Source organism: Carica papaya, chromosome 8 (genome assembly GCF_054855325.1).
Source record: "Carica papaya isolate Zhongbai chromosome 8, ASM5485532v1, whole genome shotgun sequence".
Taxonomy (NCBI): Eukaryota; Viridiplantae; Streptophyta; class Magnoliopsida; order Brassicales; family Caricaceae; genus Carica; species Carica papaya.
In genome coordinates, this window is record NC_142316.1 from 30,683,613 (window position 1) to 30,942,918 (window position 259,306).

The 259,306-nt window shown below is 35.2% G+C and overlaps 21 protein-coding genes and 1 pseudogene across 45 annotated transcripts; 10 read left to right on the top strand and 12 right to left on the bottom strand.

Moving 5' to 3' along the window:
- Positions 1 to 477: 477 nt before the first annotated feature.
- On the bottom strand, positions 478 to 7,129 carry LOC110814294 (zinc knuckle (CCHC-type) family protein). Its single transcript, XM_088209077.1, has 8 exons — positions 6,841 to 7,129; positions 6,717 to 6,766; positions 6,229 to 6,391; positions 4,996 to 5,084; positions 4,130 to 4,262; positions 3,568 to 3,660; positions 3,145 to 3,247; positions 478 to 972 (listed from the first exon to the last, which is right to left on the bottom strand). Exons 1-8 carry the CDS (start codon positions 7,006 to 7,008, stop codon positions 614 to 616), a joined length of 1,158 nt encoding a protein of 385 aa, XP_088065203.1. The 5' UTR covers positions 7,009 to 7,129; the 3' UTR covers positions 478 to 613.
- A 151-nt stretch (positions 7,130 to 7,280) lies between these two features.
- Positions 7,281 to 12,625, top strand: LOC110814306 (single-stranded DNA-binding protein WHY1, chloroplastic-like). 2 transcript variants are annotated; one of them, XM_022041728.2, is made up of 7 exons: positions 7,282 to 7,623; positions 7,802 to 7,902; positions 8,022 to 8,114; positions 8,628 to 8,722; positions 9,738 to 9,811; positions 10,029 to 10,117; positions 12,277 to 12,625. In XM_022041728.2, the coding sequence occupies exons 1-7, from the start codon at positions 7,341 to 7,343 to the stop codon at positions 12,394 to 12,396; spliced, it is 855 nt and encodes a 284-aa protein (XP_021897420.1). In that variant the 5' UTR covers positions 7,282 to 7,340; the 3' UTR covers positions 12,397 to 12,625. The 2 variants fall into 2 exon arrangements, with proteins under 2 accessions (XP_088065204.1, XP_021897420.1); XM_088209078.1 differs by lacking the exon at positions 9,738 to 9,811 and having other exon boundaries at positions 7,281 to 7,623.
- Positions 12,626 to 15,532: 2,907 nt separating this feature from the next.
- Positions 15,533 to 18,533, top strand: TBL36 (TRICHOME BIREFRINGENCE-LIKE 36). The gene is made up of 5 exons (XM_022041683.2): positions 15,533 to 15,937; positions 16,749 to 16,920; positions 17,371 to 17,552; positions 17,801 to 17,959; positions 18,046 to 18,533. Exons 1-5 carry the CDS (start codon positions 15,597 to 15,599, stop codon positions 18,341 to 18,343), a joined length of 1,152 nt encoding a protein of 383 aa, XP_021897375.1. The 5' UTR covers positions 15,533 to 15,596; the 3' UTR covers positions 18,344 to 18,533.
- A 1,293-nt stretch (positions 18,534 to 19,826) lies between these two features.
- On the bottom strand, positions 19,827 to 20,767 carry LOC110814276 (germin-like protein subfamily 3 member 2 pseudogene; annotated as a pseudogene).
- Positions 20,768 to 22,034: 1,267 nt separating this feature from the next.
- On the bottom strand, positions 22,035 to 46,615 carry ACR12 (ACT domain-containing protein). The gene is made up of 10 exons (XM_088209779.1): positions 46,346 to 46,615; positions 45,535 to 45,589; positions 43,958 to 44,080; positions 42,505 to 42,599; positions 34,180 to 34,264; positions 33,823 to 33,882; positions 23,760 to 23,815; positions 23,512 to 23,617; positions 23,311 to 23,379; positions 22,035 to 22,325 (listed from the first exon to the last, which is right to left on the bottom strand). Exons 1-10 carry the CDS (start codon positions 46,528 to 46,530, stop codon positions 22,263 to 22,265), a joined length of 897 nt encoding a protein of 298 aa, XP_088065905.1. The 5' UTR covers positions 46,531 to 46,615; the 3' UTR covers positions 22,035 to 22,262.
- Positions 46,616 to 51,035: 4,420 nt separating this feature from the next.
- Positions 51,036 to 89,616, top strand: LOC110822846 (uncharacterized). Of its 8 annotated transcripts, none has more exons than XR_015813809.1 (19): positions 51,037 to 51,315; positions 52,150 to 52,735; positions 53,118 to 53,334; positions 54,562 to 54,836; positions 55,687 to 55,866; positions 56,029 to 56,811; positions 57,128 to 57,219; positions 62,708 to 62,770; positions 62,897 to 62,982; positions 63,092 to 63,157; positions 74,304 to 74,978; positions 75,313 to 75,387; positions 75,988 to 76,058; positions 76,234 to 76,288; positions 79,385 to 79,652; positions 81,337 to 82,079; positions 82,407 to 82,500; positions 82,664 to 82,728; positions 89,208 to 89,616. XR_015813809.1 is itself a non-coding variant. In XM_088208921.1 (17 exons), exons 3-17 carry the CDS (start codon positions 52,317 to 52,319, stop codon positions 82,032 to 82,034), a joined length of 4,023 nt encoding a protein of 1,340 aa, XP_088065047.1. In that variant the 5' UTR covers positions 51,037 to 51,315; positions 51,927 to 52,002; positions 52,150 to 52,316; the 3' UTR covers positions 82,035 to 82,282. The 8 variants fall into 8 exon arrangements, 4 of the variants coding, with proteins under 4 accessions (XP_088065049.1, XP_088065047.1, XP_088065046.1 ...); XR_015813811.1 differs by having other exon boundaries at positions 89,301 to 89,616; XR_015813810.1 differs by lacking the exon at positions 82,407 to 82,500.
- Positions 89,617 to 90,872: 1,256 nt separating this feature from the next.
- LOC110822649 (uncharacterized) lies at positions 90,873 to 108,962 on the bottom strand. 4 transcript variants are annotated; one of them, XM_088208926.1, is made up of 7 exons: positions 108,705 to 108,962; positions 101,337 to 101,480; positions 100,195 to 100,488; positions 96,330 to 96,425; positions 93,177 to 93,226; positions 92,112 to 92,283; positions 90,873 to 91,619 (listed from the first exon to the last, which is right to left on the bottom strand). In XM_088208926.1, the coding sequence occupies exons 2-7, from the start codon at positions 101,343 to 101,345 to the stop codon at positions 91,425 to 91,427; spliced, it is 816 nt and encodes a 271-aa protein (XP_088065052.1). In that variant the 5' UTR covers positions 101,346 to 101,480; positions 108,705 to 108,962; the 3' UTR covers positions 90,873 to 91,424. The 4 variants fall into 4 exon arrangements, with proteins under 4 accessions (XP_088065052.1, XP_088065050.1, XP_088065051.1 ...); XM_088208924.1 differs by having other exon boundaries at positions 101,348 to 101,480; positions 108,705 to 108,959; XM_088208925.1 differs by lacking the exon at positions 96,330 to 96,425 and having other exon boundaries at positions 101,348 to 101,480; positions 108,705 to 108,957.
- A 5,009-nt stretch (positions 108,963 to 113,971) lies between these two features.
- LOC110822798 (transcription factor TCP11-like) lies at positions 113,972 to 114,977 on the top strand. The gene has a single exon (XM_022053013.2). The coding sequence runs from the start codon at positions 114,116 to 114,118 to the stop codon at positions 114,743 to 114,745; it is 630 nt and encodes a 209-aa protein (XP_021908705.1). The 5' UTR covers positions 113,972 to 114,115; the 3' UTR covers positions 114,746 to 114,977.
- A 796-nt stretch (positions 114,978 to 115,773) lies between these two features.
- LOC110822884 (Cysteine proteinases superfamily protein) lies at positions 115,774 to 120,387 on the bottom strand. Of its 2 annotated transcripts, none has more exons than XM_088209394.1 (10): positions 119,927 to 120,387; positions 119,670 to 119,830; positions 118,398 to 118,471; positions 118,076 to 118,130; positions 117,877 to 117,951; positions 117,675 to 117,748; positions 117,536 to 117,584; positions 116,877 to 116,961; positions 116,209 to 116,265; positions 115,774 to 116,028 (listed from the first exon to the last, which is right to left on the bottom strand). In XM_088209394.1, exons 1-10 carry the CDS (start codon positions 120,249 to 120,251, stop codon positions 115,973 to 115,975), a joined length of 1,011 nt encoding a protein of 336 aa, XP_088065520.1. In that variant the 5' UTR covers positions 120,252 to 120,387; the 3' UTR covers positions 115,774 to 115,972. The 2 variants fall into 2 exon arrangements, with proteins under 2 accessions (XP_088065520.1, XP_088065518.1); XM_088209392.1 differs by having other exon boundaries at positions 119,670 to 119,839.
- A 3,467-nt stretch (positions 120,388 to 123,854) lies between these two features.
- LOC110822738 (serine/threonine-protein kinase PCRK1-like) lies at positions 123,855 to 128,621 on the bottom strand. 6 transcript variants are annotated; one of them, XM_088209296.1, is made up of 6 exons: positions 128,351 to 128,369; positions 127,179 to 127,268; positions 126,854 to 127,089; positions 125,922 to 126,182; positions 125,696 to 125,818; positions 123,855 to 124,767 (listed from the first exon to the last, which is right to left on the bottom strand). In XM_088209296.1, exons 2-6 carry the CDS (start codon positions 127,195 to 127,197, stop codon positions 124,255 to 124,257), a joined length of 1,152 nt encoding a protein of 383 aa, XP_088065422.1. In that variant the 5' UTR covers positions 127,198 to 127,268; positions 128,351 to 128,369; the 3' UTR covers positions 123,855 to 124,254. The 6 variants fall into 6 exon arrangements, with proteins under 6 accessions (XP_088065422.1, XP_021908614.1, XP_088065421.1 ...); XM_022052922.2 differs by lacking the exon at positions 128,351 to 128,369 and adding an exon at positions 127,991 to 128,307; XM_088209295.1 differs by having other exon boundaries at positions 126,854 to 127,268; positions 128,351 to 128,621.
- A 1,796-nt stretch (positions 128,622 to 130,417) lies between these two features.
- NAP12 (non-intrinsic ABC protein 12) lies at positions 130,418 to 141,883 on the top strand. The gene is made up of 14 exons (XM_088209609.1): positions 130,418 to 131,117; positions 131,203 to 131,279; positions 131,889 to 132,164; positions 132,923 to 132,986; positions 133,090 to 133,236; positions 133,422 to 133,456; positions 133,953 to 134,026; positions 134,421 to 135,349; positions 136,598 to 136,894; positions 138,287 to 138,772; positions 139,929 to 140,077; positions 140,341 to 140,630; positions 140,725 to 140,858; positions 141,430 to 141,883. The coding sequence occupies exons 1-14, from the start codon at positions 130,879 to 130,881 to the stop codon at positions 141,584 to 141,586; spliced, it is 3,354 nt and encodes a 1,117-aa protein (XP_088065735.1). The 5' UTR covers positions 130,418 to 130,878; the 3' UTR covers positions 141,587 to 141,883.
- A 1,166-nt stretch (positions 141,884 to 143,049) lies between these two features.
- On the bottom strand, positions 143,050 to 147,207 carry LOC110822891 (RNI-like superfamily protein). The gene is made up of 8 exons (XM_088209851.1): positions 146,469 to 147,207; positions 145,921 to 146,046; positions 145,439 to 145,543; positions 144,964 to 145,357; positions 144,753 to 144,882; positions 144,354 to 144,648; positions 144,009 to 144,260; positions 143,050 to 143,492 (listed from the first exon to the last, which is right to left on the bottom strand). The coding sequence occupies exons 1-8, from the start codon at positions 147,105 to 147,107 to the stop codon at positions 143,439 to 143,441; spliced, it is 1,995 nt and encodes a 664-aa protein (XP_088065977.1). The 5' UTR covers positions 147,108 to 147,207; the 3' UTR covers positions 143,050 to 143,438.
- Positions 147,208 to 155,512: 8,305 nt separating this feature from the next.
- On the bottom strand, positions 155,513 to 159,071 carry LOC110822701 (solute carrier family 40 member 2-like). Of its 2 annotated transcripts, XM_088209101.1 has the most exons (9): positions 158,406 to 159,071; positions 158,301 to 158,315; positions 158,042 to 158,192; positions 157,666 to 157,862; positions 156,999 to 157,445; positions 156,605 to 156,776; positions 156,296 to 156,433; positions 155,990 to 156,100; positions 155,513 to 155,777 (listed from the first exon to the last, which is right to left on the bottom strand). In XM_088209101.1, the coding sequence occupies exons 1-9, from the start codon at positions 158,504 to 158,506 to the stop codon at positions 155,619 to 155,621; spliced, it is 1,491 nt and encodes a 496-aa protein (XP_088065227.1). In that variant the 5' UTR covers positions 158,507 to 159,071; the 3' UTR covers positions 155,513 to 155,618. The 2 variants fall into 2 exon arrangements, with proteins under 2 accessions (XP_088065227.1, XP_088065228.1); XM_088209102.1 differs by lacking the exon at positions 158,301 to 158,315 and having other exon boundaries at positions 158,406 to 159,067.
- Positions 159,072 to 160,374: 1,303 nt separating this feature from the next.
- Positions 160,375 to 165,815, bottom strand: LOC110822786 (Sel1 repeat protein). 2 transcript variants are annotated; one of them, XM_022053002.2, is made up of 4 exons: positions 165,167 to 165,815; positions 164,651 to 164,720; positions 164,463 to 164,547; positions 160,375 to 160,576 (listed from the first exon to the last, which is right to left on the bottom strand). In XM_022053002.2, the coding sequence occupies exons 1-3, from the start codon at positions 165,521 to 165,523 to the stop codon at positions 164,498 to 164,500; spliced, it is 477 nt and encodes a 158-aa protein (XP_021908694.1). In that variant the 5' UTR covers positions 165,524 to 165,815; the 3' UTR covers positions 160,375 to 160,576; positions 164,463 to 164,497. The 2 variants fall into 2 exon arrangements, with proteins under 2 accessions (XP_021908694.1, XP_088065229.1); XM_088209103.1 differs by lacking the exon at positions 160,375 to 160,576 and adding an exon at positions 161,973 to 162,209.
- Positions 165,816 to 167,244: 1,429 nt separating this feature from the next.
- Positions 167,245 to 175,617, bottom strand: LOC110822587 (protein SCAR2). Of its 4 annotated transcripts, none has more exons than XM_022052720.2 (10): positions 175,165 to 175,617; positions 173,941 to 174,104; positions 173,040 to 173,163; positions 172,817 to 172,946; positions 172,400 to 172,461; positions 168,865 to 172,303; positions 168,628 to 168,786; positions 168,158 to 168,244; positions 167,923 to 168,027; positions 167,245 to 167,777 (listed from the first exon to the last, which is right to left on the bottom strand). In XM_022052720.2, the coding sequence occupies exons 1-10, from the start codon at positions 175,317 to 175,319 to the stop codon at positions 167,724 to 167,726; spliced, it is 4,479 nt and encodes a 1,492-aa protein (XP_021908412.2). In that variant the 5' UTR covers positions 175,320 to 175,617; the 3' UTR covers positions 167,245 to 167,723. The 4 variants fall into 4 exon arrangements, with proteins under 4 accessions (XP_021908412.2, XP_021908410.2, XP_021908411.2 ...); XM_022052718.2 differs by having other exon boundaries at positions 167,245 to 167,547; positions 167,716 to 167,777; positions 168,628 to 172,303; XM_022052719.2 differs by having other exon boundaries at positions 168,628 to 172,303; positions 172,400 to 172,458.
- A 23,260-nt stretch (positions 175,618 to 198,877) lies between these two features.
- On the top strand, positions 198,878 to 200,488 carry LOC110822803 (short-chain dehydrogenase reductase 2a-like). Its single transcript, XM_022053017.2, has 2 exons — positions 198,878 to 199,062; positions 199,272 to 200,488. The coding sequence occupies exons 1-2, from the start codon at positions 198,977 to 198,979 to the stop codon at positions 200,092 to 200,094; spliced, it is 909 nt and encodes a 302-aa protein (XP_021908709.2). The 5' UTR covers positions 198,878 to 198,976; the 3' UTR covers positions 200,095 to 200,488.
- Positions 200,489 to 202,671: 2,183 nt separating this feature from the next.
- Positions 202,672 to 205,364, top strand: WRKY33 (WRKY DNA-binding protein 33). 2 transcript variants are annotated; one of them, XM_088210199.1, is made up of 5 exons: positions 202,672 to 203,089; positions 203,173 to 203,370; positions 203,721 to 204,334; positions 204,410 to 204,589; positions 204,701 to 205,364. In XM_088210199.1, the coding sequence occupies exons 1-5, from the start codon at positions 202,760 to 202,762 to the stop codon at positions 205,146 to 205,148; spliced, it is 1,770 nt and encodes a 589-aa protein (XP_088066325.1). In that variant the 5' UTR covers positions 202,672 to 202,759; the 3' UTR covers positions 205,149 to 205,364. The 2 variants fall into 2 exon arrangements, with proteins under 2 accessions (XP_088066325.1, XP_021908634.2); XM_022052942.2 differs by having other exon boundaries at positions 202,675 to 203,089; positions 204,428 to 204,589.
- Positions 205,365 to 205,586: 222 nt separating this feature from the next.
- Positions 205,587 to 207,543, bottom strand: LOC110822752 (CASP-like protein 4B1). The gene is made up of 3 exons (XM_022052943.2): positions 207,037 to 207,543; positions 206,810 to 206,945; positions 205,587 to 206,032 (listed from the first exon to the last, which is right to left on the bottom strand). The coding sequence occupies exons 1-3, from the start codon at positions 207,288 to 207,290 to the stop codon at positions 205,841 to 205,843; spliced, it is 582 nt and encodes a 193-aa protein (XP_021908635.1). The 5' UTR covers positions 207,291 to 207,543; the 3' UTR covers positions 205,587 to 205,840.
- Positions 207,544 to 226,538: 18,995 nt separating this feature from the next.
- On the top strand, positions 226,539 to 228,763 carry LOC110822776 (methyltransferase). Its single transcript, XM_022052990.2, has one exon. The coding sequence runs from the start codon at positions 226,924 to 226,926 to the stop codon at positions 228,469 to 228,471; it is 1,548 nt and encodes a 515-aa protein (XP_021908682.2). The 5' UTR covers positions 226,539 to 226,923; the 3' UTR covers positions 228,472 to 228,763.
- Positions 228,764 to 234,567: 5,804 nt separating this feature from the next.
- On the top strand, positions 234,568 to 237,684 carry LOC110822825 (Protein phosphatase 2C family protein). Its single transcript, XM_022053045.2, has 5 exons — positions 234,568 to 235,407; positions 236,072 to 236,401; positions 236,532 to 236,649; positions 236,760 to 236,983; positions 237,107 to 237,684. The coding sequence occupies exons 1-5, from the start codon at positions 235,198 to 235,200 to the stop codon at positions 237,464 to 237,466; spliced, it is 1,242 nt and encodes a 413-aa protein (XP_021908737.1). The 5' UTR covers positions 234,568 to 235,197; the 3' UTR covers positions 237,467 to 237,684.
- Positions 237,685 to 238,498: 814 nt separating this feature from the next.
- On the top strand, positions 238,499 to 241,543 carry LOC110822700 (cation/H(+) antiporter 27-like). The gene is made up of 3 exons (XM_088210376.1): positions 238,499 to 239,147; positions 239,254 to 240,258; positions 240,359 to 241,543. Exons 1-3 carry the CDS (start codon positions 238,959 to 238,961, stop codon positions 241,541 to 241,543), a joined length of 2,379 nt encoding a protein of 792 aa, XP_088066502.1. The 5' UTR covers positions 238,499 to 238,958.
- Positions 240,164 to 243,408, bottom strand: LOC110822869 (NAD(P)-linked oxidoreductase superfamily protein). 2 transcript variants are annotated; one of them, XR_015814103.1, is made up of 9 exons: positions 243,201 to 243,408; positions 243,072 to 243,122; positions 242,927 to 243,000; positions 242,748 to 242,835; positions 242,433 to 242,639; positions 242,251 to 242,322; positions 241,911 to 242,153; positions 241,660 to 241,825; positions 240,164 to 241,530 (listed from the first exon to the last, which is right to left on the bottom strand). XR_015814103.1 is itself a non-coding variant. In XM_022053098.2 (8 exons), exons 1-8 carry the CDS (start codon positions 243,342 to 243,344, stop codon positions 241,736 to 241,738), a joined length of 969 nt encoding a protein of 322 aa, XP_021908790.2. In that variant the 5' UTR covers positions 243,345 to 243,408; the 3' UTR covers positions 241,618 to 241,735. The 2 variants fall into 2 exon arrangements, 1 of the variants encoding a protein (XP_021908790.2); XM_022053098.2 differs by lacking the exon at positions 240,164 to 241,530 and having other exon boundaries at positions 241,618 to 241,825.
- Positions 243,409 to 259,306: the final 15,898 nt, after the last annotated feature.

A 259,306-nucleotide genomic window follows, 5' to 3' on the forward strand; every position in this document is an offset into this window, starting at 1 on the left:
TTACTATGCTAATTATATTAATTGCATAAATTCTTATCTACTTAGGTATTTAGTAAATTTAAAAAGTAAAATTTTTGGAAGAGAATTTAATTTTTGTATTATTAACGGGACTTCTCGTCAATTAAATAAGAAAGCATATAATATTGTAAAATGAACTTCAAGTTAAAATAATCAGAGGCTACTATAAATCTTATTTTAATTTATAATTAACCAGTACGCTTATCATAAAAAATAATTATTTAACAAATTAAAACAAAAATATTATTGTTTCAAAGAGTTATTATTACTAATAAATATAATTCAGAGAGAAAAAATATGATGATAATTACTATTTTTTTTTTCTTTTTCTTCCACTTAAATATCAATTATTCAATAACTATCAATTTTTAGTTTTCTAAAACCCTATCTTGATTTTTTTCTTTTATAATTTTCGTCCAACTCTTTTGCTAATTTTACCAAAGAAAATGAAAACTAATATATCTAAAAAGTAAATATAAATAAAAGGGTGTAGTCACCATAGCTGAGAACAAATTTGCACACAAAACGCATTTGGTTCACAATACAGCGCAGTGGCCAGAAGGAAAATCATTTGGCTACCTTTCTCAACTAAAGACTACATATTCTTACCAGGACATGTTCTTACATTATGCCCTTTCTCTCCACACAATTTACAGGTACACAATTTTCTGGCAGTCTGCCTGTGTTCCTTGTCACCGGAATTATCCGATTTTAATCCACTTACTTGGGGGCATGTCCTACGATTATGGCCGGCAACCCGACATATTCTACACCGATGGTACCTTGTGACCCTTCTTTTAAGATTGTTCTGCCTTGACTTAGGGCAGGTCCTTCTGTTATGGCCCTTTTCACCACATGCTCTGCATCTGAACCGCCTGTCTGTATCCTTGAATTCTGGGCAGTAGTGTCTCCTGTGGCCCTCCCTTCCGCAATTTTGACAGTAAAATTTAACCCCTGAATCACAAAGAAAATTAACTGATATAAAGCTACCTACAAGCATAATAATATAGTCATCATGCTAAATTACATATTTGCTACTTCATCTTAACTTCCAATTGTAAATTTGTCTCAATCTATATTTTTAGATTTTAAGCAAATTTCAATAACTTAAGATTTCAATTTATTTTCAATCAAGTCCGACATATAGTGCAATTTTTACTCAACATATAAGTATACCCGTATATATGCATAAAATCGTTTGTGGCATTGTTACTCAACATGTAAGTATACACGTAAGTATACCCTTATATATGCATAAAACAGATTGTGGCATTCAAAATGTGGAATCTCCTTTTTTTTTTTATCTCTATAATAACCGACTTCATTTAAAGTGGTAAGAAACACTTTTGACAGATTTTAGTGAAATATATGGTATCTAATACTTATCTGGTAATTACTTGAATTTACATGGGAGTTAGACAACAAGAGGACCTGATTGAAAAGAAGTTAAAACATTTTTAAAATTTTGAAACTTTGATAAATAACCAAAACAAATCAGAGTTAAAAAATTGAGGTCCAAATATGCTTTTTAGCACAAATAAGACCAGTTCGTAAATGATCTTCACCAACATGATTACCATAAATGAAATGAATCGCAAGAGCACTTAAAAACAGGCAGTGGCATGCTGGGCTGATAATGAATTTTTAGAAGCAATCATTATCAATAACGTCAAACATGATAAGACATAAACAATCTTAATTGAAATAGAAAAAAAGAAAAGCACAAAGGCTTTGTTTCGTACACAAAAAATTTATAGTTTTAATTTCCTAAATTCATGTGTTCACACACGTGTTGACTCATGACATATATATTAATGTGTTTGTGAATTAATAAATATAAATAAAATAACTTATGAAAACATTAGTTTTTTTTTCAAATTCTACTCTCATATTCACAATCCATTTTTTGAAATAAAAAGTAACGTGTAAATTAATAAGGTACCAAAAAGAGGGGACAGTGACCCGTAAATAATTTATAAAGTAGTTAGTATGTCAATGATATCCCCAAAACCTTCATTCCTTACAATATCATGACCAAGTAAACTAAATTTAAAATAATTAATCCACCTATCTCTTAATTTATACAACCCTAACTCTTTCCCATCAAAGACCCTAGCATTTCTTTCTTTCCAAATAACCGAAAAACAGACAAAAGGAATCAAATTGGTAACATTACATTTGTTGATCAGCCCATCCCAAGCCCAGAGTCCCCCCCCCCCCCCCCTCCCCACATTCCCACAAATCACCCAACTAATCCCCAAGAGCTGATAAATAATGCTCCATAAGCTGTGAGCAACAGGACACTATAGCAGTAGGTGATTACAAGATTCCTCATCACACATGCAAAGAGAGCATCTATTTACGATAACCTGTCCCCTCGCCCTTAAGTTGTCGAAAATGAGTATTTTTTCCCTACACGCCTCCCATGCAAAAAAAGCCATTCTAGAGGGCAATTTAGTTTTCCAGATTTGCTTGATAGGGAGTTCCAGACTTCCTTCCTCCTCCCCCCAACCAAAAAGCTATAGTATAATTGAAGAGAAAACTTACTCCCTTTCTCAAGACTCCACAGAATCTTATCAGGTACCTCTTGTATGCATTGTTTCTCCAATATTATCAAAAGTTCTTCGTACTCCTTGATTTCCCAGTCATTTAAATGTCTATTGACTCTAATGGTCCAATCAACGCAGCCATTACAAAGCCTATATGCATCAGCCACCGCCAACCCTTTCGGATATGCAATTTAAAAAATTCTGGGAAACAAATTCTGTAATCTATCCTCACCAGCCCACCTATCTTGCCAAAATCTGATTTTGTCCCCTTTACCCAATTGCCATTTGATGCAGGAAAGAAAACTTGGCCACTGTTTCATAATATTCTTCCACAACCCACGCCCATGGGGCCTGTAGCCAGCCCCAGCCCCACCCGAATCCGGCCCACCCCTTCACAATCCATGTACTACCATACATGTTTTTATATACAAAACATCTAAACTTAGGAAATAAAAGCTAAAAAAAATCCATGTACTAAACAGAGCCCAACCTTATTGTCAGCATTAAACTTCTAATTGATAAGAGCTTCTTCTCCATTACGCAGAAAAAAAAAAAAGAGAGAGAGAATTAAACGGACCTTTCATGGCTATGCTCCGCTTGCGGCGGTTTTCTGGATCACTGAAGAAAGCTATTAAAGCTTCAGAGGCACGCTTCCTAGCCGCAGCAGTTCCTTTTGCTTTCTGGGTTATAAAGATGATAAATTAAGGCAGATTTCTTCAAAAGTTCAAGGTAATATATTCGAGTCAGAAAATAAAAATGGATGATAAATTTCAACAAATATTTTTCCAAAAGCTTTCAATCTTCAAGAGGCACATTAGTGTGTTTGGTATTCAGAAAATAAATTACTGAAAAATAGGTATATAGCCATCATTCCATTTGAAATAAGTTATATTGCAGAGATGGGAATAACATCTGCACAAGAAGATAACTGGTCTCTATTTCCGAATTGAAGCTACATTTCTTCAAGAAACAATAAATACTACCCACATTACATACAGACCTTAATTGCAGCCACTCGTTGTGCATGAAGAGTGGGGTTGCGATGGATAATCTTCATTCTTTTACTAAAAAGCCCTGTTTTGGCATTCAGACTCTGCAATCATCCAACTAAACATAAAAGATTAAATTTATGATCCAGCCAGTGACTTGCCAGTTCATGCAGATAATGAACAAGAAACAAATGCAAACATCGTGACATCACAAAATAATGAGTGCCAATTCATGATGGTGGCAGTTTACCCAGAAAGAAATATTTTACTTGCAAATATGATAATATTGCATCTACCAGCAACAGAGAAATAGTATAGTTAGTTTGATGGGATATAGCCATTCAATTCCCCTGATGGGTTAAGGATATTATATATGCCATTAGATAGTGGCTGGCTGACAAGTATTCTGGACTTCTGGTCGAGGTACTTCCAAAACTATCCCTAAAAGTAACAAATGGATAATGACTGCTCATCGCACATATTCATTTACTTTTCCAGTAATCATTAGGTATGCAACTGAAATATCATTTTGCATATAAATATATTCTAGGTATCTTCAAAGTTTTAACTAACTTTTAGTGATCGGCTAATCTTTTGTCCAACTTCAGGAGATGGTGATTGGTATACACGCTTTGTTTTTTTCTTCACATCCAGCTTTATTTCTAAATTGTCCACTTCATCATCCTCCTTCACCCTGAATGGAGAACTGAAGAAAACCAACAAAAAGTTAAATCACATAAAACAAATAACATAGCATCACATATAAAACTGAGACATTCAGCATAAACATGAAAATTAAGAATCATCAACACCAGTCCATAATTTAGATGAACGTCATTAGAAATTCCAGTATGTTAAAATTTTGTTTAAATTTAATGGAAGTGCTATTAAAAGGGATAACAGCAGATGCTAAATTAAAGGGAAAGGTCAACAGAAGATATGAGTGATCAATGAAAATAAGGATTGGCCAACAGTCTTATCTGAGACCTCTTGCTGCATGAATAGCAGCTTGAAGAATAACTATGGTAAGAAATTTTTTTTTTTTGGGAGATTGTGTAAGAAAATCTTGTTAAGAAAGTTGCATATATTGTCGTGCAGCTATCTTACACTTAATGCATCTAAGCAATCAAAAGAGACCCCACTATGTGAAATTATTCTTGGTGCACCTAAACAATCAGACTGAAGAGAATGGCCCTTAGACCATAATAACTTTTTTGTAAATAACCCTAAGACCACAATAACATTTCAGTTATGTTTGCACTTGCAAATGTAATGAATAAACTTTTGAATAAACATGATGTACATGATGCTATTTGAAGCATAACCATCTGAAGGAATCTAGATGATGATGAATATACTAAAATATATGGGTCAAAGAGAAGCATGAACTTAGTCAAGTAACAAGAGTGTAAGCCAAACCCAGAATATCGAATAATTACACTGAATGGGCCTTCTCCCATGGTTGTTCATCAATTGACTCTTCCCATATAACACAATCTCCCAAGCACTGGCGGCAAGACATTATACCCTGTCATGATTTGGAGGTATCAAAAGTTATGAAGCATTAAGTAAAAGATGCAATTTATCTGAATGATGTTTTTATATTATACACCTCACACCCTACCCCAAAGAGAATTCAGAAAACAAAAAGCACTCTAATATGCTTATCCATATGAAATCTGTTTGTGAATTGAAAAGATAAATATATTAATTGGACTGAAAGAGGAAGACTTTCTCAAGTTTTATTGTTCTGAAACACAAGAATCACCTAGGAAAGTACCCAAGCTTCTATAGAATATTTCGAATGCGGAGAATGAGGAAAATGAAAGCAAAGAAATTTTGAAACTTCTAATGTTCCCACTTGCAAAGTCCTTAGCTAAGTGGAGAGGAAGTGAAGAGATACCTTTTACCTCGCTCCTTTCTGCTCTAGATATTTGTTTCCCCATTTCCTCAAATTTGGAGGAAAAATGGAGGGAAATTACTTGAGTGGCTTTTTTTCCCTACTTATAAGCTCTTAGCTTATTATTATTTAAAAAATAACTAAGTGGATCTATTTTATGATTGTAAACTACTACTTTTTTTAGCCAAAATATTCCTATAAATCATTAAAATTGTGTTCACAACTTTCCTTTACTCTTTTTTCCCTTGCAATTCTTACCATCATACAGTGGGAAAAGTTCAACAAAAAAATATGCGAAGGGGATAATAATAACTTTTTGAACCCTTATTTCCACCCTTTTCCTTGTCCTCCAATTTCTTCCTTTCTTTTGTCAACATTCAAAGTGCAAAACAATTAATCTAACTTTAAAAAAAATGTAATCCATTCGGTAAATGAATAAATTTTTTTTCTTTTCAGTTTCTACATTGTCTTTATGAATAAACATAATGCTGAGAAAAAGGAAAATAAAAATATGGCAGAAGCTTAGAAAATAATAAAAAGTTGCCTTTAGTATTTTCTAGAAAACTACTCATATTTAATATCAAGTTCCATATACTCACACAATAAGATAATGTGTTTGTTGTAAAGATATATTTATAGAAAATAACACTAAAAATATTTTGAAGTATTAAATGTACCTACATTGACCTTGTATAGTTCAACAATATATGAGTCATCAGTACAAGAGAAAAATCTATTTGAGCAATATTATTGTAATTGCAGAAGGATGTACCTTTCCATTACATAGAGAACAGTCTAATCTCGATCTCTCTATTCCACACTCCGTACATGGAGTATAGCCTCTACCCCTGCAACTTGGGCAAGGAAGCTCTCTGATATATTGACCATTTGGACCAAACCAAGACCTTGGTTTGGGTGTCCCATGAGTAGTATTTCTGCACTTAACCAGATCAATTTGATTAGGGAGCTTACCTAGCCAGAAATACGTATCACCTTTGCAGAAGCAAGGCGAAAGCTAAATTGGCAAACATCAAAAAATGAATATTAAGGTAGGAAGTACAAAAAGTCTTCACATGCTGGCTTTGAGGGTTAGAAACAAACAAAAATTTCCTTTTAGTGGTCCAAACAGGTTCTGCTTTTCTTAATCAATCGCTTAATTCGGAAGGTTTAAGTATAACCTTCAGCAATCCATGAACACCTTTTAAACTAGGTAAAGTATATTGGAAAGCATGAACTTCAAAAAGAAAAAAACTCTAATACCTCAGCTTTAAATCTATCCCAAACAACTCCTCTGAAGGATCATAACCCAGCTGCAATCACCAGACAACGTTTAAGAGAACAAGAAATACATAAACAAGAAGACGATGAAAATAATTTGCATTACCTGGCTTTGTTTAGGCAATGAAACCGAGTCTTCATTCTTCGAAGAGGAAATTTTCCGAGGAACAAAGCTCATCTTTCTCTTCGAATGCAGAAAAAGCAAGAAAACCCTAGTATTTCTGTGCCTCCATTCAGGCACCAATACTCGACAACCACAACAAATTGAATACATTTCCTTTCACATTCAAGAAATTCATTCAGCAATCAATATTCTGAGAAACAGAAAGGTTTCTAATTACGAATCTGAACCTCTCTTCCTCCGTTTTTTTCGCGTGTGGCTGCTAATTGGACAAGCGGACATTACCTGCTCTTGTTGGCGGTTTTTTTTTATGACAGCCATACACGTGTCAAACATGTATCCATGTGGCATTAATCTGTTCTTTGTTACTGTGAACCCTGATCCAGGCAAGTATTTTTAGCGACAGTGCAAATGCAAAAGCAATTCCCTTAGTTATAGTTTCTCGCTGGCGAAAATTGAAAAAGCACGGAAGAGGGAACGGAGAAATGCATACAATGTTGCAGCAACAACTACAGTTCTTATCTTCTCCACCGGTAGCGGTCAAATTCAAAGCCCTAAACCCTAAATTCTGCCACACCAGCTCTTTTTCCTACACTAACTCCATTGACACAAGCCATGGTTTTAGTTCAAATATCTCTACCATCTCTTTCAAAGAGAACGTCACGAAGAAGCTGTTAGTGAAATGCCGCCACTCAGATTACTTTGAGCAAAAAAAATTCAGCGATTCTTCTTCTTTTTCTTCGCAGTCTCCAGCTGGGGCAACAACCGGTAAGTGTTGCCTTTTTCTCTCACTTGTTTGGTTGCCGAGAAAATTAGTTGCTCGAAAGGAGAAATTTGGGAATTAATGGAACATGTAGCTCACTTTATTTTGTCATCTTTTTGTTGGGAAGGAGTTACCGGATTGCGTGTGTGATTAATGAAGTTATCTATTTGCCTTCTTTTGTAGCTGGAGGATTACCACCTAGGTTTTTCGTTGGCCACTCGATATACAAGGGAAAGGCTGCTCTTACGGTGGAGCCTAGAGCTCCGGAGTTTGTGGCTTTAGATGTATGTTTTATTTCAGCTTGCTTTGTTGATTGTAAGAACACAGTACCCAGTGGATATCAAATTGCTTCGTCTCTTTCTTTGATGGTCTTATGTGTAAATGATGATTACTATGGCTGCAGTCAGGGGCATTCAAATTATCCAAGGAAGGTTTTGTTCTGCTACAGTTTGCCCCTGCAGCAGGAGTTCGACAGTATGACTGGAGCCGGAAGCAGGTGATCCATACCTCTTTGATCTTTAGAGGATATTGCATGCCTCAAATTCTAAATGTTAATGGAATTAAATAAATTTTTTGAAGATTTAGGCCACAATGGATTTTTCAATGTGAGAAAAAGTTTCCTTTTTTTCTCATGGAGATTGTACTGGCTGCTTATGCACAAAAATTTACTTGCAAAATATACTCTCTGCCTTTCTTTTTTCACATTCCATTATCCTAATCTTTCAAGAGTCATGAATACTTAACAAACTTTCAAGCCTGTAAATTTTGACAAATTTCATCCTAAACCTTAAAAAAGTAACTCAACTCGCTCTAGTTGACGAGTGGTAAAATGGTGAATGTGAATACATATTGGCACAGTTGTAAATTTTTTCATAATGTGATTCTCCATGGTTATTGATATGAATAAGATTTCACGCCTTTAGAGATATTGAATAAATCAGTGTTTGGTTGACAAGATATGCACTTTATTTTTACTTATGTATTTGTCTTTGATGATGAATTTATCCAGGTGTTCTCATTGTCAGTGACAGAAATCGGAACTCTTGTCAGCCTGGGCACAAGAGAATCGTGTGAATTTTTTCATGACCCTTTCAAAGGAAAAAGGTAGTTCTTTCTGCGTTACTTGAACTTGGATGTGTTGTGATGACAATATTTCGAAATGGTAATGAACTCTTTATATTAATTTCCTTCTTTCTGATCACATCTTTTTATGATGATGTAAAAAAGAGGATTCTGATCTGTAAAGCATGTCGTAGGTAGTTGTCCAGTTTTGTATCTTTCTATTCCATCTTCTAAAGTCGAATGTCTAAGTTATCGGATATCTTCATTCAAGATTTAGGACATGATTTAAATGTCTGTCAAGTAAAATTTCTTGGAGTGCCATCTATATATTTTCGTTTTCATCAAGGATTCAGGAATTAAATAAAGGCAGTTCTTTGGGAAAAAACAAAAAAAAAAACAAAAAAACTAATGCTAACTTAATGAACATAATTCATTGATGTGGTCTGCTCTAAAAGGAAATCTCTCAAAAAATTCATTGATGTGATCTAATTTGCATTTACTGCTTAAGGTTCATAAACACTTTCACACTTTTTTTTTTTTTTTAAAAAAAAAAAAAAAGACCTTGAAGAAGGAAGGTTCAATATTTGGAAGATAAACAAGAGAGTTTTTCACTAGCTAGTAGTTAATATTAACAATAACTTGCATTTATTATGTAAGTTTACCTATTGATTACATGATAACTTCAGGTTTGAGGGTATATTTTCAACATCAAATTTTGGTTCTGGTAGTTTGTATTTGTTTTGGATGATAAATTTTATTAACACTTTAATCTGTTCACACTTTGTCATGTAATAAAAACTTGATTTTTTCTTTTTAATAAGATTTCAAAATCCATTTAACACTTTGTCATGTAATAAAAGCTTGATCTTTTTCTTTTTAATAAGATTTCAAAATCCATTTATTAAATTTAAAATTGCAGGCCCTATTGATTGGGTTAAAGTAATCTCTATCAAGTTATAGCTATGTTACACAATCAAAACAAAAAATGTCAAATCTTGTGCACTGTAAATATTCTTTATACATTTATGAGGGCTAATAAAATGATTGCATTTTGTAGTGAGGAAGGTAAGGTCAGGAAGGTGTTGAAAGTAGAGCCACTCCCAGATGGCTCTGGCCACTTCTTTAATCTCAGTACTCCTCCTTACCCTTGAACTTGTGAATGAGAAAAACAGTGCTTTTTTTATTTTTTTCCCTTAATTCATAGTTGTCTATGTTAATTTTTGAGTGTGGAAATACGTTGTTCTTAGACCTTTGCTAAGTCTGAAATTTTTTAATGTCAAGATACTTACATGCCAAATTACTTCCTAACTTTTTTGTCAATGTCTTTTTTTGGTGTTGTTCATTCAAGGTGTTCAAAACAAGCTTTTAAACATGGACGAGAATATTTATATTCCAATTACCAGAGCAGAGTACACTGTCCTCGTCTCAGCTTTCAATGTAAGATCTCTCTCTCTCTCTCTCTCTCTCTCTCTCATACATAAACACACTCTCTCTCAATATGTTGCTACTTAAGATCTGTGGTGTTAGATGCCTCTGAAAGAATATGAAAGAGATATCAGTTACTGTTTGCACTCTTAATAGCCTATGAAATTGCCATGGCTTAGCTAGGAGAGAAAAAAAAAGCGGTTACTTACCTTACAAGCATAGAGAGTATTTTGGGTCTTGTAAGACATAGTTCTTTTAGAGCTGCAATCTGAAAGATTTCAGTATGCCATTTTTATCTTCATGCTGGTGTGGAGATTGCTTGTGTCACAGTCCCATGTTCGGGAACGAGTCAAGGGGCCTTCCTCAGTAATCCCTAAGCAAGCTAGAAGTATTGCCTATAATGAGAATCATTTAAGAGAATCGTGAATCTTGGAGTAAAGCTCTTAATTTTTGGGTTGAATCATTTATCAATGGTATATTTAGAAAGCTATGAGAATTAGACCCCTGTTAGACAACCAAGATTTTCATACCCGGTTTATTATCCTAAATAAATAATAATTAAAAATGTTCCTAAATAAGACTGTTAGAAAAAATACAGTTGAATTTTATTTCAATAAATAAATAAATATAGTTGAACCTGCTGCAATCCTCTTTCTTTCCTTAACCATCACTTTTTCCTTTCTCATGGGTCCCATGTTAATAAACTATCTGAAGAAAATTAAGAGAAAAATATTCTTCTTCTTCTTCTATTTTTTTATGAATGATTTACACATATATATACAAGTCTACTACTCCTAACAATCTAACAAATTCTGGATAAAACCTAACAAAATTCTGTTTTCAATGAGAAATTTGTTGGAACAAATTTGTTGGTGATTCTCTCCATTTACAGCACATAACAGTTGTAAATAACCATTTTTAATCCTAATTTATTTTTCTAATTATTTTATTTTCTACACTATCTCTATAATCCTCCTTGGCTTGTTAGCGGCAGTGTCCATGACATTTTTCCCCTCCCCGACATGGTGCTTGTCCTCAAGTGCCAACTGTGGATGCTGCTGCAGTATGTCATCTTTTTCCCTTGAAGCATCTGTTGCGGAGAGGCTCTCCCTATGAATCAGTAACTTACGATCTCTTACAACTGTCTGCTGCTCCAATATGGCCTTTGATGCGGGCTGTATTTATCCATTAGTTGCTGGGAGGAGGATGGCTGAACCAACTCATTTTCAATTTTTTTAAAGTAAGATGCACGGAACCCTGAGTGGATGCATCCTCCTTTTGGTAGAGCCAACCAGTAAGCCATAGTTCCAATTCATTAAGTGATCTCATAGGAGCCACAGAGGCGGCGCGCTGTTTTCAGGTAGTGTTGGCAGCCCAAGGATACTTGCTGGCAAAGGTGATGTAGAGAACCTTGTCTCCTACCTGAAACTAGACCTCATGGTGGTGGGCATCATGAAAGTTTTTCATTGTGGCTTGTGATTGGCAAAGTCGATCACAAAGATTTCTTAAATCTTTGTCTCAAGGCTTCAATTCCGAAGATTTCTTGACCAAAGAATCATCGATGAAGCAGTGCGTGCTTCCCAGATCTACCAAGATTAATAAAAAGACAGCCTTGCAACTATAGGGTGCAGCTTATTATCAAGATCTTCAATTCTTGTTGAGGACCCCTTAATGACATGATTGAGATCTTCAATTCTTCAATTCTATCATCTAGTTTAGATGAATCATCTTGCTCCCTATCATCCTCAAACTCAAGCTAGAACTGAATGCTAGACTTGAGACTAACATGGCAACATTAATATTCTTAATTTTTATTTTATAAATTTTTGTGCATTATTGAAAGAAATGTTATTAAAACAATAGAATCCTTTAAGGTAAATTCCTTTAGAGATTACCTTTAGAGATAAACAAACAGTTACGCATTTGCCATGTGAGAAGAATGTTTGTCATGTTAATTTTGCCATGTGAGCCTCAAGTCTGCAATTCTGTCCATACATGTACAAATTTCTGTGTGAATAAGGTTATAGAAAGAGTTAAAGATAAATTGTGTAACACGGCATATTTGTAGCAATAACTAGTAATAAAGCCTCAGTAAGTCACTTGTCTTCATAGGGTATATGTATTATAATCCTTATATTATATTCTAATTAACCCTGATTTAATATATGCAGTTCCTCTTGCCATACCTTATAGGTTGGCATGCATTTGCTAATTCCATAAAACCAGAGGAATTAAGTCGAGCAAATAACGGCAATTCTCGATATGGAGGAGACTATGAATGGAACAGGTAGGAGCAGTGCCAAGTCTTCTGAATCTGTGTTAGGGATGTACCTTATCTAGTTGACTGTTTGTATTGTAATTGCCCTTTATTTAAAAAAATGAAAGAAAGAAACTCCAAATAGTTTCAGCATTTACATTTTGTTGCAAGGATTAGAAAATTGAATAGTCTGCATTGCTCCATGCCTCATCTTTATTTCCAATGGTGCTATTTTAATGGATAGACAACCAGGCTTTTCTTTACTTTTCTTTTTTTCCTAAAAACATTGCCCTTGCTATAGGTCACCAAGGTTTTTTTTTTTGTTTTTTTCTTGTTTTCCTTTCTTGTCCACTGCCCTGTTTTACATAGTAAACTAAAGATTTTTTCTCTGATATTTGAAGCACACCACTTTCTGTAATATTCATGAGATGAACAAATTAGGGAGGGAATTCATTTGGCAAGTTAAAATGTATGAAGTCTCTATCTCAATTTAGTTAAATATGTGATTGACAATTGTTGTATATGAATTAAAGTTACTGATTTCAGTTTTGAATTTGTAATTTGAGTTTGAAAAGTTGGATTAATAGCGACTTCTCTTGTATTCTTTTTATTTCAGCTAAGTGCCTTGTCTACATTCATTAGGTACATTATTAGGGATTACCTTATAAGAGTTAATGGCTTATTGCTAACGAACTCAGACTTCGGTTTTTTTTTTTTTTTTTAATTAGCAATCCTGATTTTGTTTATTTATTTTTCTATATTTTCGAATTTGATACAAATCGAAGAGTGTTTTTGTAGAACTTCATAGTTTTTTCGTGGTTTTGTCGACTGAATTTGATATATTATAATCCAATGAATTATTCTGTTGATAAATGTTTATAAATTAGGTATTCAATTTTTGTGGTTGAGGTTGGAAATGTTTTTGCTTGAATCAGAGAGATTTTACATAAACAATTTTCATTTTATTTCAAGGAAATGAAATTTAATTTCAAAGTAAACTTATTTGGCATCCTAATTCACATTTAATAGCAATCTTTTAATTTTTATTTCATATTTCTTGTGAGGCTCGTGTGTTTATTTTATTGATTTTTCAAAAAATTTGAAATCAGTTTTTAAGTCTTAGTCCAAAGAAGTATTAAAAAGTTTCCTTGAAGAAGAAAAGGGTACTACCCAATTGGAAACACGAATTAGTGTTATAAACATAAAGTCATAATTATAAAGTTTCCTTGATTACATAACCCTAATTCCATAGAATTAGGTAACTAATGGGAAGACCTCCTGGTCAATAAAACAGAGAAATTGTAATAATAATGTTTGTTGGCTCTCCAATAAATGCATGCTTGCTTTCAACTCACTGTCTCATAATCATCATCATCATCATCTTCTTCTTCTTCTTCTTCTTCTTCACGTTCAACAACAAGAAGAAAGAATTACTTTCTTTTTTTTTTTAAAGAACTTAGGAGATGAAAAGAAAGCAAAACAATGATAGATATGGTGTGCCCTACATACATACGGCCGATAATCACGGCCACCAATATCCCCTCTTTCTTTCTTTCTTTCTATCTATCTAGTTTCTTGGACAGAAAAAGTAATTAAAAAAAAAAATAGAAAAATGATGATTAACAATTACTTTTGAATGTAGAAATAGAAAAGAGCCTTTTTAAAAGAAGAAAAAGAAATGTGCTATTAGTGAAGTTAGATTTATGAAATAATTGTACAACTTTTTATGGATGGTAGAATTTTTCATTCAATTTTAAGTATTATTCATTGATTAACAAGTGTTGATTTATAAAAAAAAGTTTTACATTTTTTTAGTAAATATGTTAATTTTGAATTCAACCATTTATGTGAATTTGTCGTCATAATTTTAACACAAACATAAATATAACATGTCTGTAGTGATAGAATATTTTTTAAAAAAATCGAACATTGATTCAACAAGTAAGATCAGGGTAACCAATAAGAATCACGAACTAAAAAAATATGAGATTGTAAGACGACATACTCTCTAATTAGGTGTGTTATAACTTTTTTATAAGAGTATAAAGTCACCACATTATGATCTCGAGAAATCTAAGAAATAGAAATCAAATATAAAAATTGTGTAAGAAAGTAAAAATAATCATAAAGCACACCAATATCAAAGGAGTATGAAGAAGTGGGTAAGGTCAATGCTTTAATAACTATCTCTTAATTTTCTTCAATGGTCACGGTGTGAAAAACTCATATTTGTAACCAATTATAATCTAAATCAATAGACAATGGGATTAGTGACCTGCATATCCCTGCAAAAATTGTAATGTCCATATGATCACAACCAATAACTCTTAACCCTAACAAACTATCTTTTATAATAGATGCATCATAATTTATTTTAACTATTTTTTATTGAGGTGAAAACTATAATTAAACATGTCAATTAATACAAGTCAATTAGAAATCATTGGCAATGAGACAGTTTTGGATATATTAATAAGTAATAATATTACCAAAAAAATTAGAACTGTTATCGACGTTCAATTTCGACGAACATGATTTTTACTATCAATGTTAGTGTGTATTAATGATTACTGACTAAATTAAAATATTTTTTAAAATTAGAAGAACCAAAATTATAAAAAATAATAAAAATAAATCTGAACACGTATTCAACCAAAATACAACACATGTTCAACTTGAATCCACGTGTTACTTCTATTAACAATATTAATGTGTATTAATTATTAGAGATTGAATTAAAACATTTTTAAAGGTACAAAAATAATAAAAATATATTAATATGAATAGTTTATAATAATACATAAACTTATTTAATAGTTTGGCCTTTTTTAAAATATTTAAATATGTTCTAATTATTTTATTTTATTTTTTTGTTAAAAATAAAAAATAAATTTATATTTTGAAATAATTAAAAAATGTTAAAGATTACATTATAATAAAAATATTAAATATTAAATTATTGTAAGCGTAATATTTTAAGAAATAATTTAATAATATATTTAAAAATTTATATTTTATTAGTTAACTACCATCTTCAGGAGCACCAATTACAAACAACTACTGTCTGAAACATTGTAAGCATGTGTGGGCTCCATCACCTGCCGTAATTCATGCCTTAATGAAACCAACTTTAACTATCACCCTTCTTAATTATTTCCCATTACTATATTTATTATACTAACTGGTTTCTCTACTGATACTCTCGTGCCACAGAATCTTCCATTCTGCTCTCTAATGGCTGAATGGATTAAGCCTCATTCTGTCTTCCTCTTGTCCCTTTTGGTTATTTCTCTGTGTGTCTTACATGGCAAGTCATCGCAGTTTGGCTCAGAGGAGTTTGAGTCCTGGCTGGATGATAACGACGAAGACGACGATGTAAACATGGCTCAGACGAGGCGTGAGCCGCGTAAGGATTGTGATTTTGCTGCTGGAAAATGGGTGTATGATGAGTCTTATCCGCTCTATGATTCCGACTGCCCTTATCTCAGCTCTGCAGTATCTTGCCGCCGAAATGGCCGGCCGGATTCTGAGTATGAAAAGTGGAAGTGGAAGCCAAATGCCTGTTCTATTCCCAGGTATATTGCCCAATAATTTTTTCATGTTATTGTTACTGACATCATAAAAGCTTTATCCGTGATTTATACCCTTTAATTTTGTGTGTGTGTGTGTGTGTCTGTGGAAATGGATCTTGTATTGACAAAAAGGACAGAGAAATAGAAAAATGTGGAAAACATTTTGGAAGTTCATTCGAATTTTCATCATTTTGAAAAAAGTTTTCATATGTTGAGTTGATTTTTTTCAAAGTTTTAGTTACCACTAACATACCATTTAAGCACAAGTCTACTCTAATGGAAGCGTGGATCAAAGTTGAACCCGCTCATTGGGCTGAAATTTTAAGTAAAGACAGAGAGTACCAGGAGTCAGCTTTTGTGCTTTTCGTTCTGATACTGTTTTAAAAAATAGCCAGTCTATTTTATGCTGAGAAGGGTAATTTATTATTCATGCAAAAACTAAATTTGAAATTTCCAAATGAATTCTGCAAAAATAAAATAACATAGCCCCAAATGAGATTGGGTGTAAAATGGGTATAGGATAGCATAAGGTTATGATAACCTTTTTTGTTTTTGAATTTATTTGCTCTAGTAGATTGCAAGTTATTGTCCTAACTGTGTAAATATCTTGTGCTCGTGTAGATTGATTTCTTTGTTCTTTCTCTGTTCTTGTGCGTGAACAAATTTAAATTCGCATTCTTTGACCATTTAACTATTAGAATTATACATGCAAATACCATATGTTTTCCTATAATTGAATGATGAAATTAAGAATAACCAAACATGTTATAAATGCAGTAGCTGTGAACATGTTTTTTCCATTTGGGTGAACCAGGTTTGATGCACTGAAGTTTCTTGGCAAAATGAGAAGGAAAAGAATAATGCTAGTAGGTGATTCCATAATGAGGAACCAGTGGGAGTCTCTTGTCTGCTTAGTGCAAGGAGTTGTACCAACTGGCAGAAAGAAGGTCACCTACAATGGTCTTTCAATGTCTTTCCATGCCTTGGTAAGATGCTTGAATCTGATTTTAAGCTAGCGATACAAACATGCACATATTGTTCGCTTTGGAAATAATGGATATAATAGCTTCCAACATGATTAAATTGTGTAAAGGGTTCTACAACCTTTCCTAATTAATTAGACATAGTTTCAACTATCATTGAGATCCTGTCAAGTGCTCCACCTTTATTATTTGGAGCACTTACGCTTCAGTGGGGTTGTGACGATGAGCTTGCTCAAATAAGCAACAAGTATGGCTTGAATCATTAGAGGGATACTCTAATGATAATTTACCCCGAGAATGAACACACTCATACTCCTAACTCTCCTTTTCTTTCAGTAAGAAAAGAAGTTGAGGTTTCAATTTGGTTATGTTTTGTTCAAGGTGATTGATTGTGGTGTTCTTGATGGCAAACATTTTCACTTGTAGTGACATAATCAAGCTTGGTATGCACAGGATTTTGAAACATCAATTGAGTTTTGTTGGGCTCCATTGCTGGTGGAGCTCAAGAAAGGACCTGGAAACAAGAGAATCTTGCACTTGGATTTGATAGAAGAGAATGCAAGATACTGGAGAGGAGTTGATGTTCTTGTGTTTGATTCAGCTCACTGGTGGACTCACTCCGAAAAATGGAGTTCGTAAGAAACTTTTCTCGCATTTATAAATAATTTCTCTTACATCAGTCTGAAATGCTATTCAAAAATAAAGAAATAAATTTGATTGATATAAGAGCCAAATGTAGCACTTGTAAGACTCTGGATTTGTTATATATTGCTCTCTGATTGCTTATTGCTCAATGTTTATATCAGATTCCTGCTTAACCAATTCTGTATATAACTTGGCATTTTATGACCATAGTTGAACCTTCAATTCTGCATAATTTTAGGTGGGACTATTACATGGAGGGGAGTTCTCTCTTCAAAAATATGAATCCAATGGTTGCTTATCAGAAAGGACTCGCTACATGGGCCAAATGGATAGATCTAAACCTCAATCCTCGCCAAACACGAGTCATTTTCAGGAGCATGTCCCCCGGGCACAATAGGTATATCACAAAATTCCTCTGGGAATCATATAGTTCATCAAATGGTTATGGTTCAGTTTTTTATATTCTGATTAATCCCTTTGCAGAGAAAATGGTTGGAAATGTTATAATCAGAGGAAGCCTTTGCCATATTTCAGTCACCAACATGTTCCTGGACAACTACTAGTGCTAAAAGAGGCGTTGAGAAAAATGAGTTTTCCAGTACATTTGCAGGATATTACAACTATTTCGGCTTTCCGCAGAGATGGTCATCCTTCTGTGTATAGAAGGGCAATGGACCAGGAAGAGAGACAGCACCCAAGAGATTTTTCCTCTGATTGTAGCCACTGGTGCCTTCCTGGGGTCCCTGATATCTGGAATGAGATGTTGAGTGCTCTGCTCTAAGATGAAGCATAAATAATAAATTAGCTAGGGTTTGCTTTTGGCACTCTGTATTAGCCAGTAATATGCTTTGTGCTTTTGTTGTTTATTGAAATGCTAAATTGTTTACGAGGAGATAGTGTCATGGAATATGGTGTGTTTGGCACGTGACTCTTAACTCCTAAATATTAACTTCACTTTCAAGATTTCTTTATTGGTTTCTACCTCTTTGTTACTGTATTAGCCCAAGAAAAGGAAATTGAAGAAGGAATTTGGCGAATTAGAACTTTTTTAAGGCGAGTCATGCTAAAGAAAGAATCCAATGCAGCTAATCTTTGAACAAAAAGGAAAAAGACAAGGAGAAGATGAAAAGGAAAATGGAAAGAAAAAAGATGAGGTAAGGTGAGTCTTTTTTAACTTTACCATTTACTTTCTTTTTCTGGATACAAAGAGGACATTCAGTCCATCAAGCTAATCCAAGCATCACCGGACTTAATCAGATATAAGTATTTCTCAATCTATGCAGGGGGATGGGAGAGGATAGAAGACCCAATCCCAACATCATAGGCTCTAGAGGCTAAAGCATCATCAAAAGAATAAACCGTAGGAGGCAATGGACCTCATGTTCCATGGGAATCAGCTCGGACCCACTGGCTAAGTTAGCTAAGAGATGATGGGTATGCAACAAATCAACCTCCATAATGACTTTAAGAAAGGTGTGCACTGCTGCGAGTTGGAGGCCCTTGACAATGCTCAAAATCTTCGCATTGTTAGATTGAATGTCAATAAAATTGGTCATAAAGCTCAAAATCCAGTCTCCTAGGTGGTCTCATATTAAACCACCATTAGTGGTTCTCAAGGGGGCTCCTCTCCCGAAACGATTAGTATTAAGCTTGAGCCAGCTTCCTGGAGGAGCTCTCTAACCAACTAAAGGGTATGATACCCAGATCCCACGGACGACGAAGGGATGGTGGATATGGGCGTCCTAGAACTCTAGAATTCATCGGATAATGTTAGAGGCATATGGTTGCGTATCACCCCCAGCATTACCATGGATAACAGTCTATTAGGTTTAAATCACTTGCTAATAATAGTTTGAATTTGGAATTTTGAGTTAAGAAGTTGTCAACTCTGCATCATGCACAATTGATGCTTTTATTTTGCACCATCAAACTTCATTGTCAAGCAGCCCCTTTATGGGTAAGAGAGCAGTTGGAGTAGTTATGAATAATCACCACTGTGATATATTGTTTTGGCATCACATTTTATTAATAGGATGTTAAAAATCTCACTCCACAAATTTAGTTTGTCAATTAAAATTTCCATCAAACTACATTAACGTGTACCTTTTATAGAAAATAATTTCTTGATACATGAGCAAAATTCTCATTGATCTTTTTCTTTCATTTGAAAATTGAATTTCAATTCAAAATAATTGCATCATGGAAGAATCTGCTCACGAAAGTAGCTGCAGTGCTGGTGACCATAAATAAACAGGAATAAAAAGTTGAAAATTCATCACTTTAAATTTAATCACAATAACTACATGCTAAATATATTGAAATCTGAAATTGGATTTAGCCCCAAGTAAATTCTGGTCACAAAGGAAAAAATAACAAAATTTCCGGAGATGATCTGCATACCTTTATTCTACTATCTGAATTGAAGAATACCCTGCATATTTAGCTCTTTTCATGAGGAGTTAGCCTGTTCCTCAACTTGGAAATCTCCTTTCCACTCAATCCAAAAGCCTTCTTCAACAGCTTTTCTTCAATGCCAGAACCAAAAATTGCCGTGGGAAGTCTTATCAAACCTGGATTTTGACTGTTAAAACTCCCCAAAATTGTAGCAGGCTTGTCTCCAACATTCATCTGAAAGTGCACCAGACCCTTTGGAAAAACCATGACTTCACCCTTCTCAATCACCTTGGCGAAAATCCGGTTTTCTGTATCGACAAATCCTGAATAAACTCTCCCTTCAAGCACAAAAGCAATCTCCGTTGCTCGAGGATGGAAATGAGGGACATTGATGCCATCAATGTCAAAATCAGCACGGACAAAGGACATGCCTAGCGTGTTTAATCCAGGAAAGATATTGACATTTACAGAGATTGCTGATAAGCCAGTTTCTTTACTGAATTCTCCAGGGTGCGCAATACCAGAATATACAAAATCTTCCACTGAAACATCTGATGAGTTCTTGCACTGTAAACCAGAAGCCAACTCTGTGCTGTGAATGCAGAGGTCCTGAACTGGATCCGGGTCAGCGGCCAAACTCACATAACAATTGAAGAGAACAGAAACTGAAAGTACTGTTAGTTTCAGTAACATGGTTTTCGCTGTCCTAATTATTGCACCAAAGAATAGTAAAGATGGAAATGTAGAGATATGAATCAAATAGAGATACGGTTGTAGCAACTGGGCGTTTATATATGTATACAGAGAGCTGGTGAGATTGCTATATAGATATATATTAAATATGTCGGTAAGTTTTTGCTTAGGAGGAAAGGTAGAAGAGGATTAGTTGATTTCTTCAACAAGGGATCTCCTACCAAAACATATAATATTAATGGGTTTAGAAGTGCGTAGTGGGAAATTAGTTAAAAGCAAAGAGTTATGAGGTGTATTTATGGGTTTGATTATTGGAGGATGCGTAGGGCTAAAGAAGCAAAAATTACACGGAAGAATACTTAAAACAAACTCCACGTGTTCTAACTGCTACAGTCCACAGAAAATGTCAAACCTAACGAGACACATATAGATTTACATGTATTATACATCATTATAGATATATGTGCTTTTCTTCTCCTTTCTTTTCTCTTAATAACTTGCTTACAGATAGCGGAAGATTATTCAAATTGCTACACATCCTCAGCCACCCAGTATTAAAACCAAGAATTTTGGTTTGCAGACAGAGTCTCTGTAGAATGTAATGTGGCCTAATAATCTTTGTCTATATACTTCCATATTTTAGTGAATCAAATTGGCATCGTAAGAAAAATCTACCGGATAATATTAAACTAAAGTTATTCCTATTTTTTATTTTAAAAAATTCAATAGTAACAGCAAAAGTACATATCTATTTAGGATTTTCTTTCCTTTACTCTTAGAACTGATATTGTGTTATTATGTGAGTTTTTTGTGCCTTCTGATTCAAGTTAGAGAAAAAAGAAATATCATAATTTTTTTCTATTACCAATTCATGTATTCAACTAGGCCAGGTTAACCAAATAATTTGAGTCGTTTGTGCAATTAATTTTTCTACTTTAATATGCTTCACACAACAGTATGTAGGTGAGCATTGTTAATTTGTTTACGTAGGTGTTATTTATCAAAACCCTTCCAATAACGTTACCAAAAGAAAATACTGTCACCATCTGGAACCAGCAAATATCAGCAATTCTTCTGCTGGCTGGTCTTCTCGGCCCCCATTATCAAGAACAGAATTTTGAAGTTATTGGGAACCACATGACAACATGTATCATTATGAACTCACTCATTTAGATTTTATCGATGTGGGAAAAGGTAACATTACTGCTCTTAGAAAATAAAACCTATGATCTTGCATACAAAATATAGTCTCTACACACATTAATTTCAAAACAGAGGAAATGTACAGGAAATCACCAACCATTTTGCCTTTTCATTCTTCATCAACAACCCAATGATCACTTAGCAGAAATCAGAATATACCTCAGCAGAAAAGGCAGGAAACATAAGTTATGAACTTCAAATTTTTACTTAATTGTAGCAAGATTCTGTTTTAGCTAACAGATTGTTTCCACTAATCCAGAATAGAAATTAGATAAATGATGAACCGGGAGTGTCGCTAAATACTTCTTTTGATTTGGTACAGCTTCAGCAGAGAACCTTTTATCACATATAATTTGGTACAAGAATCATTACACTGGCTTTACAACCAAGGAAGTGGGCTCCTCCTGCCACTAGTAGCTATCAATATCTGTTTCAGGCCTCCTAAGGTAGTAACGCAGACAGTTTACTAAAACCTGCAGATTCCAAAATGAGTATCAGAAAGAGAGACATAGCAGCCAACCCAGACGAGAATAAAAAATTGGAACTGGGTATAGATGATTAGAAAACAGTTTTTACATTTAAGCTATTCAATCTTTACCTTAGAATATTCTTTGGAGAATAATGATACTGGTTTTTGTTTTGGCTACTTTGCAACAGGGAAAGTAGAACTATAACAGCATGTTTTATTCAATTCTTATTCCCTTCTTCGTTAATTCTCACTCTTAATTTTATGCATGTTTTGATCATGCATGAATATACCAAATTTTTACATCTGAGCTTATTCCACTTCCTTAAGATCCTTGAGAGTGAAAGTAGTTCAAACATATAAAAAAATTAGGATAATTATCAAATTAGGCTCATAAATTCAACACTTGCTACAATTAGGTTATTAATGTTTTTTTGTTACAATTTGATCTCAGACATTTTTCATTTGTTTCAAATGCTCAGTTTCCTTTCATTTCCTAAAAGAAAAAATTAAAAGTAGTTATGTCATGTTTGAACACTTTGAAAAACAATTCTACAAAATGACATTACCTAATTAATTAAATAAATCAATTAGTATTCTTATTAATTCACTAATTTATTGTTATTAACGTATTAATTTAATTAATTAATCAAAATCATTCTTTTGAGTTTATTTTAAAGTACCTAAATATTATGAAATAGAAGGAAACTGAGCATCAAAAACAAATGAAAAATGTTGGGAACCAAATTATACAAGAAAAACATTAGAAACCATATTGTAACAAGTGCCAAACTTTGGGAGCTAATTGGCACTTTGTCCAAAAATTTAATCATAATCCTTAACATGAAAATTAATAATGATATTTAACTAAGAATGAGATAGGACCTGAACCAAACGGGACCTAAGATTAATGTTGTCACCACGAACTAGGTTAAAATTAGAGAAAATTTCTGGTCAGCCAACAAGAACATTGAACTCCTAAGCAATTTTACCTGTGACAATGAACTGTTTAATGCTGCATCTCTATAGCTGACATGAAATTTGTCTTTGGCTACCAACCCCTGAAAATAGAGTAAAGATAAATGACAAAATAAAGTGCATGAATGTGGGCATCTATGTGGGCGATAGACTGTCTACCCATGTGGGGAAGGTGAGGACAGAGAGAGCGAGAGAGAGAGAGAGAGAGAGAGTACTTCTGTATCAATTTCTGCAGATTCCACATCAATATTGACATCAGAAATGATTTTGATGATCTCTACTAGCAGTCCAGGCCTATCTGCTGTCTCAATATAAAGCAAGCTGGTAAAATGCAGAACAAGAAAATTGTTAGAGAATGTATACTACTGCATATCTTAGCCAGTCAGAAGAACTCATTGATATCCAACTGTAAATCAATGGGTTGGACATATAAGTTGAATCCTAATTCTGTTAAGATACAAACCTCCTTTTAGGCCCATCTTCCTTAACATATATGTGGGTTGCAATATCAACATCAAGCTGCCACCAATAGAAGGTCATATACTTACCAGCAAGAAATGTCTATTAGTTCTTTCTTTTTATTAGAAAAAAATATATATTATTAGAAAGAGGAGAAAAAAGTATATAGATAAAGGGTAGAGATCCTCCTAATATTGGTCTCTGAGCTAAGAAGACAAATTGACTACAGAAATGCAGTCTAATCATAACCAAGAGATCAAAACAAACCTACAAAGGACTCATTGGTAACAAATGGAATTTTATAAGAAAAGGAAAAATTACTGACATTATACAGTGATGCTATAAACTGGTAAGCAGCATAAACAAAGAAAAAATAACTCCATCCATTTCTTAACATTGTATAAGTATGACAATTCTCTTGCAAACCATTAACAATTACCAAGTATTGCACTCCTAAGATTCCAAATTCCAACCAATAAAAACCTTTTTCTTCCTCCTACTTTTTACTTCATATTTATCCTTAAGCTACTTTAAGTTTGCCAGAAATCTAACAGAAGGCAAATGTGTAGAGTGTGTAGAGTGGTTTAAATTGATGATTATTGACTGCTTCTTTGATAATTAGATACATCTAGAAAAAGCCTGCTGCTTGATGTTATTACTAGTCTGATTCTCATTAGATTAGGTTCCAACATAGAATCCTTGTCTGAATCCGGTTACACTAGAATTTTTTCATAACCCAGGTACATGGTTCTTGTACTTATTTTGTTCAGAATTTACAAGGTATACCTTACATTTCAAATATTCCTGCTAAAGTACTAATTGACCCTGGTGTCACACATTCATTTGTATCACCTAGGTTTGCATCTAGAATAGGGATAGAACCTCGGGTGTTATATTGGGTATTAGTAATATCTACACTAACTAATGGCGATTTATGTACTGATGTAATATTTAATTCCTGTAGAGTAGAAATAGAGGGGAGAAAGTTAAAGGTAGATTTAATTTTGCTAGACATTAAAGACTTTGATGTAATACTGGGAATGGATTGGCTTGCTGCTCAACACGCCCATGTAGACTGTTTCCGCAAGAGAGTAGTGTTTAAGATGCCTAACGAAAAACCTTTTTCTGTATGGGAAAAATCAATGAATAAGTGAGTTTTACGTTAAAATAATGTATTAGAAAGAATATATGCATGAATTACAATTTTATCTATGTCTTTGATAGGGAACGAGGGTAAGAGACTTACACTCCAGGAGATACCAGTAGTAAGAGATTTTCAAAACGTATTTCCGGACGATCTTTCGGGACTGCCACCCAATAAAAAATCGAATTCACTATAGAACTCCAGCCCGACACCCAGCCAATCTCCAAGGTTCCATACAGGATGGCGAGATCAGAACTAATGGAGTTAAGTAGACAGTTACAAGAGTTACTAGATAAGAAATTTATTCGGCCGAGCGTGTCACCGTGGGGAGCCCCGGTATTGTTTGTTAAGAAAAATGATGGAACTACGAGAATGTGCATTGATTATAGAGAACTGAACCAAGTGACAATAAAGAATAAGTATCCGTTACCCAGGATCAACGATTTATTTGATCAGTTGCAAGGGACACAAGTATTTTCAAAAATAAATTTGCGTTCGGGGTATCATCGGCTACGGGTAAGAGCCGAAAACATTGCTAAGACAGCGTTCCACACTAGGTATGGGCATTATGAATTTCTAGTGATGCCTTTTAGATTAACGAATGCTCTTGCAGTATTTATGGATTTGATGAATCGGGTGTTCAGACCCCTGCTGGATCACTATGTCATTGTCTTCATAGATAACATATTGATTTATTCAAGGGATTCGGGAGAACATGTGGAACATCTAACAACTGTGCTAAGGATGCTTCGGAAAGCTAAACTGCATGCAAAGCTCAGTAAATGTGAGTTCTGGTTGGATCAAATAGCATTCTTGGGCCATATTGTGTTGAGAGATGGGGTAAGTGGACCCAGCGAAAATAGAAGCAGTGGGAAAGACCAAAGACTGTAACAGATATCAGAAGTTTTTTGGGTTTGGGGGGATATTACCGTTGGTTTGTGCGAGAGTTTTTGAGTATTGCAGTACCTCTTACCAAGTTGACAAAAAAGAATGTGAAGTTTGAATGGGATGAGAAGTGTGAGGGTAGCTTTCAAGAATTGAAATGCAGACTGACTACTACCCCAATATTGGTCATTCCGTCGGGAGAAGGTGATTTTGCAGTGTATAGCGACGCATCTCATGTTGGATTGGGTTGTGTATTAATGCAACAGAGGAAGGTTATAGCGTATGGGTCCCGACAATTAAGGACACAAGAAAGAATTATCCAACACATGATTTATAGCTGGCTGCAGTAGTCTATGCTTTAAAACTGTGGTAACATTACTTATATAGGGAAACATTTGAAATTTATACAGATCATAAAAATTTACAGTACTTATTCACACAGCGAGAATTGAATATGCGGCAGAGGAGATGGATGGATCTGTTGAAAAATTTCGACTATAGAATCAAGTATCACCCCAGACGGAAAAATGTTGTGGCAAATGCTCTCAGTCGTAAGAGTACCGAGGTGCTAGCCCATTTGATGGTGTCTGACTGGTGTTTACGGGAAGCCATGCAACGATTATGTATTCAAGAGGGGGACAATGGCAGGTATGTGGCTAGTTTGAGGGCACAACCTATCTTGGTTCAGAAAATAAGAGATGGGCAGTTGGTGGACACCGAGATGCAGAGGATCTAGAAGGGGGTAGAACAGGGGACAGTGAGAGATTTTGGGGTGAAAGATGATGGGATACTTAGATTTCAAACCAGAATGTACGTTCCCAGTGATCGTACGATACGAGAAAAGATACTCAGTGAAGCACATGACACCAAATTTTTTATACACCTAGGAAGTACTAAGATGTATAAAAACCTACAGAAAAGTTTCTGGTGGAGGGGCATGAAGAGGGATGTGGCTGAGTATGTGTCAAGGTGCTTGATATGCCAGCAAGTAAAGGCGGAATATCAGAGGCCTGGGGGTTTGTTACAACCTTTACCCATACCCAAGTAGAAGTGGGAATATATCTCCATGGATTTTGTGACCGGGTTTCCAGGTAACCGTAAGAAACATGATAGTATTTGGGTGGTGGTTGATCGTCTAACTAAATTTTCTCATTTCTTAGCAATAAAAGTGACTGATTCAGTGGAGCAATTGGCCAGACTGTATGTCAAGGAGGTAGTAAGGTTACACAGCATTCCCTTATCAATTGTTTCCGATCGGGATTCCCGATTCACCTCCAGATTTTGTAGAGGGTTGCAACAGGCATTGGGTACTAAATTGAGTTTTAGCACAGCTTTTTACCCACAAACGGATGGACAGACGGAGAGGACGATACAAGTATTGGAGGATATGTTGAGAACCTGTGTCATCGACGTGGGAGGAGATTGGGAGGACATACTGCCCTTAATAGAATTTACATACAATAATAGTTATCACGCCAACATCGGAATAACTCCTTATGAAGCTCTGTATGGTCGACCCTGTAGGTCGCCAGTGTGTTGGAGCGAAGTGGGAGAAAGACAGTTATTGGGGCCGGAAATGGTAGAGGAAACTACGGCTAAGGTGCTGGTGAAACGGCAGAATTTACAAGCTGTTCAAAGTAGACAGAAGGGGTACGCAAACAATCGCAGAAGAGATTTGAGCTTTGAAGTAGGGGATCATGTGTTCCTGAAAGTATCTCCCATGAAGGTTTTATTGAGATTTGGGAAGAAAGGGAAGTTAAGTCCCCGTTTCATAGGGCCGTTTGAGATTTTGGAGAAGGTGGGGGTGGTTGCGTACAGGATAGCGCTCCCTCATCGGTATAGTAGGTTTCACAATGTGTTTTACATATCCCTACTACATAAATATCACCCGGATCCGAATCATATTCTAAGGTATGAATCGTTACCATTGGAGAAGAACTTGTTTTATGAAGAGGAGCCAATCCGAGTTCTCGAGCGACAAGAAAGGAAGTTGAGAAGCAGAGTGATACCTATGGTGAAGATACAATGGGGACATCATGCAACGGAGGAGGCAACATGGGAACAGGAGGACGAGATGAGACGAAATTATCTGAAATTGTTTGGAGGTAAGATAACAAAATTTGAGAGACCAAATTTTTTTTTTGGGAGGAGCATATGTAATAACTGGAAAAAAAAAAAAAAAGAGGGAAAAGTGGGGGGAAACGACGTCGTTTTGAAAGGAAAAAAATGATGTCGTTTTGAGGAAGCAGGTGAGACATAAATAGGGGATGGGAAAGAAAAAAAAGAAGGAAGAGAAGAAAAAAAAGGGAAAGAAAAGAGAAAAACAGAGAAGGAAGAGAGCGGGAAGGAGAAAAGAAGAGAGAAAAGAAGGTTCGAGAAAGAGAGAGAAGGGAGTCGGAGCGGAGAGGAGCGAGAAGGGAGAGAGAAGAAGGAAGTGGACGGTGACAGTGCGATCGGCGGGAGGAAGGAAGATAGAAATGGGAGGTACGGTAAAAATTTTGATTGTGTAGGTACTGTGTGATTTTGAAATGTTGGTTGTCGGTTGAGGAATCCAGGTAGTTAATATGGAGTGTGGCGGAACTGAGAAGTGGAGGTAGGCGGTGTAGAGTATGGGTTGAACGGCGGAGACGTTCACGGAGGAGGCCGTGGGAAGGGAGAGGATGGCGACGTTGGGGTGTACAAGAGATCCGTGGGAGAGAGTGGAGGTTGAGTGAGGTGAGTGTGATCACATAGTGAAGGTCACTAGGAGAGAGAGTGAGTGAGGAAGTTGGTGTGTGTGGGAGATCCGAGATGACGAGGAGAGTTTGTGTGTGTGAGCGGGGTGCGGAGGGAGTCGCGAGAGGAGAGAGAAGGAAGAATGTCTTTAGTGAGTGTCCCGTGAGAGGGATGAGTGTTAGTGATTGTGACGGTGTTAGTCGGGATGTTTCGAACAGGCCTTGGGAGGTAGAAGAATAAGGGAAGCGGGGCGTGAGGGCTGTGAGGGAGAGGAGAGTTCAGGACTGTGCAATGGAGTGGACTGTGAAATAGGAGATCGGCGTGTATGAAGAGATTCGGGTGAGGGAAGAGGCGTGTTATGGCTGTAGGGAGAGGTAGGTCTAGAGGGGGAGGAGAGTGTAGCTACTAGAGATTGGGATGGAACAGGAGGGGCTTGTAAGGTGTGATTTAAGGTGGGAGAGTAGGGGTGTGTTGGTAGTTGTATAGTGTGAGTGTGTGGAGAGGATATAGGTTGGTATAGCTGCTGTAAATTTAAAGGTTGGCGAGGGAACATCGCCGATGTATGCATGAAATGTTGGTTGATCGCCGATAGTGGTGATGGTCGGGAGACCCCGACGGGTAAGGGATTGGGTCGCCGATGCTGGTGACGTGAGATAATGGTATCTGTGTGTGTGTGTGGCCTATTAGGGTCGAGAGGTGGAGGAGTGAGTATGAGTCGCCGATGTTGGTGACGTGAGATAATGGTATCTGTGTGTGTGTGTGGCCTATTAGGGTCGAGAGGTAGAGAATTGAGTATGAATCGCTGATATTGGTGATGAATGTGAACAGGGGTGCTCAGGGTGTGACTTCGGCAGGGGGTCACGTTTGATACGCAATATAAATAGTCTACCGGGATAAGCGGGGTTGGTGTTGTACTAGGGTAGTGTTAAGGCAGGATGTAGGTGTATAGATAGAGTACCTATGGGGGTACTGGAATTGCTATGGCTATATGTGTTACTGATAACCATAACTGGATTTTCGGGGTAGGTTAATGATGGCTAATTCTAGGGTGGTTCTAAGGTATGATTTGGGTTGTGTAGGAGAAATGCATATAGACATACTGAATTTTTTGTCATTGCATATTATACCTGCAACTTGATTTTTATCGTATTGAGTTATGTGAACTCACTTCTTATCATTAACAGATGAAGTAGGGATGGAGCCGGGATCTGAGTTGCTGGTTGCTGAGCCTAGTCTTTAGCACCATAAGGCAAGGGTTTTCTTTGTGGCGAGTTGTAGTGTGTAAAAGTTTATGTTAGTATGGATACTGTTTGCTGTAGGTGTATGATATGGTTTTGTCATTTGATGTATATGTACAATTGTAAGTTTACATTGGGTTTGAACAATGAAATGTGAACAAGTTTTCTTTGTGTGTGATTAAACTGGCACGGGACTTGCGTGTTGAGTCATGGGATTATTTTATCTTACGCTGTTGAAAGAAAAAAAAAACGGGGTATTATAGTGAAAGCTATATGATGTAGGATAAATAGTGTAGAACCAAAATTATCCTACAAAGTAGAGAGAGAGAGAAAAATAATAGAAGAAAACAGATCCACCAGAGGAAATTAGGAACAGAGATGAAAAAAAAAAGGGAATATTAGAATGAACAGATAGACCAGGAAAATAACAATCAGAAGAACAAACACAAGATAGAGATAGTAGGGAATAAAATCCCAACCATGAAATTCTAAATTCATGGTCACCTTCTACTATTTTGTTGGTAGCTACTAACTTTTTTGTAAGCATAAGTCACAACAAATAAAAAAATTATAAAAGAGAAAATCTGAAAGATCCTAATTCCTCTAATATCTACCTAAAATGAAACAAAAATATTATAATGTTTTAACTAATAAGAAAAAGTATAAAAAAGAAAATAAAAAAGATTCTCATTTCCCATAGTATTTAAGATCAGCCTAAAAATAAGATGAGAGGGAGATTCATACAGGGGTAACCACAGACAATATTTTGCCTCTTGACCTCAAGTTATCCATAGCCGAAATTCTGGTCGCTTCCCGGACAAAAAAAGGCAATCCTAGAGGAGCCTTACTTCTCCAGATTTTCTTCCAAGGGAACCTCTAAGGCCTTCACATCGACATTGCATACATTGTTAGAAAAGGAATTTACTGAAAACTCTCCATCTTCAGTGAGAAGCCACTAAGGTCTATCATCTTTTGAAGGAGGCACTTGCGAAGAGAAGCCATCAGATTTACTAACTCCACAACCTCCAAATTGCTAAGGTCCTTGAAGAGTTGAATATTCCAAACAACCTAGCCACCTAAGTCAAATTCTGAACACTCTCCCACCTGCCTCTTTATGCCTGGCTAAGAGTAAACACGAGGAAAATACCTTCTCAATTGTCTATTGCTGCACAACCAATCATCCCCAAAACCCACCAACTGCTTTCTATTCACCACAAAGACCAACATGTTAAAAAATCAGTCCTAATCCCCAGCTATCCATCTCCACAAACTGATACCATAAGGACATCAATCAGTTTTGGTCCTCCAATCCCTCCCTTGAATACTATACTTAGCCCGAATCACATTCCACAAAAGCTGCCTCTTTCTGTAGTTCATAAATTTCCATAACCATTTGGAAGGATCTAAATGAAAACTATTATGGATCCTAACAATTTAAAAATCATGTCACTTTCCAAAGCATATTGAAGAAGGAAGAAAGAGCCTATAGACAAAATTTCTTCTGTCCAAGGGTTTTGTGGTGTTATGGTACCTATTTTTTGACAAATTTTTCTACACTTCTTATTCAGATTACATTATTTTTTATACAAGAAAACATAACTTCCCCTAGGAACTACCTCACATCCTAGAACCTACCTAAGTAACTAACCCCACACTCTAGAAACTAACTTCAAACATATCCCAATAATTAATTAGATCATAAGATACAACTAGATAACTAAATGAAACAAAAACAATTGTGTTCTGACAGCATGTGTCACCCACTCTAGCAGCCATGTAATAATCATAGCAAATCTTTTTTTAATCAGTAATCTTTTCTATGATTATGAATTCTTGTAGTGTGAAAGCAAATTGTTTCTTAATGCAAAAGTAATGTGCAGTTGTGAAAACCAAGGTGAGAAGTCACCAATGCTTTACAACTCAATAAAAACCAGAAACATATTATTGGCAAACTGCCCTCCCGGTTGTATCGTCCTAGAAGATTGGCTGCCAGATAAAAGCTGGAAGCAAACCATGTTGATTTGCAAGTAATTGGATCTCTTTACTCTGTGCTCCTCTTTTTCAGCCTATGATAGCCGCTTCTTTAAAAAACGAAAGGAGAGAGAGAAAAGGTAATTTGACTTATTGGATTGAAAAGAAATGGAATTTATCATCTGATGCAAACCATAAAGCTCTTGCCAGCATTGATCTTTTCTCTCGTAGAGATGCATAGCACTACCAAGGGATTTAAATTGTGGTTCGTTTTGCTCCCTCGATGTCCCTCCTCATGGTTATTCTCTCCTTCTTCTCTTTCTAGGGTGCAAACTTTTGGTGAAGTTTGCACCAAATTCACACTGTCATCACTTGGATCATTTTTCTTACTTCGGGGGTCCAAATAGATCTGATTGGTCATTTCTTGGTGTTGAGACTCCCTAGCAAACCTATCATGTTTCTTATTAGTGAATTCAAGTTTCTGTACCTCAGAGTGAAAATGTTCCTTTCTACTACTACCACAGCATCTTTGTGACCATGATGGTACACTACCTCAACCTTCTTGGTAAGTTTGACAAAAAATTCAAAACATCAAACATTAATCACCAATGATTTTTGGCTCTGATAACAAATTGTTATGACCCGTACAGAATCTTATTATGTGATAGATTACTTGCATGGGCTCATTAGGAAAGAACATAACAATTTCGTAAAGTTTAATGTACTCAAAAAGTAATTTTTGATAAATTCTTTTTGCGCATCTTATTCAGATTATGATTCTGGTTTTATATAAGAAACATAACTTCTCCTAAGAACTATGCACAAATCATAGAAACTACCTAAGTAACTACCCTCACATCCTATAAACTATTTTCACACTTATCCTAAAAACGAATTATATCATTAAATAAACTGGATAACTAAATAAAACAATAACAATTTGGTTCTAGCAGCCATGTGTCAATCATTTCCAGTAGCCATGTGGCTCGTAACAGGTGGTCAGCTGTTTCCAGGTACTTCATTATGGAAATTGCCAAGTGTGTATGGCTTGGTAGGAATCTGCTAGGTACAGGCTGGTTCGACTGAGGAGGAAATTTGGGCCTGGGGTGGGGCAGGCTGAAAACTGAAATTGCAAGACTCATTCCCTTGTCTGTTTTTTGGGTTATTTGAAAGGAAAGAAATTTAAGAGCGTTTAAGGGGATTGTGAATAATACTAGTAAACTAAGAGAGAGATGGTTTAACTACTTCGGTTGTCTTGTGTTGGGGCATGATATCATACAGATTGAGGATTTTTGGGGATGTCATTGACTCACCAACAAATTTGTAAATCTTTCGTAAAGGGGCGGTACACCCTCTTTTTTGGTACCTTGCTAATACAAATATTATACTTTTTCTTTAAAAAAAATTATGGAAATTGCCAAGTAGATTTTTGGTAGTTATGTTGTATTGCAGTGTGTACATTGATTAAGTCTTGGTGATTATATCGTACTACAGTGTGTTTGAATAACTCTAGAAATAATAAAAGAATAGACGGTTCCTAAGTTCTAGGAAAGCAGAAACTGCTTTTACCCTTCTGCTCTAATAAATTCCGTCTGATTCCAATAATGGAGATGAAAGAAATTTATCAAAGTATTGAGCAGTTCACTCAAGACATTGTTGGGTTATCTCTCAATTATCCCATAACTTAGACTAATAGGTAAAGGAAGGAAAACACAGAAAACTTTTTTTCCACTTACTGATTCTCATGTAAAGAAACCTACAACTAGATCCTTAAGCTGAATTCTACCAACAATCCATTGTGATTTATTATTATGCTGCTCTTATTGCCATGTTCAAGAAAGAGTACATAGTATTTATAAAGATAACTATGACAAGAATCGCAAAAATAATTAACTTATACTAAAAGCCTATGAAGAATACTTAATTTTCTTTAACTGTATATGAAATTACTACCATTCTCTAAATATACAGACCACGACTTATCCTACTACCCAGCTGTATTTAGAAATCAAAATTGACTAGCATAATGATCAGTTCTCTGAACCACCATCAGCGATCGCAGAAGAAAGGTAATGAAAATATTAGTTAAGCTAGATCATGCTTGAAAATATCACCTTTTTCTCAGGAGCCTTTATTCCAAAAGCCTCACCCATAGCAAGCAACTCACTAGATTCCTAGCAAGAAAGGAAAAAAGAAACAACTAAAGCAGGATACTTGAAGAAAAAATACAAAAAAAGAATTAAGGAGAATACAAGTATAACATATCTCTACCTCACATCAATCAACCTACCCTCTTACCAGGGGTCAAAGACCATAAGAGAGAGAGAGAGAGAGAGAGAGAGAGAGAGACAGACAGACAGACAGACAGACAGCCAGACAAACACAGACAGACAGAGACAGAGAGACAGAGAGACAGAGACAGGTGGAGAGAAGGAGGGAAGAAGAGATAAGTATTTAGTCAGCACACATACTGGGTGATATTTCAAAAGATTGTTAATTACTGTAAGCCGAATTCTCTCTAACATATCAGGATCTTCAACTTTACGACCACTATCTCTGCAATAATAAAAGTGAATTCTTGAGTGCTAAAATTTTGAAATAAGGCAAACAACATCAAATAATTGTACCAAAACATCAGGCAGAAGTAAAATGCATTAAGCATGTAGACCTAGAAAATAGAGGATTATTTAAATATCTAATGGGGTTGTATCATATATCCTACATTGATGGGAAAGCAATCAAACATATTATTTTTGGAGTCCAAGAAAAGCTTGGAAAAAGAGAATGATAGAACAATTATGCTTCTGTTGGTACCCCAAATATTTTTTAATTTACAGCTCTAAATTTATGTGTTTATCCATCTCTTTAATAATGAAAGTATGTAAGAGTGTGTTTGTATATTAATCAAGCACAAATAGAAAAAAAATTCTTAAAAACTAAAAACAATATTTTCAACAAACTTCATCATCATTTTTATTATCATTTTCTCATCAACTACATAAAAAAACAATAAAACTAGAAAACATTTTCATACGCAAAAGGTATCCATACCTTTTCAACCCATGTTGCTTCAAACGATTAATATCTGGTGTGCAAGTTATAGTTCAACATTTGATCATTAGGCTACACCTTCAATTTTGGGTATTTTGTCAGTTTCCTCTAAATTTTTCATATTCAGAATGGGTCACAAATGACTGGTTGTAGTACTAGCACTAGCACATAATCTTTGAATTATTGATTCATTTGTGCAGATACAATATTCCCTTGTTGTAGCAAAAAGTACTTAAATGATACTCCAGCCATATCTAATTACAGTTATCAACCCCGAAACGATGAACTTTGATAATGTAAATGACTTATCAAGTTTATTTTATAATGTACTATTAAGTTATGCAAATAAGATATGATGTTGGTTAGTCAATCTTTCCCTTAATATAGAAAAAGATGTATGATTAGAGAAAAGAGGAGAAGAATGCAAGTGAAGAGTGGCTATATTCACAGTCAAATCTTATTACAACTACCTGGTAGAGAATGAAGTGGAACAGACCCAATTTCCAGTTAAGCAAAAATAGAAGGTTAATGCTCTCCAAAGAGTGGCTTTTTATGGGAAGCAGGTCAAGGGTGTATTCCGACAATTGAAAAACTGACGAGAAGGGGTAAACTCTTGGTTAACAGGTGTTTTCTGTGTAAAAAGGGGGCTAAATCGTGTATATAATGCTGTCGTGTCCACTTGCATATGAATTATGGATCATGGCCTATGGTTTATTAGGAATTAACTGGGCAATAGCCGGATCAGTTAAAGAAGAATTGTGGGCCTGGAAAGGTATTAGCAATGGGAGAAAGCATGTAGACCTCATTCCTCTTACAATGTTATGGATTGTGTGGAATGAGATGAACAAAAAAACTTTTGAGATGAAGGAAGAGGATTTCTTTAGAGTCAAAGATCAATGCTTACAGGTGTTGGAACTTTCGGTGTTGGAGCACCCCATTATCTCTAATGTTGATTATTAACATATTAACTGACTTGTAAATAATTTTGTACATGAACGGCACCCCCTTAATGCTATGATTCAATAATATTTTGTCCTTTTCATTTTTTTTTAAAAATGCAAGTGAAGAGGATTAGACATCTTCTAAAAAACTTTTGGAAAGAGTAGTAGGAGAATAGAATAAAGAGAAAAAAATCGATATAATTCCTTAGTGATAAGGATAAAGAGATATCTCTAGGGCACCTGAAACAAATCCCTCATACTCATTCCTCTCTAATTATTTTTTGGGTTATTTGGAAAAGAAGAAACTGTCAAATTTTTAAGAGGATAGATGTTGATTTTGGCACTATCAAAAATAGATGATTTCATTATTTTGGCTCTACTGTTTTAGGGTATAATCTCGATGATTTTGGTTTCATTATTGATATGTTAATTAACATGTAAATTCATTACATGGGCGGTGCCCCCTGGCACTTTTATTTCAATACAAATTCACACTTTTATTTCAAAAAAAAATCTCTAAGGCATCCGAATGCCTTGACCCACAAAGAAGCCAAGAAGGTCATTTTGTCCCAAAGAATAGGTGGAAGAAAGTAATGATCTACACCCCAACCACAAAACCGATAATCCAGCGAAAAAGAATTGGATCATTCTGTCCCAAAAGCATTATATTTTCCTTTTAATATGCAACATAAATAAAATAAAGAATTTGGTCATTCCTGCAAATATTTTGGGGTGAGGTCAAGAAAGACATCATTAATATGTTCAAAGAATTTCATGAAATAGGTTCCTTTGTCAAAATATCTGAATTCTATTTTTCCAGTCCTTATCCCTGAGATTAACGAGGTCACCAATGTCAAAGACTTCGAGTCAATTAGTCTTGTAGGTTGTGTTTATAAGCTACTTGCAAAAGTCGTAACTAGAAGAATGGCTAAAGTGGTGGTGAAGGTAATGGTGTGAGTCAACATGTCTTTGATAGGGGAAGATAGATCATGGATGCAGCTTTAATTGCAAATGAGGTGGTGGACGACCTAGTCTCCAAAAAAAAGAAAGGTATCATGCACAAGCTCAACATGGAAAAAGCATATGATTATGTGAATTGGAACTTTATGAGATATATGTTGCTCAATATTGGTTTTGAGAATAGATGGTGCAAGGGGATTATGTCCTGTATTAATTCGGCTTTGTTTGCTATTTTGATGAATGGAAGTCCATCTTCTTTCTTTAAAGCTTCTAAAGGCCTAAGACAGTGAGACCTACTATCCATTTTTCTTTTTATCATATTTATGAATCGTTAAATAAGGTAATCCTAAGGGTAAGGATTTGTGAATGTTCAGGGAAAATAAATGTGGAGGACAGAGAGAGAGTTAAAGAAATAACAGATTTATTCTTTGCTAACAGCACATTACTATTGTGAACTGGATGTGAAAGCTATTCTCAACATTAGGTGTATCCGATTAAGTTTCCAGGTGGTGTTTGGTGTCAATATCAATTTTACCAAGTCTAAATTGGTGAGTTTGACGGATGTGGGTGAAAACTAATTGTTGGCTAGAATCTTGGACACAGATCTGCCAACTACCTATAAAGTACTTAGGGATGCCCCTGGGGAAAAGTACTAGAAAATTTTCTAGATAGGAACCGATTATGGTAAAATTTGAGTATTGTTTATCTGGATGGAAAAAGAATCTTTTATCGAAAGGGAATAGTATAACTCTAATTAAAAGTATTGAGATAAATATCCCTATTATTATATGTCATTACTGACAATACTAGTTAGTCTTGCCATAAGATTGGAGTCTATTCAATTCAGATTCTTATAGGTTAATTCAAATGAAAAGAGAAAATATTGTTTGGTGGCTTAGGATAAGGTCAAACAACTGATCCTACATGGGGGTAGCGGGCTAAGCTTAAGATCTTCTTAGGGTATTCATTGAGGGCCACTTTGTTCCGCTAAGACAATCGTTGGCTACGTAATGACAAATTTCGACAGCTAGTGGAAGTTAGTTGGAGCAACTATTAGGTAGAGGGCACGGCAAGTTACAAAGTGGCATGCAAGTTAAAGTTTTTGAAGGATGACATCAAAACATGAGCGAAAGAGGAGATTCGGAGGGAAGGGGAAAAGATGCACTTACTACTTGCTGAATTGGGGGATTTAGATCTTAAGGATGGTAGGTTGGGGTTGCAGTCTGATGAACTTGCCCGAAGAGACGAAATAAAATTGATGCTGGCCAGAAAGCGAAATTAGATGAACTCGTGTGGAAACAGAAATCTTGGGAGAGATGGTTGAAAGAAGGAGATAGAAACTCTAGATATTTCCACTCCTTGGCAAGCCATCACAGAAGATGTAATTATGTTGAGGAGATGTGGGTGGATGGGGTTAAACACAGAGATAATGAAAGCATGAGAGGGGCTGCTAGATCACCTTTTATGGGGCTGTATGAGGAAGAGTTCCCTATTAGACCGCAGCTGGATGGGACGTATTTTAAGAAAATTGGGGGAAGTAGTAGACAGTTTTTGGAGGACAGATTTTCAGAGGATCAAGTTTTTGTTGCACTGAAATCGTGTGACAGAGATAAAGCTCTGGAGCCAGATGGTTTCAACTTGAACTTCATTAAAACCTTCTGATATGTTTTAAATAGGGATGTTATGGATGTTTTTCACGAGTTCCACACAACTGGGAAGTTTGTTAGAGCGTTGAATTCTAACTTTTTGGTGCTGATTGCAAAGAAGAAATAGAGGAAAAATATTTGAGAATTCAGACCTATAAGTTTGTGGGGTGCATATATAAGATCATTGCAAAGGTGTCGGCTCATAGAGTTTCTAAAGTTATGAGTGAAGTTATTGATGAATGCCAACACGCCTTTGTAACCGAAAGGCAAATACAAGATGTTGTCCTCGTGGCCAGTGAAATTGTTGATAATATTTCGATGAACAAAAAAGGACTTGTAAGCTGGACATAGAGAAGGCGTATGATCACGTGAGCTGGAACTTTGTGGATTACTTGCTGCGTAGGATGGGGTTTGGAGACAAATGGAGAGGATGGATGAGCACTTGCATGAGAACTACTTCATTTGCTGTTCTAATAAACGGAGACCTTCCAAATTTTTTTCAGGGTCCAGGGGTTTGAGACAAGGGAACCCATTATCCCCATTGTCCCCATTGTTATTCATCGTTGTTATGGAGGCGTTAAATGTTTTGTTAATTAGAGTGAAACAGCTTCAGCTCCTTAGAGGTGTGGAGATTGGCAGTGGTGAAGGGATGATGGAAGTTTCTCATTTATTCTTGGCTGATGACACCTTGCTATTTTGCCATCCAGAAAAACGTTTCTCCTGCATTTCAAATGCATCTTTCTATGCTTCCAAGGCGTCTCGGGTCTCAACATTAATCTTGATAAATTTGAACTTGTCAATCTTGTCGACAAGGGTGATGTTAGCTCTCTTGCAAGGGTGCTGGGGTGTAAAACTGCAAACCTCCCTATCAAGTACCTGGGGTCCCACTGGAGGCTAAGTACAAGGAGAAGAAAACTTGGGAACCGGTGATAGAATTGTTCGAATCTAGACTGACAGGATGGAAGAGGACTTTCTTGTCTAAAGGGAGAATACTCACTTTAATAAGGAACACCTTGGCAAATTTACCCGTTTACTTTCTCACAACTTTGACTATCCCGGTTAATATTGCAAAAAGGCTGGAATCCATCCAATGTCGATTCCTGTGGGACGATGGAGAGGGAAGCAAGAAGTTTCATCTTGTTAAGTGGGAAGATGTGAAGAAACTGATTCATGCGGGTGGATTGGGAATTCGATCACTGGTTGGTTTCAACAAAGCTCTGCAAGGAAAATGACTGTGGAGATTCTTGAGACAAGAAGGAAAAATGTGGAGAAGGGTGATTATGGCTAGGTGGCAGAATTGTGCTCTCACGGATGAGGGCAGGGTGGACAGGAAAGGACATGGACTGGGTCTATGGAAGAAAATCAAGATGGGTTGGTCTGGTTTTGAGAAGAACCTGATTTGGAAAGTGGGAAGAGGGAATGGCACTAGATTTTGGCATGACTCTTGGTTAGAAGGAGGCTGTTTAAAGTAGTGTTACCCTAGAATTTACGCGATTGCACAAGCCAAAGAAATGATGGTGGAAGAGGCTTATTCGTGGGAATGTAATAGATGTGTTTGGAATATCAATGTGAACAGAAATTTGAATGACTAGGAAGTGGAGGAGTATGAAAATTTATTGGAGAAAATTTCTGAATTTCAAATGGGTAATGACCCAGATCAGGTGCAGTGGAGGGAGAGTAAAAATGGCGAATTTTCTGTTGGCTCTTACTACCGCATGTTAATAGGGTACAAGCTGAATAACTCGTCGTGTTTTCCAAGTAAAGCAATTTGGAAAAATTCTGCACCACCTAGAATGGCATTCTTCGCCTGGGAGATACTAACCTTGGATAAACTGATGGGTATTACACTTGCAAATGGATGTTTCATGTGTCTTAGGGTTGAGGAAAACTGCCGCCACCTTTTGCTTAGATGTCCTCTTGCTTCTGAGTTGTGGAGTTTGGTATATGGTCTGCTTCACATTTGTTGGGTCCCTGCTGGGTCGATTGAGGATGAAATACGGGCTTAGGAGGGTGTTGGATTAAAAGCAGAAATTGCAGAACTTATCCCTCTATCCATTTTTTGGATTGTATAAAAAGAGAGGAACTTGAGAGCTTTTGAGGGAGTTGTGAATAATATAAACATGTTAAGAGAGAGATGGTTCAATTATTTTGGCTCTCTTGTACTAGGTCATGACATCAAGACTGAGGATTTTGGGGATGTCCTTGATATACTAACTAATTTATAAATCTCTTGTAAATGAGTGGTACCCTTTTTTTGGTACTATATTAATATAGTTTCAATACTTTTTCTTTCAAAAAAAAAAAAGGTATTCCAAGGGAAATGATTATGGAGATTCATGCTGGAACGTGACAGCTTGTGGGGAAGAAACATTAGGGCTAAATTTGGCACAGATGGTTTGGATTTGTTACAAGGAGTAATTCTAAGTTGCATGGTTTTCTCTGTGGAAAAAGATTTGCATGTGGAAAAGATTCTAAGTTGTGGCATGATGGTGGCTTGATGGTGAGATGCTTTGAGATCAGTTCACATAGATCTTTGCCCTTGCTCGACTATAAGAGGCCACTGTATGAGAGACCTTTCATGTATCCAGGGGAATAGCTATTGGCATTTAGAGACCTCTAGGATTAGAAATAGATGTTTTTGGTAGAGTTAAAGATAGATGGTTCCAAACTTTGGGCGTTTTGGTTATTGGCCATCCTTTTTATTCAATGGAGGATTTTAGGGACCTCACTGATATTTTAATGGTATGTGAATACTTTTTTGAATATAGGTTGGCACCTCCTTGGTGCTTGTCAATTAATGAATTAAATCATACGTTTTATTTCAAAAAAAAAATGTGAAGACCTCTAGGAAATTTAATGATTAGGAGGTCAACAAATATGAATCTCTTCTGGTGTCCCTGGCCAAATGTATCCTTAATGAAGACAAAGATCAATCAATCTAGAAACTCAACCAAAAAAGGATGTTCACAATGAAGTCCTTGCATATTCACCTGAGCAAGAAGAGTGAAAACAATTTGGGTCTGCCTGCCAGACTCATCTGGAAGGTCAAGGCACTGCCTTGGGTGTCTTTCTTTGCTTGGGAAGCTTTCAAAAAATGTATTCTTACCCTGCAAAAGCTAATCAGGAGGTGTAGAATCTTGGTTAACTATTGGTATCTATGCTATTTTAGAGACTTTTCTTCGACTTCGTTACAGAGATACTGGGTTGCAGCTTTAGATTTACTTTTCTGCTTCGGATTTTCTCCCTTCTTATTATTGGATGCTTTGGAGGATGCCTTATCCTCTAGATTTGTATCTTTCTCTTCTTTTGTCTCTATTAATAATCTTAAAAATTATATAATGCAATGGTGCAAATGAAGTAGAAGTTTTATGGGCTCTAATAAAATAAAATAGCAGCCAGTACTCCCATTATCCTCTTAAAAATGCTGGACTTTTAGTATTTTAAACTGTAATCAGGACAGAGCACCAGATGGAAGATTCAGTTATCTGTAGAGTTTTTTATCAGTTCATCTTCAGTTTTAGCATTAAATTCAAATATTCAGTTAGGTTCATTTCTTTCTAGTGTTCTTGGAGCAATTCTTACGTTTGTGTTGGCAGCTATTCCTACCTAAGTATCCTCTAACCTACTGTTATTTAACCTAAGAATAAAATGAGAGGCAGAGAATAATTCGAGAAAGATTTTTAAGTACTTTTATCAGTCAATCCTTGGATTCTCTCTTAACAAACCCAAGTCAGTTTAGTTAACATCAGGCAGAAACAAAAGAAGTTGCAGCAATCATATTCTGCAAATTCTCTTTTTAAAATAAATAAATAAATATTCTGCAAATTCTCTTTCTACTTTCTCAATTCCAATCCCACAACAAGATCCTAAAATAGGACCATAATAAAGAACACGAGTAATTATTAGGTTTTGTGATCCCCCATCTCAATCAAGACTGTTTTTTCATATACCGGTCTTTAGTTCTAGAACTATGACCACTGATGAGAACAAGTCAACAAGAAAGTTGGGAGTGACTACAAGCAAAAAACCAAGAAAAAGAAGCAACTCATCTTTTCGAGAAGACTAATAACCTGAGGGAACCAAGGAAACAACTCATCTTAAACAACCAATGAATGGAGAATCTAGAATCCATAGATTCCAGAAAATCTAGTCAACAAAGAAGAAGAGGCGAGAGGAAAGAGTCAAAGGAAATTCTCACAATCTTGTAATGAAAAATTTTGTTTGTTTGACAGGTCCTTCTGTAGAAACAGTTCCCTTTGCAACATCCAATTCCAAATCTTTCAATGCCCTCATCTGTACAAACACAAAAGTAAGGCAAGTTGAATAATGGAACTAGTCTCAATTTTACTAAGGTTTGTTTGCTTGTGTTGCAAGAAAAAACTTCTTTTCGAAAAGCTTGCTTCTAGTTGCTGTAATTAAAAGTTTGTTGTTGCCAAAAGTAATCATAGTGTTTGGTAAATTACTCCCAAAAACTTGTATTCGGTAATATTTACTTCAGAAGATTTTTTATTTCTTTAGAAGTTTTTTCTTTTTCTTTAGAAGTTAGACACACATTCCATATTAATTTTTTTGAAAGTATCTATATATTTAGCAAGTTATTAAATCTCACCCCCAGGAAGCAAATTTTGCTGCTTTGAAAAAGCAACCATGTAATTGCTTCCTCCAAGCAACCAATTTGTTGTTCCAAATTCAAATATTTGGGAAATAGCAATTCAAAAGAAAACCACCAAGCACAAATTCACTAAAAAGCAACATTGTGCCTTGAAAGAAAAACTTCTTTTTTTGAAACACAACAAAAGAACTTTACAAAATGGAGCCTAAACAGCCAAAATCAGTTGAAATTGCTTTCATCAAGGCCACTCCAATATAATAACCTTTTCTAAGACCAGAAACTCAGAAAGATAATTTGACACACAAATTTTTTAACATAATGTAATCAATGTAATCTCTGTCATCTCAAAATAGCTACAAATAGAAGCAGGCTAAGAATCATGAAATTTTAACCTAATTCATAGAACCCGCAAATTCTACCCGAGGACAAATTTTCACCCAAAAAATTAGGACCATCAATAGGTAATGCAATTCAAGAAACCATGTTGAGGCAAGTAGCAGACAAATTTTCTTAATTTCTATATTTTGCTCAAAGACAGGTCCTTGGATTTTGTAGGTTTATTGGACTCCGAGCTTTGTAAATATCTTTTCTTGTACTCGGGCTGCAATCCTTCATGACCATATATTTGGTTTTTTCTTCTAAAAACAAAATTACTGCATAGAAAAGAAAGTTAACATAAATCTAATTAAAAAAACTAAAAGAAAACTAAATCCATTAAATATTAGAGAAAGTGAGGCATAGGGCAGCATTTAGCTAGAGCTGACATCTATTTTCCACAATGAAGATCATAATGGAAATCTTTCATGTGCAAGAATATAGAAAATTAACATCATTCTCATTGTGCCTTTAAGGATAAGTAGATCATAGTCCTTTTAAACAGACATGATCGCAAGTTCAACACCCTCCAGAAGGAGAAGGATGTGAACTTGGGATTTCGAAAAGGCTTCCAACTTATGATGTATCTACTACTTGCAAATCTGTTATTACTTATTTTAGCTCTGGGGAATAGAAATAACAATGGATTGCAAAGCTTCCTAACCGTGTCAATTAGAGCTCCAAGACGATCTCCAAAACTGATCTGCACAATTGTTGCTTCAGAATCTGAATCCTGATCAATCAAAACTATGGGCATTGGAATGTAATCTGAATCTTGTTCAGGTTCCTGCAATCAAGGGATTTATTAGTGATGAAGATATTTAGTATAGCTAAAACCATTTGACTCTACCAGTAGCTACATATGACAATATACATCAAAGAATATATATATATGCACATACGCACACACACACGTATATATCAACCAATTAAAACCTCTGAAAATCAGACAGCTTCGTGTATCGTATTATGTGTGTTTGTTGGTATTTATTTGTATATTTCATTTAGGCAGATATCATAAATATATTTATGTATGATAGATCTACCTATACCTATGTACGTGCATACTCTCTGGGCACCGAAACATGTTTACACAGTACAGAAAGAAAAAGACTTCCATATACAAGGAACCAAGGATTTGCTGTAAATATGTGCTAGAACATAAATACATATATGTATGACATAGTCTTTAACTGAGTGTTGTTAACCATGTCCCAACATAAGAAACACTCTTATTCATGATAGGTCCAAAATTACTTTCCAGAAAGTTTTGGAAACAAATAGCTACAAGAACAAATTCTATATCAATGGCAGGTAAACAACAGCATATTGTAAATCCACAATTACTTTAACAAGTTCTTGACAATCAAAGATAATTATCTCATATATGTAGAAGTTTTATTGTCATATTTAGGAGCCCAAACCACAAAAACAAGAAATAACAAAACAAACTAGGCATGATGAGTTGAAAATTTTATTGAAGCAGCAATATACTAAAACTTTTCTCTATTCCCACAAGAAATCTCTTTTTTGGCTGTAAACCATATCTTAAGTCAGCTTTCTTGCAACTGAAAAATTAACTTTCTTCTGCCTCCCAGAACCCATATGGTCCTCATTGCAATAGGATCTACCAGGAAGGCAGGACAATCAAAATGCTGTATATTCAAAGATCCCTGCCAAACCACCTTGTATCGGAGGAACCCCAACAAATCATCTTTGCTGTTGTCAATTAACCTTGTATGAGAACTGGTAAACACTGTATGCCCAAATTACAAAGCACTGTTCTTCATGACTGCAGTTCCTACCAAATTTCTAGAAATTCACTAGACTGGAAAATGGACACCACATATTATTTCAACATCTTTAAGTCATTTAATACGGAAAATCAATCTCAGGCCCATTACAGCAGAAACCAACAAAAAAAGAAGAAAAAAAAAAGAAAAGAATATTTGAGTTGCCCTCACTAAATAAGTACAGTTCTATCAAGACTAGGAAGTACCATAAGTTCCCTTACATCCTTGTAAATTTATTAAGAAAATATAATATCAAGTAAATCATGCTTTCTATAGAAGATTTAGAAGAAGTACAAACATTTCTGCAGTAGACAAAAATGGAAACTAAAATTTAAACATGTCTATCAAATTATCAGGAAATCTATTTCGAAAGAAGATTCTAAACTGGCAAAAATAGCCCATGTTGAATGAAACTGCAAAGGAAAGGAAGAAGAAACAAGTCACTGACCAGTGAAGTTGAAGGCACTGCATTTGTTCCGTTAGTGGAAGCATACACAACATTTCTGTATGACAGATCAAAGAACAATAGACAACAAAAAGATAGTCATCATAGTTATTTCATTTAAACAGAGATATGTTCTAACCAATATTCAGCTAATCAAATTTTATATACGTAAAAAGCTATTCTATAGGAAGTTCATGCGGTAACTGAAAATAACAGACTATCAAATAGAAGTTTACAGGAAGGTCATAACAAGAACTTTCAAGTGAAAGAAGATCTATATAAATATATATAATGTTCTCCTTCTTTCTGTGTGATTTTCAAGTTGTTCTGAAGAAACTAACTCAAAGTTACTAATAAATCATACAAATATCAGAAATAATGGATCTTAACGCTGACCATGAATATCACCTTTTAGTGTATAGGAGTATGCAACTACAAAAGTTTTCAATTGACCGAACTCCAATTGAAGCATCTAACATTTTAATAATGTCTCTAATTTGGATTTTTCTCTCCGCTTTCCTCTTCAGCAACCAAATAGAAAACAGTTTCCCATAAAATTCAAGATTCCGAAGAAGAATCAAACTCCAAAAACCAGATTCACAAGAAAAACATAGTCAGTACGTGTCAGCACTGATAAATGGCTCAGAGTCCGAACTTTAGACGTTAAAAAAGAAAAGTTCAACAAGTGAACATATAAAACCGCAGTGTCAAGCACAGCAATACAAAGACAAAGCCCCAAAAGCCACCGATGAAATAATTTCCTTATCAATTCTCGGGAAAAAAAACAAAGAATTAAGATATGCAGATGGCTAACCTTTTTATGGAGAAACTGATCCCATAATTGGAGAACCTGTGGCGAGTAGCAGATAAAGCATTAGGCATCGAGCAATGAGGAGAGACCTGAGAATCAAAATGCGAATAGAAAATCCTCGATCGACTGATAGTTAAGGAAGAAGAAGAAGAAGAAGAAGAAGAGAAGAGGAAATTTGACAATGCCATGAGAGGATGAAATATGGACTGTAGATTGGACTCCTCTGATTAGAACTGCAGAAATGATGAGTGTGTTATTTTGGATTTTTTTCTTGAAGGCAATAAGAAGGTATCATAGAATAGTTGGAGTTGCGGATGCGGCGTCACTCCGTTGGGCCCACTTGGTGCTGCACGCTACGTCAGATTGGGCAAATAAGATTCGGACCTCCAAATATACACTAATCATTCATTAATTAAAAATATATCAGATATTAAAAATAAAAATTATAATTTTAACAATTAAAACACGGTTATACTTACAGTATCCCTATTTTTTTTATTTTTAGACCATTTTGGTCTAAAGTTGATAATATTTTATTAGTTACTTGTAGCATTTTATTATTTTTCGTACATTAAATTTAAATTTTTTAACTCAATAATTTATAGAAAAAGATATTTACGATCTCATCTTAAGAGGATTGTACCCTTTAAATTAGAGTTGTTGGATTGAAATAATAATTCATTATTATCTATTTGAGGTTATATTAGTCACCATTGATTTATTTCGGATTAGTTTTAGCGTATTAATATTAATTGATTTATAATATAATTAAAATTAAGTTATACACGGACAGCTGCAGAATAAGGAGGAAAGAGGCAATAACCCCTTCTCCATCGGTTCCAATGTATATTTTTATGGTATTATAAATAAATTATATTTTATCTTACAAGACCCCCTATATTACACAAATTACTTTGTCTTTTAGAACAAAATAATATATTTTATTTTGTAAAACATTATACATTTTACCATATTATTATCTATTCAGTTAAATTTTCTATTAATTTTTATAATTTTATAATAAATATGATTATTATCTAAAGTACATTAATCTATCACTTAAACTTAAGAAAAAATTCATAATTTAAAATTATTAAAAGTAAAAGAAATCATTGTTTTATTATTTTTTAATGTTTACATCAATATTATGTTATATTTTATGTTATTACATCTCAAACCTTCTTTTATCTTTTTAAAATTGATTATGTCGAGCACATAAAATAATAGTTTACAAAATGTAGTTTTTAGTAAAGAAACAAAATCAATCACATAAACAAATTCTTCAAATGAAATAATTTTTGCTCAAATTCAAGAGGATGATTGCAAGAAAAAAAAATGCTAAATATTAAGAGGATGATTTTAAGAAAAAAATCTTCAATAAAAATCATGAAGAGAATTATCATAATTAAATTAGGAACTCGCGCCTAAAATTAGTGACTTAATTCTATTATAATATTTTAACTATTCATTCTTATATATATTTTTATTGTATTTGAACGTTAATCATAAAAAAAATCAAAATTTAAAGTACAATTATCATTAATATACCAATTTGATATCAATCAAATTAGGCTTCAACAACTATCTCATGTTGTAATCATAAATCTTTCATCTTTCTCATGGTCTTAGTTTGCTTCATCGTTTAGAAATAATGGTGGCAAACCATAAGCCTTGTAGAAAGATGGAATTGTAAACCCAGCTTATACCTTGTGTTTAATAAATGATGATCTTCTTATTTTATGGTTACTTGATACGAAAAAATAAGAAAATATAATAATCTATTATAAAATATGTTACTACCTATTATGTAACATAATAGAATTCATTTGAATAATAATTATTTTACACTAATATTGAAAATGAAGGAGTTTTGAAAAATATGTTGGTAATCATCAATAAATAATTAAAAGCTTAGATAATTATATAAAAAAAAATTCAACTAGATTTGTGATATTCTTACTGCCATCCAGAGATCAATGATGATCTAAATAATATTTTTAATTTTGTATGTTGTCTAAAAGCTTAATATAAATAATTTCATTTGATTATGGTAATTAAACCTCTTTACCCTACATTTAACAAATTTATATTTGTTTTTTATAAATGTAATTAAAATATCACTTCTTATAAAAAATAAAAAAAAAAGTTTTATCGGACATAAACAAATACTCCTTAGCCAACATAGGCATGACATAAGCAGAAGAGAAAATCGATGAGGCTTTAATTTGAACAATAAAGGTTCCCCACCAATTATTCGTCATAATACAGATTCAAGTAAAATTAATCATGAATGACAAAAGAAGCCAGACAACATCAACAAAAAAGCGACAAACTAATATGTTAAATTTATGAGAAAATATTTTACTCTTAATTATTAGTATATGTTTGATAATTGTTATCAATCAAAATATATATCATAAACTTTAAAAACTCTCACCTTGGACACTGATGATCCTTATCTTCATATGGACTCAGAGAATAATGACACACATGACCAATAATGTAGATATACAATCTAATATAAAATTATATGGAGAGAATGATGCTTTCATATTGTTGATGTAAACAAATTTGATATTACACATGCATAAAAAACATGAAGTAAATGTTAAGTTAAAAAAATATTATCGTTGTTCTTAAACTAAATTAAGCCACGATTTTAATTAGTAAAGTATTGACAAACAACTTGCACGGTTAAATTTTCACGATATAAGTTACTAGTAAGGATTAATAAAAAGACCAATAAAAAATAAATAAAATTAAAAACAATGCTATTTTTTCAATATGAGTTGTCAATAAACTTCATTAGTAACAAAGGAAGGATAACTCATTGTCTTTGTAGCATCAACATCTTGAATGTTGAAATAAATTTTTTTTTTAAATAACTGTTAATGTTACTAATTATTGAGATAAGTCATCTACTTGTAATAATTGACGATTTAGAAAAAGTATGAAAAAATGTTAAACTTAAATATTTATAACTATTATTTATAATATGTGCATTTTGAACTTTTAATCCAGTTCTCGTTATATCAAATCAACGTTCTTAATTTTAAACTACATTTAATATGATTTCTCAATATTCGCTTGATTGTGCTATTTGAAGAAAAAAAATTATTAACAAGTACATTTTGAACTTTTAGTTCAGTTCTCATTATATCAAATTAAGGTTCTTAATTTTATGCTACATTTATAGATGATTTTTCAACATTGACTTGATTGTGCTATTTGCAAGAAAAAAATCAGACTTCTACTTTTATTTTTTTAAAATTTTAAAGACTCACAAAAATAAATTTGACATAAAAAAATAAACTTTTTCGATGTGATGGAGTTAAAAATTTTAACTTTTTTTTTTAATTTTTTAATCATATTTATAATTTATAGAGTTCAATTGTAATTTTAATATATTTATTTGATTGTCAGCGAAATTTTATTCATTTGAAAAGTTTGTATCTTTAATTGATTTTGCTTTGTTATTTATTTATTCTATAAATACATATATGTTTAATCAATCTTCTAAGCATTTAGGCATTTTTTATGTACGAGCTCTTATTTTTTGGGTACTTTATAACATCACAAAAGGTTCAAATGGACTATACATTAGAACTTAACAAGGAGATAGATGGCTTTTAGGAAAAAAAAAAGGTAAAAAAAAATAAAAAATGTCAAAATATAGATTTTATTTTAAATATAAATATACTTTTGTTGACATTCAATTTTACTTCAATTATGTTTTTGTAGAATTTCAATATGATGTTCTTTTGTAAATATGGTAAACTTTAGTGATGTTTTTGTAACTTTTTTTTTAAAATGGTTTAAAGATTCTATTTAACAAATTACAAAATTTAGAAGTAAAATATAATAGTTAAAATGTTAAGGTTTTTATAATTGATGTTGTCATAACATTTTTTTTAATATTTAAATTTATTTTAATTGTGCATATCAAAATTAAAGTTTGTCAAAAATTAAATTAAAATAACAAAAAAAAAAAATAATATCAATGTTGTCATGAATAAGAATTTTACCTTATGTAGTTTAACCTCATTGCAAAATTTACGTGATTTTTGAATATATATATATTTTCTTTTATATAAACTATCATTATTTTAAAGTATCATCATATATTTGTAATAATTTTTGATTTGTTCAATCTTAAATTTAATGTTTACGAATCTTAAAGTCCATACACATATAAATAATGTTTTGAAGTTGATGGTTCGTATAAAATAAAAAAAATGAGTATTAAACTATCTTAGTAAAAAGAGAATTTATAAAAAATAATTTTATACTTTGTCATTCATTATAATAAAAAATTAAATTTACCCATCGAGTTTTTCGTTGTAGAGAGAATGAGAATTAAAGATTTGGACTAAATGAGAAATAATAATGTATGATAGTTTCCAACGTGAGATTAATTTGTATTCTTAAGTATAATATGTGGACATTTTATATCATTAATGTTTTTATCTAATATCTAAAATTTAGATATGATTTAGATATTTCAAATATAATTTAATCTATTTTTTGATTTTGTATAATAAAATAATTTTGATTATCGAGAAATATATTTAGGTTATACATCAAATTGACTTAATTAATTATGTATTTATCTTGTGCTTATATTCGAGAAAGTGAAAACATAAGTATACTTTTGGAAGGACAAAAAAAAAGTCCTCTACAAACCCTGGCGAAAACTAATTTCCCCTCCCCAATTTGAAGGGTCCCTGAAAACAGAAAAGTAGAGTCACTGTCCCTCCTCTAACGCTACCCCTAAATTGTTGCGGGTCCCTCATCTCTCTCTCTCTCTCTCTCTCTCTCTCTCTCAAGAATCTCCACGGCGACAGCTTCAAGCCTCGTATGGTACTTTGTACTTTCTCTCTCTGAAAGTAAAAAAAAAAAACCTAACTTAATATTTGTTTTTGTTCTTCGTTGCTGGAACTCGATCTCTTTTCAGTGCCGATCGATCAATGCCGGTATGTTTTGCTCGCTTTTAGCATATTTGCAGTTTATTTAGTTTTCTGAATATTTATCCCGAGAGAAATTCGTGTGTAAGTTCAGGTGTTTTTTGCGAAAGCCCTTAATTTCAAAATTTTCGCTCGAATTAGGTCTCATTGGTTGTTTGTTTAGTTTTGTGGTTCTAGTGGTTCTGATTTGAGAGAATTTCAATGAGTTGTTTAGTTTATCTCTCTCTCTCTCTCTCTCTCTCTCTCTCTCCCTCCCCTTTTTTTCTGCTCAGTCTAGTGAGTTCTGTTTTATCCGTTCTTTTTGGAAATTTGTTTAAATTGCTTTTGATTTGTATGTTTAAATGCTGTTTCGAGGTCTGATTTTTAACTAGTTGTTTTTATTTGTTCGTTAATTTTCTCATTAATTTGTTAGCAAATGTAGTTGTTGCTTTGTTGTCAGTGTTAGGCTTCGCTGAGATGCTGACAAGATTTAGGATGAAAGTAAGAGAAGAAATCTTAGAATTGAAAATTGGGCCTTTATTTTCAGTTTTCTGGTCACTGAGAACTGAAAAAGATGTATGCAACTGTTCATGATGTAGCTTTTTCGTTAAGTTGATTTTTTTCCTTTTTTGGAAATAAAGATGGAACATGAATCAAAATGTTGATCCTTTGTCTTCTTTTCCTCGGAGTTTCCTCAACTGCTTTAAGCAGAGTTAGGTATGTTAGTTCCATTAAGTATAGTTTGCTGGTTCTGTATTACTGTTTCATATTGCTTCTACAATTTTAGTATAGTAAAATGCACAGAAATTTTTGTTCAGGAACTAAGACTTGATTGAGACTAATTTTACCCTATGGGTATTGTAGATTTAGACAGATCAGCTTCCTGGTTGTTGCTTGTAATCATGGATTCATGGATTGGCTTCAGATGGTTTCCACTGTCACTATTTTAGAGATAATTGCTTCGGTAACTGAAGAAGCTGTGAAAGAAGTACTCCTTTGTAGATATGAGTCTGCCGTGTTGGTGCTGAGTGATGGCAAGTAATGTGAGATTTGAGTCAAGTTCAGCTAGTTCAGAGGATCTGGCTTTTCCTGGGAACTATACAAATGGACAGAAAGGAAGCTATTCCACTGCAAGTCTGGATCGATCTGGAAGCTTCCGAGAAGGCAGTGAGAGCAGGGTATTTAGTTCTGGGACTAGCATGTCTCGGGGTAGTGCTGCTCCCATGGGAGATGTCCCTTCACTGTCCCAGTGGTTGAATTTAGATCCTATTACAGTGGCGGATCAAAAATATACACGGCTTGGTGAGTTGAGGAGAGTTTTGGGGATTTCCTTGGCTAGCAGTTCGGAAGATTCTTTTGGAGCTGCTCTTTCAAAGGTTTCCCCTACTGTGTCTATAGAAGAACTAAAACGATTTAGAGCAAGCGTGTTGGATGCCTCCTTGAAGGCCAGGTAACATTGAAAATGATTGCCGTTTTTGTTTTTGTTTTTTTTCCTTTTTTTGTTTTTCTTATTATGATATAAGGTGATTTGAACAGTTGGCCCCTGACATATCCAGTATGTCTTTTATGCATAAATATACTGTTTATGGATGTATTTTTCATGTTTATGCTATGATGATGCTGAAATTTATCTTAAAAAAAAGATGATGCTGAAATTGTTTTATGTCGCTGTATGTAAAGTTTGTTGGTAGCATGTGTTGGTGGACATGTACCTAAAAGCTAACATCATATTTTCTATTGGCAGCATTTCATAATACAAGTGACCTTGAATGAAATCTCTCTTTTTCAATCACTTCCTTGGATGAAATTTCTCTTTTTTTTCCCTGTGTCAGGAATAGAGCCAAAAAATTGGATGAGTCCTTACAAAAGCTTAATAAGTATTGTGAAACTTTAAATTCAAAGAAACAAACAAATGAGAGATCAGGTGGGTCCAATTTGCTGAAGATGGGAACCTTGATGCAGCGAGATCTAGTGACTCCAAGACTGGAGGATAGGACTAAGAATGTTGTTCTAAATAAGCGTATTCGCTCTTCAATAGCAGAAATACGGGTTTGTATCCAATGTTTCTTTGAAAATTTCATTATGTTCTTTTGTAAGCAAGATTTTATTTCTAACCCTTGTAAATTATCTCTGCATGTATGTGGTTTTTCAGTCACTTTTGAGAGTCATCTCTCTGGATATTTATTTGTGTTCCTATTCTTGTTGCATATTATTTGATCAATGTGCAAGTTGTATATTTTTTTTTGCTTTGGATGTTAAAGTATTGGAAAAGAGTCCTTTTGGCAGTTAGTTTCTGGAGTAAGTGGGTGGTGAGTTCTCTCTCAGTAGAGCTCTGGGAGGGGATTGGTGCTGTCAATAGCAAGAATAATAACATCACCCTTATTGCTCATTCCAGTTTTTGGATTATTTGGAGAGAAAGGAATAGAAGAATTCTTGAGGTTCATGTATCTAACTTTTCTAGAATACATGATCTTTGATATTTGGTTCTAGACCTGTGTATTTTACTTAAAGGTCATTCTCTCCTTAATGGTGAACATCTTGGGTACTTGTTGATATGTTGACTAATTCTATTCTATAATCTCTCTTTTGTTCTTGTTCATGGGTGGAAACCCCCTTGTCCTTGTTTGTATTATTCATTTTCTTCTAAAGAAAAAGTTTCTAGTGTAAGTGGTTATAGTCTACTTTCTCCTTCCTCCTCTGATGATTTTCTTCTTTTATAGAGAAACTATATTGAACTACTTCCACGGAAACTTTTCTTCTTTTATTAAAAAAAATTAATTGGTATTCCTTCATCTTTTGCTTCTTAATTATTTACAGAAACATGACTCTGAAGTTCTTCTCTAGTTTCATGTTCTGTGTGTTGGGATTCTATTAAATCCTCTTTGTACATGTTGAAGGAGTTTATCGAAATTGAGTTATTGGCTTATGTCCTAATTGTCTCAGACTTTTGGGGCAATTATAACTTAAAGTTTTTTTTTTGTTTCTTTCTCCTTGTCTATCAATACTACTTTGAATTGAGACGAGCCTGAAAAAAGGGGTAAGAATTAGTATCAATTGTAGTCTAGGTACTAGCATGTAATCATATAATTTTCATTAGACAATGCTAATTCCTTGTTAGCACTTTGATTTTTGTATCTCCTTGTCTAGGTCATTGCTTTAACATGAATAATATTTTCTATTTTTGGCTGCATCATTCATCCATATGGACAGTTATATCAAAAGAGGAAATAAAGAGCAACCGTCCTTTTTTTTTCTCTTCTCTTTTATATTTTGAAGGCTGAAGGCAGAAACAATAATACTGCTAGACTACCTATTCTTATGGGAAAAGATAAAGAGACAAAGGATGCTGGTGATGGGTCTGAGATGGGCGAAGAAAAGATTCGTAGACTGCCTGCTGGAGGGGAAGGGTGGGACAGAAAAATGAAAAGAAGACGATCTGTTGGTGCTGTTTTTACCAGATCTGTGGATAATGATGGGGAGATCAAACGAGTTATGCACCATAAACTTAGCAATGAACCTGGTGTACAATCCTTTGACTCCCAGGGATTCAGGTGATTGAGAACTTTCTTTTTTGCATTATTTTTTCTATGTAATTATCTATGTTGTCAAAGATTCTTACCGACTGTTGAAGTTTAAGTGTATTTCCATGAATTTTAGTTTGTGATATTATTGTCCCTGTAACAGGCATATGAATGTATTAGATAGTTGTCATGAGAAGTATTGGTGATCCAAATAGTAAGAAGAAGATATCTAGGTCATTATGGTTTTGGAATCTAAAGGGTGAAAGTTGTGAAAGCAATTCGGAGATAATTGTAGCATGCATGAAAATACATAGTTGCTGCCTCTTTCCCCCACAACCCTCAAAAGGAAATATCAGATTTTGAAGTTTTGTATTGGTTCATCTTGTATCCTGTTTGGTTTTGTGCTAGAAAAGAAAGCACTTCCTCTCTTAGTTCCCATTCACTGTTACCCTTAAGACTAGCTAAGTTGATCTTTTGTTTTTTCACGAGGAAGAGATGGCTACATGGTGAAGTAGTTACTTGGTTTTATAACTGGCAGAATCTGTTACTTTTAATTTATGGTTGCTGCCTCACTAATTGGGGAAATATGAATTTGGATTTTCCTTTTTTCTTTCTTGGTTCAAGTTCCTCTGTTCATTTGTTGCAAGTGTTGGCTTGATTGTGTATCCTTTCTATGACCAGGATTGTACTATATTGATATTGTTTTATAAATGTTATAATGTTTATTAAGATGATATCTGCTCAAGAAAATATTTCTGCTTTTGAGGTTGTTTTTGGTTCTTATGCAATCATCATTAAGTTGTTCAATGTTTCAAACTTTTGTTCTTCACATTGTCTTAGAAGGAACATACAGGTATCTTCATTAATTTTTTATTAATAGCTCTTGCAGATCGGGATCTTTTAATGGTACCAATTGTGTGAATAAGTTAGAGAACACTTCTCTGCCCAGTGGTTCAAATATTCGTGGGATACCCAAGAATGAAATGGAGAAGGTTTCTCTTTCAAGGGATTTCACTTCTGGGACAACCAAGGAACGAATCTTGGCCAAAGGAAACAATAAGTATGTCTTTCAATTATTTTGATCAATGTGCAAGTAGTTCGATCTCCAAATTTCCTTACGCAAGGCATCCAGATTTAATGGAAGCCTACTCAGTTGTGTTGTTCTGTATCATTTCATTTCTAGCTGTATTTCTTATGTTTGATTTATTTATAACTCCTTTAGGTTGAATATTCGCGAGGATTGTCATGTGGTCGGTCCTGGTATGGTGACAAAAGGGAAGGCTTCAAGGGCATCACGAACTAGTCCTGTAACGGCAACAAACTCATCTTCTTTTTCTCGGCCATCTGGAGCAATAGATGGGTGGGAACAACCTCCAAGCGGGAGCAAAGCTCAATTATTGGGTGCAACAAACAATCGTAAGCGTCCCATTCCCCCTGGATCATCATCTCCCCCCATGACCCAATGGGTTGGTCAGAGACTGCAAAAGATGTCTCGCACTAGGAGAACAAATTTAGTGGCTCCTGTCTGTAGCCATGATGAAATGCAATTACCTACAGAAGGGTGCCCATCTTCTGATCTAAATGGTAGAATAACATCTGGGGGTACCAACAGCTCTCTTCTTGGTAGGGTCATGTCTAATGTTTCCCAACAAGTCAGAGTGAAACATGAAAATATTTCGTCACCTGCCAGATTATCTGAAAGTGAAGAATCTGGTGTTGGTGAAAATCGTGACAGTAAATTGAGAGAGAAAGGATCATGTAGCAGTGAAGTGGAGGAAAGAGCTGTAACTGCTGTTCATAATGTTGGTCCTTCTGTGTTGCTTTCAAAGAAGAACAAAATACTGAGCAAGGAAGATATTGGAGATGGTGTGCGGAGACAAGGGAGGAGTGGTAGAGGTTCATCATACAATAGGGCAAGTGTTTCTCCATTGAGGGAGAAATTGGATAATACAGCCTCAACCAAACCCCTTAAGAATGCGAGACTCGGTCCTGACAAGATTGGAAGGTATTGAATTATCTTTCTTTAGAAAAAGCTAAAGTTTTGATTACTTTGTGTTTCTTATGCACTTTTCTTGGGATAATTACGTAGAAGTTTTTTTTGTTTGATTATGCACAATTGGGTCCATTATTTTAAGAAAATTACAGTTTAGTCCTTTCATAAACTCTGCTGAATTGATAGACATATTTTTTTATGCAGGAATGCCGTTGTTATTTTAAAAAATAATGAATCTAATAATAATTATATCTCAAGAACTTTGATCTAATTTGCCCTTTTTTTACTGGCTCTTATTGCTGAAATATTTATTTTTTTCTTGTGTCAGTAAGTCAGGGCGTCCCCCTCTAAAGAAGGTGTCGGACCGGAAGGCCTTTACTCGCGTTGGGGTTACACCGACTAGCTCGCCTGATTTAACGGGTATTTTCTCAAACCAATCCAACAAACATTACTTTGACATTTTAGCGGCTTGCTATGCCACACTTTTTAAAAATAAAAACATATTATATTTCAAAAAATCACAAGTACCAAGAGAATGCAATCCATGTACAAAATATTTAGATATCAATTAGTATGTCAGTAAGGTCCCCAAAATCCTCCACTAAATAAAGAAGATGATTTAAAACTAAAAAACTTAGGATTTGGAACTGCCTAGCTCTAGCCTTATGGATATCTTCGTTTACCCTCTTGAAAGCTCTTCTATTTCTCTATTTTCCCACCACCTTGAATCTAGTAAGGGTAATGAGATTCACATGTTTCTTCCCATCATTAATGCCCATCCAAGCCTAAATCTCATCTCTTACTGGTCCAACTATTACCTAGCTTGTCTCCAACAATGGATACCAAAGTAGGACATGATTACAGGACTTTGCCTCCCTTTGCATAGGAAACAACCATTCACCATAATCTTACCTCTTTTTAGCAATTTGTTGATAGTCAGGACACACCTACAGCGTGCCTCCCACGCAAAGAAAGCAACTTTGAACGGGGCATTGACTTTCCGTATTTGTCAAAAAGAAAACTTGGTTTCTGTTATCATACTTCACCAAATAATCATAGAAAGACTTGACCGGAAAGATCCTGAAGCAGTAGGACTCCAAATTGGTTGATCATTGGTATCATCCAGTGATGTCATATACGTAATATATATGTTTTTATTAAAAAAAAAATTTGTTACCATCAAGTGATAAGAAGGAGCAAGTCTTTAGGAGAGTCATGTTCATTAATTTCTTAGTCATTGAGATTTCTCAATACATTCACCTGCCACTCCCTTTCCCCTCCTATGTCTTTGAATGTGTTAGCGATCGTGATATCCTTGTGCCCCATACGATAGCAAAAATATGAGGAAACTAGTCATTGAGTGCTCCCCCTTTAAGCCACAGATTCTGTCAAAATTTAATTGTGTCCTCTCTATCAACCCTCCATCTAATGCATTTTTGGAACTTATTCCTACCCATGCTTATTTTTTTTCCACAACCCTTTCTTGTGTGGTCTTGTTAAAACTGTAGAAAACTATCCTCTCTCCACTGTACCAAACTTCGCCTCTATCATCCTCCACTAAAGAGTGGTGTCTTCTTTTACGGACCTCCACAACCATTTACTCTATAGAGCCCGATTCATCTCCACAAAGGAACCTCCCTGAGACATTGGCTTTTTGATCTCATCCCATGCTAGCAAATGATACTTTCTCCTCTCTTTAGAATCACCTTGTAGGAGTCTACACTGCATTGATTTCAGTCTCTTGGTAACACTTACTGAAATGGTCAAAAGTAACATTTAATAAACGATTAAGTTAGCGAGCATACTTTTGATGAGTGTGAGTCTCCTCTTTTGGAAAGGAGGTTTCTATTCTATTTCGCCAACCTCCTTTCAGACTTTGCTACCACATATTCCCCTGTCCCCACATCTTTAATTGGCTCCTAATGGTAACTCCAAATATTTGATCGACAATTTCACAATATTACAATCCATGATTCTCACCAACCTGGTAGTGTCCCTATCATTGCCAAATCTTACCAACTTGGACTTGGATAAATTTATATTGAGTCCAGAAACTGCTTGAAAACTTAATAGAATGCACCTGAGATTAAACATTTTGCGCTTGTCAGGTTGACAAAAAATAGATGTGCTATGTCCTCAGTATGGTCACCCTCACCCACTTGTAAACATCTAAACAACTCCAACTTTTTGGCTATTGACAATATTTTATTCAATGCTTCCATTAGGATAATAAAAAGTTGAGGAGACAATGGTCTCCTTGTCTAAAACCTCTAGAGGTCTTGAAAAAAGAAGACGAGCCCTAATTTACCATGGTCACAAAAGATGTTATCGTAATACAGAAATTGATCCACTTACCCACTTGTCTACAAAACCCATTTTACTTAACAAATAATAAAAAAAGTCCCAATTCACATGATTGTAGGTCCAGCTTGCAAACACTGTCCCTCTTCTGGTATAATAGATCATCTGCCACCTCATTGCAACAAGGGTTGCATTTAGGATTTGCTTTCTTTCCGCAAAAGTATGTTGGCATTCGCTTACCATTTTAGCCATAACCTTGGACATTTTTCTAACTAACAACTTTGTGACGAACTTATAAACACTTTCCATTAAGTTGATAAATCTAAAATTCTTGATGTTAGCTGCTCCTCCACCACAGTAGTAAGTTCTAACAAAGAAGAGTTTAAGGATTTAATAAAGGATCTAGATTTGTGCAATTCCTTAAAGAACTCAAGAATATCCTCTTTCATTATATACCAACATTTTTAAAGAAAACCCATGTTGAAACTGTCGGGACCAGAGGCTTTATCTCTTCCAAAATGTATGAGCCCCTTAAAGATCTCTTCTTTAGTGAACTCTCTTTCAAGTGATAACCTGCTTGTCTCATCCAAAACCGTAAAATTGATACATCCAACTTGGGCTCCAATAAAAGTCCTCTCAGTATAAACTGTAGAAGAAATTCTCATTCCCTTTTTCTCAGCTGCTCGTTTCCTTTCACTACCTGGTTACCAATCTCCATCTCTTCCACTTAATTATTCCTCTTGTGATGATTTGCCATATGACGAAAATATTTTGTGTTCTTGTCTTTTATCTTTTATCTACTAGGCTCTTGATTTTTGTTTCCAAAATGTCTTCTCCATTTGTAATCTATTTGCCAGTTCAAATTTAGAAGATTCCTTGTACTCCAAGTCTTTTATAGACAAATCACCTTCATCCTCTCTCCCATCAATCATCTCAATCTCCTGAAGTAAAGATTGGTACACATACCTTCACTCATCCCTTCCTCCTTGCTCCACTTTCTAATTTCGGCTTTCACTATCTTTAAATTTTGAGCTATTTTAGAACTATCCTTACCATCCCCAGTTCCCCCACTCCACCACTCATTGACTTTATTGTAGAAACCATCAACTTTCTACTATTTGTCCTTAAATCTGAATGGGTAGATACTCCACATGATTTCATCGGAAACAAGGCAAATATGCAAATCTGTTGAAGAAGTTTTAGCAAAGGCCCATGTTTTGTAGTTGACAAGGTACCGGTACTAAAAATCTATCAGGTCTAGGACAATGCCGGGTTGCGTTTCTAATTAAAGCCGGTCCTTTACCACTCATAAGCAGTAAGTCCATTAAATGAAGTCTATCCAGGTCTTTAAATTCTTCAGCACAGGCCTGCAAGAAATACTTGCCGGACCTCTCATGTCTGGATAAAACCATATTGAGATCCGCTCCCACCAACCATGGGCAATCCCATTTTTATTTATAGTCTTCCAAGTCCTTCTATAGCAGCTCTCTTTCTCTCTCTTCGCCTATGTTGTAGACACCAATGAACGCCCATTTCTGTCTATCTCAATGATCTTCAAATAGACAAGAAATGGGGCATTGTTTGTGATACTTAAAGGATCTATTTATTTGGGACTGCATTTTCAGAGATACAAAAGTTAGTTCTTATGCTAGCTTATTATTCTTTAGGGACAGTGCTTGAAAGTTGATGCAGTGTCTGGAAAAGTGAATTCCCTACTTAGAAGAAAAAAGAAGGATGTAGTCATATACTTGACTGTATACTCTATTCTAAATTTCCTTGGTTTTTTACTGTTATTATTATTATTTGTTATGGCTCTGATTGTGTTAAAAAAAGTAAGGGTGCATTCATATTTCTAGAAAATGAAGTTATCCAAGATAAATATTTTCATAAAACAAATATTTGATTTTATTTATGTTTCTAAACAAGAGAGCTGTGTCGCTCAAAAAGAAGAAAAAAGAACAAGAAAGCTGTGCTTTCTAGAAGCTGAAATATCTGTTTTTCTGGACAGCATTGTCGTTTGCTGCCTTTTCCCTTTTACATTTATGTGAAAGTTTGTTTTTTGATCCTCACCATGTCAGCGCAATGGGGCCCTTTTTTTGATAATGCTTGTCTCAAAATTGAAGCTACTACACTTCTTTGAGGAGGGTGGATTGACATGCTTGGTTTCTGACTAACATGTCTCCTATGTGTAAACGAAATGTTTGGATAAAGGAATGATTTGAAATATCATTTTTGTTTAAATTTTCAATTATTTCTTTCCTGTGAGCTTGAGCTTTTGAGATAGTCAACAACCCAAGTTATTCATATGGTATTCAAGATTGAAGTCTTGATTTTCGATCATCAGAATTTTGTTCCTTTTTTGTTTATTATTAATCATCCTTTTTCTATAATTAGGCATTTGAGCTCGTGCCAAGTTTGTTCATTTTTTAGAGCCTTTATGGTTCATATTGGATCTATGTGCCTTCTTGTGGTTGAAATCACGTGCTAAGCTAAAAAATTGCCCTTCTACTTGTGGGAACAAATTAAAATTAATAAAAATATGCTGGGTTCTTTCTTCTATAAAAAAAAGACTGGGTTTTTTCGTTTCACCTTAAGTTGTTGAGATGCTTTTAAGATTTAGTCACAAGTTCATTGTGAAGTATATATATATATTTACTAAAATGGTCAATAGTTTAAATCACTTGTTTGTCAACTCCAAAAATTTGGATAAATCAATTTAGGACATTATGTTCTACTAACTTCAGAAAATCTGGAAACTATCCTGTCAAATAAAAAATAAAAAAAATAATTCTTTTTCAACTGAAAAAGAATCACTTTTTTAGTAACTGTTTCTCTTTGTTAGGTAGTATGGATGTTATCATGCATCTAAAATTAAGGTCTGAATTTCACTCCTGCATCTCAACTATGGTAACCACAAAACCAAAATTTAAGGTTTGAAATCAGTTGTCCCTCGAAATCTTGTGTTCTTGATCCTGCAAATGATGCTTGTAACTTTAGTCCAGATATCTTTGATTTTGATAGGCTATTTTTTATTTATAGAATTTTCTACTTATCCTTTTTATAAATTGCTACAGATACGTTCATTTTTTAAATCAACCTTTCTTTCCTAATTCTATTTTATTCTCTTAAAAATTTTATTATTTCTCCTAAAAGGTAATTATGCCAAAAACATTTTCATTCTTCTATTTTCAGAAAACTAGTTCTAAATTTGCTGATTAGAACTCTGTTCTACAACTCATAGTGGGAATAAAAGTAGTAAATGGGGATTTAAGGTGAAGATTTTGCATGCTTGAATGCAATTTTTTCTTTCTATTCTCTGGGATTGGAATAACATTGGAGTCTTTATGGGCCAAGGCACACAGGTGCTTTGGAGATATCTCTTAATCCTTGTTACAAAGAAAGTAGGTACTATTTTGTCTTGAGTTGTTTCCTTTGTTTTGTTTAACTAATGTTCTTTCTGGAGGTTTTCCAAAGGATGTATTATCCTTTTGTATCTGGTTCTGTTCTTTCTTGGTAGTGCTTATTTTTTTATTAGAAAAAAATAGAACTGGTAATTATGCTGAAAAGTTATTGGTGCAATTGCATGCAATTGTCTTTGATGTTCTAGGTGAACTGGATGATGATCGTGAAGAACTTCTGGCTGCTGCAAATTTTGCTTGCAATGCTAGTTGTATGTCTTATCTTACTCTTATTTCCTTTTACAGAAAATATTATGCAGTCTGCAAATTTGCAGTCTTTGTATCTGCTTGTATGTATATGCTTCTGTTAAGGTATTTCGCTCCCAATTTCCATCCAGATCTTGCCTGTTCTAATTCATTTTGGAAGAAGATGGAACTAATTTTTTCTTCCAGCTTTGAGGATATCACGTATCTGAGGCAGCAGGTGATAACTACTATGGCAAAATAATTAAAATATTTTTTTTGTTATTAGCAATTTTACTACTCTTTCATGGTTGCTAAGTGATAGTTCTTCTGTGTTATTTTTGTGTCAGCTAAAACTGACGGAGGAGCTCCATGAAAGCTCATCTCAGATATATGGCGATGGCAGTCATATTGTGGTAATGCATAAGGGAATGTAGTTGTTTGTTTACTGACTTGTTGGTAGTTTCATGCCATGTTCGAACCAGCTTTTGGCCTAATTTTTTCTTGACCTTGCTTGATGTTGAAAAATTGTGGCCCTTAATTGAGTCACTTGTATAAACTGCAAGCATAAATTGTTGGTTTAAATTGAATTCTATGATCCAATTTTCAGCAGTTGGTTTCAAAGTCTTGAACACCAACATGTCCTATTTAAGTTAAAAATGGGATGATGATTTGGGACTCCGTTTCTTTTTTCTCTTTTTTTCAAAGAAAGCTTTAATGGAGGAGGGTGGGTAAACATCATGACACCGAGTCCATTTATTAAAAAAACCTTTTCGCCCTGTAAGAGCAAGTTTAGTCTTCAATTTAAACAAAATGCTGAAGTCTCTAGAAGGACCTTGCAATAAATGTTTTGTTAGCAATAAAAAAGTTAATAAATAGTAAATAGCTTGTTGCCAATAAACATTAAAACTAGTGAGTTTGGCTAAAGTGCTTGCTTTCCACTTGTTAAGTGGGCGAGGTTTGCGCTTGGGTTCAATCTTGAAAAGTTATTGAAGTGGCTAGGCCGCTTATATTATATGACTAAACCACCTCAATGACCTCGCGGTGTCTCCTGAGTTGGGGCCTGCATTGATGTAGGACAGATTACATTGATTTGTCTACTTTGAAATTGAAGAACAAAAACCTAGACATCACAACCAAGGATCCTTAGACATCACATTAAAAAGTTTTAAATATTATATTTAAGGGCTTGATTTCATCATACAAGTAGAAAATTGAGAAGACTACCAAAGCATCTGATTGAATAGCCAAACTTTGTCTTGAAAGTTTGATTCTTCTTTAGAAATAAAATATGGTGTGTACACTTAGTTATAGGTACCAAGGTGGTGCCAACCTAAGTATAAAATTTTTTATAATTCAAGTGGGAATTTATGATGCTTATATTATGGGTCCTTATATATAAATTTTACACTATTTAGAAATCAAATACTAATGGAAAACATATATATTATTTAAAAATTTAATACTAATTAAAATTCCAACTATTTAAAAATTTAATATTAATTAAGATTTCATATTTAATTGAACGTTAATTTCTTATTCTTGCTGCGCTTTCCATATTTGTATCTATAACATTATTTCTCTCTGGTTTTCAAGCTTGACATGTGGATATAGCTGTCTCGTTGGTCTTTTTTCGTTGTCCAGTATCACATTCAATCTTGAGTCAGAATAGCCATTTTTATTGGTGACCCGAAACAAACCGCTCATCGCAGTTATAACACAGCCCCTTCAATCTTTTTTCTGTCATCTCTGCCCTTATTAGTTTTTTTATAACTGGAAAGAAAGTGTTACCAGATTGTGTCGTAATGTTACTACTCTGTAGAACCGGTGTTTCCTAAACTAAGTTGTTACACTTGGTTACGAATTGAGGAAAGTCACTATAATTGTGTTTGGTCATAATCCACAACTGCTGTTTATTTTCAAAAACTCTGTCCATACTCATTGCATTCACAAGAGTAACACGTGATTGCATCTCGACCTCTAAGTGGAGACAATCAATCAGTTCTGCTGTGAACAAACTTACATGCTGATCAAGTCGAACAAATCTGTTTGCTCATGCCAATTTTTTCTTAAACTGTCTCTGATACTCTTTAACTGACTCTGTTTGTTTCAAGTTCACCAGCGCCCCCAATGGGTTGCTTCCGGTCGGCGGTCCAAACTTTATCGAGCAGTATTCCTTGAATCCAACCCAATTGATTGTCGGTTCTTCGGATTTTAATTGATGATACCAAAGTTGTGTTTTACCGAACATGTGGAAGGCAGCCAATCCTACCTTATCTCCTTCCAGTGTGTGTTGATTGATAAAGAATTTCTCACATCGATGTAATCAGATCAAAGGATCTTGAGAACCATCGAAGGTTGGAAAGTCTAATATAGTGTAGCAAGGAATAACCACCTTACCTGGGTGATGATTTGTGCCTTGTGAATGACTTCCCGCGTGAAATGCTTGGGGCGGTTGTTTTCGCAGGTTATGACTACTAGCAGTTCCTTCCGAAACGATTCACATGTTCTGACCAATTCCAGCTTACATCTCCTTCAATTGCAAGGATAACTCTTGCAGTTGACTACCTTAGCGTCTTTTGATTCTTACTGTCTGTGCTTCATTTGCGGCGAGAGCTTCCTTTACTATCAATTGTAAATCTTCTATTATTGTAGAGTCGCACATTGTGTTAGGCTCTGATATCAAATTGTTATATTCCCTTATTAAGGATCATGTCACCGGACGATTAACAACAAAATCGTCTTCTAAGAGAGGGTTAACACCCTTGTTCTTATTGCGAGAGTAATCTATTTTGCAAAAATAAATTATAGTTTATCAAAAGGAGTTTTTACCTTGGATATCATTAGAAAGACATTCAATCTTATAGTTTAAAATAATATTATGACTTATTTTATTAATAGCAAACATTCTCCTTTATCTAGAGGTTACAATTCTTATTTAGAATGTTAATCTAATTTAGAATTTAAATCTAATTAGTAATACTCTACTAAATATTAGAAATATTACATTATTTAGAAATCAAATACTAATAGAAAATATATATTATTTGGGAATTTTATACTAATTAGAATTCAAATTATTTAGAAATCTAATATTAATTAGGATTTCATATTTAATTGAAAAATCAAATACTAATAGAAAATATATATTATTTGGGAATTTTATACTAATTAGAATTCAAATTATTTAGAAATCTAATATTAATTAGGATTTCATATTTAATTGAACGTCAATTTCCTATTCTTGCTGTGTCTTCCATATTTGCATCCATAACAGTTTCCAAAATCCTTCATAGATCACAAAGAATGATCTGTTATCAATAAATGCAAGGTCTGGAACCATCTATCTATAGCTCTATCAAATTAATTTTCATTCCCCAAAAGCTTTCCTATTTCTTTTTTTCCACACAAACCAAAAAATAGTAAGGGGAGTGGGATCCATTTGTTTCTTCTCACCACTAATAACCTTCCACACCCATGTCTCATCTTTTACATTACCGGTCATAGCCCAACTGATTCTCAATAACTCATACACCATGGTTCATAACTTATACACCAACGGACACCACAACAAGATATGATCGCAAAACTCCTCTGCGTCCTTATATAGAAAACATCCATTCAATATAATTTTTTCTCTTTTCATTAGCCTATCAATTGTGAGAATACATCTTCTTCATATCTCCCAACAAAAAAAAAAAACAATTCTGGGGGGGAGCACTCACTTTCTAAATTTTCTTGTGCGTCAAATTGAGCTCAGTGGAATAGTTGTTAACCAAGCAATTGTAAAAAGACTTAACCGTATACATATTTGTAGCCTTGAGGCTCTAATTTAGTTGATAATTGCTTTTATTCAGATAGATTTGATAACAAGTGGTTAAAAAGTTGAGGGGTGTAGGAAATTGATAAAAGAAGTATGGGAGACGAAATAGGTGCAAGGAAAGGCTAGTTTTGTATTTGCAGAAAAATTGAAGGCTGTTAAAAGTGAAATAAAAATATGGGCATTGCTGAAATTGATAAACTTGAGGAGTGCGGTACTGTTAGGGTGGAGGATGGGATTAAAAGAGAGGAATTGAGGAGGAAGGTTGCTTTCAAACTGAATCTTGAGGCAATTTCATGGCGTCAAAAGTCTAGAGAAAAGTGGTTAAAAGAAGGGGACCGGAATACTAGATATTTCCATAGGTTAGCAAATTACAGAAGAAGAAGAAATTATATTGACAAATTCGTATGCAATGATAGAATTATAATAGGAAATTGGGAGATGAGACAGCGTGCAAAAGACCAGTTTGAACAACTGTATAAGGAAGATGTTAGATGGAGACTAGGACTGGATAACCTTCAATTCAGTACTCTGGATGAGGAAAATAGAAGTTACGTCGAACAAAGGTTCACATTATAGGAAATCCATGAGGCACTTTGTTTGTGTAATGGGGATAAGTCTCCGGGACCGGACAGATTTAATATGAGGTTTCTTCAGGAATTTTCGGAAGTACTTATAGGAGACATTGCTGCTGGTTTTGAAGAATTTTATGATTCAGGGGTCCTTTGTCAAAGCTTTAAACTCTATGTTTATAACCTTGATTGCAAAATTTGATGGGGCTAAAAGCATAAAAGAATATCGGCCTATTAGTCCTGTGGGTTGTTTGTATAAACTAATATCGAAGGTTTTGGCTAGAAGATTGGCAAAGGTGCTTGGGAAAGTGATTGGAAAGAGTCATTGAAGGTAGATAGATTTTTGATGCTGTTTTGGTGGCAAATGAAGTGTTTGATGAATTGGTAAGCAACAAAAGGGAAGGTATTGTGTGCAAACTCGACATGGAAAAGACTTATGACTATGTAAATTGGAATTTTGTGGACTATATGTTGGGCAGATTGGGTTTTGGAGATCGGTGGAGGAAATGGATAAAGCAGTGCATTTCTACTACCTCGTTTGCTGTGATGATTAATGAGGGAGCTTCTTCCTTTTTTAAGGCTTCCCGTGGGATAAGACAGGGTGATCCACTGTCTCCGTTGTTGTTTATTATCGTCATGGAAGCTTTTAGTAGATTATGACTAAGGAGCTTAATATGCTAAAAGGGGTAATGGTTGGCAAAAAGAATACGAAAATTGAGGTATCGCATTTGTTTTTTGCGGATGATGCTATCATTTTTTGCCAACCAAGTATTGAGACCATGCTTCATCTTCGATGTATACTCCTGTGCTTTCAAATGGTTTCGGGATTAAAAATTAATATGACAAAGTCGGAATTGGTAAAAATTGGGGATAGGAGAGAGGAGAGATAGTTGGCGGATGTGTTGGGTTGTAGAGTGGGTGATTTGCCTTTAAAATACCTTGGTCTTCCTTTGGGTGCAAAATTCAAAGACTCTAAAACTTGGGATCCGGTTGTTGAGATGTTTGAGAGGAGATTGGCGGGCTGGAAGATGAATTTTCTGTCAAAGGGTGGAAGACTGACGATAATTAAAAGTACCTTAGCTAATTTACCGATTTATTATCTTTCGGTGTTAACTATTCCATCCAAGGTTGCAAAAAAGCTGGAAACAATGCAATGCAGATTTTTATGAGGTGATGAGATAGATAAAAAGAAATATCATTTACTAAGATGGGAGGAGGTAAAAAACCCTATAGAAAGTGGAGGATTGGGGTTGAGATCTATTGTTCAAATGAATAATGCTTTGTTAGGAAAATGGTTATGGAGAAACTGTAAGGAAGGTGACAGATTATGGTGTAAAGTGGTGGGGGCTAGATGGGGTGCAAGGGGTGGGAGAGATGGTTGGTGTGTGGATGGGAGAACCCATGGCTGTAGTTTATGGAAGAATATATTAAAAGGTAGGAAAGCCTTTGAGGAAGGTACTAGATGGTGTGTTGGAAATGGTTTAAAAATAAGGTTTTGAGATGATATTTGGGTTGGAAATGTTAGACTTAAAGATAGATTTCCAAGAATTTTCGAGATTGCTCAGAACAGAAATATGACACTAAGGGAGGCGTATGTGGAAAATGGAGACCATAGCTGGTGGGATGTGCAGGTGAAGAGAAATTTGAATGATTGGGAGATTGATGAGTTTCAGCAACTATATCTGTTATTATCTGAAATAAAAGTGGGGGGCCGGGATGATTATAAACAGTGGACGAGGGAGAAATATGGGATTTTTTCTGTGAAATCCCTATATTGTCATCTTCAGGGTGGAAAGGTGAATGCAGATTCTGTGTTTCCGTTTAAGCAAGCATGGACGACTAAAGCACCTCCAAGATTGGCTTTTTTTGTATGGGAAGCATGCAGAAGAAGTGTTTTAACAATAGATATGCTCATGAGGGGGAGATGCTTGGTGAATAGATCTTATATGTGCAAATGTTATGATGAATCTTGTAACCATCTATTATTGTTGTGGTGTCCGCTGGTTTATGATCTATGGACTTCTATTTATAAAATGGGTTATAGCGGGGTCAGTTAAGGATGAATTGTGGGCTTGGGCTAGATTGTGTGAGAAGAAAAAATATTTAATACTGATTCCATTATTTCTAATGTGGGTTGTGTGGAAAAAGAGAAATTTAAGAGCTTTTAAGGGGATAGAAAATAATTTTAACAACATCAAAGATAGATGGTTTTATCTTTTTGGTTCTTTATTCTTAGAACATGATATTTAGGATCTTGAGGATTTGGGTATGGTTTTAGATTATTTGATTGAGCTGTAACTGTTGTATATTGGGCAGTACCCCTTTGGTACATTTGGAATGATATTTTTTTTTATTTCAAAAAAAAAATTGATTTTATTCAGATAGACTGAATATAGAGCTAAGAAGGGGTTCATACTCATTAATCTCATACTCATTAAGGTTTCTTATCAACTTTATGTGCCATCCCCGAGTGAATGTCTCAGTGGCTGTGATGACTTTGTTTTGTGCAATATGAAAAATATGAGTTAGTTGATCTCTAAACGCTCCATCTCTGAACCAAAGATCCGACCAGAAGCTGATTATTTTCCCATTGCCAACCCTCCACTTGATGCATTCTTGAAATTTATCTCTCCCGACACAAATTCTTTTCCACATCCCTTTCCATGTGTCTTGTTAAAGTTTTAGAACACCAACCTTTATCCACAGATGTGGAAAAGAATTTGTATCGGGAGAGATAAATTTTAGGAATGCATCAAATGGAGGGTTGGCAATGGAAATTCTAGAACACCAACTTCTATCCACAGTACCAAACTTCACCTCAATTACCCCTCTCCAAAGAGTACCATTGTTTTATAAACCGTCAAAGCCACTTGCCTAGTAGCATCTTATTTATATCCATGAAAAATCTCAATCCCAAACCACCATAATGCAATGGTTTCTTAATCTCCTCTGAAGCCACTATATGATATCTCGTTCTATTGTTTGAATTACGTCACAAGAATCCATATTGAATGGATTCCAAAACAACGTTCACAGGTATTGTTACTTATAGCAAAAAGTGAAGCAAAAGATATAAGACTTCAGATCTTATTTAAAAAAAAAAGAGACTTCTGATCAATAACCTTGGTGGGATGTATTTATAAGTTGATTTCTAAAGTCTTGTCGAAAATATGTTTAGTGTTATGGGCTCCATTATTGGTGAAAGTGAAAATGCATTTCCGGAAGGGACATAGATCTTGGATGCTGTGATGATTGCTAACGAAGTTGTGGATGATCTTGTGGGGAATAAAAATGAGGGTATCATTTTGAAAATTAGATATGGAGAAGGCTTACGATCATGTTAGTTTGGTATTTTGTGGATTATATGTTGGGGAGACTAGGGTTTGGTTGGAAATGGAAAAAGTGGATGTGTTCTTGTATATCCACCCCCACTTTAGCGGTGATGATCAATGGAGGCCATCGTCCTTTTTCAAAGCTACCCGCGGTTTAAGACAAGTTGACCCTCTTTCTGTATTACTTTTCATCATTGTTATGGAAACTTTGGAGATGATGATCAAGAGAGCTAAGGAGTAGGAGCTGTTACGTGGGGTTAAAGTGAGGAGAAGAAATCAACAACCTGAAGTACCTTGATATTTTCTCAAAAGGATGAGAGGATGTTTCTAAACCTAAAATGTGTTCTCCTGCGTTTTCAAGGAGTCTCGGGTTGGAACATCAATTTAAATAAGCTAGAAATGGTGAAAATTGGAGACTGGGGGAATGACGATACTTATAGCCGGTTTGTCAGGTTGTAGAATGGCCAAACTCCCCATCAAATATTTAGGTGTGCCCCTCGGTTCTAAATACAAAGATGTTTTTTGGAATCCAGTGATTGAGTTATTTGAGAGGTGGTTGGCCAGTTGGAAGAGGAATTCTTTGTTTAAGGGAGGAAGGCTAACACTCATTAAAAGGATTCATTCCAACATTTCTATATATATTTTATCAGTTATCACAATACCGATAAAGATTGCTAAAAAAATTGTAAAAAATACAATGTCGTTTACTTCAAGGGAATGATGAGAGTAAGAGATATTATTTGGTGAATTGGTTTGAGGTGAAAAAGCCAACGAGTGTTTGTTAAGATGAATAGGGCTCTCCATGGGAAACGGATTTATAGATATTTGAGTGAGTAGGAGAGACTTTGGAAGAGTGTGGTGGAAGCTCATTGGGGGAAATAGGATGTTAGTAGTAGTTGGAATGGTATGGGCAGATCTAATGGTGTTGGTCTATGAAGGAAATCAGTTTGGGATGGAATAAATTGCTTGAATGTATTAAATGGAAGCTTGGTAGGGGGAATAAGATTAGGTTTTGGTTAGATGATTGGGTTGGGGGGGTGGGGTGTGTAGTTTGCTATTTCAATGGAGAAAGGTATCTCTATGGAGAAGGCTTATGGGGGTGGGAATTTGGCTTGGGGGTGGTGCGTGGAGATGGTGAGGAATCTCAATGATTGGGAGTTGGCGGAGTATGAAGATCTTCTTTACTTGTTTTCTAAGGTGAATGTGAATATGGAGAGGGATCAAATTGTCTAGAAACTAAAGAAAAATGAGGTGTTTTCGCTTAAGAGTGGGAGATTTGAGAACATGCCTAAAATTGCCTTTTTCGCGGTTTGCGAAAAATGCATCTTGACGATTGACAATTTGATGAGAATTGGAAGTGTGATGGTGAATGGTTGTTTCATGTGCAAGCAAGAGGCTAAATCTTGCAACTATCTCCTGTTATGGTGCCTTGCAATTTATAATATTTGGATTTTGATTTATAACCTTTTGGGGATTAGTTAGGTGATGTCGGGGTCGGTCGGGGATGAGATTTGAGCGTCGGAAGGTATTTGTAAAAAGAAAAAATCTATTAATTTGATTCATTTGACTATCTTATGAGTTATTTGGAAAGAAAGAAAATAAGAGGGTTTTTGATGGGGTTGTTACTGATTTAATGAAGATTAGAGATAGATGGTTTTACTTTTTTGGCTCAATATTATAGGATGGAGGATTTTGGGTATGTCATAAATAGATTAACTGAAATGTAAATATTTTTGTATAAGGACTGCACTCCCTTGGTACTATTTTAATATATTTTATACTTTTTATTTAAAAAACAAAAGCCTTCACAGGCATTGTCAAAAGAGACATAGTAAATGAGAAGGTTAGCCAATGTGCTTTCCATTAGTGTAAGCCGACCACCTTTACAAAGGAGATGTTTTTTCCATCTCACTAACCTCTTTCAAACTTTGTTGTGATCAGGTCCCACATTCTCATATCTTTATAAATTGCGCCCAAGAGCAAGTCCAAATACTTGATCGGCAACTCTATCCTTCTGCACATCAGTACATTTGCTAGTCTAGTAGTATTATCCTCACCATCCAATCTAATTAATTTAGTCTTAGTCAAATTAATATTGAGATCAGAGACCACTTGGAAGCACAACAAACCACCTTTAAGATTGAGTAACTCCTCTTCATCCTATTTGTGGAAAACTAGGATACCATTTGCAAAAAATAAGAGTAATTTCCTCCATTGTTCTCTCATTTCGACTTTTAGTCCTCTAGACAAATCTAGCTCTCTAGTCCTCTAAACAAAAGGGAGATTATAGAGATATACCAAACTTTGTGATTATAAAGATATTCAGAATGTTTCTTAAGTAACATTTTCTAAATAAAATTTAAATTAAGTAATACTAACACTAATAGGATTAGGAATAATACTATTAATAAAAATAGGAACATTAAACACTGAAAACAATAAAACTCTATAGTGACTAGAACTTCAATAATACTCCTAAATAGTGCAATAATTTTATATTTTAAAAGTTGTAGTTTTAATCTACTTAGGCAATTCAAACTTAACTCATCCTGCTTCATTTTCCATTCGTTGGAGAAAGATCGCTACAAGTTTTGAAGTGGTGAATGAGATAAACGTGATCTTTATGCTCCCCAATGAAAACTAAACAGACTTGATGCTCTGTTAGTCTGTTTAATGCAGAAAATTGGAAACAACAATTGTTTAAAGTCGTAATCCTGGGTATAGGATGAAATCAACATACTCTCTCCTTGCGTTGAACTTTCATGCAGGGAGAGAGATCTTGGACAATAGGAACACATGGTGGTTCTTGCTTATCTATTTCAGAGTCTGCTGATATACAATTTGCTACTTACAAAACAGAGGTATTTACTTGTTCACTAGGAGCTAAACCATCATTCTCATAGTATAGATGGCCGTCGTCTTTTTCTTGCACCTCTTCCTTTTATTTCATTCCAAATGCAAGTTATCTTTTTTAGGCATTGGTAACATGTGTTCCATCTATCCACACCTGATACAAAGATATTCCTTACCTTTAGATGGAGTCTTGAAAATGGATGTTGATCTGGTCCTCAACTCATCTATTTAGGAATTTTGTGATACAAATGTGCTTTGTAATTTTGGATTTTTTTAATTGGTTAGATGAGTTTGGGTTGTCTGAATGTAGTATTTTGGGTATTTGGTACAAGAGCTTTTAACTTTGGTACCAATTAATGTAGGAAAAAATAGGGTTAGTTTGCTTATTTAGGAATTGTGGGATAAAAATTTAGATATTACAACTAGTGTTTGTTAGAATTACATCTAAAAAGTACCAAGTATCACGCTTAAAGGCATGACTGTATCATACAAGTAGAAAATTAAGAAACTTTCAAGATATTTTATTGAAAAATTTATGAAAGTATTTCTAATGTTTCCTAAGTAAATTTCTAATCTATTTAGCGAATCCAAAATAGAATGTTTTATATTTAAAAAAATTATAATTTCTAAACTATTTAGCTAATCTATACTTGAATCATTCTGCATCATGCCTTTCCATATCAAAAATACTAATAGGTTTAGGAAATAGATCTACTAATATAATAGATAAACTAAATGGTGAAAAGGAATAAAATCTTAAAAGAATTATAATTTCTTATTTATTTAGCGAATCCAGACTATAATGAATTTTACATTCAAAAAAAATTATAATTTCTAATCTATTTAGCTGATCTAGACTTGAACCATTCTGCATCATGCCTTTCCATATCTATCACTTAATTCTATTCTACTGCACAATGCGAGTATTAACTAAATTTCCTTATAGTTTATGCTTGTGTTATTTTCTAAGTCATAGTCTTATCAGAGTGACAGGGTACATGAAGAAGGGTTTCCATCTCAAAATGCTTTTTCTGGAGAAAGAAGAAGGAGCTTGCATGATGGAATTGATTCAGATGAGCCCACAAGAAATGCTGATTTGGATGATCAAGTTCAGGGCAGTTGTACTTTTAGCGGAAGGTTATACTCAGAGGGAAAGAGTGAAGTTACTCCACTATACCAAAGAGTATTATCTTCTCTAATTATGGAAGATGAAAGTTTAGAATATGAAGAAAACAGTGATGGAAGAAATATGTCTCTTCAGTACAATAAAAATAATTCTTCTAGTACTACAGGTGCCCCTGTTGACATTGAGACTGGAAAGAGTGATAGGATTGGATTAGAAAATGATTCCATGTTGGGACTTCAAGACCAGAAGCAATATCCTGTTAGTAGATCATTTTGTAATGGTAGTGTTTCCTTTGGTAGGATGACAAGCATTAAAAATGAATTATGTAGTGAAGATTATTTCAGAGGTGGTCATGGATGCATTAACTCAGAAATTGGGATGCTTCCAGAGCTCCACAGAAACTGCAATGGGCCATTATCTGTAGAAACAGAGTCTTCTGATGTATCTTCCTTTGATTGCCAGTATGAGAAAATATGTTTGGAAGATAAATTCATATTGGAACTGCAGAGTATCGGCATTTTTGTAGAACCAGTGGTAAGCTTTAATTTGAAGGTTAACCATATGCATACAGCATTGTTTTGGACTTAGTGAATTTCTTTTTTTCTCTTCTTTAGAAAAAAGTTTTTTGTTCATTTGTTTCTTCACTTCTTTCTATTTCCTCCATTTACTTTGAGGTTTGTTCATTATTTTTGAAATTTCTCTTTATGGTGTCCATGTTGGAGTTGCATGGTTTAAGATTTCTTCAGACATTTTCATGTGATTGCATTGGATGATGTAATTTTAGTACTCTCTTTCTCTCAATGTTTGAAATTGTTTTCTACTGACATTTTTTACCCCTTTTTCACCTTGTATGGTTGCTGCGTCACAGCCTGATCTGGCAGATGGGGAGGATGAAATGGTTGATCAAGAAATTATTAAACTTCAAAGGGGACTTCAGCAACAGGTTATCTATTATTTGTTAATGATAATAATAATTATTTTTATACTTCTTGATTTTAGATGATGTATTTTCCCTTATTTGAACATTTTATCAATAGGAATTAAGTTTAGTTTCTTGTGCAAGCAGTTCTTCTTTTATCTATTTTGGACTTTTCAGCAATCTTGTACTACCATGAGTTATTCTGATCAACCAGAAAAAACATGTGTCATGGTTTCTGCACATATATTTCCATGTGGTGTGCGTTTCCTCTGAGCTATGGGCTTTGACAGGGACCTTCATGCTCTCATTCCGTTGTCTGTCTTTTCGGTAGTGTACAGAGAGGGGAATATGAGGGCTTTTGAGGAATGTGTTTCTTTTAGCTAAATTAGAGATTGTTGATTCCAGATCCTTTATTTAATTGAAGGATCATTCTCTTTCTTTGGAAGAGAATTTTGGGTACTTGCTAGACTATTTGACTAACTTGTTGCCCATCTTTTTTTGTAGATAGGTTACACTCCTTTGGTGCCTAGTTTATGTTAGCTTTACTCTATGAAAAATTAGATTTTATTTTTCTTCTATGAAATGTTTCTTTTTTTTTTAACTTATATTTTGCTGATTTTATAGGTTGCTAAAAAGAATGAGAACTTGAATAAAATACTTAAAGCAATGGAAGAAGTAACAAATGTTAACGAACGGTACGGAAAACTTCAAGAATTCTCCTGATAGCATGATTCTAACTCTTCAGTTTAAGTATTGCATATATTATTTTCATTATTATTGTTGTTGTTATTATTGTTATTATTACTATTATTGTTATTATTATTATTATTTGAAATCCATTCAGGGTTAAGTAGTGTGTGATTTGCACAGGGTTGAGGAGGTTGCCATGAACAGACTTGTAGAGCTGGCTTACAGAAAGCGACTGGTAATTTAATACTGAATCCTTTTGCTTCTTTCTCCTTGTGTTGCTTATTAAAGAGAAAAATGATTAAACCAATGGAAAAAAAAAAATTCAATCAAAGAAGCCTGAATTATTGTTTTTCATTTACCCGCAAACCTTTTCAGACTAGAAGGAGTTTTTCCTGTATTGATAAACCTGTAATTGATTGTTGGCAAGAAGTGGAAGAGGTGAATAGACAAAATTTGGATTGAATGATTAATTCAATCTTAGTTTGAATTGATCCTATGGGTATTGAGTGATATGGTTGATTTGATCTTTTCTTGAAGGTTTAAGCTAATAGTTATACTTTTTCTTCTAAAAAAAGGTTTAAGCTAATAGTAAAATTCCTAGTATATTACTTATACATTAATACAGCTCCTTAAGTGCAAGCCTGCTAAGTTAAATGCATAGATCAAGCATAGATCCAGTCTACTTTGTGCTGATTAATTGATGGAAATAGGGTGTATTAGGCTGTTGACTTGATACCATGTTAAATAATAGAATTTTAACCAGTTGTGCTCAAAACTTAAGCTAAGAGAAAATACACAACTTATTTTTAATATATTAACAAGAGGAATATAGTATAATGATGATTAGGGAGGTGGAGGTTAGCCTTTTTGTTGGAGAGAGAGGTGATTAGATTACAGAAACCCATTTGCACTTCTTCGCTTGTGATGCTTCTGGGTGGATATGTAGGAGTTTTGACGAAATGCGTGAATCTTTGATCTCACTAGCTCACTTTCTCTCTCAATGCTTTACTTGCTTTTGTAAAATATGGAAAAGAGGTTTGCTTTACGGTTTTTAAGTTAGACACTCCTCGCTTCTTAGAGGATTTTCTTTGGGTCTCAGAATTGACCAAGGAGGTGCTATTGTTGAGATTATTTACTTGCGGTAGATCTGAGAAAGAGGAGACACTTTTAGATTCCAAGAAGTTGGTTGCTTATTCATGTTGTTTGAGTTGGTTACTTCTTTACCTGGGGGTTTTTCTTTTAGCTCTTAAAAATGGCTGTTGTTGAGGGGCGGGGAAGAAAAAAAGAAGAATGACTGTTGGTGATACCAAAGACTAGAGTATAGATCCGATGTAACAATATGCTTCTGTTTTCTAGCGTGATATTGCTTTTCACATTATATACAAACTCGATTTTTGTTTTAATCCTAAAGTATTTAAGAGGAGTTTGTTGGCAGACAGGGCAATTGCTTCTCCTTCTTGCTGGATTAAGGACCTCATCTTGTCTAGGTTATTTATTTTTTAATTACTTCAGTGCCAATTTAATCTCAGATCCTATCTTGATCTCTCTTGAGACCATTAGTGGATAATGCACTCTTGGGTGCTGGTGACTTCTGTGAGCTTTACCATTTATGATGCCTCATTTTTGACACATAAATTGATTTCTTAGTCATTATTTTCATATCAATGAATTAATTCTTTGAATATTTTTTATTTTTCATTCTGGTATACTTTTTACCATATAAAATAGTTGGCTTGTAATTGTTCTTAAAATTCCTTAGCTTATATTAATGATAAGTTTTGTGTATTACATTTTGTCAGAGCAGCTCTAATTGTATGAATAACATTCCTTTTAATCACTAATTTGTTTTGAATAATTCATCTTCTAACTAATACTGCTCCTGAGAACATCTTGACCACTAATTGTCAAATCTATCTTTTTTGAAAGTTGACCCTCTCTGGGACAATGATAGTTTTATCCTATATATGTCAAGTAAGTTCATCAGTTATAATAAAGCTACTAGACAGATGTCATGAATTTCTTGATATAAATGGTATCTGATTGGGAATTCAGCTTTGTTGCTTCCACTTGTTTGACACTAGCATCATAGTTGTCATGAATTTCTTGATAACATTAATACCTTATATAAAATGGAGAAACCTTATACAAAATGGGTTCTCCAGTACCTAATGAAGAACCCCGTAAACTCTTTTTAATAATTTCCTAAGACGGATAGAAAATATACGGTCTTTCTTCTTCTTTATGAATCTATTATATACCTCCTAATAGCTTTCATAATTATCTCCATATTATAAAAACATGAAACCAAATTCATCCATGAGGAACTTTTCTTAAAAAAAAATTTCATCTTAATTTATATATTGTCACCCTCTGAGGGGTTGGGATGATACATAAGTTTATTACTCAACAACAAGTGAAATTCTAAATCTTGTCATTAACTTTTTTTTTCTCTTCTGGGTAAAATTTTCACTTATTAGACACTTCTTTCATCTTTCTTGTTGAGCAAATTAGTTAGTAAAACGATTCCAACATCTTGTAAACATTCGAGATGCACATTTCACCACACTGTTTTACTTCCATTGTTCCTAAATTTTCTTCTTATGCCCTATCGTTTCTTTTGGTCCAGCTATCATTCCATTCTTGTTTATCCTATATATTAATTTGTATGTCTTGAAATATAAATATTTATGTTTGATTTATTTCTATCCCTACCTTGAATTTCTTGGGTGGTTTCATTTTTGCACTGAATTAGAAATTCAACCAACAAAGAATTCAGGCACTGGTGGGATTTGCCTTGAATAAGTCAACATGAAAATCATATTGTTTTTCCTTCAAAGTGCAGGACTTGCCTAGAAATGAAATGTGATTGAACTAAATGGATTGTTTTGTGCATTTGTATTTTACTTTTTAGTTATTGTATGGTTGGTAATTTTACCTAGGTTTAGGTTTTGCTTAGTTGAAATGATGGTTCATGTGTGGTTGCATATTATGTATTGATTATTGCCTCTCCATTTTTTGTGAATGATATCCCCTCTCTGTTTCTTGCTAAACTTTGCTGTTCTTCTGGTTCTTTTAAATCTTTATCTTTTGAAGGGGCTAAGTGTGTGGGGTGATTATAATATAGCAGCTTGTTTCATGCTTTATGATTATAGAGACAATATTTCTGTTTTAAAATTCTTGATGCATGCTCCCAAAAAGAGTGGGTTTTGAGAACCTTATTGATATTTTTTATTTGAAAACTTATAAAGGCTTTCTTGCCAAATCATCCTATTGTATTTCGATTTTCATTGTACTATGATGCATTAAATATTTCTTTGGCTTATAATGACAGGCCACACGAGGAAGTACTGCCTCAAAAAGTGGAGTCACAAAGGTTTCTAAACAAGTCGCCATGGCTTTCATAAAGAGGACTCTTGCCCGATGTCATAAATTTGAAGAAACAGGCAAAAGTTGCTTTTCTGATCCTGCAATTCGAGATGTTCTCTTTGCTGTACCTGCTTGGGGAAATGATGCTGAATATGCTAGCTGCTTTGGTTCTGCAGCTGGCATAAATATGCAACCAGAACGTCGTAACTCTTTATCAGAGTCTGGACTATCAGGTTTGCTATTTTTCTGTAATTGTTTCTTGATCTTGAAGAATGTATGTATTGGCATAATATTGCTCATTCTACACTGTTTTGCCTATTTGTGCAACCAGAATGTCATAATTCTCAATTAGTCTGGGCGCTCAGGTTTCTATTTTTCTGTAATTGTTTCATTATCTTGAAGAATTTATCTTTTTTTTTTTCAATATAAACTGTGAAGTATATTACTATATGCACGAAAAGGGTGCCCCCCATGTGCAAAAATTTACATGTCAATCAAATTACTCATAAGGTTGTTAATTTCTCCATAGAACAAATAGGATGACTCCGTAAAAAAAAAAATTATAGTCTGGAACTATCTATTTTTAAGTATATCAAAACCATCAGTATCCTCAACCCCATCAAATGGTCTCCTATTTCTCTCATTTCATACCACCCAAATTATGGTTCGAGGAATAATCTCCACCTGCTTCATTTGGCCACTGATGCCCTTCTAAGCCCAAATTTCTTCCCTCTCCGAACCTGCTATGACCCAACTGATTCCAAGCAGTCCAAAAACCATGAGACATGCTGCCAAAAGGCAAAAACTATGTAGAATGAGCACATATTATGTCAATAGATAAATATTTCATGACCTTACTTGAACAGGATCTTGAAGAATTTATCTATTGACATGATATGTGCCAAGCAGCAAAACAGAAGTATTTGAGACATGCTGCCAAAAGGCAAAAACGATGTAGAATGAACACATATTATGTCAATAGGTAAATTCTTCTTGACCTTACTTGAGCAGGATCTTGAAGAATTTATCTATTGACATAGTATGTGCTCATTCTATATCATTTTTGCCTTTTGGCATCATATCTCGTATACTTCTGTTTTGCTAGATAACAAGAGAGAAAGGTATTAATTGGGGTTGTTCTTCTGCTCTTTTTGGTTTGATAAGTATTCAGTTCATCTAAAACAGACACAATTCTGCAGAGGAAAAAAAAAACAGAAACACAAGATTGTTTTGCACTCGTTTCTGATGTCCAAAAGATTACTTTATTATTCTTCAATCTGAAAAATCTGCAAGATTTTTGCTAATTTTCCTAGAAATATTTAAAATGAGAATATAAACTAAGAACACGAAATAATTCCCTGCAACTGAACAGTCTCTAAATGGTTACTCGTGCATCTCTACAGAAGAGGGCTCAGTACAGGTCTTTTATTGGTTAGATGCTGTATATCTTGCCCTGGTTTTTGGGGGATTATCTTGTCCTCCATTATGTAACCTTCTATTTCTTGTGAAGAAAAGCAAACTCTCTTTATTTTTATTTTTTTGACATTACAGCTATCTTTTGAACAAATCAAGAATTTTTCTAGAACTCATTTGGAAATCCACTTCTAGTTTAATCAGGAGATGGTGAAAGTTCCATTTAAAATGAAAAGCTTGTGCTCATAGCAGTCCATTCCAAATAAATAATCAAATTCTAGATTCTATCAATGGATTCCAAATAATTCCCTATGACTTTAATTTTGATAGTCTTATAATAAATTTTTCATCCCTCTTAGTTCACTTAAGTATAAATTCATTACAAAAATCCTAAAAAGAATCTTAATTTGGTCCAAACATAGCCTACATAAAATATCTGCATCAAACATTATGTTTTGCTTCTCAGCTTATCCATGTCTACTAAATGATATTTTACCTTTGCAGTTCCTGTTGCTGGTAGGGCTGCGCAACACGATATCTTTAATGATAAAGTTGGCAGGAGTTCCTTCTACACTTTTGGAACTCTTGGTCATGCTTCTGACCAGGAGTTTGCCAAAACTGGTCCAATATTGAACAAAGGGAAGAAGAAGGAAGTCCTGCTTGATGACGTTGGTGGCACTACTAATATGAGAATGACGTCGTCTCTTGGTAATACTCTTTCAGGTGGGACTAAAGGAAAGAGAAGTGAGAGAGAAAGAGAGAAAGATTCTTCAGTTAAAAATTCTGTTGCCAAAAGTGGCCGTGTAACACTTGTTAATTTTAAAGGAGAGCGTAAAACCAAATCAAAGCCCAAGCAGAAGACAGCTCAACTAACAAGTTCAGGAAATGGATTTGTTAACAAGCTTACAAAAACAACTGATTCTGTATATTCTTCAGCTAGTGGTTCTGGAGGTGTCGGAACCAATAGTAGTGACAAGAAAAGAGAAGTAGGATTTCATGATGACGTACGTCTTGATTCTTCTCAAGAATGCAAGGAACCCATAGAATTGCAGCTCCAGGATTTTGATTCCATAGGACTAGGGGGTGATTGGTTCAATTTTGATGATGATGGTCTGCAAGACCATGAGGATGGATTACAAGATATTGACTTGATGGGTCTTGAGATACCTATGGATGACCTGTCAGAGTTAAATATGTTCTAATGAAGACAGCATACTGTACATTCTCATGGTAATCCAACTATTTAGGTAAGAGTGATAGTGCTGTCGTCCAGGGGAAAATTGCTAATATAAGTTAACCCCTTGGTGTTTTGGCACTTGTAATTATGGCCATTCTTTCTGTATACTTCTCTGAGGAAGTTAATGAATTTAAAAAGAGAGTCATTGTTTATGTAATCCAGACAATTTCTTTAGTTGGAAGAAATTCAATTTTCACAAAGAGCTTTTTTTTCCTTTCTTCCTTTCATCACCATTTTGCTCCTTGCTCTATATGCCTTTGCAATTAACTCAAATAATTGGCATCTGAATCTGATTGTTCATGCAAACTGCTTTCTTATTCTTTCCTACAATCTCAAGGTCTCTGTGCCACTATCAGAAGCTCCTCATTTATCTGTGCGCTACATGCTTTACTCATGAGTATAGTGCGGTGTATGCTCCTTACAGTTGCAGGGTATGTTTAATATCTCATTTGACTTGCTATGTTCTCTTGCAAATAATGGATTTTTGTCAATGACTAGTAATAATGGTATGTTCATATTTTTTCAGTGTCACTATCTTTATCTCATTGGATGTAAAAATTTCTTACGTTCAATTTTATCTTATTATGAATTCAGGAGATGTGTGCAGCATTTACAATGTAAAGAAGATGGCAGGTTTGGACTTCCTTTGTTCTCAACAGGTAAACTCTTGCTTGTTGTTAGTATGCTCGCCACTAGTTTTAGCTTCTACATGTTAGATAATGTTTATGCATAGGCTATTTCCTTAATGGATTTATATGGTACAACCAGCCAACTCAGCTGGCACAGGGTCATTTGGATTTTTTATTTTCCCATGAACAAGCTCGGTCATGTGTGACCTATCTTCTGATTGTTTTATTTTGAAGCCTGCATCAGCTTTTCTTTTTCATTTTTATGAAACATTTCAAAATTGACTGAAGCTTTAAAAGTATGTACTTAAAGTATGCGATACCTCTAAATTATGATAAGATCCCCACGCCATGACTGAGTAGTGAGGTCTTCTTGAATCTGTCCAAGTAAGAGTTTTTCTGGAGCTGCTGAAGAGAATTATTGGAGCTGGGTAATGCTGATAATCGTGAATTATTCATTTATTTTTAGGTTGATGGATCCAATTTGTTTATGTAAATCATGGTTTTTTTCTCTCTTTAATATACTAGTTTTTATTATAATCAGTTATCATGACTAGTTTGCTCCAAAATAGTTGGCTGAATTTGTCCTATGGTTATTATTTTCATTTTGACCTATGTTTATGTTACAATGGATGTGTGTGTCTTGACTTTTTATGTTTTCTGCCGTTTTAGATTTGCAACTCTTGATGTTACACGGTGGTGCAATATATATATATATTTTTTTCTGATTATTTTGTTCTTGTAGTTGAGAGATACCTAGAGCTATATTTGGAACAAAACAGAACTTTTGTGGAATTCATTTAGAAACTTACATCTAGTTTAGCTAGGAGACCAAAAATCAGTCGAAGTGATAAAAAATTAAATTCATTTAGAATTCTAAGTGAAATTACTAGCATGTATTCAGATTCCATCAGTTAATTATGGAATATAGAATGCACGACGCAGTAGTGCACGATGCAGAAAAAATAGACTATTTTTAGGGCACCATAATAAAAGATGGTTGCACGACGCAGTAGTCTCTCTCTCTAAAATTCTCTCTAAACAACAAATCTTTCTCCAACCTGGAATCTAGTCTTAAAACCTCCTTCATCAAACTAACATAAATCTTGCTCCTGTCACTCTACAGCGGTCTGTATGGCCGACCCAAAATAGTTTCGCCACAACCAAAATGTTATCAACACATTCCAGTAGATTTGTTCTTATTGAAAATAAGTCTTTTGACATCGTCTGTGATGGAAAAAAACTTGATGGAATCAGAATCTGTGAAAATGGGCGTGATATTAGAGTAACCATCACTCTCAGCAAAGAGGAAGTAGCATGGATTTTGAATGCTCTGAGTGATTTCTACTGGAACAAGGGTGGGCGAACTTGGGGGAAAAATTTCAAAGGCTGCTCCCACTATCTTTTCCTGGCGCTGGGAAGGAACAGAAGGGGTAGATTTCTGGTCCTTTCAGAACAGAAGGATAACTCGGTGAAAAGGATCTTCACACCGGATGGCAGTGAGGCCAGTGGATGGCCGTGCATTATGAAATCAATCTTTGAACTCGCTGAAATACCCCTGGTTAATCCTTTTTCTCCAAATGGCGGTACTGTGAAACCTCCAACAGCCCCACAAATATCATCCGCCAACCCTCCACTTATGTCAATTGGGAAACCTGCCTCTATCATCTCTTGCTGTCCAAAATGCAACCACAATACTCATTTCCCACTTTTAACAACAGAGAAATCCTATGCGGCAACTTTAGCAGCACCCAACAAGAACCCTTCTTGGGCGAAAAAGACGCGACCCGACCCATTCCCAAACGACTCGCTGTTCGAAATTCAAAAATCCCCAAAGTTCGATGGAATGGCGGGCAACACTATCAGTGAACAGAACCGGCTATTGGCCCAACAACCTAGCAGGAGGGGGGTCACGAAGCAGACAAAAAAGCCCAAATACACTTGGGTTGAGAAAGGGAAATGGACTAATCACGCTGGGCCAAGTAGTGCAAAGAGTAAGCAAGCCAGCTCGAAGGCTCTCTCAAAGAAAGTTAAGTGGGAGAGAAATGCATACGTGCCCTAACTTGAATCACATTCCTGCTGGTGATGAGCCCTCAGACATGACTGCCTGAGCTTTCAGTTCTAACGCTTGGAATTCCTCTCCATCTTTTCGGAATAGTGCTCAGATTCTGGAAGAGGAACAAAGATCTACCACGGGTGCTGAGATAGTAGTTCATCAAACATCTGAGGTGCCACAAACGAACACGCAGCTCAGGAATGAAAACACCTTAACCGATATTTGCCGAGCCCTAGACAAGCTTATCAGCGACAATCCAAGGTCAGATTCCCAACTTTTCTTTGACTGGCTTTGTAACAACATTTTGTACATCAGTTGGCATCTCGGAGTTTCGTTTCCGAAGCAAGCTATTGACGGAAAACCGCTCATTGTCAATTGGTTCATCGGAAAGGAAAACATCAACTCTGAGCCCATGTTGCTGGAGCACAGTAAAAGGAAGCAGAAAAATGGTGGCTCTAGAGAACTCAAAAGACTACAGTCCTCAATTTACTATGAAGGGCGCAGCAAGAGGAACAAGGAGGGTGGGAATGATATCCAAATTTCCAAATGATTGATAAAATATTATCATGGAATGTACGGGGGCTAAATGATCATAAGAAGAGGACAATTATCAAAGGATGCATTAACCGATGGAAGCCTTCAGTCATTTGTATACAAGAAACCAAAATGGAATCCATAAATGAAAAAATTATAGGTAGCATTTGGAAGGCAGATAATATTGACTGGAAATACCTTCCGGCCAAGGGCTCTGCTGGCGGCATTCTGATTATGTGGAGAAATGATCGAGTCAATTGTCATGGCATTATTCCAGGTGAGATCACTCTCTCCTGCCTTTTCTCTAATTTATCTAACGAAGATTTTTGGTTTTTCTCCGGAGTTTATTGCAGAGGAAACTGTGAAGAACGCATCAAGCTGGGGAATGAACTAAAACACATTAAAGATTCCTAGGGTGATATGGGCATTGTTGGGGCTGACTTCAACATGGTTTTGAAAAGCTCTGAAAGGTCTAGTGGTTCTACGAACTCTAAGGATATTGATGATTTTAGCACACTTATTGATAGTATGGACCTTAATGATCTTCCGTTAATGGGGGGAAGATGGACCTGGAACAACCTGAGAGAACATTCCTCTTCTTCAAGAATTGACAGGTTTCTTATTACTACAAATCTTCTTGCGATTCTCCCCAATTTAAATCAGAAACTTTTGGCCAGACCAACTTCAGATCACTTTCCCATTTTGTTGGTTTCGGATGGGATTCAATGGGGCCCCGTCCCCTTCAGGATCGATAACAAATGGCTGGAGCTGGACAGTTTCAGAAAAATGGTTGCTGATACTTGGAATAAAATGAGTATTAAGGGCACCAGCAGCTACAGAATTGCCACTAAGCTAAAAAATCTCAAAGCTCAAAAATCTCAAAGCTGTTATAAAAACATGGGTTAAGGAGACTGGAAGGAAGAAAGAAGAAGGCATCAACGACATCCTGGTGGAAATTGATGATCTTGATAAAAAAGATCACTCGATGCTTTCCACTGATGAAAGAGAAAAAAGGAAGAATCTGAAGCTTATGCTGGCCAACAAACTGCACTTAGAAGCCATATCTTGGAAACAAAAAGGTAGAGAAAAATGGATTAAAGATGGAGACAGAAACTTGAAATATTTCTACATGTTGGCTAATCATAGAAGAAGAATCAACTTCGTGGAGGAACTTACCTTCGTTAACAACAGAATTAAAGGTAATGAGGCCCTAAGGAAAAGTACTAAAATCCATTTTCAGAAATCATACACTGAACAGCATGAACAAAGACCGAATTTGGACAACTTATCGTTTAGCAACATCTCTGAGCAAGAAAAGGAGCAGTTAGAAGGAAAATTTACTGAGAATGAAATTTTAGACTGTCTTCGGGAATGTGATGGGGATAAAGCCCCCAGTCCGGATGGGTTCAACTTCAAATTCATCCAAACTTTTTGGGGTACAATAAAAGGTGACATTCTTGAATTTTTGAATGACTTCCACAATCATAATACCTTTGTGAGATCCCTTAACTCCACATTTTTGGTCATGATTCCAAAACATGCCAACCTGGGGAAAATAAATGATTTTCGGCCTATTAGCCTAATTGGGTGTATCTACAAATTATTATCTAAAGTTCTTGCCAAAAGGCTATCCAAAGTGCTTGACAAAATCATTAGTGAATACCAACATGCTTTTGTTTATGGGAGACAAATTTATGATGCCATCTTGACTGCTAATGAGATCGTTGATGAAACCACTAGACACAACAAGAGGGGTGCTCTGTGCAAGCTTGACATGGAAAAAGTTTTTGATCATGTAAACTGGAACTTTATAGATTACATTGCTTCAAAGAATGGGTTTTGGCCAGAAATGGAGAAGCTGGATAAGATTCTGCATCACAACCTCCAGTTTCGCGGTTATGGTTAATGGTGGACCTTCCTCATTTTTTACTGCTTCTAGAGGTATGAGGCAGGGGGACGCTCTTTCTCCTCTCCTCTTCATCATAGTTATGGAGGCCTTACACAAACTTATCGAGAAAGCTAAAGAATTGCAGTTGCTCAAAGGCGTTACCATTGGCATTAGGAACAAAACAATTGAAATATCTCACCTATTCTTTGCCAATGACACTCTTATTTTTTGTCAACCGGAGATCCACTCACTCATTTTTTTGTGAAACATTTTATCAAGTTTTCAAGCCGTCTCTGGTTTAAAAATCAATCTCCACAAGTCTGCAATGGTTATTTTGGGTGCTGGTGATGATAATGTTGATTCCCTTAAGGATATTCTCAGGTGTAGACTGTCACTTCTACCTGTCACCTATCTCGGTGTTCCATTGGGTGCAAAACACAAAGACAGCAAAATATGGGACCCAGTAATTGACATGATTCAGAACAGATTGGCCACTTGGAAAAAGAAATTTTTATCATAAGGGGGCAGACTAACTCTCATCAAAAGCACTCTTTCCAACTTGCCTATCTATCAACTCTCAGTACTCAATATGCCTTCCAAGGTGGTACAAAAGATTGAATCAATTCAATGCAACTTCCTTTGGGGAGATGTAGACAATGACAAGAAAAAATATCACCTGGTCAACTGGAAAGAAATAAAAAATCCAGTTAGTGATGGCGGTTTGGGGTTGCGATCTCTCATTGATTTAAATAAAGCATTTCTTAGAAAATGGATTTGGAGATATTGGAATGACAAAAAAAGTCTCTAGAAAAAAGTTATTGAGTGTAAATGGTTTGCTGGTAATCAAAAGAATTTTCCACATTAAAAAACACATCTATGGCAGAAGTCTTTGGAGAAATATCATGAACATCAGCTCGACTTTCTTTGAGTGTACTGAATGGATTATTGGCAAAGGTGGCAAAATCCATTTCTGGTTTGACACATGGTGCATATCGGAGGCTTTCAATGATAGATTTCCACAGATTTATGCCATCTCCAAATTCAAGATTGCACTAGTGGAGGAGGTTGTCCCTTCGGATAGTCCTAATACATGGAACATTACTGTTTCGAGAAACCTTCAGGATTGGGAAATCGAAGAGTATGAAACTTTACTTCTCTGTTTGTCGCACGTACAAATTAAAAATCATGGTGATAAGCTGCGATGGAAACACAAGAAGAACGACAACTTCACTGTTAGCTCCTTCTATGACTTCTTGGATAGCCGGATTTACAGAACTCATAGGAAGTTTCCAGCTAAAATCATCTGGAAATCTGGTGCTCCACCTAGAATCCCTTTCTTCGCTTAGGAGGCTGCTAAAGAAAAAATTCCTACTCTGGATAATCTTATGAGAAGAGGAATTCCTATTGCAAATAGATGCTCTCTCTGTAAAATGGGTCCTGAATCGTGTAATCATCTTCTAAGTTGGTGTCCTTTTTTCCTACAATCTTTGGGCGATGATTCTTGGCCTGCTGGGGCTTTACTGGGTTATGGCAAAAAGAGTATTTGGGGAACTTCTTGCTTGGGAAGGTCTTAGCAAAAGAAACAAGCTCTTCAAACTCATTCCACTTACCGTTTTCTAGGTCATTTGGAAGGAAAGAAACAAGCATGCTTGACAGAAAAGAATTAGATTTCAATACATTAAAAGACAATTGGTTTCACTATTTTGGCTCTACCACACTTGAGCATGATATTGATAGTAATATGGATTTTGCTTCCATTGTAAATATACTCGTCGATATGTAAATATATACATAGGCGGTGCTCCCTTGGCACTTTTCATCAATACATTTCTATACTTTTCTTTCAAACAAAAAAAAAAAAAAAGAATATAGAATGCATGATTCTTATTTTATGGGAATTTATTAATGAGTTAATTTTTATCACTTTTTAACAGAAATTTCATTTTTTTCTTGTCAAATTAAGTTTAAATTCTTAAATAGATTCTATAAAGCTTTTTGCTTTATTCCAAACATAGCTTGTCATTCTTTTCTTAGGTGGAGAGAAATATGGATTTATCTTGTTGAAGACCTGGTAGTTCTTGTTACCTTTGTTGCGTCGGATAATTCTTGGCGCTTTTAATGCTTCAGACTAAGTGGGCTCAAGCATCATTTGGGGAGGCTGTAGCTTTCGTCCTGTGGATGTTTTCTGAGCCATGGATTTCATGTTGAAGGGAACGCCACGCTTAAGGCTGTGCCAACATGGTGAAAAGACATGGAAAAAAAAAGGCCACTGATAAAAGGAAATGTCAGTTTTTTTTTTTTTTTAATTTATTTCCAAATGCTTTCTTACTGATTCCATTATTCCAAATGTGAGTAAAATGAGAGGAGAAACTTGTACTTATAACTTTCGGCTAGAGAAAAGTTATGTATATTTATTTTCTAAAGCAAACAAAAAAATTCATAATCACCTGTCCTTTTACATTTATTACCTTTAGGCTATTTTGAATTAATTAACTCCATTTATGGAATTAATTGGAAACGTATAATTATTTGAACTATGGGGTATGGAATCTTAGTAATTTAAAATAAGACTTAAACAATTTACCTTAAGTTCTCTCAAACTCTGATGCACATGCATATAGATGTTGCAGCCAACTTAGAAACTATAACTATCCATGTAGGATAGATTCTAGGGTTGTGTATCCGCATTGGATTAGGAAGCACTTTAGATACTAGATTGTCTTTGACAAGATAAGAGTCCATTCTGGCTTTTTAGTAATGAGAATATGGGGTTAGTTGGGTTATTATTATTATTTCAATTTAGTGAAACTGAGATTCAAAATTGAATAATTAAGTCTGATAAAAATCTCACGTTATTTGAATTATATATTATTCATTAATTGAACCATCGACGATGATTGTTAATCACATTTGCAAGTAGAAATTTAATCCAATGTGATTTTGTACAACAGATTAAGAGCAATTTTTTTAAAAAATAAAGATAAAAATGCTAGAATCAACATGGCAGTATGGCTTAATGGAATTGCTTGTAGAGTTAGTTATTTGCAATTCAAATTTCGAGCATAATATTAAAAATATGATCTTCAAATTAATGATCACCTACTACTATGAAGATTGCAAGGATGCTGGCATAGTATATTTTTTCAGTTTTATCAATTATTCTTTATATATTTATCTTGGACGTAATTGTTTTAGAAAAATTTCTATTCTACTTTTGTGGATGGTGGATTTATATGCATTCTTTGCAAATTTGCAAATGTTTGAGAATATTTTTTTTAAAAAAATATTATTCACGATAATATTCTCGATTTTTTGGGCCAAAATATAGTATGGAATATAACATTGGGAATTGATTTAAAAAAAAAAAAAAAAAACACTTGGACCTATGTTAATTTTCTTTGGTTCAAAAAGTAAAATCCAAACTTGCCTAGCCTTGTTTATATTAGTGATCATTTACAAGGCTAAACTAAGGAAAGTGTTCTTACAATTATCATAAAGATCTGATTATGATACCAACAATGTCACGCCCAACTCTAACACCCTATGATCCAAGACTAAGACTCATTTGACTTCATGTAATAAAGTCAAAAGTTCATTAGTCACTTCTAACTATTCAAGAAAAATGTCAGAACAATTTTTTCAGAAAGACAAGGTGCTTCTTCAACTGCCATCAATAATTCAAGATAATGCCAGAACAACTTTAAACAAAATGCAAGATGCATTGCAACCAATTTTTTTTATCTACATATCTCAAAGTTCATCTCATAATTATGCCAAACTTATAGGACCCAAAACGCAAGCACTTCATTTCATGAGGCTGCTACAGAATAAGTTCTACCATTTTGGAACATTTCTAATAATAAAAATATGGTGTTTATAATTGAATCTACTATACACCATATTAGAGAAATCTGTTCAGAAGCAGCATTTCATTGTCCCGAAAGGAAGTACATGTACAGCTTTCCAAAAATATTGCCCCACCTTGTGTCAGTTACCTGAATCTTTCTTCCTTCTATGATTCAACTGTTAACTGTGTAGTTTGTCTTCGTAATATAAGCAGCCCCCATCTTGGTTCAATGATGACGTTTCCTATACGATCAGGAACCCCCAGATGCTAAACAAAGAATTGAGTGGGAAAATTCCAAACAGATATTAAATCCAATAGCTGAATCAGTCATGTCTCCACAAACCCAATGGTAATGCTTGTCCTAGATGTGATTGCACTTTTCTCTTCTTAATATGCCCATATCGTTAAATTTTTTGGTCATCAGCTGGTGTCTTTGCTTTCATTAAGACTGCAATCACTTCTTCTACAGTCCGCAACACGAAGCTTGGATTTGAAAGATGAAAAGCTTCGTTATATTCCTCCTCAGTGAAATCCACTTGAGTTAGCACTCTTTTGTAGCTCTTGCAGGCATACCTTGGGTGGCCCCTTGCAATGGATGCCTGCAATCATTGGAAAACAAACAACGAATAGAAAATCTGTTATTTCATCAATATCAATATTTAAAGTTCAACACTAGTCATAGTCCAGTGCATGGTGGACTTTCACAAAATTTTCATTTTAGCCCTAAATTTTTATTACTTAAAACATAGAATTAATCATAATTTTTATATTTAAGCGTCTAAACCATATCATTTATATATTCAACTGTAGAATTATAGATTTATATCTTCACTTGTTAAGGAATTTTTATTTTCACTTCTTAAGGAATGAATTAAAGAAACATCTTATTTAAAGTGGATACGAAGTTGACTTCGAAGTATAATATTATTTGCTTTCAAATTTTTGTTCTTATTTGTACATTATTTTTATTCTTATTTCATAGAATTAAAATTTAACTAAACTCAATCTTAATGATATCAAGACAATATATTGGTGACTACAAACTTCTAGACTCATGGGAAAAAATCTTTCTTAAACTATTTAACACATACCAAATGTCCTTTTTGGAGAAGGACAAGCCAGAATCTCCATTTTGTCATAATCACACCATTGACTTTAACAGATATATTTGTCCAGCTATCATGCTGAAACTCCACTTTGTCCAACTCAATTGACAGTCCACACCCTATGGCCTTGACATATGCTTCTTTAAGACACCAATACCTGCGGAAAACAAATTCTTCATTCAAAAATTCATTAAACCATTAATAGTCTAAATGGCAGGGTCTTAACACCACCTCACGTTTTACTTTAAGAATAGCTATAAATACTAGCCAAGATGAAAGAAGCACATGAAGCCGAAAATATTCAAAGAAAAGTGGGACTTCCTTCTAAAAGAGAAGGAAGAAAATGACTGCAAGGAGTGCAGCCATTCATTTTGTATGTGTGATATCTACTACCTAGTTATGGTCAAGTTAGTACCTAAACTCAAATTCTAGCATGACACAATTTAAAACTTGAAAAGGATCCTCACCAACCAAGCTTAATCATTGCAAGTTGAAAGTTGTATTTGATCATTAATATTTATTTTCCAATTTAGTTTGTAATAATGTATCTGTAATTAGTAGGCATTAATTGACTATGAAGAGTTATAATTATTAGAAACATTTGTTATTAATAGGGAATAATTGACTAGGAAGATTTGTAGGATCCTTAGTGTAATTAATTTCTTTTTATATAAGATCTCCTCATATTATAAGTAGGAAACTTTGTAATGTACAAAAAAAATCAGAGAAAATTAAAAACCAGATTATTTTTTCTCTGGTTTCCTCTCAATCTACATGGTATTCGAGCATGAATTTTTTTTTTTTTACTAAACCATAAATAGCTGTTCCTAAAGCCATTACAGTGTTAATCGACCTCCAAGCATGTCAGGAACTCAGAGTGCTCACTTCTTGCCTCCATCTAATGTAATCAAACCCATAATCCTCAAGTCTCCTCTAATTCTGAAACTCATCTAGTACAAATTATCACCATTCATCTCAATGACAATAGTTTCCTATGCTAGTCACAGTTAATCCATATGTATATTAGAGGAAGAGAAAAAACTTGGTTACCTTATCAGTACTACTCGAGAGTCAACCATTATGGATTCATCGCATGCAACCTGGGACGCAGAAAATTTAATGGTTATGACATAGACTGTGAATTCTATGGAGACGGATATAACTTTAGTTACATGTGCTACACTACTGCCAAGGAATTTTGGCATAATGTTATCGATATGTACTCTGATTTGGGTAACAAATTCCAAATGTATGAACTCACTTTGAAGTTTAGTGATATTCGTCAAGGTAATGAATCTGTCACAAAATATTTCAATTATTTGAAGCGTGTTTGGCAGGATCTGAATCTTTTTAATGATCACAAATAGAAATACCCTGATGATCTTATTTGGTACGAAACAATTTTTTATGAAAATCGAATCTTTAAATTCTTTCCAAGTCTCATTGTTGAACATGATTAAGTCCGAGGAAGAATCATAGAGAGGAATCCCCTGCTTTCCACTAATGAAGTTTTCTCTAGGTTTCGTCTAGGGGAGAGTTGAAGATATGTCAAGCTTGGAAATAAAAATGAATCAATTAGCATAACAGAAAGTCCAGTATTTATTATTGCAGAGGCACATACGAGTAGGCAAAATTGTCAAAACCTGCAAAGGAACAAAGAAAGACCACAAGTATGTGGTGACCATTGCAATAAACCACGTCACACCAAAGATAGTCTTGCAAGATACAAAACATGTCTTGTAGCGAAAGGGTTCACTCAGACATTCAAAATAGACTAGTAAGAAATATTTGCTTCGATGGTCAAGATCAACTCTATTCGAGTTCTTCTCTCCATTGCAGCAGGAAGAAAGTGGCCTTTATATTAGCTTGATGTAAAGAATGTTTGCTTAAATAGTAACCTTGAAGAGGAAGTATTTATGAATCTTTTGCCTGGATTTGAAAGAATCTCGTGAGAAAAAAAGTTTGTAGATTAAAAAAATCCTTATATGGACTTGAATAATACCCAAGAACCTGGTTTGAAGGATTCAATTAGATAGCGAAGGATATAGATATTCTTAGAGTCAACTGACCTCACCATGTTCTATAAACATTCAAAATCAGATAGTTGGTCATATTTATCATCTATATTGATGATTTTGAAGACACTGAAATCCTAAACAAGAAGTTAGCTGGGATTTGAGATTAAAGATTTAGAAAATTTAATGTACTTCCTTCCTATGAAACTTGCCAGATCCAAGGAAAGAATCTTTGAAAATCAACACAAGTATGTTCTTGGGCTACCTAGTGAAACCGGTATATTTAGATGCAAGGTAGTCGAGACTTCCACTAAATCGAACATAAAGTTACGAGCTGCTAAAGCAAAAGATGTGGTGAATAAAGAATAATATCAAAGATTTTTAGGTAAACTAATCTACCTATCACATACTCAGCCATATATTACATTTGCAATAGATGTAGTAAGTCAATTTATGCATTCTTTAAACCAAAAGCATTTTGAAGCAGTCTATAGAATCCTTAGGTACTTTAAGGAAACTCTTGGTAAAGAATTATTCTTTAGAAATCATAATTACCTACAAATAGAGGTTTATATGGATGCAGACTGGACTGAAAGTGTCTCAAATAGAAAATCAATATCAGGATACTGTACCTTTATCGAGGAAAACTTGGTAACATGGAGTAATAAAAAATGTGGTGGCCAAAAATAATGCCGAGGCTAAATAAATCTGTTGCTCAAGGAATTTGTAAAGTTTTATGGTTAAAGAAACTTCTTGAAGAACTAAAGATCTCTACACCACTGCCGATCAAGGCATACAGTGACAACAAATCAGCAATTGTTATTGTACACAATCTTGTTCTCCATGACATAACAAAATATGTGGAGACTAACAAGCACTTCATCAAAGAGAATATTGATAATGGAAGCATTTGTGCGCTTCATATTTCATCTACCAATCAGGTGACAGATATTCTAACTAAAACGCTCCATAAGAAATAGTTTGACAGTTTAGTTTCCAAGTTGGCAAGAGAAGATATTTCATGCCAACTTGAGAGTGAATGTTAACATATTTTGTCTAGATTCTTAATATTTATTTTCTAATTTAATCTCCAACTATATTTCTGTAATTAATAGGAAATAATTACTAGGAAGATTTATAATAAATAAGGAATAATTGACTAGGAAGATCTATAGGATCTTTAGCGCCTACATCAATACTTTTTACACTTTTCTTTCAAAAAAGCAAAATAACATCACCTTATACTATAAGTAGGAGACCTTATAATGTATGAAAAAATTAAAAAAAATTTAAAAACTAGAATATTTTTCTTCGCTTTCCTCTCAATCTATAGAATACAATACATCAAGCAACTTTATGAAAACTGATATCTCCTTGAAGTGAGGAAACCATCTAATAATACTAATATTCTCATTAGGACGTTAATTAAACTTGCACTATGATAATAAATTGTCGAAATATATGGAAAGAATCAGATAGCTGATTGCATATTTTTAAAATTTATTGTTGTATATTTTTAGAAGTTATTGCTATTGATTGTGTAGGTATTTACTTCTAAGATTACGAAGGTAAAATAGAAATGTATAAGTCTATAAAATCAACCTTTTGTACCAACTGTAAATAACAGAAAATAAAGAAGAAAAAATCTTCTTTTGCCATCTGCGTTCATTGTATCAAAGCAATCTTCTTTTGCCATCTGCGTTCATTGTATCAAAGCCATGGCTTAGCTAGCTTGGCCTAAATACATATATATATATATATATTTTCCATCCTCTTGTTTCTATCATTCTCCTTTTTGTTTAGTTTTTTTGTGGTGATGGTGTAAATCACGATGCCTGAAACAGTGAAGATAAGCGACACCAGTTCCAAAAAGGTCTTTCACTCCATCACTGAGTAGAATGGGAACACAAAAACTGTTGATGCAACACCTTCATTCAGTAAGGAACAGTTAGAACAATTGTATATATTTTTTCAATCCACATAATTCTCTAATCCTATGCCTTCTTCTTGTCCTTAACCCAGAAAGGTAATTATCTTTAATCTGTTGTCTTTAATGTATCAACTATTTTCCTTTATCTACAGATAATGGTTTCGGGTGTCATAGATCATATGATAGTTTGTTCTAAATTGTTTTCTTCTTATATTTCTTGTGCTAGCAATAAAAAAATTAAGATTGCCGATGACTCACTCTCAGCAATTGCTGGGAAATGTTTAATTTGTCATCTCTAAAATTTGGTTCTTCATGATGTCCTTCACGTTCCAAATCTTTTCTGCAATCTTTTATCTGTCAGTAAAACAACTCATGATTTAAGGTATTGTACTACATTTCTTTTAAATAGTTATGAATTTCAGGATCAAGATACAGGGATGATGATTGACAATGTCAGGGAACATGGAGGTCTCTATTACTTTAATGACCGAAACTCTTTATGTTAGCAACCAAAGTCCTCAAGTCTTGGAGCATGCTTTAATTCTACTAGTGATGAAATAATCGTATCGCACCATAAGTTGGGTCATCCTAACTTTCAATATTTAAAATATTTGTTCATAAACTTACTTCATAATAAAGATTTATCATCATTACAATGTGACATTTGTCAATTAACTAAATACCATCGTGCATCCATTCCTATTCAACCATATAAACCATCTACACTTTTTTCTCTTATTTATAGTGATGTGTGGGGTTTCTTCTAGGACATTAACAAACTCTGGAAAAAAAAAATAATTTATAACATTTATTGATGATCATAAACTTGTAAGTTGGGTCTATTTACTTAAAAGAAAAATCTGAAACATAACATGTTTTCAAAAAATTTTATAATATGGTTGAAATCCAATTCCAAACAAAAATCTGAGTGTCTTGAAGTGACAATAGAAATAAATATTTTAATAAAATTTTAGGGTTTTTTTTCTTAGAAAAAAGAATTGTTCATCACAGCTTATGCAATGACATTCTTCAATAAAATGGGATAGCAAAAAAAAAAAGTAAGCACCTTCTAAAAGTAGCTAGATCCTTAATGTTTACTACTAATGTACCTAAATACTTATGGGGGGAAACAATTTTTACTGTTACATATCTTATCAACAGGATGCCATCAAGGGTTTTGAAATTTCAGACACCTATGAAAGTTTTCAAAAAGTGCTTTTCAATGTCTCGACTAACCTCAAATTTACCATTAACGATCTTTTGGATGTGTTGCATTTGTTCATATACATAATCATAATAGAGATAACTTAGATTCACGAGTAATAAAATGTATTTTTTTTAGGATATTCCCCCACACAAAAAGGATATAAATGTTTTGATCCTACCAGAAAAAAAATATCTTGTCACAATAGATATTACATTCTTGTAATCTCAAAGCTTTTCTAGTCCTCTTCAAGGGGGAGGGGGGGAGGAGGGGGGGAGGGAGAGAATTGAAGACTTTGTATTTGAAAATGAAAAAATTGAAAAAAATTATGATGATTACACAAATAGTGAAATTGTAATATTTAATCTTGATATCTTAGATAAGGAACACGGGGGACCCACCTTAGTGGCTGAACATAAAACAGACACTAGGGCAAGGGATTATGCATTCTTCAATGATGAAAGATTGTTGCAAAAAACTTACACTAAAAGAAACTCGATTCAAAGAAAGAAAGATGCATCTATGTCTCCTCAAAGCAAGAATTTGATCCGATAGCAAGAATCGGAAAATCATGTACAATCTTTAAATTTGTAGAGTCTAAACTTTTTCCCATTCAACAATTGTACTCTAACCCTTTAGACCTCCCTATTGCTCTTAGGAAAGGAATATGAACATGTACTCAACACCTTCTGTTAAATTTTGTATCTTATAAAAATTTATCATTATCTTACCATATTTTTATCTTACAATTGTCAAGTATGGATAAACCTAAATCTATACAGAAAGTACTAAAGGTTCCTGAATGGAAGAAAGTTATTTTTGAAAAAATGGAAGCTCTAAAGAAGAATGGTATGTGGGAGATAACTCGTTTTCCTGAAGGAAAATTAATTGTTGGGTACAAATGGGTTTTTATTGTAAAATTCAACTCAGATGGATCATTGGAATGCTATAAAGCAAGATTAGTAGCAAAAGCATTTACGAAGACTTATAGAGTTGATTATCATGAGACATTTGCTCCTATTACCAAATTGAATACTATTCGAGTGTTATTCTTTATACTTGTGAATTTAAAATGACCACTGTTTTCATTGAATGTTAAAAATGCATTCTTTAATGGAGAGCTGGAAGTAGAAGCCTATATAAATCCGCCTCTTGGCTTTGAAGAGAAGTTTAGAGGAAAAGTTTGTAAACTGAAGAAATTATTATATGGACCAAAACAGTCTCCCCGACTTTAATTCGAGAAATTTGCTACATTTGTTAAAAACAAAGGGTATAGTCAAGGACAATCTGATCATCAATATTTACAAAACACACACGTGATGGAATGATGACTCTCTTGATTGTATACGTGGATAATATAATATTTACTGGGAATGATGACGACGAGATATGTAGATTGAAGAAACATCTTGCCTCAAAATTTAAAATTAAGGATTTTGGACATTTATGCTATTTTCTTGGTATGAAAATTACAAAGTCAAAGATGAGAATTTTTATATCACAAATAAAGTATGTTCTTGACTTACTAGAGGAGACGAACATGAGTGGTTGCAAACCAAGTGATACACTCATAGATCCTAATCAAAAGTTCGGAGATGCTCCTAATGAAGTTCCAGTTGATAAAGGTAGATATCGACGTTTTATAGGAAAACTCATTTATTTGTCCCTTATAAGACCTAATATCGCCTTTGCGGTTAGTGTCGCGAGTCAGTATATGCATTCACTTTATAAGAAATATCTATAAACTGTATATAAGATTCTTAAGTATTTAAAAAGAACACCGGGAGTGGGTTGTTGTTCAAGAAGAGTAATAAAATGAGCATAAAAGTCTTCGCATGTGCAAACTGGACAGGACCAATTTCAGATAGACGACCAACCTCTGGCTACTGTACGTTTTTATGGAAAAATCTAGTAATTTGGAGAAGTAAGAAGCAAAGTGTGGTTACTAGAAATAGTACAGAAGCTGAGTATAGAGTTATAGCAAATGGAGTTTGTGAAGTATTATGGATTAAAAGGGAACTTGAATAACTAAGATTAGAATCACCTACGAGACTATTTTGTGACAACAAATTAACTATAAGCATTGCACAAACCAGTTCAACATGATCATATAAAACACATTGAAATTGATAAACATTTTATTAAAAAAAAGTTGGAGAATAGAGTTATTTGTATGCTGTTTGTGACTTCTAAGCAACAAACAACTGATATTTTTACCAATGAGCATTTCGTACCAAAGTTTGAATCCTTCATTGACAAGTTGAGCATGATCAATATTTATGCACCAATTTGAGAGAGATGTAGAAATATATAAAAAGAATCAGATAGTTGACTACATATCTCTAAAATAATTACAGCATATTTTTACGAATTATTTCTGCATATTTGTAGGATTTATTGTTATATATTTTTAGAAGTTATTACTATTAATTATGTAGTCATTTACTCCTAAAATTAGGAAGATAAAATAAGAATATACAACTCTATAAAATCAGCATCTTGTACCAACTGGAAAGAACAGAAAATAAAGAAGAAAAAAAATCTTCTTTTTCCCATCTGTGTTCATAAACCAATAGTACGATGTGCCTCTATAAATTAACCGAGAGAAGTTCACATTTACTAAATCATGCCTAGGGGTACCGATAGCAAAACTTTCAAAAATTGAAAAGAGAATAAACAAGGCTGGCAATCTACATAAATGTGGCATCCTAACTTATTTTTGGTAGGAATAACTAAGGTTCCCTTCTATTATTCTCAGGTCTCTGTCCAAAAAATTTTTAAATTAATGAAACATTTGGGCTACTTTATTATACAATATAATGTAGGATGATAACTTGTTTACATTATTACCAGAATGCAGAAGAAAGAAATAGATGATGGAAAATAAGCAAGCTATTCTATAAATAGTTTGAAGGGCACCTTTTTGTAGGTTTCTTGATAAGATTTCTCTAAGATGAAATAGCCATACCTGTAAAACTCAAGTAGAACTTCAGCGTCAGCGCCAGCAGTTACTATATTATTCCATTCCAAACTTGAAAAAGAGGAAGAGAAGTTCTGAATGAATTCTGGAACTGTCTCTCCCTGGGGAATGATAGGAGAAACAATGTCCAAACCCACAAGGCACAATGGTTCAGATGATACTGCCACATAATCACCATGATGGGAGACATTGAAATTAAAATTAGGAAACATTGAGCCAATCTTATCACATTCCTGAAAACATGGGCCAAATGAATTCTCTAGTAAATGTTTGGTGTTATCATGCGAAACCAAAACTGGAAAAGGAATATAACCAGCAAGAAATATAATTCCATCTATCAAGTTTTCAGATTCAATGCAACAATGGAAGGAATTTGAAAATATGGCTTATAGTAAGATTTTCAGTTATTCAAAAACCAGGATTGGTCAGATTAGAAACCCTCCTTTTCTTAGCCTAAAAACTTGTGCTTTATGCCTCAAATATTCTATCATATAGCAGTCCTATTAACAATACATGTTAATCAAGAAGTGAAAAAGAGACGTGTAATTAAATGTTCAGAGAACTAGAAATAAGATGCATGGATGTTAATGATGCAAATGGAAGACTAAGTCACCCAGGTAACTAGCTAAAAGTCATCGAGACACTAGCAACTCCTCTATGGCTACCAGTGTGATTTCACAACAGGTAAGAAAACACTGTTAGACATTATTGGTTTTTATCTATAAGCTATAATTAGTAAGACAGCAGATCGACATCAGGATGAGCTAACTGCGAAATTAAGGTGCAAGCCTTGGAATCTGTTAGTTAGCAACATTACCAACCTGGTATATGAGGCATCACAAAATATTCATATAATTAACTAAACTGCAAATACAATTCCAATGTATTTTGAAATTCTAAACTTTCTCAAACAAATAGAATAAATAGAACCTAGTTAAATATTCTTCATAACCAACCTATTTCTCATTAAATAGAAAAGGTCATCATTAGATCTGCATTCAGACCAAATATGAAAGAACACCATTAACACCCAAATGAAATCTGATCTAGAACATCAAAAGACAAGATCTGATTTGCTTACATAGGACATACCAGGTAAGGTTTCCCTTCTAAGGTGCGACTTATGATAATTCCCTCATATGGTAGTCCCAACACTTGGTGCACAAGAGCATATTGAAGCATTCGGCTCACAAGTGCTCGTTTTTTGTCTTCCATTCTCACAAATCTAGAGTTGAGATTACAAGGAAAAGTCATGAACAACATGTGAATTGCTAACTTACATTTCTTAGAGCTAACTTCCACTAGGATCATAATATAATATAGTGCAGAAACTAAAATAATCGTCCAATTATAGAAACCGACACAACCTATTATTTATATTCTGACAAGTTTTTTAGGAAGTATATTTGTATAATAAGTACGGTAAAGAACATATAGTAATATATTCTTTTTATGTAATTAATAGTGTTTCTTTTTTATTGTTCATAAAACTTATATGCGTAGGGTTCTATTGAATAAAATTCATACTTCATTCTCCACATGGTATCAGATCTCTAAATTAAAAAATTCTAATTTTATTTTTACAAATCATATTCGGTCTTTATTGCTGAAATAAAAAAATCCCAAAAGGGGTCAGCCTTCATAGTCGACCACCTCACTCCAACCACTGGCCACTACAAGACTGGCCTTCATACCGGCCCTAGTACCCAAACTGCACGACCAGAAGAGCCGCTTAGCCACCAGCCACCAGAACCATACACCTGCACATGTGCAGCCTCTGTCCGGTCAGCCACGCCTCAGCCATATTCCCAGCTCCCTCTGCTGCGTGCCTAACAACCTGCACAGCACAACTACAGCCCTGCTCGTTTGTCCCTGGTCGCCCCTGTCTGCTGCTGCTTCTCCCAGCATAGCATGCCGCTTTGCACAGCCGCTGCCTTGCACAACCAATCACCAGACTGCAAAACCCTTTGTGCTTAGCTTTTGGAAATTCAAGCTGGTAATCTTGCTCCTATTACTTCTTACTTGGTCTTCCCTAATTTTTTTTTTTTGAAATAAAAAGTATAACATGTATATTAACAAGGTACCAAATGGAGGTACCGTCCATGTACAAAAGATTTACAAAATAGTTAGAGTATCAATAACATTCCCAAAATCCATATCACTAATAATATCATTATCTAACAAAACAATCTCAAAGTAACATATTTATCTATCTTTTAATCTATTAAACCAACATTCTTTACCCTCAAAAGTTTTTGCATTTCTCTCTTTCTAAAGAACCCAGAAAACCGTCAATGGGATTAAATTAGCAATGTTTCTCTTAATGCTTAGGCCATCTCACGCCCATAATTCCTCACAGACCGAGCCCACAACAACCCAATTAATCCCCAGCAGTCCATATACCAAACACCATAGATTGTATGCTGTAAAGCACCTTAACAGAATATGGTTACAAGTTTTCTCAGCCCTTAAACAAAGATGACAGCCATTGACCAGGGTCAAATCTCTTGATTTTAATTTGTCCAGGGTGAGGATTTTCTCCCAACAAGCCTCCCAAGCAAAAAATGCAACATGAGGAGGAACTCTGACTTTCCAAATTTGTTTCCAAGGGAAATTTTTAAACCCAACGGAGGCATCAGCAACTAGACAGTTGTAATATGAGCAGACAGCGAAGTTTTCTTTCTTTTCTAGGAGCCAACAAATCCGGTCAGGCCTATCAATAATTTGTTGGGAAGCTAAAGTCTTTAACAAGTCTTCATAATCACAAACTTCCCAATCATTCAAGTCTTCCCTAAGTATTTGTTTGAAAGATATCAGAAGTCACATCTCAATCTACCAGCACAAACTTCTCAATCAATAACGAATTTCAGCCAATTCATGTTATCTACCACTTCAAGGGCAAAGATTACTTGAGTTGGTGACAGCTGATTCGAACCACTCTCAAGAGCAAAGGAAAACTAAGTCATCTCCTTGGAACTGGATCAAAGTCGGAAATCTCACTTTTGATACTTGGGATGAGGAGGCTTCTATGATTATGGCCTAGGTCTGGAGTTTTATGTCCCCAGAGACTAGTAAATCAGTCATGTGCTTGCCTATAGCAAAAGAAATATAAGATTTGATATGAGAAATCTATTATAAGAGAAAAGATCCAGCCCATATGTATAATCTAACAATATAAAGCCTGGACAACTAAACAAAGTAACAAGATAGTCCTAGAATATCGCAACCTTCTAAAAGACTTATGGCAAGAACTTGATCAATATTATAGTAATCATTGTGAAGAACAGCAAAGATGTGGCAACTTTGAAAAGATTTGTTGAGAAAGATATGGCGTACCAATATTTGACAGAAATTATGAGAAGTATGATTAGATGAGAGTTTACATCCTGGGAAAGGAAGAGATATCATCCCTGAATGAGATGATATCCTTAATTAGTGCAGAGGAAAGTAGAAGAGAAGTTATGCTTGAATTCAGCACAATTAATGATATTTTCAATGGTAACTAAAGGTTCCAGACCACATCAACTGGGAAAAGAACCAAACCACAGTGAGACCTCAGCTACCAGTAGGAAAAACAATAAATATCTCTGGTGTACCTTATGCAAGAAACCAGGACACACCAGAGAAAAGTTATTAAAATTTTCATAGAAAGCTGACCACCTCTAGTAAGGATTGAGAATAAAAGAAGAATCAGGAACAGGTACATGTAACTTAGGAGGAAAAGAATACAAAGACCTGTAATTTCAAGGCAAAAACTGAGTAATTGCAGATCTGAGTTGAGCAACTTGAAAAACATAAATGTACAAGTCTCATAGCACATTCAGATTCATTTCCTATTTCCCATGGTGTAAATGCTTCAAATAAATCTTTTGCATTGTCATGGATTGTGGAGTCAGGAGCTACCTACCACATGACCAACTATTCTAAATTGTTTAATAATTATGTTCTGTGTTCTAGTAATAAGAAAATTGCCACTTTTGATGGTTCACTAACCACATAGTAGGAATTAAAACCATAAATTGCAACCCCTACTTCACTCTTAAAGGATGTTCTCCATGTCCCTAAACTGTGTACAAATCTTATATTAGTAACCAAATTGTCTCATTACCTTAATTGGAAAGTGATTTTTTATCTTTTTCTTTGTGAATTTTAGGACTGGAATTCAGGAAGGATAATTTGACATGTTAAGGCTCGGGACAAGTTATACTTTCTGGATAAACCTAACTATTCATAACTATTTTCTCTATCAATACATTAAATAAATTATGATTGTACCGCAAGAGACTAGGAGACCCATCTTTCTCCAACCTTCAGGTCATTTTTCTCTTTTATTTTCCAATTGCAATAATAAAAGTTTACACTGCAATGGAAAGTACCAAAATGTAACCTTTACTCCTAATAAGAAAAGAAGTGATTTTCCTTTCCAATTGATTCATAATGATGTTAAAGGTCGCTCTAATATTTCTAACATCTCTAAGGCACGGTAATTTATTTATCTCTTGATGATCGTAGTCGGGTTACTTGATTTTTTCTATTAAACTGAACTAGTTATATCATTCTCTAGTTTTATACCATAATTTTTTTTTTTTGAAATAAAAAAAGTGTAAAAAATATATTAACAAAGCACAAAGGGGGTCTAACCCATGAACAAAAAGTGTGTTACATATTGGTTAAGTAGTCTATAATATATCCAAAATCTTCTACCCTATACATCTCGTGCCCCAAAATAAGTTTTATACCATAATTAAAACACAATTTGAGTAACAATTAAATGTTTTAGAATTGATAATGCTCAAGATTACTCTAACCAGACCTTAACCTCCTTTTAGAAGCAAGGAATTGTTCAGGAATCTTCTTGTATCTATACTCAGAATGAAAAATAGCCACTTGCTTACTCCCATATACACCTTCCTGTTTCAAAACTATGTACCTAAACATTACTTGAGGGAAACCTGTTAATTGTCAGATATCGTATTAACTAGTTACCATCTAAAGTACTAAAATTTTGGAATCTGATGGAAGTTCTAACTAAATTCTTTCAAGAGGTACAAGTTACAATAACTTTATCTCTCGTGTTCACATATATCAGTCTCAAAGAGGTAAGTTCAACCCTAGGACCATCAAGTGTGCTTTTGTGGGATATTCATCCACTCAAAAGGATATAAGTATTAGCATCCATCCACAAAAAACTTCTAAATATCTGATGATGCAAGTATCAGAGGCTATACTAGAAAATAAGGCAAAATTAGGAGACTAAGACTCATTACTTGACATTCTTCCTCTATCCTTACCATTGTGCCTATTCTATCCAAGCTCATTATCTCATTAGAAGATCAATCCACAAGATAAGCCTAAACCTCAAATCTCACAAGATGAGTCTAAACCTCGACCCATATAGAATCCACATTTTAACTAGATGTACTTAAGAAGGCAAAACTCTGACTCTGATCCAAAGTTCAAGAATCCAAGCAAGGTACTGAAAGTGAGGTAAACTCTAAGAATCACTGTCCTTCTGATGTTGATATACCAATTGCACTTAGGAAAGGGATTAGGGAATGCATTAAGCATTCACTCTATCAAATTTCTAACTTTCTGTCTTTTGAAAATTGTTCTCTAACTCACAAAAAGTTTTTTATGAGTCTGAATATAACATCCATTCCCAAAACATTATTTGAGACTTTAAATAGTAAGAAATGGAAAAATACTATGAATGCTAAAACGCAGATACTGGAAAAAAAATCAGACTTGATGAATGGTGGATCTACCTAAAGAGAAAAGCTTGTAGGTTGCAAATATGTGTTCATTAACAAATATAAACTTGGTTGAGCTATCGAGAAATAAAAGACAAGATTGATGGCTAAAGAATATACCCAAATCTACAGGATTTACTGTTAAAAGACTTTTACACCAGTTGCAAAGATGAATATGATATGTTTACTACTAACCCTAACTCCTAACTTCAACTAGTAGTTACAGTATTTTGATACGAAAAATGTTTTTTTGCATGGGGAAATGGAAAAGAAAATTTATATGGAAATTTCTATCGGGTTCACTAAAAGAAGAAGAAAAGAATAAGATATGCGAACTAAAAAATTGCATTATATGGACTTAAACAATCTTCCAAGCATGGTTTGAGAGAGATACTAGAGTGATGCTATTTGTGGGCTACAAACAAAGTCAGAGAGATTACACCTTGTTCATCAAACACTTAGAGTTAGGGGGAGTCACAACCATAATGGCGTATGTAGATGATATAATTATTACAAGAAATGATGAAGGAGAGAAGATGGTCCTCAAGCAATCCTTAACTAAGGAATTTAGATTGAAGAGTTTGACATATTAAATATTTCCTCCGGATAGAGGTGGCCTACTCTAAATCCGGTTATTTCAACAAAAATATATTTTTGATCTCTTGAAGAAAGCTGACAAGCTGTCATGAAATCCTGCAAATATACCAATTGATCCCAATCACGAAATAGGATTGGGAGAGGAAGACCCTAGAGCGAAGAAAGAGATGTATCGGAGACTAATAAGGAATTTGATATGCTTGTCACATACAAAGCTAAATATTGCATATGCAGTGAGTGTACTCAGTCAGTTCATGCACAAACCTAGAGAAGTGAATTTGCAAGCTGTCTAGAATACCCTACTACTTGAAGCGCACTCCAGGAAATGGGAGTTGTGTTAAAAAGATAAAATAGTTTGCTCCTTGAAGCATATATTGATGATAACGATGCAGGTGATTAGTCGAAAAAATATCTACATCTTGATGTTGCACCTTTCTTGGAGAAAAGCTAGTGACTTACAGAAGTAAAAAGCAAAATGTAGTATCACGATGCAGTACCAAGTCAGAATTTAGAGTCATAGCTCAAGAGGTGTGTGAGCTATGGTTGAAGATGATTTTGAAAGATTTAAAGATTTAGTGAGATGGACCTATAAGACTCAATTGCAATGATAAGTCAACAATTAATGTGCATACTGAAGTTGACTGACACTTTTTCAAAAAAAAAAACTAGATAATGGACTGATATGCACACTGTACATGTCCACTACTTTGTAACTTATGGATTGATTGACTAAGGGGTTGAGCAATCCTGGGTTTTAAACTATTACATGACAAGATGAAAATGGATAATATGTATTCTTCGGCTTAAGAGGGAGTGTTGGGAAGTGTATTTGTATACTAAGTAGGGTAAATAGTATATTAGTAATACCCATCTCATGTAACTAATAATGTTTTCTTTTTATTATTCATAAAATATATATATAGGACTCTATTATTTAATAAAATTCATATTTTATTTTCTACAACATTTATTCACATGCAAAGTCCATTAGTTTGAATCCACTCTGAAGTTCTATCTCTATTACCATATAAAAGTTGCTCTTAGCTACTGTTTACTAGAGCTTAAGCTTTATACCAATTGAACAAAATGTACAATATACCATTTTAAGTTATATTCTGTAGCAAGACAAAAAGAACATTATTTTTATCATTCCTCTTTCTAATTTTTGATCCCATTGAAGAAGCGTAAAAGGAGAGCTTTTTACAACTCCTCTTCCCCGTTTTCATCATATTACAGATTATTGGTTTAGAATTGTATGTACTTTGCCTAAGGGGCACCTCACTTGATTGTGTTGATATTTTGGATCTTTTTCATCTTTTCTGTTATAGGAGGTTGTAAATTATGTATATGTTTTGAATTGCACCCTCTTGGGTGCTCATAATAGAATCTTTTTTCTCTCAAAGAAATTGTTATGTTCCATCCTCCCCTTACAGAAACACCAGGTGGACTTAACCTCAAGGCAAAAAGATTAGAGATCAATTACCTTAGAAGGTTAAGTTTATAGGAGAAAATGTTAAGCTGTGATACCGTCAATCCTACTCTATTCATATTTTACAACTACAGCTTATTTACTTAATATATAAAATTTTAATTAAGAAAATCTATAATTATAATTTACATATTTGATTTAATCATGTATTCATTCCCACAATAAAAAAATTGAAAATACTTAACTCAATTTATATTCTCATTATGCACAAAGATATAAAAGAAAAACTCAACTTAATGCATTAAATCGACTTAAAATTAGAATCCTATTTCATTCAAAATTTTGTATTATATTTTCGTTTAATATAATTGAAATTTAGACCAAATTCCCCCTTCCTGATTATTTATATTCCACCATTGACAGAAACTGGAATATCTTGCTACTATGTTTTTCTGCTTCTACATTTCCAGCATTCCGCAACAGCTTCAATACAAAATTTCTAAATATAAAACAGTTTATATGTATTAAAAAAATGAAATTGATCCTGATATTATCAGTTAGAGAAATTAAAGGAATAAATCAACATACTGCAATTATCAAAACCCTTGTGGGAAATTCCATAGCAAAATCTGCAGATAGTAGAAGGAAGAAGAAAGAAGAAAGAGAGAGAGACCCGATAATTGAGGAATGCTCGTGTTGAGGAAGAAGAGAGAGGGCTGAAGCGAAGTCGCCAGGAGATGGGTTCCATTCTGATATGTCTAATAAACATCTCCGTACTCCTTTCTCCATTTTCATTACAGTTATTACAGCATGATTCGCCAGCAAGTTTTAAGCTTTTACACAATGGGGAAGGAGAAGACCGTGTCTTCTGAGTTTTGACAATAACGACATACTGTGGAATCCGAACTTCATATAATTTGCATTTCTTTTGCCGTCAAAATTCATTGCAAGTAAATGTTTAAAATATATTTTAACAGTGTGTAAACTATTTATAATTTCATGAGAAATTAATACACATTTTAACAAAAATTAATTCGTAAACTAGATTAAAAAAAATTAAAAAACGACTGTAAGAATGTAAGTATTAATTCTTTTTGTGAAGAAGAATATAAATATTAATTTTGAAATAAATAGCAAATTTATAAACAGAATCCAACTAAAGAAAAAACTATTTAAATTTTGTTTTTATAATTTTCTATAAAGATTTAATCATTTTTTACATTACACGTTAAACTTTGTTATTTTTTGAATTAAAAATTCTACAAATCCTATGTGAATTTAAAAAAAAAAAATTAGAAAAGACAAATGGCGAATATTCTTGTGTGAAAATCTTTAGGTGCTTAATTAAGGCTGGTCAAAGTTGGCATCGTTGGCCTACAAGCACCACCGCTCAAATATATAAATATATATATATATATATATATACAGACACTACAATTCTATCAACTTCCAAGCCAACTCCACCATTTCCATTCATTGGATGAGCATTCATTTTCATGCAAATAATTAAAAGAAAAAAAACAAACTTTCGCTGTCAAACCAAATAATCCGTATATATAATTCTAATATACGTATATCCCAATGTTGCAGACCTTACAGATCAAGAATAACTAATAAAAACCCAGACAAATTTCAAGATTGTAGAGATGAAGTACGTGAAACTGCACAAGTGCCGGATTTGGGAAGACGAGGTATGTCCGACCCCCCCGGAGTCCGATGATTATTCAGCCGCAGGAAAAAAGAACAGCAATGATCATGGCAAAGACGATTATAATGATGATGATGATGATAAAGAATGGCGGCAAAAGACATCAAAGGTGAAAAAGCTCGAGGAAGCCATGCGAAAGGTTGATATGTTTAGGGGGAGGCTGCGTAGGCTATCATGTCCTTCCTCCTCCACCTCCTCTCCGTCGGAGCCGACTCGTGATTCTGGTATGAAATTACAGGCTGCCACTTATGAATCTGAAAGTAAAAAGAGCGGCCATGGGAGTACAATGGAGAGCTCACCAGGTTCTAGCAAGAAGGGGGGACGTCAGAAGATCCGATGGGCGTCGTTTGATTAGCGGAGTCCTCAAAACGCCTGATCAGAAATGAATCAATTGATTGTACGATCACGGCAGGCCAGTTCCAGTTCATGTCAATCTATGGATATATAACTCTCTTAGTAAACTTATTGTAGATGACAGGATTTTGTTCTTCCGTAATTTTTTTTTAAATTATTTTTTACTTGTTATTTTAATTAGCCAGCCAAAAAACCAGATTATGATCAGAAAGGATTGTCGAATTGGCGAGGGAAATTTTTAATTTGTAACAGAAATAATTATACCTGTTATATAGTTTAATTGCTTTATATCTATGCATATTGTATATATATTATATTATATCTATATATGTTGAATTAATCACCTTTGAACCATGTATTATGTTTTTGACATCCGTGATCTCCTATCTTCATCAAATCTCGGTTCTTCGCGGAAAATAATTCCACCGTATTCATCACCAAAACGGTGACGTTTCTGTACCTATAACTGTTTTTCCTCTAGTCGTGCTCCGCTGCGCTTAACTAATAATCCCTCCCTCGTTATCAAGTTGCTGCTTCTTCATCAGCAGACAGTAAAAAGGTGGTGAATATTTAATTGAGTTTCTAATATTAATTAATTATAAATGTTTCCTTTAGAACTTTGATATTATAATGATTAGTAATTAGTTGTTACTTATCTAAAACAAAATATTATAATCAAATTGTAATTTCATCACGATATTATTCAATTCTTGATAAATAACTATTACACTGTCAATACAATTAATTTAGTAAAAACATATAAATTTTATTTATATTATTTTATAAAAAAAAAATTATATTTAAAAATTAAATAATACCTAATATTTCTCAAAGAATATAAGCTATTACTATTACACTGTCAATACAATTAATTTAGTAAAAACATATAAATTTTATTTATATTATTTTACAAAAAAAATTATATTTAAAAATTAAATAATACCTAATATTTCTCAAAGAATATAAGCTATTAAAGATATTTTCCTACATGTCTAATTCTATACCTATATTTTATTTCACATGTAAAGATTCGAAATTTAAAAAAAAAATCATAAATTAATTGTAAAAGTGAAATAATAGAGTTTAGAGTTTACATTTCTTACACAATAATTTAAAATGTCTAATAGAGTTATAAGAATGTCTTTTCTAAAAGAATAAACAAAAATCAAATAAATAAATAAAAAGTAATATATTAAGTATTCTAAGACGACTGTCACTACCTTTTGAAGAAAATCTGGGTGATAAACTATTCACAACCCTCTTGTTGATCGAAATTTGAGTCTTAATTCTCTTGATCTAAAATAGTTAATGAAATGATGAGATACACTAACTCAGTAAGAATATCACATTACTCATTGATACAGAAACTGAAGATTGGTAAAAATCATAAAAATAACTAATAGAACTCTTGATTTAAGTAAATACATTTATCATAAGAAAAATCATTTATTGCATATATTTATTGTTATGAGATTTTTAAAATCGACCTATAAAGATAATAACTCAAATAACATTCTAATATCATATTTAAGTGAGCAAGAACAATAATTTTCTATTTTTATTTGTCTACTGATATTTCTAGAAGCTCATAGGGATATCCCATTACGCGTAAATCAATATCCAACATTATCAACTAACCAGCCATCTCCATACCACATTCGGTATGAGCGCCAAAATACAATCCCTCAATACCCTCGTCCGATATGAGAGTAAATCGGGCCGTCCCTAAACTCCATCCAGTATGAGCGCTAAAAATACTATTTTTCGATACCTTATCCGGTATGAGGTAACGTTCACGGCAGAGTTCCCTATGTACCCGGTTTGTCCACAATCTCTTAAGATATCTAGTAAGGTTGTTATTCATTAATTCACATGACCAAATAATTTCTCGTTTGCATATTAATTTTTAATTTCACAAATCAATTGTAAATTACGCAAGACAAGTAATATATATATATATATCAATGAAGCACAACTAAATCATTTAACAATTCGAGTATATCATCATGTATTTAAAGCTGTAAATTCAACAATCAGTTAAATATGACAAATAAATAACTACTGTTATTATTCTATAATTATTCTCAAAGTTTTCTAAATTACACAAAATATCATACTATCAATTATTAAGCTTCAATCCCATAACAGAGAATAAGGTGATGGATTCTTACCCGAATCGGTGTCCGAAATATCGAACTTTCTATTGCGCTTACTGACAGTCCCTAGGTTTCCTGATTGTTTATACGGAGATTAAAAATGATTCACATACCTAAAAATACTTCAAAAATTCAAAATCGGTAAAAAAACTTTTTCTGGCCAATTTCGGGATTTCGACACAGCGGCACCGCTGCCCATAATGGCGGTTTACCTGGGGTTGGTCGTTTTCGGTTAGTTTTGGCTAGTTTCGATCGATTTTATACCAATCACTATAAAAAAACACGTTAGAGGGTTTCAGTTGGCCCGAAAAAAAAAAAAAAAACGAAAACCTACAAGTGGTAGAATTTTCCAATGCGGTGACTCTGCCGGTTCACCTTCGCGGTTGGGTGTTTTTCTTCAGTCATTCTGTAAAAAACAGAAGGGTGAACACAATAGTGAAAAAATCGCACGAAACAGAAAACGAAAAGGGGCTCATCGGAGGATGTTGTGGGTTTTGCTTGCGACGGAGCCGCCGGGCTTTACCTGCAGTTTTCAGCACATCTGTCATTCTTTTTGCTCCAATTTGGCCATGAGGGTGCTTGAAATCAAATTCCAAGTAGATATGAGAATTTTTATCTTTTTTTGTTATTGGAGGTGGCTTTAGCGCGGCGACGGCTGGCGTTCGGTTCCCTTCTTCGGCAACTGGCTCTTCTTCTCCGACGGGAGGCTGGCGGCTAAGGTTTGAGTTCGGTGTGATGTAAAATATTTATACATATCTCGCGTTAATTTGAACAATTCATTGCGTTTGATCTCGACCTCCGATCGTATTTAAAGAAAAAATGAATATGAATTGTTAATTGCGATTTGATCTCTACCGTCCGATTGCATTTAAAGAGAGAACAAATCTAAACCGTTTATCACGTTTAATCACGACCGTTTGATCGCGCCTGAAGAGAGAACAGATTTGAACCGTTCACGCGTGCAGGAATGTTTTCGGGTCGTCCGATTGTGGAGCACGCGGATCACCAGCGTAGCCTCCCGCATGGCACCGAATCAGCGTGCCTTGCCACATATCGCATTTTGGTTCATCGAGACTGCTGACTGAGCAGTCATACGTGACGTAATTTTTTTTAATTGCGTTATGACCTTCAGTTTCTGATTTTTTTTTAAAATATCATCCGAACCTAAATTTTAATATATTTTTTAAAATTATTTTCAATTTCATTCTCAATCTATTTTTTCTATAATTTTATATTAAATTAAAATTTATTAATTTAAAAAATAAATCTTTATATACTTTTTTATATTAAAATTAATTTCAAATTAAATTTCGGACTCGAATATTACATCGCATGTAAATGTAAAATTATAACTTAATTAGTTCTAATTCAAATTATATATACAAAACCAAGATTTCTTCAATAATAAAAATAATTTTTAATGGATAGCGCTTAAAAAAACTGGATAGATGAATCGAAGCTGTAGCTACGGTTGAACGAAATGGTGATGGTGATGGATTTTCAAGGATCCAACGTTTCTCACCTCACGGAGAAACCTAAACAAGGGGCCCACGTAGACAGAACCGGCACAGCCAACAGACATCCAGTAGGGCCAGCAACATACTCTTAAGTCGATCATAACGGTGGGACCGACTTACCACCGTTTGGGGGATGGGCCGGGACCCACTTATATATGAAAGGTGATCATGGGACCCTTTACTTTGTGGGGTCAATAGAATCCCCCAACGCTCAGTTCGCTTCTTCTCCATTTTTACAAACCCTAGATTCTCTGAGTGTCAAAAAGAAATCCTAGATTCTCTCTCCTCCATATCTGCTCCTCTTCCGTTTCCAAAACCCTGCTACTATCCTGTTGCTACTGGTCGATAAATGGGCTCAGAAATGGTGCTCAACGATTTCTCCTCCACTGAACACAACCACCACCACAACTCCAACCTCAACTCACTGAATGAGTCGTCGCCGGTTGTACCTCGTAAATCCGCATCATCCTCATCCAGAGACCGCCACACCAAGGTAAACGGCCGGGGGCGGCGGGTCCGGATGCCTGCTCTGTGCGCTGCTCGTATCTTTCAATTGACTAGAGAGCTCGGCCACCGATCCGACGGTGAGACCATCGAGTGGCTACTTCGCCAAGCTGAGCCCTCAATCATCGCCGCCACAGGCTCCGGCACCGTCCCCGCTGCCCAAGTTTCCTCATCCGCTGGGCCTGCTCCGCTCTCATCTTCGCCGTCCTCGGTGTCTTGTCGAGTGCATCCAGTGGGTGTCGGAGGAGCTCAGGGGATATTCACGATGGGACCGCCACCGAGCTGTCGGCTGGACCTGTGTCAACCGGTGGGTTTGCAGTATTCGACTACGGCGGGGAACGGGTTCAGGCACATGCCGTTCACGGCGTTGTTGTTGCAGCCGGTGACAGCGGCTGCAGCGGAAGAGGACGAGGAGACCGATGATAAGCAGAGGCAGCAGCAGGGAGTACTTGAAGATCACCATGAGCATCAATAGGTAAACAAGGATTAGATATATCCTATAGCTCTGCGGGTATACAGACCGTGATAATGAGTGTTAGCATGTCGTTTAGGGTGTTTGTATTGTGGGCATAATGTAATTCCATCATCTTCTTCCTCATTCTCCTTCCTTATGGTGGTGTATGTATCTATGGCGGTTTGTGCTTCTGAACGAAGAGGATGATGAAATCTTGTGGTGGTGTATGTATGTATGATGGTTTGTGTTTCTGAATGAAGAGGATGACGAAATGTAAATTGCTCGCAGAAACTCAAATGTAGTTTTCACTCTCTTTTTTCATGGCTTGCTTTCTGTGGACCATGAAACAGTGACTTTTAAGTTTTAAAAAGCAAGAACAAACAGGACCCACCATTGATGCATCTCCATGAAAAGGTGATAAATCTGTTGAGGCCAAAAAACTTGTTGCCTTTTTTTTGTCTGATTAAAAAAAAAAAAAAAAAATTGAAGCTGCTTTCAACATTAAAACTCAAAAGGTTCCAACAACAGAGCGCTTTATCAAAGGGGGAAAAATTTTCAGGAAATTTGCGCGGTTAAGCATGGTTGAATTCAGAAATTTATTGAAGATGAAGCTTTCTGTATTTTGCCCAAATTCTCATTTCATCGTTCCATAATTTACAATTAATTTTATATTAGTTTAAGTGATAAATAATAATATAATTTTAACTCAAAGCTATTTCTAATTCCAAAATATCTACCTAAAAAATAAAATATCTGTTCTACCGATAGAACATTACTGTAAGAATGTGATGAAAACAAAATAAGAACTGAACGGACAGATCACGAGATTTTTACTAATTCTTGCCTATTTTCACACAGCATAAGGCATGAAACTTGTCATTGATCCAGACACTAAATCACCAGATTTTCCACTGCGTTACACTACAACAAGTGCAATAAAGTAGAGAAATGACAATGTCAATGACAATACTGTTTAATTACATTCATGTATTAACTAACTATAAGGAAGCAGATCATTAACCTTATGGTATAACAGTAAGATGACAGAATGAGAAGAAAATAATGACTATATATCAGAGGATTTTTTTAAATAAACTAGTAACTGAAATGTTGTAGGCTCGTAAAAAAAATTGAATATAAGAACGCAGGGTGTTCTTTTCACCACATTCACATCTTGTTATATACAAGTAAATCAGCTAGCAGCAGCAGCAAGAAGAGGGAGGAGTATCCAGCCAGAGATGTCAGGTTCTAATTCCCAAAAATCCACCATTTCTTTTTCTTTGTTAAATCACTTGAGGGGATATCTGAACCACACAATAAACTATTAGATCAAAGCCATCTTGAAAAAGTAGTGAAAAATATGACTACAGCTCTATTGAATGTTAGTGTTTCATTTGCATTTACTAAGACTCTACCAACATTTTGCAAAGTAAAATTTTGCAATGAAAGAAAGAAAAAGAGAAGTAGAAGATGGTTCTTGTTACCTCCTTGAAAATAGATAGAATTGTAGTGCACCTCAGCCCAAAAACTCAAGAAAATAACTGCAATGAATAGATTATAAGCTTAAAAAATGATGACATAATGTGATACCCAAACAATTAAAGTTTAACTTTCTTCTTCAACAAAAAAAAAAAATGTACAAGCCAGGGAAAAGTGTAATCCACATATATGATTTACAATTGAATCCATTGAGAGTGGAAAAGTGAAGATTCCAGAACAAGTAGCAACTATTAAAATAATCATGCCGCAAAGTTGTTTCTAACAAGTATAAATCTTTTATATTGCTTGTCATTATAAGGGAAGAGAAATCTTTTAAAACAAATTAAAAGACAACATAAAATTCTGGATACACAAACATGCAAAGATTATTAGGAGCTATAAACTATCAGCAGAAAGGATTGATATTTAACTGAATCGCCGAAATTACTTTGCTAATTAGAAAAACCAATTAAAAAACTGAATAAGTCAAATCTATATAACCAACATTCTTCATCCTTCACAGGAAAAAAAGTAGTAATGCAAGATCAAGAAGCTATCCAAAAAACAGAAAAGCTAAAAGTCCTTCATTTACCTTTATCAAGAAGGGGGAAAAGAGCTAACATAGAGAAAAGCAGAATAAAGTCTTAGTTCTTAAAATAAAGAACTGTCTTACCTCCTTTCGACTTCTTGACATTAGGAAGAATTTCAATGTAATAGGTGTCCTTAAATGAAGTCATAACTACTATTTTCACACCATACTGCAAGAGAATAGTCGCAAGTGAGCCATTGACAAAATTGCTTCCAAAAAGTTCAAGATCATATTGATCACACAAAAACATTTCATACATCTCAAAATTCTACTTCTAAATGCCAATAAGAAAGTTGTGCACCTTTTAGGCTGTGACATAAATTGCTTTTCACATAATAATAATTAATTGACAAACAAGTTCCCAACTCACCTATGAGAGAAATTATGATGTCCAAGAGATATATGCTGATGTTGCGTCTTCTTTCACTATTAATGTTAAACTCATTTTATCTGACCCATAAATTGCATTTGTCACCTCAATATTTTGTTAAATTATAAAAGAAGGGGATACTACATCAGCTTATACTTGTTACATAAAATAATTTCTTTATTGTGGTATACAAGCAAAAAATCAGGAGATACTCTTTGTTGTGGTATACAAGCAAAAAATCAGAAGATACATATCAACGAATTAACATTTACACTGCCTTTCAACTTTCAACACCATAATACAACAAACAAGAAAAATAAAGCTCAACAGTATTGGATAAAAAAAGAGGATATTGTTCATATGTGATCCATACCGAATCTGCAGCAGCTTGCAATGTTACATGATCCCCCCACTCACCGTTCCTGTTTCCATTCATAAAGAGATCAACATGGTTACTTCTCTCGCAAATATTTTAAAGGGAAATGAGAAAAATGATGTGATTCAGAAAATACTTGGACATCATCTTCAAATAGTCAGCATAATCCATGGGAACGTATTCTTTGTATATGTCAGGATGAGACTTAAGCTGATGACAAGAAACCATTGTAGCAAAGAAATCAAAATCGTAACCATATAATAAGAATATAACCAAACAAACACAATAAACTTCTAAGCTAGAACTGAAACTAGTAGACCATATCTAAGAGAATGGACCTGATTTACAACTTTTCTTCTGACAAGTTTGTGATGCTCAGGAGTGCTGTACAACTGATCTGATAATGCGCGGAACTGGGAAAATGATGGTTATTAAGTGAGTCAATAATGATCCACAATGAAAAAGCAATCCCTGGTGTCGATGTGTGCTTGAGATAAGATGCATAAACATAAAGATGACAGGGAATAAACAGAATACCTGACAGTTGCCATCTCCTTGTACTTTGTTCTCAACAAAACCATATAACTGTAACCTGGACAAAAAAATCCAGCATAAAAAATAAAGGTAATTCAGTAGTATCTTCACGTTGAAAACTGAAGTATAGTGTCTTGTAAATGAAGCATCCAATAGCTTGCCAAATAGTAACAATTACTGATTTTTATTATATATGCATCCTATCTGACCAGAGAATACAAACATATCTCCATATAAAACTATTTGAAGATTTGTCTTCTTGTTCATAATGGAAGACATTTAGCTCCTTCAAAGGAATTTAAGAAAAGACTATAAAAAATATTACCGGTTCAACAGCCTCTCGTGATCTGACATTGCTTCATCAGTTGAAGGTATTTCCCCATTAATTCTCGGAATATGCTGCACATGTATAATAACAATTAAATGAGCCATTCGTGGAAGTCAGTGATATGGGATAAGAACAAAACTTAATGAGACAACCTTTTCTCCATTTATCTCTTTTTTTCCAATATGTACAGCCAGAAATAATAACACAGAATGTATGCATGAAGTTAGAACCAAAACACCATAGCTTTAACAATCATTTACATTCACACCATTTTCAAGCTGTTGTGGGCCTAGGGGTACCATGGTTCTAAACGCCATGGCTTCAACATCCGTATGCAGTCACACTACTTTCAGGCTGTGGTGGACCTAGGGGCACCATCATAATTATTAATATATGCTCCCTCTTAATAAAAAAGCCTTACAAATAATATTAATATATATATCAATCAATGACAAAAAGGAACCATACATTTTACAACTTCTTACTAAAATCTAGCATACTCTCCTGAATAATCAGGTCTGTGTTTATAACATTTCATGATTATGCATGCATGCAAACCACTCAAATAGTAAAGTTTGCACAGAACATGTCAATTATTAATAGTTATATGTTCATAGAACAATAGATATGACAATGAGGGAATAGAATGAAAGTGAACAAAAAGAAACATGCACCAACAAGTAAAGCTTGATGCTTTCAGTTCCTATGTTCAAAAATAAATTTGCTAGTTCAAGTTTCTTAGTTTCTTAGGATCACCCAGTTATGATGATCGTATTTTTCATTTTCCCAATACAAATCTATTGGTTTATTTTTACAGATATAGAGATTGCATTAAAATTCTATTCAAGCTCAATTAAAGTGCAAGTTTCCTAATTTTTCAAAAAGACCCAGTTACAATGCTCGTGCTTTTCATTTTCCCAATATTAATCTATTGGTTTATTCATATGGAAATAGAGAATGCATTAAAGTTCTATCCAAGCTCAATTAAGTGAATTTTCTTAGATTGTCTCATTATTCAAATATTTCATCCAAAAATGGAAAAGGGTTACGAAAACTAAAGGACAAAGTAGTACATAAGAAATTCATATATTCATATATTTATATATGGTGATTACACCAAATAGTTTTTTTTTTTTTTTAAGAGAAGAAATATTATTAAGGAAGAGAAAGAATCGAATACAAAAGTGGAGCGTAAGTTATCCTGATTATGCCAAATAGTAAATTAGGGACACTGCTGGCAATTGAAAAAAAAAAGGAAAGAAAACTTACAGGAATTGGAACCATTTGATTCAATCTCTTGCCCACTTCACCATCTAGTACATCTTCATCAGTCAGCTCCAAAGGATAAGAACTCTCTTCTGAGTCACTGGGGCTAGAGCATGAGCTGGAGGGCACGGAATATTCATAGCCATCCTGGCCATGTTCATGGCCTGTCCATTCTACAAATTATCAGGATGAAAAATATATACATAAATGAGTAACATATACAAGAATTAAAACAACGAGTTGAAGTATTTTGTGATCACCTGAATAATAGTTCTCTGTTGGCTGATCATGCCAATGGTTCGTGTTAGTGGATGCTTGTAGATACTCTTCTCCAGTGTATGAATTTTGAGAGTTTTCAGTAATTTCTAACTGTGAAAACTCTTCTTGAAGAGTCCGTGCTATAATCTCATCATTTTCTACATGAGTACACTCTGCATCGTCGTAACCTCTGTAACGCTGTCCATGGTAGATGTCATTAGCATCATGCTGTATTATCTCAAGATTCGACCCAGAAGGAAAGCAAGGATCATAACCAAGAAACCACTGAAGAAAATCTGAATTATTATCTTGCCCGTACATGACCATTTGTTCAAAGAAGATATTCCCAAGAACAAACAAGAACCACCCTAATGTCAACAAAGTTGGTATCTGCAATCTGTAAACAGTATAAAATTAGGTTTGAGAATCAACTGCTGAAAAGCCTGACATATCCACCTCCACTTTCCTCCTGCACATGAATAGCAATTAAAATGGTAAGCTCCAAATTTAGAAACTCTAACTAAGCAGGTATTGTGAACCAACCCCAAAAAATATTAAGGTGAATGTGCAAAGTGAAAGTGGTTAAAACATGAAAATATGATAGATTCTAAGCATTAAAGTCAATATTATATGAGGGAAAGAATAAGATAGCTAGTAGGAATTGAACCAAATGGAAAGCATTTTCTTAGGCCCGTATAAATATACTTAAATAGCAAAAGAGAATCCCAGAGAAGAAATTTTGAACAATCCACGATTTTTCCTTTCACGTCCAAGTTTCAAAAACTGAAGGATGCTAACAATCAAGTGGGTTGAATAGCTGAGAGGCCCGAGTTTGAATTCATTAAGAGTATTTTTTAGATAAATCTGTGTTTTTCTAATAAAACAAATCGATAGTATTATATATAATAGGAATGCATTAAATATCTCATAACACATATTAACAACAAAATGAACACAAGTATAAATATTTGCAAGTATAAAAACAAGATTAATATGTTAAATATAATAAAACCCACTACCAAGCTTTTGAGTTACAAGTTTGTAGAATTTTATTTATCTCATTAAAATAAACGTGCTTAGGAACAAGCTCGAATTCTATTTGAACACAAACAAACCAAATTCCCAGTCAAACAATAATTGAATGAAGAGTGATCATGAACAGGTTTGACTCGGTGCTAACACTATCCGAAACAAATACCTTGTTTATAAACTCTGATAATTACATTTAATTATTAAAATCAGGTTTTCTATGGGAGACCGTGAAGACCTACCGCATATACTGCCCTCTGTTAGAGCACAACACCTATAGGTGTTACAACGAGAGCAAATATTCACCTAAAACTAATAGATAAAGCTATAAATTTGGCCCCATCAATACCAGATCATTGATAATAACACGACAGACGATATAAAAAGCACAAACTAAAGCTCCGATCAAACAATACGCCATCTTCAATCAAACACAAGAACATACAGTAAGTCCGTGCCTACTTCAGCATTAAGAAACCCAGAATACTTGTTTTTTTTCCTAATTACGAATTTCACAATATTTGATTCATCAGACATGGCAAAGACATACCCAAAGTATCGAAATAAACCAATATTTCACCTGCTATGTCACCTAATTTTGGCAATAAGAAAGTAAATCGAAAAGCAAGAAGTTACAAAATTCCATTTTATTACTCACCTGATCACGTACTATTTGCTGCTGAAAGATCGAATATGAAAACGAAAATTTTAGAGCAATTTTTTACAAAAGCAAATAGAAGCAAGGACAATAAATGGAATACACGAGTGAAGAAGATAACGATTGAGCAGCGACGAAAAATTTGAAGAAAATTGCGAGGCGCATTTCACGCATTTATATACGGTTGCCAGCCCGGTAAAGGTCGAGCAGTTCAATTTACAGAGAATGCATTGAGGCCGTTACATCTGGAGTCGGACGGTCACGATTGGGCTTTCGCCCAAGCGGCCATTCTTGAATCTTGAACGGTTAATTCCATTCTCTGGAGCTCTTTTTTCAAATTAATTAATTGATTAATTAAGGTGTTGTACGGGAACATTTGACTTGTTTGACTGTATGATAAATGGACGGCTACGATTGGTTCGGGGCCATGGATCAGGTTATCTCGCGGCTGTGGTTGTGTAATCGTAACAGGCTCGCACCTTCACTGGCTAACCAAGTGACCTTACAGAATTAATGCCTTCTCCTCATACCTTAGGGTTACGATTTATTTTTTAAATTAATTATTATTTTCTGTGAATAAAATAATTAATTTCATATTTCCTCATGACACATGAGGTGGGATTCAAGTAATTGCTACGCATGCCGTTTAGTTCGAAGTCGAAGTCGCAGTCGCAGTTCCATATGCGCAGCTTCATTTGTTATTTTAATTCAGTAAATAAATTAATTATTTGTTTGTTCATTTTTTAGAAATAAAATTTATTTATACCAAACAATAGTCTTTCTGATTTTTGAAATTACACTTTTAATTTTTTTTAATAAAAATTTTACTGTTATTTTAATAATTTTCCTTCTATGTTTGTAAAAGATCCAAACTGAAATTACTAAACAATATCAAATATTTTTTTAAAAAAAATATATTAAAATAAAATATTAGATTGATAAATTATTTAGCAAAATTTAAAAATAAAATAAATAATCAATTATATGAATTAAAAGAAGGTAACATAATTATGGATATGTAAATTACATGATAACATGTTGTAACATGGTTATATTATTTTGAGTTTCATTAACTATATGGTTTTAAAAATTAAAAAATAAATAAATAAATAAAATCAAAGATCATAAATATACACCCAAATAAAAAAGTGCTATTCTCATTCTCTCCCTTTTCCTACTCTTTTATCTTTCTTCTTTATTAGATTTTGGCTACGTCTAATATTTTTCTAGGTTTAATCTTTACTTTATAATCAACTCACAGGTTGCTTAGAGGGGGAAAAAAAAAAATTTAATTTCCTAATTAAATTAATTTATAAATGAATTTAAAAATATTTTATCTCTAAGTAAGACAAAAAAAGTTCATAATTATCTTTTTATAAAAGAAATAAACAGAAATAGAACTTAATTATTTGCCAAAATTAATTCACATTTATTGCAATTATAAATGTTAAGAATATATAATTTAGATACGATAACTTTATTGATAATTTTAATTCAGATAATATGTATTTAAAAATATTGTATAAATTTTATACAAAATAATTTAGAATTACAAAAAATAAATAAATAAATCGTAAATCTCAATATTTAATTAAGAGATATAGAAAACAAATAATAATAATAATGGTGGGGGTTATAAAATAATAATATGTGGCGAATAAATGGGCCCTGCGGCTCGTGTGATGTTTCTGATAGCACCGGCAGTCGTATAATAATATGATGATGGTGACGGGAGATTTAAGGTGATGAACGCTACGTAATATCAAATTGCACGCTAAGTGCCACGTCGTATGAAAATGAAATGTTGCTATTTATTTGAGTTAAATACGAACGTGTTTATTATTATATTACGAATAAAAATTTAATTTAATTTTTTTAACTTCAAAAAACAAATTACAATAAAAAAATAATATTATTGTAATGTGCTTTTTTTTTTTTTGAAAAAAAAAATAAATTTTAATAATAAAATAAGTTAACAAACATCCCATAAAAGTAAAATTAAAGCTATTATTTTTCAAATGAAAACGTTTAAGTAAAATCAAATTTAATTAATTTTAGATTAGTTCTTGCCTGCTCTGGGTTCGCCCTTATTTTAAGCAGTGTTTTAAGCTCGCAAGTCAATGTTTTCCACAATACATGCAAAAAGTTGAAAATAGTTAGGAGAGTTTGTTTTCTTCTTAGTTGGAAAAAGCTCGCAGATCACTATCAATTACGTATCTTCATCAATAAAAATGGAGAAATGATTCAGCAATCAAAATTCAATTACTTCAGTTTAGAAGTTTACAGAGGCGTTTCAACTAAATGTAAAATTAGGGAAGAAAATCCCTTAATACAAAACATGATTTAGTAATAATGATTGTCAAAGGGCACAGTTTACTGACTCGACAACAAAACTCTCAGGTCTTATATATCCTTCTCTTTGATCCAACCAAAAAGAAAAATAGACATCTCTCGATCCCAATGCGAACCGGGTCTAGTTTCTATCTTTTAACCTAGTTTAAGGCTTTGTACAGCAAATTCACAATGAAGGCTTTCATATCAACTACTAGGAAGACATGGTTAATCTCAGTTTGTATACTGTATCATACAAGAAGTTCCTGCAGTTTCCGCTCATTCTAGTGATATTTCGTTGTGAAGTTCAAATCAACATGTCCTTACAAGCTTTGATCTCCACATTTTTGCAAGCCAACCACTTTCCCCACTTCTGTCGTCTAAATTCCTTCTCTTGTTTTTAGTTTCGGTGTCCTCAGCAGCTTCCCTCGATGGCACATTCCTCACCGGAAGTTGAGGACCTACTCCTTTTGATGCCTCAACAATTCGAGCCACCATTTCCAACACCTCGCTCATCTTTGGGCGTGACTTGGGATTTCTGACTAAGCATCTGTTGGCTACGGTTGCAAGCTTTTGGGCTGACTTCAGAGGGTATCTTCCTTCAAGCTTTGGATCCAAGATTAGTCGAAATCTCTTCACATCAGATAGATATGGCTTTACCCAATCTAAGAGTTGCTGCTCACTCTTAGGACGATTTCGATCTAGAGGGCGCCTCCCAGTGATAAGTTCATAAAGGAAGACACCGTAGCTCCATACATCGGTCTTGGATGTCAGACGACCAGTCTGAACATATTCAGGAGCTGCATATCCCAAGGTTCCAACAACCTGATAAACATGAATGGTTAGACATATTAAATTTAAATGAACAGGAGTAGCTGCCTTATGCTTCACCAAACATGTGTGGAGAAAAGGTGAAGTGGTTAAGAAAAGATGTAAAGAAATAATACGTTAAATCATCTTGCATCTCATCATATTGACTTTTGTTAACCTTTTTGCTTTTGTCAAATAAAGGGTGAGGTTGGACTCTTACTGTACCAGTCATTTGTTTCACACATGATTTGATGCACAAGGGAAAAGTTCAAACCTTTTAGTAGTAGTAGGGTGAATAAGGCGCAGACAAAAATGATGATTAATAGAATCAACATTATCAAAATCATTATAGGGTGAAATATCTTTCGTTATAACCAATAAGATTATAAGTTATCATTTATTATGCATAATGAAATTAGTATTACTAAAACTATAAGCTTAAAATCATCTTTTATTGAAAAACTACATATATATGTATATATATTAGATTATTTTTCAAAATCAAGCAGAAGCAATTGCTCACACTTGGTCATATGAGAAGCCACCCCTGTTGACGACAGAAGACCACCTCTATAATAATGTAGTATATTACACAAGAATTATTTGCAAAATTCATTACTAACTACAAAAATATGCAAAAAAAAAAAAACTAATCCAAATACCATCAAATTTCCAACTTTGAACAACAAATAAAAGTCGAATCACACACAGACAGTACATATATATTTATAGAAATGAACAAATCTCTAGAACAATTTTGTACCCAGTATTCATAAAGTGAACGGTTGTAAGGGACTCTCAAAAACTCACATGGAAAAGTTTAGGATAACCAAATGATCTTGCATATATTCCAAAGATATGGTTAAGCTAAATGAAATAGGGTTAGGGGGAAAAGATATTGCAAAACAATTAGTCTTTAATAGATCATAATGCATGAATTTACCGCTGTTGAGACATGAGTTGACCCTTCTTGAGGGCCCAATCTAGCCAATCCAAAATCTGATAGCTTTGCATTCCATTCCTCATCAAGAAGAATATTCGATGATTTGAAATCTCTGAAAATTATCTACACAGAAAGAAGGGTAGAACTCAATGCAACCTTAATAGCTTGGGAGAGATGCCAACAGCAAAAAGGAAAACATTTTAGATGGGAAATCCATAGCAAATACCTGAAAATCCATTTCTTCATGCAAGTATGCTAATCCCCTAGCTGCATCTTGGGCTATTCTCAATCTCATAGCCCATGGAAGAGTTGTCTCTGAACGAGGGGATAAATGGTCCTCCACGCTTCTGTTAGGCATATATTCATATACAAGAAGTCTTTGCATTCCTCTTTCATCATCCTCAGCACAGTAACCCACTAGTTTAACAAGGTTTGGATGTTCAACCACCCCAAGAACATCTACTTCTGTCACCCATTCTTTGTGACCCTGCCAACCAAAGGGTGGAATCCAATGCCTAGAAATGAGATAAGCAGAAGAGCCATGCCGTAAACCAAAAAGAGCATCCCACATCCAAAATAAGCATATAAATAATTAACCAAACATAAAACACGGGCAATTTGGCCATATGCAGGAAAGAACATATTCAAGAAGGCTATAAGTATGACGTAACGATAGTGTATATGCACATCAACTGCTTGTCCAAAATTTGCAAGTAATGAAAATGACTTTATTTCCATCCTGAATCTTCATAGGAAGAGCCTGACAAATTTATCATATGCTGTGTTTTCTGAGTTAGAATGCAAAACATCGTCTATAGCCAATAGAATTAACTCACAAAAATAGACATGCATGTGGCTAGTCATTGAAGTGGAAAGAAAGTTCTTTGGTCTATTTCATTCAATTATCATTCAGTTCCTCGAACCAAGTGGAGTATGAATGATATGACATTAGATACAAAGTCATCTTATATAAACATCTGATCTTGATGAGACAATCTTTTGCCTAAAAGACACCATAAGACCTGTTGTACCTGGATTAAAACCTTTAGGATAGTCTATATTTCCAAAACTAGATTCCCTAAGACCACAACAACTGAACATCTACCTAGGACATAATTTTATCCATGAAATAAGAAAAGTATATCAAAGAAGTCTTACCTGCAACCCTCTTTTCCCAAGTTGTTTCACGGCAACTTCAATTTTTTGAGATGGATCTTCTAAACTCTTAATAGACCCCCTAAAGACACACCCAAACCCGCCTTCTCCAAGCATCACAGAGCGGCTAAAATTCTTGGTGGCTGACTTGAGCTCTGAAACAGTAAACACTCGGAGATTACTAGTTCTTTGGGACATATTAGGGAATGAATTCCGCTCCATTGACTCTGTGCTGGTTCCTGAGACATCCCGAGAATTTAATTCAGACCCAGATCTCCCTACTTCTCGGTCAGTGAACAATGAACTGGCAGATTGTAGGGAAACTGACTTTGGGGTCTTTGGTTCATCTTTCTTGTCTCCAATGGAGAAACGGAAACACTTCATAGCCCGCGACAAATTAACTCTCACTAATTCTCAGCTGCAGATTCAGATGCAAACAAGAAGGAAGACTAATAAAACAAAGGAGAAAGACACAGCATCCAAATATTCAACCATGGAAATAATATTAAACATCCATATAGGAGAAAGTCCATGGAATGTCATAACAAACAACCCAGATGAGGAGTATTTATACTGGGAAGAATCATAGTTTTAGAAGAAAAGCAATAGATATTGGCAAGCTGACAACTGAGAGAACCCAAGAATTAAAGCTCTTCTATACGTAAGGAGGATTTTATGATATCAAAAAATAATTAAAGATTCTCAATCAGCACGGTCAAACACAAAACTTTTAAATAGAAATTGTAAAATTTCTCCTTCGTCACATTCGCCAAATTAGCTGATAAATAATTTGGTAATAATTAACATTTCCTAGTTCTAAATTAATCAGAACAGCGACTGGGACCTATAAATAAATGCCACAAAGCTTTAGCGAATAAGCCCGCCAAAAGATTAATCTCGTCGATTTTGTTCTTTCCAGAATTCTACTTCTCGTAAAACCCAATTCACAAATACAGATTTTGCGCAACAATAATCGATAAGAAGATTCAACCCAAGTACAAAAATTAATACCATACTTGCATCTTGCAGAAATCTTCATCCAGATGATTGTAAATTAAGCCATATTAAACTAAAGAAAAATAAATAATCGAAAAGGGCTTCAGACAAAGCAATCAATTATAGCTAAGCTGGTAAACTCACCTCAAATCTTCGCAAGTTGGGTATTCAGAAATTTGGCTTGAAAGCTCAGCAAAAGATTCTAATTTTAAGGAATTTGAGAGGTGGCCGTTCAATAAATTTGCCCCAAAGGACGAAGACTGAACGAAAAAGAGAAAAAGCAATAAAGTCTACACACGGCAACTGGCACTCGAAGTCAGCAGACCAACCAAAAACGAAGACCCAATAATTTTTTTTTTTTAAAAATCCACATTTTCTTACAGTAGTCCCTCGGATTATAACCAGAATATTTTTCACCATAGCAACAACATATCCACACACATTTTTTTAAACACAACACACACACACACATATAGAAGAACGAAGAATAATGTATATGAATACCGTCAAATGAGACAAAGTTCCAGTGTCTCGCAGACTAATCATTTGATAAAGACCCGTGATTTTGGATTGAAAGAAGAGTTGAAATCCTTAGTTGTAAGTGGGGACAGCGACAGAGCAAAAGATAGAAGAAAAGTCTTTGTTTCGTGAGGCATACGATGGAATTTGAATCAACCACCCACTGAAAGTCAAATCAGGTCTTTTCTCATCGGAGGAACTTTTAGAATGATTAAAGAAACTTATCCGGGCTTTGGTGTCTTTTAGACTTTTACTGCGCTGGATTTATGATCCTGTTTCTTTCTTGGTTTCCCGAAGAATTTTGCAGGAAGATGATGCTACATATCTTATGAATGTGACCTCAACATTACTTCATCCGGTTCGAGTTACAGTTTGACCACGTCGTTTGACTTCTATTATTACTTTTTAAATTCACCATTTATGGTATAATACAACGCTTAGTAATTACTTTACATAACACTGTTAATTCTTTAGTTACATTTTGTACGTATTTATATGTATGAAAATATTGATTTAAATTTAGTTAAATAAATTAAATTTGAAATATTATTTTTTTAAAAGTATTAATAGCTTAACGTGAAATAAAAAAAAAAAATTAAACCAAATTTAAAAAAAAAAAAAAAATACCATAAAAAATCGTAGATAATTAAGGTTGAAAAAGAAAACTAAACTAAAAATTAGAGAAAATCCCATTTCAATTGGACATGATTACTTAATTTGTAAAATTATATTTTATACATATTTGTTAATAAGCCAATAACTTTTTTGTTTTGCCTAATGTTTATAAATTATTGCGGATTTAAAAAATTATTAAATTTAATTTAAATTTTAACTAAATATATTGTACATGAAAATGCAAGAGAAATATGATAGACATTTAATAAAAGTGATATTTTAACTTCAACCTAATTATTTTTGGGATATATTTTTTTTATATAAAATAATTAAAATTTTACAAATTGAATGATAATATAATAAATTTGAATTAAAATCAACTTAATTGCTTTTAACAAAATTAAATTTTCTTACATATAAATTAAGCTAAGAGAAAACATATTAAAAATTTATTTGATTCTTTTGTCAATTTTGAATTTTAGTTTAAGTTTAATAGAAGTTTTGTATTTTTTAAGGCTTTTTTTCCATATATTTTTATCAAAATAATTCATTAAAAATTTATGTTTTAAACTAATTTTATCAATTTATTAATTAAATTATAATAAAAATAACTGTATAAGAATTATCAAATTACTTATAATTTAATTAAAAGACTAAAAATAATGGTTCACACAAATGTATTTGACCAAAATGGTAAAAGTATTTTTAGTTATTTTTAAATAAAATTGTTGTTTTAAATACTTAATTATGTTGTATGAATTTGTAGCTTGTGTAAAAAATAAGTGAGCTTTTATTTTAATTTCTAAGTCAGACATCAAAATTAAGAATATATCGATTAAAATTATAATGATATTAATCGATAAAATTTTAAAAATAAATTATTATTCTACTTCGATAGTGAAAATATTCATTTTGGAACATATTATATGATTATATCTTCTATTTTTTTTTTAATTTTCTACTTCTTGAATCATCAACATAAAGATTATCATCACAAATTATATAAATATAAAAAATATACGAATATAAATAAATTTAATTATCGATGTAAAGTATATGTGATTCATATAACATGGATAATAAATTGAAGAAGAAAGTAAAATGATATCATTGAAATTTGTACTGAAGACATGCATATATATACATATATATAAAAGTTAGATAGTGAAAGATGACATTAACTAAAATATATTTGTTAAAAATTCATTATTATATTAAAACTAAAACACTAAAGTTAGAATTAATTAAATTATAATTATAATTTATCAACTTATTAAAGTGGTACTTCTCCTTTTATTTTTTCGTAATCATTACTTACATATATATTGTGTATATATATATATATATGCATATCAATATAGTGACTCGTTAGTTACATACAAATACTTCGTTATAGTTATTTAACGTGACATGCAGGCTCAAAAACATATAGTACCAGTAGGTTGTCCTTCAATGTAGCCGCTCATTGCTCCTCGCCATTTAATTTCTTTCTTCCCAAAAGCCATGATCTCTTTTCATGCCATCCCCAAATATTCATTCAACTCTCTTTCATCAAATTTTCTTCCAGTTTCTCGAGAAAATCTGATTGGTTGTTGTCTCCGCAACGCCTTGTCTGACTTTCTCAATCCGTTTTCTTTGCCAGTTTTTTTTGTTTTTGTTTTCATTTCTCTTTTGCCAGTTGATGAAGGCTCGTTACTTTGTTTTCCCAGTAGGGAAAAAAGGCTTGAGATATAAATACCAAGGTGCATTGTTAGTGATGTTGCCATGGTTGATCCCCTTTGGACTTGTCCAAAACTGGGTTCCCACAGTTCAAGTTTTCTGTTGCGGGTGTTTTTAGTTAAATTCTTGGATGGTTTTCCTCGATTTTGGTATTTGGGGAGCTTCAAGAGATATTAGAAATGAGTAGACTGAAGATTATAGTTCATGCTTGTCGTGTGCCTCTGTTTTTCTTGTTTTTTGTTGTTGCCTTAAGTGTATTGCCTTTTACACTGTGTGTGGATGGGAATGATTACAGTCAAACGGGTAACCCAGCAGCAATTCCTCTTGTCACCGGGCTTATCTATAGCCGGCTTTCAAATCTCAGTACAATATTAGCAGATGATATTGTTAAAAATCTGGGATACTGTATAAAGGATGTGTGAGTGTTTGTCAGGTTTTCATCTTTTCTTTTTGCTTTATGCTGTATGTTCTTTTGATTTTAGCATGTGTGTTTGTCTTTGCAGGAAGAAAGATTGGGATGGAGCATTCGATTTCACAGGAAAATTGGATTTCTTGAGTAATTGTATCAAAAAGACTAAAGGTTTGGAACTTTAACCAATTTGAACCGATATTAGTTTTATTTGTAAAGATGTTACACTATTGGTGTCCTTGTAGAATATCTTTTGCTTAAGCATTTTTTGATAGATGAGCTATATTATCTTTTTCATAGATGATCCTAGGGCAGTATCAAGTTTAAAAGGGGAAAATGAAAATTAAATTAGAGAATTTCCGAATAGTTGGTTAGAATTTGTCAAGAAAGGCACTCCACCATGAAATTCAAGTATTCATGGAAGGCACTTCATTTGATCATGATTCTCGTCTGGTCTAGTTAGTATTGCAGGAGTGATAATTCAGATACTAAACCTGTCTTTCTTACAAGTTCGCTGATGGCACATGATGCTTGAAGCATGGTTTTCTAATTCTTCATTTTACATCCTAACTACCAGGAGGATTAGAAGATGATGCAGTGTAGCCAGATCCAAAATGGGAAACTGGAGCATAATGGCTGTAAATTTTGTAGATAATTCTTGTTCAGTTTTGTTGGGACTCAATTATAGTTCAGTTTCCTTTCATTCAGAAGTTCATCAAGGGGACAAGTGGCTATAATTCGTATCTCTTACCTAGTTCTTGTTTATGAATTTGATTGCAGGAGATCTCACACTACGACTATGTACAGCAGCAGAAATAAAATTTTACTTCAATAGCTTTATCAAAAGGGACGGAGTAACTATCAGTCATGTAAGACCTAACAAGAACTGTAATTTGACAAATTGGGTTGCTGGATGCGAGCCAGGATGGGGTTGTAGTGCTGACCAGAAACAACATGTTGAACTTAAGAATGCAAAAGACTTGCCTTTAAGGACACGTGATTGTCAACCTTGTTGCGAGGGGTTCTTCTGTCCTCAGGGTCTTACTTGCATGATACGTAAGTATACTTACCATAAAAGTTATCACTAATGCTTGTTTTTCTCAAGATATTGTTACTCCCACTGTTCTCAAGACATTTCACTCCTATTCTCTCACTTTTGAACCATATTTTTAGAATGATAAATTTAATACATGGTTCCTTGTTAGATTTAAAATATATCAAAACATCAAACTACTTTAAGTAGATATGTATAGCTTACATGATTTAAATTTTAATTAGTACGTGATACGCAAAAAGAAAAAAGAGTAATACATGATACCAAAATAGCCAAAAAAAAAAAAGAAACAAGTAATGTCTGGAGAATTACCATGGATGAGAGGAATGAGGAAACATTGTATTGTTTAGTCCAAGGTAGGTGAAAATAGAGCTGGAATTCTATTCTTTTTTAGGTGGACAATAAATTCTAAGGGGAGCAAGCTATATGGTTTTATTTGAAAATGGGGAACAACGCATTTGTAATTTCAGCACAAGATGATTTGTTGGAAGTTTCAGCATAGAACTGACTGCGTTCACCTGAACTCTCAACCACAAGCATGATTTGTTGGAAGTTTCAGCACAAGAATTGCTCTTTCATTAATGCTGATTTGTTAGTACTGACTGAAATGCATGTAAAATTGCGACTAATTTTCAATGCGATTTCCTTTTTTCCCTTCTTGTCTGTAGTAAAAGAATCACTGGAAATAGTTGAAAGCTTATAGAATAATCTTATCGATGGAGACATTAACACCTTGTTTTCTCATATTCATGCAATGAAGCTTGCCCATTAGGTGCTTACTGTCCACTTGCAAAGCTCAATAAAACAACAGGAATATGTCACCCGTAAGTTCACATCCCAGTCTCTGTTCTTCTTGTCTTGCTCTCTATCAATTCTTTTGTATGAGGTTTTCCATATAATAATTTATCTATGAACACATTTCTACAGATACAATTACCAAATTCCTCCTGGACAGCCAGATCATACTTGTGGTACTGCCGATAGTTGGGCTGATGTTGAAAGTACTAGCGACATATTCTGTTTACCAGGGTCATACTGTCCAACAACCATACGTGAAGTTCCTTGCAGTAGTGGGTATTGATTTTTATCTCAAAGCTCGTAACCTTAACTCTTTTCTAAGATATTATGTTTTCTTGGACTCTGAATTACTGTGAGAAATTTGTTTTATTGGTCTTGGTTCATCTTTTGGTGAAATAGGCCTGCTATTCAATTCTCAGCATCTATTTTCATTAACATGATTTTTTTGGGTGCAATTTCAGACATTACTGCAGGACGGGTTCTACTTCTCAAAGCCGTAAGTTACAGTCATTTTGCAAGTTAATTTGTGTTCTGCTACTTCAGATTTAAATTAGCACAAAAATTCATATCCTAACTTATTTGATTTCAAATGACATTTTAATAATATATGCAACTTTAAAGAGCTAGTGAAAATGAGCATAAAACTTTATGAGATTCACATAACTAGGATATCTTGTCTACTTTACTCAAATGTCTCAAGGAAGCCTACTTAGGTTTCAGAATCTCAACTCTTCTTGGCTGGACTTGTACTCAAATATATAGGTTGTATGAATGGTTGTTTAGTTAGTTACATGAACCATACTCTCTATTCGGAATTCCTATTAACTAGTCCTTAGGCAGTTAGGCCTTATATATGATTTCTTTTCCATGCCCTATGATTTCTTTTCCATGACTATCTTCACTTTGTTAAATAGCATGAATTTTAGTTAATTTTAGTTATGTTAGTTATTTGGAAAATGGTTGACTGATAGATTTTAATAACCATATTGCAGGATGCCTCAAGTTGAGTACCTGCAATGCCAAGAGTGCGAACCAAAATATTCATGCTTATGGGATTATTCTTATTGTGAGTGGTTACCATCTACTACCAGCTAAAACATTTGACATGTTGATATGTTTCTGTAGCTTCTTGTTAATGAGTGACAGAAACCATTACTAGCATTGCTTTTCTACTTTTTCAACCTCTTTGCTTTAGTTGCTTTTGATCAAAGCATGCAACACTTACATTGTAATTAACTTATTCCTTTATACTAATGAGAAGTAACTCTTGTATAACCGTTCCTCAATATGTTTTCTGCTACAAATTTCTCAGAAGTTTTAGAACAAGTATTACAGAATGGAGCTCTTAGTAATTCAAATTTCTCTTTTGAATGTAAAAATAAAAAACGAAGTTTAGACTATTAACCAGGAACTTCAAACGTCAGCCAGATGAATTTGATATTTCTATATTGCCAATGTAGGCAGCATTGAGTACTCTGATGATCATTATTTATAACTGCTCTGATCAAGCTCTTTCTACTCGAGAAAGAAAACAAGCCAAATCCAGAGAAGCTGCAGCAAGGCATGCCCGAGAAACTGCACAAGCACGTGAAAGATGGAAAGCTGCAAAAGATGTTGCGAAGATTCGTAAAGTAGGGTTGCAAGAACAGATAACAAGAACGTTTTCTCGCAAAAAATCCACAATGCAATCAGAGCCGCTTAAGACTTCTAATCAAACTAAAACTGGCTCCGAGGATACTTTGCTGCCGCCTCTTGCTCCAGGTACTTCAAGTATCCCTGACAAACCACTGGGAGCTACAAAAGACAAAAAAAAGGAGGGAGGCAGCCTAACAAAGATGATGCAAGCCCTCGAGGATAATCCAAATAGTCATGAAGGCTTTCACATGGAGATTGGGGATAAGAATATAAAGAAGCAAGCGCCAAAGGGTAAGCAGTTGCATACACACAGTCAAATTTTTAAGTATGCATATGGTCAAATTGAAAAGGAGAAAGCCATGCAGCAGCAGAATAAGAACCTTACCTTCTCTGGGGTAATCTCAATGGCTACTGACAGTGAAATCAGGACCAGGCCAGTTATTGAAGTTGCTTTTAAAGATTTAACCCTCACTTTGAAAGGCAAGAACAAACATCTGCTCAGGTGTGTCACTGGGAAAATCATGCCTGGTCGAGTTTCTGCTGTCATGGGCCCATCTGGTGCTGGGAAAACGACATTTTTATCTGCTTTGGCAGGAAAAGCTACTGGATGTACAAGTACTGGTTTAATTCTTATAAATGGAAAAAATGAATCAATACACTCATACAAGAAAATTATTGGTTTTGTGCCACAAGATGATATAGTGCATGGAAACTTGACGGTAGAGGAGAATCTCCGGTTCAGCGCAAGGTGCAGGTAAACTATATCTAGATTTCATGCAAGTTAAATGTTCTGCAACAACATCACTGTTCATATTAGATGAGGATATATCTTTATTCAAGTTATTCTTAATATCAACCTGGTCTCTTGGAAATCCTTGTTATCACTTATAAGCCAAAAAACTTGACTCTTGTTGCTTTCACTAGGAACTACATATTTCTACTCAATTGATTTTATTCACTTTAAAAGTAAGCATAGCTAGACCAAGTGAAGAATTTATATTAAATGAAAAGACTTGAGTGCATAAACTTCTACCAAATCATGCCTGTGTGGCTGTGTATATTTGCTTTCACAAAGTTATGTTTGAATCATGATCCTGTCAATTTTACCATCAATCTACATTTTGTAATTAATGAAACGTAATTAGAATAATCTTGTAGGATTATGGTAAAAGATAATAGTTGCCTTAGAAAGTTGTATATCTAATAAGTTACATGCAGAATGACATAGTCAATTTCAGATATTAAACTCAAAAGGCAATTCCTGGATCCTTGATAAACTGTTTAACAGTCTGATAATCAAAGTGATATTACTTGGTGTTGATTATTTGAACAGGAATAATTTAACTAATTGTATGCTGCTCTTGAAATTTTCAATTTTTTAGTCTCCATGAATGCTGAGCATCTGGGGCCTTAAAATTTTGACATAACAAGGATATTTTTACTGTTCCAGGCTCAACTTTTTTTTCTGGAAAAGAAAGAACTCTTATTCATTTTTCTCAAGCTAGCTGAGTAGTTGGCACACCCTCGTTTAATTTAAAGACATCTCATACACAATCTTGATGTTCCCTGATGAAGAAAGAAATTGATTAAGTGCTCTATTATCTTACAACGCACACTACTGATCTTCATTATTGCTGGAGAAAATCAAATGTGTCTCATGGCATTGTGTATGTTTGATATTACTTTGATTTTGGCTATCAGCTATTACCCATTCTTCAAAAGTATAATGCATTTAATTGTCAGTTTCTTGTTCTCTGCTATGTACAATCTACTTGATCTGACAAGAGTGTTACATGTTAGCTATTACCCTTCTGACTAAAAAATCTCCCCACCCCCAGCTATGTTTTTTGCACTTTCTTCAAATATTTGTTGTTTGTCCCATTTAGTAGCCTCAACCTGCTTATAAATTCTGCATGACTGCATCTATATTTATTTTTATATATTTATTTTCTATCAGTTCCAATTCTAATAGTTATTTTGTATTGGATTTCGTAAACTGGAGACTATCTGCTGACATGCCTAAAGCTGATAAAGTTCTGGTTATTGAAAGAGTAATTGAGTGCTTGGGGCTACAGGCAGTGAGGGATTCCCTTGTTGGCACAGTTGAAAGAAGAGGAATTTCTGGAGGCCAGAAGAAACGTGTAAATGTTGGACTAGAAATGGTCATGGAACCATCACTCTTGATCTTGGATGAACCAACATCTGGTTTAGACAGTGCATCTTCCCAGTTACTTCTTAGAGCACTTCGAAGGGAAGCTCTTGAAGGAGTAAACATCTGCATGGTTCTTCACCAACCAAGGTATGCCTTCTCAGTTTCTCTCAAGAAGTACTAGCTGACAATTTTTCTTAACAGAGAAATGATACCTTAAGACAAAAAAATGATAAACCGTCCTCCCTTATAGACGTTGCAAATAGTGGCTTGGGATGTCACGTGTTGATGGATTACTCAAGGACAAAATATAATATATAGCGAACACTCTTAAAAGATCATAAAAAATGACGTAGAATACTTTATTAGAACAATTAGACTGTATTATATATTATATGGTAAATTATCAAATTAGTTTTAAAAGTTTGACACTTGTTACAATTTTGATTTCTAATGTTTTTTATTACAATTTAAAATTTTATAGTCATGTTTGGACACTTTAAGAAATATGTGAAAAAAATAATATTGAATAATTAATTAAATTAATAAATTAATAACAATAGAAAATAAATCTAACATTTTATTGACTTATTAGTTTAATTAATTAGTCAAAATCAGTTTTTTAAGTTATTTTTTGAAGTATCTAAAGATAGTTTAACAATTTTAACTTTTTTTGTTATAAAATAAAAGAAAATTAGGTGTTTGAAATAAAAAAAAAAAAAATTACGGACTAAATCATAAAAAAAGGACCAAACTGAAATAAATGTCAAACTTCAATATGATAATTTTTCCAATGTTGTATTAACTGTATTATCTTATGTACTTATCAGAGAGAAGTATGAGGAAGGAAGAAGCTTATTAGTTAAATGAGTTCTGCATATCTTGCATTTTAAAGTTACATCCCTTTCTTGATTTTAGGTCAGCACATCAGAGAGCTTCATGAATTGTAAAAGAAGCAGATGGGAAAGAGAGAGAAAAACAGATAGAAGCACTACAGTTAATATGACTGATTCAAGATCTGTGGTACTAACTCATGCATAGCATGTAGAATTCAATGGAAATGATATTATTCAATTCCTTTGAATTAAATATTTTAGAAAAGAACAAATAAACTTCCTTTTGATTGAATGATTGTGAAAGGGAAATGCTTAATTGATCTTTTGCGTCTTGTTTCTCTCGGTATAGATTCATTGTTCAAGTTACAGTCTCATTTAATTTTACAAAATTCCTTGCTTTGCCAATTTAGGTTCTTTCATTTACACTCTGTTAGTGGTAAAATAGTTGTAACCGATTCCTTCTGGTGGACAAGTTAATTCTTCTTGGCAGTAAAACATATGAAGAGAGTAAAGATTTAGATAAAAAAATTCTTTTTTCCCCAAATGAAACAGAACATGATGGTAGCCAATTTAAGTGCATATCGACACTATAATGTTGGTAGCCTTGAGTGACGGAGCAAAATATCTTTCAATGATATGTATGTTATACTTTTTAAGTGTTCATTATATGTTTTCTCAAAGGTAATAATTAACTTCCTTGATCCAGCTATACCTTATACAAGATGTTTGATGACTTGATACTACTAGCAAAAGGTGGTCTTACCGTGTATCATGGGTCTGTGAAGAAAGTCGAAGAATACTTTGCTGGCCTTGGAATTACAGTACCTGAGCGTGTTAATCCTCCAGATCACTACATTGACATCCTGGAAGGAATTGTTAAGCCAAGTGGAGGTCTGTCAACTCAACAACTTCCTGTTAGATGGATGTTGCATAATGGATACCCTGTACCACATGATATGCTGCAGTATTGTGATGGAATTGCTACATCCTCCACCCGGTCAAATACAAATGATGCAACAAATCCTAGTACGGGAGCTATGGGACAGTCATTTGGTGCAGATTTATGGGCGGATGTCAAGTGTAATGTTGAGTTAAAGCGAGATCACATAAAGCATAACTTCGTAAAATCTGCGGATTTATCCAATCGAAGAACTCCAGGTTTTGCCCGTCAGTACAGATATTTTCTTGGAAGGTACAATGGCAAGAGCTCTTTCCTATTTCATAGCAGTGTTAAATTGAAGCTTATCTATTTATTGGAGATTATTAAAAGCAAATGAACCAATACTTGGTAAAACAAGTAAGTGTAACTATATCATGTAGGAAAAAAAGAACTTAAAAATAAAAATTAGATAAACATTATTAAAAAACAAATTAATAGATCTCCTATCTCAATTATCAAAAAGATATTTCAGAATTTGAATAATCAACATGATTAGTTTTCTTAATAACTAAATCAGGTAACTTATTTATAGGTACCAAACACATTAAAAACAGAAAATTTAATAAATTAAAAAATAAGTTAAATAGAAAAAACTAAGGAAATAGGAAATAAATCTTCCTATATTCCTTTATTATAATACTTTCTAAAAAGGTAGAAAGAAAATTAAATTTCATATTCCTTTTAGTTGATTTTCAAAAATGTTTTATACCCTTTTATTAATTTTGCCTCATATTTTTATTATTGAAGTATATCCATTTTAGGAGCTTTATAATTTGCATCATTCTCCCCCACTTGGTGAAAACTTGACTTTTGAGTTTCGAAAGGTGAAGCAAAATTAATAAAAGAGTATAAAACATTTTCAACCTGTTGAAATCTTCGACCTCGGTCAATACTAGAAATCTTCCACCTCTATAGCTACAGGTTTCTTGTTTTTAATCCTCATCTATTTATGTGTTAATGCATAATCCTTTCTTTTTCTATTCCTTTTTGAATCTTCAAGTTTCTCATTCTATGAGCACTAATAAGTCTTGCATTTATTTTCAACCGTATCTGTTAGAGGATATAAAGACAATGTTGGAAACCGCTCGTTTCTGTACCCAGCTTTATATGTATGCTCTGTATATGCTTTCCAGGTCCTTTCTGGATATCTTTCTAGTTGCCAACATTACGAGATGCAACATTATCTCTCTAGTTTCATAGGCTATGTTCAGCAGAATTTTGATAACACTTAACCAGTTAATGTTCTTCAAGTATAGTATGAGAAGAATATATATTAGTTAAACTGGTCTTTCTGAGTATCAAAACTTGAAATATATTTGGAGTTGGTGAACTTGGTTTCTTTCAGTGGAAACTACAATTAACTTTTGTATTTGCACAAAATGACTATTCTTGGAAAAAACTGTTGCAGGGTTGGGAAGCAGCGATTGCGAGAAGCTAGAGTTCAAGTACTCGATTATTTGATTCTATTAGTTGCAGGAGCATGCTTAGGAACTCTTGCTAAAGTAAGCGATGAGACAATTGGGTCCCTTGGCTACACTTACACAGTCATTGCTGTTTGTAAGTTGAACTGCACAAACTCAGTAAATATGTTAGTTCTGTGTTAAACTTGCTTTCTGTTACCATGGCTAATGGGACTGAATGGTGTTACTTTGCCTCTCATAAGCCTCCAAAAACGTTTCATAAATTTTCAACCTCTATAAATAAGTATTTTTGTAAAACTGATGAGATTATGCTAGACTTCTTATATGTATCCTCTGTATTAAATGTTTTGATTCTCTGTGTCCTTTCTCTTTTTATCTAAATAAACTGTGACTTTGCAGCACTACTATGCAAGATTGGAGCGTTAAGGTCATTTTCTCTGGACAAACTACACTACTGGAGAGAAAGTGCCGCTGGTATCAGCAGTTCAGCTTATTTTCTATCCAAAGATACACTCGACCACTTCAATACACTTGTCAAACCTCTGTTCTATATGTCCATGTTCTATTTCTTCAACAACCCTCGATCATCCTTCCTAGACAACTATCTTGTTTTGCTTTGCCTTGTGTACTGTGTGACAGGCGTAGCCTATATATTTGCCATCTGGCTTGACCCTAGTCCTGCACAACTGGTATGCCCTTGAAGATATAAATAACACATCATACACATCGACTATTTCTTCAATAATTTCCTCACTGACGAGATACCTTAATTTTGTCACGCAGTGGTCGGTGCTTTTACCAGTTGTTTTGACTCTCATTGCAATCCAGGACAAAGATAACGGAATTACAAACTTTTTGGGAAACTTTTGCTACACCAAGTGGGCTCTAGAAGCCTTTATCATTGCGAATGCTCAGAGGTCAGTACCTAGTTCGATTACTTTTCTACTTGAAAAATGAATCTAGAGAATACATAGATACTATGTTAGCAAAGATCTAACCTATGCTGTTGTGTGATACACGCACCATTGTAAAGAGATATTAAAAAGAAAGAAGAACAAAAGAATGAATCAAACAAAAAGGTATTCTAACTCAGAGTCCTGTAAAACCAGGTTTTAAAATGAATATAACATGACCGAAAATTAGTCTGCTTGGCACAGAATGCTGTAAAGTACTTGTGGAGATAACCATGCATTTGTGCATGTGCATGGAATAAGAGTTGAGTACTAAGTTTGCACAAGATACTTCCTTATCTGATGGTCCTGTTGCATTATAAATGATGCCAAGACATTAAACTTAACCAGCAATTAAACTTTATGCTGCATCTGGTTTATCACAGAAGCTGAACCATAGTCCAGGTTTTGTTCCAGGTTAAGGAGGTGAAGCTATTTGATCTCAGAAAATCCTTAAATGTCTGAGGAAAAAAGAATGCTATTATGACAGCATGATCTACTCACAATTGATATAACTATTTTTTGTTATATTCTCTAGGTATTCTGGAGTATGGTTGATAACACGTTGTAGTTCATTGATGCAAAGTGGCTATGATCTTGATGATTGGCACCTTTGTCTGTTCGTCCTCGTGCTTTTTGGCATAATTAGTCGTTTTGTAGCTTTCTTCTGTATGGTTACTTTACAAAAGAAGTGAGTTAGGAAGTTCCGTGATTTTAGAATTATTGAGAAGCAGAGATTACTAAATACTCTTGTAACATAGTAGCCCAACAAGGGACCATACAACTACTCAGGAGTGATAGAATGGTGTTTGTTAACATGAACTAATGCCCTAACCATTTTAAGTAGTCATGTAGAGCAGGTTTTGTGGATCCAATTAGGCTCTTACTGTCAATACCTTTGTACACGTATGTTTATCTTCAAAATGTAATAGATCAGTGACAAATTTTGCTTCCTATAGGGAAAAAAGATTCTTGTGCTCTCCTTTATATTATATTGTTGTTTCTTTTCTGAACTGCTAATTTCTACGCCATTATTCAAGACTTGTTTGAGTCATGATAATGAAAAATCCGCGAGGCAGTTTGATATATTCTTTAGTCCTATAAATCGAAATTTGGAGAAAAAAGTTGAAGAATGGATATGCAATCTTCTCACCTTTTGACTTATTCTATTTAGAAAAGTTTGAATTTGTTGAGAGAGAATGTACCATCTTTTTGAGTAAAAACAAAGTTCTACAAAACTTTATAGAAGTTATTTTTTGTCTACTCTCAATTACATCATTAACAAAATCAACTACACTAGATAAAGTGATAAAAATGGAAAGACAAAACATAAACTACAGGCAGTGTTATGCCTGTGCATGATTTAAGGATTTGACAGAGAAGTAAGAAGAGCTTCACGCTGACTCGATTTAAACTGCAAGCTTTTTCAATTGTAAGATGCGATTGAGTATGAAGTTGAACTCTTTTGGCTCTCAATATCCATATGAAGTTTGATTTGATTTCTTCTAGCTGAGCTGCAACAACTTAATCTCTGATGATAAGTCATGGAAATTGTTCTTTCCGGCCAATTCAAGGATAAACAGCCAATTGTTGTGTATAATCTCAAAATCTTTATTTGAAGAATTCTGCTAGTTAAGCAAGAAACCATTTATGTTCTCAACCTACCAAAACATTCCAATTTTACAATCTCCAACCTACCCCCACAAACAAAATAAGAAATAATTTTAATATCTCTGGTCTTTCACTCTTTTGTGTTTTATTTCCAATTAAAAAGAATAGATATTTTAATGCTCCTTTTTTCTCCTTTCTAAGTAAAATCTTAAAAAGAGAATTTTCTTTAGTTGAAAATGTACTTGTTTATATAATTATCAAATATTCAAAATAACCAGAAACTTTCCATGAAAAATACCAACAATTAAACAAACCCCCTTTTATTTTAAAATCTAAACACAAACAATTGAGAGATTAGAAAACCAAATTGAAAAGAATAAAAAAAGTGAGAGAGTTTTTTCTACAATTAAGCCTTTATATATGATCCTATTGTTTCTATTAAAAAGACCCAGAGAACTTCTACGGCTGGCTTGAATTATTCACCTCCAATATTCGCTGCAAATCATATAAAATAAAACCCAGAAACAGGAAGTTAGTGGAAGCCTCGTCGCAAACAAAATAAAAACTTTCCTTTACAAACTTCCGTTTACTGATTATTACAAGGCTGATATTCCTATTTCCTGCTGACTCAATTTGATGTATGATATGGACATATTCTAAAACTAATTCAGTTATGTCTGAAGAAACCTGTCTCCATTAGTTCTTGGACACATTTCACGGAAACTTTCAAAATACAAGCGTGTTTCTACAAAGACAATCTTAACAGGCTAACCTACTTTATCCATCAATCTATTGAATCAAATAAAGGAAACATGAAGGTCATCTTAAACTCTCAAAATTCCACAGACTTTGCCTGATTCAGAGCGGGAATCTACTTTAGCCGGCAAGAGAGAACAGGACCTTCTGGCCTCAGCATATAACACCTTTAGAATCTCTCTACTGCGCAACATCTTCCAACTGCATTTTCCAGCACTTGACATCCAACTCAGCCTGTCCATCAAATCGTTTTGTCAGTCCCATAAGCAATTATGTGTGATCATATACTAAATTGACGGATCCGAATGATCAGGCTCAACTTGCAATTACTTCTCCACCTAGCATTTTGACCAGGAAATGATTACACTTTTTGGGACTCTCTTAGGAGCTTTCCAGCAGTTTTTGAAAGTGAGTGGTTTTACTCTCTTGGTTGGATGGAGTATCTGGGCAAATATACTTTTTTATCCTTAATATGAAAAGTGTAAGAAATAGAGAAATCATCTAGAAATTTAAGGCTATCATCCTGGCATGGACCAGTAATTTCGTTCTCTGTACAGTGCAAGAGTTTTATTTATTATCCCTAAGTGCCCCCCTCCCTTGCCCCCACCCTTTATAGTTTTATTTATTATCCCCAAGATCCCCCCTCCCTTGCCCCCACCCCCTAGATAAAAAATGCAAAAAGAAGAAAAGAAAAAGAAAAAAGTAAACACATCAAAAGATACGAGATGATGTGGGTGAGCACATACATACCCGAAATACATTATCCCTCCACTGAAATGTACAACCACGTGCTTCCAAATGCTCAAGAAGTTGGACAGGGAGCAATGATTTGAAAGAGGCCTGGAGCTTCACTTTTGTTAATGCTCCACACGCCAACAATGCAGCTGCCAGTCCACCTGGAGTCAAGCCCTTTAGGTTCAAGATAGTAATGCTTTGTAGACAGCTGATGCTAGCCAGTGATAAGAGTCCCACATCTGTTACTGAGCTATGAGACAAATTAATCTGCAAAGAAAAGAGAGAATCAACCTCTACATCTTTGCTTTCTATCTGGTTAACAAAGCTAAAAAGTATCAAAGTGAACAAGTATCACTGCACCTGTCTGAGGTTTTGTGAGAAGTGAGCGAGCGGAAGCATCCCAGCGTCATCTATATTGTGACACTTCTTTATGTCGAGCTTAGTAAGTTGCCTACATCCCACAGCAATCACTGTCAAGCCTAAAGAAGTGATGAGAGGGCAGCCTCGACTTTCAAGAGTTTTCAACCGCAGGCATTTTGACATTGATATCAAGGACCTATCAGTAATGTCCTTACAGTAGGCTATATTTATCACCTCAAGTCTAGGGCAACCCCGAGCAACTGCTGAGATACCTAAATCTGTTATTCCTACAGATCTGGAAAGGTAACCACAAGGAAGTAGATATTTATTGTCAGTTGTTGGTTCAATCACCTCAATAACTAATAAGGACAATTTGAATTGAGGGTTTTGAATGAAAACCTGTAGAGATCAATCTCACGAAGTTTTGAACAGAACATGCCAATGTGAATCAACCCCTCATCGGTTATATTTAAGCATATTCCTAGTTTTAAGGTGGAAAGTCTGGAACATCTGGAGATGGACTTCAGACCTGCAAAAGAAGAAGAAACATAAGTACAGGAACTGATGCAGTAGTCCTGGCTAGCTTCCATACATTTGAGTAAAGGAAAACCTTCGTCATCAATTTCATTATCTGTTAGGTCAAGCTCCTCAAGAAAATGGCATCTCCGTCCAATAAGGACAAAGGCTTCTCTGCTAACCAGGGTGCATGTTTCCATCTTCAGGGAAGTGAGGCCAGTGCATGAATTTGAAATGTGAGCAACGGAAACATCAGTTAGTTTCCGACAACATGTGATGTCTAGTTTCTTCAGTTCTCTATGCTTTGTTACCACAAAAGAGAGGCCTTCATCAGTCACCCCTGAACATTTACTTAGGCTCAGCTCCCTTAATGAGACACATCCAACTCCAATAGCCTTCAGTCCCTCACAAGTAACCAGGCAGCCGTCTAACTTGATAGATTGCAACATGGAAAGTTTCTTCAAGCTATCAGCAACTTCAAGAGTGACCTGAACAAGGAGCAGCACAATATTGTAAGAAATAAATCGAGTAAATGAACCATTTGAGACTGGGAAAGATCAAACACTTACAGGAGTGCTGTATGCTAAGGTGAGTTGCTGTAAACATCCAGCAGCACTTATAAGGGAAGACAAACCAATATGACCAATGTTCTGGCAACTCGACATATTAAGTTTCTGTCAAACACAACAAACCAATATATGAAGACGTAAGTTAAAACAGAGTAGAACTTTTCATGGCCACTATGTGAAGAATTTTCATGTTAACCGAGTAACATTGGCTGGACAATACATGAAACATGCATGGAGAAATCAATATCATGCAAGAGGTTCATAATGCCAAGACCTGACAGGATAAACATTAAAAGCCGCCAGATTAACTTCTTTCTATTTCCATGCCAAACAGATCACTATGGATTATCAAGAGACTTCTAATCCTGTAGATGAAAAAAAAAAAGAAAAAAAACCGGAAATGGAACAAATTTCTTAAGATGCCATCTTCACTTTTGCAAGCAACAGGAATAGGAAACATCAACCTCCTGAAAAATATATACCTTAAGTGATTTGCACCCATTCTTGAAAAGCGCAAGGCTATCACCATCAATACCAAAGCATCCTTCTAAAACCAGGTCTTCTAGGTACTGTAATCTCAAGATGTCCGGTAGACATTTATTTGAAATCTGCACAAAGTAAAAATATAAAGGAAAAAGTAAATTTTACGGGCAATTCTAAAAGGTCTGTTTCACTAATAAGAAAAAAAGAAAAAGAACAGATCAATTCAAGCTTAACAAATATAGAAACATTCCAAAACAATCCGCAGCAGAAATTGAATGAACCCATAAACCATAACTGTCACAATTACCTTGGGTGAAAAAGCTTAAAGACAATAGCATATTAACTCAGAGCCATGAAACTAATGAAAACAATTGGTTGAACACTTGTCAGAAACCCCTTTATCTTACGGCCGAAAAACGCAAAAGAAAACTCAAAATCCAACTCAGTACAAAAGGAATAAAAGATGTAATCCACAGGGGAAAATAATATCACAATCACAAACGAACAAGCTAATCGTCCTAAAAGAAAAGAAGCAGCAAAGAATTACCGGTAGGTAAGAGAGATCCAAACTACGAATCTCCTTACACTTAACAGCAATCAAACCAACGCCCAAATCGCCAACACCCAAGCACCACTTCAAGCTAATCTCCCTCAGCTTTCTGCACCCAACCGCAATGCAACCAACACCCATATCAGTAATCAGCTTACACCTAGCCAACGACAGCTTCTCCAGATTCTTCGCCTGCGCCAAAGCCTTGGCGCCTATATCCCCCAGCTCGGTTGCATTGGACAGATCAATCTCTACCAGATTCTTGCAATTCATTGTCAAACTGGTCAGCCCAGAATTTGAAAAGAACGCAGACCGCGATAAATCGATTGAACGGATCGTCGATTTGCAGGTACTCGCTATAACACATAGCGAATTATCAATGACACGAGGGCATAGAGTGAGATCTAGGTGGGTAACGTTTGGATACCGAACAAGGACTCTCGGAAGATGCTCTGTACGGAGAGGTTTGAGGGTTTTGCGGTGCTTGGATTCAATGGAGTAAAACGATTTACATACTAAGGAGAAGGATTTTTTGTCAACCGGGTTTTGATTGAGGAAATCTAGGATAATGAAGACGATTTCATCAGAAAGGAGATCAAAGGGGTTAACAAGTATTATGGACTTTTGCCTCTTCATCGTACCTTCAAGAATTAATCGAGAAGAGTAGGTCGTAAATTTCAGGAGGTGAGGAAATGATCTTTTTAGGTATTGAAGTAACCGTTAACAGAAAATACTGAGCAGTTGAAGAGGGAGTGAAGAAGAAGAAGAATGGTCAAATTACAAAAATATCCTTGCTTGTTTAATGGTTGTCTTTCTCTGTTTACAAATTTACCCTTCTCCAGTTCCCATTTTATTTCATTAACATAATATTTAACTATTTTTTTGTTGAATAATAAATTTTTCCCCCTTGCATAATTATTTTCTGAAAACGGACCCAAGAAGGGATTACTAAATTAATTGGGTTAGAAAAAAAAAAAAAAAAGGAGAGAAAAAGAGAATTGGAAAAGGGGAAAAAAGAAGGGTAATTAGGTCATTACAGGTGAAAATGGTGGTACCGTACGGAGAAAGGACAGCAAGGACGAGAGGAAGAGAAGGAAATTTTGGAGGGCAAATTAGTAATTTAGGAAGTCATTGTCTTATCGGTAACAAAAGACTCATCTCCATTTGGTGAAGAAGGTATGTGAGGAAGGACAGATTCGAGTGCGGATGGTACGTGCATATTGACAAAAAAAAAAAAAAATCATTACTTTTTTAATTTAATTAAATTCCAATAAAATAAATAAATGTCTCCATTAAAAAAAATACTATATAATATATATATAAATGCCGTACTTATAGATAAGAAGGGTACGTGTAGAGAGAGAGAGAGGGTTGAAAATGAGTTGGTGGATTTTTTTGGTCTCCATGCTTATTTTAATTTATTTAATTGATTTTACTTCATCTTACCTAATATGTATTTTTATTTTAATTTACATATAATTTCTCCCTGAAAAGTTTGCAGATAATTTATGTTTGTGTTCGAAATAGAAAATAATTTTTCTTAAAATTAATTCGTTTTGCTTTATATAATATTTATATTTATTTTTTAGCTCTATTATGTTAGATTTTATTAACATAAACTAATCAAAAGATGTTAAATTCTAGTGTTGAAAGTATTTGTGGGGTTGAATAACATGGATACAAATGATGATTAAAGAAGAAGAAGATCGAGGATGAAGGATTAGAAGAACAATAAGAGTAGTAGTGTGTAAATCCTAGTTTAGATTAGAAAACTTGATTGGACTGATTTATTCAATCTGAACTAAATTGAACTGAATTATTTTATTTTTTATCATTAATCCATGGCAGAATGAACCGAAACTACCCTATTCCTAGCACGAATTGGCCAAAAAAAATAAAAACCCTAATATTCATTATTCCCACAACTCCGACTCCAATATAAATCATGTCTCTCCTCTTCAACTCTCCTCACTACTTCTCTTTAACTCTCCTTATGTAGCATTTTCTCTCTCATCCTCATACTCACCTTAGTCAAACTCACGTCATCCTCTCATCACTCCTTGTCTCCTTATGCCTCAAGACTCAAATAGACAAGTGACTCAGGTCCTCTTTACTAGCTATAACTCGCACATCCTCTCCTAACTCCTCCTTTTCTCACATTCACACTCACACTCAAGTTTTAGCTCTAATTGATGCCATTTGGCACTCGGTGTAACGTCCCTTTTTTTTTTTTAAGGACGTAGTCTAAAATAATTTCGCGATCACACACGAAAGTGTCATTCTAAATCCACCACAAACATAGAAACCTTACCGCAAATTTATTAGTCAAAATCACAATAAACTTGCAACCCTACATGAAATATTACAGTGAATGATAATTTCACAAACTCCCAGCAGACCCACTATCTACACTACTACTAATTATTACACACTCAATCATGTCAATTGATGAAAACATTATTGCCTTGTTCCTCTATCTGCTAGGTTCGAAAATCAGCAACTCCGATCCCGACTCCATCTGTAAATGATACGGAGTGAGTATATATAACTCAGTACAGTAAAAATTAAGTTACAGGCATCATATACAACAATAGGGAACTTAGAGGTCCTATATGTATTCCACCTATTTAACCTAATACCTATCCTTGGTAATTTAAAAAAATAATGCATGTTAATTGTGACCGCCCCTCGATGTCCCCTAACCATATAAATACTCTCACTCGTCACTAGTATCAGCGATCACCAATAAACTGCCTATCTCTCGACCCCTAATAGGCCACACACACACACATATACCATTCTCACCTGTCACCAGTGTCAGCGCTCACCAATAAACCGTCTATCTCTCGACCCCTAATAGGTCACACACACACACACAGATACCATTCCCACCCGTCACCAGTATCGACGACTACCAATAAACCGCTTATCTCTCGATCCCTAATAGGTCACACACACAGATACCATTCCTACCCGTCACTAGTATCGGCGACCACCAACAAACTGCCTATCCCTCGACCCCTAATAAGCCACGCACACACCCATATACCATTCTTTCCTGTCACCAATATCGGCGACCAAACCCCTTCCTGTCGAAGTCCCCCGACCATCACCACTATCGGCAATCAACTTACTTTTTCTAGGTAGCGGCAACTAATATCGGCGTCCCCCGATGCTACCAACTCAACACGATATCATCATGTCCGTGCATAAGACACGCACTAACACTTCACACACTCATACCTATAACGTTCTCTTAAAAACTATCACATTTACAACAATTATACCAACCTACATACAACCCATACTCTCACACCATACAGCTACACCACTCATCCCCTCTCCCTACACAGAGAACCCCCACACCTCTATTCCGACACTTCATTCCCACGGTCTACGGCCTCCCTTTCCTCCTCCCAAATCTTCTACATCCATACACACTACTTCCTCCCTTACACATATCCTCCTCACTCGCCAAATCTCTTCTTCTTTCCCCCTCCACGGCCTACTCTAACTATTCCACTCTCAAATCCCGAAACCACCTCTATCTCCTCCCATGGTCCCCTCCGCAAACTTCCATTCGTACTCACACCACATCCTTTCCCTCTCATGAACCTCACTCACACACCACACATCTCCCTTTCTTTCCTCCTGCGGCCCCCCTCCATGCGCCTCCATTCACACTCACCAACTCCTCTCCCTCATAGCCCGCGCTCACACACACTGCACTCTTTCCTTTCTCTCCTCCCGCGACCCAGCCTCCTCCATACGCCCCCGCTCACACACCACATCTCATCTCCCTCACAGACCATACTCACACACATCGCAGTCCTTCCTTCCTCTCCTCCCGCGGCCTAATCTCCTCCATGCGCCCCCGCTCACAAACAACCTCACTTATCCCTCACAGGCCTCTCTCCCACACCACACTTCTTCTTATTTCTCCTTCCATGGTCTTCTCCGCACACCTCCACTCCCAGTCATACCAACTCCTCCACCTACGGCAAGTTTTCAAATCCACATCAACTAAAATGAAACTTAAAATTACTGTACCTCCCATTTCCCTCTTCCTTCCTCCTGCTGATTGCACCGTCGCCGTCCTCTTTCTTCTTCTCTCTCCTTTCTCGTTCCTCTCCGCTTCGGCTCCTCTCTCTCTCTTTCTCGAACCTTCTTTTCCCTCCCCACTCTCTCTCCTCTGTGCTTTCTCTTTTCTTTTTCTTTTTCCTCCCCGTTCTCTCCCTTCTCTGTTTTTTCTTCTTTTTTTTTCTTTCCTTTCCCTCATTTTTTCTCTTTTTTTTTTCTTTCCTTCCCGTCTCCTATTTATACCCCACCTGTATCCCATCCTGTCCGTCCATCCTGCCTTATCCTAATCGTTCACTCTCTCTCCCCTAAAAGACGTCGTTTCCTCCTCCTCATTATCACCAAACGACATTGTTTCCTCCAAACAACGTCGTTTCCTCCAAACAACGTTGTTTCCTCCTCCTCTTCTCTAAACGACGTCGTTTCCCCCTTCCCTTCTCCAAACGGCACCGTTTCACTCCAACCATCTCCATATACCCATATATACATACACGCCAAGATCTTCTCTCCCCTTTTTTTTTAGTTATTACACTCGGTCACACCTAGGTCTCAGCTCCAACACCTGTCACTTGTTATTACTGTTGTTGCTTTTATTAGACTTACTATTTGGGTATGAATGGTTTTAAAACAAAAAGTAAGTCTCAAATTTGGGTGGTTCTTATGAATAAGAAAAAAAAAAGGTATGGTAGAGGATTTATGCAAGTTTAATAACAAAGTTAAAGTATTAAAAATGGGATATGAATCTCATAAAGAAGAATAAGGGCCCAAAATGAGGCAATCTTTAAGTTATGATGGATTGATAGGCATAAATATAAAGATTTCACCTTCTTCTAAAGAGTAAATAGAGGAAGCGAGGGTTTCATTGCTCAACTACAAAATAACATCAAATGTTCTCTCTCCAAACAAGTCAGCTGAGAAACTAGAAACCCAACTATCTTAAAATGATTTATTTGAGTTCTAGAATAACTTTAAATTTAAAAATGGACTAAATTAAATTTAATATGTTCTGTCTTTAGTCCACAAATTAGAGATTTTTTTATCTCAATTTAGTCCTGATCCACCCTAATCAGATATCATCCTGAATCAATATAAACTTCTAAATAAAGGGTATACAGAAGTTAATGAATAGATAGTTTATTAATTTTTACTTTTTTTTTTGTAATATAATTATCTTTATATTTGAAGAGAATGAAAATAAAAGAAAATAAAATAGTTTTAGAAGAAAGAAATAGAAAATATATATTTTTTATTTTTCAACTAATATAAATATTATTTAAAATTTTCATCATATCAAATATTATGTGAGACGACATGTATATTATAGTATATAAAACGAACATTAATCAACTTAGTAATATCATGTAATACCTGACCTCAAATTTTAACTCTAAATCAATTTTGGTAATTATAAAAATAATTAAAAAATTATTTATAATTTAATTTTATTAAATTATTTGAGAAAAATCGGTTATGAGCAGTTTTGGAGAAAATGTGTGAAAATTTGAGTTCATTGGATGCTTTTGAAAGAAAAATTAGAAACAGGAAGTCAAAATAAAAAAAAAAGAATTTGATCATGTGGGACGGCCTAGTCAGCAGCCCCGATGAATCAAAGCACGTCACGTGGCAAAACACGCTGACATCAGCACCACATGGGCGATCTGCATGCCCAGCAATTCGACGGTCCAAGTTCGATCTCGCGCGCATGAACACCTCAGATTTGTTCCTTCCTTATGTGCAATCGGATAGACGAGATTAATTGTGATGAATGGTCCATATTTGCTCACGCAATTGGCCTAAACAGGCTACGATCAGGCAGCTCTCCTCGCTCCATGTTGATGTGAATGGACAGCCCAAATTGACGCAGAATGAGTATAAAAATATCGCATCGCAGGGGAATCCTAACTCTAGTCCCCGTGCCCTCACCGGAGAAGAAGGACCAGCCGCTGGAGAAGAAGGTCGATTGTCGCTGCACCGGAGAAAACGCCGACCGTCAAAAAATGTAAAATTTCTCCCTACACACTCAAAATTAGATTCCAAGCCTCCATGTGGTCATATTAGAACAAGATGGACGGTAAGTGAGTCAAAAATCGCGGGTAAAATCCGGTGGAGCCGCTGTGACCGAAACCCAAAACCCTCTCCGATGAGCCCCTTCTCATTTTTCGTTTCACGCAATTTTCTAACCATTTTGTTCACCGTCCTTTTATGTGCAGGTTAGCCAAAGAAGAAATCTCAGCCGCGAATGAGAACTGGCGAAGTCACCGCACTCGGAGAGCCCGCGTCGGTAGGTTCGATTTTTCTATTAGTTTTGGCCAACCAAAGCCCCCTAATGTATTTTTCCGCATGGATACATGTAAAACCGGCAAAAATCAGGTAGGTGGAGGCAAACAGCCACCGTGGACGGTGGAGCCAGCGCCAGAGCACGGTGACGCCGCCGTGCTGGAACCCATAAATTGGCCGAAAAGGGTTTTCAACACCAATTTTGAGTTTTTTAGGTATTTTTAGGTACATGACGGGTATTTTAGGTTCTTGCAGGAAAATTCATGAAATTCGGGATCTGTTAGGAGGCATAGTAAACAGTTTGGTATTTTAAAATATCAATCCGGGTAATGATCTCTCACCTTATTCTCTATTACGGTAAATGGAGGTTTAATAATTGATAATTGTATATTTTTGTAAAAACTAGAAAAACCCTAACAATAATTAAGGTCACTACTTGAGCCAAAAAATTGGTCAGTGCATGTTCACCCTAAACTCGTCTATGTTGCCTATTTATTTTCCTGTATTGCCTAAATTTCTTGTTGTTTCGTCATATGATTTAAATTATCACATTTAATTATTTTTTCATTATTAATTATCTAATTATAATTCTTATATGATTAACTGAGTTGAAAATAAAGACCATGAGTACGTTTCTCATTATTAAGGTATGAAGTTATGTTGTTTACATAAATGACATTTCATTAATATGTGAATATGATATGAGATATTTGTATGCGCTTGGTGTTTGTTTTGTTGATGAAGATCTTTATGTGAAAGATTTACTGGGTATCCTAGGAAAGAGCGGATGGTTCCGCTACATAGAGAACCCTACTGTGAATGTTACCTTAGTCGAACGAGACTGAAAAGTATCATACCAAAAAAGTTTAGGATATACAATTTACCCTCATACTGGACAGAGTATCGAGACGATAAAATGTTTGGTGTCCATTACCGAACGGGGTATGGAAACGACCGATTAATTGATAAATTTAGATATTTAGTTCACGCGTAGGGGGACATCCCTATGTACCCCCAGGGGTACCAGTAAGCAAGTAAAAAAGAAAAATTATCATTTTTTGTTCACTTGTACATAAAATTAAAAAATTGTATAGATATTGGTTTTCATAAGTTTATTTTTGAAAAAGTCGTAATGGTAAGTATGGAATAAACAGTTTTCTTCATGATAAATGAATTTACTTAAAATAAGGGATCTATTAGTTATTTTGTAATTTTTTACTAATCTATACTTTTCGTATCAGTGATTAGTGTGATATTTTTACTAAGTTAGTGTAGCTCACCATTCTATTAACTATATCATATCAAGAGAACCAGGATCCAGATCCCGATCAGTAAGAAAGTTGTGAGTAGTTTACCTCCCGGACCCCTTCAAGAATTAGTGGAAGTTAACTCCTAAAACATTTATCTATTTATTTAAATTTTTTTTTATGAACCACTGTAGTAGAGACATTCTCGTAACTCTATTGAATATTCTAATTTACTGTGTAAGGAATGTAAACTCTAACATTATTATTCGCTTCTGTATTTAAAATTATAAATTCATTTTCTTTAAGATCTCGAGCTTTTACATATCATATATCCAAAATAGTGAAACATGATAGGATTGTTAACTTTATTAGTAAACACTAATAAACATAAATTAATTCGAACATTTTTTGAAGTATAGGAATTAATTGACATAAAATCGAGACAGTAAGCAAATCAAAGGAAAAAGTAGTACATGAACTGAAAATGTATTTAAGTCAACTAAAATATAATGCAAGTATTGTAATTAGTTTTATTTATTTTTAACAAGTTAAATATATTCCACAATTATGAATTAAGTTTGATAAAAACCAACGTGAAATGTAATTTGTTCCAAACTTGAACATTTAAATATTTAGTCAAATACTCAATAATGCATTTGTTTACTAATTAGTAAATTAGATATATTTTGTATACATGAAAATATAAAATATATCTTGAAAAGAGTATTAATATTTTACATTAACATCATAACATATATTCTTATGCTAAGAAAAAAAAAAAAAAAAAAAAAAACTTTGTTAAGATTTTTGTCAAATTAAACTGAAATTCTTTTTTGCATTAAACAAATAAGTTCAATCTTGAATTTAAATTAAATCAAAGTTCGAGGTAAGCCCATAATATGTAAAGCATTGTTATTAATGGGGGGATTAATTTGTTAACAATGATGGGTTAATAAATTAAGCAGTTGGGTTTGAAATTATGTAATGCTTTCTGACCAGCACAAACGCGTACGGATATGACTAATCTTTGCATTATTAAAGAAGTGGATTAAACTCGGTCGTATTGTACGGCTGAAGCTACATTTCTTAAAATATAACTTATAACCTAAAAATTATTATTATTTTTTTTTTTAAAAAAAAAGGAATATGTAAATGACGTAATCAACAAGAAAATTATTAGTTAATAAAAAAGATGTCTTACTTGCTACTTTTTTAAATTAAAAAAAATGAGAGACAAAAAGAATTAAAAAGATGGAATTTATGAAAAATTAATTTTTGAACATAAGTTTATATATTTCTATACATTAATAATAATATGATATAATTTATCTATCTAAAAAAATTATAATCGTTATTTTTTTTCAAATTATTTTATTATAAATTTCAATTATTATATTTATTAAAAAATTTAATTTATACATTTAATACATACATAAAACGTATTTTTAATTTTAAAATTATATTATAAGCAGTTTAATAATTTATTTTTAAGATACAAATCGGGTTGATCATGGCGATACATACACATGAATCAATCGGAATAATATTAAGTTTCAGAAGATGTAATGAACAATCGAAAGATTTTCAAAGTCAACAGCTTGTCTAAGTGGAAGAGGTGTTTCCGGACACGATTGACATGCAGAGTATACAGCAATGCAGCTGATGTTACCGCCATAAACGACATCAAGTTAAGCATCCAGAAATCCTGAAGATATATACAAAACACGTTATATAAATCTCAACCAAATAAGACTAAGAAGAAAATACATGATTCTTCCAACACCATATGCTTGGTGCACGTACGAGACAAGTAATTTCATAGGACTGATTCTTATCAGAGCTTGTGCTTGTATATTTACATCTTCAATCAGTTTATACATATAATATGTAAAGGGTAGATGCACTTGACATACTCACCCGTGGATGGGAGATTATTATGCCCATAACATAGGCAAGCAAATCTAGAGTAGATTGAAGAGAATTCTGAACACCTCCTACGACACAACGATCAGATTCAGGAACAAGATCCTGTCCAACGACGAAAAAAGAGAACAATCATTGACAAAAAAAATAGGAAAAGGGCAAAAGCTGTTAGCACACATTTAACAAGTATAAGATACAAACTCGTATTAAAAATCTTTTCCCGTAAGATTTTCCCTTAAGATTTAAGAAAGATACGAAAGGGGACTTGGTACTTTTTACGTGTTAAGAATTATGGTACACCTGCATTTGTTGAATGACTGCTAAGTCAAACACCCACAATCCAAGCCGAGATGCTGCTACTCCACCCATAAGCATATAGGCCGATACAAGATTATTTTTCACCCAGATTGAACAAACACAGACTAGGAGGCATGTCCACTGCACACAAACATCGATCATGTGAATTGGAACGAAAAGTACTCAGATACGTGTATAGTAGCTATAATAACCATGCTTCCACTAATTCTCACTATCATGATCATTTAGTCTTTTCTTGATATAGTAATTGCAAATCAAAGTATAAGCAGTCTTTTAAAAGCTAATTTATACCTGAGACCAGATGGACCAAAGTCCTGTTCTGAGTGTTGAAATACGAGATTGTAAGATCGGATACACCAGTGTAGCAGTAATCCCAGTTGTAGCGCTCATTCCACGTGCTATTCCTATAACAAAAGCAGGTATGTCTTCCCATTCTAAGGTAGCTGTCATCAAAGTCCCGAAACTGGTAGAAGAAATTAGCGAAAAACTTGTTTGTCAGAATCAAGATTTAGCAGAATCCTAAGTACAAGAAAGAAAAAACAGCTACACAAACAGATATATGTAAGGCACCACTAAGAACTCACACTTCCTAACGTCAATTTTTTACTCATCCATTTTGTTTTTACTTTGATTAACATAAGCTTTATTTGATTCATGAAGGAAAGGATAATGAGTAGTGAGTCACCTGAGGACTGTGAAATATAACAAGGCTAGTGCAGTTCCAGGGAGCACAGTTTCTTGGTGCAAGTAAACTGTCCATGCACTGATAAAAGGAGCTTTCGAGATCCACTCAATTATTTTCGATTCCGAGCTGCTTTCTTCATGAGAAAGAAGGTTTTCTGTCTCGTGTGGCTCGTTTGTATTGGCATGAATTCTTGAGATCTTCCTCTTGCTGCTTTCTTCTAAAGCTGGAATACCCTTATATACAGACATAAAAAGCCAATATTCTACCCAGACAGTAATAGTAGTCCAGAGGGCAAGAACCATGGCAGATGCTTTTAGTGATACAAAACTGATAATAAAGCCAGCAACAACAGGAGCAAGTAATTTGCAGGTTAAATCGATTCGTCTGATAACAGAATTCATCTTTGTCAGAACTTCTGGAAAACTTCCTTCTGAAATTACCACAACCCTGTAGTTCTCAAACCCAAACAAAAAGAAACTATATTAGGAGGCCTCAGTGTTTGTTTCAAACCTTTTCTTTGCCAGACAGAATGTGATTTACTACAATTTATAGCAATTAGAACCATATTTCCGATTCTTCATCTATGAAACTAGACTCTTCCTACTCGATTTCACTAAAATCGAAACGATATATTCATTCTCTTGAGAGTGCTGGATGTAACTATTACCATTCTCTTTCAATCAGAATGGTACCAGCAAGCGCAGAAAGTGCACCAACTGCTCCAGAGACATTGGTTAATGCTATCAACAAGACGAATGCTGTAAAATTTGTGAACTTCAGAGTTGACATCGCAAGTAACGCGACTACTGAACTACCAGCAACAATAAAGGAGAGATTCTGGGTCACCAACCAGATTCTTAGGACCTGCAAGTAAAACTTAACATATGAGTATCTTCATTTAGATTCATCCTCTTCACTGCTTTCATGGCTAATTCTGTAAATGATCAACATTGAACTGGTAGGGCAAATAGGAAATTAACCCACATGCCGATGAAAATCCAATCAAATTTTTGCCGAAACAACAGATCACATAAACTCCAGACCTTTAGATATGTGAGTCTGTCAACCCATTGTCCAATGATAGGACCAAAGATTACAGTAGAAGCAGATTCAACAACACCATAAATGGCGGCTAGGAGAAGAGAATCTGGCCACAGGTTGATCATGTATAAACCCACAGAGAATTCCCACATTCTGCATACATTAATGGACTGAAATGACGATGCAGTAGTAAACCAAGTAGCTAGAGAAGAGAAACCAAACAAGTTGGTTTAGATTAACGAATAGCGATGTGTAATTTACAAGTTTGATGATTGTCTGTAATTAGGAAAATCAATGGAGATTAGAGAGATCGATTGGTAATTAAAATAAGATATAATTAAGATAAGAGGACGAGAAGTAAAGAACCTGGCACCGCATCTGGCTAGGAAATTGGCGATATACAAATATATGAGAAGAGAAGCGGGTGGGTGGCGGTGGCCAGGCGAAAGGAGCGATTCTGTTTGCATAGTGAGTTGACAATGAGCTTCCCAATAAGCTTTCCTGGTCTATTGAGAATATAAATATAAATATATATATATATGTATGTCTGTACTGAATATAATATCATTTTAGGCAAATAACAACAGCTGCCGTTGCAGATGGGAATCTGGGTTGGGTTCTTCTGGTTTAAATATGAGAATAAACAAATCTAATTTTGGAATCATATTTGTTCATGTATTTTCCCATCAATTTTTGTTTTTATTTTTTTCAGATTTTAATTGCACCAGCCAAAACCATACAAGTCTCTGTCAGATGAGAAATAATAAATTATATATAATCTAATCTAATGATATTAATTTCAGAAAATTATATATAACACATTTGTCTCTACGTATATGGAGTTGTTATGAAGCGCTTTTAACCACGAATATCACGACGCGAATATAGTCTAATCGTATGATCTCATTAACCATCTACTTTCTGTATTATCATGGGTAAAATAAAAGCAGTATATAAAAATATATATTATGATTTACATACCATATTCATGATGTGAATATATGGTATAAAATTTATGTCATGACTTTTTTTTTTATTATAGTAATAAATAATAGTTTCATTGGGTTTAATTTATTTAATTTTTTGTTCTTAAGTTTGTAAACTTTATACGCCTAGCTCGATTAAAATTTTAAACAAAAATAATTTAAATTATAATATTTAATTCAGTTGAACAGATATTTTAATTCATTAATATATTAATGAAATAATAATAAATAATTTAGATTAAATGTTAATAAAAAAGTTTTAAAATTAATCACAACAGATTAAATATTAAATTTCAATTAACTTTAATCCTATTAAAAACAATTAAAAAAAAAAATTATTGTAATCCATAACAGTTTAATAACTTTAACAGCGTTCGATTAATAAAAAAATATAAAATTATTTTTGACTATCAAATTATTTTCACCCTATGATTCTTACATATAATATTTGTGCATAAAGATGGTATTTTTTTTTTTTTTTTATACTTTCATTGTATGACATGTTATATCATAAAATTTTACTAATTTTTTGCATCACCTACTTCTGACATCTTGTACGGGGCATTTTTTAGCTACCAATCTGCCAAAATAATCAGAGCTTAACAACTATAACTTGTTCGAATTTTCTCGTTCAAGTTCTGGCATCTGAAGTAAATGGATATTTCACCAAGAATGAGATTCTGTAAAAATAATTTTTAAGTTTGGTGGAATTTACTTTGTTAGGAAGAGAGAAATTCTGAAGAACAATGTTTAATTTAATTACAGTGGTATAGAACCCCTACTCGTCTTAACAATTAAAGAGTTATATACGACGCCGAAAGTTTTTGGAACATAACCCTCTAATGCTCAAGTTAATCACCAAAAGTTGGTAAATAATAGTAATGTAAATACCTATTGAAAGAAAAAAATGGTACGCAATTATAGGATGTGTTGCGATACCACTAACTATTGTATGTGTATGAAGTGTGTAATCTTAAGCATTAACTCTGAACTTCAACCTTCTATGTAGGGGGGGCGGGGGTTGCTAATTTATGGTCTCTGTCTAGGCGTTCTTGATTCTATCGGCTTAATTTCAGGCTACAATGGGTTATGCCTTTAGACTTCAGACATTGTATTCTAGGAGGCTTAGTTTTGCAACCCTATCAAATATTCATTTATCTAAAAACCAGCATTTTAGAATAAATGAATTCCATAAAACGTAATAGAATTATTTTTATATAGTTATGCATACATTGACACGAACCCAAAAGTATACCACAAGGCCGTCATGCAATTTGAAGGAGACAAAAAGCTCAAATTGAACCTTTCCGTAAGGACAGGCTAGAAAAGAAAAGAGAATTCTTTCCACAGACAGTCAATCAACAAATATTATTATTTTCTTTCTGATAATGGACATACGGAATACGCAGATGCACTGTACTCGTATCTGGTTAAAAGAAAACACCAAAATCTTACTTTCAAAAGTGAAAGAAGAGACAAAATCTAGAGAAGGTCAAGAGAATTGTTACAGAAACATCCAACTCTGAAGACAAATAAATCGTTGTGCGAGTCCTACAAACAGAAAGACGTCAATGGCATTAGCAAGAGCTTAAACAATCTCAAATTGCAGAAATATTTCCTCGAAAAAAAAAAAAAATGTTGAGATAAGAAAGTGGTATAAATTATTTGAAAAAATAACAGGTTTTCCATCCTCTATCCCATTGACCTTCACAAACTATAAACCAACATTCAAAATTTTCATCCTCATTCTTCCTTGTATGAAAGAAAATCTTCTCATCCCTCTCTGTCTAGAGCAAGTTACCAAGTTCTATAGAACATAACCTAAAAGCTACTTTTCCTCACATTCTGGCTGGCCCTTAATTAAGTGCATCCACATTTTTCAACCATAAATTGCAACTGCAAATCAAATTTCCGTTAGATCAGGCATTGCTGTAACCCTTCCCCTAAAAGTTTCTATTAGGTACATATTATCAAATACCTCCAGCCGTTCACAACTGTTCTATTTATTTATTATTTGTGAATAATGTCCCATACAATGTATTGATTAATAATCTTATCATACAAAACGTTAAGTCTCAGTTTTTTGTCACCTAAGCAACATCAGAGTCAGCCAACAGAGTCAAAAAATATGCCAGATGCATATAAAAAGAAACAAGCAAAGATCTAAGTGTAGAATATAAATGGATGAATATACTACTTCAGTAAAAATGAAACTGCATGTTGCAGATATTTGATCAAGCTATCTCTGAAAGTTCTTGTGTCATAAACGAAAAAATAGTGAAGTTTTCGGAGGGTAAGGCATCAATGAAGCAGATGGCTTATAAAATGCTAATAGAGGATCAGAGACCAAATGGTTAAAGGAAATAATAGAGTGAGATCATGTATATTCTCCCTCAAATTGCTTACAGCAAATTCATCAACAGTAGGAAAAAATTTCTCATCACAGACAGATAAACCAGATGAGAGTTATATGTACTATTGGGATCTTAGGCATTATTAGGTACATCAGTTTTCATTTTCTAGATTTTTGTTTTTATACATGTGTTTAGAAATATGCCAGAATTATATATTCACTTAATAATCAAAATATAAACAAAATAGTTTTCTAAAAAAAATAAAAACAATATCTTAAAATATTCTAACTCTATCATCATTAACTATTATTTCCTTCACTCAACTAATTTTTATGACTTTGTGAAGGAATGCATATAAATTTAGAAAATGAAAACTAAAAAGCATGTTGTGATTAACCGAGTCTCTCTATGTAAGTTAGCCCCTTAATAAGAGTCTCTATTAAGCTAGTTTTTCCTTTTACTGCTTGATACTGCTTATAGAAAACATCTCTAGCATAGTTTTTGACAGGCCTAATATGATGGATGGTTATTGAATGCAAAATTTCAGAGCTAATGGAGATGCAAGATGCAATTGTTTATCCTTTTCTCAGATCTAAAATTAGAATTCCTCTTAGAGCAGTTGAAAGTTCAATTTCCAGGCCAATGAAAGCTTGTTAGGCTTCAGATATTTACACATTTCAGGGTGAATGCCTGATTAAAAAGGTATATGACAAAAATAATAAATCTATCTGGATTTTTGCATTTTTCCCATGAACACTGCCAACCATGAAGAAAATCTATGTCTTGGAAGTGCATCGGCCACCTAAAATCCTTTATGCCTTTCATTCTTTCTGCAAAATAAACACCATTGTTTATCCTGTTCAAGTGCATTAATTTATTGAATAGCTCGTGAACAAGGAAAAATGAATGACACAAGAATTATACGTAGCACAGTGAATTCTAACTTAAGAGGAGATAGATCTCAGATGCACCATAAGATAATTCTGCATATTACAGACATCATCTCTCTCCTAAATCCTATCCCCAGATACGCCTAAATTTCACCAAAAGTTCTGAATAAAATGGTTTCGAGAGCAGAATATTTTTTAGTATAAAAATTTATGTATTCAAGAGCACCAGAGGGTTCTACCCATGTAAACATATATACAACAACTTAATGAGAAAAAAACTAAAGTAACTCAAAATTTGCTAATATTTTATGCGAAACCAGGACACATCTTCATCTTTAGAGCTTTCCAGGCCCAGGAAGAGATAGGCATCAGATATTTACACATTTGTGGGTATTACTTGACAATATAATCCATAAATACATATACGTGGAAGGGCCCAAAGTTGATGGTATTTTAGTTTTGTGAAATCAGACACAACTTAACACTTTACCTGAAAGTGGAATTCATCTTAGAGCATTTAAAAGATCAATTCCCAGGCCCAGGAAAAGATTGATAGGCATCAGATATTTAACACATTGTGGGTGGATGCCCAACAGTATAATCTAAAAACATGTCTATTTGGATCTATGCATCTTCTGTGATTAACAGAACTACGAGAATCGAAACCCTAGACTCCTAAGTATCATATACCACTTGTAGAGCTGTTTCTTGAAGTTTGTTTGATGGGCTTCAAAGTTTGAAAAACAACAGCCATGTGTTTCCGCACTATCTGGTGGTTTGGAATTTTTGGGCAAAGGTTATTATTCTTGTAAACTGGCATTTCCCTGAGTTCATTCTTCTGGATACTTTTGTCTCCACTTTTTTTTTTGTGGTTTTAGTGGGTGAAGGAGCATATGATATGAACAGAATCTATCTCTGCAGGATTATGGATTGTTTGCTTGGAGCAGAATGCATTGTAGTTTACGTCCTGAAGACTTGCGCATTGATTTCATTTGGAGTATATGCAAGTAAATGTATATCAGTGACTACATTGATGGTTTCTAGCCAAGGTTTTATGATGGCGGTTCAGTTCTATGACTGGTTATGTTCTGAAGAAGTACAACATGGTCAAATCCGTCTTTCTGGGTGAAAAGTCTTACCTCACTTAACATAAGCTGCAAAGCCCTAGCCCATTCACACCACTTAAACTTCCAAAAATAGTATAGTGTAGGGTTCCCGTATAAGAGTGAATTTGGTCATGGCAGGTTCGATGGAGGAGGAGACATGGCCTATAGAGGCATCCATGGGGATAAAAGATATAACAAGACTTTGGGCACTATCCAGTTGGTCACTTTATGGGTTGTATGGAAAGAAAGAAACTGACACGCTTTAGAAGATATGTAGTGATCTTTTGATAGAACTACAGATTCTTGGTTCCAAACACTATGATTTTTGGTAAAAGACTATCCTCTTTTTACTACTAAGGATTTAAGGGACTTGGTTGATATGTTAATAGACTTGTAAAGCTTTTGCATTCGAGTTGCAACCCCTGGTTGCTCATTAATACCACACTTCTATTTTTTTTAAAAAAGTAACTCACTTAGGAATTAGAAATATAAAACTTGGACATCACTCCGAATATTTTTCAGATATCACATTTAAAAATTCTTAAGCGTCACATAAGAGTTCCATTAAAGAAGATTGAAGATCTCTCAAAGTATTTAATTGAATAATTGAAGACTGTCTCTACATTGAAATTACAAAGATATTTATAATGGTTCCTCAATAGCTTTTCCTAAATAGAATTGAACTAAGAAATAATTATGCAATAAATACTATGAACATATAGAAAAACTAAATACTAAAAAAAATAAAATCCTAGAATTACTACAATTATAATAATATACCCATAATATCATAATATTTTATATTAATTGAATTACAATTTCTAATCTACTTAGGCAATCTAGACCTAACATATTCCATATCAAGCTCGCTTTTAATTTTGAAACTTACTTCAATTTTCCTTTCCAGCAATCCGGTCAATTATATATTTTCAAGTATTTTCCATTTCAATTAAAGGTGCGCACTGCGCGAGGCTCCTGGGTAGATAATGTTAATAAGGTAAACACATAAATATAACTAGAACCAAGAGGCCAGTAAATTATTAGAATTTCTAAAAGGATTCCAGCTGCGAAACTTATAGCAACTTACGGATCAAATTTTGTTGTAAAGGTAGCATGGCCAGCTCAAGAATCACCCTTTACTTCATCAGAATCAGAATCACTTGCATTATAGCCTGAAGAAGACCCAAAATAGAAGAAAGGAACAGTTGACTAATCTGATTAGACCCCTAAACAGCTAAGGACGCTATAAGGAATCAGGAAGGGAAAGAGCTCAACCTGGATGCTTATCGCTCACTTTCCAAACCGAAGACCGAGTTCTTGATGCTCTGGTCATCCAAATCCTTCCCTGAAATAAAATGAAGTTGAATAGTAATTTAGAAAAAGCGGCAGAAATAAAGAAACAATACTTGAAAAGATAATAAACAAGCGGAAATCACGTTGAAATTTTATTGTGTAAACAGATCAAATTGACAAAGAAAATAAAAGATTTAACTTCACTTCTTCATAATCTGAGGCCACAGAGAGAAAAACGATTCTCAAGAAACCCTAACGGAGGGCCCTGTCAAGTTTAGCCCATTATTTCTCATCAAATTTAAAAAAAAAAAAAAAAACCAGGAAACTTTAATTCTTATTTCCAATCTTTCTCATGAAATAAAAGTAAAACAATAATAATAATAAGAAATCGACGGAAACCCCTTTCCCAATCCACACAAAACCCTAAACCCAACATCAACACTCCAAAGAAACTAAAAAGCGAACCGCAAAGAATCTTCTTGAAAAATGAAAACAAACCTTCTGGGCGTCTCTAGAAACACCATAACCGCTATAATACATCTGACCAACCAAGACCTGCATATTGATATCACCTGCTTTGGCTTCCTTGAGCGTATCCTTGAACCAGCGCTTGACACAATCCGAAACGACCTCAGAAAGCGGCACGCGTTGGTCTTGATGGGCGGTGTCGTTACTATTGCTGGTGTTGCTGGTGGTGTCTCTGCGAGTACTGCTCTCCATCTTCTTCCTATTAAACGACTTATCTTGAGGCAGTCTTGACGAATTCAGCGAAATGGGTTTCGAGGGTTTCAAGAGTTTGGATGCTGCTGCAGTGAATTGGTTGATCTTAGTGGTGCCAGGAAGCGATTTTCCCATATAAAGAAGAGAGAGAGCAGAAATGTTGCCGTTTTGTATTTGGGGAAACCGCGTTTTGATGTTATCCAGGAATCATTTGCGAAATTTGAATTTGCGGTGCGATCGGATACGTGCGCGTCTATGAAAAGGTTGAAGAAGCAACGGAGAATTTAGAAGGGTTTACTAAAATCTATACAAGCAGAAGACTTGGCTATTTACAGGAAAAGTATCGACGGAAACACAAGAGTGGTAGACACGGAAGAGAAAACGGCGTCGTTCAATTCAGTGGTGATCTTATGGATGTTTAACGGGCGCGTTTAGTACGTTTTAACTATATTCGCAACCGATAATGCGTACGAAAAATAATTTTTTATAATTATATGAAAATAATTAAGATACGATTTTATAAGAATAAGAATTATATAAAAATAATTTAATGATGGTAATAAATATTCAGAGTATTTACAAAATATTCAGAGCGAAGACATTAAATAATTTAGATTTTGAAATACTAATTAAAAAATTTAAACGAATCTTATCTTATCTTATGTATATTTTTTAAATATAAATTGTTATAATTTATATATAGTATTTATTAGAGGTACGGATGACACGCATATTTATTATTTTTTTATTTCGAATTTAATTTTAATTTAAATTATATAAAAAAAATTAAAAATATAATAATAAATTTTAATTTTAAAATTATATATTAAAATATCATATTAGTAAGGTAAATAAGACGGTTTTTAATAAACTGAAGTAAGATTTGTTAATAAAATTAAGTGCTTACTATATTCAAATGAAATTTAAAAAAAAAATAAATATATTACTGAATATGTCATTAAAAAAAAACAGTTAAAGTAGTAAAGAAAAATAATTGAATTTTAACTGTTTTTTTTTTTCAATTATATTATATCATAAAATATGGCTTAAGAAATTAAGGCGGACGGTTACGGTTTTAACTTTGGTGGGTTTGAAATTAAGTGAGTTTGTCCAGGTCATGATTAGCTGCAGAGCACCGCCTTGGTCGTTCAAGTTTTCCATCCCACTACTATATTTTTTAATTACTAATTTATACTACATGATTACTTTTTTAAGCTTAAAAACAAGAATAATTATTGAATTAAAAAAAAACAAGGATAATTGTTAAATAATATGAAGACCTTATATATATATATATTTTTTTAATTTATTTATCCTGTTCATGTGTGGTTTATTTGTCTCAACATCACCGTTTTGGTTGTATGCCAGCTTAAGCCTTATCCAACCAAAAAAAATGAAAAAAAAATTTAGATCAGTTTGTCCTGCTTCTCTTGCTTAATTGAATGATGGGTCACTGCTTATTGTCCGCTTGTTCCTTTGGGCTCTCTCTCTCTCATTTCTTCTGCTTTCTCTGAAGCTCGTGAAGTTTCCTTTCCTGCAGCTATGCTTGTTTTTTGTTTTTATCTGTTTGATTAGATCAGTTGTTTTGGTGTTTTGGATTTTACTTCTCTTCGCCAGAAATGTCCTTCTCTTTCATAAATAACATTTAGAACAAAGTTAATTACATTCGATTAAACGTCTCTTAAATTTCCCCTCTGAGAGTACACATGCTTAGGGAGAGGATTGCAGGTTTCGTCATATTCTCGTACACTCGACAAATAGCAAAAAAAAAAAAAAACTAATTGATTTAAATTGGAAGCAACGTAAAATAAACCAAATTTGATCCGGTACTACAATTAAAGAAAAATGCGTAATCATGGGGGCATGAAACAGAAGCTACATTGTTATTTCTTCTTTTTTTAAATACAAGACCAGAAACTAAACGGTATAAATGCACAGATATATGTTTCATTACCAATTACGTACAAGACTACAAAATTGCACAAGTATACTACAACCAAAACTTACACCAATTCACAATTTACACCTGCCAACATTTTCAGGGTAATAATACATCCAATCTAATCCGGTACAGCAGTTACACGCTGAGCCTCTTGATACAGAGCATTTGATCTCACCCTGGGTCTTCATGGATAGAGCAGATCCACGTACTGATAGATCTATATTTTCAACGTGAAAAAAGAAATATGAACATGCTTAGGGGAAAAAAAGCCATAACACATGAATACATAGAAGGGTATAGAAGGACGTTTTCTGCAAGGAGAACTTTATGGCCCCAGGCTAGATTCACTTCTAAAGCAATAAAGATAGCAGTATAGTTCTGGCACCTATATGTTCAAGAATCACTCCAACTATCTGTATCATCATCTTCATCGCTTCCAGCCGTAGCCTATACCAAAATTTAATGTTAGATCTTTCACTCTAGAGAGAGAGAGAAAGAGACAAATAGATAGAGTGTGTGGAGCGGATGGATTTACTCTAGATAAAGAGAGAAAGAGAGAGAGAGATAGAGTGTGTGGTAGGTAGGTGGAAACCTGACGAATTGCATTTGCTTTCTCTAATATTGCAGCAACCCTCAAGTTTGTTTTAGGACCTTGAATGCTGGGTCTCATCACCAACGCAGGCTTCAAACTAAAGGACTGTAGGGAAAAAAAACAGCTAAAAGATTAAAAAACAACATCTAAACAGAAAGAAAAAGGTAAAGAAAAGGGGTCAGTTCGAGCAGGTCTAAGAAACAATAAATGAGAATAGAGACATCATGCTTCTAACCTTGGTTCGTATCTGTTCCAGCAATGAATCTCTTTCCTCCACCTTAGGTGCAATCTGACGACGAACTCGCTCAGACACCTTTCTCAACTGCAGAAGACTCTTATTGTCAAAAAGATGAGAACCCTTCAAATATCATCACCCTCTTTTACTTATAGAAAGCTCTTTTTAAGTTTTCAACTCTGAATTTTTATAGTTGTACACAAAGATGTGTATACTATGAAAAATGAAGACATGATTTGGAAAATGACAGTAAAAATATGGAATAATTTGGAAAACATGATTTTAATATTTTCAAATTCATAGCAATTTTCATTATCTTTCCAAGTCATGCTTCATTTTCAAATATTACAAGTTTTTGTGTAGAAACATACAAGAATCTAAAGAGTGAAAACGTTTCTAAAACTAAACAAAGCCCTAACTTCATAGAAAGTATAACGAGAACAAAATGAACATTGTGAAATCATTATTACCGTGCTTCTGTCATGAGCAACAACAGCATCTATGAGAGGACTTCGAGGTCGAGGAAGCTTAACTGCTGGATTTGCATTCACCTTTTCAACCTCAAAGGTCGGTGCAAGGGCAAATGCATTGGAGGGCCACACCCCCTCCCCTTCTAAACTAGGTAAGACCTGCGAATTAAATGGATTTACTGACACCGGTGCTGTTTCCCCTGAACCAGGCTTAACAAATTGAAGCTGTTCTTCTACCTTGGCTGGTAACGTCTTAGAGGAATCAGAAGGATCCTCAACTTTTCCAAAATTCTGAGAACCATGTGGAGATGCCTCAACCGCTGGACCTGTTTCTGCCGCTACTTCATTAAGAGGCAGGACTGATTTTTCATGCAAAGATCTAAGATTGTTCCTGGCAGTCGTCTGCTCAATAGCAGGTATTTCTAAGAATGGGGGTGGAGTGGATTGAACTATATTTTCCTCCAAAGAATGGAACCCTTGCTCAGGCCTCTCATTAGATACTGCTGGCAATGTCAAACATGAGTTCGGAGATTGAGTTCCCTCGAAGGTGAGACTGTCATGTTGTCTGTTTGGTTCACTACCTGTGGTCGGTAACTGCATTTGGGATGGTGGGGGCTGTGTTGAATAAGCCCCATTATGTTCAGGAACATGTGACTGTTCTCCTTCAACAACTGAGAGGGGAATAAAGGAATCCCCTGGCTGTCCAATCTCTCCGTGTGATGCTGTGAAACTAGACTGATCTTTGTCATCAGCTGCATAAGGTGATATTTTTGGGAACAATGCCTGACCATTTTCAGCCAATTCTCCGTGCAATGCCAGGGGAACATTTTGAAGCCTCCCAACCCGCCACTGCATTGGAGGAAGAGGTGGCAATGGTGGCATTTCCTCCATGCTAACATGATTAGGCTCAGGAAGTGACATAAAACTAGGACAAACAGAATTCACCACTTGCTTCCTTTCCAGTTCCCATCCAGATGATTGTGTTAAAACTTCTGATGAAGCTTGGCTAGGAAATTCTTCTGGACAAGATTTAGGAGAAGCATGAAAACATCTTTCCTGATCGTTGTGATCCAGGCAATTTGATGCCATGAAATTATGTCCTTGCAGGCAGTCCACCTGATGAGCTTGTGACACCAATGATTGTTCCAAGGGAGTTTCTGTCTCTGGGAGGCAACACAAAGGTGAAGAAATGGCATCTTCACTATTTTCTGAAGTACAATTACAATGGACAGATTCTCTTTCTAATTCTAGATCACAAGCTTTTGAAAATTCCAGTGCTGTGCTGATATCACCAACAGCCAAACTGTTTCTTGTTGGTTCGGCCAGAGAAGAATCTGGAACATCACTGAATGTCTTCTGGTCTGAATTGTCATAAAATGTTGAATTTAAGGAAATGGAGTCTGAATCATTTGGACCAACTTCCAATTGATTCACTTTCTTTTGCTCCTTTGGCTCGGGATGATATTCTGAAAAAACTGCCTCATTAAATTCAGATTCTTCCTGATGTAGATTTCCGGCACCAGAGAAGCATTCCTGAAAATTCATGTGATCTCCAGATGGAGACTGAACTAATGCCGTAAATAGGCAAGCATCGTTGAAATCCTCGCCAGCATATGCACCAGTATTAGAAACAGCTGCATATACTTCATGAGAACTGTCAGTTGCTATATTACCCAAGCTTGCTTGGCTAGTATCTATTTCTTCATCTTCTGGACCACTAGATGTCCCTTCATGATATGTTCCCCGTACTGAAGAGGAAACTTCCTCTTCTGCAACATCAAGTTCAAGTTGTGGAACACCATCCGATGTAACTGAGAGCTGCTGGTTTTCTGAGCTACAAGTCTGAGAAGCATCCACCATAGAAGTCTCATTTTCTGAGCCGATGTTGAGGGCTGCAATACTATCATTAACTTCAGTTCTATTTGGAATTGAATTTTCTAGGTTGACCTCAGGCACTGAAATTGCACCACCTACTTTAGATATTTCTTCAGTTGCTCGAGCAGAAGTGTCATCTTCATGACTCAGAAGAGTTATATTTTCTGAGTTGAGTTCAACATGTGTACTTGCATCATCAATTTCCGGAATTTTTTTCATTTCAGGAACAGTTTCATCAACTTCAACACCCTTAGAAGTTATCCCTGATTTGATTTCAGCTGCTGATATAGGACAACTAACTGCAAGAACTGTCTCATCAAACTTCATAACATCTGAGCCATCGTCCCGTAATGAAACATCTGAACAAACATCTACTTCTGCACTGGCTGAGCTTGCAGACTGCTTCTCCGTAAGAGATATAATTGCTTCCACAGAACCAACCTCAACACTTACCAACTTTTCAGAACAACTACCACCTGCATGGTCATCTGCAGAAGAACCATATTGTTTCTCTCCAGAAGCCAAATCTGGATTTGCCGAAGCACCCGAAGAGGCTTTTGAATCTAGACAATCAGATTCAATGTTTGAATGGTTTTCAACAGGAACTGAAGAAACTGCGTCATCCCTTGTCTGGCTGTAAACATCAGAGATTAGCTCTGAAGAATTTGCTTGATTTGTCCCACTTTCAGTGCTTAACTTTTCAGAAGCAAGATTCACACATTCAGGAAGAATTTCACCTAGTTCAGATTCAACCAGTGAAGCTGACTGCACACTTTCTCCAGGGTATAGTGGAAGATGTATTTGATTTGAATTCGTACTATATGAATTAAAGCATTCTTCTTCAGCATTGGGTGTGCTGTCTTTTGTAGCGCTACTTCCACTGGTTGATACAGGCTCATGGGAACTGGACTCCATTAACTCTTTATTCATGGACAACTGCTTGGATAATGTGTCCACTATCTCAGATACATGAGTTTCAGTAGAAGGAAACGGTTTAGCTGTTTCTTCACCATCAGATTGCACAATCTCAGCAGAAGACCTTACAGTATCAGAGTAAGAAAAACTAGAGCTTCCTTTTTTGCATGAGCCATTTCCATCGTCAGATTCTGAGCTGTTTCCTAGCGACTGAGAATCCGAAAATTGAGCTGGGACCTCCGTATGTTCCTCATTTGCATCAGAATCAGTCCCATGTTGACTTGTATTTTGGAATCCTACTTCATTCTTAATCTTGTACTCAGTGTCTGTTTCCCCTTCTGATTCCATTGTAGTGAGAGCATCCATATAATTGTCAACCTCGCTGGCCAAATCTTCAGAATGGTCCCCGTCCAAACTGCCCTCCTCTTTTGCATCAATTTTTAATTCCTTGTCCACCATCTTATTGCTCTCGGAAGATACTTTCTGTGTCCCAACATCAACAGTTGGTTCATGCATCTTCACACTTTGTCTGGCCATAATATCTATGGAAGGCTTCTGTAGCAATTCCTGTTTATGAGGTAGAGAGACTGTGTTTTCCATTCCATGAGATGACATTTCCACAGCACCCACTGAACTGATTTCATGTATTTCAATTCCTGATTCACTAGAATTATCTGATATCGATGTCAAAGGTTGAGAAGTAACAGAAATTTCATTAATTGTTTTATGTTCCGGTGAAGGAGTCTGCACAAACTTCTCCATATAACTTTTCCCGGACCTGGAGTTAAGTGGAGATCCACTTAACAGCCTTCTCTTCAATTTCACAAGACGAGCAGGATCACTATAACCGTTCTCAATACGCTCCTCCAGAAACAACTGGTGCAATCTGCAGTATTTGAAAGCGTTTTGAGTCACCATTCAAACATCAAGCATGTACATGCACAGAAAAGAACTAATACATAAATACGATTAGAGTTCTCACTTGGCATGTGGTCCCGATGCATTTTCAGGTGTCTCTCCATTCCTCCAGCGAGATCCTTTCTTCTGCCGTAAATAAAATATATAAGTAATACGTATTGAAATGTTTCCAGGCAAAGGTATGGACAATTAAGTGGAAAGTTGCAAACTTATAAGCTAAAATGCTAATTTTCAGAAGCATGACAAATCAAATAATTAAACAATAAGAAGTAGCACCTGGCAATCATTATTAAATTCTGTCTGTGCATTGAAAACGAGTAAAACTATATCCAGGTGATATTTATATTCTAAAAAAATCCTTACCATGCCAAACTTTTGGACATTAACAATATTTTAGGAATAAATAAATGCATGCAGGTTTATTTTAATAACCCCAAAGAGATGTGTTTGTTATGAGAAATACTAGTTTTGGCAGCAGTACCTTCACTTTCCTTGATTTCTTCTCTCTTTGGACTTCTACTGTTGTAATCCTAGAGGATGCCAACTCAATTTTAAAGAATGACGGATCGGTGTAACGCTTCAAACATGCCCCAGCTCCCGCAACATCAAATCTGATTTAAGTCAGTTAAGGGTATTAAGATCATAAAAATAACAAATCCCGGTATAAAAAGATAGCTTTAGCAATATAAGCAACAGAATCATACTTGTCCAGAAAGAATAATCTTGGTGGACCCCGACATTCCTCATAAGAATCCATCACACAACGAGGTAAATCCCCAGAAGCAATTACATTCTGTTCCATTTGTAGATTTGGGTGCCAGTCCATACCTGTGAAAGATAAATACACATTAAAAATGTCATTTGACTTGAGCAATTATGCAAGACAGTAATTCAGAATAAGCAAAACAGTAAAATTTTAAGGTCTAAAATGGATACAGAAACAAAGGTATCAGGCCATGTCTTTCAGCTAGAGTCCTTTGAAACAACATCCACTGCACCTCCTTATGCAAGGATAAGATAAAAGATGTACATACCAGAGACCGCTACGAAAATTTTTCGCACAAATATTCAACTAACAGCGACTAAATTAATTAATCCAAGATTATTGCCCATATGCCAATTTCTTATGAAGCACCTGAAGTTTTCTCACAAAAACACTTTTTAAACAAATAGAATATCTTCTTTTCCTCCAGAAGGCTCAAAAGATTTCAACTAAAAGAGTCTTTTCCATAGCAAATGATCCGCAGACATTTATTAACTGGATCTTGTAACCTTACAGCTACTAAACCTATAAAAAACTGATAAGCATACAGTTGAAATTTTGTACCAATTTTCTACCAATCCACAAAAGGTCCACGCATCTAGACAATCATATTACTATATATGAGTATCTGATTTTCATTGTCATGTTGCAATGAGGATTTTTTTTTGTGCAATAAAAATATACTTTGTTGTATTATGTTGCCATGAGAAATAATCTCCACCACTGAGAAAATATTAAAGCATCAAGGAACCGTATATTTAAAATTTGCCACTAAAGTTAAAAAGTTTATATAATATAGTCGATATTTCATATAAACATATCTCTGAAGCAAGTATACTAACCTGCATTAGAAAAGAATATTGAATGATTAGTCTGAGACAGAAATGCTTTTTCAATAGAGGGAAACTCTGCTTCAAGCTGTTGGACTCGGACCATTAGACCGTGACCTCTTGCAGCAGTTGCCATTACTTCTTCATGCAAGTCATGGAATATCTCGGCAGCAAACCTATTAGCAGATGAAAAGGCAATTAGATTAGTTTTATTTTTTTCCCTTTTTTCATATGACAAAAAGTGATTAAATAAAATTTTCGCACTAGCTCCACAAGGAAAAAAAAATATCACCAAAATAGAAGAGAACAACCTTCATAAAGGCAACTGTAATTATGAAAGATATCATTTGAATGAGCAAGGGATCAACATTCATGAAAAGGAATCCAAGCAACTGATCTGCTTGGAGTTCCTAGCTCTGTCAGATGCTACGATAGGTCACAACTTTGCGGAAATAGAAGAACTATTTAAGCACATGGCAGATACTTCCAGCAAATACAGAAATTTAATCACTGCATTGATTCGTTAACATTTTCATTTCACGTGTTTCTTTTCCTTTGGTATTATTTTACATGTTTCCATCTATTTTTCTCTTCAATATTTTTTGAAATTTCATCAAATCTTGTATTTTAAAAAAACACTTCGGCGTCTACATATTAACTGGGCGATTGAAGCTCCTACTCCAATCAAATGCAACTGTAAAGTTTACCCATAAATTTAGAAGCCACTCCATAAAAATTTAGCTAAACCTAGACATCCTCAGTTGAGTCCCGTCCGCAAAGCTTTTGGAGTCTAGACAACCCAAAACCTTCGAGATATTGAAGAAACAATCATATTAAGAACGAGGAAGCTGAATGTAAATCCCTCACTCCTATTCCCATGGACTTAATTATTCAGTTGAACAAATGATTCGATAACCAGAAACCAAAAAAAAAAAAAAGAAATCATAAGCCACAATCCAAATTAAAGCCACTTTAGTTTATCATTTTCAAAAGCTCTTGACAGAAAGAGATTTTCGTGAAACACCATCCAATCTTCCCAAAGCACGAATTCGAAACTCAAATTCCGAACCCGAACTGAAGTCTACGGATGCAAAATCAGTGACCTGAAATTCTATCTCCCGTTTTACAAAATCAAACTGAAGCTATAACGACTGAAACATTTGGCTCAAAAGCACAATTCAACCTCAACACAAAGCCAATCACAGCATATAAAGCTCAACGAAGATAGAGACTCACTCGGCAAGGTCCCCGAGCTGGCGCAAGACGCCGACGAGACCAGACATGGCAACTCCCTCGAGCAGAGCCTCTGGATCATCTTTATCCGCAGCTCTGTACAGCTCCGGATCCGCCAAGCTGTACTCATTCCTTATCTGGTATCTCGTCAACGGCATTCTCCCTCTTTAATTCCTGAATTGAATACAAAAAATCTCGCAGCAGAAGCCCTAATATCTCACATACTCGCGTCCGTTGCTTCGATATCTATGTTCACATTTCATCATCATCACCAGGGAGAGAGAAAGATGGTTGGGGTTTGGGATATTGAATGAATATACAGTGGTGAGAGAGAGAGAGAGAGACGTGAAGAGATGGCTGCGAGAGTGAGAGAGTATTAAATAAGAAGACGATTCGTTTTCCTCTTCTTTTTTTCCTCTCTGTGTTTCCAATTACCTGAGAATAATTATAGGAAATAATGAAAACGGGAAACGGTGCAGGTATCTTTATGCTGTTGCGCGCTTCTTGCCGCTTATGATGCGCTCGCTGTATTGGATCATGTTCACTACGCGTCTCCAAGCTCCCAAATTTCTTATGTGGATTGGAGATCATAATCCGGTGCTTGTGAGACCACTGGACGATCGGTGGTCTCGGCCTGGTCAATTTTGTAAATTGACTTACAAGTCACTCCATATGATCCTTAAACTGCAATTTAAGAAATAAGCTAGCCAAATCAGTGGATGATTTAGAGCTCATAATTATAATCTATTTATGTGTCTAATTAAATTAAAGTTGAATTGTAATCTATTATCCGATTTGAATGTGTTTAATTAAATTGAATTTGGACAAAATTATCGCCTTTTCATGAATAAATCGTAATTATAATTATAATTATAATTTTCATGATTTTGTATATGATTATTTAAGCATGTATCGTAAAAATAACGTTGATGGTGAAGACAAGAACGTGGCCATTAGATGAACAAGAGTCCATTTTTGTCATCTCGGTCCCCGTTAACGTGCAATTCTTATTTTTTGGCATTTAAATTATTTAGAAATTAAACTTTATATTAAATCATATATCTTTAATTTGTATATAATATGTTGGTACGTATAAGTTGACTACTTATTTAATAAGAATAGTTTATGTTTGATGTATGTGTTGTGTAGTTCGAGTTACGAGGGCAAGGTGTTTGGTAAGGTGGTGGGGGCATGGAATGGAAGTGCTTTTTTTTTTCTTTTTTTTTTTTCTGATTGTGAAAAAGTGTTTTCCTATTTCCATTTCTAAGCTTTTGGATTTTCTTCCATCACTTACCCAAAACCTAACTCTTCCTTTCAAATAATACAAAATCTAACTTAGCTTACCAAACTTCATAAATCAAATGCTTAATTATTTTTTGTCGTTATATAATTCTATATTTTTTAGAAAATAAAGAATAATTAATTGTATTTGAATTATCTCTACCCTATTAGATTCCACAATATGGTTATAACATAAGATCAATTATCGATTTAATTTTTTAGGTTAAAGTTATGCAATAATTTATTTTTAATGTTTTTATTAAAAATTAGTTCTCGAAGTATAAAATTATTTGAATATATAATTTTTTTTAAGAAGTTTTCTACATAAATAACATACAAAGTAAATTGTATTTTTTAAAGTATTTCAATGAGATTGTATTTTTTTACCCTAAATCTACAATAAATTTTCTTTAACTTGCACCAATTTCAACCACCTTTCATTATAAAATTATTTGCGCTAAAACTCAAAAAAAAAAAAAATCAAAAGATATTTTGACCAAATTCGAATCAAAATTTTGATTTTTTTTAAATCATTTTTAAAAATTCAAGAAAAACTTTGATTCATATAGACATTAATAAAATATAAAAACTTAATAACTACTTATTTTATGTATTAATTAATGTATAATAACTATATATTAAAAATTTTATTGATATTATATAATCATCTAATAACAATATAATACTTGGTTGAATTATAGTTAAATAACATTGTATTATAATTAAATACGAATATGAAATTAATAATTACTATTTTTTTTTATAAATTTATATTAGTAAATATAAAGAATTGACTCTCGTATTTATTTATTTTTATATTAGCATATTTTTATTTTTTTGTTATTGTTAACATCAAAATAATCTATGATCAAATAAAAGTAACATAAACTCTATTTCTCAACATTCTCTTTAAAAAAAATGTCTAATTCAATCATAAATATCACCATTTGTTTTTTGTATATAGTTAAACATATATATAATATTAAGCCATTATTTAAATTAAGATGGCATTTAAAATGAGATATATCATTATAGTGGATGGAAAATAAACATGTAGATATATATATATCATTATGCAGTCTTTGCTTGGAAGATTTGGGTTGATAAAGGTACGGTGGGTAACCCATTTCCCAATACCCAATACCCAATTTCCAAGAATCTCAAGTACAATTATTATATTTTAAAAGAAGCAAAAAATAGGAATGAGTGTTTTACTTTTACATTTTAATAAATTAAATGCTTATAATTATAAACATATTTTACTTTTTACTACTAACGTAGCGTATTCACTTGTATTTTTAGCACCCAATATATACGCTAATCAATTAACTAATAGATAATATATTAATTATAATTTATCACAAATTATTCATAAATAAAGATTATAAAAAATAGTTTAATCTTGTAAAATAATATACATACTAATCATTAACTTATATATTAATTAATAAAAATTCAACCCCAAAAAAAAAAAAGTAAAATTAGATATCATGGATGCAGATAAGCATTTTACACGGTATTTATATTGCTCTCTCTCCATTCAAATTTCAATTAATATAGATTTATTACAATTTAATTAGATTTTTATTATATTACATAAAATCGTTATTGTTTTTTTTTTATTTATTTTTAATGTTTTATGTAATTACGTTTGGTCTTCAAAAATATATAGTTGTAAATTCTCATTTTAGTTTGTATGTATTATAAACCTTTCTTTATATGTCATTTTTAGATATATTTTATTATCATATTTCAATATCAATATAAATGTTATATATATATCAATAATATAAAATAATATCTAAAATCAATTACAAAATATTCAACAAAAAAATTCAGTTTTGAAATAAATCGTTCAAATAATTAATGAATTCATGCTTTTCGAAGAATATTATTTTTAAGCTCCACCTCAATTCAAAATCCATAGCAAATTAGAGGTAGAAATTGAGAAACTCACTTATCTATTCTTTCGCTTTAAATACATACGAAAATACAATTTAATTTAAATAAAATAACATATCAATAATTTATAAAAATAACGGAACGTTAAATACATCTAAAAGTTCAGAATATAAAATATATATAAGACTTGGTATGAGAGGCCTCACCCAGGTTTCTTAGGAATTAAGGTTACAATTTTGATGGTCTCTCAAGATTAAGGCCAGCCCTTTTAGGCTTTAAAATTATATGATTACTAATTATTTTCATAAATTTTCATACATATTTTAAAATATTTGCATTTTCTTTTTACATATTTTTTGTCAGACCAACTTTTCAATTTCAACCAATCATTTGATAACCTTTTTTGAACTCTGAAAGTTCAAAATAACAATAATAAACTTTAATATTACAGAAGATTAGTCGTAGTTTACAAGTTTGGAAGAAGTGTTGGGTTAAATCTTTACCATTTATTTTAACGATGAAATTTGTCTTTGTATTATAAACATAACAAAATTTCATGAGTTGTAAATGTCTATTACTCTTCCCCTTCAATGTTTCTGTAACAACTGAAATTTATTATTATTTTTTTTTGTAATTTAGGATTTTATTTTAAATATAATAAAATAATTTTTTAATTATTTTATTTTTATTTTAATTTAAAGTAAAAAATGAAATAAAATTAATGGAGTATGAAATTGAAATCGATTTTGAGAAAAATGAGTAAAAATTTGGGTTCTGATAGTATTTTTGAACGAAAAATCAGAAACTAAAAGTCAAAACGTAATTTAAAAAAAATTACCACGTAGGATGCCCGGTCAGCAATCCCGGTGAATCAAGACGCGCTGTGTGGCAACGGACACTGACGTGGTGTCACACGGGAGGCCACGCGGGCGATCCGCGTACCCGCGATCGGACAGTACAGATCAAAAGTATACGGATATAAATAACTATCATCTACACCAAACCCTAACTTTAGCCGCAAGACCCCTCGCCGGATAAGAAGATCTGATCCCTGAAAGTACACTACCGCCGCACCGGAGCTTTTTCTGACCGCTAAAAAAGGTTAAAAAAAAATTTTTACTCAAAAATCAATTTTAAGCACACCCATAGCCAAATCGGAGCAAAAAGACAGGCCAATTGATCGAAAAATGCCGGCGAAGCCTAGCGCCGCTGCTGCGGGAAGTTTCATAGAACGCCTCCGATGAGGCCCTTCCCGATTCTTGTTTTATGTAACTTTTTCGCTATTGTGATCACCGTGTCCTTCTCTACAGGTTGATTGGAGCAAAACACACAACTGCAATGTGAGTCGAAGGAGCCGCCGCACTAGAGAGCCCCGCCGCTAGTGAGTTTCAATTTTTTGTGTTTTTTCGGCCAACCGATGCCCTTTAACGTATTTTCTCGTAGGGATCGATGCAGAATCGGTCAAATTCAGCCAAAAACTATCCATCTTATGACTGATTTTAGGTTTGTTTGGGACATCTGTAGGTACTATTAGCACGTTTTAATTTCCAAAGAAAAATTCATGAAACCTGAGAATCACCCGTAGGCGCAGTCGAACAGTTTAGCTTTTCTAACATCAAATCGAGTAAGGATCCCTCACCCTATTTCCTATCATAAAATTGAAATTTAAATAAATAAAAATATAGTATTTTGTGCGAATTTAATAAATGTGCATAATTAATTACGAATTGCTAATGGAACCAGAACTGAAAATTATTTTCTGTTGATTTTTGTTGATTTATTTTATATTTTAAAAGCATGATAGTATCTAACTTATCAATTTTATGGTTTGAATGTATGTATTGCTGCCTTACGTGATCACTGTTTAGTTAGAAAATTGAGATATGATTGTATTCCTTTATACATGTTTGTTTGCTTATGTGATTATGGTTGATTTGAAAAATGGAGACCAACGGAAAACGGGAAAGTTGTGTGAAAAAATGAATAGATAAAGACAGCAGCCTTACTGGATATCCTAAAAGATGGTGGACGGATCGGGTACATAGAAAACTCTACCGTGAACATTGTCTCATACCGAATAGGATATGAAGACATGATAATTTGGCGCTCATACCGGATGAGGTATGAGAACGACATGCTTTACTCTCATACCAGACGGGGTATTGAGGTTTAATAATTTGGCGCTCATACCGGACGGGGTATGGGAACAGCCCGTAATTGATATTGTTAAAAGAAAGGGTTCGCATGTAGCGGGGACATCCTTATGAACCCCTATGGATACTAGTAGGCTGCTGAAAAAAGTGACAGTTATTGTTTAGTTTATTGACGATGTATATAGACTTATGATATGTGCTATGTTGCTGATTTTACATGAAATTATAATCTGTATGATATTAATTGTCTGCATAGGTTGTTTTTATGAATCCCATTACGGTAAGTGAACGGTGAATGATTTTATTTTTAATAATAAATGTATTAGCTTAAATTAAGTGCTCCATTAGTATTTTGATTTTATACAAACTTTTATTTCTATATCGGTGATATAGTGTGATTTTCTTACTGGACTAGTGTAGCTCACCCTTTATTTAACTATTTTAGATCAAGAGGACCATGTTCTAGAGACCGATCTGTAGGAGGATTGCGAGTAGATGCTAAATTTTTTTATTTCCTTATTCTTGTGTTTCTTTCAAAAGAGTGAATTCTGTAACACTGTTTGATACTTTAAGTTATTTGTGTAAGGAATATAAACTCTAAACATTTATTATGCTTCTGTACCTTAATTATTTTTTATTTTCTTTGGATATTTCCGGGGTCGTTACAGTTTCTGCTCCTATAACCTTCAAATTAATTTTGTAATTTAATTCATTATTTCATGTACCATTGTAAATAGAGACTATAACAAGCATTGTAATATGATGAATTTGAAGAAAGACTTTTTATCAATTTTTTTATATTCTTCTCTTATTTTTTGTCTTCGCACAATTAATTCATTAAGTCAATCTAAATTTATAATACCATTATTATTATTACTGTATGGTTATTTTTTTTAACTAATTGATGTTATTAATCCATACATTTTTTTATTTATTTCAACTAACTTATATTTAAACAAAATAAATGAAAATTTCTAAAATATAATTTAGCCCAATTCGATCCATATTAAAATTAATATATTCTAATGTAACGGCCCGGAACTTTAAAAAAAATAAAATTATAAATTAAATGCGAAAACAAAATAATAGAGTTTAGAGTTTACATTTTTTACACAATAATTTAGAATGACCAAAAGGGTTACATGAATGATCATTCTAAAAGAAATTACGAAAATTAAAAGTCAATAACTGAGTATTATATGACGACTTTCACTTACCTTCTGAAGGGAGTCCGGGTGGTGAACTTATTCACAACTCTTTTGTTGATCAGAATCTGGGTTTTGATCTGAAATAGTTAATGAAAGATTGAGTTACACTAGCCCAATAAAAATATCACACTACTCATCGATACAGAAAATGAATGTTGGTAAAAATAATAAAAACAACTAATGAAACTCTTGATTTAAGTAAATTTATTTATCATAAAAAAATCATTTGTTACACATATTTACTATTACGATATTTTCAAAATTGATTTATAGAGATAATAACTCAAATAACATACCAACCTCCTTTTCGAGTGAGCAATAAATACCACTTTCCTTTTTTATTTGCCTACTGGTATCCCTGAAGACCCATAGGGATGTCTCACTACGTGTGAACTAATATTCGACATTTTTAACTAACCGGCCGTCCCCATACTCCATCCGGTATGAGCGTCAAAAATACCATCATTCAATGTCCCGTCCAATATGAAGGTGAATCGGGTCGTCCTCATACCCCGTCCGGTGTGAGCACCAAAATACCAATTCTCGATATCCCGTTCAGTATGAAGCAACGTTTACAGTAGGATTTTCTATGTACTCGATCCGTCCACCATCTCCCAATGTATCTAGTAAAGTTACCATTCATTAATTCATATGACCAGTCAATTTTTCGTTTGCAGATTAATTACAAATTTTACAAATCAACCGCAAATCACGTAAGACAAGTAATATATATATATCAAGGAAACACAATTAAATCAATTAATCATTTCAATATATCATCATATATTTAAAGCTGTAAATTCAACAATCAGTTAAACAGGACGACAAATAAATGACTAACTAATTTTCGACTCCATTAGTAACCTGTAATTATTCTCAAAATTTTCTAGATTATATAAAATACCATATTACCGGTTATTAAACTTCAATTCCATAACAAAAAATAAGGTGAGAGATTCTTACTCGAATCGATGTTCGAAGCACCGAACTTTCTACTGCACCTACTGGTGGTCCTCGAGTTTTTTGAATTTTTCTGCGAAGATTAAAACACGCTTCATGTACCTAAAAATACCCAAAAAAATCCAAAATCGGTGTTAAAATTTTTTTTTGGCCAATTTTGAAATTCCAGCATTGCGGCACTACCGTGTTCCAGCACCTCTCCTTTCATTCCGTTCCACCAAAATAAGGGTCGCATACTTTGATACATCTTAGTGCTTTTGGGATGCATGACAAACTTTGAGTTATAAATCTCTGTCATGATGTCTCTTTTCAACTCACTATCACATGGAACACACACCCTATCCCGAAATTTGAGCAACAAATCAGTAGAGACTCGAAATTCTGAATTTACTCCCTGTTCTACATATTTTCTGAGGATTTTAAGGGTGGAATCAGTGGATTGGACTTCTTTTATTCTTTAGATCAACTCAAGTTGAACAGTCAGGTGGGTCAAACATTTAACTCTTTTCAGGTCATAAAGTCATACCTGTTGTGTGGTCTCTATTACCCTGCATTCTGAAACCATTAGGTGAGCTAATATACCTGCACTTTTTTATGCTGAGTGCATCAGCTACCATGTTGCCCTTACCCGAGTGATACAAGATGTTGCAATTGTAATCCTTGAGGAGTTTTATCCATCATCTTTGATGCATATTGAGATCCTTTTGAGTGAATATATGTTTCAAACTCTTATGGTCGGTATAGATCGGAAAATTCTCCCCATATAAGTAATGACGTCAAGTCTTTAAGGCATGAATAATCGCGGTAAGTTCTAAGTCATGGGTGATGTAGTTTTTCTCATGACTCTTTAGTTATCTAGATCCATAGACTATGACTTTCCCATACTGTATCAGAACACAACTCAACTCCAGATATGAGGCAACACTATAAACTATATATCCACCTGTTCCACTTGGCAAAGCCAACACAGGTGCACTAGTCAACTGCTTCTTTAGTTCTGAAAAGCTACTTTTACAATTATCGTTCTGCTCAAACTTGATGTTTTTCTTTATGAGCCGAGTCAAAGGAGCAGTTAGGCTAGAAAATTATTTCACAAACCTGCGGTAATAACCTGTCATCCCCAAAAAAGCTATAAATCTCCTTGACCGATGTCAATTTCTCCCAACCGAGCATTGGCTCAACTTTTTTGGAGTTCACTGATACTTTTTTCTTTGATATGATGTGCCCTAGGAAGGTAGTTTACTCGAGGCAGAACCCACATTTACTCAACTTTACATATAACTTCTTTTCTTTGAGAACTTGCAAAACCTGATTCAAATGGTGAGCGTGTTCCTCTCTACTTTTTGAATAGAGCAGGATGTCATCGATAAATATAATGATGAACTGATCCAATAATTGTCTGAAAATTCTGTTCATGAAATCCATGAAGATGGCTGGTGCATTGGTTAATCTAAATGGCATAACTAGAAATTCATAGTGTCCATACCTAGTTCGAAAAGCTATTTTGGAAATGTCTTCTGTCTTGATCTTTACTTGATGGTAACCTAAACGCAGATGTATTTTGGAGAAGACCTGAGCACCCTGCAACTGATCAAAAAGGTCATCGATCCTGGAGGGGGTACTTGTTATTGATCGTGACTCTGTTCAATCCCCTGTAGTTAATACATAACCTTATTGTCTCATCTCCAATTCCTTGCAAATGGGACTCCAGCACTCCAAAGGGAAACGTGATGTCAGATGAACCCACTAGTCCATAATTTCTTGATTTATTTTCTCAACTCTTCTATTTATACATGACTTCTGCGGTAAGAAAAAACTAAGATAGACTACGTGTTAGGCTGAAGGTCTATGGTGAACTCAATTTCATTATCTACTGGTGGTCTGGGAAGTTCATCAAAAAATACATCCAGAAAGTATCGGACTACCGGAATCTCTTGAATACAATTTTTTTTTCTTAAGTTTGTATATTATAGAGAAAATAACTGAGTTAAAATGCTATGAAATAAGGAATTTTCTAGGGGAGGATAATATTAAAGTTTATTGTGGGAACAATACACGGTGGCGTGATATGCTGCTAACTAGTTTATTCATAGGATTACATCAAAGTCCCCTATATCAACCTCTATTAGGTCCATCATGGGTGGAACCAAGTCCCGTGGAAGAGGAATCGGATGTTATTGGGGAGGGACTGGGTGACCTTGTGATGGCACCTAGTTATATGGTGGGGCACCATATTGTACTATGACGGTGCTAGATGATATGATAGAGGGACATGATTATATCGAGATGACATTAAATTCTCTCGTTGTAGGGGTGGCTCGTATTATGGTAGTGGTGGAGGGTCAGACGGCTCCTTCCCCCCTTCCCTAGCCTGCTAGGTAGAGATGAGTCTCACTAACATCTCGAAGAGCCGATCCATGCCCTCTCGAAGTAACCTGTCTTGGGCTGCCCTGTTCAGTAGGGCCCTCATCTCCTCATGTCGTTGTACCTATTTTTTTCCATAAAGAAGGATTGGGCGATGGTTCTTATTGGGTATTTTTTAAGCCTTTGTGTATGGAATGGTTTCGAGTAACGCAACTTTGATACCAACTGTAGCAGTCCAGAACTTAAAAGAAAATAAAATCATAAAATTAAGTGCATAAACGAAGTAATAGAGTTTAGGATTTATATTATTTACAAAATAATTTAGAATGCCCAATAGGGTTACGGGAATGACCATTCTAAAAGAATTTACGAAAATGAAGAAAATAAACAAAAAGTTAATAACTGAGCATTCTAGGACGACTTTCACTAGCTTCTGAAGGGAGTCCGGGTGGTAAATTTATTCACAACCCTCTTATTGATTAGGATTTAGTCTTGGTCCTCTTGATCTGAAATAGTTAATAAAAAGGTGAGCTACATTAACCTATTAAGAATCTCTCAACTTATTCATTGTTATGGAATTGAAGCTTAATAACCAGTAATATGGTATTTTATATAATCTAAAAAGTTTTGAGAATAATTACATGTAACGTCCCCATAAATTAAATGAAGATGTATGTATTAAAAATCTTAAATGCGGAAGCGTAATAAAAAATTTGATTAACATCTCTTACACAATAACTAAAAATGTACTCAAAACATGAAAGAATAAGCTAATTAAAAGAGATACTCGGAATAAAAACTATAATTAGGACTATAAAGTCTTTAGGCGTCTAACTCGCCGTCTTCCTGTGGAACGGGCTCGGGAACCCCGTCTTCCTGATCTAAAATGGTTAAGTAAGGAATAAACTACACTAATCCAGTAAAGACATCACACTATCTCATTGCCACCGAAGTAAAGGTCGGTAGAAAACAAAAACGACCAATGGAGTATAATTTATAGCAAACTCATTTATTAACATAAAAACCTTTACTGTCCACTTATCTCGGTAAGATTCATGAAAATAACATATGAAAACAATAACATTATAACCATCATAAAATCATATCGATTTTGTAACAGAACACATGCCATACTTTTGCACTTCAATAATCAAACAATAAATTTCCTTTTTTACCAGCCTACTAGTATCCATGGGGATCCATAGGGGGTCCCCGCTACACGTGAACCATTAATATTAATAACCTGATTCCAGGGCCGTCCCCATACCCCGTCCAGTATGGGCCCCAAAACCATAAATCTCAATACCCCGTCCGGTATGAGGGTGAAACGGGCCGTCCCCATACTCCGTTCAGTATGGCCGCCAAAACACATAAGGTCTCCATACCTCGTTCGGTATGAGAAACCACGTTCCCATTAGGGTTCCCTACAGACTTAGTTCATGCACAATCTCCTAGGATATCTAGTCAGACTGTCCACATTATCCATTTATCAATTCACATAACCTTTTTGCCATTTTTCTTGGTCTCAATCATCCAATCATATACAAACATATAAACCAGTAATTGACACCAAATAAGACAACACAGTATCGGGTTCACCATAATACAAACCATAATAAAAGAAATCATGATTCATGCATACGAGACTATAAAATAAATACATCAAATATCATACTGCATTTAATACTGAAAAATAGATCAAATAACAACTGACTAATAATGTATCAGATTCGGGCTCCATTGGCAACCTCAATCAATTATACATATCTATAAGGTCACAAAATACTGTTGAATTATTTATGAAGCTTTAATGTCGTGATAGGAGGTAGGGTGAGAGATCCTTACTTGTTTTGGGGTCTGAAATTAGCCCTACAGTGCGCCTATAGGCTGTCCCTAAACTCTTTGAATTCTTTCTGGGAAATTGAAACGCCCTACCGGTACCTGCACGTGTCCCAAAAAATCTCAAATCAGACTTAGGGCCCCTTTCAGCCAATATCAAAATTCCGGTACGGCGGCGATCCGCCGCGGGTTGGCCGTTTTCGGCCGAATTCGATCAAACTTGCATTGGTCACTACGATAAAACAACTCTAGGGCCCTCGGTGGGCCAAAAAATTACGAAAAATTGAGACTTACCGGCGGTGGTGGCTTCTCCGGCATTTGGTTCTTCTTCTCCGGCAAGGCACTGGCGGCTAGGGTTTGTGATCGGGTGTGGGTGAGGTTATTTATACCCTTCTCCTTTTAATCTCAACTGTCCATCAAGATTTAATCTGGACCGTCCGATCGCGATTTATTTGGGATTAAATCTGGGTCGTCCATCACGATGCGATCTGGGCCGTCCGTGCCTGATTGAATCTGGGCCGTCCGTGCGCACGGGAACGGATCTGGGCCGTTCGATCGCGCGCACGTGGATCGCCCACGTGGCTCCATCCCGTGTCAGCGTTCCTTACCACGCGGCGTGTCCTGGTTGGCCGGGACTGCTGACTGGGCTGCTGACGTGGCACAACTTTTCTAAATTACGTTTTGACCCCCGATTTCCAATTTTCTTTTCAAAAACACCCCCATAATCCAAATTTTCACCATTTTTTTCTAAAATCAATTTTAATTAAATCCAAAAATAACTTTACCCCATTTTATCATTACCATTATTTTTATTTTCATTAAATTAAATTAAATTAATTTAAATTAAATTAAAACCTTATAAATTAAATATATACAAAATTAAACTAAAATTCTAATATAAATTAAAATAAATTAAAAAATAATAATAATAATTTTTTTTTTGGTGTTACATTACAGGTTACCAATGAAGCTAGAAATTGGTTAGTCAATTATCTGTTGTCCTGTTTAACTGATTTTTGAATTTACAGTTTTAAATATATCAAATATATGATGATATACTGGATTGATTAATTGATTCAATTGTGCTTCCTTAATATATATATTGCTTGTTTTACGTAATTTACGATTAGTTTGTGAAATTTGTAATTAATATGCAAACGAAAAATTGATTAGTCATGTAAATTAATAAATGGTAGCTTTACTGGATATCCTGAGAGATGGTGGACGGATCGGGTACATAGGGAACCCTACCTTGAACGTTGTCTCATATCTGATGGGGTATCAAGGATTAGTATTTTAGCGTTCATATAGGACGGGTTATGGGGACGACCCGATTCACCCTCATATCGGACGAAATATTGAGGGATGGTATTTTTGCTGCTTATACCGAACGGGGTATGGGGACAACCCAATTCACCATCATATCGCATGGGGTATGGGGACGGCCCAATTCACCCTTATATCAGATGGAGTATTGAGGGATGATATTTTTGGCGCTCATACCAAATAGAGTATGGAGATGGTTAGTTAGTTGAAAATGTTAAATATTAGTTCACGCGTAGTATGACACCTCTATGGGCCTCCAAGGATATCAGTAGACAAATAAAAAAAGAAAAGTGGTGTTTATTGCTTACTCAAAAATGAAGTTGGTATGTTATTTGAGTTATTATTTCTATAGATCGATTTTGAAAATCTCGTAACAGTAAATATGTGCAATAAATATTTTTCTTTATGATAAATAAATTTACTTAAATCAAGAGCTCCATTGGTTATTTTTATAATTTTTACCAACATTTAGTTTCTGTATCAGTGAGTAGTATGATATTCTTACTGAGTTAGTGTAACTCACTATTTCAATAACTATTTCAGATCAAGAGGACCAAAATCTGATCTCGATCAACTAGAGGGTTGTGAAGAAGCTCACCACCCGAACTCCCTTCAGAAGCTAGTGAATGTCATTCTAAGATACTCAGTTATTGACTTTTTGTTTATTTCCTTAATTTTCGTAATTTTTTTTTTAAAATTATCATTCTCATAGTCCTATTAGGCATTCTAAATTATTGTGTAAAGAATATAAACACTAAACTCTATTATTTCGCTTCCATACTTAATTTATGATTTTATTTCATTTTAAGTTCCGGACCGTTATATCTAATATTCTGAATAAGACTTAAAATTTGTACTACAGTTGAATGATTAGATTCTAAAGCAATGAAAACCCCCATCTTTTACTATAAATTTGAAGCTAGTGTTTTGGTCTTCTTTAAGCCTTTAAATGACAACCTTTTTCTTAATAAATAAAAAATTTATTTAATTTATTATTATTTTTATCAAGTAACTTAAAGGTACCAATGTGAAAAGAATCACTGTCATCTTAAGATATAAAGACATGATATTTTCTTTTATATCTATATCTATTAAAATAATTTTTATCTTCAATTTGAATCATTGAATACTAATTTATGCTTTTGAATAATGTTTCTTCGTATTTAAAAAATTTATGATTGAAGAACTTTAAGAATCAAAATCATCCTATAACATGGTAAAATACTCAAAATTATCAATGCAATCGTCATCACAAATTCAATTTGATATTCCCTCTTGAAGAACACTCTTTACCTTCATAAAGACCAAAGCTTTTGAAGAAAAAAGAGTTAGTAGAGAACAAGGGAGGACGTTGGAGAACAAGAGAGTTAGTAGCAATAGAAAACGACGAAGCAATTTCATGTATTTATAACTTGTCACATGACTTTTATGATTATCTTATTATATGCATATTTAAAAATCTTAATTCTATCTTGATATCATACCTTAAGTTTTTATACATAATGTTATTTAGTCATTAGTAAAATTAATTTTTAAATTGGTATTTTTAAATAAGCTTTAAAAGTTTACTAATTCGTTTTTACTTGACTTAAAATAAATAAATTCAGAATGTAATCGTATCAAACTACTTTGAGGCTATGTATATAGTTTCATGGTCGGTTATGCACAAAATAAGAACTACAAATAGTACTAAATTTGCAAAAGATTAAAAATTATGTTAAGTTGGCACATAAGGTTTGTAGTTTTTATGTTATTAATTTGTATGCACTTTATTTATAAAATTATATAAATTTGTTACACCGAAAAGAGTTGACAACAAAATTTTAGAACATTATTTTCATTTTCGAAGAAAATCATTTATTCTTTAATTATTTAATACAATACACATACAACTCCATTTTTCATATGTGTGTGTGTGTGTATATATATATATATATATATATTTCATATAGGAAATGAACCTTAATGTTTAAGCAAATTATCAGCTTTGTAGATACCTCAAGTTTATAATTAGAACGTGTCATTTTCTTAATTAGATTATCAAAGAAAAGTTTTAGAAAAAACAAAAAGGAAGTGGTGGAATATTTTGATTATATATATACAAGCATATAATTCTGTGTCGGTCGTCTTTATAGTAATAACTATATGTATATAAATTGAAAAACTCTTTTTAGCATCATATAATTTTAAATAATTTATAGATGCCTCATAATTTAGCATGTTTGCATGAAAAATCTAACACTTATAAATAGTATGGTAGTTTTATATGCATTGTATTAATGTAAACAAACACACGACTAATTAATCAGAGTATTGTAACATTAAAGACCCTAATTATTAATTTATATATATGTATATAAATTAATTAGTTTTATATAAAAAATAATGTACATATATTACAAATTAATGAATTGTATAATTTTTTTTTAAAAAATAAATTTTATAATTAGAGTACTGATATTATTTTTGATAGAATCTTTGGTTGACATATTACATGGGATGCTATATATATGTAGAGGTGAATGGATTTGGCATTTTTCATTTTTCATCCTCTCCTCATTGGAGAATATATTCTCTGGACACTATTTATATATTATATATGCACACACGTAATGTATAATATATATATATATATATATATATCTCTATATATAGAGTACAATATATACGAATATGACCATGCAATTAAGACAAGTCAGTCAATAAACCTTTACATGCACGTACCCTAAGGTTTTATAAATTTATAAATTGGCACTAAAAAAGTATGAACTTTTTTGTTTATAATTAAATACTAACTCTCTTATATAAATAGAAGGTTATTAAAAATAATATAAGATATTAACTTGATGACAAAATGGTATTGTCTTCCTCCTCTTCCAAGAGATTTAAACCAAGTAAGATAGTTTATATATATATATATATCACTTTAGTTATGATAATTATAGGATAAAGAAATACGTTAATAAGCTTCAATAATATATATAAAGAGAGAAAAAAATTACAACATAAGACCTAGAGAGTTAAAACTTGAAACTTCACTGTAGAATCAAAATTTGACAGATTCGGCAACAAATATGAACTTAATAAGGTCAAGAACTGTAGGAGTGGGTTTGAATAGATCTAAATTGGCTCAAAAAATAGGTAACCTGGTTGACAAAAGATTGTGTCAATTTAATAAAACCAAGTTATGCTTGATTAAGTTGGTTATTGATGTAAGAGTGTCTTCTTTGTTGAAATGAATAGAGTGGGTTGCACTTGAGTTGAGATGTAGGTTGTAGTCCAACTTAACACATGAGAGCATGTTTGGGCACCATTTGGGCTACACTTCTGTAGACGGATGTGGGAACCAAAAGGATGAATTTTGTAACATGAGGGTATTGCTTTTGAGTAAAGCAGTACAGTTTGACATAATTGATGATTATGGTTTTAAACAAGTAGAATCTACTGCTCTTATAAGTAGTTAGTAATGTTCGAAGAAAATAATTTAGAATTATATTACCTCATAGTAGTTAGAAAGAATAAGGATAGAACTCTCTAACTATCTAGTACTACTACATAAAAATAGTAAGATAATTATAATATATTTGTCTATATTCGTCTTTATACTTTAAAATAATATATTATTTGTAATAAGTTTAGATATGTGAAGAATGTTGCTCTGTTATGTGATTGCCACCATCAGCAATCCAAAGCAACTAAGTGTACAAACTTGTTCAGATCAGCAAACAATCCTAGTCAACCATCCAACTTAGCACTAACCTTCAAGACAAAGAACGCATGACTGACAACTGGAAAAAGAAGAACCGTGATCGTCCCTTCCTGCATGCCTCTCTGATGTCCTTTTTATTTTCTGCATTTTCGGTTTTGATCCTCTGTAAGGATGTTTTCTCGTTTGTTTCCTCTCCTGTGATGATCGACTCCTTTTACAAAGAGCAGCCCATGCTCTATAAATTTGTAACTCATTATTATCAGAATATATATAAAAAACAAAAGTTGTGAAGTGTCCAGCTTGATTCACTCAAAGAATAGCTTGTTGATTTTCTTAACTTGGTATCAAATCCATTAATATGGTCGGAGAAAACAATAACTCCTCTACCTTCAACCCAAAACCTCAAAGAATTCAAACATTGCCCAGCAATGTAATGGGCTCTGTGTGTACACTGAAGCTCAACCATGACAACTTCTTTTTTCGGAAAAATATGGTTCTCCCAATCATTTGTGGGAACAAACTCGAAGGCTTCATCACAGAAGCCAAACCAAGTCTACTTGAATACACAGAAAAAGTGGTGGAAGGGAGCTCTGAAGTAGAAATAACAATAAACTCCAACTTCGAAGATTAGTTCGCCCAAGATCAAATGCTACTCAGGTGGCTCTATAGCTTAATCGAAACCAATGTAGCTTCAAAACTAATGAGGTATCCAACCTCCAAACTTCTTTGGGATGCCATCAGTGATCTATTCGCAATCAAAATAAGAGCAAATGTAATCTACTACAAAAGAGAATTTGTTAAAATGCAAAAAGGAAACCTAAAAATGGAAGAATACCTGAAGGCCACAAAGAACATATCAGATAATCCTGCTCTAGCAGGTCATCTCGTAATAATGGAAGATCTTGTTTCATAAGTACTTGCTGGCCTGAATTCCCTCGAATACAACCCGCTAATATGTCAAATGACAGAGAAAGAAAACATAAGCTGGGTAGAGCTCCAGTCCATGCTGCTAACTTATAAAAGGAGGCTTAAACAACTCAACTCTACAACGGCAAATCTCAGCCTCGGTAGATCATCAACAAATTTCTCCAACATCATAAGCAACAAAAATCATCAAAAACTCATTTCCCAATCGACCAATAGAGGAGGATGAAACAATAATCTTAATAGAGGAGGTCGCTATAACCCAAGAAAAAGAGGAATAAACGAAGGCAACTCCAGACTGATTTGTCAAGTATGCAGTAAAATCGAGCATATTGTTGTTCACTACTACTATTGTTATGATGGAAACTACATGGGAGCCGTTCCTGAAAACTCCACAAAGATTCATCAAAACTTAGCCTTCTTTGTCTCCACTGAAGCCAGCTTCGGAAATCCAGTGTGGTATGCCGACAGCGGTGCCAACAATCATGTCACAGATGACCCAAACATTCTGCAATCCAAACAAGCTTATGGACGAAATGAAAGCCTAATGATTGAAAATAGTGAGAAATTGTATGTCAAGCACATCGGTAAGACAAACATTTACACATTCAACAACAAAAAATTAGCACTAAATAAAGTGTTACATGTACCTCAAATCAACAAAAATCTTTTGAGTGTTTCTCAGCTCACCTCTTCTAACAATATTGAAGTAACCTTTAGCTCATCCTATTGTTTTGTGAAGGATAAAGCCACTAGGAAGGTGCTGTTGCTGGGGAAGCTTAAAGATGGTATGTACTTCTTGGGCTCTTCGAAACCGACTACCTCTCATCATCCTCTTTCTCAAGCCTTGATCACTAGCAAAAAAAAATGACAGTATTGATCCCCTGAGTAAAAAAAACTACAAATATGGCATAGGAGACTAGGACACCCATAACTAAAAACTCTAACTAGTATCTTAAAATCATGTAATGAACCCTTTAAATTCAATGAAAGCTTCTTTTGTGATGTATGTCAACTGAGCAAGTCTCATTCTCTTTTTAACTCTCTATCTTCTTCACATGTTAAATTTTCTTTCGAAATAGTTCACACTAATGTCTGGGGACCTTCTCTTCTCACTGCACCTTCGGGCCATAGATATTATGTGATCTTTATAGATGAGTTCAACCGCTTTATCTGGCTTTATCCACTTAAACAAAAATTTGACGTTCATCAAGCCTTTACCCTCTTCAAACAACAAACAGAGAGTTAATTTGGAAGAAAAATAAAATGTCTTGAGTCAGATATGGGGGGAGAGTTCACTGCCTTAACACAAACACTCCAAAATAATGGGATAAAAATTAGATATTCTTACCATTTCTCTTCAGCTTAAAACGGACAAGCTGAGAGGAAACATCGACACATAGCCGAAACATGCCTCACACTCTTTGCTGAATCAGGTATTGTCTTGATGCCTTTGAAATAGTTGTGTTCTTCATAAATAGAATTCCTACACCCACTTTAAATCATACCTCACCTCTTGAAAAATTGTATCATAAATGCCTAGACTACAAATTACTGAAAACCTTTGGTTGTGCCTACTTTTCTTGCTTAAGACCATATCAAAATCACAAGTCCTCCCTTCACTCAACAAAATGTGTCTTTTTCAGGTACAGTCCTCTATACAAAGGATATAAGTACCCCAATTCAACGGGAAAAATTTATGTGTCAAGAAATGTTTTTTTTAATGAGTTAGAGTTTCCTTTTCATCATGGCTTCACAAACACACATCACCCTGAAGTACACTATAGAATTACACTGCCATTATGGTTTAATGTGTCCTCTTACTTCCCACCAGTCTCACATTCTTTTGGGAGCTCAAGCAGCAGAGATACCTTTGAAGTAACACCAACATCTTCTCTTGTGGCCGAGTCATCACCTCCACACTACTTGAGCAACTCAGATTTTGTCCCTGCAAACAACACAATGGAGAATAACATGCCTTAAATTTAACCTCAGTCTCCTATCAATCAAAGCATGATACCGCATGATCAAATAGAAGAAGAAGAACTGTAAACAGATGAAACTTTAACTAAACCTCCTAGGCACCAGATGATGATAAGAGCTCAAGTCAAAATATTTAGACTGAGAAACTTATCACAGGACTTCCAATTGTTCAGTGCAACAAAAAAAGATAATCTCAGCATACCCACTTTAGTCGCAAAAACAATCAACAATCTCTTATGAAAATCAGCAATAGAAGAAGAAATGACCGCTCTCAACAACAACCAAACTTGGAAATTGGTACCCTATCATCTTGAAATGAATCTTGTCGAAAAAGAACGGGTCTACAAGATCGAAATAAATGCAGATGGTAGCTTTCAATGGTGTAAAACCAAGTTAGTTGTTAAAAGATTTCATCAAACACCCAGAATTGATTTTCATCAAACCTTCAACCCAGTGATTAAGGCGTCAAGTCTCAGAGTTATACTGAGCTTGACAGTCTCAAATGGATGGCGCATCAAACAATTAGATGTGAATAACGCCTTCCTAAATGGGGAATTGAAAGAAACATTGTTTATGAAGCAACCTAAAGGATTTTAAGACTCTGTACATCCTAATCATATCTGTCAACTCAACAAATCACTCTATGGACTCAAGCAAGCGCCAAGAGCTTAGTTTGATAAGCTCAAATCCACTTTACTCAAATGAGGCTTCAAAAATTCTCAAGCAGAGAACTCACTCTTCTTCCTTGTTACTGCAGTCACTAAAATCTTCATATTAATTTACATTGACCATATAATTGTGACAGGAAAAGAGCCCAAAAGAATACAGAGATGTATTAGTCAACTCCATACCTTATTTGCACTAAAGGACTTAGGTGAGCTTCATCTCTTCCTCATAATTAAAGCAACGCGTGATGAAACTGAACTTTTCCTCACTTAAACAAAATACACTGAAGAACTCCTCAAATGAAACAATATGCATTCTTTTAAACCATGTTCGACCTTGACAGTCGTTGAAAGTAATCTATCTGCAGAGGAAGGACAAGAGTTATCTGATCCTACTCCTTACAGGAAAATAGTCGGTTCACTTTAATTCTTGACTCATACAAGATTGGATATCTCCTTTATCGTTAACAAACTCATTTAATTTATGGAAAACCCGACCAATCTTCAAATAACTACACTGAAGAGAGATCTTAGATACTTGAAAGGAACGACTGAAATCGGACTTCACATCAAACCCAGTGATAGATTAAGCATTGTTGGATACTCTGATGTCAACTGGGCTTGCTCAAAATATGATCGACGTTCAACCTCTAGTTATTATGTCTATTTTGGAGACAATATAGTATCTTGTAGCTCAAAGAAGTAGAATGTTGTCTCAAGATCAAGTGCAGAATCTGAATACAGGGCTCTAGCTCACTTATTTTGTGAAATTGCTTGGTTCTGTCCTTGCTCAAAGAAATAAACTTTGTCATTCCATAAACCTCCATCGCTTGGTGTGACAACATGAGTGCCACAACTCTTGTAAGCAATTCAGTTTTTCATTCACGAACTAAACATATTGAAGTAGATGTCCACATCCTTCGTGACAAAGTGTTAAGAGGAGTTCTTGACATTATTTATGTGTCTTCTTGTGATCGGATTACAGACTGCTTCGCCAAAACACTATCACAATCATAAATCAAGTATTTCAGAGGTAAACTTGGTCTCACTCGGCGACTGCTTCCCTTGACAAGTTTGAGGAGGAATACGAAGAATGTTGTTATGTTCTGTGATTGCCACCATCAGCAATCCAAAGCAACCAAGTGTGCAAATTTGTCCAAATCGGCAAATAATCCTATTCAGCCATCCAACTCAGCACTAACCTTCATGATAAAGAATGCATGGCTGATAACTGGAAAAAGAAGAACCGTGATTGTCCCTTCATGCATGCCTCTCTAATGTCTTTTTTATTTTCTGTATTTTTTATTTTGATCCTCTGCAAGGATGTTTTCTTGTTTGTTTCCTTTCTTGTGCTGATCGACTCCTTTTGCAAAGAGCAGCCCATGCTCTATAAATTTGTAACTCCTTGTTATCAGAATATATATCAAAAACAAAAGTTGTGAAGTGTCCAGCTTGATTCACTCAAAGAACAACTTGTTGATTTTCTTAACTAGATGATATAATCAAAGTATGTAGAATCAGCTGCTATAATAATGGAAATTGCAATCAATCATTATCTACTAACCATGCGAGAGTTGATGAGGTTCTGCTCTTGAATTATAAAATCATGATAACATTATTTTTTTTTAATATGAAAGTGTTAGATTGATTGATATAAGAAAAGAGAGGCAGTAGTTATAGCGAAACTCATTTCAAAATTGAGTATTAAATCAGAAACAGCACTGAGCATAAAGTGAATTATTCTTTAGTATTTATTCAATCGATATTAAATTCAAAAGCAATGAATAAAGAAAGAAGAAACAATTTAATTAGTTCATAACAAACATATAATCAATAAAATACCATGAAAGTATAAAATAAGTCTAAATAACATTGTTAATTCTTAAACAAAAGAGACAACTTGTACTTAACGGTCCACATACAACTCCATTAGCATCTTATCAAATAATCAACTAAAGTTTACTTAAAATATGATTAGCTAATCCATAACACATAATCAAAGGAATTAAGAAGTGAATTATTGTCAGATTTGGGATTCGGTCATTTGGTTTTCCTACTTGTAGAATTCGTATTAGTTGTAGTAACATAAAGTTCCTCAACTACTGAGTATGAAAAACAAATATAATCAACCAATCAAGACTACATAAACTTAGAATAGCATATATGTATTTTCTATATATATATATATATATATATCTGCATATAAAAGAGTAGAGAATATTACATATCCAAATAATTAATACAAGGGGAGTGACCAAATGCTATATTTTTGTTTGACTCTCAGTTTGTGTTGAGTTGGTCGTTGAATTATTTATTGACCGAAATCCAATGCAAAGTTGATACTCTCTCACCGTAGCCAGTCTGGCTTTTGACAGAAATGCATATCTCAGGATATGGGGCTGCGATGCGTATCTCATTTAAGTTTAAAGCATCAGATAAACAATACACTCTCAGTATTTTCAACTTTAAAATTTAAACTGGCTCTCTCTCTCTCTCTCTCTCTCTATATATATATATATATTATAGAAGAGAAGATATCTTCTTAGTGTGAATAAATAGATTCCGCTGGCTATAAAAAATAATAAATTTCATCGTTTACACAACGCTTGTATATTTTTAACAATAACACATAATACAGAATCTTAACTAAAACATACTTGATGCTTTTTATTCATAATTTCAGAAAGAAGGTTGGAAAGCCCACCTCGTAAGTTGCTTCAGTCTTTTTTTAACTTGAAAAGTAGAATTTAAGAACACTGTAATTAGGCCAGTTGAATTTTGTCACCTCCCATCTTATAACTTCAACTGCCAGGACCCAAATGTTAAAATTAAATTCCGCGGAGTATATTTATTTATTTTTAAGATGTATAATGATTTTTGAAATGCATAAAAAATGACAAGGAGATATTATTTTATTTTGATTATTTTAATTAAAAAAATTTATCCGATATAAGATATTCTTTTTATTAAACTTGTAGGAATTCATTGAGACAGAAAATTAAATTAATTATTATAGTTTTGTTAATTCGTTAATAAAGTATTATGATGTGAAAAACCCTATTTTTTTCAACGCAAGTCCAGAATTTAGTGGGCTGCTTGTTTACAGATTAGATTGATTTGCAGTTTGGAGTTGGAAATCTGCCATCAATAATGTGTGAAGTGGGTGTATAGATATTGACTGTGTTTGACTAATATTAGCAGCTAATACAATTAATATACGAAAGCAGATGAAAGTTCGAAGGGAGACTTCTTAGCAACTTACCTTGTAATCAGAGACCAGCTCACTTACGCAAAACCCCACTTGCCCCCCCCCCCCCCCCCCCCCCCTCTCTCTCTCTCTCTCTCTCTCTCTCTCTCGCTGCCTATATATACAACATTACTTGCGCTCATCAACATCAATCTCTCTCTCTCTCTCTCTCTCTCTCTCTCTCTCTATACGTATCTCTATATCTCTCTCATCCTCTTCGGACTACAACTTTTTTTAAAAGAATTATTCAGGTCATGCCTGTTCAGTTGATAACAGATCAGACCCTTCAAGCCATTCACATGTTACCAAGAGATAACACTCCTCCCCCATCTCCCAAAAGGTATGTACTATTTGAATATATTGGTTTTATATATACACACACACACACACATATATATATATATATATTAAAGCTCTGGAACTAGCACCTTTTATTCTTCGAAACTTGTACCGTGATGGTTTTTTTCATATAACTTTTGTTCGAGCTCCAAGAAAATGGGCTGTAACTTGTGAGGCTACTAATTTAAAAAATATATTTATTAAATATAGGTTGGAAGGAAAAATTGCTATCGTGACAGGCGGTGCCAGAGGGATCGGTGAAGCCACCGTCAGATTATTCGCCAGACACGGAGCCAAAGTCCTGATCGGCGACATTGACGACGCTTCAGGAACCGCCCTAGCCAACTCACTTTCCCCTTCCGTCACCTTCGTCCGCTGCGACGTCAGCTCAGAACCAGACGTCGAAAACCTAATCAACACCGCCATCTCTCGTTACGGCCGCCTCGACATTCTATTCAACAACGCCGGAGTACTCGGAAACCAGTCAACTCACCGGAAGACCATTCTCAACTTCGACGCCGACGAGTTCGACCGCGTGATGCGCGTGAACGTCAAGGGTGTAGCGTTAGGAATCAAGCACGCGGCTCGAGCCATGATTCCGAGAGGTGGTGGGTGTATAATCTCGACGGCGAGCGTAGCAGGAGTAATGGGCGGTCTGGGTCCGCACGCTTACACGGCGTCAAAGCACGCCATTGTTGGGATTACGAAGAACACGGCGTGCGAACTGGGACGGTACGGGATTAGGGTAAACTGTATTTCACCATTTGGGGTGGCGACGTCGATGCTGGTAAATGCGTGGAGGAGAGAAGGGGGTAAAGATGATGATGAATGCTGGATGCCATGCGAGGAAGAGGTGGAGAAAATGGAGGAGTTTGTGAGGGGACTTGGGAATTTGAAAGGAGCAACTTTAAGGGCTAAAGATATTGCAGAAGCGGCTCTTTATCTTGCTAGTGATGAATCGAAATACGTAAGTGGTCACAATCTTGTTGTGGATGGTGGGGTTACTACTTCAAGAAATTGTGTTGGATTGTAACTTATTTTGTGTTACTATCTCACTTAATTTTTAATCAACTAATTCTATATAATTCAATTATAAAAAAAAAAAAAAAGTAATTTAAAATTTGAAAGTTTAGTTATAATTAAAATCAGAATAAAGTAAATATTTTTTTAATAATCTAGATTGGGTGTTATTTATATTGATAATATGTAGTAGTTTTTATTTTATTTGACTGGCTACTAGTAGAAGAAATTAAATGTAAGTCTTCAAGTTTTTTGGCTCATTCCAATTTGAACTTTTTGGTCTCATTTGTCTTAAGAACATGGAATGGAATAGTAATAAGTCCAAATTGGGATAGAGCCAAAATTACTTTCTTCGTATCTCTCATTACTCTCTTCGTATATTTGCACTAATTAGGCTTCTTCTTGAATTATTCGTTATTTATTTTGCCATTTATACTGTGGGAGTTTTATTTGTGAAATTTAATCTAATGCTTTAAAAAACTAGATTGAACAAATAATCAACTCTCTCCTAAGCCATCTTGAAGGGTATGTCTGCCTAACAGGTTTTTTTTAATAAAAAAAAAAAAAGGGTGCTTTTTCTTTTCTTTTTTTGAAAAGTAAAATTAATGTTGAATATTTGTAAGTCAGCTGGTCCGCAGACATTCCTTCTTCCCAAACAGTGCTCAAGAATAATGGGCTTCCATCAGAATGAGATTGAGTTGGACCTAAACTGGGTTTGGCCTAAAATCTTAATAATGATTAGTGATTTTGATTCCAACAGCATGTGGAAACCCCTTCCAATCCCTTTTTTCCTTTCTCTTCCCTATTTTCTTCTCCTTCGAAAATCCTCCCCCTTTTTTTTTTCTCTCTCTAAAAAACGCTTAGCCTCTCTCTGAAACTTGTTTTCCTCTCTCCCCAAAAACATTCCGCCTCCTCTCCCTCTTGGTTTCGACTCCATTTATAGCTGAAACCATCACCAAATTCACCCGACTTGGTGGCTCCCCTCCGTTCGCGCTGTTCTTCGTCTTCTTTTCTTCTTCGTCGCCACGCTCTGATCTCTAATCATGTCACTCCCTTTTCCTTTTTCTTCACGTTATCATCTTCCTGCGTCTCCGTGTTCCTGCTTTATTGTTGAGTCTTGTCGAATCATCAACCATCGTTCTTTCACCATCATTGCACTACCTGCTCAGTTCACTTGCTCCTCTGTTTTTCCTGCAAATGAGGAGGGGGACAAACAAACAAACAAAAAAAAAAAAAACCGCGCCAATCTCCTTTTCCCACTCTGTCGAAGCAGGAGGGAGGGGGTTTTAACGCCTCCCAAAACGGCAGCGTTTTGGAGAAAAGGGGCCTTGGGCTGGGTTTTAAATAAAGTCCAGCCCGAAGAAGAATACAAAGGAATTAGGGCTGGATTTTGTTTTTGGTTTTCTTGGGCTAAAGAGAAAATTTGAACAGAATTTAATCTTTGGGTAAACTGGAAATGGCTTAGGATGAACTTAAAATGGGCCTTGAGGTTTTAACTTGGGGTTTAAACTAATTTAAAATTTTCTTTTGAAACTAGATTAGTTTGAATTTTAAATATTAATTAAGTCCACGTCACGCAAAGTTTGTAATTAAGTCTCACATTTGGTTACTGAGTACCAGATTAAAACATCAAGCGTGGCCAATAATATGATTATTAGAATTTGACAGGAACACTAATAGTACAGAGCACAGAAACTTGTGCTTGAATTTTAGCAATATACAATTATTATTATTATTTTTTTCTTATCATTATTTCTTTAGAAAGACTCTTCAACTCTGCGCATAAACTAAATAAATAATATTTTTGTAACTGAAAATTATTCAGTTCTGAACTTGACAAGTGAGTTCAATTTAGATATGCAATGAACTAATTGTGTCGTATGGATCATCAATCCACATCTTTCCTGAACAAAGACTTTCGATTTTGTTTCAATTCAATTTTAATCTGAGTCTTAATTTGAACCAATTAGTATTTTTTATCAAAATATATTAACAATTATAAATAATATATATTTTAAATTCATTGACAACAGGAACTTTGTAGGCATAAACGTTAATAAATTAAATTTTAATTTGATGGAAGTGATACCAGTCCCGTCTTCTGTTGAATTTCAGTTCTAATTCGGTTGTTCTTTTCACAAAAGACCTGAGCCCTGTCCCCCTTGCTGTGCCCCCAAAGTGATCTTGTGGCAGAACAACTTTTTATTCTATAGTTGGATGTAATAACCTTTTTAAAATTCATTAATTATTTTATATTATTATTATAACTAAATCCTAAGCATATTATAATTTATATTCCTAAAAAAAAAAAAAAAGAATATTATAGTTTATCAGATAGGCAACAGTTGCCCAGGAGAACAGTACAATGACACGTGGCAAACTACGGCTACTCATACGATACAGAGCTTGCGCTGCTTTGGAGCCGCGTAAGCCACCGCCAGCCAGCCAGCCAGCCAGCCAGCCAGCCAGCCACCTTCTTTCTTTTCTTGTGTATCAATGTAGCCTTGGTCCAGTCAAAGCCACAAGGTTTGACCGGCAAGTAATTTTCCACGGTCAAACTTCTCTTTTAGCTTCTCAGAAGAAGCATGGAGAGGAGGGCATGAACAACAAATGCTCCCCCTAAAACATTTTCTCTTTAAATCTTCTGTCGTACTTTCTCTTCTTTTTTAATTCCTCACATGGCATCTTCTTCTTCTTCTTCTTCTACAAATTCCCATGCAAGCTTCTCTTTAGCATCATCAACCGACACCCAATTCATGGCTTCTTCTTCTTCTCTTGTGCGCATGGACAATACGAACCAGAACACTAACCCTATTACATGGGGACTCTCTGTTTCTGACCAACTTACTGACAGAATTTCCGTTGAAATCCCAAAGTTCAAATCTCTTGCTCCTTCTTCCCTCCCTTTTTCTCCTCCCGCTGTTTCTCCTTCGTCGTTTTTGGCCACAACTCCTGCTTTTACCCATACTGATTTCTTGGACTCCCCTGTTCTCTTCTCTGCTTCTAATGTGAGTTTCTTCCCTACTGCTTTATGATTTGGATTTTTTTAGATGTTGTCTGTAATGGGTGTTTGCTATATTTGTGATATCAGCTGCTTGCTTCTCCTACAACCGGAGCTTTTGCTGGTCAAACTTTCAACTGGAGGAGCAATTCTGGAGACGATGACCAACAGACCATCAAGAGAGAAGATAATAGCTTTGGTGATTTCTCCTTCCAGACCCAACCAAAGCCTAATTCAACAACATCATCATCACCCATCTTTCAATCTTCTTCCAACGTTGTCTCTATGGTACGTTTCTCCAATCCCCTTCATGTATCATTTTAATTGTTTATATACTTCACCCGGTTTGTTCCTGGCCTTCGTTTGTCTCAATTCAGGAAGAATACATATGTGTGCGTGTGTGTGTGTATATATTTGTCTTTATTGTTTTGTTGGGATTGTTGAAAAATTCACAAAAGTTTGATACTGTCATGTAAAATATGAAACACTTTTGCTTTTATTTTTCTTTTGTTGTCTGTTTTCAGCCTAGTGTTGGTTGTTTTTATTAGTCTCCAAAAGTAGCACTCAACTACTCATAGTCAATATATTGACCCTTTGTTATTTTGCAACCTAACCTGGAAAAATATGTTCATGAACAGGAGGAATCAATTAAAAAACAAGAAGAGATATGGAATTTTGATAAATCCACAAAGCAGCAGCAGCATGATTTCTCGTTGGGGAAGACTGGAGCAAAATCAGATTTTGCTCCACTTGAGTGCTTCTCCACGGAGATCAATCCTTTCCAATCCAGCAATGCCGGTGCTCAGTCCAGTTTCAGCCAATACAATAGTCAACCATGTCAGTATGTGAGAGAGCAAAGGAGAGCAGAAGATGGGTATAACTGGAGAAAATATGGACAGAAACAAGTGAAAGGAAGTGAGAATCCTCGCAGTTACTATAAGTGTACTTTCCCAAATTGCCCAACAAAAAAGAAAGTTGAGAGATCTTTGGATGGTCAAATAACTGAAATAGTATATAAAGGAAGTCATAATCATCCTAAACCTCAAGCCAGAAGATCCTCCTCTCATTCAATATGCAATAACTCTGAAATTTCTGATCAGTCAGGCAGCTTGCTAGACACTCATCAGACTGATTCTTTCATGATACGCGACGATACTTCAGGTTCAATGGGGGAGGATGATTTGGAGCAAGGATCACCGATGAGTAACCTGGGAGGAGAGGACGATGACACAGAACCTGAGGCCAAAAGATGGTAAGCCCAGGATAGCTTTTGTTGATTTATGTAAGGTGGAGTTATGAAATTTCATGAACGAGTTTGATTATATAGTCTTTTCTCTTTTTCTAGGAAGGGAGATATGGAAAATGAGGGCATCATTGGCACTGGAAGCAGAACAGTGAGAGAGCCAAGAATTGTTGTTCAGACGACAAGTGATATTGACATACTTGATGATGGGTATAGATGGAGGAAGTACGGACAGAAAGTAGTTAAAGGAAATCCTAATCCAAGGTATTTAATTTACGTTTTATCGCTTTCTTGGCCAGCCTGCATGTTTAATTTTTTTAAAACTTAAGCATTATAAACTTACTTGTTTACCGTGATTTTGGACACTATCTACAGGAGCTATTATAAATGTACAACAGTAGGATGTCCAGTGAGGAAACATGTAGAGCGAGCGTCGCAAGACGTGAGAGCTGTGATCACCACTTATGAAGGGAAGCACAACCATGACGTTCCAGCTGCTCGTGGCAGCAGCTATACGTTGAACAGACCTTCGATAAATGGCAGCAACAGCAGCAGCATGGCGATGCCAATCAGGCCTTCTGTTGTTGCCACTCACTCAAACAACCACCTAAATTACCCCAACTCCCTTCAGAGTGCGAGGCCAGCAACTCAAGCACCAACCACGTTCGAAATTCTGCAGAATGCTGTAAATTTTGGATTCTCAGGATTTGGGAAGCCAGCAGGGTCATTCATGAATCAATCGCAACAATCAGCAGCGGTGTTCCCCAGGGCTAAGGAAGAACCCAGGGATGACGACTCCTTTCTCGATTCATTCCTATCCTGAAGCAAAAGTGGAAACATTGGAAGTCATCAAGCACATTTAGTGTATATCCCTTGACTGATATAAATTAAATTAGTTAAATTTTTTCATTGTTTTTAGGCTCTTCTGATCTTGGCAGACTTGGCCTCATGACATTCATCTTTGTGTTAGATTCTAAGGTTTACAGCTTAGGAATTGAATTTAGAGTTCAATAAAGATTTTCATAAAGTTGTAACATCATTATCTTCTGCATAGACTCTGCAATAGCTTTTCTCATATGCTTTCTCAAATTTTTGTCATTTTGTCTTGAAAATTCTGGATTTTATAGCATCATGGAAGCCATTAATTTTGGAGTTCAAGTAACCCCATAAAATTTAAAAACAAAGAAAAGGGTGCCCTGGTAATGTTCTGTTTTTCAGGTTATCCTTTTGTATATACCGTATACGAACAGGGTAGTCATGATGCAACTGTAAAAATCTGAGCACCTTATAATACAAATTCCTTTTATTGTAAACAATTACACACCTAATGAAAGGCATTGAGAAAGAAAAAAGAAAAAGAAAAACACAAATACAATCTGCACTTATACGATTTCAATAAGTAAATTTACACAAGGTATCATGTGTATGTGTGTGTGTTTGTGTGCGTGTAAGGTTTCAAAATGAAATGTGTTAAATACAAAAAAGAATGACTAACAAGAAAAGAACTTTTGATGTCTAGATGTAAGACTGAGTTGATAGTTTAAATCCTGAAATGAGTGCCGACAGTGCCAATGAGAAGAAGGCAAAGAAAGCCATGCTAATACCCGCTGCTGAGGAATCAGTGAATATGTTGTCTGCATTTTCTCTGAACCTATTTGTCAAGGGAACTGCTGAAGATGCTGCTGATATCAACAGGTATGCTATAATCTGCAGCTCAATAACCCAAATTTCCTTACTTAGTAAGATTCTCTTACAGTAAAGGAGAATTTATTTCATAATTTCAGACAGATTATTTAATTGGCCTAACTCAAAAGCTTCATCTTCTCTAATGTAATAACCTATTCTTTTCAACTAATCATTTCTTAGCTACATGTTTTGATACTTCTCTCCTATGGATTCCAATCTCCATTTTAGAATGTTGTATTATAACTTAATATATATATATGTATCTCACCTCAGTAACAAAATGTATAAATTTCTATCATAAATGTTTATTCTTTTCAGAAAACAGAGTTGGCAAGAAGGCTACTTGAGAGAAGTGGCAAGCAAAATTGCGTGGAACAGCTGTATGGGAGGTTGCCTTGGGGCCATAAAAGACCCACATAGCTTATATTATTATTTCTTTTCCCTAGCCCAAGTTTTTTAACTTGTAAATGCATCATCTAATCTTCAACAAATTAACATCTAAACTCGCTCATGGCCACATCTTCCTCGTGCAAATAATCATTATCTTCCTGTTATATTTTCCCTCTATACTCGAAAGTCAACCAAGCACACAAAGTAGAGGTATTAATCAAGATCCGTGTCGTTGTTCTGACACTGACAAACACCCATGAAAGACTAGACAAGTCTAGAGGATTAAAACAAAGCAAGTTACAGAAACGAAGGAATAAATGTCAGAGCTGACTAACATTTTAACAAACTAATTGACTTTAATTTGCATTAATTGATTCTTAAGAAAAACAAAAAAAAGGATGAACCAACCTGATCTCCGAAGAAGTCGACGAGAGAAGAGTTTCGTCGATCAAGCATTTGTTTGCCGGTCGAGATTTCGTGGACGTGCCGCAATGCCTGCCCTCCTGAGTACAGCGTTGACAGAATCGCTATTGCCAACAAATACCTGACAAAGAATCATTACAAAATGAAATCAAATCACAATAAGGAAAACTCCAGAAACACGAAAAACAGTCGGATTCGAAAATTATATGTACCTGTACTCTTCGTACTGGTCAAAATTGAGGCCAGGACCGTGCTTATTGCTAGCGGTGATGATCAAAGCGAGCAGAGAGAACAATAGAGCCAATCCTCTCAAGCCGAGAGAGCCTCTCTTCAATAGATCCTCTCTCTTCCATCTCCTCGTGATAGCCGACACGCCGAACCCCGCCGTCCAGCTCCCTCTCTGACTTTCCACGTCGGCAGCCTCCGCTGAGGGCTCCGGTTGCTTCTGCTCCTCGGGATTCGACATATTTGAAATCGAAAAGCAATTCAATCCAACAACAAAGGAAAAGATTGAAGACGATGGGAACGAGAATTTGAGTTTGGAGAAAGAATAAGAAATGGATGTACGTGTGTGTGTGCGTGTGTGTGTGTGTGTGTATATATATATATACTGGTAATATAATATTGTGTGAACACGACAATTCAGGGTTTTGTGTTGGGAGGAATTGAAAGGCCCGCGCCTGGTTCGGGAAGTTTAGCATGCCCTCTGGAATCCTGACTTTCGACAAAATCGTGAAAGGGATGAGTTCGGAGATGACGTGGCGTCAAAGTTTATACTCGATTCGCCCATTGAATTTTACGCTACGCCAAACAATGCTCCTCGACTTTTTTTTTTTGTTATTTTTGTTATTTTTTCCAATTTTTATTTCGTGTCTAATTTTATTTTTCTTCTAAATGAAAAATTAAAACAAAAAATATAATTTCCTTTCCAGAAAAAATATTAATAGATTTCTATCAATTTTAATTTTTTTTTTTAAAAAAACTCTACATATATTTTTAGAAAATATAAATTAATGGTATTATAAAAAATAATTTTCGTAATTTTGTTGTTCTTGAAATTTTATGCATGGGGCATGCCGTTGCATACATGAACTCCAAAATTTAATCACAGAAAATTTAGTTTAAAACTTTCTTTTTCCCTTTTCCACTCTGACCCGGCAAATACTTAAAAACTGAATTTATTTTTGTTTTTTTTTTAAAAAATATATATTTATTTATTTTTTGAATCAAATTTCTCTATTTCGTAATACAATTAAATGAATAATTTTAAATAAATTTTACAAAATATAATTTATCCTAAAATGACATTATACACGTAATGATTATAGTAGTTATAGTTTTTTTTTTTGTTTTTTTTATTTCTTAACAAAATATGAATTGAACCAATCAAACTTGTAGAATTTGTTAGCTCATTTGTTGTGGTGAAGTAGTTTATAATTTCTCTAATCTTATGGGATTGGGCCTAAAGGGCTTCATTTTGTATGTTATAGATGAGCCTTCAATTCATTTTTTAACAGTTTATATACACACACATATATATATATATATATATATGTATGTGTGTGTGTGCAAGAGTGAGGAACTGGCTCAACTAGGGATGACCGAAGAGAAATTGTCTGATGGATCCAAACCAACCAGCTCCGGTCCATTTTAGATTTTTTAAGGAAAGGCTCGATTTGAGTTAATATAAAATGTGTTTTTATATATATATATATATAAATTTAATTCATTTGAAGTGGAATTGATAAACCCATTTAAGATTTAAGTTGAATTTGAATATTTGCAAAAATATAAATATATATATATATATATAACAGAACAAATTTTGAAAATTCTAAACCCAAAACCCACACTTTAATTAACAAAAATAAAAAATGGTATCAGATAAAAATTTAAATGGATGGAACGAAGTAAAATATCATCCCGATATAATATTATTAAATTAATACAATGGAGGTTGGGAGTGTATTATTTTGTTGGGGGGGGGAGGAAGGTCTTATCTCTGGAAATGGCTGGTTTTGTCACATGTATCACCAAAGAGGGAGGAATGTTAGATAGCTGTACCATTACTCCCTCCACGTGACACATGTATGTATGTATGTATGTATGTATGTATGTATATGCTTCCAAATATTGGATCTATAAGCCTCTCTGGCTTTTCTCAAGAACCTTTCGATCGCATTAATTGCATCCCAAAACTAAAATATCTTCCTCTCTCCCTAATAAATTACCTTACTCTTTCCACTCCTTAGTTTAATTAACTAATCATAATTATGTGATGATTAAAATGCATATTTATTTAAACACCACCTTTATAAGTAACAATTCTTTTAGGCCATAAATGAAATTGAAATAAATCATCACATGATCGGATCAGGCGTTATGTATTAATTGTCGTTTCATTAATTTTATTAATATATTAACTTGGAACCATAACTCCTACACATAAACCAAAGTATAAATCCAAGTTTTTAATTTCAAAGACTTTCCGCCTTGTAGCCTAGAAATGCTTGCAAAACAAAATTAAAGATTGGTTGAACCTCTTTTACAGAGGACAAAGTCGGCTTTACAGTTTCAGCCCAACTACAATAAGTGAAACATCTTAGAAGTTTATAGAGTTTCAATCTCAATTTATAACAAATAAATCCCGAATAATTCTCGATTTATGTGTAGTTGACTTATCGATGGATTAACATTATGTTTGAGCAAATTTTAGTCAAAAAATAATTACAAAAAATAAATAAATAAAAGAGTAGTTTTTGATATAAAAATCGAAGTAAATTAATTTTTTTAAAATATTATTTCTCGAATTTCTAGTAATATATATGTCAAACTATATGTGATATTACCGTTCTATATTAAAAAGATACGTCATTATTTAACTCTACATAGAACCTCAACTTATATGTTATCAGTAATTTAAATATAAATTTTTAATTACTAATGTTTTGGATATGAAAAATGATGGAACTAGTAGTGTTTGGACATGAAAAATTACACATAGTATCAGGACATGTGTCAGTTCGATAGTTCTTAATGTTATAATTTAAATTTTATGAATTTTTTATGAGAACATTAAAGATTTACATTGTAACACCCAACATTTAATTTTTTTTAATTTATATATATAATTATTTATTAATTGAATTTAATTTAGTTTATTTTATTTTATTTTAATTTAATAAATAATAATAATAATAATAGTAATAAAAAGGGTGAAAAAATTAGTTAAGGATTTAATTGAAAATAATTTTGGAAAAAAAGTGTGAAAATTTGGGTTGTGGGGGTATTTTTGAAAGAAAAATTAGAAACCGAGAGTCAAAACGCAATTTAAAAAAATTACGTCACGTCAGATGCCCAGACAGCAGCCCCGACCAACCAGGACGCGCTAGGTGGCAAAGGCGCTGACGCGGGAGGCCACGCGAGGGGGAGCCACGTGGGCGATACGCGTGCGCGCGATCGAACAGCTGAGATCCTTTCCCGCGCGCACGAACGACCCAGATTGAATCGCGATGAACGGTCCTTATTTACTTCCTATTTAATCGTGATCGGACGGTTTAGATCAAAAGCGATGGATTGCCCAGATCAAAAACGGATGGGTATAAAGAACTTCATTCGCACCCAAACCCTAATCCTATCCACCAGAGCCCATCGCCGGAAAAGATAGTCCAGCCACTGGGGAGCCGACCGCCGCCACCCGCTGCCGCACGGAACCTTTTCCAACCGCCAAAAAAGGTAAAAAAAAATTTATCCTTGCACGAAATTTAATTTTAAACCCACCCATGGTCAAATCAGAGTGCAAGAACCAGCTAATTGGCCAGAAAACACCGCCGTGGGTTATTTCATAAAACACCTCCGATGAGGCCCTTTCCGATTTTCGTTCAATGTAATTTTTTCACTGTTGTGATCACTGTTTCCTTCTCTACAAGTTGACTGGAGAAAAACACCCAACCGCAACGTGAGCCGAATGAGTCGCCGCACCGGAGAACCCCGTCGCCGATGTGTTTCGGTTTTCTACGTTTTTTAGCCAACTGAGGGCCCTAAGTGTGTTTTCTCATAGGAACTGATGCAAATTTGGCTGAATTCGGCCTAAAACAATCGAAAACAGCCAACTCAAGGCGGATTGCCGCCGCAAGCGACGCTGCCGTCGCCGGAGCACGGCGGAGCCGCCGTGCCTAATTTTCGAAATTGGCCGAGTAGACCCTGGGACTGATTTTTATGTTTATTTGGGATATTTGTAGGTACTACAAGTGCATTTCAGTTCCCGAAGAAAAATTCAGGGAACCTAGGGACCGCCCGTAGGTGTAGTAAACCATTTAGTTTTTCGGTGTCAAATCAAGTAAGGACCCCTCATCCTATTTCCTATCATCAAACTGAAGTTTGAATAAATGATAATACTGTATTTTGTACAAATTAAATAGATGTGCATAATTAATTACGGATTGCTAATGGAGCCCGAATCTGATATTGTTCTCTATTGATTTCTGTTGATTTATTCTACAGTCTAAAAGCATGATGATATCTGGTTTATATATTTTATGGTTTATATGCATGTATAACTATCTTACTTGACTACTGCTTGATTTTGAGATTTAAGATATGATTGCATTACCGGATGCATGTTCATTGTTTATGCGATTATGTTTGATTTGGTAACAGAAGCTAAGGAAAAACTGGAAAGAGGTGTAATCTAATAAACAGATAAGATGACAGCCTCACTAGGTATCTTGGGAGATGGTGGACGGACCGGGTTCATAGGGAACCCTTGTCTCATACCGGACGGGGTATGGAGACTTGGTCATTTGGCATTCATACCAGACGGAGTATGAGGATGACCCGTTTCACCCTCATACCAGATGAGGTGTTAAAGTTTAATGTCTCGGCACTCATACCGGACGGGGTATGGGGTCGGCTATGTAATTAAAACTGTTAAGGAAAATAGTTCACGTGTAACGGGGACACCCCTATGGATCTTCATGGATACTAGTAGGCTGGTGAAACGAGAAATGGTTACGATTTCGTTTATTGTTAATAAATGTGAATTTATGATATATTCTATGTTGCTGGTCGTACATGAAGTTATGATCTGTATGATATTATTCCTTCTATAATTGGTTTTCATAAATTCTCTAATGGTAAGTAAAATGGTAAATAGTTTTATTTTAAATAAATATATTTGTTTAAATCTACTGCTCCATTGGTTGTTTTGATTTTCTACCAACTTATGCTTCTGTGCCGATGATATAGTATGATATCCTTACTGGGCTAGTGTAGTTCATTCCTTATTTAATTATTTCATATCGAGAGGACCTGATTTCCGAGCCCGATCCGCAAGAAGACTGCGAGTAGATGCTATATACTTTATATTTTCCTTTACTTTTCTCATTTCTCGTGTTTCTTTCAAAGAATTCATTTCGTGATGTTTGTTTAGTACTTTTAAGTTATTGTATAAGGGATGTAAACCTTAACTTTTTATTTCGCTTCCGCACTTCAGTTATTATATATTTTCGTTTGAATTTTCAGGATCGTTACATACGTGATATAACTCGTTTATTAAAGACTTAATACTTCCCTAATACCTCATTTATAAAGGACAAAATAGATTTTAGCTATCACACCAACTACAATTAGTGAAACGTTTTAGAACCTTATAGAGAAGAAACTCATTTAATAATGGAAATTGGAGCTTCAATATCAATTTAGTGCACAAATAAATCCTAAATAATTCTAGTTTTTATGTATTGTTGTCTATAAATGATTTACCAATGTATTAACGTTATGTTTGGGCAAATTTAGTAAAAAAAATAATTACAAGTAAAATAAAATCTACTTTCTCTTCATATTATTTCTTCAATTTTCAGTAATATTACACGTCAAATTATATGTGATACCACACTTTTATATTATAAAGGTACGTGATTACTTAACTTTACATAAAATTTCAAATAATATATTATTAATAACTTGAGTTTAAACCTTTGATAATTAATTATTTAGATCTAAAAATTATTAAATTAGTAGTATTTGAGTTTGAAAAACCACAAACAATATCAAAACACGTGTTATTTTAATGATTCTCACTGTTACAATCTTGAACCTTATAAGTTTTTTAATTGTGATTTATGATTATATGTGTAGCGCCCTGACCGAGAAGGAAAAAAAAAAAAGCCACGTCGGCAGCCACGTCAGCAGGCCCGGTCAGCAGTCCCGGCCAACCGGGGCCTGCCACGTGGCAAGCCACGTCGCTCCGGAACGGGCCATGTTGGCGATCCGCGTGGGCGCGATCGGACGGCCCAGATACAATCGCACGGACGGCCCAGATTCAATAAAAAACGAACGGCCCAGATTAAAACAAAATGGACGGCTGAGATCAAAAGGCAAGGGGTTATAAATAGAACCCCCACACCAGACCACAAACCCTAGCCGCCTGCCGCTCGCCGGAGAAGACGAACCAGAGGCCGACCGCCGCCACCCGCCGCCGCACCGGGGAAATTTTCGACTTCCGATCGAGGTAAATTTCATACCCCCAACTCGTTTTTCCACGCTGATTCCTCCTGTGGCAAAATCGAAGCCAAAATCCTGACCAAACGGTCGGAATACGCGGCCGAAGACCAGCGGCACCGCCGCGCCCCCTCTCGATTTTTGCTTCCGACGAGGCCCTTCCCGGCCTCCGTTTGATGCAATTTTTATATCACCGTGATCACCATTCTTTTCTCTACAGGTTGACCGGAGCCGAATCACCAAACCACGAACCTTTCCGGAGAGCCGCCGCACCCGAGAGCGCCGCCGCCGGTAAGCTCCGCTTCTCCGTGATTTTTTGGCCCCCCGAGGGCCCTAGGGTTGTTTTCTCGCAGGGACCGATGCGAGTGTGGCCGAATTCGGCCGAAAACAGCCAACCCGAGGCAAATCGCCGCCGCAAGCGGCGGCGCCGTCGCCCGAGCACGGCGGAGCCGCCGTGCCGTAGTTGCGGTATTGGCCAAAAAGGGGCCCTGAGCCTAATTTGAGATTTTTTGGAACACGTGCAGGTACCGTTAATGTGTTTCAGTTCCCCGGAAAAAATTCAGGGAAAATTAGGGACGGCCTGTAGGCGCACTGTGAATCGTATTCGGATCCCGAAAACAAGTAAGGACCCCTCACCCTATTTCCTATCACGGTATTAAAGTTCAAAATGATAAAACGGTATTTCTTGAATTAACGCATGTGTGAAATTGCTTAAGGTTGCTAATGGAGCCCGAGTCTAGTGTGATTGATGATTTACTGTTATTTGGCCTGTTTTACAGCTTTAAATGCATTATGAGGTTTGATGTGTTCATTTTATAGTTTCGAGTGCATATATTACTGTTTTATTAATTATGGGTTGAAAGACTGAAGAACTGATACTGTATGTTGTCTGTTTGGCATGAATTACGATTTGCTTGTTTAAATGTGAATTGATGATGCTTATTGAGGAAAAGGAAAATGAAAGATTGTGTAGACTGATAATTGTATGATGGGGTCAGCCTGACTAGATATCCTGGGAGATGGTGGACGGACCGGGTCCGTAGGGAACCCTACCGGGATTGTGGTCTCACATGCCGGACGGGGTATGGAGATCTTATGGTTTTGGCGCCCATACCGGACGGGGTATGGGGACGGCCCGTTTCACCCTCATACCGGACGGGGTATTGAGGTTTATGGTTTTGGCGCCCATACCGGACGGGGTATGGGGACGGCCTGTTTCACCCTCATACCGGACGGGGTATTGAGGTTTATGGTTTTGGCGCCCATACCGAACGGGGTATGGGGACGGCCCGTTTCACCCTCATACCGGACGGGGTATTGAGGTTTATGGTTTTGGCGCCCATACCGGACGGGGTATGGGGACGGCCCGTTTCACCCTCATACCGGACGGGGTATTGAGGTTTATGGTTTTGGCGCCCATACCGGACGGGGTATGGGGACGGCCCTGGAAACTGATTATGAATGTTAAAGGTTAACGGGTAGCGGGACCCCTATGGACCCCCATGGATACTAGTAGGCTGGTAAATGAGAAAAGGATATGTTGTATAATGATTGAATTACAAAAGGCGTGATAAGTGCTATGTTTTACAGCTTATATTATTCCATGATTGTGATAATGTTATTGTTTTCTTATATTGTTTCATGAATTCCACCGAGGTAAGTGGATGGTAAAGGTTTTATCATAAATAAAATGATTTGTTGTAAATCATGCTCCATTGGTCTTTTGTGTTTTTCTACCCACCTTTACCTCCGTTACGGTGAGATATCGTGATGTTCTTATTGGGCTAGTGTAGCTCACTCCTTATTTAACCATTTCAGATCAGGAAGACATGGTTCCTGAGCCCGTTCCGCAGGAGGACGACGAAGGGGATGCCTAGGGACTCTGTAGTCATACTCATAGTTTTATTTTCGAGTTTCTCTTCTAGTTAGTTTAATCTTTTATATTTTAAGTACGTTTTTGGTTTTCGTGTAAGGGATGTTAACTGAAATTTTGATCTCGCTTCCGCATTTTATGTGTTTAAATACTCATTTCATTTTAACATTTCCGGGGTCTTTACAGTTGGTATCAGAGTCGCGTTTCCTCGGACCCATCCCTTACACAATAGTGCCTTAGATAAATACTCACCGATATATCGTTAGTCAATCATTCCTTGTGAATGCAGGTACACGGAAATGAGGAGAGGAAGGCCCCCACTAAACCGAGCGGCTCATGATAATTCGCTTCGGGAGGATCTTGACAGACTGTATGAGATGGTGGAGGCTCTCGTAGCTGCCCAGCGAAGGCAAGAGGAGAGAAGAGAGTTACCCGGACCTCCTCCGCTAGCGCAGGTTGAGCCCCCACTACAGCAGGCTGATCCCGTACCACCCCGGCAGGAGCCTGTTCCTCCACAGTACCAACCGGCACCACAGCCGCGGTACGACCCGGTACCACAGCCACAGTACCAGCAGGCGCCGCCACAGCACTTTCCAGTACCCCCACCACATCAGCAGGTTCCACCACAGGGTCCCCCAGTTCACCCTCAGCCGGTCCCAGTCCCTCTACCTTGGGACCCCGCTCCTTCCTTGATCGATCCCGGCTTCATAGAGAGGTACAGAAGACTGAACCCTTCTACTTTTGCAGGGGGATCCTCTTTTGAAGAGGCCCAATATTGGCTGGCAGAGACTGAGAGAGCCTTCGAGACCTTGGGAGTAGTTCCTGAGCAGAGGGCTGCCATTGCCTCCTACATGCTGGTAGGGGAAGCAATACGCTGGTGGGAGCTCAAGCGGGCCACCCTGCCTACACCAGTTACTTGGGAGCAGTTCCTGGCGGCCTTCCATGCGAAGTATCTCCCTAAACACATCCAACATCTAAAGGAAATGGAGTTTGCTCAATTGGTCCAGGGAAATATGACAGTGTCGGACTGTGCTCGTAAGTTCCTGGAGCTGGGCCAATACGCCCCGGAGACATTGATGGATGAGGGCCGAAAGGCCAGGAAATTACAGTGGGGTCTCCGCCCGGAGATCAGACGGCACTTACTCGTGATGGAGCTCGAGACGTATTCGGCAGTCTTGGCTAAGGTGCAGATCATAGAAAGAAGCTTTGACACCCGCCCTCAGCTAGCGGGAAGTTCCCGACTCTCAGCCCCGCTCCGCAGGCCAGCACCTATCATGCCTGTCCAACCCAGTAAGAGGCCCAGACCTGCCGTCCAGGCCCTTCCTCAGGCTACGGGGGCAGCACGTGGGAAGATCTGCCAGTACTGCGGCAGGGATCACGGGGACCGACCCTGCTACCGCCTCAACGACACCTGTCGCATATGCGGCAGTGCCCAGCACTATGCAAGGGAATGCCCCAGGAACCAGAATCAGAGAAGGCCTCCAATCCAGGGCAGAGTTTACAAACTTACCCAGAAGGATGCCGACGCAGACCCGGACGTGGTACATGGTATGTATACTATCTCTGGCCATATTGCTCATGTTTTGTTTGATACTGGTGCATCACATTCTTTTGTTTCACATGTTCTTGCTTCCAAAATTTGTGTATCACCTGATAGACTTGATTCATTATTGCTTGTATCTACCGCTGGGGGGGAGACATTGCTAGGAGAGGTTGTCTACAGGGCATGTGCCGTGGAGATAGCAGATAGGGAATTGAGGGTAGACCTGATAGGTTTAGACACGGGGGATTTTGATGTAATCCTAGGAATGGATTGGCTAGCGACGTATCACGCCACCATAGACTGCTTTAACAAAAAGATTGTATTTAATCCTCCCAACGAGGAGCCTTTTACAAGTTAATAAAATTATTCAGTACTGATTTCCCAAATGGCAAGTTTTTCTTGATTTTCAGTGTCTTAATCTTGTATTTTCTCTAACTAGGTAAACCCAAGAAAGAAGTTTGTATCCAAGAGATTCCAGTAGTCCGAGACTTTCCAGACGTATTTCCGGATGAACTGCCCGGTCTACCAAGGGACAGGGAGGTCGAGTTCACCATAGACTTACAGCCAGGTACCCAGCCCATCTCAGTAGCTCCTTACTGAATGAGTCGCATTGAGATGGAAGAACTAAGGAAACAGATCACTGAGCTACAAGACAGTGGCTTCATTAGGCACAGTGTTTCCCCATGGGGTGCCGGGGTTACTTTTGCAAGGAAGGGAGATGGAACGTTGAGACTGTGCATTGATTACAGAAGGATAAACAAGGTAACAATCAAGAACAAATATCATCTTCCTCGGATTGATGACCTTTTCGATCAGTTGCAGGGTGCACAGATCTTTTCTAAAATAGATCTACGATCAGGTTACCATCAGGTAAAGGTAAGAGGAGAGGATATCCCCAAGACGGCATTCCGAACCAGGTACGGACACTACGAGTTCCTGGTTATGCCGTTTGGGCTAACCAACGCCCCGGCCATCTTTATGGATCTAATGAACAGAATCTTCAGAGAGTTCTTGGATCAATTTGTCATCGTGTTCATCGATGATATCTTAGTCTACTCAAAAAGTAGAGAAGAACATGCTCGTCATCTTGCCCAAGTCCTACAGGTACTCAGGGAAAAGAAGTTGTATGCAAAGTTGAGCAAGTGTGGATTTTGGCTCGAGTAAACCGCCTTCCTAGGACATGTTATATCGAAGGAAGGGGTGTCAGTGAACCCCGAAAAGGTTGAAACGGTACTTGGTTGGGAAAGGCTGACAACAGTTAAGGAAATTCGCAGTTTCCTAGGGATGGCAGGTTATTACCGCCGGTTTGTCGAAGGGTTCTCCAGTCTAGCGGCTCCTCTAACCCAACTCACAAAGAAGAATGCAAGGTTTGATTGGAATGAGAACTGCGAAAGGAGTTTTTTAGAATTGAAGAAGCGAATGACGACTGCACCTGTGCTGGCTCTACCGAGTGGATCAGGAGGGTATACAGTTTATAGCGATGCCTCCTATCTGGGTCTGGGTTGTGTCCTGATGCAGCATGGAAAGGTTATAGCATATGGGTCTAGACAGCTAAAGAATCATGAGAAGAACTATCCTACCCATGACTTGGAGCTTGCCGCAATCATACACGCCCTGAAAATCTGACGCCATTATTTGTATGGAGAGACCTTTCAGATCTACACCGATCATAAGAGTTTGAAGCACATCTTCACTCAGAAGGATCTCAACATGCGTCAGAGAAGGTGGATGGAACTCCTCAAGGACTATGATTGTGACATCCTATACCATCCAGGTAAGGGCAACGTAGTAGCCGATGCCCTCAGCAGGAAAAGTGCAGGCACCCTGGCCCATCTGATGGTTTCAGAATGCAGGTCCATTGGGGCCACGCAGCAGGTTCGACTGCGAGATCTGAAGAGGGCCACATGTTTGAGCCATCTAGCAGTCCAACCCGAGTTAATCCAAAGAATAAAAGAAGCCCAGTCAATTGACCCCGCCTTAGTAACCCGCAAGAAGGATGCAGAACAGGGAGTGAACTCAGAATTTCAGATCTCCGCCGACGGATTGATTCGTTTCAGGGACAGAGTGTGTGTCCCAGACGACAGTGAGTTAAGAAGAGACATCATGACAGAGTCCCATAGTTCAAGGTTCGCCATGCATCCAGGAAGTACGAAAATATACCAAACTATGCGACCTCGGTTCTGGTGGAATGGGATGAAGAGAGATATAGCCGACTTTATATCTAAATGCTTGGTATGTCAGCAGGTCAAAGCAGAACATCAACGCCCGGGCGGGTTACTTCAGCCTTTACCGATTCCAGAGTGGAAGTGGGAACATATCATCATGGACTTCGTATCGGGACTACCCAAGGCACGATCGGGACATGATGCTATATGGGTAATTGTTGATCGACTCATTAAGTCTTCCCACTTCCTGGCCATCAAAATGACTGATCCCTTGGACAAGTTGGCAAGAATGTATATCCGGGAGGTAGTCAGACTACATGGAGTTCCAATAACAGTGGTATCCGACAGGGATCCCAGATTTATTTCTCGGTTTTGGAATAGTTTCCAGCAAGCTATGGGAACAAAGCTGTCTCTTAGTACTGCCTTCCACCCCCAAACCGATGGACAATCAGAGAGGACAATTCGTACGCTGGAGGATATGCTCCGAGCTTGTGTCCTTGACTCCGGGGGCCATTGGGACGACCACCTACCCCTGATAGAGTTTGCTTACAACAACAGCTACCAAGCAAGCATCGGCATGGCCCCATACGAGGCGCTATACGGGCGTCCGTGCAGGTCGCCGATCTGTTGGGAGGAAGTGGGCGATAGAAGATTGTTTGGCCCGGATTTGGTAGAAGAAACCACGTCCAAGATAGTTAAGATCAAGAAAAACATCCAGACAGCTCAGAGTAGGTAGAAGAGTTATGCCGATACCCGGAGAAGGGACCTGGCCTTTGAGAAAGGCGACCGGGTGTTCCTTAAAGTCACCCCCTTCAAGGGAATTAGCAGGTTCGGTAGGAGGGGAAAATTAAACCCCAGATATATTGGACCCTTTGAAATCTTAGACAAGATTGGTACCACTGCCTACAGACTTGCACTGCCTCCTGAGCTCTCCCGGGTTCATAATGTGTTTCACGTATCTATGCTACGTAAGTACAATCCGGACCCTTCTCATGTCTTGGCTCACGAACCGCTTCCACTCCGAGAGGACTTGTCTTATGAAGAAGTACCGGTCAGTATCACGGACCGAGAAAGCAGAATACTCCGCAATCGGGAAATATCATTTGTAAAAGTCATGTGGCAGAACCACACGCCCAGGGAGGCGACTTGGGAACTGGAATCAGAATTTAGGGCCCAATATCCCCATCTGTTTGATCAAGAGTAATGAGGCAAATTTGGGGACCAAATTTCTTTATGGGGGGGAGAGTTGTAGCGCCCGGACCGAGAAGGGAAAAAAAAAAAAAAGCCACGTCGGCAGCCACGTCAGCAGGCCCGGTCAGCAGTCCCGGCCAACCGGGGCCTGCCACGTGGCAAGACCACGTCGCTCCGGAACGGGCCACGTTGGCGATCCGCGTGGGCGCGATCGGACGGCCCAGATCAATCGCGCGATCGGACGACCCAGATTAAAACAAAATGAACGGCTGAGATCAAAAGGCAAGGGGTTATAAATAGAACCCCCACACCAGACCACAAACCCTAGCCGCCTGCCGCTCACCGGAGAAGACGAACCAGAGGCCGACCGCCGCCACCCGCCGCCGCACCGGGGAAATTTTCGACCGCCGATCGAGGTAAATTTCATACCCCCGACTCGTTTTTCCACGCTGATTCCTCCTGTGGCCAAATCAAAGCCAAAATCCCGGCCAAACGGCCGGAATACGCGGCCAAAGACCAGCGGCGCCGCCGCGCCCCCTCTCGGTTTTTGCCTCCGACGAGGCCCTTCCCGGCCTCCGTTTGATGCAATTTTTATATCACCGTGATCACCATTCTTTTCTCTACAGGTTGACTGGAGCCGAATCACCAAACCACGAACCTCGCTGGAGAGCCGCCGCACCCGAGAGCACCGCCGCCGGTAAGCTCCGCTTCTCCGTGATTTTTTGGCCCCCCGAGGGCCCTAGGGTTGTTTTCTCGCAGGGACCGATGCGAGTGTGGCCGAATTCGGACGGAAACGGCCGAAAACAGCCAACCCGAGGCGAATCGCCGCCGCAAGCGGCTGCGCCGTCGCCGGAGCACGGCGGAGCCACCGTGCCGGAGTTGCGGTATTGGCCAAAAAGGGGCCCTGAGCCTAATTTGAGATTTTTTGGAACACGTACAGGTACCGTTAATGTGTTTCAGTTCCCCGGGAAAAATTCAGGGAAAATTAGGGACGGCCTGTAGGCGCACTGTGAATCGTATTCAGATCCCGAAAATAAGTAAGGACCCCTCACCCTATTTCCTATCACGGTATTAAAGTTCAAAATGATAAAACGGTATTTCTTGAATTAACGCATGTGTGAAATTGCTTAAGGTTGCTAATGGAGCCCGAGTCTAGTGTGATTGATGATTTACTGTTATTTGGCCTGTTTTACAGCTTTAAATGCATTATGAGGTTTGATGTGTTCATTTTATAGTTTCGAGTGCATATATTACTGTTTTATTAATTATGGGTTGAAAGACTAAAGAACTGATACTGTCTGTTGTCTGTTTGGCATGAATTACAATTTGCTTGTTTAAATGTGAATTGATGATGCTTATTGAGGAAAAGGAAAATGAAAGATTGTGTAGACTGATAATTGTATGATGGGGTCAGCCTGACTAGATATCCTGGGAGATGGTGGACGGACCGGGTCCGTAGGGAACCCTACCGGGATTGTGGTCTCACATGCCGGACGGGGTATGGAGATCTTATGGTTTTGGCGCCCATACCGGACGGGGTATGGGGACGGCCCGTTTCACCCTCATACCGGACGGGGTATTGAGGTTTATGGTTTTGGCGCCCATACCGGACGGGGTATGGGGACGGTCCGTTTCACCCTCATACCGGACGGGGTATTGAGGTTTATGGTTTTGGCGCCCATACCGGACGGGGTATGGGGACGGCCCTGGAAACTGATTATGAATGTTAAAGGTTAACGGGTAGCGGGACCCCTATGGACCCTCATGGATACTAGTAGGCTGGTAAATGAGAAAAGGATATGTTGTATAATGATTGAATTACAAAAGGCGTGATAAGTGCTATGTTTTACAGCTTATATTATTCCATGATTGTGATAATGTTATTGTTTTCTTATATTGTTTTATGAATTCCACCGAGGTAAGTGGATGGTAAATGTTTTATCATAAATAAAATGATTTGTTATAAATCATGCTCCATTGGTCTTTTGTGTTTTTCTACCCACCTTTACCTCCGTAACGGTGAGATATCGTGATGTTCTTATTGGGCTAGTGTAGCTCACTCCTTATTTAACCATTTCAGATCAGGAAGACATGGTTCCCGAGCCCGTTCTGCAGGAGGACGACGAAGGGGATGCCTAGGGACTCTGTAGTCATACTCATAGTTTTATTTTCGAGTTTCTCTTCTAGTTAGTTTAATCTTTTATATTTTAAGTACGTTTTTGGTTTTCGTGTAAGGGATGTTAACTGAAATTTTGATCTCGCTTCCGCATTTTATGTGTTTAAATACTCATTTCATTTTAACATTTCCGGGGTCTTTACAATATGATATATGACTTTGATAAAAATATTAAAAAATTGAGTGATGAATATTATGTTATCATAGTTTCACATCGAAAATACATGTAATTTTTAAATTTTATATAAAAATTTAAGTTATATATTATAAATAATTTTAGCATAAGTTTTTAAAAAATATTAATACTTGAGTACAAAATGTTACATTATGAGAATTAAAAATTTAGTTGGTGAGCTATTTGTTTGTATCCCTAATAACTTATTCATGTAAGTTATAATCTATACATTTTATTCATTTTTCAAGAAATTTGTGGTTGGACATGCAAATTATTGCAAGTTCAATTCCATTAAGAAATTAGCTAAATAAAGTTTTATTTTCTATAATAATGATTAGGAGGATACCCTTCATAATATAATGGTTTAAGATTAATTGTATTTTAATTAAATTGTTACAAGTTCCATTCTAGGAGGAAATTAGCTAAATAAAGATTTATTTCCATAATCATGATTAGGATACATTTTCATAATATCTTGGTTTGTCTTAATATTAATTTATTTTTTATTATCAAGCTTGATTAAATACAAAATTACCCAAGTAAATATCCTAATATAAACTATTTTATTTTGTCAAAAATAATTTATAATAAACTAATAAAGACATAAAAATGTGAGAGCATATGGATAAGGGTAGAGGTAGATGTGGCAAAGAGCCATCCGGTGGGGACACCCTACAGCTAATATAATCTGTCACCAACTTTCTTATTATTATATTATATTTATATGATGATTTATTATATGCGTATGTTATGTGGAGTTCCATTAAAGCTTAACTTAAACCACGACCACAGACTAAATGCAAAATATTATTTTATTTCTTCTCCTGTAGATGATCATGCCATGGGACTTCTTCAGAGATTACCATACATAACTATATATATATACATATACATATATATATCTGTATATCCGCGGGTGGCCCTACTTGATCAACATTTGGCTCCTTTTGTTTCTCCCATCAGCTTCTTGATTACCCCATATATACATATATATATATAGACATGCTTTAATATTTATTTTATATTAAATAATTGCACCACCAATTTCTCTACTATATAATTTGATTTGGACGCAATCAGATTTTAAGGTAATTTAACTATTGTGATATAAATATAATATATTTATTGAGATTTAATCTAATTTAATTATTTAATTTTATTAATATATTAGTAAATTAAATTATTAATTTTATTGTATTAAATATTATAAATAAATTATTATTAATTTATAATATACTTATAAAATAATATTTTCAATAATTTTTTAATTTATAATATTTAAATAATATAAATATTCTTAGTAAGAATAGTTTAATATTTACACGAATACAATTACTCATCAAACGGTGATGATGAAAACGTGTATATTGAACAGTATGTGGAAACGGCACAGGGGATCAGACCCGAAAAGCGCAGTCACATATTTGAGTGTTGTTGGGGCTGTGCGTAAAAAGCAACGGTCAATAAGGCCGTTGAATGCGCCCAATTTAGTTAGTTCGTGTGGACCCCACTTTATTCACTTATTTATTAGTTTTTTTTCTCCTCTAATTTTCAACTTTTTAATTTTTTATTTCACGCTGCCGTGTCAGTCATTCTATGCCCTCACTGTCCCCACGATTCCACGTGGCAGATTAAGCAATAATATTTTCCTGAGTGAAAATTTTTCATTAAAGAATTTAAAAGTAAACCGCCAAACCGAAACAAACACCACAAAATTACCGAAATGCCATTGCCAGGCTAAATTCTGAATCTCATCTCATATCAATGGAGAGAGAGAGTTAAAAGTAACGGCCATCGTGCCCGCAGAAACAAAAAAGTGTGACTGTCAAGTGCCAGGTCTCACCGGCTTTTCAGGTAATTCCGCTATGCCACGTCACCTTACATTTTTCCTTTTTTAAGAGGTTATTCCGTTTGGCTTAAAATTTTTGAAATAAAAATAAAAATTCTCCATCCCCAAACAAATATTTACTAATAATAGTTTACTAAAATTAAGATGCAAAGAAAAGTAAAAATTACATTCAATAAAAACTATATACCTCAATTGTCTTACCACATTGAAATCCCTTTTGGAAACCAACCAAAGTGCTAATCTTTTTAGCCATTGGCATGTATGGAACATACATTACCACAAGTGCAATCCACAAATTCATTAGCCTCAAGTTTGATCGAATACTAATTGAAGCACCAAAACCCGAGTAACAGATGAGAAAAATTATTGTCCATGTCGTAATATTATATGAGAAGTAACATCGATGATATTAATTAAGTTATATAAAATAATATTTTAAATATGTTTTATATCATTTAAAATAATATATAAAATATTTATAATATAATCTAAATATTATGAATATTTATTATTTGCTAATATGCTATAATAGTAACATTAAAATACTATTTATATCATAAAAAATAAAATATATTTCTTAATTTTGTAAGTAAGCTTTGAATAAATAATATATCAAGTTTTTCAAATATTCTATCAAATATGTCATTGTGGTGTGCATTAAGATATTCATATCAAAAGGTTGTAGCCTAAATAACATTATTTTTATTAAAATTATGACTAGCAAATTTCATAACCATATCTTCACAAAAATATCATATAAATTAAACCTTAAAATTCACTTGAAATTTAGATTTATAAAAAGTTATTTTTTATTTTTGTTGATTTATTTTATACTTTTTTTATTAAATTTAATTTTTTTTAATAATTTCATACTTGACATGTAGAAATATGAAATACATTACTATAAAATTAAAAATATAAATAAAATTTATTTAATTTTATATTAAATATATAAATCATAAATAACTTTACGTAAGCATCGAAAAAAAATTAAATTAATTTAAATAACCGATAACTTATCTATCTTAACAACACCACATAACTAAAATAATGGTACCTAACCTATAATATATAATTATTATTTTTTTCAACCGATCCATGAAATAAGATAAGATTAAAACTTTTTCAGAACACTATATTTTCTAAGCTGCTTGTGAATAAATTAAGGACCATATATAATTATTTGATTATGACATATGCAAATAAAATATAATGAAAAATGTAGTTGATAAATTTGTAATTATTTGATTATGACATAAGCAATAATGCGAATAAATAAGCAACCCAAACTATTTGTATATATTTATATAATTCGAAATATGTAAATAATGGAAGTTGCCACAATGTTATTTGCCTGTTTGATATATAATAATAACAAATTTCATATTGATGTAACAACTAGGATCAGTCATTGATTTAGTATCTAAATTATTTGCCAAGTTATAATTATGCTGTAAAATTCTTTGTTACAATTTTGCTGTTAAAGTTATAAAAATATTTTAACATATGATATTATATATATTATATAATTTACCAAAAATAATTGTAATTATTGATGTTTAGACCGATTAAACAGTTAATCAATAGAGTGAGGATAATTTATACAGATAATTTATTTTTTAAATCCAAACGCTATATAAATCTACTTAAAGTTTAAAATATAAAAATATACATAATGGTTATCTCTTAAAGTTTTATAAAATATAAAAGAATAATATAATTTATAATTGACTACTCGATGATATATTTTATAATTTTATTAATATACAATAATTATTTATTTAAAAATTTTAAATATAAAATTAGAATTTAGTTTTAGTTAGATATGCTTTATAATTAAAATCCAATTAAAATTGAAGTAATTATCTAAAAATCTTATAAAATTTTGACTCTTCAATATGATCAAAATAAGTATAAATATACCAATTAAAGAATATAAATTTGTTTCTATAAAAATGATTTTTTTTTTAGTAATATAATACTAATTCCGTAGTTGTTTATATATTCTATTAAGTAATCACTATAATACGTGTATCACCCCAACTTTGACTTTCTTTTTTTTCTTGAAAGATATATATTTGCAAAATAAAATTTATTTCCTAACAGATTCTTGTGACCTGTCGCAACTGTGCAAGAGCTCTGGCCGTGTTACCGTGTGGGGTGGGGCCGGATGACCTGCTAAACCGGTGACCACGCCGCGTTAGTCTTTACCTCCTGTCTCCTTCCCTATCCCGTGTTTATCTAATCTTCTCTTTTTGGGGCAAAACCCGAGACTCCCCGTTCTATACTTCTTCCCCTGCTTCTCCTGTAAAATCTATGGCTTCTCTCTCTCGCTTCCCCAACCCTTAACTGGAGAAACTCTCGCCTACAAAACCCATATTCTTTCGCCATGCGCTCTTCCTATTTTGCCCCTTCTTTCTTCCTCTATTTACCTATCTGTAACACTCCTTCACTTCCCGGAAACCTCGTCGGAGCTAACCACACTTCTGCTCGTTTCTGTTTCCGCTAGTCTTCCATACGTTATTTGTTTTCACTCTTCTTTTACCAATCAAACAAACACACAGATTGATAGTGGGCTATTGATTTCTTTTTCTTGTTATTTTTCAAGGTGTGTATAAACACAACCATGGAGCCCTCGGGAGGGAAGCCAAACTTCTTGAGGAACATTATGGTACGGGCTCTTATGTTTGGGGTTTTTGTCATAGTCGTTCGATTCGCTTACATTGTCACCGTCTCCGGGGAGGCATGCAATCTCGGCGATTTCTGCTTCTTCTCTCTCCCTGAAAATCTTAATTTTGTAATCGCCGGGGCCGGACCTGGTGCTTCCGCGATTGCCGGTAACGAAGTTGTCAGATCCAGTTCTAGGGGTCCTGCGCCCGATCTTTACACCAGCAAGGACTGGATCAGGGCAACCCAATTCTATTCTTCCGTCTTCCAAGATCTAATCGCCGAGGGCTACCTCTCTACGGACTCAAAGTCGCTATGCGTCGAGACGGTAACTGGACAAGATGTCTTCGCCTTGAGGGAAATAGGCGTGAAGGACTCAATCGGGATTTGGAAGAAAGCTTCGCGCCCGTTGGTGATTAAAGGTGAAGCGCATGCGATACCGTTCGATGACAGTACTTTTGACTTTATCTTCTCCGGAGGAGGCCGCCTCGACAAGTCTCCACGGCCGTTGGATTTCGCGGCGGAGATTTCAAGGACGCTGAAACCCGAAGGGTTTGCGGTGGTTCACGTGGCGGCAAAAGATACGTACAGTTTCAATTCATTCCTTGATTTGTTTAATTCTTGTCAGTTAGTGAAAACGCGTGATATAGATGGTTTAGATTCTTCAATGTCTTCCATTAGAGAAATTATCATGAGAAAAGACAGTGAATTTGATGGTCATCGGGAAAGAGAACCCGGTGGCGACTCTGAAAATAAGTGTTCGGTTCCGGGGTATAAGCTGGATTTAGTCCGGAACGCAGAGCCTTTGATTGCAGAGGAGCCATTGAAACCGTGGATTACTCTGAAGAAGAATATACAGAACATAAAGTACTTACCATCAACTGCTGATATAAGCTTTAAACGTAGATATGTGTATGTTGATGTTGGTGCTCGGAGTTATGGGTCCAGTATTGGGAGTTGGTTCAGGAAACAGTACCCAAAACAGAACAAAACTTTTGATATATATGCCATAGAAGCTGATAGGATTTTCCACGACGAGTATAAAACTAAGAAAAGGGTTGAGCTATTGCCCTATGCGGCATGGGTGAGGAATGAGACGTTGTCATTTGAGATTAATCATGACCCAGGAAAAGAAGTGAAGGATAAAGGGAGAGGAATGGGGAGAATTCAGCCAGCAAAATCCTACTCCGATGGTGGTTTTGACGGAGAGGTGGATCAGATTCAGGGGTTTGATTTTGCAGAGTGGCTGAAGAATACTGTAACAGAGAGGGATTTTGTGGTTATGAAGATGGATGTAGAAGGAACTGAATTTGATTTGATACCGAGGTTAGTTGAGACAGGAGCAATTTGTTTGATAGATGAGATATTTCTTGAATGCCATTACAATAGGTGGCAGAGATGTTGCCCTGGTCAGAGGAGTAGCAAGTATGAGAAAACCTATGGCCAATGCCTGGACCTGTTTACTTCTCTCAGACAAAGCGGAGTTCTTGTTCATCAATGGTGGTAACTTTTGCTGCTGATACAGATTCTACCATCTTTTTTTACGTTACCTTTTTGATTCAAGTTACGTTAAGCCCATAGCTTTTATTTTTGTTAAATTCTTCTTCCTACATCAACAGTAAAAATGTAGTTATCATAAAAAAAAAAAAAAGGGTGAAATGTAGGATTCTTTGCATATTGCTTATGTTATTTTAAGATCAACAACTTCAAACAAAAAGTTTCGTTACCTGGGTGAGCCTTTTGACTTTCTTCCTCACTTTTGATATGGAGATATATGTATATAATGATTTGATCCCCGAGAGGCGCTGGTGATGAAATTTTGGTATTTGATGGGTGATGTTGAATTGCAGAAAAGTGGGGTTTATTTAATGATTGCCCATGTTTTCAGACGCAATTCTTCTGGAAATGTGTCTTTTTTTTTTTTTTTTTTCTGTCAATTATGATGCATACATGGAATTTTACGGTGATGTCTGATGCTGAAGTGTGGAGTGTGTGAAGGTAAGAATGATTTGTAAAGTCGCATGAATATGGAAGGTATTTAAAATGTTTAGTTTATTTAGTTATTCATTAGTAAGACCCAGAAATGATGGTGTCGAGATTTCTATCTACTTTTTTAATCACTCATGGACAAAAAGGAAAGCTGTGTAATTTGATTAACACAGATGATTTATGGGTTGTGCACAACTCAGATTGGGTTAAGTTTTCAAACTCACATGTTGATGATTTATGGGTTTTAGCCCATGACTAAAGTCAATTGACTATGATCATTTGTTCTTAAATAATTTTTTTTTTTTTAAAAAAAAACTAATTTCAAAGGGTTTTATGAGATAAATCATAAGGGAGATACTGTTTATATGATAAATTTATCTTACATAATCATTGGACATTAATTTGGTAACATATTTTTATTTTTATCTCATTAAAAATTACATTTCATTAATATTATTGATGAATTTTAATGTTTTATCAAATTATTTTAAAAAAGTAAAAAAAAAAGATCAATTTTCTCTCTTATAAAGCTTGTTGACTGCTTCTGATTGAAAAATGTCAGTCGATGCAAAAATGAGAGCTATCCATGACCACGTAAAATCATGCAAATAGATTACACACGAGATTGAGTGGAATCCAGCACTATTGACACGTAAAATCATGTAAATAATCTAAAAAATTCACCTTTGTGGAAAGACAAAATGATCCTCAGAATCTACGCCCTTGGAAGAAGAGATAGTCACCAATTTGAACTAGACGATGGACTCCTACTTTGCTATACCACCATCATTAGATGAAGAAGAAGAAGAGGATGATTCTTTCTACACTCTCATCAAGTTATATGTGATTGAAAAATTGACGTTTTGAAAACCATGAAGAAGGGGTCTCCTTGTCAAATTGATGGAAAGGAAAATAAATTATTGATTTCTAGAACAAAGGGTGAAGAAAATGCTAGAGATATGGGGAGGGCTATAGTTGATAGACCTTGAGAATGACTTTTATCTAGTCAAGCTTACGAAGGAGAATGACTAGGACTACGCATTCACCGACAACCATTGGATCATATCCAATCACTACCTGATAGTTTGGTAATGGAGCCCTAATTTTATTAGAAATTATTACACAATCGATAAATTTGTAGTGTGATTGAGATGTCTAGAATTGAACATAAAGTATTTTAACGCTAAGTGTTGGGAGATAAAGCTTGGTGTGCACTTCAAAGAGTACTATAAATGGACCATAATCTCTTTGATTTACAGAGGAAGATCCCCATGAAAATATATGAAATTGGAAATCATGAAGTCGCTCATACCAAAGCTTCACATACAAAAGCATACTTATTGTATGAAGTCTAAAGGCCTTCACTTAATCTATTTTCAATGTGGATGTTATGGTCATAACATTGAAAAGTGTAATTTCTTTACCACTAAATACCCATATTCTCCCAGTTATGTTGTAGGTAAAGACACTCGGAGATAACAAGTGATAGTTGAGAAACAATTGAAGGAGGATGTCTGGTTCGACCATCGATATTAATACAATAAAAAAAACCAATGCAAAAGAAGAAACAATGATCACATAAGCAGGTAGACAGTCACACATATTAAAATATTAAAAATTAGGGAATGTTAACCGAGATTTTAGTGAGAGCTATCAGGGACATTGATAACGAGGGCAAGAATCAGGGAACAACAACCATACAAACTGAGTTGCATTATTGACTAGTTGGCCAAGAATCAAGGAACAATGAGGCTAAGGACATGTAACCGATATTGCAACCCTAGCTAACCAGCAAGGAGGAGTGAGTCACCACTAGATGAAAACCCACGATTTTTATTCACAAGTTGAGGCCTATAGCTTTATTAACTGAGTTTCAAGGAACCCCGGTTTACATAATGTAAAGGCTTTATCAAAAGTTCTACTTGATAAAGCCTTCACTAATATACAAGGTCATACTTATGTTTAGAATGGTGGTGTCTTTAACTTGGTTAGATGTTACTTAGATCATTATCCTAGTAAAACTTCCCTATCAGGGGGGAGGGAGGGTGATCAACAGTCAAAATTGAGAAGTTAATCACTTGTTTCATGAACAATGCAAAAATCTACAATAGGGATACTTTGGTCATATCACTATAACCAAAATTTAGTTACAAAAATGAATATAAGGGATTTAGAGAGCTATGTAAACTAAAAACTCTCATTTCCTTGAAGACCTTAAAACAAAGATTTAAACTCAGCTGAATAACATTTTTAGTTGGGAGGAAATTTTTTGGTTTCAAAAAACATGCAATAATTAAATCAGTATGAGCGACATGAACATCAACTATTATCACAATAACTATATGATGCACAAAAGGCAATGTCATATTACTAAGATTATTATACATGATGGCCTTATGGTGGAGGAACCTAGGGAGATCAAATGGCTTATCAAAGAATTCTATGGTAGTCTCCATACTGAGGAGAATCCTTTTAGACCTTTTTTAATTGGAGACTTAGATGATCTTCTTCTTATAGCATGTGAAACTAATAGTCTCGACTATTCTATCAAAGATGAGGAAGTCAAAAATGCTATCCAATCCTAAGCCCTCTTAAAGTCCTTAGCCTGGATAGAATGCATGCATGTTTCTTCCTGAAAAATTGAGACATTGTAGGTATCAGTGTTAAGAGTTTTATGGAAGAGATCTTTGATGGTACCGTTGATAAGTATAATGCGTTAGTTAATGACACAATCATCTCTCTCATTCTTAAGAAGGATCACGCGGATGTGTTAACAGACTTCATATCCATTAGCTTGTACAATGTTATTTGTAAACTAGGAAAATTGCTTGCAAATCGATTAAAAATTGTGATTAGGAATCTGTTCCACTTTAACCAGGCCAACTTTTTCCTTTGTCACCAAATTGTGGATAATATCATTATTGCCCAGTAATCCATTAATTACATATGGGAAAGAAAGAAAGAAAAAAAATGGTATTTGACGATAAAAGTTGACCTTAAAAAATGCATATGACCATTTTACCTGAGACTTTATCAAGGATACACTTGAAAAGGCTAGGTTTCCCCCTAAATGGACTCTATACATTATGAGATGTATTAAGACCTTGTCAATGCAAGTGTCAGTTAATGGTCAAATTATGGGTTGGTTCTTTCCCTCGTGGGCATTTGCTAAGGGGATCCCATCTCTTCCTACATTTTTGTCTTTTGGATGGAAAGACTAATTCATCTCATCTAAAAGAAGGTGGTAGAGTAAAATTGTAAACTCTTAAGATGGGTCGGAAAAGGCTCACGCTTTCTTAATTTTTTTTGCTAACAACTTAATTTCATTTATGAAACCAACCAAGAATCAAATAGTTAATATAAAAAGATGTTTTGACCAATTAGGTGCTACCTCAAGTCAAAAAATTATATAAATGAAATCTAAATTTTTTTTTCCTGAGAAATGTCCCTAAAAGTCATGTTAATCACTTAAACAAGCTTAGTACTACTCTTTTTAGTGATGGTACGCTTATAATTAAATCAACATACCACTTCTTCAATATTGTGGGATACCTGCATTATGTGATCGTCTTAAAGATTTTTTGGTCACTTCATGTGCCTAAAAATGAGAAAAATATATGTGGCTTTTGACCTCAAACTATCTCTTTACTAATAAAGAAAAAAAACATTGTCATATCACTAATTATGACAGTTGCACAAGATGATATGATAGTAGCGAGACCATCCTTCATACAATCAAAAATTTTCCTATTTCAAAACAAGTATGGAGTGAGTTGATTAATAATAATTATCTTGATGTCCTTTTTTCTCCTTCTTTTTGATAGGTGGATTAGATATATCTTTTTTAAAATGATGTTATCACCTACGATATTGCAAGTTAGTAAGTGATTTTTCCAACCATGGTGTGGATTCTATGGAAGGATCATATCAAGTTTATTCACCATGAACCCGAGTTGTTATAGTATTGACTAACAAGATGACCATTCACATAGCATTAGAGTTTTATGTGGCCTTCACTAGGCCTACCCCGCATATTAAGGAGGGGAACCATACTAGAGACGCTATAGCGGCAAGAAGACCCCACCACTAGATTGGTATAAACTAAATATTGATGGTTTTGCGTGGAGCTACTCGCTTGAGCTTATGCAAGGAGCATTATCCATGATAGTTAGGGGAGATGATCTAGGTTTATATGCAATATTGACACTAATGTTGACGCCTCTTTATCTGTAGGGCTGCTGTAAAAGGTCTTAAAATAGTTAAAGACATTAAGGGGAGGAAGTTGTTTGTAGAAGTTAAGTCATCCATGTCAAGATGATTCTTCACTATAGGTTTATGCATTGCCAGCTGACTCACAAGTCAAGAGCCAGCTTTAGGAGCTCATGAGTAGGGATTGGGATCTTCAAGTGATCCATATCCTCTTTGAGGATAACTCATGTGCAAACTTTTTGTCCCATTGAGCTCACTATATTGACTCAGAAAGTCTTGAATATCCCCGAAGAGATGCACACATACATTTTTATTCTTGAATCTTGTAACACAACACGGTCCCACATTACCCAGAATTTGTTTTGGGTCTTTTTTTCTTATTTCTCATTTGTTGTAAGCGAAAAAGAAGCCTATTAAAAAAAAGTAATACTACATCATCGTATATCTAGTTGTAGAGAATATTTTTTTTCTTGAGAAACTTCTTCATAACGAGATAGTTCTTTACACTATTTTAATGACATATTTTTTTATTATTTCCAATTATAATCATTTTAAAAGAGAAAACTTTATATAGCATTATCGTCCATGAAATAACGCCCCTAATGGAGAAATCAAATTCATTAATGTCTTTTCCTTTGGGATCAATTCCTATGATTTTTTACACAAGGAAATTTTATGATGTTCTTTTTGATAATTTTTTTAATATTTTATGGTAATTTAATAATTTCATGGTATAGTCATTAATGTGTAGTAATTAACAGGAACATGTTCTTACTAATTTTTTTTTTAATATTTTATTGTAATTTAGTTATTATACTGTAAATGATATAAAATACAATAGTCGGTAATTATTTTTAAAATATTGTTCTTTTTTTCGGGTAAATTATTTTAAAATGTTATTAAAATTAGTGCGTGTCATTCATTATTTAATTACTATATAATACGATTAAATTATTATGCAAAATTAAAAATTAAAAATGATGCCTACAGGTAAATAATCAAACAATTATACAAAATTAAATGCTAAATATAATGCCTCCAAGTAGACCCAATTTCATACACAAGTTCAAAAGTTTCATAATATCTCATTTGATTTCTTACGCAATCATAGGGATCTATATATTCCTCTAATTGGCATGATTTAAGGGTGACAAAATCATCATTTAAGGCCATTAGTTTTACCTTTTTTGTTTAATTATTTCCATATAAATATGCTTAATTTACGTACATTTTATTCATAGTATAAAAAAATTATTTCATATAATTGGTATATATTCATATGATATTTGATTTTCATTAATAATATATTACAAGAGAGATTTTATTCCATAAATTATATTAATCAACTTATCTAATACTTGTATGAAGATCAAAGAGTTGAGAGTATTATTTACATCATTTGAATTATAGTCGAAGGAAGCACGATCTATTTGTTGGTTTTGGCCATTAAAAGTGAAAATGCTTTTTTGGTTTTTCTAGTAGATGTTCTTCTAAAAATGGATATTTAAGGGTTGGGATGTAATTTGTTAGACGGATTTTTAGAGTATGAATGAAATCCATAAAAGGATGTAAATGCCTTTTTTTGGTGAGATGCCTAAACAAAAATTTTGTTAGAGAAAAAGAGTGCCATTTGGACTTTACAAGGTTTAAGAATGGCATGTCGAGAATTTAGACGAAAAAATCTTGGAAGACAAAATTCTTCACGTTAATCTTCAATTAACTTCCTTAATCCTCCATCCTAATCTTAATCCTTCTTTCTGTGTTATTGCCTCGTCCCTTTAAAAGGGAAGAAAAAAACGATTGTGTTAAATGACGTTTCCTTGAGGACTTATTCGCCTCCCATCTCCTTAAACGGAGTTCTCCCGGAAACTCTCATTTTCCTTCATTTTCTTTTTAGTTTTATTCCTGGAAATTACTAACTGGGTACGGGCTGGATTTCGGTGGGTCTGTCTTTTTTTCTCATTTTTAACATCTGTGGTTAACGTCTACGATCCAAAAAGGGTAAAAAAAAAAAAAAAAAACGTCTGTTGTAAACATGGGAACCTGTTGTAGCAAGGAACCCCTGTACGAAGTAGTATCAGAGGATCGGGATGAGAAACAGTACGTGCGAGATGGCGAAGATGATGATGAGAATATTGCAGATGACGGAGCCATTGTTAGGCTTCAAGGGCCTTCAGCATTCACTTCTATGTTCACCAAACAAGGGAAAAAGGGGATCAATCAAGATGCCATGACTGTTTGGGAGGTACCCGTGATCATCAATTTCTTTTTTTATACAATATTATCAATCCTTCTTTCGCATGCGAACGAACCAATAATAGGTTTTAATTGGGGTTATGGTTATATAATCTGTTCTTTTGAATATTTATCATCTTCGATTATGTAAATTGAGCTCCTATTAATTGCTTGGCCTTGGAATCTGTTACCCTATAGTTGCATTCATTCAATTTTCTAAATTTTGGCATATGTTTAGTGTCATATAGTTGCATTCTTCCTCTTTTCCGATCAGCCAAGTTGTTCCAGATTAATAGAGAATCTAATTGGTATGATTTTTTTTTTCTTTTTTGACAAGTGTAAAACATCCACGTCTTCTTCTTATTGTTATCTTGGGTTTGGCCATGACCATGGAAAACCAACTTGTATTTATGCTTCTTATAATTCTATAGTGATCATCTTTAACAAGATAATTACATATACCTCCATTAATAATTCCCTCCTAAGCTCTTCTTGGTAATCCTTATGGTCAAGTTGTTGGCAGGACCATTTTCATTTTCAGAACGTTTAGTCTTTTGTTATGTACGTCACTTTAGCTGCCAATTTCCTTTACTTGTTTTAAAGCTCTCTCCTTCAAAGGTCTTGAATTAATGGTTTAATGCATTGAAACTAAACTTGTAATCCCCATAATTCAGAACTTGGCTGGTGAAGATATGTTCTTCTGCGGCGTGTTTGATGGTCATGGTCCCTTGGGTCACAAGATTGCACGCTATGCGCGAGACACTTTGCCCTCAAAGCTTCATTCAGCCATCAAGAGGTCTCAGATTTCAGATGCTTCTGCTGGACAAAATAATTTTGTTAACGGCAGCACAGATAAAGATGGTAATGACGGTGAAAATTTCTTCTTCAATTCCATGAAGGCCAGTTTAATCAAATCCTTCAGTGAGACAGATGATGAACTTAGCCTTGACTCTGCCATTGACAGCTTTTGCAGTGGTACAACAGCAGTAACAGTCATTAAGAAGGTAATCTTATCAGCTCATCCAAGTTTCAAGAATTGAGCTTCTTGGGCTGTGCAGCCTGTGCTACTTCCTAGTTACCCAAAAAAAGGAGCACATTTGTTCTAATGAACTTTCTTCCCCTTAAAATTTTCAGGGTGATCACTTAGTTGTTGCCAATTTGGGAGATTCACGTGCTGTTCTTTGCACAAGAAGCAGCAAAAACCAACTCATTCCCATCCAACTAACAGTTGATTTGAAACCTAATGTTCCAAGTTGGTCTCATTCTTTGTTCTCAATGTATAGCAAACTGTTAATTCATAACTAATATATACATATAAAATATAGAGAGTAACCTTCTTTGCCTTTTTCCTTCACTAATCAGGCGAAGCTGAAAGAATCAACATCTGTAAAGGCAGGATTTTCGCATTGGATGAAGAACCAGATGTATACCGAATATGGATGCCAGAAGACGATTGCCCTGGTTTAGCCATGGCAAGAGCTTTTGGAGATTTCTGCCTGAAGGATTATGGCCTCATCTCTTGTCCTGAAATTTCACACAGAAAGCTTACAGCCAATGATGAATTTGTGGTGTTAGCTACTGATGGGGTAAGAGAAATTCCAAAAGTCCTCCAACTATTTACTCTGATGAATCCAAAACATTGAAATTAGTCTAACTTTCATCATAGAACATGCATCAGTGATTTGAGTCTGAATGTTTGGTTTTTGCAGATTTGGGATGTAATGTCGAACCAAGAGGTGATAAAGATAGTTTCTTCAGTAAAAGATCGATCAACAGCGGCTAAAACACTAGTTAGTTTTGCTGTGAGGACATGGAGAAGTAAATTTCCATGTTCAAGGATTGATGATTGTGCAGTAATTTGCTTGTTCTTTAAGGAGGAGACTGTGGCGAGCAAGTCTACGTCTGATGTGAATGGTGGAAGTAGCGTAAGCCGAGCAGAGTTTTCAGTTCATCGGAAATCTAAATCCGTGAAAAGTGAAGACAACTTTGAAAGAGAGTCAAAAGGGTCTGATGGGGTATCGACAATAAATTCTTTTATAAAGATTCCAAGAATCTCTCATGTGTTTTGAGTTAGACAGCAGCAAAAAGCTCTTTTTATGAGGAAACCAAACAGAGAGGTTTACAAGCATTTTAGGGTTTATAATTTATCCAGACACAGAATTCTGGGAAAAGTAGTCAAGTAATTTTTTCTTTTTGGAAAGGAGAAAAATTAATGGGATTAATTAGGTATTTGTTGAGCATGATTAACACGGATCATACATAAAAAAGAAAATAGATTTTCAGATTATCATTTTTTTTTTTTCTTTTGAAGTTCTGTTCCTGATTTAGGCCTGCGTATGCCTTGTTTCCTCCTTCTGGACTAAGCTCAAAATTTACTTACAATTTTTTTTTTTTTTTTTTTTTTAAAAATGTATATATGTTGATTCATGGCGAGTTTAAACTTGTCACTCTTCCACCTCAAGAATCATCTTTAGGGAAAGTGAATTTTCTGCTCATGAATAATTTGTGAGCTTTTTCTAGTTGTTATTCCATTGGCTTTTACTTTTTCAACAAATGGTGTTAATTAATGAGAGTTTGACAAAATTATAAATGTCATCTACATCATTAATAATATGATAAATAGTGTTTTTGCAATAAATAACTTGCTAAGATGATGGTCGGGAGATATAATGTGAAGAGAGTTTGGGAGTCTTCATTTTTGTTGCAATACTTCTTTAAAATTGGATTTATAATTATTGGCAGTAAAGAGTTTATATTGATTTGGTAGAAGAATAATTAAAATAGTTTATAACAGAGATTTTTAGTACTTGAAGATTAAATTTCTAACATATTGGTGTTATTTGAAATTTAGTCATTATTACTTGTAATTACTTATTAAACACACTTTATATATATATATATATATATATATATATACACACACACACACACACATAGCATATGGGTATGTTAGGTTTATTTGTAATTTAGTCTAACTTTTTATCATTTTTAAAAGATATAAAATTATATTTATAACATTAAGATTTAAAATATTCTGTCATGTGAAATAGAAACTGAATTATATTCCTCAATTAAAGATAACTACAAATTGAGGTTTTCGATTACATAAAAGGTTAGAACTTCAACTGTTGATTAAATCAAAGGCGATGAGTTTAGTAAAAGAAAGGTTGTAATTTAAAAACTTAGTAAGTTTAAGTTTGTCTTGCCAACTATTGACCCAAAGGCCGTAGTCAAAAACAATTCCATGGTAAAATAAATAACACTAACTAATCTTATCGTAAAAATAAACAACAATTTCTATGATCTCGGTTCTTGGCAGGTTGGGACAAGTCTCATCCAGTCAGGAAGCAAGGATCTCGGCTCCTTATTTGCTAGGATTCTTCATTCTGGGGGGTCATCGCATCCGGATTAGCAATCAACTTTCAAACTTCCTGCTCCAAGCTCAAATAATTAATTACAATTTTTTCTCTTTAAATTTCCTTCTTCTTCTTCTGTGTTTATGTTTTCTGAAAGAATTGTTGTATCGTCACGTTTAATTCCTAAAACACGTAAATATTTGTAATGGCTACCCATATATTTTGCGAGACGCTTATTACTAGCAGATATACAGGTTTGATAAATGGAGCCGATCCAACCAAGTATCCATCGCAGCTGCTTCTGTTGCAGATCACAATCGTTAGTTCCTTCACCATAATTTTTCAGTTTCTTCTCAAACGTTTTGGGAAATACAGCTTTATACCGCATTTGCTGGTAAGCTCCCTTCCGCCTTGTAATTAATCAATAGGATCTAAAGGAATCAAACCCTTTTTTGCGTTTAATCTAATATATATATATATATACATATTTGGTGGTGCAGGGTGGGATTGCCATCGGACCTTCATGCATGGGGAGATACAAGAAATTCGGTGCCAAGTTCTTCTATCCCAAGAGTCTGGTGGTACTAGATGTATATGAATCTTTAGCCTTCATGTTCCTGATGTTCTTGACGAGCGTACGCATGGACATTAGTATGCCCAAGAGAGCCGGAAAGATTTCATTAGTTATAGGCGTTGCAACTTTCTTGGTTCCTTTCATGATCACCACATATGCTGCATTTTTTCTCAGAGAAACCTCTAACTTGAACCAAGCATTGAGCGATAGTCTTCCTATAGTCGCCTCTCTCGAGTCCACAACCTCTTTTCATGTAGTTTTCGGGATACTTTCAGACCTGAAAATCCTCAACTCAGAGCTCGGTCGCCTTGCCTTGTCGTCTTCCATGGTTAGTAACTTCCTCAGCTGGATTTTCTTGCTGGCTGTTACTTCCATGAAAGAAGCTTTAGAAACTGGTGAGGTACACGTAATAATTCTGACTCAAGCTAGCAAAGTGTTTGTGATCATGATCATTGTTTACGTATTTCGTCCTATAATGAAGTGGATGATGAGAAGAACTCCAGAGGGAAAACCCCTCAGGGAATCTGACGTTATTGGAGTTACTCTCATAGTGCTTCTTGGTGCTTTAATTGGAGAATTCACTGGACAGCATTTTCTTTTTGGGTCTCTAGTTTTGGGACTTGCAACCCCTGACAGGCCGCCATTGGGATCAAGCTTGACGGAGAAGATAGAATGCTTTATTTGGGCAGTTTACATGCCATGTTATATCATCAGCATTGGAAGTCGAGTTAATATTTTTCTTGTAAAAAATGTTGATATAATTGTTGTGGAGTTCATCATCTTGATTGCTGTCTTTGGTAAACTTACTGCTGTCTTCATCGCCTCGCTCTATTACAAGATGCCCTTTCTTGATGCTCTCTTGCTCGGTTTACTCTTGAATACCCAAGGCTTCTTTGACATTCAGAACTTCAAACAAGCGATGCTTGTCAAGGTATATACATATACATATATATATATGTTATTTATTTATTAATCTATACCATCAGTTCCTACTTCCTATTTCTGTACAATCATATTATACGTACATGCAGATGCTTACAGAGGAAGGATTCACAATCATGGTTATAGCAGCAGTTGTACACTCTGCTATTCTCACTCTTCTGATAAAGATATTCTACAATCCGTCAAGAAGATATGTAGCTTATCAAAGAAGGACAATACAGCACCATCGGCGCCACGGCGAGCTCAGAGTGGTTGCTTGTTTTCACGGAGAAGACGATCTATCCTCCATTGTATGTCTCCTGGAAGCTTCAAATCCATGCAAAGAAAGTCCAATCGCAATTTACGCTCTCAACATGGAAGAACTTGTGGGGCGAGCCTACCCAGCACTCATACAACATAAATTCGGCAAACACTCGGCCATTATGCGCGGCAGAGTTGATCGTATAATCAATGTCTTCAGCATGTACGAGCACCAGAACCATGGACTTGTCAGCATCGAGTGTTTTACAGCTATCGCGCCTTACACCACCATGCACGACGACGTTTGCTCCTTGGCGGTAGACAAGTGCGCCACCTTGGTGATCGTCCCGTTGCAGAAATGGGACAGCTCGTTAATCAGAGCAGTGAACAAGAAAGTACTGGCTAATGCTCCGTGCTCCGTTGGAGTTTTGTTTGATCGAGGGACGCTGGATTATAAATCCGTGGTGATGCGACGGCTTACTTTGAAAGTATGGGTGATTTTTATAGGAGGGCCAGATGATAGGGAAGCCTTAGCTTATGGTTCTCGCATGGCGGATCATCCTAATGTGAGACTTACAGTGTTAAGACTGGTTAACACGAAGCGAAAACTGAGCTCTACAGACTTGTTGGAGAAGAAACTGGATATAAACGCCATTAACGACTTCAGAATCCGGTGTGTTTCCAACAAGAGCGTGGGGTACAGAGAGGAGAGCGCAGAAGAAGCATCTGATACGACGCAGCTTCTATGGTCGATCGAGGATGATATTGATCTCGTTATCGTAGGAATTAAACACGAAACAAATTTGCCAATGTTGGTGGGAATGTCGGATTGGAGTGAGATTGAGGAGTTGGGTGTGATCGGAGACTTATTAGCTTCGCCGGATTGTAAGATGAAGGCGTCAGTCTTGGCCATGCAACAACAAGCTTTGGTAGTGGAAGAGATGGTAGAGAATCAATCGGCGACAAAATTAGCAGCTCAATATGATGCGTTTGATTCATCAAACCATTCTAAAGAAGGATCCTGGAGAGATTAACATACTATCGGCTCACCAACTTTCCAATTCTCTACAGATTCATAATCTAACCCAAGATTTGTAGAGAAAACATCTCAAATTGTAAAAAAGATCGTAATATTTGAAGGGAAACTCACCAAGGTTTATAATAGTTTCAAGAGTTCATACATGGGAGTTATTGTATATACATATGTATATATAATATGTAAACAGCTAGTCCTCGTCGTCCCATAAATCAGCGACACTTCTGAATGGTCCAGCATCCTTGTTAACAAACAGCTCTTCACCATCCAACACTCGTTTCTGCAATAAAAAGAAATAAAAGATTTTGGCTCAAAAGGGATGAGATAGATGAACAAATATCAAGTGGTTAAGTTCTAATTTGTACCTGTTGTGGAATGCTGGAAAGAGCTTGGAAATCTTCTTCTGGGATTTCCCAGCCAAACACCCTCATGTTTTCCTTGATTCTGTCAGGATGAATTGATTTGGGAATGACACTAGTCCCTCTCTGCATACCCCACTTTACCAGTATCTGCCCTGGGCTCTTGTTCAGCTTCGTTGCTATGGCTTCAACAGTTGGCTCATGGATGAGATATCTGCCCCCCTCCGATGATCCCAGTGGTGAATTTGCCTGTATAATATTATATTAACTGAACCCTGAGTAATTCACTATTCCCATTTACCAAACAAACACATTGTTCAAATTTCAAATGAACATTCATTCTTACAGTCACATGGATGCCATTCATCTTGCAAAATTCAAGGATCTTATCATTTCTCCATCCAGGATGCATTTCCATCTGACCCCAAAACCACATAGCAACTACACTATCAGAGAGTGTGAAACATATATTTCCCTGTAATCAAGGCATTGACAATAGTATGTGTGTGTGTATATATATCATCTGACCTGGCACACTGAAGGCATAGTTTGAGCAAAACCCAGTAACTTATTCAGCTTCTTCATGGTAAAATTGCATACCCCAATATCTCTCACAAGGTTTTCCTCAACAAGCTTCTCCATCTCTCCCCATACTCCCTCCATGTCACAGTCCAGAACATCCCCTGCTTTGGGAGGCCTGCTGGCTCCTTCTTTAAGCCGGAATGGCCAGTGGATCTATTGTTATAACCGGCAATTTCTTAGTTCACTAATGCCTTATACATATATATATATATAATACTCCTGTATATATGATTTGCAATTATATATATAGAGTTAAGTTACCAAATAAAGATCAAGATAGTCGAGCTGAAGCTCTTGAAGGGTATTTTTCAATGCAGACCGTACCCTTTCTGGAGAAAAGCCCGAAGACCTACATGCTCACCAACAAGAAAGAATGTTCTAACTAGGCAGTTGTTGCAATTCGAGAGTAGAAATGGACACACACACACACACACATATACCAGAGTTTAGATGTTACGAAGAGATGCCTTCTTTCAACACCCGCATGAATTGCTGCCTTTATTCCATGCCCCACCTGAGAAAGAAGAAGTAAAATGTACACATTTATTGCCCAGTTATATAAAGCAAAAAGTAAAGGGGAAGAACCTCTCCTTCAACTCCATACTCTGCAGCTGTATCTACATGTCTGTAACCAGCCTATATCCATGGTCAAAAAAGCTCAGTGGGTTAGCTTGTATGAAACGAAGATGTAAGCGAAAAGAAAATAGTAGGTACCTCCACAATTGCAGTGAAGACAGAGTTGGAGGCTTGAGAGCCAGATCTCCAAGTTCCCAATCCAACGGCAGGGATGATGTGGCCACTTAAGAGCCTAAACGACTCAATTTTCTCGCCATACAGCGTAAATGTTGCTTGTGCCATTAGCTTCTGTTAAGGAGGAGAAAATAGGAGAAGATTTATAAAACATGCAAGAAGCATATCCCAGAACCAGAAATCCAGGGTCTTCGCCATCTTTCTTATACGGTCTTTTGCATGTTAGCCACGTCCAACCTCGTCGCGCCCCACACTGACACCTTTGCTAAAATTTTTAATCATTAAAATCACACCTGAAATTTTTTAACAGATTTTAAAATATAATTAGTGAATTTGTGTTAATACCAGCACCTAACAATTTTCTATAAAAGCACATTATAGATTAACAGTGAGTGTATTTAATTTAATATAATTAAAATTTTAATTTATATATTGATAAAACTGTAATAATTAAATTAAATTAAATTAGATTTTAATAAATTTTTAAATAAAAAATATTATATAAGTATTAAATTATATTTTTTGAAAAAGGTTAAGTTTTATTAGTTAAATAGCAAAAACTTTTTTTTTATAAATATATATAAAAGGAAGGGCTAGAGGTGTTAAACGATCCGGACTTAAGCTTGGTTATGTCAATCGGAGCCCCCAGTAAAATTAGGCCACCAGACTCATTTTTAGTTCCTAAAAGGTTATAAATAATAATAAAAATAATCAAATTATTGAAATTTTAGTTACTCTTAATTCAAACAAAATAGCAATAACTTATTTTTATTTTATTATAAAAACTTTTCAAATTTTTTCTTATATTATTTTATTATTTAAATATTTTTCTTCTATTTTTTTTTATAAAAAATATAAAATTTCTCATTTTCATTACCCCGTCAATATTTCAGATGATGGTATTAGTGATTAATTTTAAATAATTAATTAAATTAATATATTAATTTTAATTAATCTCGTTCTTTTTCATTGAAAAAGACTCGAGAGGATTTCTTGTGCTCTGCCCATCTCGGGCGGGAGGCCATAGTTGATAGGGCTTGAAAAAGAAGAAGCTCAAGGTCCGGCAGCCACAGCGAATGGGTTAACAGCAGAGCCAACTGAGCAGAAGCTAGTCCGCCATTGAAGCCTAGAGAGAGGTCGTCAAGAGCTCTGTCGCGGATTGCGGATAAAGTCGAGGAACATAAAAAGAGAGCCGAGTGATTAAGTGGTGTTTACTGTTTAGAACAGAAAAAAAAAGACATATTTAGTGTAATCAGAACTACTCAGATGAGATTGAAAATAATTTACAGATGAAATTGAAAATAATTTTGGAAAAAAGTGAAAATTTGAGTTCGGATTGTATTTTTTAAAGAAAAATCAGAAACTGGAGAATCAGAACTACTCAGTCAGCAGTCTCGATAAATCGAAGCGCACTGTGTGGCAATGCACGTTGACTCAGTACCACGCAGGAGGCCACACTGGCGATCCACATGTCCTGCGATCGGACGGTCTAGAAACATTCCCGCGCGCGTGGACGGTCCAGATCCGTTCCCTCCTCAGGCACGATCGAACGGTCGCGACTAAACACAATGAACGATTCAGATTTGTTCCATCTTTAAACGCGATCGTATGATTAAGATCAAATAATGATGAACGGTTCATATTTATTTTCTCTTTAAACGCGATCGTACGGTCGAGATCAAATCGTGATGAATGATCCATATTTATTTTTTCTTTAAACGCGACCGGACAGTCGATATCAAACACGATGAATAGCTCAGATTGACGCGAGACGGGTATAAATATCTCACATCACACCGAACCCAAACTCTAGCCGCCAGCCTTCCGCCAGAAAAGGGAGCAGACCGCTGCGTTGGAGTAACCTCCGACCACCAAAGAATGTAAAAATTCTCCTATCCGCTCGGAATTTAATTCCGAGCACCCCCATGGCCAAATCGAAGCAAAAAAACGGCGGATAAAACAAAAACTACAGGCAAAACCCGAAACCTCCTCCGATTAGCCCCTTCTCGATTTTTGTTTTGTACGATTTTTCTACCATTGTGATTACTATTTTGTTTTATAGGTTAACTGAAGGAAAACACCCAGCCATAAAGGTGAGTCGACGGAGCCGCCGCACCAAAAAATTTTACCACGGTAGGTTTCTATTTTTTGACTTTTTTTGGCAAACCGAGACTCTCTAACGTGTTTTCTCATAGGAATGTGTATAAAATCGGTCAAAACCGGCCGAAAACGGCCAGACCGAGGCAAACCTCCACTGCGAGCGGTGGTGCCGTTGCCGGACTACGGTGGTGGTGTCGTTGCCGGAGCACGGCGGTGCTGCCGTGTGAGAACTTTGAAATTGGCCGAAAAAGAATTTTTAATACCAATTTTAGGATTTTAAGTATTTTTAAGTACATAAAGTGTGTTTTTATCTCCGCAGAAAAATTTAGAAAACTCGGGGACCCCCGGTAGGCGCAGTAGAAAGTTCGATATTTCAAACACCGATTCGAGTAAGAATCTCTCACCTTATTCTCTATTATAGAATTAAAGTCTAATTATAAACAATATGGTATTTTGTGTAATTTAAAAAATTTCAAGAATTAATTACATGTTACTAATGGAGCCGGAATCAGTTATTTATTACTGTTTGTCCTATTTTAATTGATTGTTTGATTTTACAGTTTTAAATGCATGATAATACACTTAAATTGGTAAGATGATTCAGTTGTATTTTCTTGATGCATGTATCATTTGTTTTGCATTTACAGTTAAATTATGAAACTGAAAATTAAATGTAAATGAAAAATTTCTTAGTTAAGTGAATTAATAAAATGATTGTTTTACTGGATATCCTAAGAGATGGTGGACGGACCGAGTACATAGGAAACCCTACCATGAATGTTACCTCATATCAGACGGAGTATCGATCAATGGTATTTTTGGCGTTCATACCGGACGAGGTATGGGGACAGCCTAATTCACCCTCATATCAGATGGGGTATTGAGAATGGTATTTTTGGTGTTCATACCGGACGGGGTATAGGGACAGCCTGATTCACCCACATACCGGATGGGATATTGAGGGATTGTATTTTTTGCACTCATACCGAGCGGAGTATGAGAACGGCTGGTTAGTTGACAACTTTTGATATGAGTTCACGCATAGTAGAATATCCTTATAAACCCTTAAGGATGCCAGCAAGAAAATAAAAAAAGAAACTTGTTTTTCTGACCAATTGAATATGAGATTATGATGTTGTTTGTGATATTGCCTCTATAAGACGGTTTTGGAAATCTCACTACGGTAAGTATGCAATAAATAATTTTATTTATGATAAATGAATTTACTTAAGTGAAGAGTTCCATTGGTTGTTTTTATAATTTTTACCAATCTTCATTTTTGTATCGGTGAGTAATGTGATATTCTTACTGAGTTAGTGTAGCTCACCATTTCATTAATCATTTCATATCAAGAGGACCAAGATCCAGATCCCGATCAATAAGGGGGTTGTGAATAGTTCACCACCCGGACTCCCTTCAAATGATAGTGAAGGTCGTCATAGGATGTCCAATTGTTTATTTTTCATTTATTTCTTTAATTTTTCGCTTGTTCCTTTAGAATAGTCATTCCCGTAACCCTATTGGGTATTCTAAATTATTGTATAAGGAATATAAACTTTAACTTTATTATTTCACTTCCGCATTCAATTTATAATTTATTTTCTTTTAAGTTTTTGGGCCTTTACATTCCAGGTCTATCTTCTTCACCATTTCAAACCTCAATAACTGTGCAACCAGCCTCTCTGTCTTTCTATTTGTCTTTTTTTCTTTAAACAAAATAAGTGTTAGCCTCCCAAGAAAGTGAGTCCTTAAAAGCAGGTAAGCAAGAAATGGGGAGTAAAGGAAAATTCATCAAATGGGATCTACGAGCACAACAATGTGATAGTCCGCAGCTCCCCAACGAAAAACCACGCTGCCAAACACAACTGAACCAAAAAATATAATATAAATTTAAATTAAAATACAATATAAGTTATTCATCTCTTGTACAATATGTAACATAATTTACATTATGAGGTTATAAAATTCTGTAGAGTCCACAATTGGACTAAAACTCACTAGATAAAACTAAAACATGAAATTCCTAATTTAGCTTTCTAAATTATCTTCCTCAGTCTGATTTGAAAAATTATTAGAATTTAAAAGAAATGAGCAAAATAACAGGTTCAGTAAGTATATCGAATAGATTACACCATAAGCATGTAACATACCAATATCCAGTCAATTAGAAATGTAAATTTTTTTGCCCTTTATATTTGACAACCATGAAATGCAGAGATATTTCAGTTCCTATCTCATCTCTCATTGTTCTCCTAACTTCAACTAGTTTTTTCTCATTACTATTCCCCTTTACTAGTTATCTTTCAAAATTTCTCTTTCTCATTATCCCTCTAATTTCTTTCCTTTCTTAATTCCCTAATTGTAACCACTCATATCTCACATTATTTTCACATCACATCTAGTTCTAAAACCATGCTCATCTATCAGGTTCTCTTTAATTCACATACTAAAATTTTTCACAAATTTTTGGTCAAATTGAGACATCTGTAATCTGTCAATAGATATCCATGATTCTGATTTTCCTCAACATAGTCATCAAATTAAAGGTATTAAAGTTTTAGAGTTTTTTTTAGATTAAACGGATGAATCCATTATCCAATTAGTATCATTGTGGGATTAGGATTTCTACTATGACAAGGGGATGCACTCACACAGTCAAAACATATATTGATCACAACAGTCCATCACTAGGTGACCTAGAACATAACACACACCTCATGTAACACCCAAAGATTTTTTTTTTTATTCTATTTTATTTTAATTTTTAATTTTGTTTATTTTATTTTATTTTAATAATTAATTTATAAGGTTTTAATTTAATTTAATTTAATTTAATAGAAATAAAAATAATAATAATAATAAAATAGGGTAAAATTTCTTTTGGGATTGAATTAAAATTGAATTTCGGAAAAAGTGGTGAAATTTTGGATTCTGTGGGTGTTTTTGAAAAGAAAATCGAAAACCGGAGGTCAAAACACAATTTAAAAAAATAGCACCATGTCAGCAGCTGTGTCAGCAGTCCGGTCAGCAGCTCCGGTCAACCAGGACACACCGCGTGGCAGGACGCTGACGCGAGAAGCCACACATGACGGAGATACGTGGGCGATCCGCATGCGTGCAATCGGACAGCCCAGATCCGTTCGTGCGCGCACGGACGGCCCATATCTCACGCGTGCGGACGGTCCAGATTTAATCACGGATGGACGGTCTTGATTTATTTCCAATTTAATCGCGATCGAATAGCACAGATTAAATCATGATGGACGGCTCAGATTAAAAGGGGAGGGTTATAAATAATCGCATCCACACCCAACCCCAAACCCTAGCCGCCAGAACCCTCGCCGAAGAAGTCGACCCAGCCACCGGAGATACCAGCCGCCGCCACCCGCCGCTGCACCGGAGAATTTTTTGGCCACCAAACGAGGTAAATTTTCTCCCCTTGGCTCGTTTTTCGATGCTGAACCTCCCTGTGGCCAAATCAGAGCCAAACCACCGGTCAATTAGCCAAAAAATACCGCCGCGGGTTTTCTCAATTTTTACCTTCGATTGAGGCACTTTCCGGTTCCCGTTCGATGTAATTTTTATACCACCGTGACCACCGTCCTTTTCTCTACAGGTTGACATGAGCAAAACACCAAACTGCAACTCGCGCCGGAGGAGCCGACGCACCCGAGAGCCCCGTCGCTGATAAGCCTCAGTTTTCTGTAATTGGCCGAAAGGGCCCTGGGTCTGATTTGAGATTTTTTGGGGACATGTGTAGGTACGGAAAGTGTGTTTCAATTTCTGAAAAAAATTTAAGGAATCTAGGGACTGCCCGTAGGCGCAGTGAGAACCCGATTTCAGACTCCAAAACAAGTAAGGATCTCTCACCCTATTTCCTATCACGGCATTAAAGCCTAATAAATGATAAAACGGAACTATTCATTGACTTCCCTGGATCGCAGGTGCAAAGAGATGAGGAGGGGGAGACCCTCACTAAACCGAGCAGCCCGGGATGATTCGCTTCGGGAGGATGTTGACAGAATATTTGAGATGCTCGAAAAGATCATTGCTGCTCAACAAGGTCGAGAGGAGAGAAGGGAATTACCCGACCCTCCCCCACTATCATAGTTTGAGCCACTGCTACAGCGAGCGGATCCCGAGCCACCCCGGCAAAAGCCTGCTCCTCCAAAGTACCACCCGGTACCACTGTCGCAGTATAATCTAGTGCATCTGCCACAGTATTGCCCGGCACCACCATAGTATGATCCGGTGCCCCCACTATATCAGTAGGTGCCACCACAGGGCCCCCCAATCTATCCTCAGCCCGGCCCAGTCCCTTTTCCACGGGACCCAGCTCATTCCCTGATTGACCTGGGCTACGTAGAGAGGTACAGGAGAGTAAACCATTCCACCTTTGCAGGGGAGTCCTCTTTCGAAGATGCCCAGTACTGGTTGGCGGAGACAGAGAAGGCTTTCAAGACCTTAGGAGTGGTTCCTGAACAGAGGGTTACTCTTGCTTCTTACATGCTGGTGGGGGAAGCAGATCGTTGGTGGGAGCTCAAGCAGACCACCCTGCCCACGCCTGTCACTTGGGAGCAGTTCCTAGCCGTCTTTCATGCTGAGTACCTCCCCGAGCACATTTGACATTTAAAGGAGACGGAGTTTGTTCAGCTAGTCCAGCGAAACATGACAGTGTTGGAGTATGCTCGTAAGTTCCTAGAGCTGGGCCGATACTCCCCTGAGACATTGATGGATGAGGCCAGAAAGGCTAGAAGGTTCCAGTGGGGCCTCCACCCAGAGATCAAGCGGCATTTGTTGGTACTAGAGCTCAAGACATATTCAGCTGTTCTGGCAAAGGCGCAGATCGTGGAGAGGAGTTTCAACACCCTTTCCCAGTCATCAGAGAGTCACAGACCCTCAGTTCTACCCCGCAGACCAGCACCTACTGCGCCTGTCCAACAAAATAAGAGGCCCAGATTGGCGATCCAAGCTCCCCCTCAGGCTCCAGGGGCAGTACATGGCAAGATCTATCAGCACTGCGGCAGGGATCACAGGGACCGACCATGCTATCGCCTCAACAACACTTGTCGTATATATGATAGTGCCCAGCACTATGTAAGAGAGTGCCCGAGGAACCAGAACCAAGAAAGACCTCCTTTTCAGGGCAGGATTTACAACCTCACCTAGCAGGATACCGACGCCGACACGGACGTGGTACAGAGTATGTACACTATCTGTGACCATATTGTTCATGTTTTATTTGACACTGGTTCATCACATTCATTTGTTTCACATGTTTTTGCATCCAAACTTAATGTATCACCTGATAAATTTGATTCAATGTTATTTATGTCTACTGCTGGGGGTGAAACACTATTAGGGAAAGTTGTCTACAGGGCTTGTGCCATGGAGATAGCAAATAGGAAACTGAGTGTAGACCTAATAGGGTTAGACACAGGGGATTTTGATGTAATTTTATGGATGGATTGGTTAGCGGCGTATCACGCCACCATAGATTGCTTTAACAAGAAGATTGTATTCAATCTTCCTAATGATGAGTCATTTACAAATTAATAAAATCATTTTATACTTATTCCTTGATGGCAAATTTTCTTAATTTTCAAGTATTTTAATCTTGCTATTGTCTCTAACTAGGCAAGCCCAAGAAGGAAATTTATATCCAAGAGATTTCGGTAGTCCGAGACTTTCCAGATGTGTTTCCGAACGAACTGCCCGGACTGCCAGTGGACAAGGAAGTTGAGTTCACTATAGACCTACAACTAGGCACCCAGCCCATTTTGGTTGCTCCTTACCGCATGAGCCGCGTTGAGATAGAAAAGCTGAGGAAACAGATCACTGAATTGCAAGACAGTTATTTTATTAGACACAGTGTGTCTCCTTAGGGTGCCGGAGTCACGTTTGTCAGAAAGGGAGATTGAACGTTGAGACTGTGTATTGATTACAGAGGATTGAACAATGTCACAATCAAGAACAAATATCCCTTCCCCAGAATTAACGACATCTTCGATCAGCTACAGGGTGCGCAGGTCTTCTCTAAAATAGACCTGCGATCAGGTTACCATCATGTGAAAATAAGAACATAAGACATCCCCAAAACGGCCTTTCGAACCAAGTACGGACACTATGAGTTCCTGATCATGCCATTTGGACTAACCAACGCCCCGTCCATCTTTATGGACCTGATGAACAGGGTCTTCAGAGAATTCTTGGATTAATTTGTTATTGTGTTCATTGATGACATCTTGATATATTCAAAAAGCAGAGAAGAGCATACTCACCACCTAGCCCAAGTTTTGCAGGATCTCAGAAAGAAGAAGTTATATGCAAAGTTGAGTAAGTGTGGATTCTGGCTTGAGCAGATCACCTTCCTAGGACACATCATATCGAAGGAAGAAGTATCAGTGAATTCCGAAGAGGTTGAAGCAGTACTTGGCTGGGAAAAGTTGACATTACTCAAGGAGATCCGTAGCTTCCTTGGAATGGCAGGTTATTGCCGCAGGTTCATCGAAGGATACTCTAGTCTAGCGGCACCCCTAACCCAGCTCACAAAGAAAAATGCCAAGTTTGAGTGGAATGAGGACTGTGAGAGAAGTTTTTCAAAATTAAAGGAGCGGCTGACCACTGCACCCATACTGGCTTTACCGAGTGGATCGGGAGGATATACAGTTTATAGTGATGCCTCCTATCTAAGCCTTGGTTGTGTCCTGATGTAGCATGGGAAGGTCATAGCCTATGGGTCCAGACAGTTAAAGAATCATGAGAAGAATTACCCCACCCATGACTTGGAACTTGCCACAATCATACACGCCTTAAAAACCTAGCGCCATTATTTATACGGAGAGACCTTCCAGATCTATACCGATCATAAGAGTCTGAAGCACATATTCACTCAAAAGGATCTCAACATGCGTCAGATAAGGTGGATGGAACTCCTTAAAGACTATGATTGTGATATTTTGTATCATCCGGGTAAGGGCAACGTGGTGGCAGATGCCCTCAGTAGGAAAAGTGCAGGTATCTTAGCCCACTTAATGGTTTCAGAACGTAGGCAAATTGGGGCCACACAATAGGTTCGGCTTCAAGACCTGAAGAGAGTCGCATGTTTGGGCCGTCTGACTGTCCAGCCCGAGTTAATACAGAGAATAAAGGAAGCTCAGTCAGTCGACCCCACCCTAGTAGCTCGTAAGAATGATGCAGAACAGAGAGCGAGCTCAGAATTCTGAGTCTCTGCTAATGGGTTACTCTGGTTCCAGGACAGGGTGTGTATTCCAGACGATAGTGAATTAAAGAGAGATATCATGACAAAGTCCCATAGCTCTAAGTTTGTCATGCATCCCGGAAGCACCAAAATGTACCAAAGCATGCGACTTCAGTTTTGGTGGAATGGGATGAAGAGGGACATAACTGACTTTGTATCTAAATGCTTGGTATGTCAGTAGGTCAAGGCAGAGCATCAACGCCCAGGTGGGTTACTTCAGCCCTTACCGATCCCGGAGTGGAAGTGGGAACATATCGCTATGGACTTTGTAACGGAATTTCCCAATGCACATTCAAGACATGACGTCATCTGGTAATTGTTGACCGGCTTACCAAGTCTTCCAACTTCTTGGCCATCAGGATGACCGATCCCTTGAACAAGTTGGCAAGAAGGTATATCCGGGAAATAGTCAGATTGCATAGAGTTCCAGTGACAGTGGTATCCGACAGGGACCCCAGGTTCATTTCTCGGTTTTTGAGTAGCTTTCAACAGGCCATGGGAACAAAGCTGTCTCTCAGTACTGCCTTCCATCCTCAGACGGATGGACAATCAGAAAGGACAATCCGTACACTTGAGGATATGCTCCGAGCTTTTGTTCTTGACTCTAGGGGCTATTGGGACGACCATCTACCCTTGATAGAATTTGCCTACAACAACAGTTACCAAGCGAGCATTGACATGGCTCCGTATGAGGCGTTATATGGGCGCCCATGCAGATCACTGATTTGTTGGGAAAAAGTGGGCGACAGAAAATTTTTCGGCCCAGAGTTGGTGGTTGAGACCACGTCTAAAATAGTTAAAATCAGAAAGAACATTCAGACGGCTCAGAGCAGGCAGAAGAGTTATGCGGACACCTGGAGAAGAGATTTAACGTTTGAACTAGGCGACCGGGTGTTCCTTAAGGTCACTCATTTCAAAGGAATTAGTAGGTTCGGCATGAGGGAAAAACTGAACCCCCGATTTATTGGACTATATGAAGTCTTGGACAGGATTAGTACTGCCACCTACAAACTAGCACTGCCTCTAGAGCTCTCTAAGGTCCACAATGTGTTCTATGTATCCATGCTACGTAAGTACAACCCGAACCCCTCTCATGTCTTGGCTCATGAACCGCTTCCACTCCAAGAGAACTTATCTTATGAGGAAGTACCAGTCGGTATCACGGACTGAAAGAGCAGAATATTCCGCAACCGGAAGATATAATTTGTAAAGGTAATGTGGCAGAACCATTCGCCAAGGGAAGCTACCTGGGAGCTAGAATCAGACTTTAAAGCCCAGTATCCCCATTTGTTCGACTAAGAATAAGAGGCAAATTTGGGGAAGCAAATTTCTTTAAGGGGGGGAGAGTTGTAACACCCAAAGATTTTATTTTTATTTTTATTTTTAATTTAATTTAATTTAATTTGGAATTTTGTTTATTTTATTTTATTTTAATAATTAATTTATAAGGTTTTAATTTAATTTAATACAAATAATAATAATAATAAAATGGGGTAAAATTTCTTTTGGGATTGAATTAAAATTGAATTTGGAAAAATGAGGTGAAAATTTAGATTCTGTGAGTGTTTTTGAAAAGAAAATCGAAAATCGGGGGTCAAAACGTAATTTAAAAAAATAGCACCACGTCAGCAGCCGCGTCAGCAGCCTGGTCAGCTGCCCCGGCCAACCAGGACATGCCGCGTGGATATTAGTAGGCTGATAAAAGAGGAAAATTGTTGCTTGGTGATTGAAATACAAAAGCATGATATGTGTTATGTTACAGAGTGTGCGTGATCTTATGATATTTATAATATAATTGTTTTCATAAATTGTTTTCATGAATCTCACCGAGGTAGGTGAACAGTAAAAGATTTTATTATTGATAAATGAGTTTGTTATAAATTATGCTCCATTGGTCGTTTTTGTTTTCTACCAACCTTTACTTCTGTGACAGTGAGATAGTGTGATGTCTTTACTGGGCTAGTGTAACTCATTCCTTACTTAACCATTTCAGATCAGGAGTACTTGGTTTTCGAGCCCGTTCTGCAGGAAGACGGTGAGTAGAAGCCAAAGAATTTATTAGTTTTTCTTATAGCATTCATTCATAGTATTTCCTTTAAGTTAGTTTATTCTTTCATACATTTAATTGGTTTTAGTTATTGTGTAAGGGATGTTAATCATAATCTATTTTATTTCGCTTCCGCACTTAGAATAAATATATATATTTCCTTTTAATTTCTGGGGCCGTTACACCTCAACCACATTTAGAAGGGTTTCCATCCACCCAATGATAGGGTTCACCACACCGCTGAATTTCAGTCATACTAATCTTAAACGGATTAACTCTAAATTTTCATTTCTTCCAAGTTTTTATTTTGTTTTGTTTTTTCCTATTCTAGTTAAGATTGATATTTTTATTTTTGTAAGAGACTAATTATATTCCCTAGAGACTATGTACACTTCCTTAATTGATCATGCTCTATCTTTCCCACTATTCTTATTCTCACTGTTTGTCTCGTTGCCATCCTCATGGAACTATTCATTGACTTCCCTTAATCATACACTATCACGTTTATTATAATTTATTTAGTTGTCATTTTGTTTATTATTTATATTTTAGTACTTTTATTATTTTTAACTTTTTAATTTTATTAATTTTATTTAGAATTCCTAATTTTATTTAAGAATGTGTATTTTTTTGTGTTGATCTTATTTTCTCTATGAGAGTCATTTTATGTGTTCATGATCTTATTGATAAGTATGCACTATTATTAATATTCTACTCAGTATTTCACTCATCATACCATTAAACATCAACCATCAACCATCATACATTATTTAAAATATACAATCTTCATTCAACAATTAAGCAACAAGCAAATGACAAATTAATTCAATTTTTCAATTTCTTTCACTTACTTGATTATCAATCCTGATTTCTTAATTTTATAAATCTTACTCAAAACTTAATTAGGTTTTTATTTGAAAATATTTTTGAAACATTCGAATGTAGTTTCAAAATAGCTACTAAATATACTTACAGACTTTGTGGATAAAGGATTCTGATTTGAATTCCTGTAACACCCCGTTTTTTTTTCCTTTTTCCTCTTTTCATGTCTAATGGCGTAATTAAAACAATCAATTCCATAATCAAATCAGTCATGCATATAGAAACACTATCACGATCTCATATTCAATATTAAGATAAACCTATAATCATGCACGAGACATTGCATGCAATACAACCGTACTCACTATCTACACTACTATCAACTTTTACACACTCAATCTGTCAAAGAAAAGAAAATTTTTATCCTGTCGCTCTATACACTAGGTTCAGACACCAGTAACTTCGATCCGAACTCTGTTCCTACATCATCTGTAAAGAATAAAGAATGAGTCCATATAACTCAGTACAATAAGAATCAAGTTACAGGTATGAGATGCAACAATATAAAACCCCATACTTCTACCTATATTTCATTACTTAACCCAAGCCCCACCTTACTATCACTATGGAACTACTCAGGGCTAAAGCTCACCCCGGTATCTCAACGATCATACCAATCAAGGGTGACCGTCCCCCAACGCCACCCCAAGCATACCAACATTGTCACCCGCCACCAAAATCGACGACCACCATCCGCCTCTCGATCCCTACTAGGCCACGCACGCACACCATTATCATTCACTCTCGTCACCAACATCGGCGACCATCATCCACCTACTGACCCCTAATGGGCCACACACACACAATGATCATTCTCTCCCGTCACCAACATCGACGACCATTAGCCACCTCTCGACCTCTAATGGGCCACACACACACAGTTATCATTCTCTCCCGTCACCAATATCGGTGACCTAGCCCCCTATCCGTCGGGATCTGCCGATTAACACCACTATCGGTGGCCAAACTACTCTCTCTACTCGTAACCACCAATGTCGGCGTTCCCCCTATAGTGTATCCAGTAATATTTAACATGCACATAACCACAAATTCCCCTTGTCGACCACTAAGGCACGGCAACCTATATGTAATTTCCCACCATGCAAGCTCCACAGGTCTCCCTTTCCTACTCTCTAATTTCCCAGCATACCTCTACTCTCAACCCCGTTTTCCTTTCTTCTGTTTGCACTAATCCCAACCTCCCACTGCTCCTCGTTCTCCCTCTTCCTACGGCATACTTTAAGTGTTCCCACTCACACCGCGTTCCTCATTCTCTCTCCTTCCGCGGTCTCCTACAGGCATGCCCACACAAATCTGCTCTCTCTTACCAATCTCAACGACCACACTCCTCCCCCTCACAGACCTCACTCACACCGCATTCCCTCTCCGTCACAGACTTCACTCATACTGACTACTCCTTCTCTCTATCCCCCTTGGTGCTCATCTGGTCCTACTCTCTCACAAAGCCCTAGTAATCACACTCCTCTCCCTCACGAACCTCACTCACACTTCACACTCACTACATTACCGACTTCACTCACTCCACCTACTCCTTCTCTCTCTTCCCTCGGTGCTCCTCGAACCTACTCTCTCTCGCAAGGCTCCTAACAATCACACTACTCTCCCTCATAGACCTCACTCACGTTGCAAATCCTTCTCTCTCCTAACCTTCACTCACTCCGCATCCCTACCTCTCTTTCAGACCTCACTCCCACCACCATCCTCTTTCTCTCTCCTCCTGCGATGGTCACACAGACTGACTCTCTCTCACACATCTCACTCACACCACAAATCCTTCTCTCTCCCAGCCTCCACTCACTCCGCATTGCTACCTCTCTCTCAGACCTCACTCACACCGTCATCCTCCTTCTCTCTCTCCCCCCGCAGTGCTCATGCGGACCTACTTCCTCTCACATACCTCACTCACCGCACACTTACTCCCTACACGGCCTCCTCCGTACACTGCCACCTCCATATGCATTCACAAATAAACACTACACCTTTAACCAAGCCAAATCTTTCATCAGCATTCCAATCCTAAATCCACACATGAAATTGAATCTTTACTGTACCTCTCACTTCCATCTTTCTTCCTTCTGCTGATCGCGCTATCACCGTCCGCGGTCTCCTTCTATCTCCCGTCTCGCTCCTCTCCGCTCCGATTCCCTTCTCTCTCTTTTTGGAACCTTCTTTCCTTTCTTCTTTCTCCTTCCCGTTCTCTTCCTTCTCTGTTTTTCTCTTTTCTTTCTTTTTTTTTCTTCTCTTTTTCTTTCCTTCCCCGTCCTCTATTTATATCCCACCAGCTTCCTCAAAACGACGTCGTTTCCCCCCTCTTTTTTTTTCAATTATTACAATTCCAAACATCATCCAAATATTAACAGAAACCTGCACAGCAACTAAACCTTCTCAAGTTTGCGATGAACCCAAGAGTTTCATGCAATCATATTGTATGTCTATCTCGTTTCTACAACTATTCAAGATATTAAAGTGATCATTCAATTTAACTTTTCTTTATTTTGTCTATTTGATTAATTATATAATTTTGTAAATAATACTTTTTTATCATTATATTAATTTTGCTTTAATTAATTGATAATTTCTTTTTAATTTATTTTATCTATTATTTATTTAATTCTAAAAGAAATCATCAAGAATATTCTTTTTCTATTTTCTTAAATTATTTTCTTATATTATCTATTCTATTCAAAACAAAATTTATTAATTTGTTTACGTATTTATTAAATTAAAATGATTTCCAAAATTTATTTCTTTTAATATTTTAAATTATCTTTACTTAAGTATTATAGGTTAAAGGCTAAATTAATGTAACTATCAATTACTTATCCAATCAATTTTAATTCTTATTAATTATTTATTCAATCAAATTCAATTCTCCTTAATTTTGTATTCAATTAAATTCAACTCTCCTAACCATCATAATTTACCTGATTCTTAATCTAAGTTTTAATTTATTTATTATTCTCCCATATATATGTACACACATACATATGCTTATATATTTATATACACACAACATATACTCATTTATTATGTACATATTTATATATATATATATATCATTTTATTTTTATTTTTATTTATTTTATACGATACAATTATGTAATTATAATTATAAAACTTATAACATTACTATATATATATATGTAAAATCTCCCTCCATTACCATTTATTTTTATAACATATGTTTATATATTGTGTTAATCTTACTTATCTTTATTAAAATTCATTTCTATATATATAAACTATACCTACATATATTATTATATTAAACACAAATACACCATACATACTTATATCTATATTAATAGTACACACACATTTTTTTAATCTAAATTTATTCATTTATCATATTCTTCTACTCTTATAATTTTTAATATTTTCTAAGTTAATTAATTTTCTTAACTTTTTTTTAAATTTAATTTTATTACTTGATTGATTTCATTTTAAATAATGTTCTAGTTCTTAAATAAATTATTTTACATATATTTTTTAATTTTTTCCCTAATTTTACAAATAAAATTTGGAGTCCGATTTCGAAACTGTCACAGACAATGACGTCAGTTTCAACCAAGAAAACCGCCACTAGCAAAGCACTGTTGGATCAAGACTCGATGGAGGTCGCCGAGTTTTGTTCTCAGAGATTTGTTTGGTTGTTTCAGCATTAATGGCGGCTGCGGTGTTTTTCATCAACTGGGTTTTTTGGGCCTCTGTACTGGCTTGCGCAAGAACAATGTTCTGGGCAATCTTCTAGGACCCAGT

Coding starts and splice junctions, on each gene's coding strand:
- LOC110814306 (XM_022041728.2), top strand. CDS start 7,341: ATGCATACAATGTTGCAGCAACAACTACAGTTCTTATCTTCTCCACCG. Junction 7,624..7,801: donor TCCAGCTGGGGCAACAACCG/GTAAGTGTTGCC, acceptor CTTCTTTTGTAG/CTGGAGGATTACCACCTAGG. Junction 7,903..8,021: donor CGGAGTTTGTGGCTTTAGAT/GTATGTTTTATT, acceptor CTATGGCTGCAG/TCAGGGGCATTCAAATTATC.
- ACR12 (XM_088209779.1), bottom strand. CDS start 46,530: ATGGCATTGTCAAATTTCCTCTTCTCTTCTTCTTCTTCTTCTTCTTCT. Junction 45,590..46,345: donor ATCAGTTTCTCCATAAAAAG/GTTAGCCATCTG, acceptor TCTGTCATACAG/AAATGTTGTGTATGCTTCCA. Junction 44,081..45,534: donor CAGTGCCTTCAACTTCACTG/GTCAGTGACTTG, acceptor CCTTGATTGCAG/GAACCTGAACAAGATTCAGA.
- LOC110822752 (XM_022052943.2), bottom strand. CDS start 207,290: ATGTCGAATCCCGAGGAGCAGAAGCAACCGGAGCCCTCAGCGGAGGCT. Junction 206,946..207,036: donor GACCAGTACGAAGAGTACAG/GTACATATAATT, acceptor ATTCTTTGTCAG/GTATTTGTTGGCAATAGCGA. Junction 206,033..206,809: donor TCGACTTCTTCGGAGATCAG/GTTGGTTCATCC, acceptor ATTGAGCTGCAG/ATTATAGCATACCTGTTGAT.
- LOC110822798 (XM_022053013.2), top strand. CDS start 114,116: ATGGGCTCAGAAATGGTGCTCAACGATTTCTCCTCCACTGAACACAAC.
- LOC110822803 (XM_022053017.2), top strand. CDS start 198,977: ATGCCTGTTCAGTTGATAACAGATCAGACCCTTCAAGCCATTCACATG. Junction 199,063..199,271: donor CCTCCCCCATCTCCCAAAAG/GTATGTACTATT, acceptor TATTAAATATAG/GTTGGAAGGAAAAATTGCTA.
- LOC110822891 (XM_088209851.1), bottom strand. CDS start 147,107: ATGAAGAGGCAAAAGTCCATAATACTTGTTAACCCCTTTGATCTCCTT. Junction 145,358..145,438: donor CCTTAGCATACAGCACTCCT/GTAAGTGTTTGA, acceptor CTCCTTGTTCAG/GTCACTCTTGAAGTTGCTGA. Junction 144,261..144,353: donor TCTCACAAAACCTCAGACAG/GTGCAGTGATAC, acceptor TTTTCTTTGCAG/ATTAATTTGTCTCATAGCTC.
- LOC110822700 (XM_088210376.1), top strand. CDS start 238,959: ATGGCTACCCATATATTTTGCGAGACGCTTATTACTAGCAGATATACA. Junction 239,148..239,253: donor GCTTTATACCGCATTTGCTG/GTAAGCTCCCTT, acceptor TTGGTGGTGCAG/GGTGGGATTGCCATCGGACC. Junction 240,259..240,358: donor AACAAGCGATGCTTGTCAAG/GTATATACATAT, acceptor ACGTACATGCAG/ATGCTTACAGAGGAAGGATT.
- LOC110822869 (XM_022053098.2), bottom strand. CDS start 243,344: ATGGCACAAGCAACATTTACGCTGTATGGCGAGAAAATTGAGTCGTTT. Junction 242,640..242,747: donor ACTATCTTGATCTTTATTTG/GTAACTTAACTC, acceptor TTATAACAATAG/ATCCACTGGCCATTCCGGCT. Junction 241,826..241,910: donor TTTCCAGCATTCCACAACAG/GTACAAATTAGA, acceptor TTTTTATTGCAG/AAACGAGTGTTGGATGGTGA.
- LOC110814294 (XM_088209077.1), bottom strand. CDS start 7,008: ATGTATTCAATTTGTTGTGGTTGTCGAGTATTGGTGCCTGAATGGAGG. Junction 6,767..6,840: donor CATTGCCTAAACAAAGCCAG/GTAATGCAAATT, acceptor TGGTGATTGCAG/CTGGGTTATGATCCTTCAGA. Junction 5,085..6,228: donor GTTCTCTATGTAATGGAAAG/GTACATCCTTCT, acceptor AAATCATGACAG/GGTATAATGTCTTGCCGCCA.
- LOC110822701 (XM_088209101.1), bottom strand. CDS start 158,506: ATGCAAACAGAATCGCTCCTTTCGCCTGGCCACCGCCACCCACCCGCT. Junction 157,863..158,041: donor ACAGACTCACATATCTAAAG/GTCTGGAGTTTA, acceptor TTTTACTTGCAG/GTCCTAAGAATCTGGTTGGT. Junction 157,446..157,665: donor ATTCTGATTGAAAGAGAATG/GTAATAGTTACA, acceptor TGAGAACTACAG/GGTTGTGGTAATTTCAGAAG.
- LOC110822825 (XM_022053045.2), top strand. CDS start 235,198: ATGGGAACCTGTTGTAGCAAGGAACCCCTGTACGAAGTAGTATCAGAG. Junction 235,408..236,071: donor ATGCCATGACTGTTTGGGAG/GTACCCGTGATC, acceptor CCCATAATTCAG/AACTTGGCTGGTGAAGATAT. Junction 236,650..236,759: donor TTTGAAACCTAATGTTCCAA/GTTGGTCTCATT, acceptor TTCACTAATCAG/GCGAAGCTGAAAGAATCAAC.
- LOC110822846 (XM_088208921.1), top strand. CDS start 52,317: ATGGCAAGTAATGTGAGATTTGAGTCAAGTTCAGCTAGTTCAGAGGAT. Junction 62,771..62,896: donor TTTTGCTTGCAATGCTAGTT/GTATGTCTTATC, acceptor ATTTCCATCCAG/ATCTTGCCTGTTCTAATTCA. Junction 63,158..74,303: donor GCGATGGCAGTCATATTGTG/GTAATGCATAAG, acceptor TAGTCTTATCAG/AGTGACAGGGTACATGAAGA.
- NAP12 (XM_088209609.1), top strand. CDS start 130,879: ATGAGTAGACTGAAGATTATAGTTCATGCTTGTCGTGTGCCTCTGTTT. Junction 133,237..133,421: donor GAAGTTCCTTGCAGTAGTGG/GTATTGATTTTT, acceptor GTGCAATTTCAG/ACATTACTGCAGGACGGGTT. Junction 138,773..139,928: donor TACAGATATTTTCTTGGAAG/GTACAATGGCAA, acceptor AAACTGTTGCAG/GGTTGGGAAGCAGCGATTGC.
- LOC110822587 (XM_022052718.2), bottom strand. CDS start 175,319: ATGCCGTTGACGAGATACCAGATAAGGAATGAGTACAGCTTGGCGGAT. Junction 172,947..173,039: donor AGATTATTCTTTCTGGACAA/GTATGATTCTGT, acceptor GACTTAAATCAG/ATTTGATGTTGCGGGAGCTG. Junction 168,245..168,627: donor TTGCTCATGACAGAAGCACG/GTAATAATGATT, acceptor AGTCTTCTGCAG/TTGAGAAAGGTGTCTGAGCG.
- LOC110822649 (XM_088208924.1), bottom strand. CDS start 108,826: ATGAAAATGGAGAAAGGAGTACGGAGATGTTTATTAGACATATCAGAA. Junction 101,481..108,704: donor GAGCATTCCTCAATTATCGG/GTCTCTCTCTCT, acceptor TCTCAACTCTAG/ATTTGTGAGAATGGAAGACA. Junction 91,620..92,111: donor TTCTCCAAAAAGGACATTTG/GTATGTGTTAAA, acceptor CAATGATTGCAG/GCATCCATTGCAAGGGGCCA.
- LOC110822786 (XM_022053002.2), bottom strand. CDS start 165,523: ATGGGAAAATCGCTTCCTGGCACCACTAAGATCAACCAATTCACTGCA. Junction 164,721..165,166: donor TTTCTAGAGACGCCCAGAAG/GTTTGTTTTCAT, acceptor ATTTTATTTCAG/GGAAGGATTTGGATGACCAG. Junction 164,548..164,650: donor AGTGAGCGATAAGCATCCAG/GTTGAGCTCTTT, acceptor GGTCTTCTTCAG/GCTATAATGCAAGTGATTCT.
- TBL36 (XM_022041683.2), top strand. CDS start 15,597: ATGGCTGAATGGATTAAGCCTCATTCTGTCTTCCTCTTGTCCCTTTTG. Junction 15,938..16,748: donor AATGCCTGTTCTATTCCCAG/GTATATTGCCCA, acceptor TGGGTGAACCAG/GTTTGATGCACTGAAGTTTC. Junction 17,553..17,800: donor CACTCCGAAAAATGGAGTTC/GTAAGAAACTTT, acceptor GCATAATTTTAG/GTGGGACTATTACATGGAGG.
- LOC110822884 (XM_088209392.1), bottom strand. CDS start 120,251: ATGGTCATGTACGGGCAAGATAATAATTCAGATTTTCTTCAGTGGTTT. Junction 117,749..117,876: donor GAAGAAAAGTTGTAAATCAG/GTCCATTCTCTT, acceptor TCTTGTCATCAG/CTTAAGTCTCATCCTGACAT. Junction 116,029..116,208: donor TTCTATCTATTTTCAAGGAG/GTAACAAGAACC, acceptor TGTGTGGTTCAG/ATATCCCCTCAAGTGATTTA.
- WRKY33 (XM_088210199.1), top strand. CDS start 202,760: ATGGCATCTTCTTCTTCTTCTTCTTCTACAAATTCCCATGCAAGCTTC. Junction 203,090..203,172: donor TTCTCTTCTCTGCTTCTAAT/GTGAGTTTCTTC, acceptor TTGTGATATCAG/CTGCTTGCTTCTCCTACAAC. Junction 204,335..204,409: donor GAACCTGAGGCCAAAAGATG/GTAAGCCCAGGA, acceptor TTGATTATATAG/TCTTTTCTCTTTTTCTAGGA.
- LOC110822776 (XM_022052990.2), top strand. CDS start 226,924: ATGGAGCCCTCGGGAGGGAAGCCAAACTTCTTGAGGAACATTATGGTA.
- LOC110822738 (XM_088209295.1), bottom strand. CDS start 127,234: ATGAAGTGTTTCCGTTTCTCCATTGGAGACAAGAAAGATGAACCAAAG. Junction 126,183..126,853: donor TTGGGAAAAGAGGGTTGCAG/GTAAGACTTCTT, acceptor TTTGGTTGGCAG/GGTCACAAAGAATGGGTGAC. Junction 125,819..125,921: donor ATGAAGAAATGGATTTTCAG/GTATTTGCTATG, acceptor CTTTCTGTGTAG/ATAATTTTCAGAGATTTCAA.